This window comes from Anser cygnoides, chromosome 4 (assembly GCF_040182565.1).
Source record: "Anser cygnoides isolate HZ-2024a breed goose chromosome 4, Taihu_goose_T2T_genome, whole genome shotgun sequence".
Lineage (NCBI taxonomy): Eukaryota > Metazoa > Chordata > Aves > Anseriformes > Anatidae > Anser > Anser cygnoides.
This window is the reverse complement of record NC_089876.1, coordinates 65,460,268-65,681,735: the sequence shown is the minus strand read 5'-3', so window position 1 is coordinate 65,681,735 and position 221,468 is coordinate 65,460,268. Positions and strand designations below refer to the sequence as shown.

The window sequence follows — 221,468 nt, the reverse complement described above, 5'->3', positions numbered from 1 at the left end:
TGATAACATGGTCACAGGTTTTGTGTGTGGGTGATAGGTATCTTAGTTGTGGGGATGAATGCACAGCTAGGCACTTTGCCACTATCCCTTTTCTGTCTCTTTTTAGTTTTCCACACATATGGACACTTTGTGTTGGTATTAGTAAGATCATAAGACGTGTTTACTGAGTTTTGGTCCGCACAGGTGAAGGTGAAATGTCAGTCTACTACTGCAATGAGTAACAGGGTTCTCAGCATCGCTGGCGTATTCTCAGCAGCTGTCAGAGGTGGGAGAAGTGGCATTTCCTCCATTTCCAAACAGCTTGTCTACCAGAGACTTGAAGGCTTAGGCAGGGTGCGGTGGGACCTTCTGTAATTCAACAAGGACAGATGCCAAGTCCTGCCCAGTGGAGGACAAGTCCCTGGCAGTGACACGGGCTGTTACTGACCACTCAGGGCAACTCAGACAGAAACAGCCTCAGGTCCCCGGCCTCAAGGAACTAGGAGTGAGCCACTCCTGTGCCCTGGTCATGGGGGAGACCACCGGCATCCTGAATAAAAGTGCAGGCAGTAGGTAGAAGAGGTGATGGCCCTTATTCCCCACAGGATGGACCATGGAACCTGTGATGAAGTTATCAGGAGCTTCCATTAAAACTGCTTCGTGATGGCTGTGAGATGTGTTTTTGAAGGTACTTACCCTGGAGGAAGTAATTCACTCCTGGGTCAATCCACTGACTTATTTCTGTTGCAGTCCTGAGATTAATCCTTTCAGGGGTGCATGTAACAAACTGGAGAACTGCTGTTTTATTGCACTTGTGGCCAATATTTTAATTTCTGTTTCCTAATTTGGGTATCTCCTGTTCCCTCAAACACCGCCAGTGTAAGGTTAAAGCTGTCTCTACTGCTCAGCTTTAATGAATCCTTGCAATAAAGCTTTCAACAGCATAATATCAGTGAATCTGTGGTGGCCGCTCAGACACCTCCATCCATCAGTTTTCCTGAGAAGCGTGGCAGAGGACCTGTGTTATACAACGCACATAACAAAGGGACAAATTCCAGCTCTGCTACAGCGACGTTTTTCGTGAACAAGATCCATAGATTGTTAATGCGTTACAGGCCTAAAAATGTTAAATGCAAATATGAAGAAGGGATCTGCTTTTTCTAGGGAAGATTATTCATTTCTTGGCTCTGAATATCAGATAAGACTAATTTCTGACACATGGATTTGAGGTTTTTGTATTGCAGAAAAGCTTGCAATCCTCAACACCCTCTCCATTCCCTGCAAACATTTAGAACAGCTATTTTCTCCTTCAGATGACAATTTTCATTTCAAGCAGGCTACAAGAGGTCATTTAGCTAATTTATGTGGAGATGAGGGAGGGCTGGTGGCACGGGCTTGAGAAATCAGGGAGATATGCAGCAAATAAGACTGCAAAAATAGTTGATGAAGTGCCATTGCTGTCAGCATTTGCAACTGTAGATTAAGGTGTTCACATCCTAATTTAGCCTTGTGCTTGAGGCACACCATTAACCTCCTGACAGCTAGCAAAGTGCATGCACTATGGACCACCTGATCATTTTTCCCCCCCAAATGTTGACTGTTTAAGTGCTGCAGAAGTGTTAATGCTCTCTGGCCACGGGCTCCTGTTCTAAATTTAAACCGAACTGATTACACGGAGATACAGAGCTGATGCTATTGAAAGGGACAGCGTGTTGTCTGTGAAATACAGACAACATTCACCACTATTGTCACACACATCAACAGCCTGGCTTCTCCTCTCCAAGCTGTGTTTCGGCAAATTCCAGAATAATAAAAATTCAGACCATGTTATCTTCTATGAGTAATTCTCCTGCTTATGTGATGTTATTCCAGGAACTGTACTCTGCCAATGCCAACACTTGGCACAGGTTTTGCTCCAACTCTTGCCCTGCTTTTAAGCAGATTTTAACTATCACACATGGGAGATTATGGTGTGTGGGATATTTGTTTTTCTGTGACAGGTCTGTGTTGACTTTGATATTTGAAAGATAGCTCCTGTTATAAACCTTACTTGCATTCATCTTGATATGGGGTGAATAATAACGGAATGATTTTCTTGTGCTGTGCATCAGTATGGTTTACACAGGCTCCCTGAAATGTTTTATTTAAATATGTGCAAATCCAGCCAGTAAAATGCCTTCATAAAAGCCAGTCTAAATCACAGCCTGAAAGTGGAATCCCATACATGGTTGGGTAAGGTATGATGGAGAAATAGCAGTTCTCTGCTGTTCTGTGCCCAGACCATTATGGCAGCACCTTTCTTCCTCCTCAGCTTGTTGCAAGTTGTTCCAAGGGCAGATCTTATTTAAAATGATCAGAAGAATGTTTCCAGTGGGATTTGCTATTTAAGCAGGTTAGCTTAAACTATTTCTGGATTTTCTTGTTCTCCCCTCTGAGATGCAGGGATTTGCAGAATTCTTTGCTTGATTCTGTCATCATTTCTTTGGGTGGGAAGAAAATATCACCTTGCTCTCGTAGCTCTCTGAACTTGCTGGAGGTTGCAGCACCCTCCTGCTGTGGAGGAGGCTTTTTGCAGGGGTGCAAGCCAGAATAGATCTGTTAGCTGTAACACTGCTGTCTGCTCCTCTGCCAGCCTTTTATCCTGTGCTAGGGCACAATAAATGTTAGTAAGTGCAAAGAAATTTCCACCTCCATGAGGTTTCTGTTTTTATATGGAAACTTGCTATCTTCATAAGAAATGATCAGGGTAATTGCTGTATGCTTTGGATTCCTTGACCTTTGTTTGAGTAGTGGCTGGCAAGCTCTGAGCTGATTATTTTTTTTAGCTTGAGATTTGCTCACACTGGATGCAGCTGCTAATGCTCGCTTTGTAGTCTGAGATCCGTGGGGGAGCTGTATTGCTCTGCCCTCCTGGAACGAGTCACCTCGTATCCAGGTGAGTCACCCCCAGAGCATCCTTGAGTCATCCCTCAGCAGGGTGCTGGCTATCGGTCCACAAGGAAATGGACCTTGCCCAGAGCACTTCTGTTGCATTTCATAGGCTGAACTTTTTGGGTGCTTTCCCAAAAGACACTGGGAATATTATCCGTTATCAGACTTATTATCTCCATGTGGAAAAAGGTATGGTTATATGCCAGCGTGCGCAACTGGGTGCCTCTTAAGTACATGAAATGTCTGGCATGGAAACTGAAGACATGGGGAGAAGTGCTCTTTTTTAGAGAACTCAGAAGATGCAAATTTCATAAAACTTCCATCACATAAGGAAGAATAGGAAAGTGTTATCACTGTTTTTCCCTATATTCTTTACCATGACCTTATTTCAGATATCTGAGCTGCTAAGGGTGCTTGAGAAAAGGCTGGTAAGCCCTGAGTCTGCTTTGGCTTACTCAAGCTGTGCTTGCTATTCAAATGCGTTATCTTGAGCCATGTTAGCGTTACACTTCATTTTGCAGTAAAATAATATTTTTGGTGATCTCTGCACAGAGGTAGCAGCAAGCCAAGAGGGCTCATGGGTATAGATGTATCTTCTGTCTTGCAAGACAGTGGTGGCCTGATGGAGGAGAAAGGAAATATTCCAGTATCACAGGGATGTGTCTCTACCTTCTGTACTGGGAGGGGCTTTGTGCTCTTTGAAAGGTGAGAATAAAGAGGGAGCATACATGCACTTGAGGTTTTTTGATATTAAGCATTCACCAAAAATGCCTTATAAATGACCATGTAAATTGTTTGGTCTGAGGGCTGGTCTTCTACCATTACAATTTTTATTGACTTTGGGCTTGGTTCAGAGAACAAGTTCCTCTAACTTTTCAGAGTGCAACAAATGGCTGGTACTTGCTTACATTTTTATATTGTTTCTATGTGAAATGCAGAACTGTACTAAAATTTCCTATCTAGCCAACTGTCTACACAGACATTTCAATATTGAATTCCTCCAGGTGACTGTTGAGGGCTTAAACTAGGCTATGTATGTGCCTGAAAGGAGCCAACTCCAGGACAACTGCTCTTTTGTTTCTTAGAAAAAGGTAAAATGTACCGTTAGATATCAATATATTGAAAACAATCTCATGTCTCTGCAGGGTGACATGCATTTGTGCTGCTAATTGCCCACTATAATGTGCTATTTGTTTTGTTTAATAAACTTGAATAGTTTCCTGGTATGAAACAGTATACACGCACAGTTCAGTACTCTGTCTCTTCTAGCTAAAGACAGCAAATTCTCTTTCTTCCTTTGGAAAGATGATTTTCCATTTACTCTCCTGCATTGTCTTGGGGTATGGATATTGCTCTGAAGTGGTTTGCTTGACCAGATTGATCCAGGTAGGCTCACTGCAAGTCTAAACCTGTCTTCCACTGCCCCCAGTAGGCACTCCTTTGGCCAAATTCGAGGCACCAGAGCAACATTTTGGGAGACCTGTTCCATGCTCAGAGGGTGCTGCTTCCAGGTGAGCTATTTTGTGGCTGCTTCTGATGGTGGCAGTGGAAGTAAACTTTGAAGGGAGAAATCCAAGCAGAAAGTGTGTGGTCATGATGAGAAGCCCTTACGCCTCTCTGAGCATTACTGGTTTGTGCGGTACATTATGAATCAGTCTTGGTTGTTAGTCCTGCAGTCTCCAGGGTTGCATGTGTCTGCTGTTCCTTCCTTCTCCCCTGGAGAAGCAGGGGAGAGCTCACTGCTTGCCTAACCAGCCCTGCATGTGTTTTCTAACAGCCAGTAGCTCCTCAAGCAAGAAGGGACTGAACTGTCTCTGCAGCACCATTTAGGAGTGGCAATCAGCTGATATGAGCAAAAGGGATTTGGGTGTAGACTTGTGGCAATAAATAGGTGAGTGACAGTTGGCAGGGAAGCTTGTATTTTTCATGCTGGTGTAATAAAGATTTATGAAATTCATGTTTTTATTAGAAGACAAGAATGTGTTTGAAAACACGAGTATGACTCCCTATGCAGCAGTGAGTCACTGATTCCCGGGTGCTCGCATGGGAGAGTGGTTGTCTCATACTGCAACTGTGCTAAATGACAGCCTTAGTATAAATGGGGATTTGGTCTAAAAATTTTTAACATGTAGAACTGACTGTAGTTGTGATTGCTTAGGTTTATTTCAGATTGTCTGTGTGGTACATATGGAGGAGTTCAAGTGCTTGGATGCTGACGAATATGATTTTTACAAAAAAAAAAAATAATAATAATTTCCAGTAGGTCAATATGGAATACATGTTTTTCTCTTCCAGTACTCTTGGGCTTTCTGGATGGATAGCTAAAAGCAGATAACTTCTAGACTAGCCCCCCTGTTCCGGGGCCAGCCATTTGCTGAAAGGGGGCTTTCAGTGAATGCCTTTAGAGAGCCTGGGTTTGAGCTCTGTCTTGAGTGATGCTATGAGCTGCTGATGTTGCTCCAGAGCAATGCTGAAAATACAGCAGGAGGTATTTCACACAGAGGCAGCACCATCCAAATGCTACAGGGAGCAGAAATCCTCTCTGGCACTAAACAAAGAGGAAGACCTGAATTTCAAGGGGGATGGTTTCCCCTTGCTGATGGGTGCCTGTGAAAACTGTATGCACTGTTGGTCAGCTCTACACCTCCCTATAAAGAACTGTGCCATTACTATTTTTGCTGCAAGATGCTGACACCTTTGCTTAAATTCCCAGCCATTTAAAAACGTTGATAAGAAATACTTATTTGAGCCTATCCACTGACTTTTTTGTTTGAGGTATTTCAGCTTTTAGGATCTGCTTTATTGATTCTGAAGCTCTACTTTCTACTGTCTTTTTTATTGTGCAAGCTTTTTTTCCACAGGCTTTGCCTTTGCAAAATTATTCATAACATGTTTTTCTTAACAGAAGTCTAGGCTGTAGAGCCCATTTCACTTTGCATGCTGCTGGGAAGATGACGAGACTCCCTTTCCAGTGATATGGGATGTTCTGCATTTTATGTATAATAAATTTGGTGTGGAAGCTAGAGCCTGGCTTCACCTAATTCCTCTGCGTTACTGACAACTGAGCATGTAGGTGATGCAGCAGCAAACCTAATAGGAGAGATGTCTGGTGATGAAGCAAGACAGGGAAGGGACCATGAAAAACCTACAAATATAGTTCCCATGAAGTCTGGTCATAGCTCAGATTCTGGCCTAGAGTGGAAGATATCTATCAATATTCCCCAAAGGAAAAATTGATCCTATCTGAGAGAAAACAGATCTCCATTTTTTTCTAACATGCTATGTTTCAGTTACAATTTCTTCATACCCAATGATTTTATTATACCTCTAGTTGCTCTGTTGCAATGGATTTGTCTGCTTTTATGGGGCACCATTAGAGACATTTACCAAGGAGGTCACGTTAGGAATTCCTCAGGCTGTAGTGTCAGGTAACAGTTACTATAGAGATTTTGAACCACAGTCGTGAATGCCTTCTGATCACGAAGGCAATCAGAGGCTGAGTAAAATAAAAGTTCAGTACAACATGAACACTGCTAGCTTTTTGTGCAGCAAGGTTTCTAGTTTTCACATCAGTGATTATCTCATGAATCCATAGGGCTAACGGGGCTAACATTTGTCCTATTAACTTGTCTATGCATCAGTGTCCAGCTAAGAAAGGCCTATGTCTGCTTCTGACACTACTGTGCAATGCTGCACCCTTCAAGCTTTCAAGGTCTCATGTCAAGAGGCAGTGAAGAAAGGTAGTTTCCTTGTAATAACTTTCTCCCAACTACATGATACAAAATGCTACTCTTCATAGGCAACTATGTGCTGATATAGTTGTATGGCAGTTATATGCATATGTATTTATGTGCAGGTACTGTTGTTTTTGACCTGAGACATCTCTCAATGTCAAAAACCCTCTCCATGTCACTTTACAAAATACATTTTTCCCCTCCCTTCACCAGACCTCATCTTAATGCTTCTAATGCTCATTTTAGCACCTTCATAGACCTGCAACTACAAGTGTTTCTTATTCTTCTCTGTAAATGCCTGTTTCTAACATCGTTTTGCTATTTATTAATTTAAGTAACACCCAAGAGACATAGATAAGATGAAGCCCCACTGAGGTAAATACTGTGCAAATGCATAGTAAAAGTCCCTGCTTTGATGAGTTTACAATACAAACCCTGTTCCTTTGATCAACAATACACACTGGACTGCTGTGCTAATCTTGGTCTGTTCTGAAGCTGTCAGGTTTCTCATTTATCCTCTATTTGATCCTGTAAATTGCAGAATGAAGTCCTTAGATTGACAAGATGGCTGAGGTGGGAGGAAGAATTAAAACACTGTGGAAATAAAGGCAACAAAAATGATGTAATTTCTGAATAATGAGTAAATCATGGAAAAGTGGCTGTAAAGATCCAGTTTATGGTCATGAGTGATATGGTCATAGAATCATAGAATATTCCGAGTTGGAAGGGACCAATGAGGATCTTCGAGTCCAACTCCTGGCTCCACACAGGTCTACACAAAAATTCAGACCTATGATTCAGAGCACAGTCCAAATGCTTCTTAAACTCCAACAGGCTTGGTGCCGTGACTGCATCCCTGGGGAGCCTGTTCCAGTGCGCGACAGCCCTCTCAGTGAAGAAGCTCTTCCTGATATCCAGCCTGAACCTCCCCTGTCACAGCCTGACACCATTCCCTCGGGTCCTGTCACTGGTCACTACAGAGAACAGATCGGCGCCTGCCCCTCCGCTGTCCCTCGTGAGGAAGCTGTAGGCCGCCACGAGGTCTCCCCTCAGCCTCCTCTTTCCAGGCTGAACAGGCCAAGTGACCTCAGTTGCTCCTCATACGTCTTCCCCTCTAGGCCCTTCACCATCTTTGCAGCCCTCCTCTGGACACTCTCCAGCAGTTTCACATCCTTTTTGTACTGAGGTGCCCAGAACTGCACACAGTGCTCGAGGTGAGGCTGCACCAGCGCAGAGCAGAGCGGGACAATCCCTTCCTTCGACCAACTAGCAATGCCGTGCTTGGTGCACCTGCTTGATGATGGCTGGTTTGGAACAACCTGCTGTGCGTGCGCAGTGTAGCCACGTGCCACGCAGAGATACCAGCCGAGCGCCCTGAGCAGCGGCGGCATAGCAGCGTGCTGGCACTACTGGCTTCTTAACTCTGCACGCACGTGCCCTGCTTCCAGTCCTGCAGCAAGGCTGCTGGTGGCACAAAACTGGGAGGAGCGGCTGATCCACCGCAAGGCTGTGCTGCCGTTCAGAGAGACCTGGACAGGCTGGAGAGCAGGGCAGAGAGGAACCTCACGAAGCTCAACAGAGGCAAATGCAGGGTCCTGCACCTAGGGAGGAATCATGGCATCCTACATCCTGGGCTCCTCACGAGCAGGTTACAAACACCGGCGGAAACCAGCGGTGAGATCCCCGCCTCCCCAGGGCCCGGCTGTGTAGGCCCGGGCAGGGGGCGCTGCCGGCTCTGCCCGCGCCTCCTCAGCCGCCCTCGCGAGGGGCCTCGGGGCAGGAAAAAAGTCCTAAAAAAGAAAAAAAAGAAAAAAAAAAAGCCCTGCCCGCCGCCATCCCCCGCTCCGCTGCAAAACGCCCCTACCGCGGAGCCGATCGCCTCAGCGAGTGAATGGAAACAGGGGTAGGATGTTGCCTCTTCAAACACAAGAGCTGGGAGACATCATGGAAACGTGGTAGGTGGCTAAGTGTTCAGAACAAATGAAAGGAGGTGATCTGGCACGTAACAGGAAATTATGCTGCTGATGTGCTTGTGGTAGGATACTGCAGACGCTAAAAACTTATATGTGCTGAAAGTGTGAGTGGACTTTTATTTATGCTTTTTTATTTAGCATCTTCCTGGAGAAAGTCTGGTATGGTAGCTTACTGGTAGCCACTAGACTTCATTACTGTACACCTTGACAAGATAGTTTTGTTTTGTTTTTTCCCTGGTGAATATGCACTGGCCTTTACCATTCCCCAACACTGTGGTTGGTCATTTCTATAGACAAGTCATTGTTTTTTCTTGGGTAGCCTGTCATGGTCAAAGTCTTGACTAATAAAACAGGCATGTCCCTGTTGTGTCAAACAATTGAATTTATTCACTCCCAAATATTACCAATGGCTGCCTCTTGTTGGTCTCCTTAATGTCTACTGGCCTTAGGAGCAGCTGTTTGTCTTAAACTCAGGCCAAAATAGTTAACTAATTCAAAAGTCTTGGAGGTCATATGAGGCTGGAGTCAAATAATGAAGCTCAGAAAAGGCTACAAGTAGATGTTGAAATAAATTCCAGTTATGTACAAATGTGGAGATAACATTGGGAAGGGATGGTTAAACGTAATAGATTCATTAAGAGCACAGGAGGCCGCAGAACAAAGGAGGCTTGCATGACTGTGTAAGACTGATTAATAGTGTGGCTCCTTCAGACCCACTGCTCAAGGGAGTGCGTGCGAACTTAATTCGCAGGGCAAGAAGCCAGGTGTTTGGGTGTCTGTTAAAGGAGAGGCCATTTCAATTGACATAGCAGTCCTGTGAATTCTTCTGCCTGCTGTGCTCCTCTTCCCTGCATCCCAGACATGAGCAACCACAGCTTGGGGAGCTGTGCCCTGCTAACAGAGGTACCTGGGTCAATCCCAAACAGTGGTAGAGTAGGAAAGGGATGCAAGCAGATGGTGTTTACTAAGTTGCTATCCTAGTATTTCCATGCAAGAATTGTAGCTGTTTGCACTGAGGCAAAGGGGTGGCTTTGAAAATAGCGGATGTGGTAGGAGAAGAGGATAGGACCTGTGGAAAGCTCATTGTCCTAGAGCAACATGGGTAGACTAAAGCACAAGAAGCCAGTGCTCTGCCGTGGTAAGAATGTAGCTCATGTTCTGCATTGAGTGATTTTTGAGAAGATCCAGGTAGCAGCATTTGCCATGGAGGTCAACAAATGCTTGCACGATCTTGGAAAATCAGGTCTTGGTTACCTAAACCATGGGGCTTGGACGTAAACATTGATTTCTTGGCCTATTGATATTTATGCCCTAATCGTGGGGAGGCCTTCCTGTGCAATATATTCTGTGGGTGCAGGGTTCTGGTGTGCTAAATCAAGCAATTTGCAAGCATTCTTCTGTTTCAGATGCCCATAGGTTTCACCTATAGAATACCTCTTCGGAGTTGTTTTAATACATAGACCTGTCATGCATGCAGTTGTTTTCTGAATCCATGTAGTTTTGGCAAGTCATCACTTTGTCTTTGAACAATGCACTGACATGGAAAGTTAACCAGGTATTAAATTACCTAAAGAAAGCTGCAGGAATATAAGTAATACAAACTTTCCATGACAGAAGTATCTGTACAGTGCACTTAAGTATATTCTGCATACTGTACACCTTTTCCTCTTTGAGACCCAATGGGTAACTTTGAGCAATGTTACCTGCAGAGACAGTGTAATCATCACAGCTGTCAGTAAAGCCTACATTAATGTGTCTTGAAAGTGATTAATGGGTTTTGACAATATCATTGCATTTCATATTTAATCAGATTATGCATCTGTTAGGAATGGTGCACTCCTAACATCTGCAGTCAGAACCAATGATCTGCATCCAGATCATCAGTTTGGCAGGAGCATGTGACACGGTACGTGGCAGGTCTTTCACAAGCTCAAGCCATGTGCTGACCATGGGGGTTTGTAAAATCAAGGGTGTTCACTTGCAGCCTACATGTGTGTATGGACGCATGTAGTCTCCTTTCCTGGTGGAAGGACCCACAATGGCAAAACATCACAGCCTCAAGATAAACTGAGCCGAGCGTTTTACTGAATGAAGGCTTCTGTGAGCTAGCATACATAAACCTCAGCTTATGCATGCCTACTGCTGACTTGGTTCCCAGCTCTGCTAGGTGTCTCGTGCCACTTCTGTCAAGCTGTTCCTGAAGACTAGTCTGTGGGCTTGCCCTAATTTTCTCTGGGCTTCACGTTCATCTCCAATTTGGTAGCACTTCGCTATGCTACAGGGCTGTGGGAGGATGGAGACAACAGCAACTACAATAGCAGTAGAGGTTTAACTGTACAATAGAAACATAAAAGCTATGATTTGAAGATAATTATAATCATATTCAGGCAGATCTTCAAATACATAGGAGTCACTGCCTGGAAGTACCTGGAACTAAATGGATGTACTTCAGCTAAAGGCTGTCGCAATACATCTTTTAGAATACTTCTGCTTTGAGTTTTTTTCTGAAAAGAAACTGTATAATATCTACATTACCAGTCTTTGTTTTGCTTCAGCCATCAAGACACTCATCAAAGAGGATCTGAATATAGTATCACAAATGCACACAGGCCAAGAATTTAAAAAATTCAATTTAGAGTATCTTTTGTACGTACAGCATGAAGGACCTCCCTGAAAGCTGCTGAGGATTTTATTCCTGGGCTCCACTGCTGTGCTGTGCAGTGGCTGTGCATAAGGTAGCCCTTGCTGGGAGGGAGCAGGCAGGGAAAGGCAGTGAAGCTGAAAATAGCGTGCACAGCACAGTGCACACAAAGATTTTCCTAGGCACCCAACAGGGAGCACTCACTGGGGCAGCCTGTCCTGAAAGCAGGTTGGAGGCATACGGCAGAGGATAAGCAGCTCTGTAGAGTGAAATAAGTTACTGGTGGCATCCCACAGTGAGGAGCAATTGTGGCTCTGAGCAGCCCCATTCTTTCGTCTTTGCTGATGTGTCTCGGCACTTAAAAGCAGACTATAAAAATACACTCCGGGGTGAGCGTGAGCAGGAGCTAAGTGTGAGCCTTTATCATAGTTGCACACTATCTCCCTAGGATTTGTTGGATTGCCACCATTGTTCGATGATTGTTAGCCTCTGCTACCCTACTGAAACCCCCGTGGGATGTGGGAGCAGGGTTTGCAAGGGAGCTGCAGCTTTCTTTGGGAAAAGATGATTTCTAGTTTCACCTTACTCGTTTCTTCCTGTCAGTGGCTTTATGATATGCAGGGGCTTAAGCAATCTCACACTTCTTTTGGAAGATGAGGTCCCTGCTTTGACAGACTGAGAAGAATTAATTTTCCATTTAAATACCAGCTGTCACCCCAGACTGGTTGCATGACCATCCACGTCTGCAGGGCAATTTTCTTTTCAGAAAAACAAGTCATCTTATTTGCTCTGTGAATCTTTAAAATGGAGAATTATTGTTTTTAAATAAACAATAAGTAGTTAAAAGACATTCCAGCCGACAAGAATAGAATAACAGCCTATAATTCCCTTGTCGTGACTATTGTGAAAGGCAGTATGTTATTGGGCAGGCTTATGTCACCTCTCCGTGTCTACTTGCCTTCAGAAGTGTCAAAATGTGTCCAAATGTCCAAGAACAGATGCAGGGAGCTGCTTGGGGAAATTATATGCTGGTATAACAAAGATTTCAGGGATTCACAATTTGCTTAGATAAATCATCAATTTTGATACGGGGGGAGGGAACAAGAATCTCTTGTTCAATGTCATCTCCAAAATGGTCTGAGACTCTGTTCTGAATTTCAGTCATTTGTATGCTTTTTTGCAGTGAGGTTGGAGCCTTGTTGTAAGGAAACCCTGACTTTATCCAGCTGGGGGGGGGATTGTCTCTTCTGCTGTCTCTTCTGCTGTTCAAGCAGTCAACGTTTGGGAATAGGACAAAACTAAAAAGTGAGATACTAATGAGGAGAGAAGCAGGGTAAGACTCAGAGAAATCACTCTTCAGGAAAGCATTTGAATGTCCATACTCCCCTGAGCAAGGAGCAATGTAAGTGCTAACAGAAATGCTTTCCTAACTCAAGGCCTCCCTGGTAGTTTCTCCTGGGTGGGTCATTTTGGGTCTGTTTCCATCTTGTTAAAGTATGTTGGCTTGGGAATAATGAATAAACTGGGCAAAATCCTGAAGAGAATAGAGCTTGATTGCATTTGGATCGGAGCATGGCACTGTCCTAAAGAGTCAGAAAAGACTCCAGGTAAACATTGGCTTAGTGAACACTGTTGGCTAGGAAACTGTTCCCCTTTGCTTGGCTTTTTGTTTGCCAACTGGGAAACCTGTTTTTGTGAGCTAGCCTGAATTTCAGCGGTTGAGCTCTGGGAGTTAGTGTGGGTACAATGCCTGGAGGGCTTTCAGCATGTCCCTTGCACGCTGTTAGAGAACTGCAGCTGGATTTGTTTTCCTTGAGCACTACATTTCACTGCAGAAGAATTTTGAAATACTCCCAACTTTTAAAGGTGGGGAAAAATCATAACTATAAAGGCTTACTGAATTTAAGAGCCTGAGAGCTGGTATAAAAACTGGCACAGGCTTCTTTAAAGCTGTGCATCATGGAATCATTGAATGGTTTGGGTTGGAAGCGACCTTGAAGATCATCCAGTTCCAATCCTTCCACCAGACCAGGTTGCTCAAAGCCCCGTCCAGCCTGGCCTCGAGCATTTCCAGGGATGGGGCACCCACAGCTTCCCCGGACAACCTGTTCCAGTGCCTCGCCACCCTCAGAGTAAAGAATTTCTTGTTATATCTAATCAAAACCTACCCTCTTTTAGTTTAAAGCTGTTACCCCTTCTCCTATCACTGCACCCCCTGACAAAGAGTCCCTCCCCAGCTTTCCTGCAGGCCCCCTTTAGGCACTGGAAGGCCACTGTAAGGTCTCCCCGGAGCCTTCTCTTCTCCAGGCTGAACAACCCCAGCTCCCTCAGCCTGTCTTCATAGGAGAGGTGCTCCAGCCCTCTGAGCATCCTCGTGGCCTCCTCTGGACTCACTCCATCAGGTCCATGGCCTTGTGCTGGAGATCTCAGCACTCCAGGTACTGTATTGGGATGGGAAACCATCATTGGGATAGGAAATTGTTGGGATGACGATGGCATCGTTCTTCAGGTAACCTGGCTGACATTCCACGGCTGCTCCACCCTGACAGGAGAAAACGCCTGCCAGCCTGGGAGCTCAGCCTGGAAAGCCAGGCTGGGACTTGGCAGCCTGGGATCTTGGCCGTGAACTGAGGGCCTCCTTGAAGGTGCCAGTGGCACTGGCTCATCCCTTCCCCGTCAGAAATCACTTTCCCCTGAAAATCATTGCTGCAGTTAGAATTCATGGGGATGGGAAATGACCATGGAGACAGGAAATTGTTGGGACCTCTGGACTGAATTGTCCGTGGGGCACCACAGAAAGCAAAAGTCTAGTTGTGCATTTGACACAGACTCTCAGCTTGCCTGCTCTGAAGTTGCCCAACACCTCAGAATAATCAACTTCAGATTTTCAGAAGCACCTAGAGATAGAAATTTTGAAGTCAGTTGTCAGCCCATCAAATTGGGACTTCCGTGGTCAGATCTTTGACTGAAACTGTCCAGGTTTGTGAACACGTACAGACTTCTTAGTCTATGCTTATCTGAGCTAGATGGTTGCACCCTATTTTTTAAACTACAAATGCATGCTGTATACCCATCTGTCATGGACCCAGCTCTGTCAATGCTTGTGATATATTGGATACAGCTGAGACTGTTTATGTGGTGAGCTTCAGTATTCTATACATTTAAACATTTCTCCTGTGCTCTCCCTATTAGCCTGCCTCCCTCAGGATTCAGTCTAGCATTGCAAACAGCTTTAAATACTGCAAGATAAAAGCAATTCGAAGAGTAACCCTTTGCCTGATACGTCTTGCCGTGCTACTTACATCCAGTCACCAAGCTCTAATCTGTAATTTCACTGGAAATCATCTCTGGTCTAAGACTTTGAGTGGGCAAAGTAGAGTCCTGGTGCAGGAACTATGGTGATATCCCAAATGCTTAGAAATAGCAGTAGAAACCCTCTGCCACTGGGAAGCAACTCCTGTCACGTTCCACTAAAACCAACCACAGTTGTTACTCCTCCAGCATCCCTTTTTTGAGTCCTTGTAAGGCTGGTTTGATGGTCCTGAGAGCCCTATGTTATGTCAAAAGTTGTTTTAAAAAAGGACAAATGAAAAGAATAGAAGTAACTTCTCAATAAAAACAAGTGTTTATTCTGCAGTGGAGCAATATGGTGTCAAGGTTTTAGCAGTACCGAACTGGTGATCTGAATTATTAGTAGCTCTGCACAAGTGCTTATTCAAGAAAATCAAATTATCTGTATGCATTTAATTTCAGCAGTATTTAGCACTGACTCACTCAGGCTTTTCTGAAAATTACAGCCAAATTCTGAGACATGACACTGTTGCACAGCATAGGAGATCTTTGTGGGGAATCTTTTGTATCCCTTGTGAGCTTAGATCATCCTAAGAGAAAAGAACCAGAGATGTGCTTTGAAATTTGTGCTTCCTTTGTGTAGCCAAATGTATTATGCTCATCTTGCATTATTTCTCGCATTTTGGGGGCCTTCCAATTTGTCATTTACCCGTGTAGCAGCCATACTTCAAGCTAATACAGATATTTAGCAATTAAGATGCCTAAGCTATTCGCTGGTCCTACGAAGTCTGTCAACGACTGTTCTACTCAGCCCCAAGGTTTAGCAAAGCGCTGGTATTGAGAAGACACAATTCCCAAGCTTGCTGCACTCTGACATCTTTTGATTTGATTCATCTTTTCTGAGCATTAGGTGCATATATATGTGTAAGTGTATATATACATATAAGACAATGACAGTTGCAAGGAGTACAAGGCTCCTGTGAAAACCTGTGAGCGTACCAATGTGCATTATAAAAGCTGCAGCTCATAATAGCTACAGCAATGCAGAGTTATTTTCTTTTTCAATGAAGTTTTCCATAAAATAACCATTTTCCTTTATTATGCAGCTACAGTACTTATGCCGGAAAACTTTGAAAAAAGAATGCAGAATAGATTTGACCTTAGAAAGGAACATGATAAATTAGGCTTGTGTTTAAGAATTCAAATGAGGTTTGCAAACTGGTTAGCTTGATTCCGAGCCAGGATGATCTTGTAGAGAGTGGGGAAGATGATAGCTGCAAACTAGACATTTGGCTGTTAAATTCTGCAGAAGGTCCTTTTTGCTTTCTTCTGCTTTTTTCTCCCCTTTTTTGTTTACTCATTAGCAAACCCTGGTAAGTGACATCCTTCCACTCTGCAAACTTGGGAGAGGAGTTTTAACTTCTTGAAAGGACTTCCTCTTAAGGGCTTTGTCTTTGCTCACTGAAACTCTTCAACACGTTGAACTGGGGTTGTGTGAAATATTTCTTCATCTTTTCTAAAGGCTACAGAAAGCAGAGTCTGCTTTTCTGATAAACTAGTGAGGGAGGAGGGCAAAGGAGTCAGCTAACTTGTAGGCATGACACAGAAGGACCAAGGAGAAAAGTTTTTTTTTTTCTTTTTTTTTGTTTTTTTTTTTTGACTCTATTTGCTTTTTTCATTCTCAGACAAGTAGCAAAGCAGAAGCACTGAGACCAGGTGAAAGAAGGAATGGGAGTGAAAGAGGGTGCTGATAGGTCCAGTATAGTGAAGGAAGTACAGCACAAAGAACAACCTGCAGCAGTTCCTTCCTCAGAAGAAAGCTTGCGTCTGTAATTCAGCTTGGTATTTCGAGCCCCTATTTAACAGCTGAAAAAAAAAGACCATATCTGTGTTTTTTTTCAGAATTTGAAACGTGGTAGGAGGGGAAGCTTCTTCAGAGTCAGGAACACAGATTTTGTGCAAATGGACAGAATGGTTTGCTTTCATCCAGTTGTCTTGTATCTTCAAGGGAGACTCTATTCCTTCCATTGGTTGTGGAGGAGTGGATTAGAGGATGAGCAGCATCCTCCTGAGGTCAGGAGCACTGGTGCTGCCCTGGGAATGAGGAGCAATCGGACCATGCTGTTTTGATTGTTGCAGTGGTCCTATGGGGAGTCTCCTGAGGGCTGCAAATGCATGTCTGGTACCCCAAGAGGTGGCAGGGCTTGCCCCTGGTGTCTCATTGTAGGGGCTGTCCCCCATCCCCTTCACTTGTGTGTGGGTCTTGAAAACTGGAATTCAGGCCAGGGCCACCTGCTTGCATGCCTTGTGTCTGCCCTATTTAATGTGTCCAGCATCCCCTGCCAAGTTGCTTGAAGCTCAGCTCTAGCTGGGTCTCCCTGCCAGGGCTTTTGCAGCTGGAAACACAGCCACAAGCAGGAAGCTTTCTGGATTTCAAGCATGGTGTGTTTTCAAAAATTGTTCAACTCTGGTGTCTGCTTCTCACTCAAAATTTGGGCTGCTGCTTTGTGTCATCTTGAGCAGCAGCTACATGATTTTTTTTTTAATTAAATCTGTCTCAATATGTGTTTTGTATGAGACCCAGTTGGTTACTACGTGCTGCTTTTGTGAAGAAGGGCAAAAAGAAGATGTCTAATCTTGAGAGCTTTGTACATAAAGCTATCAATCAAGGACAGGCATAGATGCGTAAAACAAAGGTGATGTTTATAAATAGTGACTCTGAGATGGTTTATTTTAAATGCCTGAATTTGGTTCTTGAATTATTTGCTACAAGTGAGGCATCTAACGAATTCTGACCATTTTCCTGAATCCAGTAGCTGCATACAATTCCAGGAACATCAGCTTTGCTGGACTGCATCAAATCCACATACCACTGATGTCTGTCTAACATGGTGGCCTGTACCAAATGCATCGGGCAGCTGTAAGCATCCTGCAGTGCGACAGATTGTCTAAGAATAAAGTTTCCTTCCACGTCTAAATAGTTAGAGGTTGATCCAACTCCCAAAGTAACTTTACTGAATCTTTTTTCTTAACACCGATAGTATTCTTTCTGTATGTTGAAACAAATACTGCTGTTTTGAATGCTTCTAAGGTATCTTCCACTGGCATCTTGTGGTAGAGTTCTGCAGATTAGTGGTGGAGAGAGCACTTTATCGCTTCTTTATCTAGCATTTTTTTACTTTCACACGTCCCAAATCTTATTCAGAACGTGAACAATAAATCTTGGAGCAGCTGGTTTACAGAATTATTCTCTAGCTGTTTACAGATATCACGATTTTGTATAGTTGAAATTTCTCATAACAAATAACATTTCTAATGTTATTTCTAATCTTTCTTGGGTGTATTTTTTAACTTCGTGTTTATCAAATCTCTGGGGTTTTTGTTGGGGTTTTGTACGAACACTTATTTGGAAATGACATTATCTTTTAAAACTATGTAGTACAGCCAAGAACTCTGGAAACTGCACTCAGTTCAGACTCCAAAGACGGAAGATAGTCTTTAATTTCAGAAACCATGCAGTACCGTAGGTGCTCCGTGCGGGCCCTCACTGTTCTTAATTTCCTCTGCAGAGAATGGAAGGCAGCTCTTGTTCCAGCTTAGCAGCTGCCATTCACAGGTGGATGAGATTACTGATATTGCAGTTCATCATTCGGACTACCAAAACCTCCCACAAAACTGGCTTTAAACTGAAAATACCTTATAAGTGCTCCACTATTAAGTTGTTACTGATACTTCTGGTCATAAAGAGAAGTTGAATGCTGCAGTGACCCACCTTCGGGGGCTGTAATGAGGTTGCAGGAGTTGAGATGCAGCTGTAGACTTCTGAACTTGTATTTACCGGGTGGCTCGTATGAAGTGGTGGTAAGCAACCTATGAAAAGTTCCACTATGGACTCAGCACTGTGAAACACAAAGCATCAACAGCAGCATGCTCTATGAGCCTACCTGTGGCTGTGCAACGGCAGTATTTTCTCTGCATGCCTGGCATTTACCTGTTCAGTAGAACCTACTTCCAAGGTGTCTGAAAACTGCGAAGACTCTCTGCAGGCTACACTGCTGATAGATGGTATGGGTCGTGTTAGTTTTCATTTCTATGCCCCACATATTTCAGTGTGATATCTATTTACCAACAGAGCTTAATTTATTATTGTGCTTCCACTAAACTGGCCCTTATTTTTGTTTTCATTAGAAATCACTGAATTAGTTAGAAAAGAATTGAGCATTTCTGCCAGTAGGTGATATGGATAAGCAACCATAGCTTATTGAGTGTTGTGCAATAAGAAGCTTTTCTAGTGAAAATGCTACGAAATAAGGCACTATGCTAAGGAATTGTACAAAGGAAGCTGGTGGCAGCAACCAGGACTCCCAGGCGATGCTGTCTATCCTGGAGTCCTGTCCACAAACTGCAAACTTGTACGTGTGCAGGCAAGGGGTGTTCTTGTAACAGCTGCCTGTTGGCTGGCAGGCATGTTTGGGATGGAAGGTGGATGGATCCACGTAGCAACATAAGGATGAAATGCACATCAAGGCCAAAAAGCATTCCTCAGGAAAAGGTCATCTGGGCTTCACGTGGAGAATAGACTAGGAAATCCGTAAGACTGGTTTGCGTTTGACAGTCAATAGGACACACACAAAAAAAATCAAATGGTGTATGCATTCCCAGAGGGTGAAAAAATAGACCCATGTCTTAATGCACCCAAGTTAGGGAGAGGGCAAGTGGCTTACAAGAGGAAAGAATTGATAAAAGCTTTAATGAGGAAGGGAAGGTGCAGGGATTGGAGAGTCCTGGGCTCCTGGAAGGTCTGACCCAAATAATGGCTGAGATCTATGAATCTGGAAGGAGACACACTCGAAGTAGGCTCATCTAACCTGCAGCTGTACATTTCTGCCATCCAAGGCACTGAGCAGTTGCTGGAAGCTCTGCAGTCAGTTTTGTGGGGTGCTGGCCACGTCTCTCCGGGAAGCTGAGGAGAAAGCTGAAGCAGTCACAAGGCTGATTTCTGGAAAAGACACTTAGCCCACTGAAGTGCTGGCAGCAGTCACAAGCCTTGTGAAATGGGACTTTGCTTTCAGAAGAAGCACTAGAAAGAACACGTCTCTGTAAGGGTCTTGGGAACCAGAACTAAAGCTGGTACCCAGGTTTTGCTTAATCTCTGAAAATATCTGTGTGCTCCGTGTGGAGGGGACAGCTATTGTTCCCATGTTTTGTCCAGAGCTTTTTCAGATTGGTGCTAAATGTTCCAGGACAGGCTTCTGCGGAGGCTACTTCCTCTGTAGAAAGGTCACTTTTGTCCTACAGAAGTTCCTGATGCTTTACATATTTCACTGAAAAGAACTGCATCTAGCCCCGACTGCCCTGTCTAGGGCACAGCAGATGAAACATTGGTCGAATAAATGTATGGCTCTTTTGGACTGCTTTATTTTTGTAATGAATTTATATTTCTGGCTGGCAGCATGTGTGAGATGCAGCTAATAGTTAATCTGAGGGCACTGTAGGAGCAGTATCAGGCTTATCCCTCCTGTAGTGCTGTCTGGAGACAAAATTCCTAACCGTGCTGGAGCACTTTCCATTGAAATAACAGCACGGTAAGGGGAGTCCTGATTACAGCCCTCCATGAAAAATTAAATTCACAGATAATGTGCCATTTGTAACTTGCCAACTCCATTGCTCATGAGCAGGGCAGGGGAATCAATTCCCTAGTTAGTACAAATTAGTGTACATCTCTTTTTCTGAATGCTGAGGAATATCAGGTTACGGGAGTTCCTGCGTACAAGGTCTTTTGATTGTGAAAGTGATTTGTATGTCTTGTCAGAAAATGCTTTTTCAGTTGCTACGACACATTTTGCCAACGTATAAGGCTCCAAAACATGCCGAAAGAATGGGATTGCTACCATACCTGAAGCCAAGCTAATAGTGTTTTGCTGGTTACTTGCAAAGGCAGTATACTTTCACAAGGGAATCTGCATTTGTGTTCTAAAGGATGAGCAGTCAGATTAGGTGGAATCAAAATCACGGAGTATCCAGAGCTGGAAGGGACCCACGAGGATCATCAAGTCTAGCTCCTGGTTCCAGGGCAGCTTAAGAGTTAAGCCGGATATCTAAGTATTCTAACTCATTCTGTGTATTCCTTCTGTATCATTCACGTTGCTGTTGAGCTGGAGTTCAAAAGATCACATTGTGAGACCTCTTAGTGTCTTGAATAGCAATTCAGTCCTGATTAATGTCTGTTTATAAAATACTGGGACGGAATGAATGCAATTTATGTTAAAAATTACCAATGCTTGTCTTGCTGTCTTGAAAATGAGACTAAAACTGTGTCCAAAGCTGCTAGTTATGTATTTAATAACATGGGAATTTTAAAATTGGCCCAAGCCTGTTCCTCCCGAAGCAAGTAGTAAAACTCCAATTTAGTCAAATAGAAGAAGGATTAGATAAATGCTGACTGCTTGTAAAGTCCCATCTGTTAACACTCAACTTCAGTAGAAATTTTCCGTACATTCTATTTTCAAGACTAGATGACTGTATGTTCACTAATTAGAAGCACTGTTAAAATATTTACTATCTGAACTATTTCAAACACACGAAAAGATTAATGAAATTCTTTTTTTTTTTTTTTCCAAAGCTTTCTCCTTCAGGTTTTCATTAGAAAGATCTCTACTTAGCTAACCGAAATAAACCCGTAAATGCTTACCAAAACCTAAATACTTGTTCCTTAAAATCCTGAGTAGCTATAAAGATCCTCCCCTCACACCTAAATCTCTGAATACTTGTGGGAGGAACCTTAATGTGTATAGTGTTAAGGGGTCGTTGCCTTTATCAATGAACCTTCAGTAGGTAGAAAACAGCTCTTGAGAAGCCAGGTGAACTTGAAACTCCTTTACAACATACAACGTGGAACTATAATTTGTTTCCCAATATAATGCATATGATATTTGTTGAAATTGATAGTGAATGACATTCTTCCTCAGTGGCAAAAGCACTGAAAGCAGCCAGATGGTTAGCAGAAATATGTAGTATATTAGCAGACCATGACGGTTTGCTCCCGTAGTTTTTCTTGGGTTTACTGGCGACTGAAACAACTTTTCAAACTGAACGTCCAAATGTATTGGGAAAAAAAATGCAGTTACTTTTGGAGTAATAGCATAATTACTGTATTTAGCTGTCTTCCCCCACACCTGTCCTGAGTACGACTAACAGAATAAGTGGAAAAATACATAGCAATTTAAGCCACTAAATTATACCACAGTATGGTAGTCTAAATTTCCTTTCTGTTTGAGGAGAGACCTGGCTTGTGTCCGCACAATAAACTACACTTTTTTTTAAATTTCAAAGTAAGTGAAATCATATGTCCCAGGATTTATAATGAACTGCACAATAATTGTCATTTAATCTGATACTCATTTCTCTGGGCTAAGTAACCAATGTTCTCCCTAGGATGAGACAGGCTGGCCATTAACATAATAAAAAGATTTTTTTGCAAGACAGCTAATCTGACTCCACTAAAAGCTGCTCTGGGTGGAGTTCTCTGGGACCTGTCGTGTTGTGAACCAGGTGAATATCTGATCCAAGGTGTCAGAGGACATACACAGGCTCTGGCTCACAGCTTTACATGTTCGGATGACACACTCGGTAGAAAAGCCAGCAAAAGCTGGAGAGCTCACTGCCTTGTCAAATCAATGGGGCTTTTGCTAAATAACTCAGTAAATCATTCATCTGCTGCAGCATCTTAAATATATATCTAAAAAAACACAGTCAGACGAGTCCTGTTGTGAGATGGTGCTTCAAAGATATAATCTGGAGTGGTTCATCGCAGAGACTTAAATAGATGCCTTTCAACTTTGTGATAAAGCCAAGAAGAAATGAAGAATTAGGAAAAATAATAACCAGGATGTTTAAATAATTCAGTCACCTCAGGCACCTGCTGTGAGTGCTATGAGGTCTCATAAAGAGAGCTTGAGTAATGAATGAACTCTTGTGGGAATCTTAGTATTTTGATAGAAGTGGGCAAATTTCACAGGACAAGATGAGATTAAGAGTAGACTAAATTTAGGGGAATCAGATTTCAGCTTCCAGTAGCTGTAGGTTCTGTGAAATGCTTCTGTCACTTCACTGTCACACTAAGTTTTATCATCATTCTGCCTCCAACCCCTGACTGAAATCAGGGTTACATCATGCGACACACAATACAAATATCCTGGAAGAAGGAGTCTCTTCCTCTGCATTTAAGCAACAAAAGGGATAAGACAGGGTTGCACAAAGCTGCACAGTAGCAGTGTTGAATCTCAAAGCATCAGTCTCCTGGTACCCAACTCAAGGCTGTTCTTGGAGCTCACAGTAAAACCAAGATTTGAGCCTAGGTTTGCTCTTGCAAATAGACCATGCATCTGTGCTACTCTGATGAAATTCCAGTAACAGGGGAATCGCATTAGAGCAAGAAAATTAGAGGAATAAATGGTCTCCTGAGGTCCCATCCAAACTGAGCTTTTCTATGATCATAGGATAAGGTTTGCTTTGCTTTATTGTAGCAAGCCTGTAGGGGAGAAAGTAAGATAGAACACATTTGCTGTATCTTTCAGAGCAGGCAGCACGGAGGAAGGTTAATATTTTTCACGTGGCTTGGCTGTGGGGTGGCTGTTTTGCTTTTTCTTGATATGTCTAATAGAGACACACTTCATTCACGTCTGCATAATCCATTAATTGGGCTGATGCACGAGTCTTCTTCTTATGCTACTCATTATTAGGAAACGTCTTGGATACCTATCAGGCTGCTGCAAATCAGCCTCCAGGAGAATTTTTTAGAAAACCTCGGTGCCAAACTCCTTTCAGGCATTTCAGTTCGTGGTAAAACTACACAGCAGCTCCCATTTTACTGAAATCCATCCAGGCAGTGGGAAAAGGAATCTAGCACTTGAACACAGCCAGTAATGCTCAGACTGGGATCAGAGTGCTGGTGTGCTGAGAATGCAGCAACCCAAAAAATAAAAAATAAAAATTCCTTGCAGATCTGACATATCCATCAATCTTCATTCAGCAAAGTATTTAAGCCTTGCTGAACTCTTAAGCACATGCAGATGATTTTATGCTATTCCAAAAGAGGAATCTAATTATGCTTTCTGCTGCAATCATTTAGAGATCATCTTTATGGAAACCCTACCATTTGTCCGAATTCAACATCTAAACACTGGATACAGGGGAAAATATTGCAAATGGTTTGTTTTGCTGATACTGGATTAGACTGAGCGGTGTGTGATAAAAATCTGTTGTAATACGTAACGTGCTTGCATCCCACACTGTATGAATGTATTACTTAACTGAACGTGGTGAATTGATAATGTGGTGCAATTATGTTCGTCTCACATTTAAGCCATCCCACGTTGGAATTTAGAGAGGATACGAGACTACAGCAATGGATGCCTGCCAAAATTAACTGTCTTTAAGCACTTTAAGGTCCCGCACGCAGCAGATGGTTGGCAGTACAGAATGAGGTGACACCAAAGGGTAACCTGCCTGCCAGGAGGACCAGTTTCAGGGTAAGGGCTTGCTGTGGGACCTGCCTGGTCAATGGGCTCCTGTCATTCAGGCTGGTGTTTGAGTCAGATACCAAAACATGCGTCTCTAAATTCAAGAAGGGTTCTTACTTGCAGTCCTCGACGCCTTTAGCAAAGCCATGATATAAGGTATTGTCCCAAGAGAAACAAAGCAATCATTTCAGCAGAACACCAGCCACCTACCTTGTAGAGGTGTGACTGCAGTAAGCGTACGGCCAGAGCTGGGTTATTTTCATTTAGGTGGGTTGGAAGCATCCTCTTAGAGAAACTCAGCCCTTTCTAAGGGGCACTCACGCTGGCTGCGTGATGGAAGGAGAGGGATGAGCTGTTAGTCAATAAAAAAGAAATATTTGAGGGATACTTAGGTCATGGGATCTGGAGGTCTTGAGTCTAGCAAGGATCCCCAGTGCAGACGTTTTGGTGTCAGAACACGTGGAGAGATCGTGTGGTCTGCCCCCCAGTGTCACGGCGTTAAACCAACATGTAGTCCTCCCATATGGGAACAGCAATCCCTAGGTAACAGCAGCATTTCTTCAGAAAGACGCGCAGGTTTGTTTAGATCTTATTTACTGATGAGACCCTACCTCTGTCCCGATACTTGATTGCAATAATTAAGCTTCTTCAGTGTTAAAAGCTGCGCCCTCTGCCATTTGAATCTGTCCCTCTTCCGCTCTTGGTTGCTGCCTCGTTACATCTTTCTCCATTAGATAAATGGAAAACGCACCTTTGAACTTTGCATTAAGCTCTTCGTATTCCATTCCTAAGTCACCTTTTAATCTTTGTTTTGGTAATTTAAGCAGAGTGCACTAATTAAACCTGTTGATGCAAGGGCTTTTTCTCCTTCTTCAAACTACATTCACGGCAAAATTCTGCCTCCTCTCCAACTTTCCAGCATCTTCTCAGACAAGGACAAACTGGACATGTGTGCTGTCTTAGCCATGGTGTCAGACATGTCCTAGCAAACACTGTTCTTAAACAGCAAGAGGCAGAGCCATGCGACAGCTTTATGGCAAGTAGTTTAAGGCATAGCATATGTAAAACACATTTCAAGAATCCTTTAAGGACCCAAAATTGGATCCTTCCACTGGTGACAGCTCCTAAGTGCTCCCACAAAACATCCCTTAAGTAGAAGTACTTGCTTGGAGCAGCACTTGGCCCATCTGCAAGCTCACTGTTTGGGTGCTGTGGTTGCGACCGACTTACCAGGATAAAATGCCAACACACAGACTGTGCCACATAGGCTTTCATTTGGTTGCTAAAATGAGAGAGGCCGGGAAGAGACCATTTTGCTCAGGCTGAGTTTTATACGTTGTTAAAGGCTCTAAAATGTGGGTGCATTGGAGAGATTTGGAGAGGTTTCTTAGGAAGTGGGTGAGAAGCAAGGGATGCAGATGAATGTAAGATCTAACTCGGAGTGTCTTCCAAGGGAAGTTAACAACAGACAAAAAGACACAACTGCTCTGAAGGTGTGCTCTTGCTTCATACCCTTCCAAGATTCATCCCTGTATCAGAATTGTATTGTAACTTTCAGGCCTCATTTAGTTCTTTTGAAGTTTGGCAAGAATCCCTTCCTTTCCCTCAGTGGGCTGGGCTAGGCTGTCATGTTGGCTAATAATTTATACATCAGGGATGCACCGACGTGACTTCCCACTGCAGATACGCTTCTCCAAGTGACACAGTCTTTTGAGCATTTAAGGTCTGTATTAATGCTGGGCAGTTTTCCCAGTGGCCGCCAAAGGATTTAGAAGTGCCAGACAGACCATTTTTCAGGGGCACTTGTGCTTCTAACTTCTTTCAGTGCTTTTTCAGAGCTTTGCAGCAGCACACTCCCATCGTGGCACAGGAGCGAACTGACTCCACTGAAAGGAAGACGGAATTGACCATCTTGTCGTTGTACAAAACAAGCACAGAAATTAGGAGAGGTTTTCAGGACAGTATCAAGTAAAGACAAATACTTCTGTCACACTGGGCAAGGTGCCTGTTCCTGGAGATGCTCTGGGTTTTGAAAAGCTTCTGATTTCCCTAGCCTGCTTTGCAAGCCCCAGGGGACTGCGTGTCATGCTGCAGCACTGCTTGCTGAGACTGAGCCTCCACAACTTTCCGCTGCTGCTGTCTGTTTGGCAGCATCTCTGGGAGCCAGGTTTGGGTTGTGCATCAGAGCCACAGAATGGGATCCCTGGGAAGAGCCCCTTCTGGGAGAAACAGACCGGCCCTGCATCCTTGTAACAGCATCTTACATCATCATTTAAGGTCTCTGCACGTTTCTGCATTCATGTCCCTGCATGCTTACGCATACACAGGCAAACAATGTTTACTGCCACTCGTTTTGTTCTTCCAAGCCTCTAAAGCAGGTTGTGAACACCTCTGCTGGTCCTAGTCCACTGGGAGCAGTCTGTTTACCCCATTACTTTGTCAATGGCAGATCCCATGGCCTGAATCGAACCTGTGTTGTTTGTTTTCATGCCGGGTGGAAAAGACAAATCACTGAACAAAATGGTCCCCTTTGGGAATGGGCACGATGCGTTTTCAGTTCAGATGGTTGATAGGACAAGCCAGAAGCTGCATCATATAGGCTCACGGGAGGCAGAATTTGACCTCCGAAGGGGAAGTGTTTCACACACCCACCACTCCCTTCTACTAGGTGATCAGTGAACACAGCCCAGAATGCCTCTCCTCTGTGCTGGGAAAGCACTGTGTCACTCACATTAGGAATCTATGGCTATTTCTTCCCTGACTGCATCCAGGGAATCTGCACTGACTTCCCCTCATGGCTTGGCTCCTTATCTGTTCGTGCATTTTCTTTGCAGGGTGTGGTCATTTCCTCTTGCCCATCTCATCCTTTGCTGCTCCCAGAACTGTCCAGGTACTTTGCTGCTGAATATACTCTGCAAAATTCCTCGGAAAGAAATGCACAGATTTTTCTTCTTCACTCATATCATATACTCTGAAATTCACACCCAGGTGACGTACGGGAAAGAGTGATCTCTGCTATTGAGTGAGAGCATTGATTGAGAGTTTTGGCACCGAATGCTGTGAAGTAATTACCAGCATGAGGCAAGCAAGCTTTCTCATGCTACCTCCATGCAAGCGTACACCTGCAAATCCAGAGTTAACACACACATAGAAACAATGGCACCTTGTTGATGCAGAGCAAATTGCTCCAAATGGCATGCACAATCTGTGTGCTTCTGAAACCAGGCTTACTGAAAAAAAAAAGGGCAAATTATGTAAGCAACTTTCAGCTATTTAAGTGCACAATCCAGCTTGAGAACTCATTAGCAGATCGTAGAGTGCAATTTAAATGCACTGATGCAGCCGACAGCTACCCAAGCAGCCTGGAGAAAACGACACTGCAGAAGGAAACTTTGAGGTTCGGTGATATCTTACCATGGATGGCTCCGAGCCAGAAAGCACACAGCCACCTAATGTGACACAGAAACCTGCCGGAGCTTTTCAGAAGGGAGGAGGACCAAACAAATCCACTTCACCACGTATGTTCCCAATGACACTTGCAGGCTGTGCTGCTGGCTGCTGGGCTTACAGCTAAGGCACCCCTTTGCCTACCTTGACCCGAGTGCCATGTGTGGGTGCAACTTGCAGCTCTTGCACTGCACAAAATCCAGTGGCACTACTACTCTACTTTTTTTTTTCTTTTTTCTGATTTTCTAGGCCAGGTGGAGAAATACTTCTCTTGATACCTTCTCATCCACTCAGTGGGGAGATGTGGGACTTTGTCTCCTCCTCTCCTGAGAGCCCCGAAACCCAAATTGTCGCCTCATTGGAAAGAATGCAATCTTGGCGCTATGATCTCTCGTGGAGAAGATGGAGCAATCCCTGCCCCTCTGCATAAGCAGTGCATTTAATAGCTGAGATTCCCTGGATATCACAGGGAAAGAAAGCTCACGTGACTGCAGTGAGCATGCCTCTACACTCTAAGGAGTGGGACGTTCCCCGAGGAGTAGGAACTGAGATTAGCTATAGGATTTCAATGTAATCACATGCTCTGACCCTAACCACTGGATCACCGTTGCCCTCAAGCAGATGCTTCTCCTATAGTTACACCCAGCCTGGACTTTTTAGTCATGCTACAATTCACCACCACTGAGCTGATCAAATTATCACAGTGTCTGGTTTACAATATCACTGATTAAGTCACAGAGGAGGAAGCTAATTATAGAGGAGCATGCTATTTACACACAGAGATGCTGTAGCAAGCTCTGCAGGAGGCAGATGGAAGTAGTCTGAAAGAAGAAAGGGCATACGAGAGCAAAACACAACTTTTGTGGGAACGCCAGAGCCTCTTCTCCTCCTCTTCAGGCATTTCTTGAGGATGGTGGTCTGAGGAGCACTAGGAGTTTGAGGGCAGAGCTCCAAGAGGCCATGTTAATTTTATTACTGGGTCTGTGACCATTACTCTACAGACTAGAATAGCTCAAACGTGTCCTTAATGTCAACCTATCAGCGTATTCTTCCTTGAACAAGCATTACATAATTACACTGAATCACAAAATCAGAATATATGGGATTGTTTGGGGAGGGGTTATCTTAATAAAGAACGATCTAATTCATATCGATCTTTCCTTCTCTAACATGTTTAAGCGTAAGTGTACTTAGGAGCCAACCACATCATAAAAACAAGGTCTGGAGTCAAATGGGAGAGAGCTGTGGCACAACCACAGCGTGGGTACTTACTCAGAAAATTCATTGAAGCAAATGGAACCGATAACTATCTTCTGTGCACTTGAAGTGAAACATCTTAAATGCAAAACAATTTAATATTGCTTACATTTGACGTTATTTTCTACAACAATCAAGGGTGTTGTTGCCTTCCAACTTTACAATGGGAAGTACAAGTTTCCGGAACATGAATCTGACATTGCCTTAATTTGTCTCCTGCGTCTGATGGTTTACAAAGGGAATATAACAAAGAACTGCTGATACAACAGCTTTTACACCTATTTAGCATGAGCGTTAAAGCCAGTGAAAGATACGGGGCCAATTAAGGCTCACCTGCCTTATAAATCCTCTGGTATAAAGCTTTCTGACTTGTCACAATAAGAAAAAAAAATATTCCTGGCCTCTGCCAGGAATTCATGGGAATGCTGCTTTGGCTGTCCGGGAAGCCTGCAGTGGAATAGAAAGCTGCTTTGGCAGGATGGCTGGCAAGCAGCGTTGTACACAAGCTGAGTTTTTCCAACAGCAGAGCACGCCAGGCCTGTCCCTTTTTAAAAATGGCAGATAAAAATTTAGCCTGCAAACTACACCAATTCTCATACAGGATCTTAAAAGAAGGGGAGGGCTGAATGGACTTTCCTATGTGACATATGTGACCCCCTGCTGTCCCATCATCAAGCTCCCAATAACCAGAAGTGCGTAGAGAGCAAGCAGGAGGAATTGGATTATTCCACTTTGGATGGTTCTTGAAGGGCATTTAGCAGACCATTTTCAGCTTGAGAGGACCAGTTAGCACAGCAGGGAGAGGGGAAGGCCATCGTTTCCTCCTGGTGTGAATGACCACTGAGAAACTCTAAGGTTGTAGGAGAGCTGTAAGCATTCACTTCTTGAGGGTGAGACTTGAAACAGGGGTAATCTATTTTGTTCAAATAGCAGTCAGCTGGATTTTGAGATTTGCTGTCCGCAGCCTGGCAGGTAATTTTTTGGAAGAGGAGTGGGACGGAGGATGCTACTGTAGATGTGAAACTGATGGAGGAGATGTGTGAACTATCACTGTCCGGGGTATCAGTAATGCCACCTCATCCACATCGTCACTAAAAGCCTGAGCTATCAGCAGGCAGTCGCTGCTGGCAGTCCAACACCCCTCTTTGGGATGCTGAGGCTGAGACAGAGAGAGAGACAGGCTGTCAGGGCATGTTCACACAGAGGAAGGAACAGGCTGCTTGAAAAACGGAGCCGAGACAGGAGCTATTTTCTGTTCCTTCAGCTGGCACGACCTGGGCTCTGGGTGGGCCATGTGCAGTGTGGAAACGCTTGATGGGAACCTCGTGGAGCCAGGCTCGCCTCCGCTTCTCGGAAAGAAGGGCAGATCAGCAGCTGGAGTCTAAGCTGGGAAAAGTCACCCTCCCACAAAAGAAAAAAAAAAAAGGCGTGTATTTGAAAAGACAGGGAGAGGTGATTTGGTATATGGCAGCACAAAGTCTAAGAATAGAGAGTGGGCCTGACGTTTTTACGACTAAAGGTTATTAATTATGTGGGAAACTCCCAGCATGGAGAATGTCAGCAGCCCGATGGATTATCCTTGTGGCTGTGCCAGAGAGGGATATGCTGGTGCCAATTTGTGGCAGTGGGTAGAAAATTTCTCTTCAAAGAGAAATCAGAAATTCAGCATCCTCCAGGTGCATGCGCGGCGTTGTGCTGTCTCACACCAGGGTGCGTTATCACCGTGCCTGAGGAAGGTTGGTCTGCTGTATCACAGGGGTAAGGAAAACACATCCTGTCCAGTTGTGGAAAATTCAGCCACAAATTTGTTCTGATTAGATGGTAAAATATTCAGACATAAATTATCAAAATTCTTAGCAGTCAATGTTAGCTAATACCGTACTAATTTTCATCTTGATTCCTTCAGAAGTAAGTTGCAAGGCAGCTGTAACGTAGGCTTGAAAATAAAGCCTTTTGGGTAATTGAGTGTCCTAGTATTTACTTTCTGAACTGGTCTAAGGAGGATATTTTAATGCTGTGGACAGACCTGCTTAAATGTTTATAAAAGTCTAGGTATAAAATCCTAATGAGCAGTAATCTGTCTCTAATTCCTCTAAAGTAGTCACTAGCCTGAACGACAGGGCTTGTATGACTTTCTATGAGACACATTTACCTCCTGCAATTCATTTAACTCTAATTCTTTTGTAGTTTATATTTGGCTGGTTTTATTTTATGCTTAACAGTAACTCTATCTAAGCACAGATATGTTCCTTAAAAAAAAAAAAAAAGAAAAAAAGAAAACAAGCAGGTTTAAATAGTCCTGGAATAAGATTCTTCTAGCTGCAGCTATAATAACACCACTAATGTTTAACAAGCCACAAGAACTGGAAGAATAGAATAATTTACTTGGCCCATAAAAGAGCAGAAGTAGTTACATAAAATGAACATATCAGTCTGCTTTTATTCCTATTCCACACAGTTCCCTGTAGCTTATTTCATTTTAGGCTCTTTTTTTTGGAGGAAAATTAATTCAATGATGATACAATTTCTTCTGGGTCAGAGAGACCAGGTTAGCCAGAAAGAAATAACTTCTCAGAAATAGTGAATGAATATTATGCTTCCTGGCTTTCAACCCTGTTACTAGGACAATAGATGGATATAAATTTCAACAAATACAAAATAAGCCCAATTGGAGAGCTACTCCAGAGGGACTCTGAAATGAGACAAAAACAAATGGATTTATAGAACTAGAAAACAAAATACTGCATTACTTGTATCACTTTTCTTGAAGGCGTAAAAAAAAGATATTAAAAAGTCATTAGCCATGCTAGCTTAGTCACCTGAGAATCTTTGGGAATGACACTTCAATTCCACTTCCATAATGACCGTGTGGGTTTGTGCAAGTGGAATGACAACGGAATTAATTCTTCTGGAGAAGCTTCTGCGCAGGGAAGATGGCGAGGCATTCCTAGCAGCTCCGAGAGGAACTTCTGCTCCAAACACACTTTTAAAGATCAGGCCCTGTGTCAACTCTGGTCGTTGTGGCTGGTATTTCAGCCCATGCTACGTCTGCAGAAGTAGTGCTGCCAGCTTGGAGCCATAAACCAGTGCTCACCAGCTCCTGTAGAAGTCTCACTAGGTATCTAGCAACCTTCCCAGTTGTCCTATAGTTTTATGTCTTACAGTTTTATAAGCCTCTGACTTGTCCCCCTTTAATTTTATACTTTTTACAGTAATGTCATAACTTTAGGGGGAGGATGAAGACTACCGTTAGTTGGCTGACATTCTCACTTGGCAGTCAAGAGGTCTGTCCTCCTAGGAGGGTGCACCTGCAACCCTTTTATGAAGAAGTGAGCTTTGGGGACATACGTCCCTCTGCTTACAGGCAATATACTTCAGTACTGAGCCCAGTAACTCAGCTGATACTGACTGAGCTCCACGGAAATGCATGGGGCTCTGCCTACTTTCTTTTGTGTAGAGTGGAATTTATTGTTGTATATTCTACATTTTAACCCAAAGTTTTGTCCTGTCTTGGTGCAGGAGAAATAACAAGCCCATACACAAAGTAATTACATTCCATGAATTGTTGACTGGAAGCAAGAGCAATTGGTTTCCATCAAGTTTATTTGCTAGCGTGCTTCCCAAATTTCTGAGTGAAAGATGAGCTCGGAATCCAAGCCTACGTTTAAGGCCTATAAAACTGACGTGTCAAGAGAGGTATATGCATGCATATTTGAATTTCCCCCGAGGGATTTCACAGTGGCCCAGACTGGAGCTATCAGTACTGTACGGATGTGTTTCCTCAGATGGAGTGACCAGAGGAAACATGATCTCGCTACTGGGACTTAGCACTGCTGGTGTTTTCAGTCCCAGAAATCTTTATGGCAAAAGGGGGATTGCTGAGAGCAGCCCCTGCCCTGTTTTGCAAGGCAGGAAGCTTGATCTGGGGTCGGTAGATATTGCCTGCTCATGTCTCTTGCTTGATTTCTCTACTGCCCCATCGAGTCTACATTTTTGCTTCATCTCCAGCTGTATGTGATCCTAGAGTATCTATGATAGCATGGACAGCGGGAAATCAAGGTAATGACAGGGCTATGAGAATAACCATTAATTCTGAATACAGTCTATCTTGTGCTTAGATCTTATTTGTATTGCTTCTCTTAGATTTAAGCCCATAATAGCCCATGATTGCTGATAATCATCACAGTTGAGAAATCACTGCTGAATAATATAATGTTTTGGAAGGAGACAGAGGGACAATAAACGAGATCTGGTGTTCTGCAAACCACAGCTATTTCTGCACATCCCCCTGCTTCGCTGGGAAAACAGCCTCTCCTTGCCTCTTGGCTCTCCCTTCTAGTCCTCCAGAGCAAGGGTGAGGGCACATGCCAAGCACGAGCATCACTCAGGGTTTTTTTTTGCATCTGACACAGCAGGGTGCAGTTATCTCCCCTGAAATCCAGAGGCTGCTATCCCTGGCAGAGGGGCTTGCCTGCTCCTGGCTTAGGCAGCCACACTGCAGATAAACATGTCACGGCTCTGCTAGCCACGTGGGAACAAGTTTTCAAGGAACGAGTCAACAGAAGCCCTCTCTGAGGAGCTCTTCCTCTTCAGAGATCAAGGCACCCACCTGCTAGGGGGGTACCTACCCATCCCCTAAGCTTTGTAAACTTTTTTTTTTTAAGTTAAGCCATGTAAAAAGGGGATTATATTTTTATTAAATAATGGCTGTGCTTAGTCATTTAGAAGCTTTGGAGCTCCTAGGAAGACTATGGCTTTGGTAGTGTTGTGCTGCCCTGAGAATGTGCCTCGTTTTCGTGCTGTCTTCAGGTTTCCTAAGGTGTACGAGTTAAATGTCTCAAATTTCCTAGGATGAAACTGGCCCCCAGAGCCTCCAGAGTTGCATCTTATTTCAAGTAACTGGGATTGGGCTTGCATTTATTTTGGGGTGATTTCAGGCTGTCTGTTGGCTTGGCACCAAGTGAGCAATGCCAGATGCAGCTGGGTGTCTCCTGCCAGGCTGTGCAAGCGGGCTCTGTCCCCGCTGCGGTTTGATGTACTAGCTGGAGGGAGGCAAACTAACAGGAATTGCAATAATCGAGTGGCTGGGGGTTGGGGGGAAATCAATGGGCAAGACAGAACTTCGGTCTTGGGAAACAAATGTCAGCAAAGTCAGACAATACGCAGGAGATGGAGAATGGGCTGGGGGAAGGGTTGGGGGGAGAAATTGTGGTTTTCTTTCTTTTTTGTTTGTTTGTTTGTTTGTTTGTTTTTAATATCCTTCAAGTTCTGAATTTAATTCGCAGGGTGAGTTGCAGTCCAAATTGATCTTGAAAAGGCAAGGTTTTATCCCAAAGTTGTCTCTGTTGAAAGCAAATGGAAGTCAGCTATTATAAGGGCAGTGGGGTGACAGGGTATCATAATTTCAGGTTTGAGTGCATTTACTTGTAAGAAAACTTGATTACATTTGAGTTTTCACCGTCGGATGGAGCTGGGGAAAAGGGAGCCCAGCATAACAACATCAAATGAAGTAAAAGTGAAATAAATCTACAGAGCAATAGCAAGCTGTTGAAAAATGCAGAATTTTGGTGATGGGCAATAGCATAAAGGCCAGCATGTCCTATGGATTCTGAGTAAACCTCAATTTCAAGCAACTTTTTTTTTCTTTTTTTGCTTTCAGTAACCTGCTGAGCTACAAAGGGAGAGGAGGGTACCAGACAATGAGGACTTGTCTCTGGGGAGCAGCTAAGTTCTAAATCAATCTGATGGTGTTCTTGAAATACCAGTGAACGTTTCCAAGCATTATATTAAAATTTAATGATCAATAGTGCTGAAAGCTGCACTACACACAGGCTAAAATAAGTGCTGACAATTCACCAGTATATGAATTTAATAAAATGTTGTTCACCAGAGTTATCTACAATGCACTGTCCAGATTATCCTCTTGATTAAGAATTACCTGTCAAAACAGTCCCTCTTTGTTAGGTGAGTGCAGATCAAAGACAGGGTTGTTTGTCCTCTTGTGTATTAACTGCCAGAAATAGGTGGCTACTTATTCAAACTTAGTCTAGCTACTAAAGAAAATAGCCTTTTTCCTTTGTATAAGCATATTACGAGCTACATCAAAGGAATGCCTGCGGGCCCGGCCAAATTCAGGACCCCACTCCAGTCAGCTGCAGTCCCTTGCTTTAGACTTAAAAGTATAAATAGACAAGAGGCAGAGGTTGGGAAATAGGGGCAGGTGTTTCAAAAACAAGTACATTGCAGAGGCTACTGTAGTTATCTTTGGAAAACCCAACAAATTCAGTATTAAACTTAGGTTCCAAATGTGGCTTTCACTGTCCAAGATGCTGCTTAAAATGGGACTTAATTATCTTTATAGGTATACATGAGGTGTTCTTTAAAGTTATGCATGAGGAACTGGATTTTTATTTTTTTATTAAAAACATCTATTTTTTTTGTCACCTCAGCTGGACGCAGAATGTTTCCATGTTAGTTATGACACTGAGTGCTAAGGTAACTAACTTTTGACTGCTAGATAGGTAAGGTTCCTGTATGATGCTATGGCTAAGTGTTTGTTTACTAGCTCGGTGGTTAGCATCTTTTGTCTTTCTGTTTCTCCAGCATGTGAGACACATCCAAATCCCACATCTGTCTGAGAGATTTTGAAAGCAACTATTTCCCACAATTACAGCTACTTGGCTGTTTATAGGGTATTCTAGGATGGTCTTGCTAGTTTTTGCTGAAGCTCTTCCGCTTGTGAATGAGTCAGTATTCACTGGGGGGCAAGTAAGCACAGGATTGTCTTTCAGAATACCACCTAAGACAGGTGAAACTTGGCTTTTTAGCTGTGCTGCTGCATGGATTATTTATATTTTTTCATATTTCAAGATTCTTTGGGGACAGGATCTGGAATGCACTTTGCTCCAGGAATTGCTACCAGGAATGCAGGTATACTGTTTGTTTTAGTTGGTAATTGGGTGTATATTATGCCATGTGAAACAGCACAGCTTCGGGAACAAAGAATGAGAGCATTCTCTCACATCCTCATATGCCTTGAGGTACACTGAGGTTTAATGATGATACAGTCTCCTGGGATGTGGGAAAACTGGATTTACATCACTGTTTATTCTTACGAGTTGTTATGCTTAATAAACAAAAAATGAGGGAACAGTTGGGGCATACCAACACTGCTGTCTTCGTGAATGTAACACCCTTGTGTTCTCAAAGGCATTTCATCTTTGCTGGTGTGTAAGAGGCTTTCAGTAATTCTGCAGCAGCTGGCAACTTCTGAATGGTATCGCCTGAAGGGTGTGGGTACAGGCTTGTCTAATATTACACGATAATGTCTGAGCAATACAATGTAATATCACACATTTTGTATTCGGAAAGCTCTCATGAACTCCAGGCGGCTCTGACCATTAGTACCTTTAATGCACTTTCCCAATTAGTCCACGAAAGCCCCTGCTTTGACTAGTTGTTCACAGCTCCAGGGAATTGATTCTTTTCACCCTCTAATGGCAGGGGCTGCTGACCAAACCTCCAAACCATTTTTTTTTCTTTTCCTTTCTTTTTTTCCCTAATGTATTTTATGTGTTTATTGTATTTATCAGGGACGTGGTAAAACAAACCAATATATAATGTACACTAGCTCACATGATTCTTTCTGTGTGAGACTAATTATTACCAATTAGAAAACAAGCAAATGTACATTCAGAAATAAGCAGTACCTTGCTCATTTACTTTGACAATTATTGTTTAAATAATTTATGACAACGTGTCATTGTGATGAACTAGTGAATATACCTTAGTAGTACGTCTCACGAGGGTAAAAAAGAGTAGTAACGTGGAACTTCCTTACAGAATTTAGTGTTGAGGCTTTGTTTGAGAAACAGGCTGGATCTAGTGGGAATAATTATGCTTGTGGAATACGCAGGATGTGGATGAGTAGCAATCAGTACACCCCAGAGACCCTGATGAACTTGGAGAGAAAACTAGGGAAGGCAGGGTGTCCTGTTCCGCACGGGGTCTTGGTCCTGCCACGCCGCTGTCTCAGGGATTTGCATTGCTTAATTCTGCTTGGTGTTATGGCAAGCACCACCAAGGCAGCAGTTTGGATTCGTGTTAAAAGTTATGTTTATCTGCTGCTTGGTGTGAAAGATGTATATAGATGCCCTCAAATTTCATCTTTCTTTTTTTTTTTTTCCTTTTTTTTTTTTTTAATATAACTCTGTTTTGAAAACGGCCAGGGAGAGGGAAGGGTGGTGCAGTGCTAGAGTGTTAGCTCAGAAGGCAAGAGATGATTTCCTCTTCTACCGTAGGCTTCTGTGAGATGGATCATGTCCCCAAATTTTTCTGTCCTATAGTTCACTCGATACTTATCTAGCCTGATAGGAGTAATTACAGCAGGAGACTGTGTGGGTGGATATGCTCTATGTATTTTAGAATAAGTCCAGAGCTTGCTGCTAGGGCATTTCCATTATGAAGCTATTGTTAGCTTTGATATCACAAAGGCAGAGTCTGTCACCAGTGGGAGCTTTCTCCAAAAAAATGGTATTTCATTTCAGAGATGTCTGATTTGGCCAAGACTGGAAAGCAACAGAAAACTCAGACTGTATCTTTTTCAGAACAGACAGTGTGAGAAAAATATTTTAAACAACATGTAATTTTTCCACCAAGTCACGAGTACAACTGGTTCACAGTTTGTGTTTCCAAAGCAACAGCCATTCTAATGATTCAACACCATTTTTGCCTATTTTTTGTTTAATAGTGTAGAAGAAAAGTGCCACCAAGAACTTCTTTCAGAATTGTTTTTGGTTAAATATAGATCTGGTTTTGTTTTAATATCATATTCTGATGTCAAGTTTTCACTTTAATTTAAAAACAGAGAGATTTTGAGTGTTACTTCGACACCTTTGGCAGGCCACAGGAGGTCTCTATCCCATGGAGAATCGCCTGTGGACTCAAAGCATTTCAGCAGGGCAGAGCATTGCAGCATAATGCAGAGCAGTGACACTCAGGGTGACCACTGCAGGGTTACGTTACACGACTTAACTGGCATTTGCTCATATGTAAATGCAAAACCCACTTAAGATTCTCTGGAGAACTTGGCTGTCTTCTAGGTAGAGCTGTGGGTGGGTGGTTGTGGTGGAAAATGTGCTCTGCAGTTGTAGTTTGAATCCTTAGGGATAGAAAGGTAGGTGAGAAATTGAGAAATGCTGGGCCATTGCATTTACCTCCAGCCAAATGAGTTAAACTGGGTTTATTTTATTCCCTGCTAACCCCATCTTCAGTCCAAAACACACACACGGTACATTTTCTGATCTATTTATTTTTTTTGGTTAATAGCTTGCTCATTTGAAAATGTGGTTTCAGTTGACCAGAAACTCTCTTCTACTAAGCGAATTCGATGCAAATTAGTTTTTGGAAAGGGTGTTTTTTTTTTTTTTTGTTTGTTTGTTTGTTTGAATAAAAAGCAATGAAGTCTTTGAACAGTAATCTAGCTTGAAGTCTTCTGGCTCAGTTTACGAGAAGACATTAGTGCCTAGAGCCGTCTTTGCTTAACCAGAGCACGGAGTATATCTCTTACAATAATCAAAAGCAATTTTGTACAAGCCCAGATGCAAATTTGCCAGGCTGTCTGACATAAGAAATGTTAGCTCCCTCTTTTATCCACTGGTCCAACTGGAATGCTCCACAACTTCCCTGCTTGTCTTTTAGGAACTTTTTGTCATCTCCAGTATCTGCTAATTCACATCTGGTCTAGTGCGTGCTTGGTTTTGGACCATCATTTGTTTGGATTTAATATCCTTTCTCTCCCCAGGATGTTCTCGTGATGGCAAGCTAAGGAAGCCGTGACATGTTTGGTTCTGTCTTTGCAGAGAGATTCTTCATTTTAACCACCCCTCCTCCCATAGCTCCTTCCTTTATGTCAGCAGTCCTGCTTTGCACCTCTTCTTTTCGTTAACATACTCTACACCGAACACTGATGCTGAATTTCTGCTGTCAGGAAGGGTCTTGGTCGCGAGCCAACTTTCACTCTGCACTGCATATTAGTGGCTCACAACGTCCTCTGGATATTGACTGTCCTGTGGCGGTTCTTGCATGGCACATAGCAAAGCAATCCTGGTCTTAAACAGAGCATAGATTATTCATTTGCGATAATCTGGGCAAACTAATGTGTGCCTTCATGTTAGGCAGTATGGTGGCTGTCACCACAGAGTCAACATTTGCTGAAGGTTACTATGTAAGCACAAAGGAGATTTTTTCTCTTTTTTTTCATTTTTTTTCTTCTTTTTTTTTTCTTTTCTTTTTCCTTCTCTCTTCCTAGTCTGCTAAAGACAGGGAAATATCCATGGTAACTGCATGTTATGTTATGGCAAATGTTGAATTTGTGTATGTGAAACACTGACAGCTGCATGGTACCATTTCTAAGTGTTTTCAGCATTTGTGTGTTGGGCAGGATGAGAAGGTTATATCATACATTACCAACTGTAAAACATCAGAGATTCGGTATCCTGTGTTTGTACTTCTCTTCATGCTTTGCTTTAATCTATAGCAGTGAGGTGCTGGGAAAATACGCCTTGCCAGCAAACTCTCCAATCTTGTGAATATTTGGAGAGTGTAATTAACGTCCTTTGAGACACATCCAAGTGAGGAGAAAGAGGGGAGTGTAAATTTACTCTTACTTTTTCTTATTTCTGGGCTCAAAAGCTCTGTGTCCTACTGGTTTTACTCAGAATCAAAAGTCACTTCAAGAAACCTGTAGAATTAGTGACAACTTCTAGGTTTTTGAACAGGATGGTGTCAAGTTCTCAAGCCTTTTCTTTTTTTTCTGTGAATTTGACTGTTAGCAAATCTCTGGGCACATTAATGGCTTTCTTAAGAGCTTGGACAGTGGTGAAGAGACCATTAATTGAGAAACAGCCAGACCCAGTGAGAGCAAAGATTTGTCTTCAGCGGGAGCCTGTTCACTGCCTGGTGTGGAGTACAAAAGCAGAGTGTTGAGATAACTCATAAGAGACTTTGCAACCTTTAGCTGTTGATTTCAGGGTGTAAAAATACAAGCATCTGGTCAGCATCTGTACCCTTTTGACTCCATGAGGCCAGGCGCTCATGTCTTTGGCTCTCTGGTCTCAACCAGCATTTTAGCCAAAACTGATTGTGCCCTGTGAAGAAATAATTGCATCCAAATTTGTGTGTCCATTGGGGCGTAGTCAGCTGGCTCCTAATTAAATTTTTGGATTAATTTTTTTTTTCTCTACTCCCTAAGAGGTTACCCTGGGCCACCTCTGCAAAAAGCAGTGTACGAACGCAAGAAAGGGCTCTGAAGGAAGATCTTTGGCTTGCAGAGAGTGCTCCTCAACACATTGCCTACCTCACGGCTGAAGGGCATCTGATTCTCCTTATAATGGACACCTCCATGGGGTGGGCCAGCCTGTTAGGTGGTCTGTGCTGCACTGCATAGTGATGGCTGGCTGGGAGCTGAGCTCTTTTAAAGCTTCTGTGCTCTGGAGTCCCTCAAAGCTCTCTCTGGTAGGTGAGAAACTGAGACACTGGGTTTGAGAGAGGTGTTTCAGTTCCCGTCTGCTGCCTGGCACACATCTTTGTATGTCTGCCTTCTCCAACAGGTTTCTTCCAGGTAGCACAGAGAAATTCAAAGGTCTGGGTTTGTTTGTTTTGCCTTGAAAGAGGATGAGGGGGCACCCTGCAAGTTCTGCTGATTTTTAAGTCTGAAGGGAGAAAATCTCACTTTTTCAGGGAGGATATAATAATAGGACAGATTAAAACTATGCTGTGACAGTTTATTGGATTTTCAACTTCAAATTTATTTAAAATAAAGAAAAATTGTATGATTTAAAGTCAGTTTTATTGCTGAGGCTGCATTATAGGGCTACCTCTTTTATGTCTTCCTATCCACTAAGGTTTGGTAGCCAAAACACACGTACATATCTTGCAAACTAAAGACGAGCCTTCTATGAAAATGCAAATTTGTGAATTCTCATTCTTTGGACTTTTTCACTGGGGTGTGCATGTGGGAAATTCAATGCCTGTTGATTCTTCCATTAAAGATAATTTTTTTCTCTGTGGTGATTCAGGTGTAATAGCAGAACTGGTTGCTGGTGTTCTGCTGTTCCCTGTCACCAAAGGCACAAAGGGAGTTGTGGCACAAGGAAATGTGATAGGCTCTTCTCTGCCAGGGTAATACTGATTGATGTGGTACAATGTTCAGAGCCAGGTTCCTGGCTCTTCTCGTGTTTTCAAGGACATTGTACATTTCCTCTTTAATATTCAGACTGCCTGTTTTCATTCCCTTTTATTTGACTGTGGGTTCTGCAAATTTGGCTAGGACCAGAAATCCTCCAAGTTCAATAACAACTACACACATTTCATTATCCATGTTCACACTTTTTCCCAGGCCAGCATTTAAAACCTACGCAAGCGATGAATTTAATTATATTGTAAAATACTGAAATTATTTCCAGATGTAATATTGAGACTCTAGGGACGGTAACTTTTTCTTTCTTTAAATATAACATGCCTATTTAGGTCATAATTTCAGATACACTGTTATTTGCTCCTTGTAACAGATTTCAAGGAAGATTCAGTTTCTTTGTTTAGAGGAGCATTGCGCTGTACAGTGTGTTTGGTAGATGATGACCCAAACCATGTGAGTTCAGAATTGCTATTTCTGGGTTTCCAGTGATGTCAGTAGATTAAAATCTCTGAGTGAATGTAGTGTTTACTTTGCTTGTCTGAGCTATGGATTTATATTTTAGTTTTCAAATTCTATCCCAACACCTATAGAAATGGTTACCTGATAGTGCTTGGTTAAAGGGAAATGGGGAGGCAAAGGCATTGGCAAGAGTGCTTGGCTTGCTGAAATGAGGTATTACAAGCAAACCTCTGGACTCTGTCAGGGAGTGTAGTGATAGGACAAGGGGGAATGGCATTAAACTAAAAAAGGGTAGATTTAGGTTAGGTATAGGGAAAAATTTCTTTACTCTGAGGGCGGTGAGGCACCGGCACAGGCTGCCCAGAGAAGCTGCGGATGCCCCATCCCTGGAGGTGCTCAAGGCCAGGCTGGACAGTTTCAAATCCATCCTATTGCAGTCTTTAGTGGGAATCAGTAGAGTGTTTTCAAAGCCTGGGTGCCTATGAGGCCTACGATCTCTGCCTTGTGCATAATTCTGTTTGTATTACAAGTGCTGTTCTCTTAGGCTGTTTGCAGCTTTTTCTTGGTTCTGATTACACTCAAAGAAAGTTCACAGCTTTTGCAGAGTTGGTCTCTTCCTTTCCAGAAGCCTTCTCCAGATTTTTAATCCAAATGTTAAATGAGGTCCTAGTGGGGAACCCTGATGCAGTCTGAGAGCTAGTTTGTGGCATCAGTATAACTGACTGACAGAACTAAAGCAAGCTAGATCTAGAAGTTTAGCTGGCAGAGAAAACAAACAGATAATATTTGCAGATTATTTTTGTCAGTGATCCTGCTGGTGATGGAAGAGCCGGGTCTGTTCTGTCCCCATGGAGTGTTTTGATCACCATATGACCTCTCCTGTTCACAGCCCATCCTTCCAGAGGAGCATGTAGCAGCTTGTGGAGAGCCTGGGGTGTAAAAACATGTAAAGCCATGGTAATGGGTAGGGGGTTTTTTTGTTTGTTTATTTCTTTTCTTCCAGTGGGGTCAGGACTGCTTTCCAGGTATCTGCAAAATTAGTAGGAGGAAGAGTGAAGGGAAGGGAGAACTTCTGGCTGCTTGTAGCTGTGTGTCCTCCTGGGGAACGAATAAAAGCACTACTTTGAACTGCAATAATAAGGAGACAGAGTGCAAGCTTCTTGACTCTGATGGTTAAGTAAATTATGTGTGTGTGTGTAGATGGGTTATTTAGAATTATATGGTGAATTTAATTTGAATTGATCTTCAAAGGGATATCAACAAACTGTTTCATTTATCAGGGGAAATCACCTTTTATTGTTTTTAAATGAGAATGGTAATTAGAAGGAAGTTTGGGTGAAAATTGATTCTTGGGCTAGCTTGTTACTTCACTATTCACTACAATACCAAAGGGAAATGGCCATGTCCCTGTCTAATCTGAATTCATCAACAAGTGCTCAGAGATGCACGTGACTTGTTAGTGAAGTCTGTAATTAAAAGGAGGAAGGGAAATCCCCTGGACTAGGACCTGAATAAAGGATCAGCTTTCTCTCTTGTTGTTCCTTGTCCCCTCCTTCCATGTGCCTCATGGTCTACTCTTAACTCAGGACTGCTGCTCTCATTGCAAGTATTGTTTGCCCATGAAGTAGAAGGGCAAATTGAGAACTATAATCTGATCAGGCTAAGAAAACTAGTGCTAATTTCTATCAAGTCAAGAAGCAAATACAGTTCTCTAAAGTAATATGTGGATGCATCATGCTCAAATAATGAGGTTGTTATTCCCTTAAGTGGATGTTCCTAACCAGCAGCATGGAAGGGTAAGGGCTACAGTTTAACCTAAAACCATTAAGGGAATGTAAATTTGCTAGATATTTAGTTCTTATGTCATGGAAGCAGATGGACACCTAAAAGTGGGAACATCAAATGTCCTTGCGTCTCCAAGATCCTCATCTCCCTTTTTATGCATTTGCAGAGAGCATTGACTCTCCTCCTGGCAACCTTTATAAGAAAAGCTGCAAAGTAATGTATCCAATTTGTAGGTGTACATATAATACTTGGGTTCTTACATTTTTAGGTGGCCCAAGGCCCTCTCCATTGGTAGGGCTTTGTACGATAATGAATCACTTCCTTGGACTTTTTTTTTTTTTTTGATACTTATACTTGTATTTGCAAACATCCCTTGTCTGTTTCCACAGCAGCCTACATAGGCATGCCTCTAGGAGAAAATGGGATTTGGGTCTTTTATTTATTTGTTTTAAGGGTGGATATTAATGAGAAAGAATGATGTAAAGGGGAAAAATTGTCATGGACATCTTAATAGACAACCATGTTGCAAAATAATTTTGTCTTTCAGACACAGTTCCTTAGTCCTGTCTGCTGTGATTCTGTTTGAATACACAGAGTGGGGAAAAAAAAGGTGTTTGGGTAGGTGTGGATTTCTACCAGAATAGAGTTTTTATTGCTATTCTTAAACCGTGCATACTCAGCACAACATATTCATTCTTGGTTGCCTCCTCATTCTTTTAGCCCATTACATCAATTTATTAGAGCATGAATATGCAGCAAATAACCCTCAACAGATTTATTTTCTCCATCCTCATTATGAATGTAGTCTGCATTTTTTTCCATGTGCCTTTCCAACAGCTGGCACATGCTTCTCAGTATTAGAATCTTTCACCTTTTTCTTGAATGGCTTTGATTAAAACTATGTAATCCTGTAATGCTGGTTATTTCCCTTGCTTTGAAAACTGAAATAATAATAGCAGTAACAATAGTAAAAACAGCAAAAAATCCTGCATACTAGCTTTCTCTCACCATGATTCTTGTATATAGCAACTGAAATGTGTTAGGAAAGCGACACGCATGTGTGGGCTTAGAAGCAATGTGTGTTATAATAGGTGCATGTATGTATGGATAGTAGACAATAGTATAAATTGCATGGTGTGGGAGCTACTGTTGAGATGTCTAAGGATAAATCATGTTTTGTTGCTGCTGTGCTAACAGCTAAGTAGAAAATATAAAGATCTCAGGCTTCTATTAACTATACCATTAAAATAGTTGTGCTGTCAAGTTGATGGTACTTTTTTTGGTCTTGCATCACCATTCCCAGTCGGTGAAATCTCGAAAAGCACACGTACATTCATAGATACATCTTAATTCAAGCAAAAGTTGAGAATCATTTACATTCTGCTTTCATTGCTCTTGTGAATTGCTGGACAACTCTGGACATCAGACAGGTTTTTGTGGCAAGGTTGTGGATTATAGGTGTTGTATTTTTATAATGTCTCCTTGTCAGCATGTACCTGATCCAAAGAGGACTGGGAATATTGTTTCCAGCTGTTGGGCTAGCTAACGAATGGCTGTAGCTTAAGTCTGTGAAGTGATGCCATTTTACACTTGTCTGTCCAGCGTGGGTGCTCTGCTTGCTGAGCCTCTTTGAGGGAGTAATGCGCGCTGTAGTGGGTAAGGTCCAGTGCCAACAAGAGACAGAAGACAATTTAATAATGATGCTGTCCACACAGATTGGCCAGCTGGATGTTTCCAAAGCAGGTGGCAGTGTCTTTGTACTTGAAGGAGAAAATAAAATGTGAGAACTATAAATTGGACACATCATCCCCTACTAAAAAGCTATGCAAATGAGAACTCTCTCATTAAATGCAGGATAGAAGAAGCAACCTCCCCATGTATTTGATCAGATTGTCTCGTTTTGATTGAAATTCTTTCTTTTTTTTTTTTTTTTTGACTGAGGATTTACCTTTTTATAAATTATGTTTAGTTAACTTGAATGTAAAGTGAGATGTCTCTCTCTGGTCCCTCGATAACACTGAAATTATACTAGTTACAATTTTACAAATCTGACAAATCCCTGGTAATCGTTATCTTGGTTGAAATCTAATTAATAGTAGTATAGCATTGCAGTCTTACCTCCTTTGTGAAATTTAATAGTCACTTGGTGATTTTCAGACACTAGCTGCCTGGTAGGCATACATGCTACCGTGACAGACCTAGGAATATGCAAATCCCAGCAATATGTTGTTTAATGTGACGTTAAGCTCTTTGCTGTAAGTTCCTCTTGCACAAAGAAGCATTTGAAAGAGCATTTTCCTTTCCTTTTTTTTTTTTTTCTTTTTTCCTTCCCCCCAGTGGAATATCTGTGTGCCCTGGGGAAGAGTGCTCCTCTACAATTTCAGTCTTTGCTTTAACTCCCTGCATGTGGCATGCATGTAAGCTGGAGACAGCTGATTTATTTTTCCCCCTTTTTATTTTTTTCCAGATCCTTCTGAAATATATGCCGCTCCATATGTTTGCAGGATTATGCTTTGCTACGTCATCTTACGTTCCTTAGGCAGAATAAGGAATGGTTTTCCTTTAGTATAGCATCTATTATTGCTCAGCTGAAGCTAGATATTTTCTTCCTGAGTTTAGCTCTGTTGATGATTCGTTTCAGAAACACAGTGGAAGTCAGTCAGTTTTTTTTTTTTCACAGTCAGCTGTAATAAAACAACTATTTAATTAAAGGTCAGAATTTCACTCTCTCTCCCTCTGAATTTTAGCATATGTCTGAAATGGTGCACACTGGCCATCAAGCTCTTTACCAAAGAGCTGGTCAACCTAAACTCATGGGGTATAGGGAAAGAAATGGGAAGGTGAGCATTTGACTTAGTTTTCTGATAACTGGAGCCCTCTTACAAAGCTTCAGACCTTCCACACTGTTTTCAACACAGGTGACTGAACGTTTTTGTAAAGATCTTCTCCATCCAATCAGACAAACTGTGATGTGTTTGGATTTCACTGCAAATCTGGTGCCCAAATCCATGGGTAGATTTCAGGAGTGTGTAGATTTGGGGTATTAATGAAGGGTAACAGCACAGCACAGCAAAGTTCTTTATCATCTCAGTGTTGCATGTGATTCAGACAGAACCATGATCCACCTGGAAGAGTTTACAAAGGAAAAAGTGAAGAGCAAAGAGGAGTTTTTCTCTGGAACCTGCCCCTTTCGTTGGCTGCTACATGTTAGAGGTTTGGTTAATGACCCACTTGTTTTAGCCGGCTGCTTGGAGTAAGCCTGTAGCTCTCCATGGGTCTGTTTCAGACTCAGATGTATCCTTTGGGGTTCTATCATTCAGGTAGCTTTGCAGATGAGGTGGGAATGTGCCATGGTTCTACACAGCAGGGCCAAAACCACGTGGAAGCCACTCCAGCAATCACAGCATTGCATACATTTAATGCAGTAAATATAACCAGTAAGAAAATACGTGATTTTCTCTCACGTATCTCAAACTGATCAATTGTTGCACACTCAAACTCTGACCATGGTGTGTGCTATTCATCAGTCTGCCTAAGACTGAACGTGGTCTGGAAGTCTCCCTCCTCTTGCTTTCCCTTGTGTGTTAGCTCTTTTTGATGTGATAGGATCTGGTTTGGTGACAAGCACCCTCTGTCTAGTTAATTAATTAATGCAGAGGCATTGTCACAAAAATCATAGTGCAGTAGTTTCCATTTCAGCCCAGATAAACGCAAGCCTGAAGTGAAACAGTTGGAAGGGAAGAGAGGCACGGTATAAAGTGCAACCACTTTGAAAATGCCTAGAAGACTTTTAAAAGATAGAAAACCAAAGAAAGCGTGGGATGGCCTACAGGCAAACCTAACTTGTCTCTAACACACATCTAGTCTGGAATTTCATCGTACCTCTGATTGAGGAAAGAAAGACCAATTAACCCAGGAAAACACGGATTGCATTACATATGCATTCCCTGCCAAGGGGGGAGAATGTCGATTACTTAACACAAAAGTGCTGAAGCCATTAGTACAGCCTTTTAGAGTTGAAATAAACATGTGTATTATATGCCTGTATGTCCCAGTGGACAGCACGACTGGTGTCATATTCCACAGTGGGTCCATTAGCAACATAATGTCATCTAACCACAGGCCATGCTAATGGTTTAAATTAGAATGTGTGGGGATTTTTTTAATTTATAAAAGACACTGCTGCGTGATTAAAATAGACCTCTTCAGCATAAAACTGCTTCTCTTGCATGAAAACCCTTGTGATGCATCACTTCAGGCAATATCAATGAACAGGAAGGTGTGAAACTAAGCTTTCTGAGCGTGCAAGGGCTAACAAAGGGTTGAACAAAATCAAATGTGTCCATGCGGTGCTTGATAGCTCTGAAAAAAAAAAGGACTGGGATGTCTTAAAAAGCAACTGACATCCAGTTTTGGGCAGGTGACAGAGGACATACAATGGTATGTTTGTGCAAACCCGTTTCATAGCTGAAGATAATTGGTTCCACCATACCATGGGCAACAATGCCCCACTGACGTTAGCGGTGCTAATTGCTATGGGTAGAGAAAGAGGTAGTTGTCATGGGTCCAACACAGCAAAGAATGTGTGTAAAGCAAAACTTTCAAAATCAAAACCATGACCTCAGCCCAGAAAACAGAAGGAAGTGTGAACTTGGCAGCTGCTGCCCTTCTTTCATGATTGCTTTAAATACCTCTGCCGGAGTTACGGAGGGTACTGCTGGGGCTTTAAACCTTTCAGAAAACATGGTACTCATATCTTATACAGCTTCCCACATAATTCATCTATCAAAGTGTTTCACCAGAAGGCTGTGTTAGAGCAGGACACTAATAGTTCATGCTCTCCTCTGGAGCCGGAGGGCAGACTGTTAACCCTGGTGCTGCATAGCTAATCAATAGTAGTGCAACAGTGCTTCCCTTCAAGTTTTCTACCTACATACTGCTGTTTCCCTCAGAAAAGGGAAACGTGTTTTCCTCCATATCTTCAATATCACTGACGAGCCTAAAAATTCACGTTGCAGTTAAGAGAATCTGTTAAGCACGATAAATAAATTGCTGCTTACAAAACATGTCTCGTGCAGGTACAGTTGCAGGAGAAGAGGGGACTGCAAACAACCTCTCTTCTGGCGAGTAGAAAAGCAGGATGGGGACCTTGTGCTCATAAAAACTTACCAGAAATAGTTCTCATTTCTGTTCCCTGAGATGCTAACTCCACCACAGAGTTCCCCCCTGAGGTATTGGAGCATGTCCTCAGCTCGGTTCTGATACCTTCCCAGCACTTGTTCTCACCGCAGAGGTGATCCGATTGTAATTAGAGAGGCCTGTCTAAATGCAGTCGTGCACTTACCTTGAACTGGCTTGCCTACGGGAGAGCGTGAGCAGAGCTCACAAACTGCTTAGTGGGCTGCATCACATCCCAGGCTTGCATCCCTGCTGCACTGAGAGACACAACTTCTTCTTTTTCAACAAAGGCACCGTGGAGTGGCAGTACCTGTCTTCTAAACGAGTTTGCATGGGTCAGCTACTAGAGTGGAACAGACCCATGCTGTGCTCGCACAAATCAAAAAGTGTAAGTACCATATCCCTGAGAGAGGGAGGAAACCTGTAATCCAATTTGTTGTATGGAGGTGACAGCAGAGGTTCAGATAGGAGGGAAGCAGGATGAAGCATGGTGCGGAAGTGATCCTCTTCAGTCTGTATTGGAAAAGTGAGCAAGACAGCCTTCAGGGAAGCAAAAAATGCCAATATTTCTGCAGCAAAATAAGCTATAAACAGTGAGATAAATCCTAACTCCTTAGATTACCGTGTACCTCTTTTGAAAAACTGTTGCGTTTAGTTCCACACAAAAGATTTTCTAATTCCTCTAGCTGTTTGCGTGTTTTATGTATACATCTATGCATGTTTTCGGAGCCTCATTCAAGGGAATGTTTTAATTTCCTTGCTGTGTGCAATTAGACCTCCCATACGTTATTGTTTATATACGCCCTTTGCTAAGCCAAGTACACCCTAGGAATTTGATCCGATGCCTGCAGCTGAAATAGTGGCCTCTGCCTGTGATTTGGAAGGTGATACTTGCTTCCTTTTTACAATTGTTTTAAAGTCAAAAACAACTTTCAGACCATTGGTTTTTTCCACCCTACAGAGCTAAAGGAAACTGAAATGTTCATTTAGTTCTCTTCAGTATGGGTGACAGGACACTTTCAATGGAAACTGATAACAAGAACATTTTAAAAACTGCCTGTAGTTGACACCTAGCACCGTGTGATTTCTTTTGGACAGGCTAAGAGGTTAAATTGCAGCTTTAAGTAGAGCTGTGGTACTTTAACTGTGACTCCCAGCTCCGGAGCTAACTCTGATCCCTGTTGGCGTCCGCTGGCAGTACGAGAGTTGACTCCCAAGCCAGGTGCTGGGCTCAGGCAAGGTGACACAGCTCTGCCTTGGGTCTGCAGGTCTGCCCTGTGTCGTGCTGCTCTGTGCCGTGCCTATTTAGCATGCGAAGTCACAAGAACTTGCCAATCCCCAGCGGCATACACAAGCTAAAAAAAGGACATTGCACCTTGGTTGTTGCACTGGAAGAGGGCATTTCTCATGATATTCCCAAGCCTGTTGTGGAAGCTGCAGTCAGGTGCTGAGCTGCAGGGATGGGATTTTGCTACTGAGATGCTGCAGCAGTCTTCCTGGGCACTCCCCTTCTAAGAAATGTTGTGTAAAACAGTGCAGGAGGTAACAAAAAATGAGTTATTTGCCAACATTTCTGATGCCCTAAAGAAAGCGGCGCTGGTTTGCTTCGAGTTTTGGCAGGTTGTGCCTCAGCCGTGTCCTGATTCTGTTGAATGGGGAGCTCTAGGAAGGACTGTGTTGGTTGGACTGGGATGTCCAAAGCCAAGGTAACTGTGTTGAACAGTCTTTCGGTGGTGAATGTGAAGAGAATGACTGTTCTGCGGCTGGGTGGGGAAAGACGATATTCTTTTTGTGATTTCTGAGGAGCTATTTTGAAAGCTCTTACTGAGCCCACTGTAACTAGCTTATGGTGAATGCCCCTGATGCTACTTTCTAGATCCCTGAGAGCTTCTGTTAAAATGACTGAAAGGCCTCTCCATGGGATTTACACCAATTCTTTTGTTGCTGAGCTAGCCTGCCACATCGGGAACCTTGAATTTTGTTCTTGCTGGGAAATGCGAACATGCATAAGCAGCATTAGCATCCTTTGTAAGACAGATTGTTGAGCTAGCTAAACACAAGCGTGGTTTCCCATTCGCTATCACTGTTACGGGATATATCACAGGACTGCGACTTTGTTTTGCAATAGCACCTGCCACAAACAATTCCTGCTTCAGAATCTTATGATCTGCCTGACAATTGCAAAATTACCAAAGGGAGCTCTGTGGGAATTAGACCCCAAACTCTTGGAATATTTGAAAAATAAATAAGGCTTTTGCATGTTCTCAGGTACAGCTAATATATTAAAAGTAGGTTCTGAATTTTCTGAGTCAGACTTCCCAACTTTCAAAGTTGGGAAATCTTCATTCAATGAAGATTTTTCAAAACTTCACTACACCTTTTCCTAAAGAGGATTGGTTGCTAAACCCATTTGCTCCTTCTTACCTTGGTGTATAATCAGTGTTCAGTGTTGCATGGAGACTTTAACAGTGCCAGGAAATAAGTCTTATGGTTCACATTTGTATGAGTGAGAATGCTTAAGAAATGCACGGTCGCGTTTTTTTCTTAATTCAACTAAATTTAGGATTGAATTTGTATGTTCCCAGTTAAGAAATATGTCTTCAGTTGAGGTATGAAGATAAAACTTCAAAAACAGTCTTCAAAAATGGGAATGCAAAATAAAAATTGGCAGCATGGTGTAGTTTGCTCATCATATTTTTCAATATCAGACATTAATGTGTAATGCAACAGAGGTGAAAATAAAACACTCAGAGGGAACATTTGGTGTTGAAATGTAGTCAAGATAACTGAACAATCTTTTCTGTAGTTGTTGTGTTTTTGAAGAATGTTTTTGAAGAATGAAGAGTGTTCCCTCCTTAGGGGAGAAGCAGATCCAAAGGAGATGTTTGGGATAGGTTGCAATATAAATAAATTCCAAGCGGTTTTCTTTTGAGAAACTCTAGTTTCCCATTTCTGCAAATGTGGATCTTTTCATGTGGTCATGTTCAAAACGTCTATGTAACTCTACCCAATGTATACAGTGCCAGTGAAAATCCCTGCCATGGGATTATTTTAGCCTGGTTTTCCACAGCTAGTGTTCTTCGCACATGGATGCAGTCTCTCAGAGGCAAAGCAAGCACATATTTAACTTGAAAGATCAAAATCAGTCAGTGAAGTAAAGCTAGAAGGGCAGTAGTATTTTCATGTCATTTTTATTTTCCCCTGTTTGAGGGATGGCGTCCCCTTCTATCAGATACTTTCTTTGGCAACTGTGGTAGTGGACGCTTGAGGGACTTGGCTCTCCCAGCAAGGAGGAGCCAGGGGAGCCGAAACTCAGAGACTGCAGCGAGGGCCTGACATGGAGAGGGTTTGGGCATTGAAGCTGATGGGTTTCACTGCGTTCACCTGAGGCAAAAGGAAAAAATATGGTTTTGAGAAGCTTGGGAAGCTTAAATACAATTTTTATTTTCTGTTTTTTATCATAGGGTGGATTGACTCAGAAGAGCCTTCAGGGACTTCAGATTCCCATCTTTAATACCCCTGCTGAGCCTTTCAAGGTTGGGTTGCCTCAGCTGCAACTGAGCACAATAAAAAGTGAGATCATCTTTATAATTTTTTGACCATTTATCTTGATCACTTGGCTTCAGTAGTGATATATGGGACTTTCCCTTCCACAGTAGATTCCTTCCAGCATCTAACTTGGAGAGCCTTCAATGCCCACATTGTAGCTTTCACTGGAGTGCCAACTTAGCAGAGACCTCTGTTTTAAATGTCGTGATCGATGGCTATGGTGACAGCTCTGTTGTGCAAGGCTGCCAGCAGGGAGGGGCTAGGCTTAAATGAAATGAATTAACATAAATGAAAACAGTACATTGTCTTAGTTTCAGGTTTATGAGGGATGGAGTAATTTCCTTTTTTAAACCTAATTTTACTGAAAATGGGTCCTAAAAATTCTGCCGTCCTTTTGTGGAACCAAGTGTTTTATGTGTCATTATGGAGCTCTTAATCCTGCTTGTGCTTTCTCTTTTGGGCTAAGGTGCAACTTCAGAATTTGTCCACTAGATCTTTGTTCCTTCATTAAGTATTTCTCTAATCAGAATTATCTTCTTACACACATTTATGAGAGACTTTCTTATTTCCTTCCTGCTTTTTTGTCAATCTCAGTATATTTGTGAATATTAAATGTATATATATATATATTTCTGATTTGGTGCTCTTTGTCTCTCCCTTCTCCTTGACTGAGAACACCTGGACTACCTAGAGCATTTCAGGCAGCTCTCATGCTTTCCTGATCCTGCCTCGTGTTCTTCTGCTTGAAGATCCGAGGGTTATATTGGTCCTCAGCCTTAACTATGGGGAATTTGTGTTCCCTTTTCTGTCTTAGCCCTTAGTCAGTCACTCAGTGGCACTGTATTTCAGGATTTCACGTTCTTCCCCTATCTTACAAGCACAGCTTTACATCCAAGATATTTTGTCGCTCAAAATCCCTACTGCTCAAATGAATCGTCTTATACTAAGATCAAGTTCGTCTGTGTAACAGACCTGTTGTCATTATTATTAATGAGTCTTCCAGTTTCGGTACCATTTGAAACTTACTTGCAAGGATTTAATAATGACCTGAAGGAAAACGATCCTGTGTTGTTGAATGTTTTCCACTTTAAAATTTTCTGTGCTCTTCTGCTGAAGTAGTTACCAGCTTTCTGAGAGTGAGTTGCAAAAGTATGTATTTTTCTGTATTGTCATGTGAGTCTTAATCAAATATTTTCGACTCCTTGCTGTCTGTAGAAAAATATCACCAGTATGACTGTATCTTTATCTCACTGACTTTTTCATACCAGTTTCTTCTACGTTTAAATCAATGTCAAGCTTATCAGCCTAGGAGTTGCCAGGATATTGCCTGGATTTTTATAGGGAGGTGCGAAGCATTTAGGAAGGCATTACTAACACACATTGAATGAAGGCAGGCTATCCGCACAACTGATACGCTCAAATGTGTTAATGCCTGTCTTCCTCCTTATGGACCTGTTATTCTAACCCATCCCATCCAATGAAAGGATGCCACAAATAAATAAAAAGAACAGAAAGGACTCCCCTGTCTTCCTTCCCCTCTACCCCCCAAAAAAAACAAACAAAAACCTACTTAGAACAGTGAACAGGGACAATATGATGAGGATGAGTATGGTCTTTCATATGTGCATGATTTGTTTTTCTTTGTTTGTTTTAAAGGAAGATGCCAGTAGAAGAGGAAAAGATAGTTGAAATTGTTCTAATTTTCTTCGTTTTACCTTTTTAGCAATGGTGCCAGCTATGCTGTCATACATGTAGAAGTGACTGAAGCATTTGTTACTGAGTTTCTCCCAAATGCTACAAGATAAATGAATTCAGATAAATTTGGACCGGGGTCAGGCAGACTGAAGACTGTCAGAAAGACCATAAATGATAAAGAGCAATGTATTTTTAATGTCTGATGAAGGGAGGAGAAATAGAGGTTGCTGAGGGGAGAGGTGTTGCTCAGCTTTCATTAATGACCCATGAGAGGAAGTAAACAAAACATGACTGTTTCCCAGATGCTGCTCTGTTCTGAAGGACTGAGAATGAGTACAAAACAATGCAGAGGTGAATGAGTGGGATTAGAAATGAAGAGAGAAAACTGAGCCTAAAAATCTAGTCTGTGTCTAGGGGGAAAGACATAACGTGAAAAGCATGATGAGTTTGTCACGAACATAGACTTTGTTGGAGGAAAAATGTAAGTAGCAGAAATGTTTGAGGAAATGTCTGTCCTCTGACCAAAGCAGAGTAGGGAGCTGGAGTGTGATATGTCCAGCCATGGTAACATGATTGTGCTGTTATTTGGATATGTAGAAGCATCATTACATACACAGCGACTGATGGTGTGTGTGTGTGTTTCCAAGTCATTTGTAAAAGAACTTGCCACGGGGACAGGTTATTCTTAATCATCAGGTCTGTTCTGTGTGACAAGGAGGTGAGATTGTCTCAGTTTCTGCCTGCCACCGTAGGACACTGCTTTTCTGCTGTCAAGCATCTGGCCAGTAACCTCAGTGATGTGAAAATCAACTTTCCAGCATCAGCTAACAGTTGATCTGCCCTCTACAGATTCCCTAAAGCCCTTGTTAGCAGGGTTTCATACCAGGGGAACTTTGGAGACAACAGTGGGTGACTTGTTAGGCTTGTACTTGGATTGCTTTTCCCATCATAAGAAGTATTTGAGACCAAAAGTATGGGCAGCTTGTCTAGCGTAGCACCAAGTCTCTGACTGTGGACAGCAGCTGCTTCGTGGAGTGCAAATACAAGGTAATGGCAAGTTCCATGGCTGTGCTATGCACAGCTGTATAGCTGCGTCATTATTTGTTTTTCATTTGGCACCTCTGGGTTTCCCTTGACGCCCCCTAGTGTCTTCATTGGGAGAGATGGAACAAACTTTTGTTCCTTATTTATTTTTGATGGCTTTCTTTAAACCTCTTATTGTTCTCCTCCACTCTCCCATCCCCTTTGCCAGCCTGAAGACGCCTACTCTAATAGAGCATTCCTTGCATAGAAGCTATTCTGTAACCTTTGATTACCTTTCTTGGCTTTTTTAATTAGCATATGAATACTTAGGAAGTTATTGAAGGAAAAGGAATAGAGTTTTTTTTCTCTTAATTGCCACCAGATATTTATTTACCACTTCCTATCGTTTCAATTTCAGGTTTCTTAAAATTGCCTGGAGAAAAGATTAGAGCAGGGATGGTCAATTGCCATATCCTGCAAGCTGAGTACCCTAATGCTTCTTTGGCCATGAGGTGCAAAGTGTAGTCTGGATAGTAAGAAATGAGGGCAGGTGAGATCAAGGAGATCGTTGCAAGAGCGTATTCTTGCTGCTTCCCAAGGCTCCATCTCTTCCCTTCCAAAAAGGGAAGGTAAATAATTGCTTTACGACAGGCTCTTGCAGCAGCCTTTGGCTGTTGGCCTCAAGGATGCCATTGGTGCCAAGGATGCCAAGGTGCCAAGGGTCACTTTTCTTTACAGACTGGGATTGAGATTCCCAGTGCTCCAGTGCTGTGCAAGCAGCACTTTACATTTCTGCCATCTCTATGCTGGATTGTGTTTTTAAGGCATATCAGTGCCTTGGTCTCCAGCCGTGCATTTCCAGCACACCAAATATATATTCTGTATGTTCAGATGCAGGCATGCGTGGCATGCTAACATATTGCTCCCACATTACCTATTTTTAAGATTATGAAAGAGCATAAAATGCTTCAGCTAAGACAACTTATTCTTGTGCTCTATTTTGCCATCTTCTGCAAACGTATTTGGCAAACCTTACAATCAATGTTGACTGGTCTGCTGTGTGCTCTTATCTGTTTGACTATCTTGTCCATTATGATTTGTTGAATATAATTTTGTTATAGCTCAGATTTCAACGAAAATTCCTAACATGTCTGCTCACTCAAAATGAGATTTATTGAGGGTGAAGGAAGTACACTTATAATGTGCAGTGTACTGAATGAAAATGCACTCATAATAATTGTGTTTGTTTTAAATCTGAGTTGGTAAAAGAAAACAAAGAGTTTGAATTAAGGAAGGAAAACTGCTAAAAAGGGGAAAGGATTCAAATTATGAAGGGATGGAGAAGGTTTTCCTTTCCTTTGCCTTATTTCTCTCAAAACTGCAAGCTGCACAGTATTTATGGGGTTTCTTCTGCACCATTGCCCTTTGTCAAGAGAACTGCTTCAGATATTAGACAAACTCCTGAGAACTAGGCCTTGAACAGAGAACAATTTAGCATGCTCCTGCTTCCAGCCATAGGCAGCTGCTCCTGCTCGGCAGGTAGAGAAAGGGGCTTTGAGGAGGGGAATGCAACTGCGCTAACGTCATGATACATGGTTTAGCGGGTGACATTGGTGGTAGGGTGATGGTTGGACCAGATGATCTTGGAGGTCTTTTCCAACCTTGATGACTCTATGATTCTAACTGGGCAGTGCTAATGAGGAGAGGCTGTGCTACAGTCCTCTCTTACCCTCTGCTTTTCCTCCCCTGCTGGCAGATTCCTGGCTTTTTTGAAGAGTCCTAACCTTAAAAAAATAAATAAAAAAAAAATTGCACACATTCACACAAAACAAGCCCTCCCCAACAATATTCTCAGCACCTTGCCTCGATTTATTTGATCGCACTAACTAGGGTAATCCCAAATCTTCACTGTAGCTCTGCCATCATGTAACTGGGAAGGGCAGAAGGATAGTGGTATGTGAGATATGTTCTCTGGAAAGGTGGTGTGAGCCCAGTGAGTGGTGTGTTGGCTCTAATTTGGGCTCACTGACCTGCTGGCTAGCTGTAGGCAAGGGTATCTAGCCCTACATTGTCTGTCTTGTCAACTTCTTCTTGAGGTCATGAGTGATTTTTGCTATGTGTTTGCATAGCTGGTGGTGTGTGCATTCCAGAACGTAAAAGCACTGTGCCGAGCTTTCTTTCACTTATTAGCAGAATAATGTTGTCAACTGTATTATCCAGAGGCAGGCTGGCTGTGACTTCTCCCCCTTGACTTGAATTAGCAAGGCCTTGCTAAAATGCCTTCTATCTAATAATCTGGTTAAGAAGTCAGCAACCTGATGATACACAAGGTAAAACCAGCAGAGACCGTGCTTCCATGTTTAAGTCTATTAAAGTGAAAGAACAGAAGGCTCACAGCCTAAAGCTTAATTAAACAAGTGGATTTTCAGCTAATGTACTGCAGAGAGGAACTGCTGTGTGTAAATGATAATAAGAGACTTCCCTGTTTAAAAAACAAAAAAAGGGAAAAACAAAAAAACAAAAACCCTAATGAGAAATAGCTGTCAAATTATTCTGAAAGCCACTGGTTTACATGTCAGTCAAAGGATCTTGCTGCTCATGGCAACAGCCTTTACTGACACTAGATTAGAAACTGCTTTTTCAACTGTCGTCCAAGGCTATACAAATAATTGATTTTTAGGTTCAGCTGCCAAACTAAAAGTAACAATAATAATAAAAAATGGCTTAGAATGGATCACGTGTAGAGTTTTCTCCCCCTTCCCTATCCAAATAGAAAACCGGTTTCATTTTGTGTGAATAAGATATTACATTTCAGTTATTCTTTAATTAAAGTGAAAAAGCAAATTGCTATATTCTCCATATAGGTGTGTTAATTGGTTTTCCTTTTCTAGTTGGTGTGTCAGAGGTCAATGCATCTCTCTGAAATGAAGGAGCTCTTATTCAGGAGACTTCCACTATCCAGATTGGATTCTCTCCTGATGTGAAGAAGGTAGGGAAATTTCAATATTTCATATTAAGTTTGACTATTTCATAATATCAGTTAGCTATATATATTTTTTTTTCCCACACAAAGGGTCAAATTTTGGAAGCTGTATATATTCTTTTCAATGGAGACACATTGAGTAACTGACAACATATGATTTCAAGTTCTAAGATTCATAGTGTATCTCTGTGAGAAAGACTGTGATGTGAAAGCTGCCTTCAGGATCTGAATCTTCAGTTTCCCTTAAAGTAATAAAGTAGTTCAAGCCTCTAATAAAACAAAACACAAATGAAGAAGTACAACTCCCTTGCATATCCTGTAGGTAGGTCCAAATAATCTTATGACAATACTGTGAAATCAAAGGTAATGTTTGTCTTCAGACAGTATTAAGGTGCCTGTTGAAATTAGCAGAAAGTCAGACCCTCAGTCACTCGAGGTCCTCGGACTCCAGACTCATGAGCTCCGTGACTCAAGGTGCCACTCCATTTCAGTTATTTTTCAATAAAAGCAAAAGGCGGTTCACTCACTCCAGTCTTTCCAGTTGCTGGCACCGCAAACCTCCATACATACACATGCACACAGCAAGAGGATCCCTCACGCAGCAAACAAGGTAGAAATGAAATCTTGTAAGAAAATAGAGCAGATTGCTGATCTGGTGCAGGGTATCGCCAGATAAATGTACAGACCAGCCCTGTTAACAGGTGATGGATCCTTTATATCCCCTTATCCCTGTATTTTCCCAAAGTTGTTCTTCCCCAAATAACCTAGGTCTACCCATTGCTCTTCTTTTGGTTCTTTCCCTGAACATCCACAGTAAGTCCCCAAATGCTCGGACTGCTGTGCAATCGCCAAATCGCTTCCCCTGCATCCTGCAATACATCTCCTACCCGGAGGCAGTAACACCCACCTCAGTCCAAAAGGTGCTGCGGAGAGCAGCTCCGTTGACTCCCCCTGCACCTTGGGGCTGACAGCTCCCATGGGGACAGACTATCCCTTCCTGTCTGTTGGGTCCCCCTCCTGCCTTTGTGCCTCTCTTCCTCTCTGCTAGGAGATGGGCCCCTGATGGGCTGACGGCTCCTGTGATGGGTGGGCAGTGTGTTACTGGGGTTCCCAGCATGTTACTGGGGCTCCCACCCACCCTGCCATTGTGCATCTGTGTTTCTTTGTGTATGTGCAGGCAAGCTTTTATCACATAACCTAATGCTGTTATCTTGGCTTATTTTTTCAGTGACTTCATATGTTTAATGGGGTTATAGTGCCTCAAGGGCCATGTGTGTTCTCTCTTCTGCAGAAGTCCGTTTTTTTTTTCTGCTGAACACTGCATTGCCTTCAGTAACACTGAGCTGTGTTTGAGGAAAACCATCTCTAGGAGTGTGCTGAGTCTTGTTTTCCCTGAGACTCTGATCTAGAAAAGACTGAGATCAAGATGTGACTTAGTTTACAGGCAAATGTAGTTTAATGTCAAAGTGGCTTTAATATTTTGCCACCACCAAAATAAAATTTTGTTCAGTTCTCCTGAGAAGAATGTCAACACTTGCCCTAAGTCTGGAAGAAAACTTTTTTTTTATTTTAACTCAACTCTATTATTCAGTTCTTAGTCCTTGTGATTTCTGCTTTCTGTCTAGCTGTTGCGAATACAAGAAAGTCCATAGATAAATTGCCTCCATTCTGACAGATCTATCTTCTAACAACTTTATGCTACACCTCTTAGTGTGCCAAAACCTACATTAAACTCAGTCAGTTAGGACTAAAAGGGCTCTGGTGGAAGAGTCTGCTGAAAAGTAGTTAGAAGACATTTTTTTTCTTATCCTCTATCTTGATTCCAGTCCCTCTATGGCTTTGCCATAAGTTGGAGCCAATTAAAACCTGTTCTCTGCATTGCACTTGCTGTCCATAAAACATATGTGAAGCTCAGCTTTATCTAGCTATCTCTGTTGCCAGTAGTACTGGAGACAATATTGAATCTATTTCTGCACCTTCCACAAGCCTACAAAGTCACTGTGCTTTAGGGGAATGGAAATTGCCATACTGGAAGTCCGTCCAGGGACCCTGCTTCTTTTTAGCTGAATCCTGTGACTGGTATTGCTAAGAAGATGTGAAGAGAAAGTATCAGTTCAGAACTAACCTGGTCCTAGGGAAAGAGCCTAGCCATCCAGGCAAACCTTCCTTTTAGGTTGTTAAGCTCATGGAAGTCACAATGGATGTTCCTTTCTGGCCAAAGCTAGCCAGACTGCACTCCCAAGCTGTGTGGCTGCGTCTGCTTGGGAAGCAGCCTTCCTCGTGGCTGTAGCCATCCTGAGTCACAGCACAGACAAGAAGTAGTTCTACTTTTGTGCCATCCACAAAGACATATCTGCACGGGATGAGAACTAGCAAATATCAAATCAACAAAAGATGAGGAAAGAGACAGGAAAAACAAGTAGCAAATATTATTCACCAGGTTGCAAGTAAAGCAGTGCTTAGAATGATTTTGGATGTATGTTATGCTCATTAGCTTGATTTTTCTCTCGGGTTTCCTTAGTCAGACTTAGATGTAACGATTTTCAAAAATTCCTAGATGATTTCATTGCATGCCTTGTAATCTAGGGGAGAGAGATCTTTTATCTTCCTGTGTACCTCAGCTGTGAAACTGGCTTCACAGTAAAGAGTTTACTTACCTTTGTCTACATAAGCCATTTGTGATGGTGCTGTCTCAGAGCTGGGTTCTTTTCCCTTGCCACATGGCAGTGTTCACACCTCAGCTGTTCCCTGTCTATACATATTCAGGAGGAAGCTGCAAGAGCGTGGATTTTTTATTAATAGGAGAAGTATGTTTTCACTGTCCCTGAGTCCCATTTTTTAAAGCTGCACAAAATGGAATGTTTTTCACAGAATCACAGGAGTCCAGGTTTGGGTGATTTAAGAAAAACACAAAGCATTGTAAGAATCTCAATCAAACTTGTAATAATTTTTCAAAATATGTGATGATAGAACATGTTTTTGCCACATGGACATACTTCAGTGTGGACCTGCCACAGGGGAAAGGGAGACTTTCCTGTAACTCACAAGTCTCTCACCTAGTGATGGGGATGGTGTATGGGTCACAACTGCACATGCTGTGCACATTCCTGGTGGACGACAGGTTGGCCATGAGCCAGCAGTGTGCCCTGGTTGCCAAGAAGGCCAACAGGATCCTGGTGTGCATTAAAAGGAGCGTGGCCAGCCGGTCGAGGGACGTGATTCTCCCCCTCTAGTCTGCCCTGGTCAGGCCTCACCTGGAGTGCTGTGTCCAGTTCTAGGCTCCCCGGTACAAAAAAAGACAGGGATCTCCTGGAAAGAGTCCAGCGGAGAGCTACAAAGATGATACGGGGCCTGGAGCATCTTCCCTATGAGGAAAGGCTGAGAGACCTGGGTCTGTTCACTCTTGAGAAGAGAAGACTGAGAGGGGATCTAACTAGTGTTTACAAATATCTTAAGTGTGGGAGACAGAGGGATTTGGCCAACCTCTTTTCAGTGATCTGTGGGGACAGGACAAGGGGCAATGGCCACAAAATGGAGCACAGGAAGTCCCACACCAACATGCGAAAGAACCTCTTCATGGTGAGAGTGACGGAGCACTAGAACAGGCTGCCCAGGGAGGTTGTGGAGTTTCCTTCTCTGGAGATATTCAAGGCCCGTCTGGATGCCTACCTGGGCAACCTGCTCTAAGGAACCTGCTTTGGCAGGGGGGTTGGACCCAATGGTCTGTGGAGGTCCCTTCTAACCCCTACAATGCTGTGATTCTGTGATGCGCACTTGTTGTGAACCCGGCCAATGTTTCTGTTTGGTACAGTGCATATAACTTCTTTGTAAGAGGTGACAGCTTGTGACAGATCTGAATAAAGGTCAGTTTCTCTGAGGCTCTGTCAGATCTCATCTCCCTGCTGAGAAACTTCAGGATGTTACCGACGTTTTCAACCCAAGTTGCATGGGCTTCTCTCCCACCTGCTTCTTTTTGCTGCTTTTTCCTCAGGATGATTTCCGCTCATTACCTAACATGAACTCACCTTGGCTGCTGTTCAGCACTAAACAAAACAGCTTTGTCCTGAAAAAACAGCACAAAGGAGAGATTCCACTGACTTTCCCTAGCCTCTGAAGAAAGAGCTTATGCGTAAGACCTTTTCTTTCTATTCTGTGGTAAATGGAGCTGTAAAATACGTTATTACCAGAGACATAACTGATTATCTCCGCAGCAGTTAAAAACAGTTTCAGAGAACCTTTCACAAGGCAGAGCTGGGGGCTAATATATGTTGTGCTGTGAGAGCCCCCTGTTGCTAACAGGTGTCTTTCGTGCAGCCTACCAGCAGCAGATGAGGCTCTCTCCTGTCTGCTTGGTGTATCTGACAGTGCAGAGCTCTGGGCAGTGTGGTGTGGTTGTGGAAGGGGTACAGCCACTCCTTGACACGAAGCTTGGTGTAGCATGTGCAGAGGTAACGAAGGAAAAAAACCTGCCATCTTTGCATGCCCCCTTTCTCCTACTGAGTCTGCACTATGCATTCTGAGCATCTCGTGCAGTAATAAATAACTTTATTTCCTGTAGGGTTCTATGAAATCATGGGGTTGGGGAGAGCTGGCTACTTTTCCTGTGCTTCATAGTAAAATCTGGTTTTGGAAATGAGGAGGAGATCAGGAACATAGGGCATTGGGTGAGGGTAAAAACATGGGCCATACACTGTGGGCATGATGAGTGTGTCCAGAGAAGGGCTACAAAGCTGGTGAAGGGCCTGGAACACCAGTCCTGTGAGGAGCGGCTGAGGGTGTTTAGTCTGGAGAAGAGGAAGCTCAGGGGAGACCTCATTGCTCTCTACAGCTACCTGAAAGGAAGGTGTGGGGAGCTGGGGATCGGCCTCTTCTCCCAGATAACTAGTGATAGGACTAGAGGGAATGGCCTCAAGTTGCACAAGAGGAGGTTTAGGTTGGAAGTTAGGAGACGTTTCTTCTCAGAAAGAGCAGTCAGGCATTGGGACGAGTTGCCCAGGGAAGTGGTGGAGTCACTGTCTCTGGGGGTGTTTAAGGAAAGGTTGGACATGGTGCTTAGGGACATGGTTTAGTGGGTGACATTGGTAGTAGGGTGATGGTTGGACCAGATGATCTTGGAGGTCTTTTCCAACCTTAACAATTCTATGATTCTATGATGGCTCCCATATATGTGGCAAGAAACACAGGGCCATTGGTGCTTTGGTCATTGGGTCTCCTGTTTCCTCTCCACCCACAAACAGTGGCAAGGCTCACCCTCCATGCCAATCCTTTGGCAGCCACTTCAGGAGGCCAGTGGCCTAGAGACAAGGACCCAAATAGTCTCAGTGTTTTGCAGCTCTCTATATGGCCTTTCAGGTTCCTTAGCGTCTGAGCAAGCAGCCTGCTGGAGATCAGTGAGGCCCTATGCAAGCTCTGACTGTATTTCATCTCTCCTAACACCAGCAATTTCCATGGAATGTTCTTAATATGATGAATTGCCCTCCTTTTACTCCTCGTCCATTGAAGAAGGCCTTCTCACTTGCTCTAGCTGGAGGTATTATGTTGTTCCTAGAGAGAAGTACAAATATTAAGAGCAGTGCTGTGACAATAGCAGTGTTTGAGAGCACATTGTTTGTCAGTTCCTCTGCAGATAAAGGCGGAGAGCAAAGGCTTATTGAAATCAAAATATTTATTCACCTTCAGTTGCAGTGGCTCTGACTTGGCCTTCTGCCCTGCACCTGTGACTTGCTGCTCTTAGAGGGCTGAAAAGTAAAGTGGTATCACACCGGTGTCATTTGTACAGCAGATAAATGGAAGCAGTGGAGAACCTCAGATCTGAATTTGTCTGCTCTCAGTGTGAGGTTCTGCAACATGGGGAAAACTTGGAGTCTATTTTAACAATGGTGGTTCAAAAGAAAAAAAAAAGAAAAAAGAGAGAGAACTAAGGAAAAGATTATTTGTAAGGGCCCTTCCTGAAAGTGTTGTTCTTCCATCATTAGACCACTGGGAACACAACAGTTCTTGTGTTCCAGCCCTTATTTACAAGAAACTCAAGGGAGTTGGACATTTCTTGAAGCCATTTAAATTCTGTTGTCTCACCTTCTTAGACTGCTTTTGAAATGACATGTGAGGTTCTTGTGCCCCAGTTCTGTTGTCTAGAGGTAGACCTTCAAGCTAAAACTTTCCTTGACCTTCACTCAACAATGTTGGGCAGTGGTAGTCATTTAGGCATTGCTGACTACCTCAACTTTAAGTTTCTGATATAATGACAATATATGTTCCCTGGTGTTGGGGTTAAATTGTTAGGATGAGAGAATACAACGTCACTTAAAACAACTTACTGCAATTTGTGGTGATTACATTTTTAATTTTAGCAGTGGGCATGCTCCAAGGCTTTGTGAAGCTGATCTCCCCACACCCCTCCAGCAGTAAGGAAAAATGAAAGTCGGGAGAGTGTCATTGCCACTGAATTGCTGTGCCAGGCTGAAAGCCCACCCCATTAAATGTCAAAATCAATTTATTGTTTAAGTTCTGATTGTATCTTTCTTTCAGAGCAAGGATTAGCAAAGCCATAGCAACATAAATAGGTGGGTGTGCATTGCACCACATCATTTGCATGTTGGCTTTAGCAGAGGAAAATTTTGTTGGAAATATGTGATTAATGCCTCCAACTATTATCTCTAATTGAACAGACATGAAAAAGGCCCACTTTGTGAGCCCAGATAAGCCTATTGCACAGCTGTTAGGAGAGTATTGAGACCTGGCTGAATCGAACTGTTGTTGCCTTTTTTTGTTGCATAAGCATAGCATGTTACTGAAACCTAGCAGAAAAATATGAGTGATTGTTGAAATGTCATTCTTGTAATCTCATAAGTACTGATGTCTAAGAAGACAGAAAGACTGTTTAGCAAACTTGCCCTCACATTGTCATTAGCATTAAGTAATGGGACTTTAATATATTTAGATCATAATAATCTATCAACTTAATATCAAGTGCTCAGTGTGAAGTGTTCAGCCACAGCCTTACCTCCTTTTCTTCATTTATCAACAAGCTCAACAAATAGAAGTTTGTTACAGCATGAAGATGGTACTTACTGCAGCAACTTTTAGTCGTATCTTCTCAATCACCTATATGGGGTATTGAAGAACCTTCTTCAGATGGAAAATAGAATTTTTAGAAGCAAAAGTTTATTTTATTTTCATTTTTATTTTTTCCTCTTTACCTCAAAGAGTAGTTTTGATGAAATTTTCACACTTTTCCATTTGGAAACTCTGGATTAAAATTGTGGTCCTGCTTTATTTTGTGTGGCACCCCCCAGACTACTGTGTTTTTAAATATGGAACCAATGTGTCAGTTGGAAAAAAAATGCTTTTGAAGACCTCCAACCGAGGAGAGAGAATATTTCTTTTAAATTTTTATCAGTGTTCAGTGGGGAAATAATTTTTCAAGCATGTCTCAATGACTTGCTTGTACTGTAAAGCAGTGGCAAGGAATTAGAAATCATATCTGCTGAACCTCCTCTCTGCGTTTCTAATGCTGGTAGCGTTTCTCCCAAGGTGGGTGCTTTTAAAATGATGGTACAATCACTGAAATCTGAGATGTTATGAAAAAAGAAAGCAGAATGTTTTTGAAAAAACCTTGATAGAACATAGGGGCAGATGGCAGTAAGAGAGATGAAAAGCATTCCCTCGTGCAAATAACATGTATTATATTCTAGTTAACTTTGGTTATGGAGCACGTTGTACTGAATTTCATAGCACAGTTCTATTACATAAAAACCGTGTGACTGGAAGTCTCATGTTGTTGCAATTGCCTGTATTTAAACAAGCAATCCCCGATCCCACCTCCTACCCAACCCACACACTAAAGCAAGTGGAAAACCCCCAAAGGACCATTGTTAACATGAAAGTTTGGAGCTAGAGGCAATTAGTCCTTCGGGCCATTGTAACCAGTTATTGCAGTTAGTGCTCCAGGGAATCATTTTTGTCTGAGGTCCCTCTGATTTCCCTAGAGATAGTGCTTGAGGTTGTGATTAAACAGTTAGACCTAGAATAAGGAAGGAGCTGGGTGAGACTGTGGAGAAACTTGGGTGAGGCCAGACCTTTAGCTTCCACATCAGCTTGTTACTGCATGATTTCTGCAAGCAAAAATCACTGGCACACATCACGCTGGTAGTGTAAGCTGAGTGCTGATTTTTTATTTTTAGGTTGGGGCTGGGATATAGATACAAGTCTAATTTGATTTCATGGCCCATGGCAACAGCAAAGAATTTCATTTCATTTACATGGTAAAAGAGATAATGGTCCAAACATCAGGACTGCCACATCATGGACCTGTCAAGCTTGATTAGACATAAGAAATTTACATCAGTGTGATTAATTATTCCAATCCTGATCAAAGGTAATATACCTGCAACTTGTGCTGCTATGAAGAAGGGCATGCACTGGCTTGACTCATGTTAGCAAGTATTTGGGGTTCAAGTTTGCAGTAGTGCCATACAGGAAGGTGGGTTTTCCTCACAGGTAGTTAAAACTCAGCAGCAAACATCAATGCAGAGAAAAGTGTGGTCTGGAGAAAACCTTTACTGGATGTCCATTTAGTGCTAGTACTTTCTGTCTTGAGTCTGAATAGGTTAGACCTAATTATCAGACCAACAGTGAAAAAATGCGAGAGGACATATCCTATTTTTTTCAACATTCAGAGTGAGAGGGCAGCCCCTTGTGTTTTCTCATCACTGCTATAAGCTTGCCATGAATAACATACATCTGTTGTGCCTTAGGTTCCTCTTTGCTAGTCTTGCTTCCATGTGTGTGATCTGTTCTAGAAAGCAAGCTGATCTTCCTGCCTACAAAGGGTTGTATAAGCATGAGGTGTTGTCATATATCCACGGTATAAGCTGCTGAAGTTAGCTGTCATCCCAGCATAGGTGAGCATGGTAGGCACAGCTTGAACTCTGCTGACCTAGGCATTATGATCAGAAGGAACCCACCAACCTGGCTTTTGAGTTCCTGGGATTCACTTGTTACTCATTCCATTTGAGTTCCTCAGAAATCTGTTTTCCCAGTGGTCTGGCAGCTCAGTTAAGACCACGTTTCTTAAAAAAGAAAAAAAAAAAAAAAAAAAAGCATTTTGAGAACACATAAGTATTTTCTAGCAGTGACCCCGCAGGAGATGAAAGCTCTATGTTTCTAGTGTCGATTCATTAATAGAAGGCCTTTGTGCCAAACTACAGCTACTTGAATGGATTTCCCTTAGATTTTTCACCATGTGTTGGGATCTCAGCTGGAAATTCACAGTTGTGACCTCATGCGAGTGGAGAGAAAGGTGAGAAAAGGTGATAGATTCATGAAATCAATTTGGAAGTGCACAGTTGGTATTTAGAGAGTGAATTTTCTTTATGTGTTCCCTGTTTTTAATAAGCTTTTATAGAAGAAACTGTTTGCTCCTGTCTTGCCTCCCATGGTTTATCTTTTAAGAACCTGCTACAAATTTCCAAAAAGCAAAGCAATCAGCTGTTTTATTTGGGGAACCACTGACTTTTTCCATACCGCTCTCTGGTAATGAATGATTTCAAAATAGGAAAAGAGATCAAAGACTTCTGCTTGCTTCAGGGCAGATGGGGTCTGAGTAGTATGTCTGAAGTCTTTTCCTCCGGACGTGTGCAGTGGTAGATACCCCAGATAGTGCTTAGCTGTGCTCCCCCCAGTCTCAAGTGATAGGCAGAGCTGGACTGCTTCAGGGCTTGTGAGGCAACCATGCTCTTGCACTCTGCAGGAAAACACTTTCTGCCGTGTGTTCCAAAACCAGTAACTCCTTCCTTTGCACCAGCTCATCTCTAGCCAGGATGTCTAGGACACCTGGGAAAATCCTGGAACTCAGCCTTTGGCCATGTGCTGTTGTGCTTGCCTCCTGCACGCGTTTTCATGGGACTGTGTCTCCTTTTTTGAACAGTGCCTGTCTCTGTGGCTTCAGTAAACCTTCTGCAATTGTTTGACAATTTCTTCTTGCTATGTTTGTCAGAGAGCATGTGAAAATAAGTCAAGTCATAGGCTAATTTCTAACAAGCAAGAGCTGGAAAAAAAATTAAACTTTTGTTTTACTCCCCAAACTTCAGAATGCAAAAGGAGAAAAATACATGCTATCTTTCTTGATCTGTCAGCTTCCTGTTCCTTGCTCCCTATACTTTTTTCGTTATTGTTGTTTTTGTTAATTTAAAAAGTGCAATAAGAATTCCTAGTTTGCCAAAAAGGAAAGGAGAAAATGAGTTTTATTTCCTTACTCTTAAGCATAGTCTTATCTGGTGTTATAACTTTTTTCCTATTTTGCCCAATTTATTCACCTTTCCTGGGTCAGTCTGTCTTACACAGGTAAGGGAGATTACGAAGTCTGTCTTACAGAGGTAGGAAGTGGTACTATATTCACATGAATTTTGCATACTGCATTCAGGGAGACTTCTGGTTGTTGAGGCCTACGTAGCAAGCAATGAAAACGTTTGCATTTTGTGTTCAGAATAGCTTAACAGGGAGACACAAAAAAGGTGACTCAACATTAGTGATATTCATTTCCATTTATTGATCTCACATTTTAATGATAGAGGAAACCTTTTCACTTGACGCTAGCTCATTTCCAGCTAATCCTAATGGGAAAGGTTTGAGAGAAAATTTATTTTTAAATACTTAATCTCTTTAGCAATTAGGTGGAAATAATGTGGTGTGTGCAGGATTTGGGCTTTCAAATACTGTAAAAGGCTGTAATTTGCAACTTAAATAGTGTAGTTTGTGGTTACCCAGAGTCAGGGAAATGAATCCTGGGAAAGATTTAATAGAAGTTGTAAGGTGATGCAAAACACAATATCTTTATGATTAAAGTGCTGCAAATTTTGTGTTTTGGCAATATTATAGTACTAACAACACTAATTGTGAAGTCAGGCTGGAGATGGGTCTTGAAAAGCGTTTGAAGAGATGGAATGCTATGCCAAAAAATGTTCATCTCAGGAAAGGAAAAAAAGCTTTCTGGGTTTCTTGCTATGTGTGCTCACAGAAAAGCTAGTGGACAGGAGTGCAAAATAGAACACCCTTCTCATGGGACTCTGTTCATTCTGTTATCTCCAGCCCTAAACAGAGAAGTATTGAGCAAGTGTCATGACTCTGAGAAGAACAAATTCCTCCTTATTTCTTTCTCATTTCCCATCTCAGCTTTCAGAAGCTTGAGGGTTTCTCCAGACTGGGAGGCTGCATCCTTTTCTAAATCAGCTCTGCAGTCCTGGTGATGCGAAGAGAAAGAGCAACACCTTCCTTTGTGTCTGCCTCAGTGGGGGAATGGCTACTCTGCAGACCTGTGGGTTGGTAATGCTGGCAGCTGCTTCATGGCATAGCATGATGAACGTAGGAAGCAATTGCATTGCTTCTTTCACAGCAAAACTAATTTCTCAACAAAAAGCGAAACAATGCCACAACAGCTGGGTATTCTGGTAACAAAAATAGATTGTTTTTGTTAAACTGCGGAAGATGCAATGCACTCTCAGGTTTTGTCTAAAATGTTTGGTAACAGGAAATTAAACATAAAGAAAACAGATGTATTTTGGCTTTTTTTTTTTTTCCTTAGGGGGCACGTTTCCACAGAAATGGCCACTTGTTTTGTTTTGCAGTGGGAGATGCTTCCACTATAAACTGATGGAGTGGGGAGGCTTACAACCCTGAGAAGGAAAGTAAATCCAATTCAGGGTGCTGGGAGCTGTGTGATGTAGTGCTTTACAAGGACCTGAGTGATTTGACATTTTTACTGTGTGGCAAGGCAGAAGATGGGCTTGGGATTGTGGACTCCCAAGGGAATGTCAGCTAAGGTTCAGCTCTACTGAGACTCACTATTTGGGGAATCAGGTCTAACTGTGGTTTGGAGATCATAAAATCATAGAATATCCCGAGTTGGAAGGGACCCACAAGGATCGTTGAGTCCAACGCCTGGCTCCACACAGGTCTACACAAAAATTCAGACCATGTGACTAAGAGCACAGTCCAAACGCTTCTTAAACTCCGACAGGCTTGGTGCCGTGACTACGTCCCTGGGGAGCCTGTTCCAGTGCGCGACAGCCCTCTCAGTGAAGAACCTCTTCCTGATATCCAGCCTGAACCTCCCCTGTCACAGCCTGACACCATTCCCTCGGGTCCTGTCACTGGTCACTACAGAGAACAGATCGGCGCCTGCCCCTCCCCTCCCCCTCGTGAGGAAGCTGTAGGCCGCCATGAGGTCTCCCCTCAGCTTCCTCTTTTCCAGGCTGAACAGGCCCAGTGACCTCAGCCGCTTCTCGTACGTCTTCCCCTCTAGGCCCTTCACCATCTTTGTAGCCCTTCTCTGGACACTTTCCAACAGTTTCACATCCTTTTTGTCAAACAGGACCTACCCCTTGTGAACCCATGTTGGCTGGGACCAATTCAATAACTTCAAGGATAATCTTCTCCATAATTATACCAGGCACTGATGTGAGACTGACAGGCCTGTCACTGCCAGGATCTTCTTTCTTGCCCTTCTTGAAAATTGGTACAACATTTACCTGCTTCCAGCCTACTGGGACCTCTCCAGATTCTCAAGACCGTTGAAAAATAATTGAGAGAGGTCCCATGATGACATCAGCCAGCTCTCTGAGCACCCTGGGATGAATCCCATCTGGACCCATGGACTTGTATGGATCTAGGTGGAGCAGCAAATCCTGCACACGTTCAGGATCGGTTGGGAGTTTATCATTCCTACCGTCACGGTCTTCCAGCTCAGGGCACCCACGATCCCGAAGCCCATCATCAGCACTGAAGACAGAGGCAAAGAAGGCATTAAACTTCTCTGCTTTGCCTATGTCCATGCCAGTGAGGTGACCTTCCCCATCAAGTAGCAGACCTATGTTTTCTCTACTGTTTCATGGTCACTATGACCAAGACGGCCGCCAACTGCCACATCCTCCACAAGACCCTCTCTCTTCTCCAGCAACAGATCTAGGAGAGCACCTTTCCTAGTTGGCTCCCTTAGCAGCTGCACCAAGAAGTTATCATTGAGGTGCTTTAGGAACCTCCTGGACCTGCTTGTGTCGGCCGTGTGGTAATCCCAGTTGACATCCAACATATATGAGATGTGGACCTAAGTTTGATATCATATCTGCTTTTACAACAAAGCTAGGACACGAGTAATTTTCCAACAGTTAATGTTGTGACGTATTAATCAGATTAAATAAATTGGGAGACTGAGTTAAATGGAAGTTGCAATATTCAATTTTGTTTAAATGAAGGGATTTTGGTGCTTACTAAGAAGACTAATGCACTTGTGGAGCTGTTTCCTCCCTTGTCAGTTAGAATTTTCTGTAGCAAGAGCTGAGCAGCATATGAGGGGATGCGACATCATCCCAGTGCTGCAGGATCTCAAGCGGCATGTGACATTTCCAAGTGAGACGGCTGTACCTTGGGCAGGCCTGGTGGAACAGGTAGCAGGATTAACACAACCTGTTCGCTTGGCTCAACAAAATGGAGTGTGACTTCTTCATGAAGGAAGGCAGAATAAATCATTTCAATTGAGAAACTATTCAATAAAAATGAAGCAGCTTTTTTTCTGAACTCTTTCATTCTAGAAAAAGAGTTAATGCTTTCTTGTAAGCACTTCTATTTTCTCCTACACAGAAGGAAAAAAAATTGAATTACTAGAATTTCCCATTCAATAGAAATGTTGATTTCTGCCTGCCCTCTTCCCTCTGCCCCATGAGGCAGAAGATTATTCTTGAAACTGGTAATAAAGGACCATAAATGGAACGCTCAATTACAGTGGAGAGCAAGACACTTGTGTCAATATTGCCATTTAAACATGGATGGTGTCTAAAAGAAATTTTTTTTTCAGAGGTCTGCTCCTGCAGTTCCTGGTTAGCCACTGATGCTGAAATATATTTCTGCCTCTAATATCTTCTGCTGAGATCTGTTTGCTATTCTGGGCATGTCCAAAAACTTCATCTTTTCATATATACGGTTAAAGGAGAAATACACTTTTTTTGAAATCCTGGCTGTGATTGCTGAGAGATTTTCAGAAGCCAGGAATAAGAAGGCTCGAGAAAGTTAATTTTAACATGGGAACACAGGTAGCAGTGTAGTGATTAAATAGAGGTAAAGTATAAGATAACAGGGAACTAAAAGAGACTTGCATGGCAAACAGCAATTTCCTGAATTCATGGTTGCTTTTCTCTGATGGCATTTTACATAGGCCTGAGAGCAGAACAGAGATCTGGTGATGGCTGGAGAGGTAGTTCTCAGGGCTCTTCCTCCTGCACTTAAGAAAAGGGAAAAAAGACTGTAGCAGACAAGCTGATGGATGGGAATGTTCTTTGAATTAAGGACTTCAGGCAAAGGTAGAAAGGAAATTGCCCATGACCTGAAGTGGGATGGTGGACATAGACCTGGGAACCTGGCCCATGGAAAGGGTGATGTTTCTCCAAATCCAAGGGTGCAGAGACCCATATGCATGCAGAGGGGGCAGAACACCCTGTCTGGTGCTGGATTTAGTAGCAACGTAATGTTCTGGCTTAACAAAGGAGATTTTTAAGGCTTTTGGAGGATTTGTCAGCTGCTTTACTGGCACGGTCTATCTGCAGTGTCTGGCTATCCTATTCATTGACTGAATGTGAGGCAGAGAGATGGAGACTGCAGTCTAGGTTTACTTGTTGTCTGGAGTGATATATTGACGTCTTTTTGCAAGGCATCTCAGTGTTTTTCCTCCCTAGTGTAAACATGAAGCCCGAAATTCATATGAATAAACACTTCTTTTAGCTAAGCATTTGTGCAGGCAGTTTCTGAATAGATAAATCAGAGGCTTCTGTTGCTTGGATATCTTAACGGGTAATATCTTAGAACCTGCAAGGTAATAGCATTCTCCCACTATAATTTGTCTAGCCTGTTAGCTTGGTGAGTGATTTACACTGTGAGGACTTAAGAGTTGTCCAACCCAGATAAGATGCTGTGGCTAAAGTGCTATGGGCATATCTGTAATGCAGCTCCCTGCGGAGGCCCCTCATCAGCTCGGAATGAGGTGGAGGTCAAACCTGGAGAAGTTCAGGATTTGCTTTGAGATGCTACTTTACATTAGCGATATGCCTGCTTAAAAAGGGTTGAAAAAAAAATGAATGAATGTGGTAAGTAGCTTGCCTAAATAGATGATGCAATGTGCAACGGCAGTGGCCATGTTACAGAGGTACCAGATGTACTCAGGAGGTCATTCAGTCTAGCTGCCTGCCCTGGCACAGCACATACAGCCTAGGTGGCTCAGGGCTTTTGTCAGCCCAAGGACATATTCCTGACTGCTATGGGCAAGCTGTTCCGGTGATTTTATCTCATGAACGCAATCAGAAAATAGCTGAGACCCAAAAATTGTTTCTCGATCGCAAATTCTGCTTTCTTTTTTTGTTTTCTTTTAAAGCCAAACCCTCTCCCTGTTTTCATGTTTTTGTAACTTGGTGGATACACGTTTCCATCTTATTTCAATTCACATTTTTTAAGAACTGAAAAACAGTGGAAAGTAAAAAAAAAAAAAAAGGATAAGGAGGAAATTTCAGTTTCTTTGAAGTACTGTTCTTTCTGTGCAGAGGATAGAGCAGGACTGGAAGAGATCACCTGCTGTTTCTGACATAATCCTTTGGGATTTGAAGAAGATATGAGAGTAGAGTCTATTTCTCTTCTTTGTTGCATTCAACAGCAAAGGCTGCTCTTGGAAGCTAAGGACTGGGGTTCAGTCCCTGATTGTACTGGAGCAGATGTGATTTACTTCCACCTACCAAACTCATTCCTCCATGGAAGCTATAGCCCAGTCAGCATGCTGCTGGGGCTGCGGGCGAGAGCATCACAAGGGAACACCTGCGCTGCTGTAGGGTGTTGTGGTATGGTAGCCAAAAATGGACTTCTCGATTGCTAGGTTGCTTCCTCTGAACCAAAATGTTACTGCCTTGGATTACCACCAGGATGTTTGGCCCATGCGCAGTTACACCCACCTTCCAACAAATGGGCATTTTAAAAATACCCTGTGTACAGGAAAATATTTATTCTACTGCTGGACAAGTGAGCTGTCAGAAGGACAAGGCTACTGGAAGGACTTTAGCCAGGCTCCCAAAACTGAGCTGCTGTAGGCTATGCTAATAGTAATAAGGAAGTAATCAAAAACAAACAGTTGCAGAGCCAGCTTCTTGCGCAGAAGGCGATGCAGCAGGGAGCAAATCCGTGTTTGCCAAGTGGGAAAAAGGACACTGACTGGCAAGGAGAAATGTTATTTGCTGGTTTGAGGGACAAACAAATGGAACAAACCCAAATCACTGCCTATTCATCAGAAAGAGAGGACGTGGAAATTAAAGGTGGCAGTTTGTAGCTGGCATTTTGCAGTGACAGGTCTCTTTAAACTAAGTGATAATGCCCGCAATTTTTTCCAGATAAGCTTGGAACAACTTCGCCTTTGCCTCTGCGCTTTCTGCAAGATCTACGTGAAGCTTGGTGATGACGGGCAGATTGTTAATTTCAATCATGAGCCCAATGGGATCAGGGAAGCGTGGCAGCAATAATCGAAAATGGATGCTTAGAGTAAGGAGGCTAACAAAGCAGTAGGAGCAAATATTGGCAAGTATGAGCAAATATTTGTTAGTACCGCTGCAGTTATACAGTGCAACGTGAGCTCCAGCCAGTGTTGAAGAAAGTTTAGAGCTCTGCTGGAACAAATCATAAAGCTGTAACGGAAACTTTGGGACCAAGCTGTTGGGAAACAGCTGGAACTTTCCAACGAGCTGAATTACAGTGGTAGCAGGGTGCCTGACACCTTGCATCCTGTCAAAAATCCCGTCTTAAAAGTTGCTTTCTGCATCACATCGATTCTGCAGGTAGTGTGGGTGTGCTCTGCCCCTGCTTGCACCAGTGGGAGCTTTGCCACATGCTCTCAGTGGGTCTGTGCTTTCACTCTGCCAGCTCCAATTGCCAGGCTTGCTTTATATTCTGCAAATGCTCAATGAGTTTATTTGCCAGATTTCTGGACTAGCCTCATACCAGAAATGGCTTAATATGGAAAATAAAAAACTACTGCACGTTCCAGTATCTCTGTTGGACAATAAAAGAGTATAAGGGGGGACAGAGCAATTATCAACCTCAGTCTGAGTTTTGGCTGTATGCTTTACCACTGAGGGATGAAAGTTTCTCTAATTCGCCGCAAAGGACTCTCAAAATTCGCAGACATTAAATATTGAATTAAATTATTGAATTGAGAGATATTCCTGGAACAGGTACTCAGACTCTTTCCTGCATTTAGCACCCAACATTGTAAAACTACTTTATACGTCAGTGATAGTTTAAAAAAAAATCTTGAGAACACAGATTTGCCAGCGATATTCTGAGGGGGAGTAGGAGCAACATTTAATTTTTTTAGTAGAAAAATTCAGAATTAAATTAATTTGGTTCTTAGTTCTGGGTAGGAGAACGTTGAGGTACTGTTGTACGTTTCTGTCCTCCATCCCCTTTACAATTGTGAATGTAGATGAAAATAGAAGACTTGCTCAAGATTTTGAAAAGATCTCTGCAGTTGAGCAGAGTGGTTTCACAACAACTTTCAGAGCTTTGAAACATGGCCCAGAATTGTGCTTGTTTTGAAAACTGGTATGTTTGAATGTTTTTGTGGCATTACATAGTACCAACACCTGTGCCTTAAACTTAGAGAGATTTATTCCTAATAAGAAGAGAAAGCGATGCCCTGGACATCAATAGTCTTTCTAGTTGAAAGAAATACTTCTGTGGGGGTCTCTTGAGCACAACGTGATTTTTGAAATGAGTTTCTGGAAAACTGTTTTCTTTAGCCAAAAATATTTGAGGCAGCTTTCCTCAGGACCCATCAACTCTAGGGTCAGATCCTGAAATCATTTCAGAAAAGATGTGGTCTGTATACGTCACTCAGGTTTCAGTGCCAGTGTTTCAACAAATATTGCTACAGTCAGTCATAGTATACAAATGTTAGCTATGCAGATAAAACAAATAATAAAATATACAAATTTACTTTTGCAAATGACTCTTCTGAATTGCAGCTGCAATCCTAATTTCTTATGTTGGTTGAAAAGGATGATTTCTTTGGAATATGGATGGAAAGTGAGCTATGCTAATTCTCTCTCCTCAGCTGCTGTAAGGTCAAATTTAGAGGTTACAGCTTAGGCACTCATACTGAAATGCAGGAAGCCTAATATTTCATTACCACAAGCTTCTTCGGTTCGTTTAAACCAGGATAAAATAACTACTTTGATTTGTTAGTGCGATAAACCTGGCATTGCACAGGCATAAATTAGTATGGCAGATGTAAAACAGAGAAGTGAGGATCAGTATCTGGATTTCTACATGGCAAGTGAATACTGGTACAAAAATACTACAGCTGAATGCGGGGGTGCAGTAAGAAATTGTTCTCACACCAGGTTTTGATTATAGTAGTATCAAGCCTGAAGAAACTCCGCTAAACTTTTCAATTTTGGCAGGCTGAGCAAAATTTCATCAGCCATGGCTTGTATCTCTGATGTATAAAGCTATTGTAGTTAATTTATTATAGACATGTCCCCACTAAGCAGTACTAAAGGTGCTAAAATGAAGTGGGTGCCAACAATAAATAGAAACATTTATCAGTTCTTCAAAGAAGAAATGAGATGAAAGTTCTCACTTGCTACTATAGATTCCTGCGTATAGAGGTTTTGAAATGTAATAGTGTTTTCTTCTGCTTCTCCAAATCCCTCCATTCAGTTTTTCTTTTTTCCTTTTGATTTTGGAAAACTCACTGCTCTTTGGAACATAGCACATGTCAGGTGGATTTGTCCTGTTTTGCAAAAAGGAATGCAAATTGCTGAGAGCGCTTGAAAACTGTTTAAATACAATTGCTTATAGACAAAAGGGGATCTGCTCTCTTCAGCCTCTGGTGTTTAGACTCTTTCCTGGACAGTGTGAACGTAGAGTGTCTGAAGAGGTGATGGCACAAAAGAAGGTTCGTAAGGGATTTTATTGAAATCAAAGAGAGGGATGCAACATTTGCGTGGAGATCAGGGAAGTAACTCAGATAGAGCAATGGGGACTCTGGGAGAGGTACTTCTGACTTCGCTTTGAATTCCCATGCTACAGGTGCAGAAATAACCGAAGCATGTTGGGGAGAGAAGTGGAAAGCCAAGGGAATGTGTGTAAGTCTGTCCCTGGAAGAATGCATGGAGAGGTCTTCCAGCATGGAAGCAATGTTGATTGTATGGTAAACAGTGGATTCTTCTGAAGCAGATGAAGAGTTGAAAAGCTTTAGGAACTGCTTCGGTCCCTCATACAGCAAAGACACTGAAATAAAGTCCCCTACTTCTTCAAGGTTATACTGAAGTATATATCAGTTAAACTAATAGACATACAATTTCAGAGGAATCATATTGAATTTTAATTCTCTTTGGGGAGAAATAAAGTAACACTTAAAAGAAATAAAATAAATAAATAAATAAAACTAAAAAAAAAAAAGAAACAAAACAAACAGGAACACCAAAACCCAACAGTGTGTATGCCCTGTTGGACTTGATCTTGTTGCACCTAAGTGCAGGTGAAATGGAGGGCTCCAGGGAAGGGAGTTTGAGCAGTGATGTGGCCAGTTTTATGTGAACGGTTAAAAATGGTTTTATTAGTGGGAGAGTGAGGGGGAGATGGGTTAAAACTCTGCTTTTGACCGATGCTCAGATGTGTGGTAGGAGACCAAAGAGTTTAGTATTTTCTTTAGCTTCTCCACTTCTGTGACTTGCTCTTAATGTCATGGGTACAAGGGTCTTTGGCTGGGCTCCTTCTGGAGCACAACACAGGAGATATTTCACTCATAGTCTTTGCTCAGGCACAGTTATGGGAGGGGAGTGCATCTGATATGTGTGACCCTGCTGTTGCCCAGTTCTCCTGGCGGTTTCATCCAAAAACCCTGATTGCCCTCCTCAGCTCTTCTGCTGTCTCTACACGTTGAGCATCCAATGAAAGGGGCTACTGTGAAGTCTTCTCCTGGTTAGCAGGCGCAGGGCTCTAAAAAGAGCCAGCAGGCTCTAAAAAAGCTGGGGAGAAAGCTGTGGGAGGGGTTTCAGACCAGGAAGGTTGGTTGGAAAAGGGTGGCCTGGGCACAGATACTGAAGAGGAAGAGGTGAATCTGAATGTGTGGCTGTTGTAGAGAGAGTGTCCCAGGGAAGAGGAGAGGTGCTGAACCTCTCTTGCTGAGGGTAAAATAGCCTGAGACAACCTCCTTTTCCCCAGATGGGCAGCGTGTAGGACCATATTGTTACAGAGCCTGTAAGGAAACCAGCTAATAAAATACGGAAATATGAAGAGAGAGTACTTAAATGTGCCCAAATGCCTTCTTGATTCAGAGTTCTGCTGCTGTGAAAGAGTAAGACAACTGGATTTATCACTATTTACTATTAATCTCTCTCTATTTACCATTAATCTATCTCTATTTGCTAACTCTGTCTACTATTAAGTCTATTTACTGTTTATTTGTCACCTTTCTCTCACTCAGCAAATAAAGGAGTAAAGAAAAAGCCTAGACTTCAGCAGAAGCAAGGAGATAGTGAAATTGTGGTAGGCCAAATCACTAGAGTTTCTTGTTCGGCTTGTGGTCGAAGGCATCCTCTCTGGAAACCATCTTATGGATTAGGAATCTGTTCATCTTCCTAGACTGGTGGTTTTGTTTGCACGGTAAACTTAATTAATTTATTAAGCCAAGTAGTCAGAAATAGCAGTTAAATTAAAAGTGATCGTGGATGAGACTCTGTGTGGACCTAGCCTCTCGAGGCAATGTGCTGTGAAGAAACTGCCATTTTTTGCCAACCAAAATGGCGCTAATCAAGTTGTAGCAGAGAGAAAAACCGGGCGGGTTGTCTAGCATGGAAAGGTAAGATGGGAGCTGCAGCTTTTTTTCCACATTTTTTTAAATGGAGATTCGCAACATCGATCTGTTTCCCTAAAATCAGGGAAAAAGCCTCAAGTGACTGCCTGCCCTTCTGAGTTTTAGTATGCAGCCCACCTACACATAGCCCTTTTATCTGCAGAAACTGGCTGTACAGTCTGTCTTGATTAGATCCTATAGTGTTGGCGTTTTTTTTTCTAATTCTTTCAATACCTGTCTTGTCAAATTTGCCAATTCATTATTAAAATACTGACAAAACATGGAAGACAAGGTGATGTGTTTAGCCTGGTACTTAAGCTTTCTTTGTTTTGATGTGTTATTACTCCTTATTCTTCTCCCTGTGAGACACACAAAAGAGAAAGAATAGCTACCAGATCAACAATCAAATGACAATGACTACTTTTTAGCAGTCCGTGCAGTCATGATTTGTTGTAATCAACCCAGGTACTCCCAGTGCGGGACAGGAATTGAGATAACTTGAGATAAAGGAAGTCTGCTGTATCAAAGCTTGATCTGGCCCAAGCTTTTGCTTCATAAATACTTCAGGTTGCAGTAGTATATAACTTTTATAAAGACATAAAGATCAGCTGGGGATGCATTCTCACGGCTGCAATTTCATAGTCGTTCGGTTTCATAGTGGTGCTATAGTGGGTTAATTTGTGTAATCTTTTTTAGTGCAGCTTTTCCTCAGAGAGACGGTCAGTTAAGTTACGGATTTGTTATTATGCATGTAATTTCAGAGACTTAGGAAGAATATATCAGCATAATCAGCAAAGGAATAAATGATAGAGAACATGTAATTATGGCCTTCCGCATTATTGTTGATTGTGTGTGTCTGCAGAGGAGCCTTGGGTAAGGTCAGACCATGCACAGTGTTTGTCCTGACCACATGTTGTGATAGCGGAAAAGAAACCCAGATGGAAAGGCTGGGTGAGAAAGCTGCAGTGGCTGTAGGTGGCTGGAGGACTGGGACTGCTTAGAAATCTATCCAAGAAAAATACCTTCTGGGGCCTGAAGTTTTGCAGAAGGGGAAATCACAGTGCAAACAGTGACAGGACTTGCTCCCAGCTGTAGTGATGATACTAGGATTCAAGTCTTGCACTGCCCATACAAACTCCATGGTTTCAGGACTCCACCTCTTGAGGAGGCTGGGGGTTTGTGTTCACCTGCCGTAATGACAGTCGAACAAAGCTGTCTTTCCTGAGCATATAGCACGTGAGAGGAGAACGAAGGGCTGCACCTTGTGTGCTGCTGAATTGCTTTGTCGAAAGCTTCCCTCCTTTTTTTTTTGCCCCTCCTGAAGTGTGAACATACACAGAGCTGAACGAGCAGCAAAAGACTTGTGACGACTTGCCTTGTGGCTGGGAAAGTGGAAAAGGTTTTACGGCTGGGATGATGTCTCTGCACTTGAGTGAAAGCATCGGTGTGGCTTTAACAGCCCATACACCCTGATTAAGAGCCTTATTTTTTTTACATACATCATAAATAAAACTTCAAAGGTTTGAGAGTGAGGGAAGGGGATGAGAGCACATTCTGCTATCCACTAGAAACATTTTTGCCTGCCAGAGCCATTTAGTGAATCCGCTAAACAGCTTTGTTAAGGTGTTTATCCCACCAAGACAGTTCATAGCTGTGGGCATTCAGGGGTATAGAAATGAATTCAGGCTATGCCAAGCATACAGGACAATGTTTCTGAGCCAGGCACAATGCAGTGGCTCATCTGCATAATCCCTCCATCCTGCTTGAGATGGAGGAGAACTGAAAAGCAGCAGATACTATATGTCAGCCCTGACAGCTTTATTAAAACTACAGTGAGTTCTTCTGGTCTTACTGCTTCCACCTTGCCAGCATTCAGCCTGTCTAGAGAGAGCTGCATTGCCCCATCCGGTGAGTTTGGGGAAAAAAATGGAAGGGGAGGAAGGATGGATACAGGGATTTCTCTTTATACTCTCCGCAGCTGCATCTGGAGGTGCCACAGGTTGTCTTTGTCACTCTGCAGATAAATGACATTCAAGGGAGAGCGTGCAGCTGCCTGGCCTGGTGTGTGTAAGGTACGGTGCACAGTATGCAAGTAGGGAAGCCAGGGGCAGGTTTCCAAAACTGCCAGCTCTTACTTAGGCACGGCCATGAAGTGGCTGGGTTTTCTCTACAGTACTGCTTTCAGCAGGAGTTGCTGGGTGCTGAGCCCTTCTGAATTTGGCTTCTTGACAGTGCGATTCATCACTTGGTGGAAAAGATTGCTTTCAGCACCCTGTGAATAATCCATTCTGCTTGAGTGTAAATAATACCTCTAATATTTCCCCTTTTTGCTTTTGTGTAATATTATGGATTATTTTCTTTTTCCCAGAAAATGCAGAGAGAGGCTATTTCTCCTTATTGGATTTGAGTGAATAATTTGCAATTAATTATTTATTCAGGGAATCAAGTCTTTTTCTGCTTGCAAAAAATCTCCACTCTTGGATTACTTACTCAAATGTGTGTGATAATTTTTTTTGTGCTGATTCTCTTTTTTCTTTTCCCCCTATCCCTTCTCTTGGAGCTGGGACAAGCTCAGTTTGGGACCTTGCTCAACAGTGTTACGTAGTCCAGCAGCTTCTCCTTGGACAGGTGATCGCGTGGGTCTGTCATGCAGGCATTTAAAATGATGTTGCTTCTATAAGCATTCAGGGCAATGTAGATTGATTGTGGTTTGCAGGAAGTACCTTTGAGAGGGAATATGGAATAATTTGCTGAAAAATTGCTGTGACTGAGCACTGACATCAAAACTTGTTCAAGTGTTCTTCTACTCAGTTTTGTGTGAACCTACTACAAAAACAGTGAGGTAGGAGAAGGGCAGAAAAGAAATGAGGAAAAAGGTCTCAGACCTAAGGTCCTTAATTGCTTGCAGTGTTCACTTAAACCATTTTCCTACCAACTACTTGTCTCATATCATACAGATCCGCTGAGCCTGTGGTTTCCGAAGTTTTGCTCATAGAGAACTACTTAACAGATAGGACACCAGATGATAAACCTCAAAAGAGTGCTCATCTGCTGTGCACGAATATTCTGCTTAATGGGTGGAATTATTGTAAAATCCCATTGAATGGCCTTGGTATCTGAATGCAGCCAATGAGTGGCTCAGAGGCTTTGTTTTTCACAGAATCATAGAATTGTTAAGGTTGGAAGAGACCTCCAAGATCATCTGGTCCAACCATCACCCTACTACCAATGCCACCACTAAACCATGTCCCTAAGCACCACATCCAACCTTTCCTTCAGCACCCCCAGGGACGGTGACGCCACCACCTCCCTGGGCAACCCGTCCCAATGCCTGACTGCTCTTTCTGAGAAGAAATGTCTCCTCATTTCCAACCTGAACCTCCCCTGACACAACTTGAGGCCATTCCCTCTAGTCCTATCACTAGTTGAGACATCTGCCCTCATGCTGCAGGTGAACATCCAAATCAAAGCTTTGGGTTAGTACTGCCGGGGTTTCCTCTCCTGCAGGGGCCATTCCTGGGACTGCAGGGGTGGTCTCAGTGCGCTGAGAGCGTCCTTTGATAATCTGCATTTACTGCAGCACTCCTGGAACCGTGACACTGTTCTTTAGTAGACAGATCTTTTGTCAGAGAAACTAAGTAATGAACTTTATGCAAGCATTTTCCAAGGATTGATGCCAACTAAATCAATAGCAAGCCTAGCTTGCTGCTCTTAGCTTATTTCCTTCTCTCTCTCTACCTGAGCAAATGCTGGCATGCATGCTAACTGCACAAATAGCACAGACCAGTGGAGGGTGTCCCTAGGCTGAAAGTCATAAGCGCTAGGCAGCATGGCCATTAGAGGTTTTGGGGACCAGACTTATAGTGAGAGGAGCATGACAAGGGCATTCTGGAGGTGGCGGACCAGGTGACGTGTCTTGCTGTATTTACGTTCCTGTAATTCCCAAAGGTGCCTGCCCTTCACCTCCACCTTTTAAATTGTTATAAATGATTTAACTTGAACAAAGGAGGCGAAGTGGGCTTGTGTGTGCCTGGGTGGCCAGACTTTACCTCCATGTCTGTATATAGAGGCTGTTAGTCCTTCCTGACGTTGCAGCGGAACATGGAGCATCAAAAGGCCTTTCTAACATGAGAGGCGTTCTGGTTTGGATGTATTGAGGCCCCTGTAATAGTTATTGGAATCCTGCTGATGTAAAATCTCTACGTTGTCATGAATCATCTGTGAAAATTTTAGTGCCTCTAGGAAAAAAGAATAGGAAAGAAAAGAAATTCACAAGGGAGAAAGATGAACAAAGTTAGTCATAACTTGGGAAAAACGTGTGGTAAAACATGAAGGAAAGATCTTATGAAGTCACTGCTTAGGATGTTTTCTTTTCATGTTTTTCTTGTACAACAAATTACTAGTGGTTTTACAGTGTTACAATCTGCTAATTGCTTATTAAGCCTTCTTAAGCTGTTTGAAAGTGCAACTGTTTCATAGAGAGAAAGCTGCCCTACTAAATATTGATCTGTGCAAACTGCTTAGTGAGAGACACCCAAGCCAAGACAGCAAGCTTAAAAACCAGGGCAGAAACTTGATTCTAACCAGATAAAATGCAGCTTGAATCCCACTATAAACTAAGCCCCAAGAGTGCTAACTACATTTTTATGAGATGGTTCCCAAAACACCAGTTGTGTAACTGCATATTATAGCCTGAATGTGTGTTTCCATGACTTTCTGTGGCAATTTGTGCAAGGCTTATTGCATCACACAGATACAATACTAAAAATAATGTTTTAGTTAGGAAATACTGGGCAGCAAGAGAGGAGAGACCTGTGGAGAACCCTGTTTATTTGCATTTGGTGTCTGTATTTGTTACTGTAAATGTTTTAATGCATACCTCATATTTTAGATTGCATAAACCCTTAATTCGGGTTATCCAGCACCATCTGTAGTCAACAGAGAACAAAAAGAGGCTGTGCAATACTCTGACTGATGTAATAGCTAAATGAGTTTTGGAGTCATTTTTACACACAGATTGCCTAGGTTTAGGAAATTAGGTGCCAGATTCTCCGATTCTCCACAAGCAGCATTTACCAAAAGGTAGTCACAGACCATTGGAGGCTATAAGGTATCAGAAAGTTGTCCATGAAAAAAAGCTGTTGAACAAAACAAACCAAGAGCAAAAAAAACACTCTCACCTCAGGCAAGCAAATAAAAGCTAGAAGTGAAAAGTGACTCCATTTATAGTTGGTTTAAATGAAAACCATTGGGGAATGGCTGCAGAAAACAGCCACCCCAGGGTAGCTGGTAGTTTACTTAAAGGAGAAGACAAAGGCTGGGTTACATGAATTCATAACGCTGGGAAGCATTACCGCAGAGTGCTGAGCGTTGTGCTGGTACCTGAACCTGAAGGTTATTGTCTTTCTGGTATATGTATCTGATGTGGGCTTTGGAAGAAACACTATGCTTTGTGTAGAGTGACAAAAAGTCTTGACTCTGGTGTGGGAACCAGAGGAGAACAAAGACATGGAGGTCCATAAACCATCAAAGAACAGAAGATTTTGTTGGAAACTTTAGTAAAATGTCTCACGGGCATTTTGGATATGTTTGCCGGAGACAAATTAAAAAAAAGTATTTCCAATACTTAGGAGACCAAAGGACCCAAAGAAATCTGCCCCCCCCCCCCCCCCCCCCCCCCAATTAATTTAAAGATAATAAGCAAAAAGTCCCGGCCAAGCAATAATTAGGCAAAAGGAGATAGAAATGTCTTACAGAATTGGTTCTGCCAGGACTATATTTTTAATATCCCACTAGTGGCCAGTAAAGGAAATGGAAAGTGAAAGTCTTGCCAAGATTACATATTCACAGCTCTACCTACTTGCTTCTCAATGCCCAGAGGCATGAAGGCCTGAAACAACATCATGTTTAACGTTACACTAAATCTTGTCATGTGAAAGTGGAAGATGAGCTAAATTTAAGATAAATATTGCCATTCTGCCACAGAAAAGAAAGCTGGATTCTGAATGTTGGACATACTTGCAGGGCAGGCCGCAAGAAACTCACCCTTGGATGAGAAGCAAAGCCTCTGCACTGGGAAATGTGTAGTGGTGGTGTAGGCGAGTGGTCCTGTGCACCTCCAGAGAAGTAGGAATTCCCTGTATTAACGTCCGAGAGTGAAGTTTGTTTTCTCACTGCACTATCAGGGCTCTGAATGAGCTATTACAGTCTGTAAGGCAAATACATATTTATTTAGGCAATTTTAAAAAATTGATTTTTGATCCAGTACATGGTAAAAGCTCCTAAGGAACCAGCTATGTAAATCCTTCCTTAGCCATATAAATACTGTTTTTATTCTCTCTGTAGTTACCTTTCATGTGATAGCACAAAGGCTGAATGATGATTAGCTGGAATCAGTGCTCAGGAAAGAGGGAGAACAGGGAAATGGATTCTATTTCATAAATTTTCTTGTGAGACTCTAGTAATTAAATACTTTGGAAGTGTGGTAATAACTGGTACCCTTTATTCATCATGGTATTTGTCCTGGCTCTGACATTCAGGTCGGCCAGTCACATCACCTCCATTTCCTCATCTATACAATGGGAATAAAAGTACTGACCTTAATAAAATCTCTCCAAGATTGAGAGAGAGCAAATGCTCCGTAGGATCTGCATAATTATTGTGAAATTTCAGCTATGAGCAATCCCCTTGGAGTCGATGGGACTGCTCGCATGTGGGGTTAGTTACAGTACCGGGAGCCACTGATGGCCGCGAATAATGGAAAACTGTCTTCCTCATTGATCAAAAGTCTGCTTCTGCAGAGCTGTTTTTGCTCTCCATATGGGCTGGGACTTTCAAATGATGCTTTAACAAGTTATATGCCGGGGAGTTGGCTCCCTAATTCCTTTTAGGTTCTTTTGAAAGTCATTGCTAAGAAAGCAGGGGGTTATTGTTGAAATTGCGGTCTAAAATTGCAAACGAGCATTTATTTATTAAAAAAAAAAAAAGCGGAAATTGTAGAACGGGGAGGAAAGAGTCTTAAGCTAGTTTGGAAAGGGAAACTTTCTTTAATGGGGAACGAAGACAATACAGCTGAATATAAATTCTAGTTTTGCTATTCTAATGTGAGTGTAAACATTTTATAATGGACAGTGCTGCGTAGGGGCGATTCTGAAGTACAAAGTGCATATGAAAACTTTTTTATTTCTTAATTGGGTCAGTGCTAAGTTTCTATTTGGATGGACTGAAATAGCAAAATAAGTAGCCTGATTTTCAACGCTGCTCTAAGCAGTCCCCATTACAGTGAAAACAAGCTACTGCAGCCTCCTGCTTTTGAAAACCTCAGCCATTGCTTTTCATTGATGCCACTTGTTTTCTTCCAGTTATGTCAATACCAGAGAATCATCTTACTTGAGCCATGATTTCTCTTCCATTTTAAGTGGGTAATATCCATATGCAAATTCTCTAGAAAGGTCTCTTGGCAAATGCAGGGGGGGGAAAAAAAAGAAAAAAAAAAAAAAGAAAAAGAAAAGCTTCTTAGCAACAGCTGGGAAGAACATCAAGAAGGAATCTTTTTTTTTTGTCAGCCTTGGAAACATGTTGGCATTCGCATCTCTGCTCAGCACTCTGCTTGAGCTGTGTGCTTATTAGGGCTCTTGGAGCAGGCAAACCGCACCGGTTCAATATATATGCATGTTTTGTTGTTATTTTAGGCAGAAGTCTCCAGAGGTGCATGCTGCAGTACTGATCCAAAGTTCAGGAGATTTAGTCCTTGCTGACCTCTGCATGTTGTTACTTACACTCTCTTCCTTCACAGTCCCCAAATCCCTGTGCTGTGTGCCTCTTGTAGAGGAATCGAACTGGTCCAGAATGTCTTTGTGCTTTTATTGCGAATGCCTGCTGCCTGCATGTGGTCTAGGCAGGGAAGAAGTCTTCTGGCCTTTTTGGGGAGCTGTTGCAAACAGTATTTTGCAAACAGATAGGCAAGCAAGCATGGGATACCCTGCTCTTTATTTGCTTTTAACATCAGCTGGGTGTGCAGGTATTGGGGAGTTACCACTGAAGTAGGGCTACAATGAGGGCAACCACGTTGGGATTTTTCTCAGCCTCAAGTACGAAAAGGGTGTTCCCGTTTCAAGCAGAAAAGCTCAGGAAGATGCCCCCTGTAATTACTGGCAATCAGCAATCTGTCTGCTGTCACTCAGTTTAACCCATGCAAACTTGCCATGTGCAATGGATCCTTTCAGCGGGTGTGATTGCAGAGCAGGGGTAGTCCATCTGGTTCATCCAAATGCTGCTTTGAAGGAGGATGATTGACAGGTTTTTCAAACCCGGCATGCAGCAGGCTGCCTGGAAGCTGGTTACTTCCCAGCCTGGATACAAAAAATATCAATATTAAGCATGCTATCAAAGTAAGAGTAGCTGGTAGTGCTAGCAGCGGCAGGCAAGTAGGCAGTGGGAATGTTGTAGCTGAGCAGGTAAGCCAGATTTCAGCAAACTGTTTGTAATGTGAGGTGATACATGCAAGAAGAAAGCATCACCTCTTCTAGACGGACAGTGATTTTGGTAAATACCTCTAATTTGTAAAACCTGCAATGGAGTTTGAGTGCCTTAAAGCAAAAGAGGTTCAAAGGGGTCACAAAAATGAAGTGTAATCATACGTACAACTGCATGCCCATTTCCTCCCCTGAATATGGTATTTCTGTTCTGATCTAGCTGTTCCAGTATTATGTTTCATAATAATTAAAAGACAATTGCACCTATTTTTCTCATTCAGAGTTCCCAAAGCTGCTGCTAAATATGTTGTCTTGCATATTTGTCTGCTTAATTTGTGCCTGGAGATGCTTTCTCTTTATTTTTCTTTCCCTCTTTGAGATTTCAGATTACTGGTCCAGAGAAAATGGGCAGTTTGCCTTTACATTATATGAATAGCAGAATAGGATCCTGTCACAGATGAAAGTACTATATTTATGTCTCATTATAATCCATTCATTGCTTCATGGACCCAGAGTCCTCCAGGGAGTGCCACAAACCCACATAATTTTCCCAAGTGCTGCATTTTGCATTCGGATCTTTGGTTTAGCTGACAGATACGAAAAAAAGGGAGAAAAAAGTGCAGGAAGGCAGCGAGTCCATGCAATTGTGCGCGTGCAGATGCTGAGCGGTGATAGACAGCAGCAATTTCAACTCAAACCCGTCCCGTCGTGCTCCTGCTCCACGTTCCCTCCGACGCTGTGACAGAGCCATGGGGGCAGGGATGAGCTTCAGGAGGTGGCAAAGATTGGTATGGCTTTAATGCTAGCAGGCCCATCGCAGTAGGTGAGTGTTGGCGTGGCAAGTCGCTGTTGTGCTGGAGCAGGCTGTAGTTTTGTGCCTTGAGTGCCTGAAAACGCGTGGAGCTGGTATTACTGAGAACGTTTCCTGGGTAGAAATTAATAGTTTCCAGGCAGGTGCTATGAAACCTTGACGCGGAGTATTTGGGGCAGTGGCAACCCAGAGCAGGTGCCTTGGCTGTGCCTTGCCGATAAGCTGCGTGCTGCTTTAGTCAACAGCTTTCTGACTGCTGTCTGCGTAGCGGGGCTGGGACTCTCCAAGCAGGGCTGTGACAGAGCAAGGCTGGCTTAGAGGGATGCTCGCGTCTGAAAGCTCTTTTCCGGCTGGTTTTACAGAGCTGATCTTTGTCTCTCCCCTTCTGGGCCATATTTACCCTGGTCAGGTTTGGGAAGTGTTGCTGCAGTGGTTTGGAGAGATTTCTTTGATCCTGATGATGTTGTGCTGTCCGTTACTGTGCCTTCTCATTCGCAGCATGTGGAGTATGTCCAGGGCTGCCCACTTCTAAGAGGAAATCTGGCTATGCTGATGCCAACCCTACTCTGTCAGTAGCCCTCTGATTGCCTTCACTGAAAGGAATATAACAGTGGGTATTTGCAGCTGGGGTGGGGGGACTGTGGATGAACTGGAGATGGCTTCACTGGGGTGTCACCTCTGATGCCGAGGGGGAGAAGGAGAACATGGGTAACAAGGTGCAAGAGGCAATATTCAGGCCTTTGGGGAGATAAACTTAGGTTGGGACAAATGAACAGGGGGGATTTTTTTACTTCAAGACAAAATGTATTTTCTGTCTTTCCTAACAAGATTTGCCATCACATTGCCTGGTTTTGTATGGAGCCTGAGGAATTCCTTGCAGTCTTTTCTTTGTCTGGGGTCTTCCACGGTTATTGTTCCTGCATCATGATTCCTCTCCTCTTTTTTCCCTCCAAACCTAGTTTTTTTCTAGCCAAGAGGAGACAGCGAGTCACTTCTGATCACTTTGTGGCACCTGTTAATTTTCTGCTGTTGCTTAATGGAGCATTTCACAGAAATACGCTCCATTTCGTTCCTGAACCACTGCGAAATGCTGTCAGGCTGCGTGTGATGATCAGGGCACAGAAGAGGAAAATATCGTAACTCTTTCTTTATGACGTTCATCGCAAAGCAGCAGAGCGCTGTGTCTGCCATGAAGTGAAGGCTGCATGGGGTGCCCGGGGAGTGCTCTGCTGCCAGGGGCTTTGCAAGTGGGAACACAGCAGCACTGTTCACGCTGGGGTCACTGAGGAGGGGTTCTCCATAAACCCAGTGGCAATTTAAGCCCTGTGGCTCCACAGGTTTCCCCAACATGGCACCTGCTGAGAGGTTAAAAAAAAAAAAAAAAAAAGAAAGAAAAGTCCTGATATGATTGATTGATCTGGGTAGATTTGATTTAGAGAGCTATTCAGGAATTCAGGACACTTATGCATTGAGTAAGTATGGATTTAATGGCTTAATTTAAAGCATCCAAGTTTTAAAACATTAGACTTGGGGTAGTAATGTTTCGTACGGATACTCAGAAGTGCTTAAAATCAATCAGGATCCATCCCTCTGCTCTGCAGGCAGGATGGTAGCTGCCAGCTAGAAGACAGCATTGTCCATCTGCATACAAAGAGTGCATATGTTATTCAGCTGTAATCAGAACAGAAAGTAATAACCATAGCTTGAGCTGTGACAGCAATGTAGCTGGCTGTTCTGACTGGTGTGTTTGTACATGGAAATCACAGATGCCTCTGCAATGCCACTACATCTGGGGAAAAGCAGTTGCAATTACTTTTATGGCGAGTAGGGTTGTTGAGTCACAGCCATCGTCCTGCTCTTCAATACATGGCCAGCTTTGTGCAGTGCCATCACTATATGGGAAAGCTTTTAGACATAGGCTTAACCAGACATATTAAGTGAGTGCACTCTGGAGTTTCTCTCATCAGCTCCACAGTTCTCATAAAAATGAAAGCATGGATGTATGTATTTGCTTGCATGAGTTTTGAGAACAACAGTCCATTATATTTTAATCCTATTTAAATTGCAAGCCGAAAAGCCTCCAAGTAGCACGGCTACCAAGTTCTTAGTTACACTCTTGATGCTTCAGTGACTGCAAATGCATTCAGACCTCCTCCTCTAGCATTTGTAATTGGCCAGAATTACTATATAAAATGTAGTCTAATATAGAAACACATAATATATGTTAACTGGAATTTCCTGGGTAGGAGTCAAAATACCTAAATAATTTTTAGTTTTTTGTTTTTTGTATTTTGCAAGTGACAGTGAACAATGTCCTTGCGTTGCTGTTATTTTGCTTTTCAAAAAACATGGCCAGGAAAAAAAAAAAAAGAGATTAGAGAAAAAAATCCCCAGTTAGTATTCCTCCTAATTTTCTGTTATTTTATTTAAAGCATCATAATATACTTTTCCTAGGCTAAATGCCAAAACACGGCTAATAAGGGTTACACTTAGCTGAACAACCCTGAGAGATTAACCTGAAAAATGTGGGCTTTTGCAGTTACGTGGGCAGGTTTGGCATGATGAGATTTTGTGAGGTGTTGAGGGCTACGGTTTCTCAGGAGCAATGGGTTTTCACAAGCTGTTGTCACTGCTGCTGTCCCTGGCTTGTCTCGTAGCTGTGGTCATGGGCGGTAGTTGGCATTGTTTTAAACATTAATTACTGCCCTTAGAACAAACTTAACTTACCTACCTATTGTAGGCAGTTTCTTTCAGATAAAACATGCAGATCACCAAAATTTTTAAGTCACAGCAAGTCAAACTGTTTGATCCAGAGGAACCAGAGGAAAATCCATAGAACTCTATTTTACTGTTTTGAGAATCCAACATTAAAACAACTTCAGCAGAGAAAGCTTTCGACCGTCCCTGAAGGAGACCAGCTCCCTGCAGGGCTGAGGCCCCAGGAAGTACCAGAAGTTGGGACACTGGGAGGAAGCAAGGACAGCACTCCTCCGGTTTTGTTAGGAAAGCACGATATTCCTAAAGCAGTCTGGTTTTAGAACTACACCACGTGAAGTTCGCCTAAAAACTAAGCCATCCTTAGAAAATGAGATTCTGCGTTGGCATATGCCAATGTATTTTTGATGAGCTCGCCTAACTGTCTACCCTTCTGGAGTTATTTATTTAGCCCTTTTCAAATTATTTAGATTTTTAATTAGAAGCTCGATGGCATTGAGTTTTGGCAACTTGATAGCAGAAGTAAGTGCATCTTCTTTAAGGAAACAGCTTTCCAATTGACATAACCTTGTGAGAGGGAGGGAGGAGGAGGTGGGAACAGCCTTTCCCATAGTATCCCAGGAAGAAAACAACTTCATGGATTAGGAGCTTAATTAGGACTGAAATCCATAGCAATAAGTGAGGAACAAATATAGTTAATTTGATTAAGCCACAGAGTGAATGAGTTGCACACTGCATTGATTACTTTAAAGCAAATAACAGAGGCAAGGCTGTTTACTTTATGGTACTATTACTGCAAATGAAATCAGTATCAAGCAGGTTGCTGGGGAGTGTAGCTAAGACAACCTCATAACCTCATCTGCTGATAAATGAATCTTTGGCTAATCAGTAGACTCAGCATGGAGGCTACTCCAGCAGTCTGTAAGTGAGTCACAGCAAGGCAGGTACCCTCCTAAACAAGAAGACTAAGAAATAAACAGGCCCTGGATATGCAGTAAAGGTCAAGCAGTCTTTGTATTTGAGAACATTCTTTGGAGAAATGCGAGTGGTATTTCAGGGAGGGCAAGGAGGAATGGTATTGATTACACCCAGCGCAAGAGAGCAGTTTGTAGGGCTTTTGGGGGACTATCCAAAAACATACAGGCAGCAGAGTAACTCACTTAAAATCCTGGAGTTTTGCTGCTGATGTGAAGAGGGGAACAATTTGGCTGAACAGCGGGAGAACTGAGGAGCGGTCTCTGGGGTTCGTCACAGTGTTGTTTCTCTGCGGCCTGCTCTGGGGCTGGCGGGCTGGGGCCTTGTAGGAGCGCCATTACCCCTGCGGGTGGTGGGACCAGAAGGGAAAGCAGGGCAGTTTTCCTTCTTCCTGCTCTGCTCCATGCTTAGTACGCTGGCTCTGCTCATATTCAGTGAGAGAAACAACAGCGTGCTTGTTTGCTTAATGTTTACATTCACCAGAGGCTGTGCTGAGAATAGGCCATAGGAGGAGCGAAGGGAGCACTTCTCCTGAGCTCCTTTTGCTGGAGTGGATACTTCAGTACAGAGAGGGGGTCCTTAGCACACCGTGTTGGTTTTTAATTAGCACGAAGCAGATCCTAAAGGCATAGCATTCCCCAAGGAGGTAGGTGCTGCCTGTAAGGCCTGTGTGTGTGTGTGCGCGCCACGTCCCCTGTGGAGCCTTCTGCTCCTCGTGTGAGCACAGGAGAAGTAGCTGCCCTCCTACCCGCTGCAGTTAATTGTATTGCTCCCGCGTCTCTGCAAGTATAATAGCCGACCGCTTGAAATTTGGAGACAGGAATTCTTCAAAAGCCCCTGCATCTGTTCTCAGTCCAAGCAAGCACTCTCAAGAGGCCAACTTCCCATAGGCCATCATGCATAATGTGGATGAAACCTCTTGAATTATTGATCTTGCAGAGGCATATAATTGTAGCTTACACAGTGTGTTTACTCTCAGTGCTTTGATTTATCAGATCTTATAATAATGTTCTCACTTTTGGCGCTCGTAAAATGCAACTGGCTTGCAGTTTAATAAATATTGACTTCTAGCCATTTGCTGCTTTGTGATTATTCCTCCTAAAGAACAAACTGATTGCTTCCTTCATTCAGCTCCGCTGCAAATGCTGCAGGAGTGTAGCACTTTCAATATTGCATTTTCCCACCAGGGGAAGCCTTAGCTCAGCAGTGCCCACACCTAAAGATCAGGGCACGGTTTCTCGAACCGATGGGCACCCGAAGGTACCAGTGGTCACACCAAGGGTCAGCAGGCACGTCTCCTCCCTTTTCCCCATCCCTTTTTTTGTGCTGTTCGCCACTTTTATTTTAAGAAATAGAAGCCGTTCCCTTTTCCTTTGATTAGGACAAGGAGAATCCCCAGGTGTTACCTGGCAGTTCTTGATGTGTTCAACCTTCTCATCCCTGAATTATCAGTGTGTGCATGGCACGGGGCCAGGGCTGCCTGGGGAACTCCTGCCACAGAGCAGGAGACCCTGAGTGGGTATTGGCTTTAGGCAGCCCCCAGCGATGGCGACGTATCCTGAAGAATATTTTAGGTCATATTTAGCCAGACATCATGGGCATAGATTACAGGTAAGAGTCTGAGAAGAATCCGATGGGGTAGGACAAACAAAAGGAGCAGAGAGCTAAGTATCTAATGTTTTAGAAATCTTCTCTGGGCCTTTTTGCAAGGACTGGATTTTTCACCTGAAGAAGGTGCCGTGCAGCACATCTTGTTAGGACAGTGCTTGCTCTGGAATAGGACAAAGCCAATATTTTCTGAAGTTTCTCCACTGGTGGGATGCCCATCTGCTTCTCTAAGGAAAAATGTGGTTTTTTTTTTGTTTGTGTTTTTAATACATCACCAAGTTGAGCACTGGACAGGGATGTGTTTCATTCTCAGCTTCCTTTCACGCTGATCAGTTCTGAGCACTGTCAGAGCCCCAGCGGTAACAGCTATGGGACAGCTGTTGCAGGGACAGCGTGGTGGTAATTTACGGTCCAGTTCCTTTAGATAGCTTTGACTCCCTCTCCTCTTTCTCCCTTTTAGAAAGCAGTTGCCCTGGAATGAGACACTGTGCAAAAGCAGCACGTGCCCTGTCTGCAACCTGCGCTGCTCATTTTCCAGCTTGCATCTATATGGTGTCTCTCTGCTATGTGTTATCATATATCCACACTCCTCCTATGGCTGACAATGATCATGAACTAAACTGAATGCACAGTAGAAGTATTTAGCAATTGACAGTCATGACACCTTTCTGAGAATACCAGAAGCTCATCTTTTGGATGTAAAACCAAGTGGTTAATGAGTCTTTATCATCTGAAGGGCTCGTGCTATCCTAGAGGCTTTTTCCTAAGCTGGAGATGCTTTACGCTACGTGGCATACAGACACACAGTGGGAGCTTGTCAGTCTGCTTGCAGCTCAACAAACTGGAGCACAAGGGTGGAAAAAACACAGATGATATCCTAGATTCACAGCCTGATGATTAAATAACTTTCCCTTGGCTCCTGCAGCAGGTCCATGGGCAGATCCATGCAATGAATCTGCATTTCTTGGTTGTCAGTTTCATCCTATGACCCACAGGCTCACCTGGCCGCTCCTGTCAGCACAGGAGCATGAGAATGAAGACTAATAATTTTAGCCAAGCCAGCAGAATTGCAAAATGTTATGAGTTGTGTCTACAACACTGCCAGCGTTGAGTTCCCTGGTCGTCCTCCTGCTAATTGACAGTAATACTGGAGCAGTCAGTTCGAGAAAAATTACTTGTTCTGCTCTCTTCATGGAGCATCCTCCAGCTATTTTGTTGGTAGATGCTGCAAGACTGCCCTTAGTATTTGATTATATTTTGAAATTAGTTTAATTTAATTTAATTTATTAAACGAAGAGATGCAAATTAGAAAAGATGAAAAGAAAACATTAGCTATTTTTTTCTTAATTGGATTTACTTTTTGCGCTTATCATTTATTTCCTTCCTCTTTGTCCAGTGCTGAAAAGTGGATACGTTCATCCCAGAAAATATCATGCTAGATCCTCTCTATCTAGTGGATTTTGCTTTACACCAGGTCAGGATTTGGCCTATAACCACATAACTCCCTCTGTCCCCACTAATAGTGGTGTGTTTCTGCAAGCCTCTAATTCTCCAGAAAGGCCTGCCAGGCTGTAGCTAGCGAGCCCTGGTGGCTGGATCCTGCTGAGAAAACACTTTCCCTGCAAGTCTTTCCGGCAAGGGTTGCCTGTTCACATTTTCCTTTTCTTCTGGTGGCCTGATCTTCCTTTGTGAGATCTTTTTCCTCTTATTTTCTCCTGGTTAGGGGGAGGAAGATGCTGAGCGGGTGAGAGTCAGCCCTGGTTGCTGTACTTGCCCTATTGGTATCTCCTGCAGCATCCAGCAGGGTCTCCCTTGGAGCCTGCATGCTGCCGGTGGACAAAGTTGTGACGAGTCCTGAGACTTTTTTAATCCTCTTGCATTCTGGCTGTAAATTTGTCATAATTTTGAATAGACATTGCAGAAGCAGACAGACCTCGAAAAGAGAGGAATGGATGTTTGACTGTCACCAATTTTGAAATCTCCCCTGGTAGCTGTGAAATTGGTGTCAGCTCCTGTTACTGGTGTAACAGGGCTGATGTGTTCCCTCAGCAAAGGTAGATCCCCATGTCTGCTTTATCCATGAGATGGATGACATAAAGCAGCTTGCTTTGCAGCAAATGTTTTATGCCGTCTTCGATCTGAGGTGTGTTTCTGTAGTCTGCCAAAACACTTTGGTGTGAATTTCTCGTTAGGTCAAATGTATGTTTGGAAGCCTTGATCAGTGCGGCAGGGAGAGATCTGTCTCTGCTAGTAAGGTTGGTGCAGACATTGATATAATCGTATTAGCAGTCCCATGCATCTCAGCACGCATGCACTGTGTGTAACTGGAGGACAGCTGAGAAACTCAATAGCCCAAGGACTGGAGAGGGGAGCTGGCTTTATTGCCTTTGTCTGTATCTATCATCTGCCTGCCTGCCTGCTGTATTTCCAAGATGTGATATCCAGCCCCTGTAACCGAGATCTTTACCACCAGCTAATGGATCCAAAAGCCTCCATCGCCAGCAACTTTAATGGGAAAGGGGTACCAAGATCTTTTTTAGAATTCCTGCGGGTTTCATCTAACGTCAGCGTTTCCCTCTGAGGATTCGCCTCGCTGTGTCTGTACACATGGGTGCAATTTCCTTAAGCTGATGGAGTCGTGTAGTTTTATAGTGTTAAACGTTGCCTCAGGAGAATCTCTGAAGGTTAGCTCTGTCATTTCTGGGTCAGTGACATTTTGCAAATACACCGTATCAAATTAGAGTGGTCTTTCCATGTGATGATCCCTGTTTCGTAGCAAAATAGTAACCTGAGCCAAAGTGTGTTTCTTCTTCTTTCCTGGCTTCAGGATAATCACTGCTTTTTTTTTTTTTTTTTTTTTCCCTCTGCCTTGGACTTTCATAAGATACACCAGTTGCATATTAGTAGGAAATTCTTCTTTACTGTTCTTTTTTTTGACAGAGGCATCAGCAAGCTCAGAAAAGTAAGTAGCTTTCTGAAAGGCTATGCAACATCACACAGGTGATGGGCTACGAACATGAGCACAGTAAGCCTCACGCATCCCTGGGGAGTCCAAGAAAGTAGTCTCCTGGTCTTATTCAGAGGGAAACTGAGCCACAAAACTGTTCATAAGACATAATGGATGACAGTGGCTGGGCTGCCCTGAAGGCTTCCTGCTGAATCCCTTCCTTCCAAATAAACCACAGAGACTGCATGCCCTCCCTTCTTTCCTCTGGAAATAGATGTATAGTGCAGAAATTCACTTCACAGAATTGTATGTCCTTAGTAAAATTCAGCTCCAGTTATGACCCCGTGAGATGATTAGTGAATTAGACTTCTTAATTAGCATTTTGCATAATTCATGGCAATTACAACATTCTCATGGATATGATTGTCAAGGTGCAGATGTGCAAACGTGCAGCTATAATTTTCTCATCTAAATAACTCTTTTGGTGAAACCTCTAATTTTTTACAACTCTATTGTGCAAGGGCCATTATTCCTGTTGTTATTTTTAAGGCATTTGAAAATGGATGTGAATCTCACTTCAGCTTCAATCATTGCAACCAACTGTTTTTCAGAAGCTTTAAAAACTGTCATAAAAGTTTGCTCCTGGGTGAGAATCAGGCATTTGAATTTTCTGAAGGGCCTATACTACCCAGGCTTTAAACATCCCACAGGGAATTGTATTGCAGTTTTTCAGTTACAATGGTAAAACAAAAACTAAATCCAACATGTGCATGAGCCAGGATTTATATGGCTGGATTGTTAACAGAATTGAGCTCCCATTCCTTCTTCAGCTGGGGACAGATTTCCAAGTTCTTTGTGCTTTGAAGATCCTTTCCTTTTGTCAGAAACGTGTAAATCGTTGCATCTCTGAGAACTAGCTTTGGGTACAGGAAAATCTGGCAGTTACACAGCGTGGCAGCTAAATGGAGAAGGGTGGTCGTGGCAGTGTTAGGACCCCCGAACTTCCCAAAATACAGTCATTTAGAAACCAAACACGGAGGCACAGGAAGCAGTGAGGAGCCAGATTTTCAAAACACAATTGCTACCAAATGCACTCCCAGGTACAGCTCGTATCTTTGAAAAAATGCTGGGCTCCAACTGACAAATTTGAATTTCTAGTTCCTTCATTAAGTGCCTACACAGACAGTATTAAATGTAATTAATTTTACTTTCATAATTACAATCTAATATGCAAATCCATTTACAGTATTCCATTCTATTAAAGGTACAAATCAAAATGATAATTTCTAAATAAAAGTTATGAATTTCCTGAAATGAAAGGCATTTGTAATTTCCCATAGGAAATTTGAATCACTTTTAGATTTGTAGTCACAGAAAATGGAGGAATTTTTATAGAATCAAGACCTGATGAGGAGAAACAGCAACTCTTACATTCTTGTTGCAGGTGAAGGCACTTGGAGGAACCTGGACATGAATGTTTGCCTGGACACATCATTTTTTAGCAACTTGTCTTTCCTAACAGCATCCCCCAGAGGACTAGCTTGCCAAAGCTTAACAGTGCATTTCTAACAGGAATGCTTAACCCAAAAGACTTGCTCTCTTTTTGGGCCCTTGTCTGTCTATTGAACTTGAAGGGAAATCAGTTGCCCTTTTGGGCAACCAGAAAATGGGTCGGAGCTTGATTGCCCCCTTACGGTAGGACTTTCTCACCCCATTGATATTGTCCCCTGAAAATGTGTTGAGGACACTGTCTTTCCTTCCGCGTGTTCCACAAAGCAGTGTTACTGAAACAAAGGATCAGATTTAAAAAACAAAAAAAAAGTAATTTTTCACTTTTCCGAAGTGAAATGTTGAAGAAGCTTCTTACCTGTTTTCACCAACTTCCTTTTATGTCTTTGTTGATTTGAGCACTGTAGTATTGCATACAGCAGCTTCCTCCCTGAATGTCATTAATGCAAGTGCTACCTTTAGCGGGTTTATTCCCTTCCTTTCTCTCTCTAACACAGACGTGTGTCCTAACACAGACGTGTGACAGTGCACGGCACTGTCCATGTATTTATCTGCTTGCTGGTTTGTGAATTCTCAGCATCCCTATCCAAAATACTTGTATTAGAAAAGCTTTTCATGTGTTTTGAGGATGAATGTTTAAAATTGTCCACCTCCGCCTTTAGTGGAGAAAAAACAAGAATGAAATAAAACTAAGCATTTTGTTCCCCAGCACAGGAGGAAAAATGAGTGTGAATTACTAACCTCAGAAGAGAGTTAGAGGACAAAGGAATCCAGCCTTCCTCCCAGTGAACACGGTGGCAGTTTTGCCTCTGGCTAAAATTAGGGAAGCATTCAAACAAAACTTCTTTTTTATCTTTTTTTTCTTTTTCTTTTTTTCCCTGACAGTAAGAACCTGTTCGTGTTAGCAAGAGCATTTATGAATTTGAGTCAAATCTTTTAGCTGAAAGAGGATAAGGTTGATTAGAATTTGGGAAAGCTTGAAATATTTCAGCTTCTCTTATCTAAATAACATTTCACTTAAGTTAATTTCTAATTTTTAAAGGGAAAAAAAAGATCTCCCATAGATGACAGGCTTTTGTTTTCATCGGACTGAAATACTTTGACAAATCAAGAGTGCATTATACTTCCCTCAAAGTGAGAGGAGGAGAACCAGAGGGAAAGGGAATTGGTTTCTGTTGACCACGGGTGTTTCGGTTTTGTTCTTGTCAGCCAGAGAACTAATTCTCTCAATTTAATACTTACTGCAGGAGTGGACCAGACGTATAAAGCCACAGGAAAAGTGTTTGAAACACTAAATTATACAGTAATTTGATGCAGTTTCTGTTGGGAGCCTTGAAAAGTCTTATCACAAGCAAACAGTTCAAGAAAAAATAAATAAGCGATGGCTTCCAACTAAAATCCGTCACTCTGGATTGATCAGAGCAGTCCACTGTCTTGCTCCAATTCCCGTTCAGTTCCTCTCTGAACTAAAACACATCAGGGGAAGTTTTCAATGTCACAGAGGACATGACATGCCATGAGCACCCTTTGGGTGTTTCATGGTCCTTAGAAAACCATCCCAGATCCATGCCTAATGTAAAATGTGGCCCTAGAATGCTTCTGGTGTCAACCCAAGCATCATGCCTGGAGTGGTGTCACCTCTACGGGGCTGGAGATGTTTTACAGGTCCAGAACATGCTGGTCTACTGCAGTCCCTTTGCTGAAGCCATAGCTTCACTGCTTATATTATAGAGCCACCACCCCAGGATCTCCAGCTTGTAAGTGTTCACAACTTGCTGAAAGGGCTGGACCACATCCCACTCTTCTTTTGTTTGCATCTCTTTGCGTTTCCTCAAGTCTAGAGTACCCAAAACTTCTGGGCAAGCTGGCTAGATGTGTCTGGCTGGTGGTGGACGGAGTTAACAAGCTGAAAAACTGGCTTTTCTTCAACCAGCAGAGTAGCACGGTAAGGTAGTCTATAGGGCCAGATCCTTTTAGAATCACAGAATCATCTAGGTTGGAAGAGACCTCCAAGATCACCTAGTCCAACCTCTGACCTAACACTAACCAGTCCTCCACTAAACCATATCACTAAGCTCTACATCTAAACATCTTTTAAAGACCTCCAGGGATGGTGACTCAACCACTTCCCTGGGCAGCCCATTCCAATGCCTAACAATCCTTTCTGTAAAGAAATTCTTCCTAATATCCAACCCAAACCTCCCCTGGCGCAACTTTAGCCCATTCCCCCTCGTCCTGTCACCGAGGGGGAATCCTGAGTAGTCCTGGCTTACACACCAGAAGTCTCACAGCTGTCCCCCCGTAAGTGTGTTCCCCAGGGGAGTTCCTGCCCTTTGTGGTTTCCTGAGTGCTCCCAGGACATAATCGTTTGACTGTGAAATAACATCTTTTGGAGCCTCTGGCTCATGAAAATAATACCACGCTTTTTCTGTGCTGGAATACACATGCTTGAGGAGAGGCTGTGTGACAAGTTATCACCTAATGCATTCCTCAGCTGGAGTTAGGAATTATCGTGCTGTGCTCATATTTGTTTTGTTTATAGTGCTGTAGATTTTGGTCTCCTGTGCTGTGTGTGTTCGGTTTGCTGTGCGTTAGCGGAGTGTTTTGTGGTTGCTGCTGTGTATGGGAGGCAAATGTAGCATGGGGTGTTTGGGGTTTAGCATCTTTTCACAGTTTCTTCCAAATGTGGGATGACTGCGAGATGACCTCAGAAGTATCTCTAGTATAATGTTCCCAAAATTTTGTTTTCATTCCCAAATTGCCAATATTTGACAAACTTTTTGTCAAATTTATTTCAGAAACTGCAATTCAAATGAAAACTACCTGACTGAGTAATACGATGCTCAAGGTCTGATAAGGCTTTCCTGCCTATATTCACCAATTTGGAAACATCCAATAATGAAAAATGAGAACAAAGCTTCAGAAGCTATTTAGCCCACGTTTTGAATGCGCTGGTATCCAGTGGCTGTGTGCCACAATCCCTGTCAATCCATCCCCACCAGTCCTCCAGAGACCTTTGCTCAGATGTGTCTCCCTCGGGGCAGAAAATAAAGAGGAGGCTGACAATGATGAAATGTAGAGAGTATGTTTTCATGGAACAGCTGGATGTCAGAGTGAGATATATGTTTGCTGTTATGTGGGGTGATGGGAGAGTAAACAAATGGGTGAGGGAGCAGAGCAGGGTGAAGGGCATCTTGAGAAGAAATGGAGGCGTGGTTGGCAGGCGTGGCAACAAACCACTAGCAGAGGGATAGTGGATTGGGAAAGAGATGACAAAGGGCAGAAATGAGCAAGAAGCTACAGAGAGTTAATTTTATGTCTACCAGGAGCACTTCATAAACGGTGTAAATTTTATTGACCTGTCCAAGAATCTTAAAGCAGCTCTCCGTTTTTATCCTTTCAAGGCATTGCGATCATTGGGCCTGACCTCTCAGGTGGTACAGACTATTGAATTTTATCCTGTGATTATTGCATCAAGTTTTATGCTTTTCTCTCCTAGCTTCAGAAGTAAACTTGTTTTCAAAGCCTCTCCTTAGAGGCAACATGTTCAATTCAGCAGTCCCCTTTGAATTGTCTCCTGTATTGCTCTTCTCTCCGTGGGCGCACTGCAGGCAAGACAGACAAAATCAGAGGCTGGGGAGAGTGAAACAGAAGTTAAAGATGGTTTGATTGGTGCAAGCCTGTTAGTTGAATGGGCACAGAGGGTGTTCTGGTAACATGAGACACCAGTAAAGCTGCATCCACACTTCAGAAGGTACCAGAGTAATTACAGCAGGTTCACAGCATGCTTGATGTTATTTTAGCATTTTCAGTAGTTTTGCTGAATTTTGCAGTAAGATCTTCCAGTTGCAGTAGGCTAAGCTGGTGTAACTGGTTGCAAAGCCAGCAGGTGATGTGAAAGCCTTGCTTTCCATACGTGTTTTGACTGATACTGCCAGCATCCTTCCAGGACAGCAAGATGGTGACTTGCCTGATCACTGTGGACATGACTGTATAAGGAGCAAAGCACAGTGGAAGAATATTATGGTGCAGCTCTTAGTAATCAATCTCACTGAAAACCCTCTGTCGTATCATCATTTAAGGTAATTTGCATGTATTTTGCAGTATTTAGTGGGTGTGTAGTTGGGATATATTTCTTTCTGGTGTCCTTTTGGGTGTCTGTCAGTGGCAAAGAGTGTGAAGGGCCCACATCTGTGAGAACTCATTGACCCCAGTGAAACTATTACCAAATTTTAGAGAGTGAGAGCCTTCCTTTTTCTCAGTAATGTCTTTCTTTACTAGCATCTGCTTATGAAATAAGATGCCACTTGTGTCAGATTTTGGTGGACAGAGCAGGATCTTTACAGAGGTAATACTTGTACAATACTTCATACAATGCTAATCTTCATTTCATTTGATTCCACTAGTAGTTCAATGTAAATAATGTGGTGTATGTGTTCTGTAACATAGAAAATGATGTTGATGTAACGTGAAATTAGAGTTATACATCAGCAATCTTGGAGTATATTCTCAAAGTGGTAGGAGGGGAAAAAGCTGTAAAGGAAGATGAGGAAAAATATTGTTGTGGTTTAACCCGGCTGGCAGCTAAACACCACACAGCCGTTTGCTCACCCTCCCCCCTCCCTCTCTGGGATGGGGGAGAGAAACGGGAAAGTGAAGCCGGTGAGTTGAGATAAAGGCAGTTTATTAAGACAGGAATATAATAATAACAATAATAATAATAATAGTGATAATGATAATAGTATTAATAATAATAATGTGTAAGAAAACAAGTGATGCACAATGCAATTGCTCACCACCCGCTGACCGATGCCCAGCCTATCCCCGAGCAGCCGGCCCCCCACCCCGGCCAGCCACCCCTATATATTGTTTAGCATGACGTCAGATGGTATGGAATACCCCTTGGGCCAGTTCGGGTCAGCTGTCCTGGGTCTGTCCCCTCCCAGCTCCTGCTGCACCCCCAGCCTGCTCGCTGGCAGGACAGAGCGAGAAGCCGAAAAGTCCTTGGCCTGGTGTAAACACTGCTCTGCAACAATTAAAACATCAGCATGTTATCAGCACTCTTCTCATCCTAATCCAAAACATAGCACCCTACCAGCTACTAGGAGGGAAAATTAACTCTGTCCTAACTGGAACCAGGACAGATATCCACCCCTTATTCCATACCATTTATGTCATGCTCAGGTTACACTCTTTCCAATACATTCTAATTAATCACCATTTTCATCTATGATATATAGCAATCATGGTAGTGATGACATACAGTATTATATAATAATTAACATACTACAATTCAACTCATGGGCTATTCTCACCCAGTATCAAATCCCCTTGAGGTATACACCGGACCTCCCCATTCTTTTGCATTACCCACCAAGTGCATCCAGGTCCCTGAGCAAAAGCAATTCCACGAACGGGTTTGCCTTTTCCTGAGGCAGGAGTAGCCCAGACTGTTTTACCCAGCATGTTTCTTACGTGCACTACAGGAACTTTATCCCCTTCTACAGTGCGTAACAGGTTTGATTGGGCAGGTCCAGCTCGGTTGGCAGATCCCCTGGTATTGACTAACCAGGTGGCCTTTGCCAAATGTGCATCCCAGTTTTTGAATGTTCCAGCACCCATTGCTTTCAGTGTAGTCTTCAACAGTCCATTGTATCGTTCAACTTTTCCAGAGGCTGGTGCATGATAGGGGATGTGATACACCCACTCAATACCATGTTCTTTGGCCCAAGTGTCTATAAGGTTGTTTCGGAAATGAGTCCCGTTGTCTGACTCAATTCTCTCTGGGGTGCCATGTTGCCATAAGACTTGCTTTTCAAGGCCCAGGATAGTATTCCGGGCGGTGGCATGGGGCACAGGATATGTTTCCAGCCATCCGGTGGTTGCTTCCACCATTGTAAGTACGTGGCGCTTGCCGTTGCGGGTTTGAGGGAGTGTGATGCAATCGATTTGCCAGGCCTCTCCATATTTATATTTCAGCCATCGTCCTCCATACCAAAGAGGTTTTGACGTTTGGCTTGCTTGATTGCAGCACATGTTTCACAGTCATGAATAACCTGTGCTATAGTGTCCATGGTCAGATCCACCCCTCGATCACGAGCCCATCTGTATGTTGCATCTCTACCTTGATGGCCTGAGGTGTCATGGGCCCATCGGGCTATAAATAATTCACCTTTATGTTGCCAGTCCAGGTCCACCTGAGCCACTTCAATCTTAGCAGCCTGATCCACCTGCTGGTTGTTTTGATGTTCTTCAGTAGCCCGATTCTTGGGCACATGAGCATCTACATGGCGTACCTTTACAACCAGGTTCTCTACCCGGGCAGCAATATCTTGCCACAATGCCGCAGCCCAGATGGGCTTGCCCCTGCGCTGCCAGTTGTTCTGCTTCCATTGCTGTAACCACCCCCACAGGGCATTTGCTACCATCCATGAATCAGTATAGAGATAGAGAACTGGCCACTTTTCTCGTTCAGCAATATCTAAAGCCAGCTGAATGGCTTTCACTTCTGCAAACTGACTCGATTCACCTTCTCCCTCAGCAGCTTCTGCAACTCGTCGTGTAGGACTCCATACAGCAGCTTTCCATCTCCGATGCTTTCCCACAATACGACAGGACCCGTCAGTGAACAAGGCATATTTCTTCTCATTTTCCGGTAGCTTGTTGTACAGTGGGGCTTCTTCAGCACGAACCACCTCCTCCTCTGATGATATCCCAAAGTATTTGCCTTCTGGCCAGTCCATAATCACCTCCAAGATTCCTGGGCGACTGGGGTTTCCTATTCGAGCCCGCTGAGTAATCAGTGCAACCCACTTGCTCCATGTAGCATCAGTTGCATGATGTGTAGAGGGGACCCTTCCTTTGAACATCCAGCCTAGTACCGGCAGTCGGGGTGCCAGGAGGAGCTGTGCTTCAGTACCGACCACTTCCGAAGCAGATCGAACTCCTTCATATGCTGCCAATATCTCCTTTTCAGTTGGAGTATAGCGGGCCTCAGATCCTCTGTATCCCCGACTCCAAAACCCCAGGGGTCGACCTCGAGTTTCCCCAGGTTCTTTCTGCCAGAGGCTCCAGGTGGGACCATTCTCCCCGGCTGCGGTGTAGAGCACATTCTTTACATCTGGTCCTGTTCGGACTGGCCCGAGGGCTACTGCATGAACTATTTCCTGCTTAATTTGTTCAAAGGCTTGTCCTTGCTCAGGGCCCCATTCAAAAGCATTCTTCTTACGGGTTACTTGGTAGAGCGGGTTTACAATCAGACTGTAATTTGGAATATGCATTCTCCAAAACCCCACGACACCTAGGAAAGTTTGTGTTTCTGTTTTGCTAGTTGGTGGAGACATAGCTGTTATTTTGTTGATCACATCCATTGGGATTTGACGACGTCCATCTTGCCATTTTATTCCTAAAAACTGGATCTCTCGTGCAGGTCCTTTAACTTTATTCTGTTTTATGGCAAAACCGGCCTTCAGAAGGATTTGGACTATTTTCTTCCCTTTCTCGAAAACTTCTTGTGCAGTGTCACCCCACACAATGATGTCATCGATGTACTGCAGGTGTTCAGGAGCTTCCCCCTGCTCCAGCGCAGACTGGATCAGTCCATGGCAAATGGTAGGGCTGTGTTTCCACCCCTGGGGCAGCCGATTCCAAGTATATTGGACTCCCCTCCAAGTGAAAGCAAACTGTGGCCTGCACTGTGCTGCTAGAGGGATGGAGAAAAATGCATTAGCGATATCAATTGTGGCATACCACTTGGCTGCCTTTGATTCCAGTTCATACTGGAGTTCTAGCATGTCCGGCACTGCAGCACTCAGTGGTGGCGTGACTTCGTTCAGGCCACGATAGTCCACTGTTAGTCTCCACTCACCATTAGACTTTCGCACTGGCCATATGGGACTATTAAAAGGTGAATGAGTCTTGCTGATCACTCCTTGGCTCTCCAGTTGACGAATTAGCTTATGGATGGGACTCAGGGAGTCTCGGTTGGTGCGATATTGCCGCCGGTGCACAGTTGTGGTAGCGATCGGCACTTGCTGTTCTTCAACCCTCAGCAACCCCACAACAGAAGGGTCCTCTGAGAGACCAGGCAAGGTAGACAACTGTTTAATGTCCTCTGTCTCCAAGGCAGCTATGCCAAAAGCCCAGCGGAAGCCTTTTGGGTCCTTGAAATATCCTCTTCTAAGATAGTCTATGCCAAGGATGCACGGAGCATCTGGGCCAGTCACAATACGGTGCTTTTGCCACTCATTACCGGTTAGACTCACTTCAGCCTCCAATACAGTTAACTGCTGGGATCCCCCCGTCACACCATAAATACAGATGGGCTCTGGCCCTTTATAGCTTGATGGCATTAGAGTACATTGTGCACCGGTGTCTACCAACGCCTTATACTTCTGTGCGTCTGATGTGCCAGGCCATCGAATCCACACAGTCCAATAAACTCGATTGTCCCTTTCCTCCCCCTGGCTGGAGGCAGGGCCCCTCTAGTCCTGGTCAGAATCTTCGTTTCTGTGTTTAAAGGACTGCCTGCTGGAAGTTGGAGCAGCAAACTTTTCAGAGAACCCCTTTTTCCCAATTGTTTTCTTTTGCAATTCACGTACCCATGCCTCTAGGGTCGCAGTAGATTTTCCATCCCATTTTTTCATGTCCTCTCCATGGTCACGTAGGTAAAACCACAGGGTGGCGCAGTGTGTGTGCCCACCATATTGTCTTCCTTGCATAGATGAACGTTTACCCCTAATAGCTGAGACACTGGTTTGTACAGGTGGGGAGGAAAATAATCTCTCTTCAAGTTGGTGGATCTTTTCAGAAAGTTTCTCCAAAGTATTCTCTTTTAGCTGGTGGACACTGGTTCGTTCAGGTGGAGGGGAAGATAATCTTTGTTCAAGTTGGTGGATCTTTTCAGAAAGTTTCTCCAAAGCATTCTCTTTTAGCTGGTGGACACTGGTTCGTTCAGGTGGAGGGGAAGATAAATTCTCTTTAAGTTGGTGGACCTCTTCAGAGAGTTTCTCCACAGCCGAGACACAGGCCTGTAGGGAAGAGGAGAGATTTCCTTCGTACTGCCGGAGTAATTTAGTCACTTCATTCACTGGGGGATTCTCCTCCGCTTTCCAGGTTAGTATTGCCAATGAGCTGGCATATGATGATGGTGCACTCCGTACAAACTTCCGCCACATGGGTGGTGTACACCGGACTGCATCTGGATCTGCGGATGTTTGTGCGTCGTCTAGGTCCTTATAAATTACTTCCCGTAAGGCCAGTTCCCTCAGGTACTGAATTCCCTTCTCCATGGTGGTCCATTTGCCTGGTAGACATACAAGTTCTTCCTTGAAGGGATACCTTTCCTGCACAGCTGACAGGAGACGCCTCCAGAGGCTGCGAGATCGTGCTCCATCTCCAATTGCTTTGTCAATGCATGTGTCCGTAGCAAGGGATCCCAGCCGCCTGGCTTCCTTGCCCTCTAATTCCACATAATTGGCTCCGGTGTCCCAGCACCGGAGCAGCCAGGTGACAAGCTGCTCACCTATACAGCGACCAAAATCTTTTCGCACATCTCGTAGCTCACGCTGGTATAGAGTCCGGGTAGTTACTGTTGATTTTTCGACATCCCCATCCTCATCTTCAGTCTCCTGCACCTTTGATGGCCCAGCCTCGTCTTCACTATGCCCAGACTTAACAGAAGACTGTCTGCGTTCTAAACGACCTGAGCCTCTATACCATTTTTTCACCTTGTCTACAGGGGCAACTTGCACTGCTACAGCTCGTTTCTCTGACCCAGACACAGGGTCTGCCACAGGGGTTGGAATACCCTCTGCGGGGTCAACTTGCACTGCTACAGCTCGTTTCTCTGACCCAGACACAGGAGTGGGAGCAGCTGCAGGAGCTGGAGCTGCTGCAGGGGCTGGAGTGGCTGCGGGAGCTGGAGCTGGAGCGGCTGCAGGAGCTGGAGCTGGAGCGGCTGCAGGAGCTGGAGCTGGAGCGGCTGCAGGAGCTGGAACTGGAGCGGCTGCAGGAGCTGCAGCTGGAACGGCTGCAGGAGCTGGAGCTAGGTTGCTAGTAGCATCAATTGCAGCTCGATAGGCACAAGCCAGACCCCAGCACGCTACAGTGATTTTTGTCACTTTGGAACTGCCAGAGTCATGACACCTTTTTTTCAAGCATTCTGCCAGCTTTTTAGGATTTTGCAGTTGTTCAGGGGTGAATGTCCAAAACACTGGAGGTGACCACTGCTCTAGAAACCTGCCCATATCCTCCCACACTCCCTGCCACTCGCAACTATCCCGCCTCAAGACAGATCTCCGGATGAGATTCCTAAGTAGTTGTTTAACCCTCAACAAAACCTGAAGCGCATTCAGGAGACATAACAACAAGAGCAGGCTGGTCTGAGTATCCCAAGGATATTCAACATCTCGGAGAACCACCGTAACTAGCTCGGGGGATAAGAGGGTGGTGAAGGAGAAAGGGAGAGTGAACAGGTAGGGAAACATGTCTTCCCCTGTCCCCTTCACAGATTGGCTCCCTAACGAAAACAGGCAATAGGTGTAATTGCTAATAGTTTCCGAGATATGGGTTCCAAAGTATAGAGTCGACGTCAGTGCTGAGTACAAATACCAGGTTAAAGTCGTGACCAGATATTTCATCATTTCATAAGCCATTGTTACACCGCACAGTACCATAACAATCTTAAAGCAGGGCCCGGAAAGGATAAACAGTGCAACAGGGAGCACATACAGAAAGTAACGCGCTATAAAACTCAATTTGGAAAACAGGCACAGCAGACTGGAGATTAAGGCAATCAACATCGTGACTAACAACTATTAAGCAGGTCCAATACTTATACCAATTTTAGTTTAACACACTCTGGTCAAATTTGTCGATATCTCAACCCTTCGAGCCCCACGTTGGACGCCAAAAGGGCTGTTGTGGTTTAACCCGGCTGGCAGCTAAACACCACACAGCCGTTTGCTCACCCTCCCCCCTCCCTCTCTGGGATGGGGGAGAGAAACGGGAAAGTGAAGCCGGTGAGTTGAGATAAAGGCAGTTTATTAAGACAGGAATATAATAATAACAATAATAATAATAATAGTGATAATGATAATAGTATTAATAATAATAATGTGTAAGAAAACAAGTGATGCACAATGCAATTGCTCACCACCCGCTGACCGATGCCCAGCCTATCCCCGAGCAGCCGGCCCCCCACCCCGGCCAGCCACCCCTATATATTGTTTAGCATGACACCAGATGGTATGGAATACCCCTTTGGCCAGTTTGGGTCAGCTGTCCTGGGTCTGTCCCCTCCCAGCTCCTGCTGCACCCCCAGCCTGCCTGCTGGCAGGACAGAGCGAGAAGCCGAAAAGTCCTTGGCCTGGTGTAAACACTGCTCTGCAACAATTAAAACATCAGCATGTTATCAGCGCTCTTCTCATCCTAATCCAAAACATAGCACCCTACCAGCTACTATGAGGAAAAATTAACTCTGTCCTAACTGGAACCAGGACAAATATATTCCCCATAATTCTGTCAATAGGAAAGCATCTGTGCTTGAATAAAAATCTGGGAAACTCTAAAGACCTGCTTAAAGTGCAAGCAAACAGAAAACAGGAAAACTCTCTCACGATTCTAGTATTTGGAAAACAGAGAGTGCTTCAAGCTTTAATTAAATGTAAAGGATGAATTCAGCGCTTGCAGTAAAGTCTTGCCAAATACCTTGGAGGGAACAAGGGTTGGTCTATATTCTGAAAACAGCACCCAAAGTTGGAAGTGTCAGGTTGGATCATCAAGCCAGGATATATGTACATGCAGAGATCACTCAAATGAACAAACTTTATTATGGTCAAGATGTTTATTAGATGCAGTTACTGAGCTGGAGTGCTGTTTTCTGATCCACAGTAACAGATTTATGTTCTTTTTACATGCAGAGAGCAGGCAATTGTACACTAATGATCTGAATCACCAAATATTTAAGTGCATGCTTAGCTTTAAGTGTCCACAAAATCCAGCTGAAATTGATGACCTGTACTTTCAGAGAGGATAGAGCAGTATATGTGAACAGAAGTCAGCTCAGTTGTGAGCAACCTCGTATTGTTGTGCCCCACAGCCTTATAACTGGGCTGAGAAAAACACCTAAGAAAATGTAGGTAGACTGAGAACGGGTGCATTGGGAAGGTGCTCTGGGAGTCCAGACCAAGTCTAGTTTAGAGTACTTTTCTGAAAGATTCACAGGATGCGTTCTTGCTTACAAGCACGTTTCGAAAGTGTATGTTGCCTACTGCTGCACAGGTGCTTTGTAAGTCCAGGAGGAACTTTTGCAGGGGAATCCCAGTGCACAACATGAGCAAAAGTGTCACAGGCCTGAGCTTTCCCTTTGCAAGCACTCCTGTTTGAACCTCTGCATTTATGCCTAGGAATGGAAGTGTTGGTACAAAACCATGAACGTTATGCTGCTAATGGCAGATCTGTGCTTGCACTCAGATGGTTACAGTACAGGAAGAGGCATAGGCATTCCCTCCTCCTTTGGAAAAGTAAGCTGTGCAAGTTGTGATGACTGTAACGAGCAAAAAGCCTTCTCACAGAAAGCATTCAAATATGTGTAGGTAGTTTTACACACAAGTTTTCTATTTCATAGCTTTGTTTTTTCTTTGTAGTTTATCTTCTTGGAAGATTTACAACACAAAAGCCTATTCTCCTTTGTGCTTTGGTCATAATTATTTTAATGTGCATGTTTTTCTCACCAGCCTCCAGCCTCATTGATCATTATGTTAGGGTGAACTCTTCTTCTCTCCTCTTAAACACAGCCCAGTGCCATCACCAGCATTTTTTATTTATTTAATGAATGTGTGTATCAAGCTGTTCGTTCTGTGGAGGGAAAAGTGCAAAGAGAGCATTGCTAGTAATGGCAGCGGCTCGATTTAGCAGGAAAGCACAGGAGTGATGGAACAGTGCTATATTTTCCACTAGCTGCATCTTCCAAGAGGGCTGAATGCTGTCCTCTTTCTGCATGGCTGTAAACGCACACACCAGTGCTGGCATCTCCAGCAGCCCTTAAGTGCCACTCAACTTGGTCAGCACGACATCTTTGGCACATAATTCGTGTTGACTGAAGTCTCTGACAAATGGAAATGCTGGGTTTGTTTGGATGTCTCTGCAGAGCTCTCTCATTTTCAAATGTTCTGAGAGGCAGTGGGTACCACTTTAATGAAACCAGTTGTCAAGGCCAAAAGCTGCTTGAATCGAGAGCAAAAAAACATCACACTGAAGGATATTCACCCAAAGATGTTTGAAACGTGCTGTTTCTTTAACTGAGCCTTCCCAGCAATTTTAAGTGAGGTTCAGAAATGAGTGTGATGCTAATGTTACCTGCATGGTGGGGATGCAGGCCATCTTTCTGTGCACTGACCACGGGGTGGTCCAAGAACACAGCTCGGAGACACCATTACTCTAATATTAATCATGTAATTATTTACACTAGTGAACATTTCTGTTTCTTGAACATCAAAGAGTGGGAACGCACGTCATGGTCTGAAACTTGGTTTTGAAAAATGGGCTTGTGCTGGATAAGCATGGTCCAAGAGCCGAGGATTGTTTTGCAAACTCTGCTATTTCATGGCTGGATGTGTGATAGATGGTTGACAGGCCCTACTGACAGCTTGAGGGAGAGGAGAGTGTGGTAGCTGGTGGGGATGTTAATAATACTCAGACAATTGTATATATGTAGTTTGCTGGAAGCTCACTGCTTCTAATAGCCTTTAACTATGCTTTTTGCAGGCCTAACCATCCAAATGTTCACTAGCTGCTAGAAGTTTATGTTGCTGTTAATAAAGGGATCCTCACCTAGACAAGCATTTGATCTGAGCCAAGAACATTACTGCATGGCAACTTTTAGTTTGCTCAGTAAATCACTATTTGCTTTCACATCCTACAACTGAAATTTACACAGACCATATTCACTGTGGGGCTCTTCAGTACGGAAAATTTTCTCATACACCACCAGAGCACTCTTGCTAAATTCCTCTGGTGGAGACTACACACCCCCGTACATCTATTGTTAAAAATATGGCTTCGATGTGCTAGATACTCCCTGGCATTCACCAGTCTCCAGTGTGTTGTTATTATTCGGAAGAGAGATGGTGAACCCTAATTATGTGTAATCACAACAACCCAGAAAGATATCAGTGGAGGTGCACATTTTACCCTAAAGTGCTATTTGAACTCTTCAGAAAATGTTGAATTACCCCTACAGCTATTGCCGATTAACTACTTAATGAAGCATCTGTGACTGCTGGCACGTCCCAGCCATGTCACTGTGACGCTTGAAGGACGAGGGAGATTAACTAAAAGATTGATCATGGTGATTTCTTACGTAGCAGCCAATCAAATCTAATAAGGGGCACTTTGAGTTGAAACTTGCTTTGGAAAAACATTATTTTGCTATTACATAAACACCTGTTTTTAGAACTACTCTATTTAAATTGCTTGAAAGGTACCTATTCCTGTTTCAGTAACGTTAGCACTTCACCACGTGGACAAAGAGTTATTTTATTTACAGCTGCTCTTTCTGTCTCATGTTTCCCTTTGATTCTGTACAAAATATGGGACAAAAAGATAAAGCATGTGAATTCAGCTGAAATCTAGGTAGGAATTCCATCCAGATTAAATGCCACATGTAGGATCATCTAGATTGGAAAAGACTTTCAAGATCGTCATGCTCAGGATCTCTGCTCAGGAAGAAGGGATCAGTGCATTTTCTGCTTTGAGGGTTTCTGCTCTGCCAGGTCATTATCATAGAATTAAGGATCCAACTTTGATCCTATATGGGTGAGAAGGGATGGTCACAAATATGTATTTCACAGAGTCATAGAATCATAAATGTTGGAAAGACCTCCAAGATCATCTGGTCCAGCCATCACCCTACCACCAATGTCACCACTAAACCGTGCCCCTAAGCACCACATCCAACCTTTCCCTAAACACCCCCAGGGATGGTGACTCCACCACCTCCCTGGGCAACCCGTCCCAATGCCTGACTGCTCTTTTGCATAATAATCAATAAATCAATCTTCCTCCTTTTGGCCTGTGTTCTGCTTCACTCTGCTATGTGTGATATCCTGCAGTACTAACACATCTAGGACAAAATCTCCTTCCATCAAAAACTCCTGGTCTTCTGGAGCATCTGTGTCCCTCTGGCAGCAGGGCTGGGGGGAAGTTGGATTCTGCGACCTTGACCGAAAGTATTGGGTATGCGTGGGGGTCCAGGCACTCCAGGCAGGGTTTGCTTCTGGTTGGAAGAGTGTGAGGATGCGTAGGCAGCAAGGTGGTCTCTACTGCCTCCTCTTCCTGGATGCTGCTGGAGTGACTGGTTGAGGGAAGGACAGAAATGAGGAGGCCTAGATTTGGTGTTGGGAGGGCAGCCCTGGATGTATGTGGTACCACAGCTGGACATCAGTGGTCCCTCAGGGGGAGGTTGGAAAGAGCCTGACTTAGATATTTGCAAATACATTGGAAGTTGTTTTCTGAGGACCATGATTTTGTTTCTGTAGACAGCACTGCCTTTAAGGTACATCTCGAGTTGGCTTGCTTTTCATGTCTGATCTGTGAAGTTCAAAACTGCCTTTAATTAATGCAACCATTCTGTAGCAAACCATAGTCTGTTCTGTAGAACAACAGAACTGTCTTTTTTCTTAAAAAAAAAAAAAAAAAAAAGAGCCAAAACGCATGTTCAAAGAGGACTTTCCACAGTTTGTCATGTTTCTTTTTCAAGTTGCTCACTGTGGAACTTCATGATTTCTACACAGTCATCACAGAAGGTTTTTAATTCCAACAACTGTTTCTAGCTTTGTGGGTTGGGGGGAGCAACAGACCAACACAACCTGAAATGTTACTGTTGTGTGGTTGTCCCTGATCACAGGCTAAGCCATCAACAAGGTTGCCTTACTATAAAGATCCAAATATGCCTTTCCTATCCGAGTCACAGACATCATTGCTGCATGGGGAAGAAACCATGCTGTCCAAGAGCTGGCCAAGCTGTTGGGATGGGAATGAGAGGCCTGGAAGCTGGCTCCTACCTTCGTTGGTACAGCCATAGCCAGCATTGGCAAGGAAAGGTAAGAGGAAAGATTTCTTCCTCTCTCTAGTCACCTGCCTTGTGTGCGTTGGCCAAGACCATACAGTGTCTGTCATGCTTCTGTACTCTTGTGTTTGTGCCCTTTGCCATGCAAGCTCCAAGCACAGTGACTCTGTCTCCTCTTACAAAGGTTGTTGTCTCAAGTATTACGAGGTTTTTGGTGTTTTCCGTTTTCTGGGTGTCAGGAAATGAGAATATGGAGCTCCTGGCAGATCTGGAATGTATCTGTCTTTTCAGTGCCTCTACCCACCATGAAAGGACATGATTTTGTAACAAACACAGGAGAATGAGGTATCAAGCACAGCCCACTTCCCCTGCCAACACATGAGAAGCTGTGTGTTTAATTTCCCTCAGGCTGCTGAAAATTCAGGTCTAATTCCCCCATATTGTTGAATTAACTTACCTTGGTTATTCTCTACGTAGTATCTTTATTACGTTCTCTGCTATCCCACGTGGTCACGAGAATACATTACCCTTCTGTCCTCTCATTTTATCACGGTCTGATTGTTCATCTCCTTTGCAGAGGTGAATGAGCAGCCACCTCAGGCCAGTGCGAAGTCAAGATTTACCTACCTGTAGGTTGTATAAATGCAAACGGTTCTGAATTGACTGGCTTCCTCCTCATCTGCTCTTTGTGATTTTTCATAAGTAGACACGCTTTGTCTAATAATGAAGTGCTTTTATCCACCACAGTCTGTTACCTGTGCCCTCACAGGAAGAATTTGCTTTCAGAAAGCCATTCTAGGGGATCTCGCAGTCTGTCTGCTATTACAGGTTTTATTTCTCTGCTAGTTTACCTGACTCAGGTCACACCTTTTAATTTCTAAGATACTCACATTTTCAGAGTAAAAAAAAAAAATGCTGCTCAGTAACAGGCTGAACTACAAAGGTCTGAAGTTTCAAAATTGACTAACTGCTCCTCAGCAGGTGATCAATATATAGACACAGCCATCTAAAACGAGAGGGTATCCAGGGAGAAACAGGCAACGGTCATAAAAGGAAGCGAATGGGGGCTGAACTGTAAAGCTTATTTAAATGATAGCAGGAGCTCCCACTTTAGGTCGTTCAGCACTGAAGTGTGGGGCTAGCTGTAGGCACATGCTGCAGAGAAATGCTGTCTGGATAGTGGCTGGAGAGCAGGGCACAGCGCACAGCCTGCATGCTCTGCCTGTGTGAGCAGCCCGAGCTTGCAGTTGCACCTCTGTTGCATCCCCAGGCAGTTTCTCTTCAAGAAAGGGGAGTTATACTTAAATTAGATTCCTGTTTTTCAGCTCTTGGCCTAGAGCTCCCCAGAAACTAGAGTTTGAGATGAGGAAGAAAATAGAGTATTTCCTAGCAATTTACTTCAGTCTCAGTGGCTTGGTGGAGTATTTGGTTTAGGGCAGAAGGGACCTTGGTGCCCATGAAGTAATATTGTTAGTACCTGCAAATTCATATTAAAAAACTTGTATTTGTGTCTGCAGATCCCTTTGGGACTCCAAAGCCCACTCAAAATGAGAACCGAGCTAACGTTTGTGGCCTGTGTTTGCCTTCTGCTGTCTGTACAAAGGTGTTGGCTGAGGTTTCCCCTGTGCCGCGAGCCAGTTCTCTTCAGTTCCTTCTGTTGCCTTGTGTGAGGAGGTTAAACAAAAACACAATAAAACTCTGGCCCAAACATTTTTCACTGTAGCCCAGACAGACATTTTATTCATAGTAATTTCTTTATTTGTATCATAAATCCTTCTTCTCTTTGTGCTCCTCAAGGAGATTAAAATTAAGGGCATCACCTCTGCCATCAAGGCCTAGACCCCCGAGGCCCAGCGATGGTTTTGCTGCTTCTGCGTGTTCTCCCACCCACCACTTATCTGATGGCTGATCCTTTTAGGGCACAGACAGTCTTTACCTTTCCAGTTTGTACAGTAGATCACATGCTGCAGTCTTAGCCTGTGACTACAAATACTAATGCCCTTTTCCTGTTTTCCTTTTTCAGAGACTCAGTAGCAGACGTTGCATGCAGGGAAAGGAAAGAGAAACACAGCATAGGCTCAGTAATAATAGCAGGAAGGCAACAATAATGCATAAAACTATTAATAAAATTTTCTAGTGTTTCTCAGAGCATGGCACAATCTGGTGCACTCCTTACTATGCCAGCTCCTGGGAACTGGGGACTGTGAAAATGTCAGTTGTATTATTTTTTTTTAGGTATGATTTATTTATTTTTTGTTCACTTTATTGATTGATTGATTTGTTTAATGATTTATTTATTTTAGCCATCAAAGCTGCACAGCAAATTGTTTCTTAAAGACTTGAAACCAGAAGGTAAACAAAAAACAAACTGGATCCTTTTTATTAAAATCTCATGGAGATTTTAATCAGTATTTGGAATTTAGGGGGAGAGAGAAGTTGTTTATTTTCATTCTCAGAAGCGCTGGGCTTCTCTGACTGAGGGATGGCAGGCTCACATCAACAACAGAAGACGGCGTTAATAACTTGCATCCTCTCCCTACAGTTGTGTTTATGAGAATTTAAGCAATGGGCACAGTTTCTAGCAAAACACATGCTTGTGTAACTAATAATAGGACCTTCAGATTCTTCTGGATGAATTTCAGTTCCTTTCCTTCACAGCACTCTCATGACTGAAGTAAGGACAGTGTAAGAAGTAAAGGAGAGCGAAAACTTGTTAGATGTCACAGCTGTCACTGGAACAGCATAACATCCTTGCTGTGTCGTGCTGCCTAAGCTGTGCTGGGTGGGTGAAGGACACGTAGCCCCACTGGTTCCTTCTCACCACATGCATGCACTGGTCGCAGGGCACTCATCTTACAAAAAACTGAGGATGCCTGTATGCCTGGCAGTTGGTGATGGGTGCTTTCCAGCCTCTTTATCTCCCTCCCCAGTAAAGGCAGGTGAGCAGAATTATCCTAATTGTCTTCTGGGACCCACTGACCACTCATCTGTAGCGGGTTTATTGTTTCAGATCAGAGCTGTTCCGCGGTCAGACCTGCACTGGCTCATCCTAGCTCTGAATAGGCTTTTCTTCCTTCACCTGCTTCTCCGTGGCTGGTCAGACGAGGGCTGCGTGTTTTCCTGCCCTCTGGGCTGCATTTGTGCTGCTGCTCGTGTGGTTCTGCTCACTCCACAGAGCCCCACACTCCTTGCTCCCAGGCTGGAGCAGGCTATAGCAGGAGAGGCGATTTAGGTGTCATCTAGTCAGATGATCTTTCAAGGTCCCTTCCAATCCCTAATATTCTGCGATTCTGTGAGAGGAATGGGGAGCTGTGCCCTCCCTCCTGCCCCCCTGGCCCCTCTTTGCATGCCTTCCTGCTGCAGTCGGTGCTCTTGGTTCCCCTCAGTCTGGTGCAGGTGGTCAGAGAAAGGCACCGTGCTGAGAACAGCAGCAGTACAGGAGCACCTTTGTGTCCCGTCTCCTCCTCTCCCCTCCCTGGAGACCCACATCTACGTCTGTTTGCCTCCATGCACCCGCTCTTTTCTAATCTTTCTGTCACACAGACGCTCTCTCCTGTGATGTATCTGCTGTCTGGGAAGCGGCTGTTTTTGTCTAAGCCCACAAAGCCAGCAAGCAAGGGCCCAAGTGAAAGGGTCGCTCTTTCCACAATAACTTTTGGCGGCTGCTAAGTCATTCCTGCCTCTCAGCTCCCACAGGCTCCTTTGTGGCTGAGGACGGAGGCTCCTGGGAAGCCCGTCCATGCTCCCGCTCTCATGCCCCAGCCCTACAAAGGGCCCTGCCTGCGTGCCGCGGTGCCCCGGGCAGTGGAGGTGTCTGCCGCCAGGCCCTCCGACGCCTTCCCAGCCAGGCCGCCATTCCCGGCCCCCCCCGGCGCATAGATATGAGCCGAAGGGCGAAGCGGCTTGGAAACTGTCTTTTCTTGTCCTGCGGCCTATCTGCTTGGGAAGCTGATTGACAGGTGGAGGGTGAAGGACCAGAGGCTGTGCTAATTGTCTGAGGCCCTTGCTCAAACATGGATGGAGAAAGAGGGAGTCCCCGCAGGCAAGGGAAGAATGGGAACCTTTGTGAGGCCTGACACAGTAAATGCCACCTTTGTGAAGATTTAGACTTGCTGGGGTCAGTTTTTAACAACTTGGGATGCTCCGGTCTTTTCCTCTTTCCTTTATTTCCAAAGGCTCCTCTTCCTCCTTTATTTCTGCTTCATCAGCAAGCATTGTTTCAGTGAGGCTCGAATCCCCTTTCAGTGGCTTAGCCAAACACAGACAAGTCCCACCCTGCTAAACAAGCCTCTTTTGGGAGCTGCTGGATTTTTTTTCTTCTCCCTCCTCCTTGTCTCACATGCTGCAAAGAATGCCTCTTAGTACTCTCAGAGGAACGGGAACATTTGCATATTAATTTAATTGTGTGTGTTCATGCAAAACTACTCAACTCACAGCAAACTAGCCACAGTTATTAAAATTAATTTGGAGAGGAAGGGAGCTATTGTTTTCCAAGACTGGAGTTGTCAAAGCTTATGTTTTTCTGTGTGCTAAAAGCAACCACCTAGTTGCTTGCTGCCCTCTTTGGCATTAGAGAATAGCTGGAGAATCATAACATAAGAAGTTCCTTGGAGAAACCGGAGAGCGGAGGAAGTTTTACACAGGCAAGAAATGGAGGAAAGTCTGTGTTTTTCAGTTGCTCCCAGACCAGGATTTCCCACCTGTGCTTCAGGCCTCCCTGGGACTTGCTAGGAGGAGAAAAACTGTCCGATACTGCCTTCAACAGCGTAGATAAACCCAGCTGAGCTCCACCAGCATGTTTCCATTGAGCTCCTTCCGTGCATTTGGGCATATTTCCATCTGGCTTGGGCACGTCTCTCAAAAGAAAACCGTGTAAAGCTTTTTTGCTCGGTGTTGGTGTGTTTGCAAGTGTAGGTGCTGTGTGTGCACGTGTGTATATGTGTGCATGCATCTAAGTCAGACAGCGAAACGCACGCCATCGCCAGCAGGAATACCAGGTGGTGGCGGGGGGCCGGCTGTCTCCCTCCGACTAGTGATGGATTTTGTGATCTGCAGTGAGAAAACTTCTCAGGCCTTCATGGTGTTGTTCACTGGAAAGATGGGAGGATCTTTGCATCACTTCTCTATGAATTGGATTATATTCATATTCTTGTATTTTTTCCTTCAATTTTCTAGTGTTTTTGAAGATGTAACATAGATACTTTTTTGGTCACGATCAGTTAGAAGTCAATGTGTGTTGCTATTCAGTACGTGCAAGACTAAATCCTAGCTGCTTTCCCACGTTTACACTTGTTGGCACTTTATAAGTGATATTGCAGAATTGGCTACCAGTGCACAGATGCATGACAAAGCAGTGAAGGTTTTCTGGAAATTTTGACAGTTCCATACATAATCCGTGGACATGACATGACCTGGTCTGAAAACATATTACCAGAACTATCACCAATGCAATATCTGAAGTAATTTAGCTTCAGACTATGCACAGAGGTGTAATACATAGGTGCTTTTGCCACATTGCTTCTGCAACATTTGCTCCTGTGTCTTTGATAATAAAACTGTCGGAGTGACCTTGGGGAGGTAATAACGGCTCATTGATTTGGATTTAAAGCTTCCATATTGTTTTACCCATTGTGTGATATTTGTTAAAGGGAAAAATAGAAAAATGAACCTGTTCCACGATCTCATCCAAAAGACATAAGGGGTTTTATAGAGATGCAGAATGTTTATTGGTTGCATAGCCCTTTGGAAACTCCCAGAGCCTTTGAATTTCCTTATTGTGGGGAGCTTCCTGGGAGAGAAAGACTCGTGAGCTGTGCACCCTGCAGTACTGATTTCAGTAGTAGACAGCCTGACAAGTTGCAGAGCATTGAGGCAGTTTGCATGGAACTTTGTTTGTTAGGCTGAGTACATGAAAACTGTCTTTCTGTTAAAAGATATGATTTGGGGAAATACCCAGCTAATACGGATTGTTGTCTGTCTTCCCCTTAAAAGTTAACTTCAGTTGCACAGTCTGGATGCTTAAAGATAAGCCTCTTTAAGTTGCTGGTCATTTGACACTTTGGAAAATCCACTTGCCAATCTGCAAACCTTAACATAGGGTAAGAAGTTGGGTGTGGGACTGCTGGCGTTGACAGTTACAGCGTGAGCGTGGCTTGTCCCCAGCCTGGCATGCATCGAGCCTCCGACCAGCTGGATAATCCAGGGGATAATTCTGACCAGTGCCCAGGCTTAAGGAAATGTTCTCGGCTGTTCTGAACTAGAACATCTGATTTCATACACCAACTCATTGGATGCAAAGGTATATTTTGTGTTCTCTTCAGCACTGATTTTTCTTGGGAGAATAATGTTCGGGTTGCCTAGGAGGGAAGGACCTAGGGGTTAAAATGGGCAGTGAGTAGCTGTCACCAGAAGCACCTGTGCTGTGCGAGGCCAGGGGCCAGGAGCAGCCTATTTTTTCAGCCCATTTTTTCTGAAAAAAATATTTTTCAGAATGGCAAGCTCCACTTCTGCTTTCCTATTCCTGTTGCGCGAGATTTTCTTTGACGAGAATTTTGTTTTTAATGATTATTCTTTTCTTCATGTCTAAAAGAAAGGAAGCGTGTGTTTTGATTTTTAAAAATTATTATTATTGTTTCATTTGCAAAACACAATGGCTTATAGTAAGTCTTTGGGGTATTTCAGCTGAAATTCATCGTGCAAAGGGATACATGTGACTCTAAGGATATGTAGAAAATAATTTTTCATTTATCCTGACTATATATTTGCTTTTAATCTCTTACATAAAGTTATACACAATATAATTCTGCCTCTGATTTCTAGCTTGCTGCATACCGCACTCAAGAGTCAATCTTAGTTGGGTTAATTAATTTGAATTAACTACAGGGATCCTTTCCATTGATTTCAGTGGACTGTTGATCATGCTGGCATATAATACAAATTGCTGCTTCTTAATTAACCCCTCTATTCTTATCTGATCTCTTCAAGTTACTCACCAGGTGTGGGGGAGAATAGGGACTGAAGCCTTGGTCTCATGTATCAATGAACATCATCAAGAGTGGGTTATCCAGTCAGATTTTCTGTTGCCCTCCAGATAAATTGGTGCTTGTGTTGTGATTTTTTTTTTAATATATATTTTTATGTTAGCGGATGACTGCAGGAAAAATGGGAAGGAACTTTCTCTGTAGTAGCTGGTACCTGCCACGCAGGGGAAGCCCAGGACAGACTCACAGTGCAGGGACTTGATTTGAAATTTTTTATTACCCCTGTCAGGGCAAATCTGCTACCAGCTTCCACAACGTTTCCTTTTCTTCTTCTGATGTTTAGCAAACCATAACATTTTACATTTGACCAGGCAGAATCTGGGGACCTAGAATAACAGTGAACATGGCCAAATGTTGTCCAAAAGAAAGCCTGCATGTGTCTGACTGAGTAGCGGTGGTCATCTTCCACCACCATGCAGAGGATGCTCACCCAGTACAGAAGTAGAGAATTTCAGGAGGCTCTTGGACGTTAAATTGTAGATGCAGAAGGCATTGGGTAGGCAAACTAAGATCACGGTTATTATGGTTAATGTAAGCAGTTTGTCTTCATAATGCTGCCCTTTTGTATTGGTGAATTCTTTGTTCATTCTACCACACCAAAAATATATTGCGTGGAAAAAGGAAGTAAAATACTGACCAGGCATCAGGCCCCAGCTGCTGCCACTTGCTGTCCATGGCAGGGAGGCTAGAGACTGAAATGGTTTTAGTCCTGAATTGTAACAGTTTCTGAAATATATTTTCTGCAATTACCAAGTAGTTTTGCACCCTAGGTGTGATATTTTAGAGTTACTGTGGGTTTAGATTGTTATAGACACCTCATTTGCATGGGACTCAGCACACACTGAGGCATTAGGATCCTTTAGACATTATTGAATGTCTAAATGTTGCTGTTTCCAGTGAGAATTGAACTAGACAGCACTCTTGCAATTGAATCCTTTTGATTTTTTGACACCCAAATACCCAGTTCCACTTTGAAAATGATAGCTAAGCTCCTAAGTTGCATGGGCACACCGAGAACGTTGCCATTCACGTTTCATGACTACAACAGAGAACAGCAAAAGTCCTCCTGAATATTGCAGGGTGCTTACTGCAGGTTGGTCACTTGTTTGTGTCATGGGGGATGGAGCCAAACTCGCTGATATGATGGATAGTAGGCACAATAACAAAGATGCTTGCTTGCAGAAAAAAAACATCTCGAGAAGTATATTTAGCCTGCCTTGCAATAAGGAACCACAGTAAATTACTGTAGCCATTTACCTGTGTACTTTTGCATCCATTCCTTTAAAACAAATGATACATTATTGATAAACCCATTTCAGAGAAAAAAAAAAATTGATGTCATGCACTTTTGTCAATTTTCTTTTTAATTAATGGTGTTTTTGAGAATGGTGTTTTAGAAACTGCTGCATGCTTTCAAAGCCATCTTCTGTACATTGCTTCCTCGTGATGTAAGAACCAGAGAGTGAAATTCTATCCATAAGACATAGGACTGGGTGATCACAGAAGTATCTTCCAGCCTTAATGTCACCTTGGCGGGGTTAAAGTGCGTGTCTCCTTTTAGATAGCGTTATGGAGGGATGCCATCCACTAGGTCATCCAGCATCCCTAGCAGGGATCTGACCTGTGGGTTATCAGACTGGCAGAGACCACCGTTTCTTTATGTGCCAGTTTTTGCCACGGAGGGGCCATGTATTCCTCTTCACTTGGTGCAGGGAGCGAAGAAAGGCAAAAAGGAAGGCAGAAGGATAACCGGAGAAAGAACAATGGTGTTTCTGACAGGAAAAGAAGGCCTGTTAAGGCCTGACTGGGGCTGACAGAGCTGGCTCACAGTTTACCTAAATACATAGCCTCCCAGTAACCATCAGACTGGATGGACCCAAAGCCCAGCTAGTTTCCAGCAATGGGCAGAACCAGCAGTACCAGTGGTGGGATTAAGACCTGTGCAGTAAACAGATGCTAATGGTGATCATCCATCCCCAGGTAAGACTTGCTGACCTCTATTAGGAACAACTTACGCCCTAGAGCACAAGGTTTAATAGCTGTTCCAAAGTGTTTTCTGATGGAGATGTTGGTTTTGGATAGCTTTGGTATGCAGGTAAATGTCTCATCTTATGAGGAATCATGTTAGGGACAGACTTATGTGATATACCTTCAATTCCACTGACTGGGGAGGTTGCCGTATAAGAATAGAGTGCCCAGAATAAAGTGTGAAGGCAAAGACAGGCCACCAAGATAATGTTTCTTCATGAGTTATTTATTTAATATCATAGTGAAAAGAGAAAGAGTTTCACTGTTCAAAATACTCACTGGAAAGCCAAGAAAACGCTGCTTGGTGAGCTGTTTCTTTTCTTCTTTGGAAAAGGGCTCATTTCTTGGGAGAGCAGGGATTAGGTCAGCTGGTCAGTCAATTATATTTCCCACACGAGAGGCACAAAGTGGGAAGACTGGGAGAGGAAACTGCTTTTTACTGCCGAACACTAAACAAAATGCAGAATTCTTCCAAGGTAAATGTGCACCAACAAAGTTTGAAAACATATGTTATGCATTAAAAAAACAACACCATAAAAATAACCATTGTAGATCTCTGCAACCAAGTATAACTTTTACTGCATTGGTACTAGAAAACAGCCTTATTGTGAAGTTGGATAAGAAGAAATTTCCAACATTGTTTGCAATTGTGCTGTCAGGAAGGATAACAACGTAAGCAAATTGGCAGCTCTGATCATTCACCCATGTAGAAATTGCCTGGTCTGTTCATGAACCATATTTTACTCAATCTAAAAGAAAGTAACATTTTCATCCTGATATTATTAAAAACCTAGAAGCTATTAAAAAGGCAGAAGTGCCTATAGATTGATCTAATGCTGTGATTGTAACTGAAAGGACAAAATAATATTATATGTGGAAGCCTGCACTTTTCATAAGGACATAAAATGTTAAAAGATCAAGATTATTAAAAACTTGAAGACATGACAGCCAAGGAGAGAGAGTCAAAACTGTTCTGCTCAGTATGGAGTTCAGGACATACATTTTAGCAGTGTCGTGCTGGATGATTCAAGTGCTAAACTAGTAAATGTTAATATAATATTAGGAAATTATAATGATGAATATAGCTGGATACCATCTGGTATTAACTCAGTTCCCAGGGCATTTAAAATTCTGATTGTGCAGTTCTTTGTAGGATTACTGGGTTGGAAAGCTGTGGTTGAGGAATGTTGTAATTTGTCTGGTGCTAGGATTACTGAAAAGTCAGCCAATGCTGTCTTTTGATGGAAAATATCTTGTTGGTTTTTTAATAAATAACACATTTCAGGAGGAGAGTGCGCTTTTCAGAAATTTTGGTTAATGAGGGTGCTTGCTGGAAGCCGCAGCTCTGTAGCCTTAATCTCATTCTTCCTTACAGTCTAAGTAGTAGCCGAGAAGTGGGGCTGTGCCTGCTGTGCTGCACCCCCAGACCCTGCCTTGCTCTGTGTTTTTCTCCCTTCAAGTCAGGGCTGTGTTGGGCACGGAGGACGTGGTCTCACCAAATCCATGGGCAAGAATCAGCAAGTGACAGAGGCAAACTGCATTTCCCAAGGGGCTGTTTCCAACCGGGCAGCTTTCAGTTCTAGGGCCCAATTCTTTACCACTTGCTTTTCATACCCCAGACAAACTTCTCTCACAGAAAAATAACCCCCTTTTTTTTTTTTTTCTTTCCACTCATATATGCTCTTTGATTTTAGAGAAACAGCTTCAAAGTAATGCTGAGGATAAGACAGGAGATGGTGTACAGCATCTGTCAGCAACAGAATAGGTAGAAATAGTAAGTAGTAGCTTGATGAAGATGAGTCAGCTGAGTTTGTTAAGTCAAGCAGAAGTAACAGAGCAAAAAATACTGGGAGTGCAAGAAATGTGTTAGGTTTTCCAGAGGCAGAAAGTCAGTAGAAATAGCTTTTATAAGACTATTTATAAAAAAAATAAATCTGTAGCAATATAAAATGTAAGACAATAGACGAGGCATCCAGTACCTTGAGTAGAGTACCCATCCTTGAGCCTGTTTGCAGTGGAGATTTCCATGTTCGTGCTGTGACATCAGACGTTGGTTCACCAGAAATCACCGGTATGAAGAGACAGGGGCTACGATGCAGAACAGCCCTCTATCTCCTGGTAGTGTCACTGGCCGCGGTAGTGCCAGCTGCCTTAATTAGGCAGATGTGCGTGGTTTGGAAGGCTGATAAGTGCTCTTGCGATCCTCTTCTCAGCACTGTTCCTGCCAGGGAAAACGAAGGTGCATCTCAGCTTCAGGTTGTTTTGATGAAGTTGGGCTTTTCAGAAGGGTTTGGAATGCTTTTCTTGTTATGCACCTGTTGAAATGCATCCCTGGGTGGCCTGAGATTTGGAAGGGCAGACTGAAACAAATCACACACGTTTCCTATGAAGTCTTCATTCTCCGTCATTACTCCCTGTACTCAGAGATTTTCTGCTCCTGCTCTGAAGGAACCTTTCATCACCTACCTTTGTGTATGCTTTTCAGAAATACAGAGCGGAGGGAGAGAAACCAGGGTGCATATCAGTGGTGAGCCAAATGTGAAGAAAAAAATGTTCCTCTGGAGCAACATTTGTTCGAGCAAAAGGCCCGGGTGATCAGAGTGCTCAAGTTCCCCCAAGCTGTCATTTCAAGATCCTTCTGTTCCACGTGGAACCATATAGTTCCAGCTGTCCCCTCACCTGTGTGTCTGCTGGGTTTTTACACCACCGTGGCAAGGCGGCAAAGCCTGGCAGCTGTCAGACTCCGTCCCATATGACTCCCTGCGCAAGGCTCTGCTGGCTCTGTCCCCCGGGACAAAGGCATGTTTGACAACTTCCCTGGGACTGCCACTCAACAGAAGGGCTTTTTAACATCTCTTCTGCGTTCTCTCGCCTGTTATGGGTGATATTCCGGCTTCTTGTCCCAGACAGATCCTTTTTCTTTGCCATAGAGCTTTAGAGACAAGGGGTTACTCGGCTATTTGATAAATTTCAGCTTTTTGTTTTAAATCCATTTCACTTAATGCCCAGGTTTGTTTTATTTTTCCTCAGACACTGGCTTTCAAGGGCATTTAGGCACTTGTCTGAATTGCTGGTGGTTTTTTTTCTGTACCTTTTAGCGAAGCTAAAGTGTCCGTGATTCCCTCTCCCTTCCTTCTTTCTCTCCTGATCCCTCCCCAGTTCTAATGCTTTGGCTTTCCTACAGAGGAGTGATAAATGGCCCGGAGTGGAGTTTGATGAGGTCAGGTGTTACTGTCGGCCGTAAATCCTTCCTGCTTGTTGCTTCAGCAGCACTCTCTGGCCTTGGACGTTTACGGCTCTTCCAGTGGAGGAGGGATAGGAGTGGTGTGGGCTGTCAGCGCACCAGAGTGATTTGCCGAAGGGTTTTACTTGATAGCTTCACGCACCTGGAGAAACTCCTCCAAGCCCCAGGAACAGAGAGAAATCTTCTAATCAGCTCTTTGCTCCGAGCTAGAGCTCTCCTGCTCAGGGAGCACAGGCCTGCCTATGGCTCGTGGGGCGTAAAGTTAAGCAGTGCATTAGGAAGAGATGATCTCTGAACAGAGATGCAGAGACAGATATAAGGGGAAACTTGCTGTGTTAACAGTTGTAGCTCTGTCTGTCTGCATAAGCAATGTATTTACTTTGGTCGTCATCCCAGCACAAGCGAGGTGAATGTGTGTTGCTTTTTTGGCATACTGAGCGTGATAGCCCAATATACGCTGCAAACAATGGAGTGTTTGCAGATTGTCAGCTCGTAAATCCTAGGCAGCTGGTGGCTACCTAGAAGTGCCTTCACTGTGTTGATTCTGGCAAGAGTGCCGAAAGATAACGGTGTGGGGAACTGTGGGAGTGGCAAAAGAGGGCTACCTGGACTTACTCCTAAGTCCCTGTGCCACTGCGGCATGTACCAGAGTAGACAGGGAGAACTGCATGCACAGTTAAAAATGTAGTTTGACCCGTGTCCATAGGAGATCTCACTGTCTCAGTGTCAGCCCGCCGTTCTGCATACATAAGAAGATGCAAATGGAGATGGTAAGGGAACAAGCTTCCCTAAAATGAAGCAAAATTAGTGTTGCCCTTAGCTCTGCATATAGTTGATGCCACTCACTCTCCCCAAATACCATAATCATCAAACAAGTCAAGAACTTATATATGTAGTTAGAGATCACTTGAGCAGAAAACGAAACACATCCGCTAGTGGGTGCGGCATAATTTCTTCTTCACGCAGAAGTTTGTTTAAAATTCAGCAGAACAGAAAAAAATGTTTTTACAATTTTTTAGTGAAAAAAAAAAGAATACTTACCAGATAAGGAATGCTTGTGCACATGCAGTTTTATTCTGAAATTAGTCAGCCTAATGAAACCAAATTTACAGTGCCACAATAGAGGAGCTATTCAAAATGCAACATTACTCTCCATTTCTCATGCATTTTTAGCTTTAATTTTGTAAATACCATTTAGTAAAATCAAAACTCTTCTCACTGTCTTGCTAGGTTTTGTGATATTCTTAATATTCAAGGAAGAGAGTCGTTACAGGATTGACATCAAAAATGATGTTTATTTATTTGGATCGCTGGAAGGTGTTGATGTCTTCTGTGTTCTCCATCTTGTCTCTTTAAACCTGCTGGATCATACAAAAGAACATGAATAGAAGAATTTGCCTCCAGAACTTTTCATTATTAATGATGCTCTATGACTAAATTGGAAATCTGCTACTGTACCCCAAGGGGGTGATTAATTTAGCAGACTAGGAGTTTTGATTAAAAGGGAATGAAATGTCTGACACATAGTCTATTTATCAGTTATTATGATATTAAAACACTCTAATCATTGTGGTGCCTAAATTAAGGCTTCCCAGCCTAAATGTCACTTCATAGCGCTCTTTTAGAGCTGGCTGTGTGATACAAGTTTATTATCAGTGGGCGCGTGAGAATATATGTGTATATAGTGGTCTTTGATAGGAACAAAGTGGTTTGGTTAGAGCTCTTCTCTTTGCCCTTTTCTTGTTGAAGAGGAGATAAGGGAAGATTTTAAGATGTGATCTGTACTCGTAATGCATGTACAAGATGCAACTATCGCTGATGTCCCCAGGAATTATTACACAGAGTTTTGTCAGAATTTGAGCCTACAGAATACAGAAAACATCACAGTAGCATGGGGAGCTAAGTCAAAACTCGTTCCTTCTAGAACATAGGTGAACTCTGAGATGTTACATTTGCCTAGAGATGAAATCGTAACAATTCTGTGTCCTTAAATTAAAGGTCAGGGAAGAAATAGGCAACAATCAATCAAGACAGGTAATCAACAGTTGGCACCAATAATACGTTGTTTAAGCAAGCCACAGAGAAGTATGGAACAAGAGTGATAGATCGTGTGTTTCTGTATAAATGCCTGAGAAATAGCTATAAGCCACAGTATTGAATTGCCAAGCCTACTGAAAGCTTCAGAGAGGGAAGAGGGAGAGTCATGGAGCACTGTAAGACTGAGGAACACAAAGTTCATGAAAGACAGAGTCAAGAAGTGCTGGGATAGTGGTGCTTTGTGCTAAAGAAAGCTTGGTATCAAATCAGATCAATAGAATAGCCCTGCCAGCAACTCAAATTTAAGTTTTAGGCTTAAATAGGAAAAATACTGCACTAGGCCCAAATTATCCATGGACTGACCATGATGGCGATGGTGACTGTGACATTCTGAGTGCTTTGGAGGGCAGAAAACACAGTCAAGATGAACAGTTTCCATGACCCCTTTGTAGCTTGGGTAAGTGTCCTGCCAGGGTACAATGCCAAGTCTGTCCTTTGAGACCATCAGTGACCACGTCATGGAACGGTGCATGGAAGCCACAGAGCTGAAGCAGCCCCCGAAATTCGGGCCAGCAGAGTGTGCATAGTTCATCATGTTCTTGTCAAAGGCCTGCTCTGCCACAGGGACCACAACCCGTTTAGACTAAGCATTCTTGCAGATGCAAGAAAAGCTAACATCCACTGCTGTCACACTTAATTCCAAAAAGGAGAAGTTAGAAGAGGCTAGAAGAGTTAAGTCCTAAGAGGTAACATAAAGACTATTTAAAGACAGTGATGGAATCCCAGAGCAAATGCACCCCATTTATCGAAAAAGATCACCTTGAGGAAAAACAAAACAAAACAAAACAAAAACACAGAAGGAAGTTAGATAGCTAAGCAGCAGGAAAAACATATTACTAAAAGCAGGAAGGCATCCTTCAAATAGCTTGGGTCTGATGAATGAGAAAAGTAGAAAGTCTCATAAACCCAGGCAGGTTATACAGAAAAATGCAATAAGGAAGTTCAGAAGAACTGGAGAAACCTACAGAAAGAAAAAAAAAATCCCTATTAAATCCCATTTCAGATACATGAGAAGCAGGAAGCTTGCCAGAGTCTGTAGGACCAATAAACAATAAATATGCAGAAGGAGTGTTCAGAAAAATGAAATGTTTCATGACGCTTGCCATGGGAGAGCATGGGGAGGTTCCCACAGTGGAATGCCTCTCCTGGCAGATTAAGGATGAACTCGGTGAAGTGGTGACTCCAGTGTGCATCCCCCAGATTATGCACTGGTACCAGAGGAAAAGGGCCAGTGTAACAGCATTTTAAAGTGTTTCCTGAAAGACTCCCAGAGCTCAAAAGTGGTAAACCTGTTATCTACAATAAATAAATTGACAAAATCTGTAATAATAAAGAATGTGTGGGAGCATCGATAAATATCAGTGACAAAGAGCCAGCCAGGGTTTTGCAGTGAAAATCATGGCATACTAATCTGTCGGGTAGCCCTGGAGGAGTGGATGGGCCAGACCTATGATATAACATACATGGTGAGATAAAAAGCATCAAAGGCAGTTAAGAAGTGCATGTGCCATGCAATAGCAATGAAGTGCTTCAAAAAAATGATTAAAATTGGGAAGCAGAAGGTAGAAATGAAAGACTGAAGTTTTCACAGTGGAAGAGGGTCACAAGTCTGGTTCTGTAGGGATCGGTGCTCAGGCCCACAGGGTTCAATATGCTCATAAACAGTGTGGAGAACGGGGAGTGCAGTCAGATGGTAAACTCTGGTGACCTCAGATTTTCAGGGAAGTGAGAGTAAGGGGCAGCTAGAAAGTGATCTCAAATTGAGAGCCGGGTAAGGAAAGTGCAGGTGAAATTCAGTATAGATAAATGTAAAACGATGTAAATGGGAAGAAACTATCACATATTTTTATCACTCAGGAACAGGATTTTGGGGGTAGTGATACAGAATTCCATGAAACTGTCAGCTCAGTGTTTTCAGCAGTGGTCAAAAAAACTCCAATTGAATGCCAGGAACAGGATAGAGTAAATGGAAACCGTAATTATGCTACTTCCTAAGGCTGTGCAGCATGTTCATCTTGAATAGCACGTGGTGCCCTGCCCTCCTCATCTCAGGAAGGACACAGAGAAGGATGACCAGGATGATCTAGGGTGTGCGGTGGCTTTTGTGATAAGAACACCTGTGTAGATTAGGACTTGTCACCCCGGAAAAGAGATAACTGAAAGGAAGAGGTTTGATAGAAGTCTATAAAATCATATGCAACCTGGAGAAAGCAACTCTGAAAAAAAAACAAACAAAAAAAACTTCTGCAGACTGCTCTGCAGTCAAAATCCAAGAGGCATCAAAAGCAACTAACTAAATAAATAAATGAAATATAACCAAGATGGGGACTTCCTTGTCACAGGAAGCATGGTACATTACGTTATAGCAGTAGTTAGCTTCCAAAAGTAGCTGGAAAATTCAAGGATGAAAAAAAGAATCCGTTAAAGATGATTAAAATACAAAGATGTCACCTTTAGGTCTGTAAGTTCCCAGGCTGAAAAACAGCCTGGAAGAATATCCTTCCACAAGCTTGTCCTGTCCCCCAGGCAGCTGGGCTGCTCGCTGTGCAGAGGGAGGCAGAGTGCCGGAGTAGGCAGAGCTCTTGTTCTACGCGGCAGTAGAAGTGTGGCTGGGAAAACACCTCGGGGTTTTCGTTTGGGATCTGTGGACAAATTGGAAGTAGAAGAAAGCTGAAGTAGTCCTTACCTTCTGCAGTATTTAAACAAGTCAGTCCCATAATGATATTTTGATTCAATTTTCTTTTACTTCTTTATGTACTTAAATATTAAGTACTAATAACGCACCATCCATTATTTATGTAAAGTATGTGGGCTGTGCATTCCCTAAGACACCAAGCCATCACTACTGCCCTAAAGGATGGGTAAATCAGATGGATATAGAAGAAAAAAAGTGCAGTGTGAGCCTTTTTTCTCCTCCCTAGCTCCTAAAATCTGGGCTATAGCTAAGAAAAGCATGTTGCTTCACGTGGGAGGAGGGACTGCATGCTAGAACGACATTTAGAGAGGTGAGAGGGTGCCTAGAGAGCTTCCCGCTGGTCTGGCCCCGTCCCTTTGGGCACTGTGACCAGAGTCCTGCCCTGCCTTTGCCCATCTTCTCCCCGTGACTTGGAGCTCATTCGGCTCCCAGGCCAGGAAGGTGCTGGTTGCTCTGTCCAGCTCAGCCCCACGAGCTGCTGAACCTGAACCTTTGGTTCATCACGAGCCTTTGGTTGCCTGGTATTGTGTTAAAACCAAATCACTTACAGGTCAAAGCACGACTCGTGTGCCCAGCACTGGTAAACCAACCTTTCTGTGGTCTCCCTTTTTCTGGTGGCTCCTCTGTGAAATGTTTGTAGTGCCACAGAACCCAGGGTCGTGTGAGAAGCAGGGTTTCCCCTAAATAAAATGCAACTCTCCCACCTTGTGCTGCAGGTTAGCCCGGGCACAGATCCAAGAGCTGGGTTTGCTTTGTCCTCCAGAGTGTCCTGCGCTGCATAGAGACGTCTCTCTCCCAATCTGAAGGCAGGCACAAAGGTGAGCACCTTACCGAAAGGAGATGCAGAAGTGTGAAGAGTTGGCAGTTGGAGCTGGCTGCAGACAAGGCTGTGTTTTTTAAGAGAATCGGGATGCAAAATTGAAGGGGGAAACTTCAGGGGATAAAAACAGATGTTTTAAGACGTATTATCAGAGAGAACAGCACTTTGCAAACAATGCTTGTAAAAATATGACAGGGTAAGGGGAATGTGCCCTATGAATTAGTGGCAGATATGGGAAAAGGAAGTCTCATCCGTCTCCACTTTCTGCATTAATTTTTCTCCTAGCAAAAAAACACAAAGAGATCTCCTGGGGGCAAGAAATCTTCAGCAGAGAGGTTTTGTTTGTAAATAAAACAAGGAGAAAAGTGTCAGAAGATACACATTTCCTGAAAAAAAAATAAAAATAAATGAAAAAAAAAACATCCCCCAGCAAACCACCCGGCACAAACGGAGCGGGTAACGTCGGCCTCCTGCCCGCTGCCGTAGGTGAAGATGTACGGGAGGCTGCTGGATGCTCTGCTCCCTCCCTCCCTGTCCGTCCCCCGGGTCCCCCGCAGCTGCTGCTGCTGCAGGAGAATAACAAGGATGTTCCTCTGGATGTGACACCGCCTCAGCGGGGTCTTTAGGAGAGCTCTCCCCAGCTATTCCCCCGAGCCCCGCGATAACGCACAGCCTGGGCGGGCAGTGCTGGTGGGCTCAGCACGTCCCTCGCTTTTATTTGCCTCTTCGGGGAGAACATTGCACTTACCTCCACGGCTCCTTTTAAAATGATGGCAAGCAGGAATGTATTGAAACAAATGGCAAATGTTCCCTACCAGGGTAAGGGGGAACAGTCACGCATCGAAAGAGCAGCCTTGCGTTACCCAGATTGCTTTATCTTACACACTGTGCATTTCCATTTATTTTTTTTTTTTCCAGCAGGATTTAACACTGAAACTGAGCAAGTGTTAGTGAAGCAAAAGAGCGCTCGGCCTGATGGAGGCCTGGGGTTAACCAATGCACGGAAGCGGAGGAAGTTTGTGAATTTCTGTGAGAACACCGAATTTTGTGTCATCTTTTTCACTAACTTTAGCTTGTTGTTCTGGATGCTGTTTTAGCGACCTGGAGCTTGCCAAGGTGGAAATTGTTAGAATAAACCTGTCTGTGAGTTAGCGACAGAAATATTGCTAGCCTTTTATCTGCTTTTCCTGCTTTGATTTCTCCAGAGCTTACCTGCGCTGTCTCTTGTCCAAAGGACATTTTTATACCTGTGCCGATAAGTGGCAGACTGCTCACGAAGGGCACAGCACAGTGGCAGCCTGCGAGGGAAGCAGTGAAAAGCTTCCTTTAACATCGCTGTACGTGGCAAACCCAATTTTCAGCCGTATATGTCAGCGTGGCAACTCTTCTTGTTCCCAGTCAGCATGCTACAGGGTAATCGAGAATACAGCTTATTGCAGGCTTTTGTTTCTCTTCCAAGATTCGTTCCTTTTCATCCCTTTCTGTGCCGAGTATAATAAACAGAACAGGAAGCTGAAGGCAGTTTGGCTGGGGAAACAAGACACAATAATTAAAAACAAAATCAACAACAACAAAAATATGCAGAAAAACAACAAAAAAGCAGGTCAGCAGAGAGAGAGAAAGACACCTTTGTGAGAGGAAAAGGAAAAGAAGGAAAAGTAATGTCCAAGCTCTTCTCAACCAGCGTGAACGGAGGTTGTGAATAACAAACTACAGAGATCTTGCCATGTCCTACACAGGTGGGTCATGCTTTTTCCGTGCTCCCTTATTACTGCCCACCCCACTACAGTCAGAGCGGCCCATGGCAGCGGGTCAGTTGACAGCCCTCCTCGCCAGGAGCGAGGCCACTGGTTAGGTGGGAGGTTAGAGGGCAGGGTGAATGCTCTGGCCTCAGGTGTCCTTCCGAAAATGAGTGTTGGAATTTGGCCCTTAAATCCTTAAGCAGCACAGAGATAGGCCTTCTTTTCTCTGGGTTTGGGATAAACATGGAAAAAAAAATGACCGAGGGAATGAAAGAAATGCACTCCGGTTCTGCTTTCTTTGTGAGCTTCGAGCTTTTGTGTACATAGAAATGCAGATTTATGAGATCTTGAAAATGCAGCACTTGTATCAATTCCTTCCCTGGCGTTGAGCACGAAGAATCTAATAACCACCAGGTTCTCCTGTTGACGCAGGGAGGATCGTCACTTGGATTTGATCCAACCTCTAAGTATTACAGATGAGCCTAAGGCACTGCTGTAGTGACATATTATCCTGCGTCTCCTTATAGCACTATTCCTGTCTCGCCTTTTCTGGATGCTCTGAAAAAAGACAGTGGCAGAGATGCACCTCGGGGCTGATGTGCTGCAGCAGTTCCTATGTCTCCGTGTTTCACCCGGACTGCTGCAGCTGTCCAATACGGGTTAGACCACCGGGAAAGGGACAGAGCGCCTTCATCGCTCTGCTGGGGGCCCAAATCTGCTCCCCCGTACCAGCCAGCATGAGGCATGAGGCACCTGCACAGGCAGCACGGCGGAGCTGAGGATCCTTCAGGCATGGGGGGCTCAGGGGCTCCTGCCAGGCAAGGCAGCTGAGACGATCCGCTGCCTGCGACCTCATTAAAACAGCCTGATTGGGGCTGCTAATCACATAAATAAAGAATTAAATCATAGCATTAACCTTCTACAGGGAAACCTGCCCTGGCAACACTGGCAGAATTAGATCTATCAATTATTTACAGGGTCATTTGATAGAAATGTATATAGATGGCAGATTATGAGCACTTGAAGCAATAAGTTAACCATAAATTATTGCTCTGATAAGAATCTTTTAATATTTTCCTCTTCATGTCCTGAATTAAAAGCCACCTTGCTTTTATCTCTGGAAGACAGTAGCACCGCACATCATTTATCGCAGGTAGATCAAACAAAAACCATGCCCCAGCATCGAGGATTTTCACACTCCTTTTTTACTCCTGAGGCTCCTTGTTTTGTTGGCCATCCCTCCTGTGCAAAGAGAGCTAAATACAGGGCCAGTTCCTCACCTGCTGTGACCTCTCAGAGCTTCCTTGGTGGCAAAGCTATTGAGACGACTGGAGCATGTGTCCTTGCCACCACCAAGCTGAAAGTCAGTGCGCAGGTAACCTGGCTCACCGGTGATCTCCTGTTATCCCCCAGTGCCGCACAGCACCAGGATGCTGTCTGCAGTGGCTCTCCAGTGTTATTCGTCAAAGCATTCAATTCCATTAAATGCCATGTAGCTTTTCCCTTCTATCTAAGGACTGCTTGGAAAAAACGCTCTTGAATCAGATGTGATGATGAGTTCATTGTTTTACCGATTCTACTGGGCTTGCAGGAATGACAATGGTACTAGATGGGCTTGTTTGCTGACCGGAATTTGAATGTGGATCTGTAGATAGCACACAAAAGACTTGGGCATGTGGAGTGGAGGAGGGTGGGGAGACTGAAGGGAAATCTGTCATTATTTATGGAAATATCCAGTATTCATGGAGCCATCTGCTGTGAGTGATTCAAGTCTGAGAAGTGTCATAAAATGAGAAAGCATAATGTAAAAAGAAAAAAAAAAACAACAACAAAAAACCCTGCATTTCTCAGAAACCTGAACCAGTGAATATGTAACCTCAGAATCTCTCTTTTTAAAGATGGTTTGCAAATCTTCTGCCAGACTGAGAGATAAAGATAGATGATATTTCTCAGGTTTCTTTCCTCACCCTTTTTGGAGCAATTCATTCCATTTGTTCATTTCCAGCCTTTTAATTATTGATCATGTCTTTTCCTTTTCACTTCCTTACTGTTACGGGCTATGAGACAAGGGGGAGTTAGAAAAAGGTATTTGAGACTGCTTAGACCTTGAAGCATTGAGAAGGTCTTTACTGTAGCCACGGTTTTCTCTTGATACTGAAACATTGGTTGTGTTGCCAGAATTTTTATTAAGAAATCTTATTATGGGTGGGACCCTCATAATACTCCCGTGGACCAGGTCTAGGCTGGGCTGCTGCCCTGTGCTGTGCCCTCCCAGGTAGTTCAGATACTTCATTTATTGATTTGATCATGCTCTTCTTTGCACAGTCAATATAGACAGACAGTGGGGAAACAGGCAAAAAAAGAGGCAATGATTTGCACAGCATCACAGCAAGCTACTGACAAAATTGGGAATAGACCGTATCTTTCTTGATTTTTCATGGGAAATAATCCTGGGAAAGTCCTTTTCTCCTCTCCCATAGTGTTGCAGTCAAGGGCTATGTATTTAAAACTCTCCTTACTATTAGTTTGGTTTTTAAAATACTTCGTTGCTTTTAATTTGCTGTTCTTCTTCTTGGGTTATCTCGAAGCCCTGCAATGGTCCTGTTCTCCGTGCAGGGTTGCCTCTCTACTTCCAGTATTCCAGCTTCATGCCTTAAAAATTACATCTCCAGCCTAGCAAAGCACATAAGGATGTGCTCGAGCACCACAGATTTCAATTGATACAATTAAGGATGCTCTTAAGTGCTTGCTCTTTGCCCCTTTCTTCCATACTTTGAACAAATACTGTGCTTCATGAGAAAACCAACAGAGAAGTGGTCCAGATGCTTGCTTACTAGTGATTTCCATTCTTTCTGGATGCAAGGTTTGGGATTTCCTAGGGCCAAGGCCCTACCAATGAATTACTAGATTACAATCAAAGCTAACATAGAAAATTGGACAGGAGGGTACCTTTAAGAGTTCACCTGATGTCTTGGTCCTCAAAGCAACATCAGCTCCACCTTTGCCTTGTCCGATGCATTTGTCAAGCCTCAGAAATAAGCTACAGAAGAACTGCAGCAATTATTCTCTGATGTTTAGAATGTGTCTAATCCAAATTTCCCTCAGCCATGACTACTTGCCCTGCTCATTGTGCACACAGGGAATGGGCTCTGCCGTTCCTCTCCACAAGAACCTTTTGCAAACCTGCAAACTGTTACGTGGTCAGCTCTGCGTCTTCTCTTCCGCAGACGTGTTCCAGTTCTTGAGGAGCCTGTGCCTTCCCCAGCTGCTGTTGTCCTAGAGGTAGGTTTCACACCTGATGGAAGATGCCTTAGCTCCTGCTTCAGGAGACAGCAGTGTTTTTCCCAGTGTCTCCTTAGCTCTAGAAACAACTCCTTCCTTTTGTGCATAATTTGAAAGCTTTCAGCTGGCTTTTTTTTCCCTATCTTTGCACAAAAGCTGCAGAAGGAGCACCTGGCTGTGAATTACAATGTTATGGGATAGTAACTAAATTTTTGGACAGATCATTTGTTCCTTTCTTTAATTATACGGGACTTGTTCCAGCCACACTCATGCTAAGCAGGACCTCATTCAGTAACCAGCCCCTCGGTAATCAATGTGTCTGCAGGAGAGGAAATATGGTGTGCCAGGTAAGGAAACCTTTGTTTCCTGTCCCAGGTCACTCGTTTCTCTCAGCTGTAGCACAAGTTATGTTTAGTCCAGTAATGAAAAGCTGATTGCACTAAAACATCTGTGAGGTACACAGTCGTGCTGTCTGCAGTGCACTGAAGAATGGTCCTTTGTTTGCTTGGGACACCAAACCCATTGCAAAAAGCAATATTTGTAGCTAATCACCATAGTGATTTGAATTTTCATTTAGCCATTGTGCTAATAGAGGCAGCTGGAAAAAAAAAATCAGCACAAATAAACACAACTATTAAGTACTGTCAGTTTTCAGCACCAGGAGCTGCTGGAAGTAATGCTGATGCGTCCAACCCAAGAAATCTTTGTAATGTGAAATGATATATATGAGGCCAAGAGAGGAACACATTTTATCTTGTTTGCTTAGACTCCAGAATAGATCTCTGAGTCTCCGGACATAATGATTGCTTAGGCAAGTCAAACACTGTATATCACCTGCTGAGCATCTGATTCATTGACTGAGTGGATTGAAGCCAATTTAACCAGCTGGAATCTGTAATATTGACTTCCATGGTGTGATACTGATCTATAGCACCCAGAGGATTTGGCCCAGAGACAAAGGGAGGCAGCATTTCCTTTGGGTGACATCTTTCCTGCAGGCCGAGGTGGACGGTAGCTGTCCTGTGAACCTTGCTTGCCCGAGAAGCGGTGTGTAGGGCATGTGCAGTGCCAGTGGGTTTTGTCATGCTCCCTGTGTATGCTTTAGTGCTACTCTGGGAAAGGGAAGGAAGGAGGCTGGACCCAGCTTTCCCTTCTGCTGAAGAGGAACCAGACCATGCATGATACCTCCCTCGCTCTTCAGAGCCCCAGCAGAGCTGGACACTACAGCTCCTGCCCAGCAAGGGCAGCGGGGGACAGGCAAAGCAAGGCCTGGCAGCGTGAGTGCTGTGACAGCCCTGGTGCTTGGCACTGCCAACATCAGAGTTACGGCACTACAGTGGTACTGCTCATCGTTATTTCCTAGCTAAGTGACTTAATTTACTAAATCCCTACAGCTTTCCATATCTCCATAACCAAAAAAAAAAAACAAAAAAAAACCAGCATGGGGACAAAAGGCTAAGCAGAATTTATTATTGCTCTTTATTATTATCAAATCTTTTGCCTTCTTTTTAAGATTTATGAACCTCTATTTAATTAATTCATCAGGAAGCTGAAAAAGCTAATTGTGGGTTCATATGCATTTCCATAGGCAGGGGCTCATTCCCTTACCAGATGTCAATAATACCTGATCCGTGCAAATGGAGCTTGGCTTGTGGCAGCCTGCTGCCTGATCTAATTAATGTCGTGACTCCGGTCCACCCTGAGCAAGAAGGGAGCTTGGGTTTTGCATAATTGTAAGACTGGGGGTAGGCAGGATTAGAAACAGGGAGCTGAACTCCAGTGTCTTGAAGGCTCAGTTCTGCAGTGCTAACCCTCTGCTACCAGGGGTCCAGATATAGGAAAATGATGACAGAGGCAGGCTGCTTAAAAAAAGAAAACCTAGGAGGAGCTCTGGAGTGCACTGCCCAGCCCTCGTAACTGTTTGTAGGGACAGAAGGGGCTTGTTCACTTGAATTCAGGGTCATGTTAGGTCCCTCTTTGGTTTGCTTTGATCCTTCTAATGCTGCGATTCCCCCTGGGTCAGACAATGCCATGCTGCCTCAAGCAGAGCACTGTTTCACTTGCTGGGTTTTCTTAGGGCAGCATCAGGATTTGGTGGCTTGCAGAAGAGTTGTTCGTTGGCCAGGACCATGTGCATCATCACCTCGTGGCCTCTTCTGGGCACACAGATTCTCCTCTCTTTAGGGAAGTTACTTTTGGGGGAGCCTGGTTGAGATTGCACGTTTTCCGAGGCAGGTCTCAACCAAGCATAGCTTGCTTTTATTTTTGTTGTTCCTAGCATTATTAGCACACAGCTTGTTTTCAAAGATAATGATGTGGAAAAAACAATAGCATCCTGCCAAACTCCTTCAGTATACAGTCTGCAGGTTGTGCTATATTATCTGCGTCCTACTACACACACTGGAATGGTTTGTAAACTCTGTCTTGTGAGCTACAAAGGAAATGAAAATATTGAAATACATCCCTTCCCTTCCCTGCCAAATAGGCCTTCCTTCTTCTGGTACTTTTCTATCTTTGAGCTGTATTGTAAGGATCTTGTTTAGCATTTAAAAAGCTACTGCTGCACTCTATTATCAAAGACATATTTGTTAAAACATGCATATGAAAGGATTTGTAATTGAAGTACAGCTTTGATATATTTAATAGGATGTAAAACTGCCATCCCTTTTTAATAGGAGATGCTTTATGTGCATTAGAAGTAATATAATAATGCCTCTCCACTGAGCTCTACCCATTAGCAGACTTTTTTTCTCCCTTTCTTTTAGTTAATCTTAAAACTTTAATGTAATCTAAACACATTAACATCTTTTTTCTCCCCTTTCTGTACTTGGAAATGCTTTGAACTGAACTTTGTTTCAAATAAGAGATAGCTACAAACATGGCATCAATATACGGTGCCCCAGCACTGCTTGACAGATGGTCCATAAACCAGCACATCTCCTTGCCTTAGAAATGTTAACAGTAATGGGAGCGTGGCTCTATGTGGGAGCGAGGGAGCAGGCATGCATGAGAATGACCTTGTAAACAACGCACCACAATAAGCATGTGCTTTTGTATATTCCCATGTCTCAAATGTAATCAAACACCAGAGCAGCAGAAATAGAAAATGTCAAAAAAAAAAAAAAAAGAAAGAAAGAAAAAAGCCTCTTTAATAGCTATTTCCATGTTGCAGCCTCAGAATTCTTTACAAGGAATTGTTGTTACAGTTCAGGAAATCAGGATATAAGCTGGTAAACCTTAAGTATGCCAAACTGACCCATGGTTTGGGGTAGCTGTAGCTTGGCATCTCATCTCACACAGAGCTGTTTTCTCTTCCTGCCAGAACTCAGGATCAGGCACTATTTTGCAAGCTGGCTATCCAGTGTTAGTTGCTCTTGGAAAATCCTGGATATGTCTCAGGGCCATGTCAGAGGAACCCAGGTGAGAGCCCCCTGATTTCTAACCTAGTACCCCGCTAACATCCAGCAGGATATATTAATCACAGTTGTTGTAAGAATATTCACAAAACACCTGTGATGTTGTTGCTTTGTTAAGAAATGGAGCCCTTTCAAAAAGAAAATATCTCCCCTTTGATTCAGATACACTGCTGTACTGGCCATGATCAAACTTCCACTATGACTGTGTGTGTATACTTACTGCTTTTCCTGAGAACGTCTTTTAATTCACTCATTCACTGATACCTCGGAGCATTTTGAACATGAATATGTTGTGCCAGTGACTTATGAAGCTAGGTAGCTGTGAGCTGTGGATGGAGACCTTTCAGAACACAGCTTACCACCCACTGCACGTGTCCACTGTGAACGGGCATGTTGTACAGCCTGTGTTTGGGTGGCTGTAGGGATGCTGCCATCATCCAGGACCGTTTGTAGGAAGTGGTCACAAGGTTCAGACTCTTGGATTCTTTCCCAGTGAATTTTTGAAAGAACGAATATTCCTCTAGGCTGATAGAGTGACTGTGGGATGGCATAAGTGGTCTGTCATCCCCCACGTGGCTTAGATGCAGCATTGTTTGTAAAGTTGTCAGATTCTCAGCTTGGGACTATAGTTTGCCAGTGCTGCAGCTCCTTCTGCCTCTACTGCTTTTCTTAGCAGCATTCTTAACCTGTCTCCTCTGGCCTGCATTGCAGCCCACAAACAGCCATGTCAGCAAGGAGGCACGTTTATTCAAACAACACAGGTGTCTGAAAGAAGTCTGAGGCTCTGTATGTAAATATGTGAATGTTAGAATGCATTATACAAATTTAAATTGATGTTTCATGACTAGACAGAGAGAAAAACTCCATTTCACATGGGGAATAAATACATTCTTTTCCTAAAAAGAAACAGTACAATTCATTCAATTTGCATTTGGATATTGCCTTTGTTCAAATAAGTGGTGTATGTTTGGGTGTTTACAAACAGCAAGAATCATGCAAGGTGGTTTCAGTGTTTTCTAAAGCTGGTTCTTTTTTGCAGATGTAAATCCATCTCCCATATCTGTGAACATCTGAATTCTAAAAAACAGATGTATTCATTAACTGTCCAGAATATGAAAAAATAAAACAACCCTCTGATGGTGGTGAACCTGTTCTGCAATAGGGACTGCTGTAAGGTAGGTTTAAAGAGAAATTTTTAAAATGAATTGTCAAGCCGCAGTTCAGGGATTTTGTCGCTGGTTTCACTTTCAGTGCACACTGAACTGCAGTGAGCACAGCATAAATGCCAAGTCAGTTGAGTGTCATAAACTCCTCAGGTTAAAGTGAACTTGAGCAAAGTGCTTACCAGCTATCTGGGGTTAGGCAGATGAAACAGTTCAAAACAATCCAGAAAAACAGAATGGGCTTAGAACGAGGTGGTGAAAGAACTGAAGAAGCAGTACTGCAGTCAAAGCTTCATAAGAATTCTAGTCTGGTTTGAAAACAAAAATAAGTGAGCCAAGTTGGCAGTGAAGTCTTGGACAAAGCTAACTGCACCCTGCAGTGTGAGCTCTGTGTGAGATGCAAGTTCACTACAGGCCTAACCAGACTCTGCTGGAGAAAATGGATTTTTTTTTTCATCATTTCATTAAGTTTTGCGGTTATTCCTGCATAAGTTAGCCCTTACCTTTTCTTGCAGGACAAAGCCATTGACCCAGAGCACATCACTAAACAGATTAATTACTGCTGGACACAGAACACTTGTCACTGCTACTCCATCCAGTTATCTATGAGGGATCTCCACGAAGCCTGTCACAGGTAAAAGCAGTTCTACTTGTTGGCTCATGTTTGGTTCTGTACTCAGGTAACTGCATTTTCAGAAGAGCCTTCCCCACAAGGGTATTCTGCTTCACTGCCGGAGGTGCTAGGTCTAAGTTGCTCCATACTGCCCCAGCAATTTTATTTAACTCGCAATTTATTTGAAGTTGTCCTTTCGAAGAGCTGGGATAAATGCTACCTAGAATTTTAATTTTAGGTCAGATGTTTAGTTTTTCTGTCCTCTTCTCATTACACAAGTGTGTAAGGAAACCATTTGGGCAGAGTCAAGTATAAATATGCTTTCTAATCCTAACATGCTTTCTTTATAGCAGAGCTCATGGAGGAGTGAAAGCAATACTGCATTATGTCAATATGCTCTGGTGGTTTACTTCAGAAAAAAAAATGAACAGGATTTACTTAAGAAAGAGTAGTCTCAGAAAAAAGTACCTGAATCAAAGCATTCACAAATGCATGTATGAACTACAGTGGCTTGATAATAGACTAAATCGACTTAAATGAGGAACAAAAGCTCTATTTATGCAATTCCCAATGGTCTAGTCTAATAAATGACACAGAGAGACTACCTATTCTAATTTCTTTAGTGTCTGGCTTTTGTTACTAAAGAGCATGTGTTTTCAGAGCAAGTGTTACCTTAGGTCTGCCTCAGTGAAGAGATAAGTGCCACACGTTGGCTAAATACATAGGAGCAGATTCCTTAAGAGACCTCGCAGCCTAGGAAAAAAAAAAAAAGACTCATTTAGTTTACCTGAAGAGGCATCCATAGAAGCAGAAGAGGCATGTTTAGTCTTGTCTGAGACATTTGCTTTCCCTACTCTAAATCCTCCCCAAATGCAATAAGAAATATATGATTTAATACTGATAACTTGTGCTCACAGGAGCTTTGGCATTAGTGAAAATGAAGTGCTCTGTTGAAGGCACTAGTTTCTTGAGACTGAAGGGGAAGGAAGGATTCAATGTCATTTCTCTTCCTGAAGCACAGTATGGAGCTCACCTGAAGAACTGTGAGTACTAGTTACCCCCCACGGAGCAAAGGTATGCCATTTCCAAAATTAGTGCTTCCCTTCACACAGAATTAGTCTTCTGGGAATTATTTTCCTCCCTTCCTCACTGGCATGCACAGCAAATATTTTAACCTTGAAACATCTTTTTGTCTTTCCTATGCCTCGGTGAAAATTAGCCTTGGAGTTCTAGCCCTCATCTGTGAGGCTGAGGAGACAGTGGTGATAGCGTCTTGCTTTCATAGAGTAATTCCACCAAGGCTGACTAATGCACAGCGTCAGCTGCACAGGAACATCCAGAGTGGTCAGTCTCCCTGAGAAGTCTCCCCAAAAGTGAATCCTTTAGCTATTTTCAGTGCTGGCAAAGAGACTCCTTGCCTGCTGGGTATTGGAGGCCACCACCAGGGTTGGCCTCAGTGAGGAAGCTGTGTCCTTCTAGAGATGCTGCTCCTGACTAACATAGGCGTCAACATAACACAGGTCAAAACCCATCCTTGCTGCCTGGTCCAGGCAGAACCTTTTTGCTGTCGGGAAGAACTCAGCCATCAAACTGTAGCAGGACTGTGGTCTCTGGAAGCTACATCCCCCCAAAGGAGCCATGACAACAGCTGCTGCTTTACCTTCTTTTCCTTGGGGACAGGCAGGGACAGAAATTCAGCTTCTTAGCCGTGCAGTGGCAGTGGAGAGGAGGCTGCTCTTTTGCAGCTGCTGCGTGCTCCTGGACGGAAACCGGGGCTGGATGCAAGTCCAAGCTCTCCAGAGAGCTTTCTGATAATGCTTCCATGGTGCCGCAAGTCCTACAAAGAAAATAAAATACACACATTCATTTCACAAACCCTGTTGCAATCTATCCATTGGCATAGATATTCCCCCAGTCAGCAACAGAGGCCAGGCAGCAGGTTGGGTTGGATTTGGGGAAAAAAACTCAGTTGCTGTTGATGTACCTGTTGGAAATGGAGGTCTCTTGGAAACCTGGGCAGTTATCTGGGCGCTTGAATGGAAGGTGTGGGTCACTCACAAGAAATGGGGTGCTGTGCCAGTGCCTGGAGAGTAATGAGAGCTGGGTAATGGCATCCAGACAATTACAATCTTATGTTGGCCTTGTCTGAAATGGAAAAACCAACAGTCTAAAAGGCTATAACACTGATTCTGTAGAACATTAAACTATTACTTTATGCTGATGATATCCTACTGTTAATTAAGGACTCGCATGCTTCCCCTCTTGCCTATAATGAATATTGCTCTCTGAGTACAAAGTTATCATTGCACAAAATTAATGACTCTGAGACTGCAGTGATGCAGCTTTCTGGAGTTTGCCCTTCAGCCCTGCTCACCTCATGGAATCTTAAGTGGGCACCCAAAAATACAGTACAATTAGTTAGAGGCTGATATTAACAAAGCCCCAGACAATGTAATTAAAGATAATTTAAATCCAATTATCAAGCAGGTAGGAAAAGATTTGGAGGGATAGCCAGCGCTAAATAAAAGCCAATGTACATGATTCAGTAGGCCAGATTCTGCCCTCATTTGCAGTCCCATCAGGTTGTTAAAATAGAAATGAGGACATCATGTAAGTCAGCACCCTCAGAATCACTGTCATAAATGTTCTTGTGACAATATTTTGCACGAGCAGCAAAAGTCGTGCATGCTTTGAGTTTACTTTGAGCATGAGTGGACATAAAGACCTATACATACAATGAATAATCCTAATTGTTACTAATAATTTCATTCCCAGTCCACCCCATAAGAAAATGACAATCAGATAGGAATACTTCAACTCTACTGAAACTCAATTTTATTAAACATACTTGGATCCAGACACAGTATTCAGCACTAGAGAATTTAACAAAGCCTGATCTGTACTACTAAGTTCACATTTACCCACAGCCCAGAGGCTTCTGATGCTATAAAGAAAGCTCCTTATAAGTCAGCGTAAAACTTCCTGAATAGCTACAACAAATACAGTAAAAATACATTTCAGGTGACAGAAATCTCAGGACGAGAGGATGAATTAAAGATGTCACAGGAGACATTTGAAAAGTACTTATAGCTCTGGATGAGAAATGTTAATATTCCCCCTAAATGTCATATAATTGGCCCAATTTTATGCACCAGAATCATGCAGATTTTCATGTTTTTTGTTTTGTTTTGTTTTTTTGATTCCTAAAAGGGATAATTTTGAGTGAAAATGGCTGCATTTCAGGGAAGCTTTTTTTCCTGCCTCATACTGTAAACTAATATAGCTGTTAAACAGAGGTTGCATTTCAGCAGTGGCTTGAATGGAAATATCTTTCTAAAAAGCACATGAAATCCTTTGTGTTGAAAATATAAATCAATTATTTTTGGAGTGGCTTGAAAAATTAAATCATGACAGTCTTATTCAAACAGTTTTCTAAACGGCATGATTTTTGGGGCTAGTCAAAATGTTCTGCAGAATTAATTTTATCTCTGGAAAAAAGGCAGAGAAGATCCAGTCCAATCCACGTCCCTGGATTTTTTTCAGTCTACTGTTGGATCAGCCAGCTGGGACCAGGTAGCAGATATGGTTTTGCCAGGGAAGGGGTCAGTGCTGTAGAGCATGATACCCACCTACCAAAAGAGAAAGCAATGACACACATTTACCGTAGGATGGAGCAGTGGAAATAAATGAAAGGTGTCGATGAAAGAAGTCTGGGCAGCAGCAGAAAAGGAGGGCCGGTTGCTGGTACAAGAGTGTGATTCATGCTGAACAGAAATGACTAAGAAAAGGGTATCATCCTGCTATAAAACAGCTTCTGTAACAGCTTTACAGCAAACACATAGATGATAGCACTGTAAATACATTAACAAAGTTTGTAGAACTCAGCATATGGGAGTTCCTGTTCAAAACTGCAGCACAAGAGGTGTGCTTTTCTCCTTTTGAGATACCACATTCACTGAGTTATAGTCCTAGCAAATTCCTGCCTGGGAAACTGGCAACTTTCTGCACATACTTTCAGGCTGCACGGATGTGCTCCCAGAAGTCATGAACTGCCATAGAGAAAAAATGAAAAGATAACAGGAGTCGGGTGATCCTCTGCGTTTCCGAATTAAACTGTTTTTTTACCCCTCCAGCAGCAAGCAAATTCACATTTCTATTCTCCATCCTCTCCCTTCTTGGCTGTTAACAGACTATGAGGCACCCCAAATTATTACCATAGAATCATAGAATGATTCGGGTTGGAAGAGATCTGTAAGATCATCTAGTCCAACCTTTACCGTAGTACTGAAGTCCACCAATAAACCATGCTACTAAATTCTACATCTATGCATTTCTTGAAGACCTCCAGGGATGGTGACTCAACCACTTCCCTGGGCAGCCTATTCCAATGCTGCACAACCCCTTCAGTAAAGAAATTTCTGCCTCATATCTAACGTAAACCTCCCCTGCTGCAACTCGAGGCCATTTCTCCTTGTCTTATCATGTGGTGCTTGGGAGAAGAGCCCAATCCCCACCTTGCTACAGAATCCTTTGAGATTGTTGTAGAGAGCAATAAGGTCTCCCCTGAGCATTCTCTTCTCCAGACTAAACAACCCCAGCTCCCTCAGCCGCTCCTCACAGGACTTGTGTTCCAGGCCCTTCACCAGCTTCATTGCCCTTCTCTGGACATGCTCAAGCACCTCGATGTCTTTCTTGTAGTGAGGGGCCCAAACCTGAACACTGTGCTCGAGGTGCGGCCTCACCAAGCCGAGTACAGGGGGACAATCACCTCCCTGGCCCTGCTGGCCACGCTATCTCTGATACAAGCCAGGATGCTGTTGGCCTTCTTGGCTACCTGAGCGCACTGCTGGTTCATATTCAGCCAACCATCAACCAGTACTCCCAGGTCCTTCCCTGCCAGGCAGCTTTCCAACCACTCATCTCCCAGCCTGTAGCTCTGCTTGGGGTTGTTGTGCCCCAGGTGCAGGACCCGGCACTTGGCCTTGTTGAACTTCATACGGTTGGCCTCAGCCCATCGGTTCAGCCTATTCAGATCCTCCTGCAGAGCCTTCCTGCCCTCGAGCAGATCAACACATGCACCCAACTTGGTGTCGCCTGCAAACTTACTGAGGGTGCACTCAATCCCCTCATCCAGATCATCGATAAAGATATTGAAGGGAACTGGCCCCAGTACTCAGCCCTGGGGGACTCCACTAGTGACTGGCGTCCAACTGGATTTAACTCCATTCACCACGACTCTTTGGGCCCGGCTATCCAACCAGTTTCTAACCCAACAAAGTGTATGTCAGTCCAAGCCAAGAGCAGCCAGTTTCTTTAAGAGAATGCTGTGGGAAACGGTGTCAAAAGCCTTACTGAAGTCTAGGCAGACCACATCCACAGCCTTTCCTATTACAATGTTCTTCCTCACATTTCATAGCTGGACTAGAAATTGTCAGCAAAGACAGCTTACAGGGAGAGTTAAATTCAAAAGAAAATAGAAATTGACAGAGACACTTGCAATAATCAAAGATCTTAAGATGTTAACATTATTGTTGAAGGATTATGGAACAGTTTGCAGTACAAGAACTTTGTACTCCCTCTGTCTGATCAATGTTCAGTTGCTGCCTGCGAGACAAAGGGAATGCAGATATTTAAGACTTGCAAGCTTTGAGAAAACTATGAGAGGCTACGGAAACATAAGTCAATGATCCACGGAAGGAAGGAAGTGGTGACACCATTTTTGCTGAAGGAAGTCAGGACACTCGGACAGATCGAGCTATGTCCCAGCAGCAGAAGTCCTCTCCCTGGCACATGCCCAGCTAGCATCAAGCGGCTACTGAACAACATCGCTCATTTCTGACCTCAGGCCTGGTTATGGGAAAGGCAGTATATCCTGCTCTGAGCCTCGGGGGAAGCTGGTCTGTGTGCCCAGACCTGGAAGTGAGAAGGACTCTCATGCCTCACAATTTGAAGGCATCGGTGAGCATGTGGGTAGGAGTGGTCATTGGTGCATTCTCCTTGGGTAGGCAAAGGGTTACTGACAAAGCTTTTCACTGACAGCTCAGAAAATTGAGCAGGCGTGGTAATAAACAAAAGGTCTTCTCATAGATCACTGATTAAAGTAATTGATAGAGAGAAGAAGCAGGAATGAATAGAGGCAGGCTAGTGCTAGTCTTCTTCCAGAGCTGTTTTGGGTCCAACCTGTTCAGCTTGTGGTAGGAGGTTGTGCATAACAAGGTAACACAGTTTGCCTACGTTCCTAAATTATTCAAGGTTTTAAAGCTAAAAGTTGATTGTAAATAGTTGGATCTGCCAGAAACTGACAGATAAAATGGAAGATGAAGTTTAAATTCAACAAATGAGAAGTCAATCACATAGAATTAAATAACAGTAGCTGCACACTCTAAATAGGTTAAACTTTCTTAAGAGAGAGACATAACAAGATCGGTGGCAGAAAGCTGTGCAGTATGGTGCCACACATCATTTCGGGTGAAAAAGGAGACTAAGAAGCCAAGCCTAACAGAAAAAATAGTATGTTGAAGGGGACAGGAACAGATGGACACCCGTTTTTGATACAGTTTGAGAATGCAGGCAAAGCACAAGTACAGCAGAGATGCAGTGTTAATCCGGACATGAAAACAAACACCTACACAGGTGCTGTGTTGGATACAAACCGAAGACAGAGCTGGGAGAGAGAACTGTTTGGAAGAGAAGGAAAACAGGAGCACATAGTCTGCACTTCTCTCCTAAAGAAATTATTCAGTGAAACATTATCTACAGATAGAACTGGACTTCAACCCAGGACTAGTTTACCAACTCAGATAATCAGGGTGGCAGTCGTAAAGCCAGAGAATCAGGTATTTGACAGACCTTCACTGAAGTCAATATCCTTTAACACTGATGTCCCTAAATTGTCTAGTGTTACAGACATCATTTTACCTGTGTTTGGTTTTAGGTGTTGCAGTCAGTCTGCCTAGGTTTGTTGTCTTTCAAAAATTCCACTACTACCCCCCCAAAAAAAACCAAACACACAAAAACAATCTACCCTGCAAATTGTCTCTAAATAGAAATTTGAGAAATTTGAGCTTTGTTGCTCTAGTTTATGATGCTGGCAGGAATTAAAAGTTAGTGGAGAAGAGAGTAAAATGTTTTTTTTTTTTTACACATTTCATTTCAGAGTGTTTCCATCACCAAATTTCTGTGCTAGAGCTGCCTTTGGCAGCCACAACAGCATGCAGCTGTGGCTTTTCAGAAACAGAAGAGGCCAATGGACCTGTTGGCCTTATTTTTAGAGCTACCTTCAGCTTTCCTGCAGGCTTTGAAAGTTAACTCTTGCTCTCTAATTTTTGTCCCATCATCTGGTTTGTTGACTTTAATTGCAAGTTCTCCGGGGCAGGGCTCATTTGTACAGTGACTGTTGGGCCACAGTCTTAGTCTGGGTCTCTAGATACTACCATACTACAAATGATATGTAATAATAATTTTGTATGTGATCAGCTGCATTGTAATGGCTTTTTTTCTTCTGGGCTTTAAACTTTTTTTATTTGATTGCATCCTTGCCCTAATTTCAAAGCTGGAAAATAATAGATTTTCTGGAGAACAATCCCAAATGTCTTATCTACAGATGATCTGCAATTCAATATAATGATTCTTTCTTTTTGATGATTTTTTTCCTTTAAATTTGAATAATATCATTTGTGTGATGTTACTCAATCTTTCTGTTTTAATTTGAAATCCTATTTTTAATCAATTAGGAAAAAATGACCTAATTAAGGAGTAATTTAGGCCAGCAACTTGAACGTTGTTTTATAAAGTAGCTGCATTTAATTGGAAATGTGCTCCACTACTGCATTGTGTTAGGAAGTAATTTGGAAGAATCAGCCAATGGGATCCCCTGGCTGCACTTCAGAAAGAAGAAGCAAAGCTGATGTCCAAAGCAGTCTGATGGACTTGTGCTTTATTAGTAGCTTTGCTATGAGCCTCAAGGTCCAGGGAATTGTCCTGGAGTGATGGGATACTACCACCACTACAGGTGGGTGGTAGGATCTGAAAGAGGAACGGGCACACCTGACACGTTTCTGCTCTCCAGCCTGCATCTCATTCTTAGCGTTGCTTTTAGCATCGTGCACCTCCAGGAGCAGAGGGGAAGAAACAATTGCTACTCTGCCCTGGGCATCAACAGCCTCTGGAGGGACCGCTGGCTTCCAGCTGATCACCGAGGGTTGCTGTACTGCAGAGCAGGTATTGCTGGACAAACTTAGCAGCGCATCATTTATTCATGCAGGCTCAGACTTTTTCCTCAGAAAACAGCTCTCAGGGAAACGCTTTACAAAGGCCTTGCAGTGTACTGACAGAGCCCTTGATGCATGTTAGTGCTTCATGACAAGGAGCAGCAGCATTGTATTCTGGTTAAAAAAAAAAAAAAAAAAGATACCCAGAGAACGCTTGCAGGCTCAGATCACTTCAGTTTTAGCCTAATACTTTTTGTCATTGAATTTCATGTCAGCCCACTATTTATTTTCTGAATCTTATGGGTGATTCCTGAGCCCCAGAGGAAGCCAAAGAAGTTGCCACCCCTTGGTATTTAAGTGTCTGTCGTACAAGGAAGCCCCGGCAGCCTGGGAGCTGTTGTTCAAGGCACTGGCAGGAACATGTGTACCTTTGTGATAGTGCAGAGGGGACGCTTCTGCGGACAGGACAGAAATTTGGTGTCCTGGTGGTTTAGTCCACAGCTACTGATGCCTAGTTCAAGCAGTGACCAGTCTCACATGGCAGAGCAAAGAAATGAGCAACAGCCATATACAATTCACTGAAGTCGAGCTGCAAAGCAAGGCTGGTGCTCTGCATATCACCTCTAAAATCAAGTGTGCCTGGATGAAAGAGCTCACAGCTTTTGTAGTCAAATATTGAGTTCCCTGGGAGATCCACGTGAGCGGAGCAAGCCTCCTGCTCCATCCTCTAAGTCAATAGTAGCAATGCATTATCAGATTGCCTGTTTTCCCAGACACATTAAATCTAGTTTGACAAAGGTGAAAATGTTAGCTGTCTGCAGCCTTACAGAGTTGGCAAAATTCAGAACCCTACAGAAGTATCAGCTTTGATTAAAAATTGTGTCACACTTCAGGAGAGAGGATATGTGCTCACCTAACCTGGTGGGCTCCTTCAGTGACAGCTTCATTTCATCCTTCGGGCAGCACGAGATCTGGAAATGGCAGCACAGAATCCCCATCTTGCTGAGCCAAATTCATGTACAAAGCACACCACTGTCAACAGGAGCTTTAGATGTTCAAAGGAATTCAGCACAAGTTGAATCTTGCCCTAATCCATTTTACCTGAGCAGGCTAAATTGTCCTTCTGGAGGTGTCCTTCTGGAGGTGTCCAGACACAAACCCCTCCATATTCCATTCAAACACATCAAAACAGAGCATTGCTGCTGTTTCAGCAAGCCTGGCAGCCTTCTGACTTTGTGATCAACTAAAACTCCTGGAATTAGATGCACAGATTAAAAATCCAGTTGGATCATAAATCCCACTGCCACAAGACACAGCCTTGGGACCAGGATTTCTTCTACCAACTTTAGAGGCCAAGGTTTCAGAAGACGGGCATGGAGAGGGAGCGCTGCCTCCCCAGGGTGCTGGATAAGCCGCTCCGAAGGCACCTAGTCCCATTTTGTGGTGCAGGAAGACTCTAGCTCATGCTCACTTAAAGGAGGATGAATCCAGGCTGAAAACCCTACGAGGGTGTTAAATTCATGGTCTTATTACCAGATTCATGCCATTCTCCTCCACCCCACAGCCACCATATACAATGTAAACATGATCACTAATGAAGCAGAGTGTGGCTGCATGACACTGGGATTCAGCAATGACCAGCCAGTGGGTTATTGACCACAATTAGTCCTTTAAACTGCCAGCTTTGTTGTGCTTATTCTAACTTGTGCTAAAGCAAAGCTTTTCTAACAGGAGAAACCCAATAAAACTTACATGATACCAGCTGCGTTTATAATGACTGTCACATTATTATGGTACAATGGATGTCCTGCAGAGTCTTCTGAAACAGGAACAGGAAGAGGATTGTGTCTTTGCTTCATAAGAATCTCCAAGAGAACTCAGTACCAGTAAAGAAATACATGATATGAAACATCTGGATGCTGAAGTCACAGAATATCTGTTTAGAAAATAGAGATCTTTTTTAATTAAGAAAAATTAACCACTTCACAGAAGTAACAAATCAGAAAAAAACAACAGTCCATTTACAGAACAGGAAAAGCAAGTCAATTGTCTGTTCTGCTCCTGAAATCAAGGTGTTTCGGTGTGCAGGGGAGGGTTGTTTTCCTTAGAAGAAGAAGAAGCAATCAGTGCTAACTAATCAGCACCAGGCTAGACATTTAAGAGGGTCCATAACTGCAACCTGTAAGCACTTACAAATTGCTGTCTTGACTGAGCATAATGATATTTTACAAAAATAAAAACTATGTGCTTAGCACATAGTGTAGAAGTCTGGTTTTTTGTTGTTGTTGTTTGCTTTACATCTGGAAGGGAAGGCTGATTTTTATAGAACAGCTTTGACTTCTTAAAGTTAATTTGAAACCACTCATTTTCAACCGGTGGCGTCTAAATTGGTGTCAACGCTGATTTTTCATTTGTTCAGATGAGAAACGTTTACACTGCATCATTTTATTGCACCTTCCAGAACAAGAGCTGCTCATAAACCACACATAATGCAAACCCTTGACAATTAAAAATCCACTGTACAAATGTAAAGCAATCAGAAAGCACAGAAAGAAGTGGAAAGAAAGGCTGCGTTTACGTTGGAGGCAAGCTCTTTGGATGAGCAGCCTTCCCGCTCGCTTTGGAGACGCGCTGCTTCTGCCCCCGTGAAGAACAGCAGCGGTGAGGGACGTCTGATCAGAAAGCCTGAGCTGTGTAATGGGGTCAGCATCACAGGTGTCGGGGCCAAGTCATGGAAATGTGCTCTGAATGGCTAGTGCCAGAATGCACTGATTTAAGAGGTAAAACAAAACCAACAGGAAATAAACCCAAATGAAAGAGGATTAGATGGCTGGCGAGATTATCCTATAAATAGGCCCTCGCTTGTTTCCTTTTAATACAGCCAGGGGCCAATGAGACCCATGTTTCCAGCGTTAATGGGCCTAGCTGAAGGCATTAAGACATTTTATAAAGAATGAGAGGCGAAGGGATTAGGAGCGATGGGAATTTACAGAGCGTTTGTGAATTAGCATCAAAGGATGTCTGACTCCATGGAAAGTTTGAAAAGCGGAGGTAAATGGAGATACCATTATGGAAGAAAAATAGCACAAAAATTTCTCTAGTTAAAAACAATGCTGTTATTTAAATATAGCTCATTATACACGTATGTTAATTTCTCTCCTGAACTTTAAGATATAGAACAGACTGAGAATTTCTATTCACTCTTGCTTATCGTAGAAGCACAGGGGATATTAACTTTGTTAAGAGGATTACCAAATGCTCAGGGTCCTGGTCTAGAGTGGGACTTTGTGGCATGACTGCAGCCCACACGGCCCATACAAATACTAAGCACTGCAGCTGTGTGTGCTGAAGAAAGCCAGATGATTTAAAAAAAAAAACAGCAAACCACCTTGTTTCAGGAAAAATGGCTATGGAAGGCGGGCCTGTTAGAAGAGCAGCGTACAACAGCTACACCAGACAGGGGTCATGTGGCTGAAAAGCCCTGGGCCCACCAGGTCCAAGTGTGCAAAGTCCTGAGGGACATGCGAATGCTGAAAACAGTTTCTGAACCTGCGCGCTCGTGTGTATGCACTGCAAAAATTGGCTCACTCTGCTTCCTGCGCTCATGGGCCCTGACTTGAGAACACCTGAAACCAAGCCTGGTGCACAGGGTAGAAGCAGCAGTCCTGGGAAACAAAGAAAAGTGTTCAAATAATGAAAAATGCTTCTCTATCTGCCACTGTCGTCCTGTTTCTGAGGTTATTCGTGGTGCTTCAGCTGCTGCACACTCACAGCCAGTAGATGAGAGGCTTTAGCACGTCGCATACAGAATCATCTTTGAGACTGTAGTAGCAGCAGTATTTGTCTCATCCAGTGTCCCCCCCTCAAACCAAATGCTCATCATACAGAGGAAAAAAGGAAAAAAAAGGTTGGGACTGACTCCAAAAGACCTTCCAATTTTCTCCTGGGTTTTAGTCTGAGAGGACTCTATTACCATGAGTGTGGGGGAAGTGGGACCTTTTATTGAAAGAGCCCAAAGGCCTCTGCAGAATGAGGCAGATATTGAGCTTTGATGAAGTGCAGTGCTGGGGTCGATTCCAGTAATCTTTTTCCTGCCCCCTCAAAAAGCCTATTGGATTTGCCCACCGGTGCAAGCTGTTGACCACTGCCGTTTTCCGTCAGTATTTGCTTACCAGACAAAAGCTGCCAGCATCCCATTTGTGATGCACACACACCGCTCCGGCCAAGGTCACTTGTCTGACTGTAAAAACAGCACTTGGGGAAAAAAGAAAGAAAACAACTCATCATTGAAGCTACTCATGGCAGCCTTTCCCCACACAAATGCAAAAGCTTGCTCTGTGCCTGCATGTCGCTGGCAGCAAGTTTGTGGCACCCATCCCTCCACACAGAGGGAAGCAGAGGGACAAGCCAAGCAATGAAGCCACCAACTGCAATTACTGCAAATGCTCTCCCTGGGATTTATTAGCCTCCATTGAAGATGACTGCACGTGAAAATGCACCTGAAATATGGCTGATTCACAACGTTTCTCCTAATGGAAACCTGCTTATTCAGCAAAACTGGAAACACTGAGGCATTGCAGCCCAAACCAGTAGTATTTCAGTCCTGCAGTCCCACTACGATGCCCCACGAGAGTAAAAGCCAGAGCATTTTGTGCTGCCAGTGTTCCCTGGGGGATGGATCCACTGGAGGGCCACCACTTTGCATCCACATGTAAGGAAGTGGGGAGCGCGTATTTTTGATAGACGCACGCGACCATGAGTTCAGACAGGGAGAAAAAGCTGCGGTCGGAGAATGGGAAGAGAGCTTGCAGGATGCAACCACTACGGGCAAATGAAAAAACAACACTGGCAGCGTGGTCACGGAGAGTTAAATAACCATCCAGAAACAGCAGCTGCTCACAGCCGTGGCTTCCTGGGTATTATAATAACATTATTAATAATTTCAGGACTTCATAATATTTTGATGGACAGATAGCACGAGCTAGGATCTAATAACATTTGTTGCTGCTATTCAAGTTTTGCATTATTAAATCAGATCAAACCCAGCAGAGTATCACCTTTAGCAGGATCTGATATTCCTAGGGACAGACAAAACTTTTTAAAAGGAGTTAATGTTTATTCACCCTTTGAAAATAAATAAACTCTACCTGGAGGTCACTAGAGAGGACGGTGTACTTTTGCTTTGTAAAATCAATGTAATTAAAGAAAATTCTACAACAGCAGAAAAAGAAAAAGCAAACCGAGTCTCCGCTATGAGAATAATGGGCTAGCCCCTGAGCTAGCATAAAGCAACTCAGGTCCAAGGAGTTTAGAAGTGAAGCTTTGCTCAGGAGAGGACTTGATTTTGTCTATTCATATTGATTTGCATCATCTGAAGATCTGCCCGTATATCCCTATAAGATTAGGAATGCATAGTGCTGTGAAGTGAACTGTATAATTCAATATTTTATCTTTTCTTCAGGCAGGCAGGCAGGAAGTGGGCTCCAAGGTAAGAACTAATCAGTAGAGTTGAGAGAATAATTTACAGTGGAATAATTTACTCAATGAATTTAGCTTCTTATCTGCTGAGAGACTTCGCAGCTCTGGAAGGCAGAAGACATAATTGCGGGGTCTCTATTGCTCGCAGTATTTCAGGGCAATGACAGAACTTCAGGCAGGGCTGGCCACTGCTGATTAGTGCCAGGGCCTTTGCTCACCGGCAGGAACTGTAATTTCCTGACCAAAAGGAGCTGAAGAAACCCAAAATGCCTGCACTGGGAGGGGGCAGTAGGCCTGGGCTCAGCTGCCTTGTTTCTTGGCACCTGTCCCCTGTAGACTTGGAGCAGCCTTGCTTTAGCCTCAGTTTCTTGTTGCAAAAAGCCACGTTGGCAGTAATGTTTCCTCCCCATCCTTCACTCCATAAACCTCCAACTAGCAGGGACAAACCTTCATTATCTCCTGCTCCTTCTCTGCAAGCAGATGGGGTGACAGGAAGGCAGACAATGCTGCACGTACCACTAGAAGGAGGTAAAACCAGAAAGAATATGCAGCAACATCCATTCTTGCCATTTTCAGATAATTTTTTTCATCAGGCTCTGGTACCTGGTATAAACTGTATGGATACTCTCTTGCTCCTATTTCTAACTACCAACACCCCCTGCTCCAGCCTGGAATTGCTGCGAAGGAAAAACCTTCCTCTTGGAAACAGGTGAGACCTGTGTGCCTTCCTACGTAACCACAGAGGGGAGGCAAGCGTCACCGCTGTGTCTTCGTGCTGCCTCCGGTTTCAGAAATCTGCTCTCAGCCACTGCTAAATGCAGGAGACTGCCTGTCGCAGGCTGCGAGAAGCCTGTTTTGTGTTTGACAACGCCACCATGCTTCCAGAATACTTCGTTATGTCTTTGCTTTGCTCATGTCTCCTCTGCACTGTTGGTAGCAGCTCATTTTTATTTCAGAGATGCTTCATGGCTTGCAGAGCCCAACTTTCACTTAGCTTTGGAGTCTGCTCCACCTGCTCTAGAGCACACAACAGCAGCTGTCTGTGCCCATAAGCACGGCCACTTCTTTCCAAATACCGGCTAACAGAAGACACGAGATAACCCTGCATGTCCGGCACGTACCAGCTGGGCTCACCACATACCCTATCCACTCTATGTCCTATACACACCTCATATACAGGGCACTCCATACACTGGGGCATCCTTCAGCGATCTGACATGGACACACTTTCACAATGACACACTGACCTAAATAAAACAAAAGCACGTTAAATTAGTTTCGTGCACATACAAGATCAATTTGCACGACAGCAATTTTAAATCGTTGTAGCTTTATAGCACTGCTTGCTTGTTTAATGCTTTTTTTTTTTAATGTAATGATGTCAATAGTAAATTTCAGCTTTTATTAGCACACAAAGGAAAACTATGAAGATGTTAGCAAGCAAGTAGCAGCTAAGTGGATGATCAAAGTGTCTTCACAGTAAAAACTGTACGCTGAAGTGCGTGTATGAGAAATGAAATATGTTTTTTTGGTCTTTCTATGAATCATACGGATAGCAAAATGAGAAGAAAAATACACATGCCTTATCACACTGCAGGGATTATCAGTCCCCTCTGAGACCACCTCTGCCTGTCACGTACACATTTTTACAGGAATTAAAACACTATTATAGCCACAGAGCACTGATACTGTTTGGTAGCTTCTTACAGCCGTCCCATCCTTTATCTGCTTGTTTCACATGCTGGAAATGACCGCTGTTACCAGTACACGCCAAGTGCATCGTCTTCAGCTATATTGGGAAGAAACAGCTCTCCTGAGTGGGGCGGCCAGCACAGAAGCCCCTTCCTGGCTGAAATGAGCCACCGGGAAAGGCAGACGTGTGCCCCAGAGAGCGTGACCCCCAGGAAAATGGGCTTTGGCATCTGGCGGGGTCAGGCACGCCGGTACCTGGCACCAGCACTGCTGCCGGGAAGGTTATTTCAGCATGTCTCCTGTCTAGACAAGCCATCGCTGTGCCTGTGCGAGGCTGCCCCAGCCATCTCCTGCCCACCAGCCCCGAGGGGCTTCCAGCAGACGTGCCGGGAGCCGCTGCGCACGCTGCTTTCAGCAAGGAGGTGGCTTCAGCAAGTCCTTGCTGCAGGAAACCAAGAAGATTTAAATCACGCGTGCAATGACCCACGGGAGCGTGGGGTAAAAGCAGGCTGGTTTCACGGGCAGAAGGAAAGGCCAAGGGCATGCAGGAGGCAGGATAAAAGCAGAGAAAGGCCAACTGGGTGGCAAGCCGGTCCTACAAACAGGGCTCCTACACCCAAGCACTCGCTGTCTGCTCCCTCTTTTGCAGGGGAACGCTGATTTAAATTAAAACACAGCAAATTTAGATCCAAATGTAGCTCCCTTCCTTTCCCCTGCATTTGGCATGAAGAATGGAGAAGCTGCTGAGCACGAAGCAGATCTTCTTGTGTTTTGATCTGCTTTTGCATCTGTGTATTTGATGCTGTTTATTCTGACTTTCTGAATACCAGGTTTCCTCCTCAAGGACTGAGGCCGACAGACCTATTTAATCTTTCATATTGGCCACAGCGATAACTTCTTATTAAATATTTCATGTTGTTGTACTGATAAAGAACATAAGACAAAACTTGGCATGAATACGATCCAGAAGAGCATCTGCTTAAAAATAAAACACTTGGGAGAATCTGGAAGGAAACAAGTAGCCATGTGGCTGGAAAAAAAAATAATTCAAGGTAAGGAGGTCAAACCTATACAGAAGTATTTGTAAACAAAGAAAACCCGAACGTTCCTAGAAAACATCAGCTCTGGGTGTTTCACCCCCTCAATATGCACACTTAGTGGTCTGTTGCTATTCTGTTTTCTAAATCCACCTGCTCCGGAGGGCTGAAATGTAGGCAAACACAAGCAGCCTGACCAGAGTGGGCACAGATGCGTGAGATGAGAGCTGTCATCCTTGCAGCACGTGTGCCGTGGTTGCAAAATGGAAGTTGGGAGCTACGTGCTGTGGTTAGGGTGTCATGCCCTTGTTTAACACTGCAATAATCCACGATGGGTGCAGGCAATGGAAACAACCTCTGTGGTGCCAACGTTTACAGGAACCCTAGGTGCAAACAGCTTCCCCATCGCAAGGGGGACCCATTTGGGCATCAGGAGCCTATAAATTCAGTCGAATTCAGCAGTCCCTTTCTCAGACATTACACTATTAAAGGCTAATGCCATCCCGCCAGCACTTATGCTTTCTCTTGTCCCAAGGCCTGAGCCAGCTCAGGCTGCTTTGACCTGGCCCCGCCACACCACATTGACCCTCGTGGCCTCCAGTTGCCACAAGGAGCAAACCCAGGCACAGACCAGAGCGCTGCTGGCTCACAGCCGTCCACTTACCCCCGTAACACCGCAGGTTGCTGTAGATGCCCTGGTGTACAGCAAGCACAGATGCTAAGTTAAAGAAAAAAAAATCAGAAAGCTTAAAGACCTCATAGTCACTGGCAAAGACCAAAAGCAAAGAAAAAGCAACCACTAAGCAATTAATTGAAAAATTATTGGCAGGCCAGGCCAGAGTGTTGCTGCTGCCTTTAATGATAAATGATAATAGGGCCAGTCAACACTATACAGAAGGATAATACAAACACACCCTCTAGAGTGAAAGCACAAAATGAGACATACTATTATCATAAATAGATTAATTAAATAGAAAGAGAACATTAAAGAACAGGGGGCTATTAGCGTGCAGGCAATAGCCTATTACAACAGTGAAGTTGATGAATGCAGGTAGCCAGGAACACGGTGCACAAATACAGGAGCAGACAGAAGAAAAATGTTTCAGAAACTACAATGCAATTATCTCCTCCCGTGGCTTTGCAACTGCTGTGTGGGAGCTGCTGGTTTCAGGGGCTGGGTGACTCCACAGCTTAGCCAGGAGCCTTCCCGTTGCATGAATCTGAAGGTCAAGGGCAGAACTTGGCCAAAACATGGCGAGAATTTTCCACCTGCCCGTAAAACAGAGCTACCTGATAGGAAGCTTCTTGGTTTGTGCTGAGAAATGACTTACGATACCCAGCAGAAGTTAATAGTTTCAGAGAGAAACATTTTGAAAAATGATCAAATGTCACAGCTGATTCTTAATAAGAGCTTTCCAGGTGAAAATAATGCTGCTGTTCCTGATAGCAGTTTGTTTTCTGACTGTATGTTACCCATCAGGAAAAATGTTCACCATTCAGAAATATTGAACAAAGCTCCATCCTAGATGCATGTCACAAATAACATGTGTAAATACAGTTACTAAAAGAAATCTCAGCTGACATGACAGAAATACCTCTAAATATACAAATTTAAGAGGGTTACGTGGTCTTCAGCTATCAATCCTCAACAATCTTCCACAAACTCATGGGGTGCACTACAACTGTGTTGTGGTTTAACCCGGCTGGCAGCTAAGCACCACACAGCCCTTCGCCCACCCTCCCCCCTCCCTCTCTGGGATGGGGGAGAGAAACGGGAAAGTTAAGCCTGTGGGTTGACATAAAGACAGTTTATTAACACAGGAATTATTATTAATAATAATAGTATCAATAATAATAGTATCAATAATAATAATAATAATAATAATAATAATAACAATAATAATGTGTAAGAAAACAAGTGATGCACAATGCAATTGCTCACCACCCGCTGACCGATGCCCAGCCTATCCCCGAGCAGCCGCCCCCCCACCCCGGCCAGCCACCCCTATATATTGTTTAGCATGACATCAGATGGTATGGAATACCCCTTTGGCCAGTTTGGGTCAGCTGTCCTGGGTCTGTCCCCTCCCAGCTCCTGCTGCACCCCCAGCCTGCCTGCTGGCAGGACAGAACGGGAAGCTGGAAAGTCCTTGGCTTAGTGTAAGCACTGCTCTGCAACAATTAAAACATCAGCACGTTATCAACACTCCTCTCATCCTAATCCAAAACATAGCACCCTACCAGATACCAGGAGGAAAATTATACTAACTGAAACCAGGACACTGTGATAGATTATATGATAGATTCCATGATTCTGTGATAGATTCTGTGGTAGATTCTATGATAGATTATATGATTCTGTGATTCTATGATAGATTCTGTGATTCGATGATTGATTCTATGATAGATTCTATGATCGATTCTAAGATTCTATGACAGATTCTATGATTCTATGACAGATTCTATGACAGCTTCTATGACAGATTCTATTATTCTATGACAGATACTGTGATTCTATAAATGATTCTATGACACGTTCTCTGACAGATTCTAACATTCTTTGAGAGATTCTATGAGAGATTCTATGACAGATTCTGTGATAGATTCGATGATTCTATGATAGATTCTATGACAGAATCTATGATTCCACGGCAGATTCCATGACAGATTCTATGACCGTATGACAGATTCTATGACTCCATGATAGTTTCTATGACAGATTCTATGAATCTATGACAGATTCTATGACTGATTCTTTGACTGATTCTATGATTCTATGATAGATTCTATGACCGATTCTATGACAGATTCTATAATAGATTCTATGATTCCATGATAGATTTTATGATTCCGTGACAGATTCTGTGATAGATTCTATGATTTTAAGACCGATTCTATGACAGATTCTAAGATTCTATGAGAAATTCTATGACAGAGTCTATGACAGAGTCTATGATTCTACAACAGATTCTAAGATTCCATGACCGATTCTATGACAAATTCTATAATAGATTCTATGATAGATTCTGTGATACTAGGAGAGATTCTGTGATAGATTCATTGATAGATTCTATCATTCTGTGACAGATTCTGATAGATTCTATGATTCTACGACAGATTCTATGATAGATTCTATGATTCTGTGACAGATTTTATGACAGAATCTATGATTCCATGACAGATTCCATGACAGATTCCATGACAGATTCTATGACTGTTTCTATGATTCTATGATAGATGCTATGATTGGTTCTATGATTTTATTACAGATTCTGTGATAGATTCTATGAATCTATGACAGATTCTGTGATAGATTCTATGATTCTATGATTGATTCTATGATTCTATGGTTGATTCTATGATTCTACGATTGATTCTTTGATAGATTCTATGATTGATTCTATGACTGATTCTATGAATGATTCTATGATTCTATGATAGATTCTATGATTCTGTGATTCTGTGATAGATTCTGTGATTCTGTGGTAGATTCTGTGATTGATTCTGTGATTCTGTGTGTTGTGGTTTAATCCAGCCGGCAGCTAAGCACCACACAGCCATTCGCTCACCCTCCCCCCTCCCTCTCTGGGATGGGGGAGAGAAACGGGAAAGTTAAGCCTGTGGGTTGACATAAAGACAGTTTATTAACACAGGAATTATTAATAATAATAATAGTATCAATAACAATAATGTGTACGGAACAAGTGATGCACAATGCAATTGCTCACCACCCGCTGACTGATGCCCTGCCAATCCCCGAGCAGCCGGCCCCCCACCCCGGCCAGCCACCCCTATATATTGTTTAGCATGACGCCAGATGGTATGGAATACCCCTTGGGCCAGTTCGGGTCAGCTGTCCTGGGTCTGTCCCCTCCCAGCTCCTGCTGCACCCCCAGCCTGCCTGCTGGCAGGACAGAACGGGAAGCTGGAAAGTCCTTGGCTTGGTGTAAGCACTGCTCTGCAACAATTAAAGCATCAGCATGTTATCAACACTCCTCTCATCCTAATCCAAAACATAGCACCCTACCAGCTACTAGGAGGAAAATTAACTCTATCATAACTGAAACCAGAACAAACTGGGAACGACCTATGTATTTCTCCTGCAGAGAAAACAGAAAAACACGTACTTTTTATGTTTCATTTTCGCGTGGAACAAGGTTTCATTCATTCACACCCGACTTGACTTGGGAAAACCCTGGACACACAGAGGTTGCCCACAAAAGTCTGGATCCTCCTCGCCTCCTCAGAGGAACCAGGCATAGTGCCCTGGTCCTCCAGAGACATTCACAGCCTGGATGGAACAGAATTTAAGCCCAAAGCCTCTGTTTCCAGTGTGCCCAGAGGGCAGGGAAGGGGACCTGCAAGGAGGATGCGAGATTTTTCCCTGATTTAGGAGGAGTTGTGCCAGTGGGGGGAACCCCGGTGCAGTCCTGCAGAAGCTGGGGGCTTTATTCTAGGAACAAAGTCAGTGCAGCAGGCATGATCCATACTAACAGCAGAACAATGTAGTTGTAATGCTGCGAGTAATATTAATATTTGCACTGGAGTGCAGCACCATTTCTGACAGGCTCTTGGGGATTCCACTTGTATTAATGGAGATCAGGCAGTTTCTCTCCCTAATCTCTCATTGCCCAGTGTTTCTCGCTAGCTGTGAACAAGGGCTCAGCATTCTCTCTTGCCAGAACTGGGCTCTGCAATGCAGAGCCAGAGGGAAAAAAAAGAAAAAGCATTCAATTTCCCCCAAAACATAACAAAAGAAGACTTCCAACCCCCATACATCTGGGTTATTTCCTAAAGCAGATTCAGAGCAAAATGAAGAGAAAACATGCTTCTATAGCTTGTATGACACATGGATGCTTTAAAAACAGTGTGCTGCTATAGCCTATCATTATTAGCATCACAACAGATATACAGCAGAAATCAGGACCCTCCCTGATGACAGAGAGCCTGCGTGGCCTTTATGGATACGTCTATATTTACACAGACATAAACACACACATACATGTGCTTTTTAAAATAGATGTAACTTGTAACATAGACAGCACAGCATAAACTCCTAGAGAGTTTACCACACGCCACAGAAATACATCACCCAGGCAGTTTTAATCTTATCTTTAATTCTCTTTTTACCCTCTGCAGAATTTATGAAAAGATAGCAGAAATGCACAGTATCTCATCAGATATTTATTTATTCATTTAAAATATTAATATGGGAGAATCCCATCACAATATTGCCAAGCGAGAAGCACCAGACAGGAGCAGAAATTTATTGCAAACAGGTCTACGTGGCTGTGCAACACCTTGCTGACATCTTTCTGGGTTTTATTTCCCCACTTTTCTGAAGCCAGCTGAGGGGAAATCTTCGAGCACTTTCCAGTCTGGCAAGGCAAATTGATTTGTGCTGATATTTGAAGGGATTTTTTGCAACAGCTTCTGCCTGGCATAGGTTCAGAATGAGACCGAGACCTCTGGTTTCAGCCTCTTCAATTTCTGAGTGCTCGCTTGTAGAGGTCTCCAAGCAGGAAAGCTTTGCTGACCACGCTGAATATTTGCCCTCTCTGCCTCTGACCCTTCTCTGCCTCTTACCTTGAGAAGTAGATGGACCTTTTTAGACAGGGAAAAGTGAGATGTTTCATCCCTACTCCCAAATCTCTCTAGACGATGCTACTCACCAGTCCGTGCTCCTTGTGCTGGTAATGCATTTAAATCTGATTTCCCCCCAAATCCACTGCACACAAAATCAGCAGCCTCACTGAAAAACACGGCTCACAAACTTTAGGTGACCCTCTGTTGCCTTGCAGCTCACCATGGAAAGCCCTCTCTGCCCAGACCGGCTGGAGCACCCACCTCCCTTTTTTGTACGAATTCACCTGTAAGAGCCTGCTGGTTTCTGCTCAATCCCTTTCCCCATTTGTGTGCCACAATGCTCGGTGCAGAACTGCCAATTAGCAACTTGCTGTTTGCAAAAATCAAAGCACTCGTGGCAGCAGCAGGATGGGAACCACTCGTGGGGCTGGTCCCTGTTGAGCCAACACACTCAGGACACAACCCTGATGCCAAGTGACAGCTCTCAGGTCTGGGCTCTAGAAAACCCAGACTCATTTTGGGCCACAACAAAGCATGCCTTGCTCTACCGTGGCAATGAAGACGGCTGCTTATTTGCACAAAACACACCCTGCTTCCCCCAGGCTTAGTCCTCCAGAGGATTTGGGGAGATCCTGGTGTCTTGGCCGGGGATCCCTCATACACCTTTGCCTCTGCATCTTGCACAAGGCAGCAGGGACACCGGTGACAGGGGCAGCAGAGCACCCCTGCGATGTCAACCCTTGCAGCAGAGCAAAAGCCAGCAGGAGCAGGTGGAAATCTGTACATACTCTGTTTGAGCAGGAAATCCTTTTGCCTAATTCAGTAAGCATGAGAGCGTCTTTCGCTCTGAAGGGGGATAGAAAATGTAGCTTTAAGCAATTAACACGATAGCAAATGTCCCTAGCATTGCCCCATATGGCGTATAATTTAAATCATCTATCTTGTTCTCTATAAACGCTGCTAAAATTGATACATGACAATTTTAAAGCCAACTGAAGTTTAATTAATGTAAATTGCCTCAACATCTGAGATTTAAAAAATAGAAAAAAAAAATAGGATCGAATCAAACATGTCCCACTCACGCTGAGCCATTCAAGGTAAAATTGGGGAAAAAATAAACGATGACATATGTTGAAAGTGCAGCTTTTCCCTTTACTTAAGTAACGATGTTTGGGAGATCGATCTCATTGCTCCTTGCAGGACACAAGGGGTGTCTCTGAAAGGTGTTCACACCTCGTGCAACCACGGCTTGCACTGGTAAATCAGCATTAGCCAGGGAAAACTGGGAGTACACACAAATGCAACTCAGACACCATCACGTATCTCTCATTCTGGTCCTATGTGACAGGTATCGGAAAAATCCCAGGGAAAACAAAAACCCTGGGCAGCATTTTCCATAGGTGCAAGCCCTGTATGAAACCCACAGTGAAATGGTATATATGCCAGGGTGGCCTGAGAGGCTCTGGGCATGTGTGCACAGAGAAAGAAGAAAAATAATCCTGACAACCCTCTGTTTCTTAATGTCTGACCTACAAAGGGCCACAAACTGAAATACCCAAAGGCAGCCAGCGGGCCAGGGCGGTGGAACCTGTCCCTGCAATTTTTTATTATTGTTATTTTATTTATAATTATTATAAGGATATTGGGAGCATTTACAGCCCACTTTCCCTACTGTGATAATATTGCACATAAGTGAACGAATGAAAGAGCACAGCCAGGGCAATTCACACAACCGAAATCTGCATCTTGTAACTAAAATGGGAGGCAGGAATTGTGCGGGATACCTGACTTGCTCCCTGATATTGCAGCAGACTATTTGCTTGCAGCATGGCCTTCCTGGGCTCTGTGCTTCTCCTTTTTCTTAAATATTTGTTCTATACCCTGTGTTGTGAAAGAAAACCTCCTTCAAGGCGTCGCCAGCCAGAGGGGTCTTACGAAAATGAGGATATAAGTGAGCCAAGGTATTTCAAACTCCAAGCACCAGAACAAGCAGAAAATAAGCAAAACTGAAAAAAATGTACATCTGCCATTACGAGCGCACATCTACAATTACAAGAGAGTGCTAGAAACCCTGTATTTGCTTGTCTAGTTATGACATTTTAATTTAAGCTTTTCCTCTGTTTCAGAACGCACATTTGCCACGCATTCTCTAAAACTATACATATTTATTTATCAAGCTTGTGAGAACAGATACAGTTCCCTGAAATAAAGATTGCCCTGAATGACTGAAATGTCCCTTAATTGCTATATCAGTCCTCCCACGTGTACTCTAAACCATGAGCTGCTTTAATTTCCAAGGTACAACAACAAGGCCAGTAGCTCTTCTTCGCAAGAACAATAAATACAGTCCTAACCAGCTTCCCCTAATTGTTTGTATTTACAGGAGGAAAAATAAGAGTGCCATCAGCCCAACAAACAAAATACTGACTCTGCAACCTCCATTCAGTTTTCATTCTTCCAAACAACACTTTTCTAGGTATTAATGAATGCGTTGCTGCTGCAATATATCTTATGTGGGGTAGGATGTATTTAACTCAATATGTAATTATTCTTATTAATGCAACTGAGCTTAGTGTAGCACTTTCCCTTATCTGGATGGTAAAATACAGTTCTCTGGTGAAATGTACAGCCCTTTAAATCCGTCTTGCATCAGGATTGCTATTGATTTGAAGAGGGTTTTGTCTGAGTGCATTGTATTATTGCTAATGATTAATCAGCATATGTTGCAACCCCCCTCGAATGGCTGCAAGTTCTTAAAATTGAAATACAAACGAAAATAGTTGCCAGATTTTGGTTGGTTTGTTTTTTTGTTTTGTTTCGGTTTTGTTTGAAACTAAAACACAGCTACGAGCTGCAGAGAAACATCTCCTTTAAAAGCTAAAATGTTTACATTTGCCTGAGCAGAAAAAAGTGCCTCATTTTTTGCCAATATTGGCTGAATTTTTCATGTCCAGTGCTGCAATCCTAGAAAATTCAGCTCAAATACATCTGCTGTATGAGTGAAGCAGATTTTCTATAAAGCTATTTAATACCCCCGAATGATTTCAAGGTAGATTATTGGTTTTGCTACAAGCAGAGACACAATGAACGCACACGTACAAAGGTACAAATTAGTTTGCTCTTGTCTTTCATTAATGACCAGCTTTGCTTTAGCAAAATATAGGTCATTTTGTTCCTCCTTGCTTCTCTTACTGTCAAGTCCACAGGCAGCCGTTTCCCCAAGCCATCTCTTCTGTGGCCATTTGCATTTTGCTCCAGTCCCCAGATCTTCAGCTGCGAGAATATTAACACTGCCTATCATGGGCGAGGGAGAACAGTATATTCCCTACTTCCAGATTAATTTAAAAGCATCCCTTTTTGACAAGGTAAATAATCTTGCTTAATATTGACTATCGAATACTGACAGTTATTTATAAAGGGGAGAAGAAAATGCAGAGCGACTGTGAGCAGACACGGCTGGCACGTACACACAAACTCATCTTAAATATCAATGCCAGCACTCCTGACAGCCCTCGTAAATGAAAACTTCAGGGTGCTCGTCTTCACTGCCAGAATATTTTTTTGAAAAAGTGAATGTATGTACGATAGAGGCAGCTAAGGCTCCCTAAGTGCACAAGCCTATCACGCCCTCTGTTTCTATTAAAAAGAACAAATCGCTCACTACTCCGCGCATTTCCTTTTTATTCTGCCTGGCACAAGAGAATGAGGCGCAGTCGCATGTGGCGAAGCCAGATTTTCCCCTCTTCCTCCCCCCAATCAAAACATTTCCAAAGACAAAAGGAAGGCTTCTAGTGCTTGGTATGCACCCTTAGCCACCCATGTATCACACATAATTAGCAAGTTAAACCTACAAATTAGATGTCGTAATTTGGTAATTACACCACAATCTGGTACTTTTTAACCTCTTTTTGCCTGAATGAGAACAGCCCTCGTTACCTTTTTCTATGGCAAAACACAGCCTAGTCATCTGCCCATACAGATAAGTGTTCATTCTAAAGGGAAAGCCTTAGGAAAGTTGAAAGTACGTGAGTTTGAAGTGTTTGCTGCTTTTGTTCTGCTTTTCTTACGGTCCACAGCCAGGACTCTCAGAAAAAGTTACATTAAAATTCCCACAGATTACAGCAAGCATACATTTTACCTCAGTCCACACACAATGTAAGAAGTAAACTCTTTAAAATAGAAAAAAACAAAAAGGTTTTGCTTACAGAGGGTAGTGGTTGTAAACATCTAGGGGAAAAAAAAATAAGAAAAAAAAAACTTATTTTATTCTACTGCTGCAACATCCAGATCCTTTCTATGCAATGACACCAGCGTTGTATTTATTTACAGCTGTCAAAGCAGAGCTCTAAAATATTTGTTTGCATTAAAAATGGAGGAACTGGACCGACTCTTAAAAAATGCCTCCACCCTCTCAAAGGAGCTTCCCGGAATAAGAAGTGAGTTCAATAGGTTCTTCAGAAAAAAAAAAAATGTGCAAAGCTATTATGGGCGAGGTCAGGAGCTGCAGGAAGACCACGGCAGCACAAACAGCAGCAGACGAGAATCCCCGTTTGAGGAATCGTTCATTTTCCCTGACTTTTTAATCAGCCCTTTGTGAGCACCTCTTGAGTTTCTCCAGTTCCTAATCAGCGAGCGTGATGGAGAAGTGGATGCTAGATAGATATATTTAAACATTTTTTTCTCCTTTTAAAAATCACCCCGTATGTTGGAATGAAAAAGGAAAGGCTCTACATTCAAACCCAAAGCTTTAATGGAGATGGGGGTTGTGGGGAGCAGGAGAAAGTCTTAAAAATTACGTGCAAATGCCAGTAACACGAGTAGCCACGGGGTGCCAAACACTCCCGATCTTCGGCTTATTTCCTGCTGCATTTGTTATCAACATCATTATTATGCCTTGACTGTGGCTCTGACAGGGGAAGGTACTCAAGCAAGCACCTAGTTTTTTAAGCACAGGAGAATTCCCAAAGGGATTAACGGTGCAAAGAAATATCTGGCGGCAGTGCTCGCCCTCCCAGACCCTAAATGCTGATTCTCACCGTGTCCTGCAGAGCTTCCCATAGGGACAGTTTATTTAAACAAAGGTTTGAAAACGAAATAATTGCCCTTTCATGTTTTCCCCTGCCACACCTCTGGCCAGAGCACCAGGCTCCCATGACATCTCGGCTCCTATTGCCAGCTACGTGGTTTGGAGGGCACTATGTGGGATAAAAGTAGTGCAAGTAAACTCTTTTTAAACATCCGTGTTCACGAGCAAATGTTAACTAACCTGGCTATGGCATTTAAAATAGCCCTGGATCAATATAATTAACAATCCAATTAATATTTTTGCCTACTTCTTCAAGTATGCTTACTGGGAAAAGTGACTGAAAGGCTTTGCTCTTTTCACGCAGGTGCTCTATCGAAAAATGCTCATTCATTCCTTTGATGAAGTCTCTAATGGCACAAGGAAATCAAGGGCAGTTTTCCCGAATCACGGCATAAAACCTGACAAATAACTGACACCACTTTCTTTACAACACTTTAAATGAGCTATTTCCCCAAACGTCAGGAATCAGAGTAAGAATCAAAAAAAAGTCAAATGATAAAGTAAGCTTTTGCCTGATTAAACCACTCGAGAAAATGTTTACAGAAAGGTTAAAAAAAAAAAAGTTCAAGGAAACACTCCACTATTTTGCAGTGTACATTTTTAGTTCCAGGTTAATGAAAATGCACTGCTGGAAATTACTTCTTTTTCCTTACACTCTTCAGTCTGATATCTTAAGATGGTTTTTAATGCCAAATGTTGACATTATGGAGAACATTTTTGAAAACAGAAAGCAAAAATAAATAACACCGCTGCATTTAGTACCTACTACTACTGGCTTTTCCCCTCAAAGCACTATCGTTTTAATCAACCAAATTACCCAAAGCTGCAGTGATCGGCGTTAACTGGCACGCCAACGTACAACGACGGACAATATTTGCCGTTCCTTTTAAAATGATTATCGTCGGTCCCCTGGTAACGAGGAGGAAAAGAAATACCCACCCCGAAGTCAGTGTGAAAATGAAACCCAACACAGGAGAGAAGCTGTCATATTTGATTTACGGATTACAGAAGTCTGAGCTACCTGCTGGGGAGCCTGCCATAATGAGAGGGGAGAGAATTTCGATAATTTTTTCAAAAGCTTCCGAGTGACTGAATGAGCTTCCCTGAAACTCGGTGGGTCCCAGGACCCCAAGGAGCTGCTGCCTTTTGAAAAGTTTCCCCTCTACTGACTCCCATTTTCAGCGGCAGCATTTTCCCATGTGCTTTGCTGCAGTGCAGACAGCCGCGAAAGGATAAGCCGCTAAAGAGAAATGATATATTTGGCTGAGAAAATGCTTTAGAAGTCAGTCCTCCTGCAAATATAGTGCAAAACTAATCATCTCCTCTTAGCTAAATAGTTTCTTCCTCTTTGTTGTGGGCATCTCCCTCCCCTCCTGTGGCTCCTGTAGCCTCCTAAAACTCTCCAGGTCTCAGCTTCCAAAAACTTCCTGCGTTTCTCCTTTGGTGACCTACTCCAGCATGTCAAAACCTCAGCCCGTTTCTGAAACTCACAGAAAGCAGATGTAGAAAAAGAAAAACCAAGAGATGCATAAATTTAATTACTTGGGGTTTGGATGCGTCAGTACTGAAATAACTCAGGAGTGTGGTTCCATCAACTTCATGCAATTTTGCTGTTTTACCTCTGCTTTTTTGTGGTATTTCTGCAAAGGGCACGGTTTGCAGGGATCAAAACCCCAACGAACCAGCAATCTGCTGCCGCTGCCTTTCAGCAGACCCCCGGCCAGGGGGGAGGCGGAAGGGAAGGGATCCCCACCCCTCATGACTAAAACATGAGCCACAGCCACAGTTACCCACCGGGGACCCCGTGTAGGGCGGCGTTTTGCTGGCGTGCGAAGTGCTTTTGCCTGAGGTGGCTTTTGTGGAGGCCATGTTTGCGTGCAAACCTTCACTTACAGCAACACGGGGCGGCCGAGCTGATGTTCATATGAGTGTAAACTCACAGCGAAAGGCCTGAGCTGCCGGAGACGTTACAGCGCTGCAGTCAGTCATCGAGGCGAGCGGCCTCATCTTTTATTGAAGCCTGCTCCTCAGAGGAGAGCTAAAAATTCACTTGACGCCGTTGGGAAAGTGTCTGTTTTGGCTGCAGAGAATGGTTCCCGATCACGGAAAGATAAAAACATCAAAATAAGCTAATAGGGATATGCCTTGAAATTCAGTCCCAGAGGGCACGGGGCCGGGTTTCTCGGGGATGCATTAAGCACGGCTCAGGGCATCGCGGCACGCATGCGTGCTGCAGCCAAGTATCCAGAAAGGATACTCATCAAGGAGAAAAAAAAATAAAAGAAGAAAAAAAAGCACCCCTTTTCTTCTCTGACTCCCCAGCCAAGGGGCAAGGCTCAGCTGCCAAGCAGGATTAAACCTGCCAGGGATGAGCAGTAGGCGCCAGAAAGGAAGCTGGATCTCCTCCTGCCATGCTCCCCAAAACCCTGTTGCTCCCCTGCTCTCACAGCTACTCTGCTTGCCCTTATGAACCTTTTAATGTACCTCTTAATGCTGAGTTTTATCCTCCTTCTTCTCCTCCTTCTTTCAGGTACCATCTTAGCTGAGAGGCTGAGAGCTCACAAACATGAATTTTTAGGAAACAGAGCTCATGCAGGTGTGGTGACGAAGTTTTGAGCCCATTGCCTGACTTCAAGCAGTTTGTCCCTTCTGTTCTCCATATCCTACAAGTTTTCTGCAAACCACTGTTGCAAGGAAAGAGAGCCCTTATCAGCGCTGAGGGAAAGCTGTCAAAAGCACTCACCCCTTATTCGATACAACAGTGGGGAGAGCTGGACTCAACTTTACTGGGCTCCACTAGTTTGGTGCCAACACAACTTGTTTGTCCAAACCCAGTGCCTATTTCTCCAGATCCATTACACCAGGGACCATTTTTAAACACCAAGCTTTCTCCCCTACACTGGGTTTCTTAGTTCAGTAGTACAACTTGGTCCAGCAAATGATGCTGCCTGATGTTATACTGGCAAGCAAGAAGATCAAGTCGCTCTGCAGAGCAGCTTCCTAAGTAGACATAATCATATCAACATATGTGTGTAGTGTTTAAAATGAAAACAGAAAAAACAGTTAAGATCAGACTTCTAAACCACAGTCGAGTAATCTGCGAGCATAGGGAAAGACTCAGGACAGAGACGCTGCAGCGTCCCACACAGTCCTGTGTAACAGATTTGTCCTCTTTGCCATCTCCGAGCTCGCTCCAGACATGAATATGCTGTGCTTTATTTAAGCTGATCTAACTCAGAGCAGATTTCTTGATTATATTTACCCTACTGACCTACTTGAAATATCATTTAATAAAATGCCCTGCCAGAACAAAGTACAAAAGGTTGAAAAAACATATGTTAGAGCGGCGTGGCTTTCTCAGCTCCGTACTTGCTGTGCATCACTCTGGGCTCTCCCTAGCACTTATCAAGTGTCCCAGCATTTAATTATTGCAAGGTGAAAAATCATGCACCAGTATTTTCAATGCTTGAAGATGGTATCTACAAGTACATAGAAGAGTTAGATCCAAGAGCCCCAAAGCAGACATTAGTGAGCCAATCTGCCCACCATCAACCCAATAGTACTCATTTTCAGAAGTAAATTGACACTAATTCTTTGTGCCTGTCAGTCTGCTTGATTGTTATTGGACTCTGCTGGATTTTGAAAGAGAAAAGCTTCATCTCCTTGCAATGCCTATGCCTGCCTTTATGGCCTTCTCACAGTGAGCTCCAAAATGAGATGTTTTCAAGCTTTTATTCCACCGATTATCCTCTATCTTTACCAATTAGCCATGTAAAAACAGACTGAAAATACCCTGGACTGGCAATGTCACCCGTACCGCCGCCTGCATCTTTCGCTAGCACTGCTGCTTTCGCTAGCAGCAGGGTGTAAAGGACAGCATTTTCTGCTCCCAGTTGTGCCATATTAGGCCTGCACATCCCCCTTTTTCCTTTTGTTATTGCAAGAAGACACATGAAACCGAAACTAACTGCCACCTCCAGTGATGCTCTCCCTTGCAGACATGTTCCATGATGATTCAATGGGCTTCCCTGTTTGCTTTTTGATCCCCAGGTGGAAAGCGCTCTATATGTGGGTATGATTATTTCCCTGGCCTCTACAGCAGTGTAACTTGGCATAGCCTCTGTAAAGCCCACCGAGCTCTGCCAGCTTGTGCCAGCCAAGGACTTGGGCCAGATTATCCTTACAGCTCCTCAAAAAAGCCAAGTATGGGGTATGAAACAGAAGTATAAATGGAGCTATTTCTGCCCTAAGCCATAAAGCAGAATTTCCAATCCTGAAAACACACCACCAGAAGATTTTTAATGAAATATATATATATATATTTCAAACCTTTTAAATTGTCTTTTGATTTATTCACACTGTCTCATAATTTTAAAGCTTTTTTTCTGAGGACCTGGGCAAAAATTTGGTCACGGAAGCTGGGGTTCTGGAGGGCTTGGAGTTTGCTAAGTCCCATGGCTTGAAAGAAGATCTCCAGAGCCAGCCACAAGGCTAACACCAACAGTACAGGGAGGGAAATAGCACCAGTGTAGCCCACCAGCCAAAACCCTGCCAAAACATGCAGTGCCCAAAGGCTTGCAAACCCAGCCCGAGCCGCCTGTGATGAGCCACCTCCCAAGGGAGGCAGACAGGACACGGCGTTTCCTATCACCTTGGCATTGTGGTCTTCCTTTTATTTATATCAGAGGAATGTCTTCTGTGGAAATCTCCATCACAGAAAATGAAGGAAGTACTGGTGACACCTCCTGGAAAACTGAGAAACCTCCTAGATCCCTGAAAATAAAAAGATGCCTCTATCAAGCTTTTGTCTGTTCTTGCAATTCTTGCTAAAGGACATTTGTGTAGATACAGAAACCAAGGTTAAAAAAAAAGCTTATAATGAGGAGAAAAAATATTAGTGCTACAGTTAGCAATTTGTTTCAGATCTTGTTCTTCCACGCTACATTCTCTGTTTCCTCTACACAAGAAGAAAATTAATTAAAAGTGATATTTTCCATGCTCGTCAAGCTCTCCTCTGCCGAGGCAGCATTTTTCAGGCCTCCCCCAGTCGCTGGGCAGCCCACGGCTGAGCACAGGGGCGAAGGGAAGTGGAAGAAAACCCAGGAGCTGCCTTGCCCTGTTGGGCTGCAGCTACAACAAGCCTGGCCCTGCAGTCACCCCCTGCCACCCACCACTGTCATAAGACTCCCTTGGATTTATTTACATATGTAGAGTTTCTGGGGAAGCCTCCCTCAGGTCTTATTTCTAGAAATATATGCTGCCTGGGCACGTGTTCTGGTTTGAGCACTGTCACAGACACTGCTGAGAATAAGCAGTTTTGAGACAAGGGACAAAAACAAGTCACCTGAGTCCCTGACGCATCCCAGCTGCTGTTTTCTGTCAGTCTTTGCCAGCTCTCTCTGTATTTTAACACAACATTGATAGCACCATGCATTAAAAAATTTGTGAGAAAACCCCCCAAATCCACAAGTAAAACTTAAAAGTGTTTCACTGAAAGTATGACGTGCATGTGTTCTTGTTTATTTTCCAATTTTGAATAACTTCTTTCCCATTTTCAAGCTCACGCCTGCAGCTGTGTGCACAAGAAACATCGGTTTACACGTGCAAGTTGACACTTCTCCTGAAGAAAGATGCACATTTCGGAGAGGAGCTTCGTTGGAAGCACCAACTGCTTAGGAGATGTGCCAAAATTAGGAAAGTGAAAAAGCAGTTACTGTACAGCTGCAGTGATCCTCCTACGTAAGCTGCTCTCAGACGGCTTTCTTTGGGAAGGTCTGACTAAAAGCTAGCCCGTATCAAAGTGCCTCCTGCTGAATAGCTGTCTGCTTGCTTGCCCCCCTCGTTTAGCCGACCAGGGAAAATCCCTCTCCACTTTCTATCTCCATCACCATCAAATCCGCTTCTGGGGTTTCCCTCTTGTCCTTTTAGCTCTTGGCTGCTGCTGAGCCTCCCAAGGCTCAATTCACCCCCTGAGGAGAGCAAATTTAGTTGGAAATCTCAGAGCAGAAATCAGAGAATGGGAAAAGTGATCCTGTCCTGTTTCACACCCTTTCAGGCCAGACACAAATGATTCCTTGAGAAATGGAAGGATCGAGCCCACCAACTGATGCATTTGTCACGTAACCAGAAGCTCTGCTAAATAGATCCGTTTTTAATTTCTGTTTTGCTGATTTTATTTCTTTCGCTTCAGAAAAATGTTCTCGTTCTTCCCCTGCAAGTGCATACACATTATTTATTTATCACCCTATGAATATCAATTTGGTTCCTGTCCATAATTAAACTCTGCTGCTCTACATCAAACACACCATGTCCCCACTCCCTCAAATATCCTTGCCACCCAGCTAGGGATATGCTGCCACCAGTCCTGCAAAAACAATGCTCCTTTTTGGGCATCCTTTGGACCCAGAGCCACCACTGTGGCTGCTGCCACAGCCAGACTTCCCCTCCTGGGCTCCCAACACATCTTCCCCTCTGGATTTGCAGCTGTTTTCAGAGCCAGGTATTTCAAGGGAAATCCATACTTGCAGTTTTGTAAAGTTTTCCAAATTTGTCAACTCCACCTTCTTTCCAGCTACCTCAAAGGGGAAGAGCCTGCAGTCCAGGTCTGAATCTGTGGGGGTCATTATTTGTTTCATCCTGAAAACAACAGCACCAGGCAACCGATTACACACTGAGACAGGAGGCCTGAGAGCAAAACTAGTAATCTCTCCCCAGTAAGTGTTTCATTAGAGGGATTAGTTGGTCCCATTAGAGCTACAAACATAACAAACTAAAGGGGAAAAGTTGGGGGTGGGAGGACTGATTTGTGCAAATCAACACTTATTAGAGAGGAAAAAAAAAATTTAACTTTTTTTTAATCCCAAAACATTTGCGGCTGCAGAAGGGACCTGAGTAGGGAATGTGTTATTTGCCTTTTTTCAGGTGTTTTGTTGGCCTCCCCACTGGTCCAGTTCAATTAGTGCTGCCCTTGGGCAAGAGCAATGCATCTCCTTTTTCTGGGAGCTGAGCTCTTCAGTGCCTCAGATACATGCCAGATTTCCACGTGTGCCAAAATGAGGACAGGGGTATCGAAAGCCACCCTAGGCCCAAGAGCAGCTGCTCTTTCCTCCCCTGGTATCTGCAGCCCAAAAAATGGGCTGCAACAGCTCTTTGTGAGGGTGCTCACCACATCAGAAAATAACCGGTTCAGCTCCTCATTGCTTTTCTCATTCCCTCCTCATCAGTGTTGATTTACAAGCTCTTGGCTGTATGTTATCCCTCAAATGGAAAAGCACAGAATGAACGATTTCGGCGGCGTTTGTGCTCGACATTTTGCGGCTCGTGCTTTGACATATGATCGGAGTGGGTAAGCAGAAACACAAAGCTGCAGCACCTGTTTATTGTGAGCAAGCTGTCCTCTCCACTTCAGCTTTTCTATTTATGTCCCGGCACACAACATGTCAAGCCACATGGATTAGAAATTAAACTGTAAATGAGCCTTTTCCATTTCCTGCCTAAGTAAGGATTAGCATATTTTAAAACGTGCTCAGGGGTTTTGCACTTTCTGTAATGAAACCTGTTCAAACAGATAATTGATACGCAGCCACTAAATAAACATCAAAGACTGGAGGAACAATGTTCTCTCTTCTTATTATTTTTTATAAATAAATTATTCTCCTTCCCTCAGAGAACGTCTCCTGGTGACACCACCCATCACAGTGGGAGGTCTCCATGACAAAGTTGGAGCAGGCAGAAAAGAGCCCAAGTATGAGATACCAAAATCCTCCAGGAGCATGGCAGAGAGGGGAAAGAGCATCCAAGCAGCACCTCTTATCCTTTTCTGAAACAAAACTTTTGTCTGAAACGTTTCTGAAAAAAACCATGCTGGGGCACGGAGGAAAAGTCCTCATGTCTCCTTGGAGGTGGCACCTCTAAACCAAAGGGGAACAGCTTTACAGGGACACACAAGCCAAGGACACCTCTCGTTGGGTTTTGTCGCTGTTATGCTCCCAGTAGGATTAACCCCTTCAGCCAAACAACTTTTGCCACCTCCAGCCTGCCAGACCCCCAACACCACCCCCTGCAAACGTCTTCCGTACACGAGCTCACCCAAACAACTCGAAGGCAATTACTCAGATAACACTTCGTACCAAACAACTCAGGTTGAGCCTAATGAGTTTGTGAGTGCATGAACAAACACGATCTATCACATGGGGAACGGGGCACCTGCTGGGCCACCATGTCCTCTGCTTGGCCTAACTCCAATATTTAATTAATCTGTCATCTTTCGTTACATCGCTACGAGGCATGTAAATATATTCCAAGTCCCACATCCAGCAAAACAATGTCAGAGCACCGGCAGAAGCCTTGGCACCTTGGTTTTGATGGTTTCTAAATATCTATTTCAATTCAAAGGCACTTCAGCCTCCAATTAAAACGGGATGGCCAGCCAAGGTGATTAGCTTGAGTACAGCAATGAAGCATTTTTCTTCAGTTTTTTAGGTGACATGCACAAAAACAGATGAATTATCACCTGACTGGAGTTTAGAATAGAAATAGAAACATTAGGCATTTAGTTCAAAATTAAGTAACAACAACAGCTTCCTTTAAAAATGAAGTAACTCTAACGCTGGGCATCTCTGAAATCACTATTAGTAAACGCAGAGTAAGAATCTTCCTGGGAAAGAATTGATTTCCCCTGAAGGCTGGACCCAGGTGCAATATGGTCAGCAACCAAGGCAGGAGCTTTTTGGAGAAAGGAAAAGGTTTTGCAGGCTGCAAGGTTCTGTGTGGAAGCAGAGGCACAGATCATGAATTTGCAGATGTCGTCTTGCTTAGAGACGGCACACACCAGATGACAGTCGTGGCAGGTGAAAAAGCACATATTGCCTTTCAAAATGCAAAGAAGGGCTTAATGCAATTTGTGGGGGAGGCTTTTTTGTTTTGTTTTTCATCAGAAAGCGTCTGCTGTTCTGTCACTAATGCTGCAGCCCTAGCTGCTGTGATCACATTGTTCAGATGTGTGGCTTGGCTACCTCCATCCCCAACCTAACGGTGTGAGAACCACAGGAGTGGCGTTAGGATACACTTGCCACTGCTTCAAACTCCTCAGCTAGACAGGTAGAAATTCATTCCTTTGAAAACAAATACAGGAAGGACAATTTTATTGTTGAAGGTGGAAAATTGAAGAGAAAGCACCAATACATTTGGTCAGCCTCACGACTTGGGCAATATCAAGCCCCATGTGTCCAAAAAATGTCTGGTTTGCTAAGGTGGTACTAGACAGACCTGACAGTCATCTTGTATATTATAGGCGTATTCAGAAGTTGTTTAACAGTGATCCCATTTCTTTTTCCAGAAAGGAAAAGATCTCCAAGGTATGTCCCTAAGGTACACACAAGAAAGACGCATGTTTTAAGCTCAGACAATACAATCCTGTCCTTCACAGCAGCGATGTACCCCAACAGCCTGCCCTTCGGAAACACTTATTTCACTCAGAAATATCTTTATCTCAGCTGTCCCTATGCACAACATATGGAGCACACTCTACAACCAGCAAAGCACGCATGCGATTTAGGAGTGAATTACCATTTGTGGTGGTGAAGGAGCTTCAGGAGCATACTTTCATACACTGCTGACCAAGCAGCCAGTTGGAAACCCACTAGCATGAAGAGAAGCTGAGCTACAAGAAATCCAGCCATGGGGCACTAGGGATTTGTGCCTGACGAGCCATAACGAAAAGCCCATAAGGACTCACTGACAGACACCTTGCAGACTCACCCCTACACCAAGCGTTCCCCTGTTGATGCCTGGACTCTTTCTCCCTCTTCAACAACAACAACAACAAAAATTCAGTGCCCTGTAGACAATGTATTAACACAAATGGAAGTCACACCTGCTACAGCTGGCATGAAATCCTATTAATAAATAAGAATATAATCTATTTTAGTATAAACTCATGCAGCTACACTTCAGGACAAAATTCAGGACCAAATAAGCACCTGCCATCACCGCAGAGCAATTGTTTTTCCCTTATTTCCTGCTCCAGGCAAAATCTGTGAAAATTAACACTTTGTTTTTGACCCAAGGTCAAGCAAATCCTTAAACAAGGAGATTGTTTTTATTTTATAATTTTAATCACCTTAGAACTCTGGAGAACATCGAGTAGGCACCTGCAGGATTTAATTGAAAGCAGCAGCAGCCCAGAAAGAGGTTAATCCAAGACACAGAGGTTAAAACCTGGCTTGCTGACAGATCAGACAAAAGCCATTTGGTGTGTTATGCTTTCAGTGGTTACTTAAAGGAAATTACATACAATTAACTCATGATAGCTATCTTGTTTTATGCTAATTAAATGTCTGAACACTTATTTTAATATAAGTTTTTTTTTAAAATGAGCACAAGTTCAGAGTATTTTTAATAGAAGGCAGCAATACCATGTTTATTAGTTATGTAAATTCCCTTAATTATACCCTAACTAGGTTATCTTATTTATTGCATTTCAATTCTTCTAAGAGTCACTAGCTCTTTAATTAAGTTGAGAGAGCAAGAGGTGTCTTGTTAATTGTAAATTAAATAGATTTGAATAGACAATAGATTGCAAATGGTAGATTTACTTTTAAGTGCAATTGAGGAGTTGCTAGAAGGCCTGAGCATGCTTTGTACCATCTGCCTCGGTTTGTCGGCGGAAAGGAAACCAGACAAACCCTACTTCTTTTGCTCCAGAGAGGTTCCAGCACACCAGTGGCCTGTCAGCCTTCCAACAGCTTTTCAATGAAAATTTTAAGTAAGATGGAGAAACCAAAAGTCCCTCCCATCGATCCAACGCTATGACAATGCCATGAGCAGCGCAGGCAGCCTCACAAAAAGTGAAGCTCAACTTTGAACTTGAAGTCCACAAATTTTCTGCAGGTAGCCATCACATGGGCTGCCACAGTTCACCCAATAGCACTAGACCAGACCACAGCAAGTTCACCTTTTTGTCTGCAACTCACTTCCTATGTTTTAAAAAGATCTCAGGGATGCTCTGAATTGTAGATGCATTGAAAGATGCACATTCTTACATGCCTATATGACATTGTTGGCAACAGCTGTGAGACCAATGAATCAGATGCATTTACATACCTAGAAATAAATTATTGTTAAAAGCCATTATTGTTAATCATTACCACTAATGTCCCATTGTTGCTACAAAGGCAACCGGGACTATTCTTCTAAACTAGGGCAAAGTGTATACCATGTATGTGCTTTTACTTCCAAATTAGAAGTCAAATTGATCATCTATGCCATCAGGAGTTATGGCTCATGGAATTTTATCATTCTTATAATGCGCTGTGAAAATGCAATAAGGGAATAAAACAGAATGGCAACTTAGAGTAATTCTTTATGAAACGCAACAATATTGAATGTGTCTAGAGTGTATTGATAAACAGATCTATTGTAACAACCAGTGGATATTATCATCGCGCTAGTGTTAATCTTTATACAGCCAATTTTCCTCATGGTACATTGGGGAAGCCGGATGCACAAATCCCATTAACCTAAATGGGAGGCGAGGGCAGACCAATGCCTGGTGTAAATCAGCGTACCTTCTCCAAGTCAGCAGGCCTCCAGCAACTCACACAGGCTCAGACACATCCCTTGGCGTCTCCTCTTCCAGGCTTCATGTCTGCGTGACACAGGTGGAAGGTAGCACTGGTGGGAACTGGGAACGCCTTCGAAGTTCACTGAGTGGTGTTAAAAGTAATGAATACACACGTTAAAATACCACAGCTCAAGATATTTCTAAATGTGTTCATTTGATTTAAAGAAACACTGCTTGAAAGGGATGGATAATCTTAGGAGAAATAAGCCTATTTTTGCCTATCAAAATATAAACGAACCCTTACCCCAAGAGGCACACAGAGTTGTGCCTGTGAAGGGCTCGTATGCCCTCTCAAGGGAGATAATGACCAAGCAAAAGTACCCGAGAGCAGACAGACACAGTGCACAAATCTGTTCCTCAGCATTTATCGCACAGGGGAATTTCCACCACTGGCACCCATGGAAATAGGGGTGGGGGGGGAGTACAGGTCAGTGTTTTCCAAACTGTTCTCCAAATATTTGCTGAATCTTCATAGCTCACTGGTGGCTACAAGTGACCAATGAGCCTGCATCTCTTTGGGCTACTCATGGTAGAGATTTCTCTGTAGCGTTGTGAGGAGAAGCAACCTAGTGGTGACTTATTAACACACAGACACACAAAAAAATGGGCTGCTTGTTAGAGCAGACAAACAAGAGATCAACAACCCTGATACCATGTCTTAATTCAGCAGTAAATGCAGCAGCTGCCCTGTAAAGAAAAGGAGCTTTTGCTTCTTAGATGCTCATATAGTATCTGAAACAAAAAAGTTTTCAGGTTGAGAAGTGGTCATGCCTGGGAGCATCCATCACTAACGAAAGATACGCAAGAAACATTAGCCAATGGCGCTAATCAAAGTGGAGATGTTTTTCTGAGACTTCTGGAGGTATAATGCCCATGGCCGGAGAAAGCTGCCCTGTCCACACTTGTCTCTCTCACCCCCAAAATCCAGCCTTTGCCCTTCCCTAAGGAAGTGCCGTGCTGGCACTGTCATGACATTGGGACCTCCCTACCCTGGTGTAGAGACACTGTGGCCAGCACTCATGGATGTGTCCCACCACCATTCTGACCTGGACGACGTTTTCCACATATCCATAAAAGGTGATATTGCATTTTCTAGCCTTTTCTTTTTTCAGCTACAGTGTTTGAACTCTTACTTGGGGAGTATTGTGAAAAGGAAAAGACGACAGCTCTGTTAGACATGCGATTTTCAAGCTGACAGTTTCCCTTTCATTTTAAGGAGCTGAAAAACATTTCTAGTATCAAACAGATTGAGTTTTAACAACATGACAAACAGACCCATTTGTTGATCTCAAGTCCTCGCTATCCATCTTCAATTAACATGGTAAAAAGGTGGCTTGCATCCAGTGTCAGACATTTGTATAAGCAGCACATGCCCTCGCAGTTGGAATCAATGTTTGCCATTGATAGATTGGGAAGGAAAATGTATGGTATGACACTGGGCTCACATAATCAGAGGAAATCAGATACCTTGTGAAAATCTCTCTCTCATACAATCCAAAAGTCCATCTAAGATTTAGAAAGAAAAAAAAAAAAAGAATCGTGGTATTATAAGGAAATATAAAAAAATTACCGTGAATAACCATGAAAAAGTGCAAACAATTTTGGAGCCAACATAGAGCACCACAGTGATGGTACTAACGCAGATGTGCCAAGGCCATTTCTGTCCTGGACCTGTTCACAACAGCCATTCTGATTTGATTTCTCTCTTATTTCCTGATAAAATTAGGAGTGGCTGGTTCTAATTTAAAACCTCCTTACAACATGTGAGTTTTCACATAGCAAGAAAAGAAAGACAGAAAACGAAATACGTTTCACAAGAAAGAAAACAACTCATTGGGAAGATTTGGGGTTTCACACAACAGAAGCCTGTGCAGAAGCCTGGGGAGCTTTGTGCAAAACATATGTTCAAAGTACAAATACTAGAAGAATGAAATATCATGAACTGTAATCTAGATAGTAACACTGCAGATCAGAAAGATGATTTTAATGGCACTACTGACTCCAAAACAACAACTGCAGCTTAAATGCCATCTAAGATTAAGGTGCTTATTTGATAGTTAAAACTGTAAATGGCCAAACTTTTCTGATGGAGACAGCAAATTCTGAAATCTTATTTGTTTTCAAAGACCTGAGGGCTTTGAAAGATAATTGGAAAGAATGCAATAGTCTAGCAACCTGTAGCAGCATAGAAGTGACAAATGCATTCTCTAAATCCTGATTTTCTGGACAAAATAACTGTTTCTCCCTCTCTGAACACAGACATTTAGGAACACTGCAGTTAGCAAAAACTGTTCTCTTTTTTGTACAATAGCAGTAACTTAACAGACATTTTAATATTAAAATCAAATTTAAATGGTGTTTAGCACATACACTTGCCAACTGTCTTATACAGCAAATTGTGCCATCTGAATATTCAAATATCCCTATTTTTCTATGCAGAAAATAAAATTTCAGACCCAAATGTCTTGAGCAGAGTCCAGGAGATGCTCATTAAACCAGCACTCCCAGTCACCAGTGCCCAAAGCTGACAGTGGCTGTCCCTTCAGGATCAAATCCTGCCCCACTCCATCCTGCCCCAAGGTCTGTGGGGATGATGCACACCATGCTCAAGGGTACCTGTCTCCTCCTCACCATCCAGCAACCTCATCGAGTCAAGTAAATGTCACTGTTCTGCAATGGATGGCTACAGCTGGTGGAAGGCAGATATGCCTAAAGGACAGCCCTACAAAGACTCTTGTGATGTACATGCTTAATTATTAGGAACATAACGTTAACTAAGGGTCCTTCTGACCCTGTACCCGGTCTCTCACGGTGGCCGTAAGGAAAGAGTCATAAAACAAGCATAGAAGAACCCTTCCCCAAGTAGCCTCTGTGCCTCTACCTTCAGCCAAAGGGATTTCCTGCCCCAGTCAATATTTCTGGTTATTCAACGGCCTCCAAACAATCTCTCATCCAATCACTTGATTGCTTCTGAAAGAAATTCTGGACAAAATTCAAGAAAGCAGATACTAAGCAGGCAGGCTGAAGTAAAGCTTGGCTGAGCACAGACTAGTAGTGACTGAGACCCTTGCGGGTACGTGGCAGAACCATGAAGCACGTAAATTGAATAAATGAGAAGTTTGCAGACTGGGTTCCTTGTGATGCAAAGAGCTGGCTTGTCTTCAGAACTTGTGGTATGTTTAGACCAAAATAAAATGTAAGTAGAAGCACTGATTCCATTCAAAGAAGCACACTGTCAGAAGCATCAAAAGCAATACCAAAATAACCAGTTCAAGCTACAGAGAAATGAGAAAATGTATTTTCTCTTTGCATTTAACTAATAAAGGTTTCTGACACCTATACAAGTGAAACTAAAGGACCACTGACTCAGCACAATGGATAAAAGTTCCCTCCAGTGTACCACTGGACCTCTCTTCAACCAGTTCCTCTCTATCCTGGCTTCCCTGATGCAAGGTGCCCTGCAATAGCTGGTGTAAACAATACTGTTATTGCTCTTCTTTCCCGCTTTATTCTTAACTGCATTGTCTGAACTTATCCTTCCATCAGAAGTTATTAATAAAAACGTACTAGGGAAAAATCTTGTTCCAACCCTATCTTACATACTTAACACAGCTCAGCCGAACACTTAATCTGGACCATGGTATCAAGTCATGCTGCGCCACCATATAATAAATTCTTATAAATTGTGTGATTAAAATTAACAACAAGCTATACATCATGCAGACAGGACAAACTACTCAAGTCAGTTTACTGATATTACACACCTAATCCCCAATTTGTCTCATCTCAATGGTTTGGTTTAACATTCAAAGGCACAGATTACCAGATTGCTCTCACTGAATTCAGCTGCAGCCCTTACAGCAGAGTGTTTTAAGTTAGTTTCGAGTAACTCCATTTAAAAACCCAGACATCACCAATTAATTTTGGATACAAACAAGCAAAACCTAGTATTTTCTTTCTGCAGAAGGGAATTCATATGGTTGGCAGCCTTAATTATCTCATAGTAATTACTTAAAGCTATTTCTTCCAAAGTTGTGACCTTTCAAGAAACTCAGAATTTCAGATTTATGAGAACTTGCTGCATAGACTGCTCTGTGGCCATCACTGATCCTCCTGTTTTAGATACACGATCTCCTCTCCTTTGACTGCTCTCATTTGCTGCTTTCCACTATTGGAATGGACCCCTGTAACTGTGATTTCCTATGACCTTGAGGGTCTCCAAACCCCTGTTGAAACTGCACAATGCCACGTCTGATCACCTGCTACACCTACTGAATCACAGAAAATCGTAGAAACACAAGGTTGGAAAGGACCTACAAGATCATCTAGTCCAACCATCAAAGGTTGCTACTGCTATTACTAGGTCTGGGCTTGTGCTGAGCCTGCTCTTGCCCCACTTTTCTTTTAGGATGTCACCAACTTAAAGAGCAGCTGGGGACGTGCATTTGTTGCACTCGGGTCAAGGCCAGGAGAGCAAGTGGGAGATGGAGAGGGAGGCTGGATGAGTGCCAAGAAGCAGGGGTGCTATTGTCCCATGACAGCAGGACATTCACCACCAGCTTTTGTAACGCCGCTGGGGCTGAGTCAAGCTGCCTCTCCTTCTGAGATTTACAGTCCATAAGGCATGCACGGGCCGAGGAGCTCATTGTCCTGGGTGACTACGTTGCCCTGAGTGAGGAGGAGGCACGTCGCAAATGAATGAGGCACAAAGTCCACGCTCAGGGGAGAGCCAGGGCTCACATCAGGTTACTTGGTGCCACGACATAAGTTATGGGCAAAGCTCCACGGTGTCTCTTTGCATCTCCCTGGTGCTGGTTTGCTCATTAAACAGAGGTAGAAATAAAACTCCTTTTCAACCCTGGGGGCAGAGGGGGGGAACTTGCAAGTCCTCCACGAATCTGACTGCATCATTATGCTAACTTCACCTTACATTTTTGACAGGAAAACAACAAAAGTACATGACACACAAATTTGCGTTCCCTTAAGCAGCTCACAGATGCAATTTTTGCTCAGTCTTTTAAAGTTATCTTTTCTCCTCGTTTATGGCACGGATGGCTCCCTGCTAGATACAAAGAGGACCCAAACAAAATAAATCTGTAAATCCTTTCCTACTGCTGCTAACACAAGCTCCTATTTAAGGAAGATAAGTGTAACTCCTTGCAAGCCCTCCTCCCTTTTATGCAGATATCTCCAGTCATTATGCTTAGCTTCATCTTTAAAGCCCACCTGCCATCTGGATGAACTGAGACTTAGCATGATGGTTCGTGTGCTGGGGAAGCAAAGGGAGACTGGGTGCTGCATGGGAACATGAATGCTAACTCATCAGGAATGGAGCAAAGCCTTCCCTGGTGAGAAAAGCTAAGCATTCGGGACGGATATGCAGCGTGGGACAGGTTGGTCAGAAATAGCTGTCTTGTCTGAGGAAGGTGGATGACAGGGGCAGGCAGCTTCACGGGGACAACAGACAAATGGGAAAGATGTTTTGTCAGAGGCTGATCTGCAGGGCAGTAAAGGTAATAAAAAGATAGCCTTTCAGGAAGCTTGGGATCTGATTTCTGCTTTCCCCAAAGGGGCATCTCCCATGCAGCAAGGAGGGTGCAAGAGACTGAACTGGTGGCACCACTGTGCCAAGTTACAGCTCCGCAACCAGCAAGGGAATTTGACCCTCATGCACTCCCAGCTGCTCACATCCAGCTCATAGCATCTTCCACCTGGGCCCCAGTGTGGCAGTCAAAATTCAATGGCTTTGTCTTGCAAAGACAAGGGCACCTGTTTCCCTTGACTTGGGGGAGAGACCCTGGCTGTTCCCTTCCCATAGTCAAGGCAAGGGGTTACCACAGCACAGGTGTGTTTTGTGTCGCATGGCACAACACGAGAAAGAGCACTACATCTCTGTAAGAAGGAGATACAGGCAACAGCAGAGCCTGGCTGTGTTACAGCACACACGTCTAAACATGAGAACAAAATGTTCCAATCACAGCTGTAACATCTGGCACTTACGCTGGATCCAAGCAAAACAAAAGCAAGCAAACAAACAAATAAATAAAAAACAAATAAAGGCAAACTGACCAGGCAAAACACCTTTACTTGTGGGAATGCATTTTGCAGATTTTATGGATATGGACAGAAAGGCCAGCTTAGACTCTTTAGCACAGCACACAAAATAAATGTACACTCAATCAAGTAAAAAAGACATCCATAAAGTTTCATTAGTAGTAGTTAAACCTAACAATAGATTGAGGGACTTACAGTTTAGGGCTACTGTGTCACTAAGAAACTCTTCATTTCATTCCCATCACAGGCAGAGGAACACACCAGCAGTTCTCCCATTTTGCCTAAAAGCTTGTACAGACCTAGATCAACTATTTTTAAAGTAACAGGTTGTCTGTATTTAACAATTTGAAGTCCATAAAGATCTGTTGCATCTTCTGGGAAACTGCTCTGATGATTAATGTATCCCTGTTAAAAAGAATAAATAAATAAAAAAGCATACCTTGGCTCCATGTTGAACTCCTCTAGCTTCAGCTTGCAGCTCCCGGCTGGTGTTACATAGTTCCTGCCAATTAAAAAAACTTTTAGTATCTGGTAGCTTCTCTTCCAGTGACGTGTATATAAAGTACATACACCCCAGTATCATACTGCCTTTCAGCTTTCTCTTGACTGGCTTCAATCCCTGGCACTCCTGGAGCACCTCACCAAAGGAGATTTATGAAGAGCACTACTGACTTTTGCCAATAGGACCTTCCAGTAAGAATGACCAGATGCCAGCTGCCTTCTTTCTCCACCAGGAGAGATGGCTTGTCCTGGAGCCATGCTTCCATTTAAAAGAGAAGAGGACACAGGAGGATTTGGAAAAGGGATTTTTCAGAGAAGAGCCCAGGCCAATGTCCTAGCCCACCCTGAGCTATGGGATGTGGGGGACAAGGTTAGGGGAAGGGACAAAACAGAGAAAACCAAAAAGTGGCAGTGTAGAGAGGAGAAAGTGAGAGGCAGACTAAACCTAGGAAAGACTTTTTTTAGCACACACAGTCAGGCAGTCTGAACTCCACGTGCTCCAAACGCAGGGCTGTTGACTGCTCTGGGGTGTAATGGGGGTCACAGGTTTTCATTTCATCTGACATCCATCCATCCTGGAGGAATCTTTACAGTGAACATTGTATCAAACCAATACATTTCATCAAAAAAAAAGTTGTTTTGACAAATCACTACTTTGCAGTGAAAAAATGCCACCATTCGGAAAAGTTTCCCAAACAGCTCTTATCTAAACATGATTAGCAATAGTCAGCTACTCAACACTTAAAGACAGTTAAATTAAAAAAAAAAAAGTTTGATATTATACTTTTTCTCTTCCAATCAAGCCTGGTAAAAACATTCCTTTACATATATTAGTATACAATTCACATTTGCCAAGGCAAAGACATGTTTTTGTTTTTGAAAAAAAGGTGAAGGAAATACAAAAACATCCTGAAATTATTTATTGCCAAATTAATGCTGTTTCCTGGGTTGTCTGAGGGGCATTGCTCATCAGCTGATGGAGAAGATGCAATGTGGTTTTGCAGCGATCATCACAGAGCTGACAGAGTGTTAGGCATTGTCCAAAGAAGAAAAATGAAAACCAAGAAATCGCCTGGAGAATTCAGCACCTCTGTGCTTTCCAGTCTGCAATAGTCTGATTTATGGGCTTTAATGAGTGGGCAGCGATGTCTACAAGCGCTGTCAAATCCTTTAGGATGGTGCAGGATGCCATGCATTAAGGTGTCCAAACATGGATTTGGAAGCTTAGTGATACCCACTTGTTCTGCAAGCTCCAGCCAAGAAATCCAGATCGCATTCTGGTAATCCTGCAGGAAAAAAGAAACAGAACAACACATGCATTTGATGAGTACCTCTGTCCATCATTAAGCCTGGCACTTCTGCACAGCATTGCTTTTCACAGTTCTCTTTCGTCCACACCCTTTGTGCTCTCAGGCTCTCAGACACACAACATCTTGACTAAATTTTGTTTCCTATTTGCAGTAAATATAATCAACCCAAATGCAATTTTTCTGTACTTGTATGACCTACTGATACGGGGATTTCCTAAAAATCATTAGGGAATCAGGCACTAGAATCCCCATGAAATATTACCTGATTTGGCAGTCTTTACCAATGTATCTCAAACTCACGTTCTGAGACTTTCATCTCTCACACACTGGAATAAGTAAGCCATTAACCAAGACACACTTGAATTTTGCTGCTTGCCAAGCACTCATTTTCTGCAGGATGGATTTTCAAAACCCTTCCCCGCATTAGGAGCCTATTATCATTTCTGGACGTGACTCTGCATCACTGGACATTGGTTTCTCCCAGAACAAGTCAGAGAGGCGGTATGTGATCATTTAAAGATGCTCACAAGGGCCAAACTCAATTTGCAAAAGCAGGGAAGAAAATTAAGTCACATTAATTTTTACTGACGTACATGGAGATATAAAATCATGAACGGGAAAAAGAAAAAGGATAAAAGGATACAGAATTAAAGTACAAGCTCTGCTATAGCTAAATGAAGGTACTGAACTGGGAGTCATGGTTACTGGCTCAGTTTTCACTCATGCCCCATGCAGGGTTGCAGGGCCACCTTACACAAGGTACTCTCTGCTCCCCATTGCCATGCAATAGCCAGAAACCCCATCTCACCTTAGACCAGAAATCCCTCAGAGCAGGCATCATCAGCATGCTGGTACAGCACTGAGCACAGTGGCATACTGCCCGCTTTAGACAATGGTGGAACATAATTATAAACGATGGTAAAAAAAAAAAAAAAATCAGCGCGGTGTCCCACAGCCCCTCCCAAAAGCATCAATAACTGAAGAAAAAGCCCAGGATTGCTTGTAAAAGCACTGTTTTCGAGCACAGTGTACTCCTCAAGACCAACAACTACCTGCCAACTTAGAAGCCTGCCATCCCCGAACCTTCCCATGGGGAGCTGTGCCCACCATGCCACAAAGACATCTTGGTCTTTCCCAGGAGAAATCCTGTTTTTTCCCTCCCAAAGCAAGAACCTTGTATCTATTCCCAGTGCACTTGAGTCCTTCCAGACCCCAAAAGGTAAAGAGCTTGAATTAACTGAGCCTCACCTACAGACTTCCAAGTGCAAAGAGCAAGAAGGACATTATCCAGTGGTTGATGGAAAGGGTAGAGATTTGTTTCTAAGCTCTAGGAGTGGAAATCCACTTTCTTGATCTCTTTTGGCTCTAATTCCTTTGCCACTAGGAGCTCGCTTTGCGAGCCTTTTTATTTTTTTATACAAATCTCAGGAGATCACTGTGCTAACAGAAAGGATTTTTATTAAATCTAGCAACTCACAGTAGTGTCATAAGTGTGAAAAATATCAATCTACAGAGCATGAAAGTGAGGAAGAAGGGTGAATTGGAGGCAATTACAAAATGTTAATTTGACAGCAGAGGAACAACTTTTGAAGGAAAGAACAATAAAAGGCTGACAAACACAAAAAGAAGAAAAAGCGTAGCATGAGCTTACCAAAGAGAGATCATACAAGAATTAGTTGGTAGCTTTCTCTAGAAAGATAACTCATTTCTTAGATAAAGGACATGCAAGAATGGAGTCTATTCAAACTTCAATAAAGTGTTGGTTATAATGCCACAAGGGAAATACTGAAAATGGAGAGAATGGGGATTAGCAGAGGAATTGAAAGCAGCTAAGAAATCAGCTCAAAGGAGGGACAGCAACAGATTGCACTGGAAAGGAATGAACCAGTCTGGAAGGTAAAAAACAGTATGGGGAATCATTTTCTGTATTATTTAAATTAATAGCCTCTGCGTGACTCTTGGAGCGTGCCGATCCGATTTGCTGATGATAAAAACTGCCATCCCATAGCAAAGTTGGAACATTTTGCAGCCAAAATTAATGGGGTATGCCTTGGGATGGAGCTGAGCAGTGTCCATGGTGGTAATTTGGAACTGCTGACAAAAAAATCACTTGATGCTTGAAACGATGGCTGAAGAAGGCTCTGGAGGACAGAAGGATTGTGAAATTACCAAGCAGCAGTCTGAAGGTGCTGTGAAAAAGCCAAATGTGTGCAGCTGACGGCAAATGACGGATGGGATTGCCATAGGGTGGGCACTGCACAAAGCCAGGGCAGGGGGGAACGGTATGGACTAGGGCTACTTGAAGGCTAGTAGTGGCCAGTCCAGCTGAGGAGAAGAAACTGAAATAACTTGCTGTGTTTGTGTAGCAAAACAACAGTTGAGAGAGTCCACAGCTTCTCCACATACTTACCTCACAGAAAAAGCCAGAGGTGGCTCATTAAACCAGCATTCACATAAGCATGGCTGGATCTATCTCCCCTATAAATAAATTTAACCTGAAAGCATGATGGTTTCTAACAGGAAAGGTGCTGATGTCTTCAGACCCCTGCAGTAGGAATAAATGGGGATGGAACAGATGCAGATGGGGAAAGCAAGGACGGCACTTCTCTTCCCCACTGCAGCATATCATTCTTCTTAAGCTGTGGAACCCGACCTGCCTCTGAATTCTGAAACGCAGTGAAATCATGACTTTCTCCAAACATTTTTAAACACAGAAATTATTGATTGTTTTGAACTCACGCTTCTGAAGACTGAGAAAGCTTTTCTCCTGTATTTAAGACTTGCACCAGCAATTGCTCAAACGACTACTCGAAGATGAAGAACATGCTGCTAAAGGGGGAAAAACTCTGACAAAACCGTCGCTCCCTCGCTGATCTCTCGGTCCTGAGCTACTCCAGGAGCCCTGCAAAACACTGTCCAACAGCGAACGTGAGAACAAGACTGATAGCTGTACTGGGAACCAGAAAACATAAAACTCAATAAAGATATTAGTCTCATGGAACAATATAATCTCAGCCCCTCACTAACCTTGCCGTGTTTCACAAGCTATAAAGGACCTGGCTCTTGTTCTCCTTCACAGGCCAAGACGCTTATCACCAGCTCTCCCTTTGCCAACGCTCCCACTATGCTACAGGCACCAGCTTATAGCATATTATTTTCTTTCAGAGATACTCTAACAGGTACACATCCAACTGAACTGTCAGCAAATGTCCTCAGCTTCGAAATCTAACTTCAAGAAGGGCTTTTGCACCCAAAACCATCCTAATTTTTTTTTTTCAAATACATTAGACAGCTTAACGAAAGGTGTCCTTAGTTGCCAGCATCCTTTGGCCATCAGACAGCACTTCCAAGAAGACTTTCAGACTGCAGAAGGCGATAACTTGGGGTGTGCAAATTGAAAAAGCCACAGTCCTCCAGACAAAGATGGTTGGAGTTTCCTCATTTATCAAAAAATGCCCAAATGCCCAGGGGAAATGTTTTGAGGTTCCAACCACCAGATTTCCAGTAGTTCAGACAGGCTTTTACAACAAAAACTGCTTCCTCCCATTACAGAGTAAATCCTCCAATGCTGTACGCATACACTGAGTTTAAAATAAACCAATAAAAAGTGAGACAGCTAAAAAAAAAATCAAATGTAGTGGTTTGAACTTCACCTCTCGGGAAAGGTTTGGGTTGCTTTCAACCTGCAGTAATAAAACAGAGTAATAACCCTCCTTGGATGTGTAAAGCACCACCAAAGCTTCAGATGCCAGCATTCATTTCCTGCTTCGTTGCATAGGCGTTGCTTCATTTCTTGTTATTTATGAAATTTCCTCCCATACATTTTGATGGTTTCCTCATGACCAAGTCTTCAGAGGAGCTGGTAAAAATGTTCTGACTCAAGTCATCCTCGTGAAATGTGAAGTTTCAAAGAAAATAAATAAATCGATTTCCATCCAAGAAAATGTCACTTTTGACAGGATGTTCAGTTTTTCGATTGATTAACTCAAAAATGCTTGCAAACAGATTCTGGGGACTTTCTGTCTTTGAAAACTGAAGAATAGAAAATAGGGGTTGTTTTCCTTCTACACGTCTGTGTCTGGACCAAATCGCAGGAGGCCAAGAGGAGAAGGGGAAGCACAGACCAACTCCCCTCCCTCTCTCACAATGGGTTTCAAGCTGATCTTGATAGAAGTCAGAGGAGGAAAAATAATTATCAGTAACTTGTAACACTCTGAAATTTCCACTATCAACCATTACGAAGGCACTTAATTAAATGGATCCCACTTATTACACTATCCATTTTCCAACATTGGGTAAGTATTGAAAAGGCTGGAAAAAGGTAAAAAGCAGCAAAACAAAGTCACATACGGACGTCTAAAATTTCACTAAACTTAGGAGGGTGAACATCTCCAAAATGAAAGGACACAGAAGGTAACAAGAACGGGATGTCTGGGGAGAAGGAAAACACCAGCTCCTCTACTTCTCCTTCCCCTTCTGCACACACACATTTAAGAGATGCACCTAAGAGTGCAACAGAAGATGTGGCTGTGAAGTTACAACACAGTCCCCATGTCCTGGCTTAATTATTAACTACAACCCGGCATGCGTCCTCAAAGTTCATACCTGGACGATACGGCCATATACAGGGCAGAGAGACCTTCCAGTGCTAGTTCCTGTGGACGACCTGAAGAAATCTGTTTTTTCTCCAAGGCACAGCCTGGAATTTTGTGACACGACATTTCTGGGCATGCTGTTTTGCCAGGTTAGAACCACTCAGTCATCCACCAGTTAAACCTGGATCAATACTAAGAGGGATTTACTACCTGCCTCAGTGCATAAATCTGCAGTCATTAGAGTGTGTATTGGAAAATCTGGCACTCAGAGTGGAGTTTTTCTTCTTTCCACCAAGGAAGTAAACATTTTCCCCCAAAGTAGCTTTTTCTAGAAAATTTAGCCTGCTTTTCTTACGTTTATCATGTAAATGTACATATATTTAAATTTCAAAAAACTTTTCTTAGTCCAGTCTGGGAGCATAGGTTGTTTGCAAGCAGCTGGAGATATTGGATAGCAAAAAAAAGAGAGAAAAATCAAAGCAAGGATAACCAAGCATCAAACCAAGCAGTCGGTGCTTATTGAACACGGTTTGCAATGTTGTAACTTCTCTTATCGGACAGATAACATGGACTCCTGCCCCCCGAAAAGCTGGATGGAGTGGCAAAGCAAGTCCCTCACCCACCCTGCCACCAGTACAACCCTTAGGGCAACCATGATGCAGATTGCATGACTGGAAAGAGTTGAGTGAGAAGTTACTTTCCAAAAAAAAAGGGAAAAATGAGGAGGGCTCAGCAAGCAAACCCAACGGGCCTGAGAACGGACATGAAGGCAAGGTAACATTTGTCCAATGGGGGCACTGATTGAAGTTCACACTTCCAAAAGAGGTCAGCTGCTCTTCTCAGGAGGAATTGCAGGGAGCAGAGTCCTCTTGGAAATGTGTCTAATGAAGCCACAATAATAAAAGTAAAATAAAATAAAAATATGTGCATTTTCTTGTGTGCTTCCGTATTATTAACCATTTCATGGGAAACATATTTAGACCAATTTTGTACCTTTTTAATTTATTTTTTTCCCAATTCCTACTCTCTCTTGCCATCTAAAGGTCTATGGCACTGGTAGGAATTTTTCCCTTGATGGCAACTTGAGTCAGGATGAGGCTTTCCATTTTCAGCTCTCTGCTACTACCTTCCCAGGGAAATACAGAGGCTTACATTTTCAGTTCAGCCAGGCATATAAGCAAGGGTGCTATCAAGGAAACAAACAGATTTCCCCTCTCTCTTTTCCACCAGGAGGAGACCTAGGTAGATCTCCATCCCTTTGCCTACAAAAGGTGGTTCACTACCGCTAGCCAGTCTCAGTGGATCGACAAGGAAAAGTCAGGAAAAGCCCCCAAAGTGGCTGACCAAAGTCCCCCTCCTCTTCGTTTAACTCCCGTGATCCTCTGCATATGCGGAGGAGGTCTTTGCTGTCATTTTAATTTCCTTCCCGCTCCAAATCACTCTTAAGAGTTAACTTTCTCTGCCCAAAGTACAAATTAAATGCTGAAAAGACCGACTCTGATGGGATGGAAACGCCAGGTTTATCTACTGAGCCCCAAATGCTATTCCCCAACATATATTTGCAAACTGGCAGTTGCATAAGAGCAAAAGAAGCCCTGAGAAGTGCGTGTGTGATAATCACAGCGTAATCACTGCTGATGAAACTTGATGTTCCTTCCATAATCGCTGTAATTTTAAGTGGATTGAGTGCCATTTAAGTGACAAGAGTGTTATGATGGATGAAATATATGCTTCCAAAGTTATATCAGCTTCTTTGACATTCATGGCATGGAATGCTTAGTGGCATTTCATGTTTGTAAATCTTTAGAAATAAGTTAAATATGTTAATTACCACTGGAAAAATCTCTCAAGCTGAAGTACTCAATGACTGTATCGCAGTTGTTGCTAGTGCTATATTCTCTTCTTCCTTTTCACTAAGCAAGCATTACATCTTAGGTCAGCGATCACTGTCAGGATTTGCATCTGTCTTGATGTTAGCCCTTCCAGGTAAGTCAGTAAGCTGGCACCCAGCTCACACTGGCTGCTTTTCCCCCCACTTGCAGTCTGAGCACCCCGATGTGCCGACTCATCCTCCTGCAGGCATGGGCTGAGCTCAGCAGACAGCAGGTCTCAGCAGAGACGTGCCAAAAAGCCGCCCCAGCCTGGCTGCTGTGCCAGCATGCTCAGCAAGCAGGGCAGGGGCTGCCATCCCCTCCCCACATGCTTTTTGCTGGCCATCACATGGGACAAAGATCTGGGACCAGAATGAGTGAAGTGGCTACGGTGCTTTAATCCAAGCTTAAGTGAGGATCAAGGCTGGGGGCACGCTGAGCATCATCTGATGATGGCAGCCTGGGGCACGTCGCAGTCAAAATGGGTGACGGGACGAGGCAAGTATTACTGATGGCATCACATTTCTGTCAGGTTTGAGGTTCTGCATACAGGCAGAGACGGAGAGAAACCACCACCAGCCTTCCCTCAAGGAAGCGCTGCCCATGTCTGCTCTCCTACTGCTGCAAACCCTGGGCAACGGATTTACACCCCAAAGACATTTCCTGTCCAGAAACAAAAATCAGATTTTTTCAAATGTAATGCGAGACAGTTGCTCCGAACCAGGAACAGAAGTTACCAGAAAGAGTGATGAGGACATGAAAAAACTCAGCAATGTATTCACTTGTTGGCATGCTGGCAACAATTTCAAAAATGGTCCAGGTGAGATTCCTGCAAGAACTGCAGGCAATGAACAACAGGAACGGTAGGTCAAGGCAATTGACTTCTTGAAAAACTTTAAAAGTCCTGACAGAAATTGACTTGGGATATTATTTAACCATCTTAAAAACAGGTAAAAATATCAAAATGAAGTAGAACGTTTTGCAGATTAAACCCTCACAGACCCTCGGTGATTGCTTTACCTCCCCTCATTACTGGCTTCTTTAGAAGGCAAAATTGCTTCATTTTACAAAACTGTCACCCCAACTTCTTATTTTTAAGTAAAGGTAACGAGAGCTAAGAGTGCACAGGCCTGAGAGTGGGGGATATCTGACTGGCATGCCAGCCTGTCAACTCAAGTCTTCCATTCCTTGAGCTTTCACGAAATTGTCCCGAGCAGCATGGTACAAGACTCCCAAATCTCCTACCAGAGCGAGGAACAAGGGAACAGAAAGCCATGACCCATTTTAAAGCAGCAGATAGGTCAAGTACTGATCAGAAACGCGGCTTGCCAAAGCCAGCCCACAGCACTGCTGCACAAAGTGACCTGAAACTCATGAAATGAACTATTAATAAGTTAATGCACTCATTATTTGCTCTGCTGTCGTAACTGTCATCAGTTGTTAATTGCAAATTACGAGCTGTGACTCCGATTTTTGCGATTTGAGCTGAAAGACCCACTTGCCAGCAGCATCATTAAATTCAGGCAGGCTCCAGGCAGGCAGAAGGGCCCAGGCACGTGGCCTGAACAGGGGACAGGGCCCCTGACACAGGACAGGGACTAAAATCGTCCTGGTTTGGCAACGAAAAGCACGTGCTTCCCTTTGAGCAGGAGCCTGTTCCTAATTTTAAGCATACGCTCAAGTGTTATGCTGAATTAAAGCCTTAAATCCCATCCTGAAAACTCTCAGGCACGCTACATTAAAGCAGCTTCGTTGACATTGAGAGGATTTTTGTAACCTGAGGTAAACTACTCACGAGGATGTTTGCAGGATTGGGTCCTACCCAATTCTAGGCCAATGAAAGATTCGTAATGCTGATACTGCCTTCGGAATATTTCCTTTGTAGGCTGAACCCATTTCCATCAGATATAGACTACATTTTACGAGAAAAGTATTGGCCACTTTGATATGAAGAAAAACCCTCTGGGCTGTATCATTCCCTGTAATAAAATAAACTAAGATAGAAGTGAGATGGAAACCTGGAATCAGTAATGTGACCGAGCTGCACCGTAAAAGCTATTTACAGGCTTGCAATAATCAGATCAACGTGTAAGTCGGAAAGTTTTCCAGTTAAAGGCACAGATTTCAAAACCAGCTCCGCACCAGAGTCAGCAAGAGGTTCCTAAATGAGCTCCGTCCCCATTTGAGGCTAACGTATGAAACGACAAGATTACCCTATGGGCTCGGTACTGTGCCCTTGTGGCTCCTGGTGCTTGGCGTGGCAGCTGCTCGACACTGAGCACTTCTGAAGACCCCAAGGGGCCTGAAATGGCAGTCTGTGAACATTTTCCACAGCAAAAACCACCCCTCCATCCCTCAGGTACAGTATCGCCCCACGCAGCAGGCAGGCAGCCATATATATTTGGCTGCACTGGAGCTCATAGGAAAGAAAAATGTTCCGGGTGAAGGTTGTCCCCTCTAGCGCAACCCTGTCTTCGTCTGTGCTCCTAACCCAAAGCTTTGGACTTTCTAAGGCTGACACAGCCACTTCATTCGCTCCAACCAGTGAGCAACATGCCATCAGCTCAAAAATGGGTTTAATAACATTAACAGGAACACCAGCTGAATAACCAGCTCTTTTATTAGTATTATTTGAACACGGACTCCAGACGCCAACCTATTTCTGGGATGGCAGTGAAGAAATTGTTCCTGCATCTCGTACTGTTTAGTGGTTGCACTAAAAATTACAGAAATACTTGCAAGACTGAGGGGTTCATATAACTGTGTGGTCCCAGGCACCCCTTAAGTTACCCCAAAATATACTTCTTTTGCAGCATCTGACTAGGCCTATGGCTCCCCGTGCAATACCTCCAAAGCCTGCAGCTACACAACGCATAAAGGATTGCCAGATTTGGTTTTCTCAAGAAAAGTGTTATTTTGTGAGAAGACAGGAAGCACGGCATATGTGGCTCATGAGATATATTACTTTTAAAAAAAAAGAAAGAAAGAAAGTTGAGAATACTTTAATGCAATGTGTCATTCTCCACAAGGATTTATCATAACTCTGCTGAAATCAGTGGGGACTTTGCCATTGACTTTAAGAGGGATAATATTTCACCCTGAGTTCTCAGATATTGATCTGATCAAGTTAAAGTTTCAATGTGTCGTTTTCCTGTTTGTAAAAAGGAAAAAAAATAGAATAAAGAATTCCATTTTCATGAGGGTAGCTTGCCAAGACAATTTTCTAACTCCAAAGATTTTTCATTTTAATCTGTTTCAGAAGCTAATGGCTTCATTTGATAACATCCAAAAACTTATAAAAGAAGTCACAGAGGTAGATTCTTAAAGGCATTTAAGAGTTGCACCACAATTTCTCCTCCCTACCCATACCTGGCTCCAGAGATAGGCTCAAGCACCCAAAACCAAGAAAAGAGATGATGAAAAACATTTCCCCCCAAAAAAACAATCTGCAGAAAACGAAAGTTTAAAGAAAGCAAGAATTTGAGGAAGATTAAGATGTTGATGGTTTTCACTGAGAATTAAAAGTGTTCAACTATTTGCTTTTGCTATTTTTACAGCAATGCAGCTGTAAAAATGTCTGCCCTATGTGAGCAGGAACTATCCCACTGCTGGCTGGGCTCTGTACTGCTCCTAAATAGAATCAGCCATGCTATTTTTGTAGAAAAACAAAAAACAAAACAAACAAAAAAAGGACTGAGTTAAACATAAAACGATGTAACTAGTTAAGCCACCCACCAACTGATGAGGATTTTAAGAGGAAAGGTGATCAGAGATACAAAGGGAGGAAAACATAATGGCTTATTTACACCCTCTTAAACAGAAACGCTTGCTTGTGAGCCAGGCAAATTTCAGCTTAACTGTAGAGAGGACAAAGGGCTTTGCCGTATACCTTAATGGTGTTTAATAAGTTCTGGCAGAACATCCCTCTTTCCCCACTCCAGTGTCTCAAACATTGCCATCAGGATAACAAAATAGGGGAGCCCATAGGAAGCCTCTAATGGTCCCAGTAGAATTCTCCCTGGTCATCGTGTGGCAGAAATTCCCAGGTGAGAAGCTGCACGAGGAGCCTGACTGAGCCATGCCATTTCCATCACAAGCAGGAGGAAGAAGGCACGAGGGTGACAGGAACAGATCCAATAAGGAAACTGCCTGCAATACAGGTAAGCCTACATCCTGGGGGGATTACCGTGGAGTCACGAACCACAGCCCCGCGTGCCTGAACCCAAGCCAGGAAATCACCTCTTAGGGCTGGAAATCTCACGCTTTACCCTCCAAATCATACCATGAGCCATTCCCATTCAAATCTAGCAATCAAATTGGGAACTCACAGGGAAACATGGAAAGCAAGCTACTGGATGCACACAGCTCAGCCTAGGTATGTTAAAGCAGCCACCCTTCCCATGGGCACACAGACCTGCCCTGCACACGTTAGCGCCGCTTGAGGTTTGTTGAGTATTTTCCAGCTTGTCTTGTGAGTGAGGCTGGCACGTGCAGTGCTCCAGCTGGTGAAAAACCTGCAGCTTTACTTAGGGAAAAAACACCGCGGTTGGGAAATTTGCTTTTGTGGCAGGAAAAAATAAAAGGAGAGAGTCTTTTTGAGAGCTTTCATTACAAGATGCGAGGTAGAGCTCCCTGAGCTGGCAGCAGCCTCCTAATTAATCAGTGTAAGGGTGGTGGAAATTTTGGCACAAGTCCTTGCTCTGCCTTGTTTATCCCTGCAGGTTTTGACCTGGAAATGGAAAAAAATCTGAATTTCCCCCCATTTCATCCCTCTCAAGTCAGGTGAACTCAGAATAAACAAGCCATTTTTGAAATCTAACTTAAGAACATGGAAAAGAGAGAGGAGAAGACAGATGAAAGGATGGCTTGTAAAGAAAGCATTTTCTGAGCAGGAAACCAAGAATCCAGCCCAAGTGTGCTACTAGTCTCCTGTGTCCACACAGCTGAGGAACTGCATTCTGGAAGGGGCAGAGCCTCAAAACATCATAAGCATTTTAGTTTTGCAATTAAAAGCTTTCCTGAAATAGGCCATCGTTGTTTATATCAAAGTCACTTCTTTCAGATGGGGATTTTCCCTTGGATTTAAAAACAACAACAACAAACCACAAACATCTTTTTAACCTGGCTTGAACGTTTTCTTTTTCAAGATAACACACTGTGGCATCCACTTATATACACACCCATATAACTGCTCCCTGGAATTCAGTTTAATTTCTGCCCTTGCTTTTAATAACTCTTTAGATAACAGAAGAAGTTTCTCATTTCAACTGTGCCTCACTTTAGAGTCCCATTATTTCCTCTTGGCCTTAAGACTTTTGTTTTTAATATACTGCTACTTTTCAACTGCCTTTCTGGGCCTCGGGCTTTGGCAAAATTCAGCTGTGATTAACAATGTGCTGCTCACTTGCCCTCCACCCTTGGATGTATCGAGCTCCGATTTTTTGTTTCCAGTCTTCACTGTGTTAGCTTTTTTATTTTTTCAAATCATCTAACTCTGCTCTGAATGCTACAATACTTTACAAACCTAGGAAGCACTTCGTTTATTTTTCACCTTGAGGTACTCTTCACCCTCTGAGATTATTAAGCACGGTGGCTATCGTGCGTTTGGCTAGTGTTCAAACAACACAGAATTCAACAAACTCATAAGATTTTTCCAAGGCAAGCTGAAATCATATTGGCCTGCTCTCACAGCCTCGAACTTTTCTTGTGACTTCTTGCCACACATATTTATTGGCCTTTTTCAAAAGCAGATCAGTATCACCAGCCCTGTAATTTCAGAGAAAAATGAATCAAAGGGAAGGGGTTTGCAAGCCAGGAGACTGAAGCCATGGGCACCACCAAGATGCTGCGGTGCTGTTGGGCAGCTGACCCCCTGAGCTCCCTGACCAGTGGCTTGGCTGCAACAGAAAAATCTGAGCAGGAAGATGAGGAGAGCCCCCCAGAAAATGAATTAATTTACCCATCGGCACTAGGGGGTGGTTAAAAACAAATCTTGGTCCCGTTTTCTGTTTTCTCTCAGCCCCCACCTGGGTCTCGCAGCGGAGGGCAGATACATGTAAGCCCTCCTCTCACGTCCCTGGGGCCTCCTTGCAAGCAAGGGCAGAAAACCCCCACCTTATCCCTAGGTCGCAAGCTTAGTAAGAACAGGGGAAATCCAGACTGCCAAAATCAAAACGGGGTCTTCACTTTGGACATACTTTTGGGGGAAAGGAGCCGCCCCCTCTGAACTTTCCCACCTCTACAGCAGGCTCTGGGGAGTTGCTGCTGCCCACTCATTCTGCTTCCAATAAACCTGACTGGCTTCATGTGACATCCAGTACAAACCTCTTTTTCCTCCTTTTTTTCCTCTCCCCTTTCTCCTTTGCCCATAAATCAAAGAAGAAAGGATCAAATGGACAAAACAACAAAGTGGTAAAGTGCTCACTTTGGGGTTGTAGCCAATCTAATTAATTTTTCATTTAGGTCTGATGTATTAGAGGCCAATCAATCAGGGATTATGTTTACAGAGCTGTAGAGAGAGAGGAGACCAAGTCCTCATTTGTTGTCTGGGCTGTCCAAATTAGTCAGTTAAATGATCCTAAGGGAGATCATAAAGGATATGAATAGGTTCTTGTAAGTACCTTTCTTTTAATTACAGACCAAACAGTCAACACTTCCCGCAGTCCTTGACTTCCCGCCTGAAGGGCAGATCCAGCTTCTTGGAAGCCAGATGGACCATGGTGACTCCTGCCAGCCACCTTCGGGACACTGCAGAGTTACTTCAACCCCAGAGAATCCCTTTGGGCTGGGGCTGCGTACCCAGCAGGAGCTGGCAGCCAGTAAGTTCCCATACCTTCAGTGGGACCCAGTCCCTCTTAATTCTTTGGGGGTGCAAGAAGGGGTATAGCTGCAATCAGACCTCACTCCCAGGACCATCTCTACCTCCAAAAAGGTACAAAGAAGTTTTAAGAGAATCAGAATCAAATCCGATCGTGTGGTAGTTTTACTTTGGTAAAAAGGGTGATTTAGCAGATTGTATCCACAACAGTCATGCTTGCACTTTGCTACTTCAGCCTCCTCTGGGTGACTTTAAATTACTGCATCAACACAAGCCATCGGGGTTTATTCCCCCAAAAGTGTATGACTTTTGCAAGGCACCTGTTTTGCCTCTTATAATTATCTAGGCTACAGAGAGAGCGTATGGCTCTTACAATATTAATGGTCCTTAATAGCAACGAGTCAATACAGTGACAACTAAGTAGACAGATGGCTTCAAATGACCTGATAAACACAGGAGGAAGACAGGAGGAAGAGAGTGAGTCACTTGGTTATTCTGTTGTGACCTTTTGCTACAGTCATTTCATGTGGCGAGTTACCAAGGACATTTTTAGACCTGAGATGACCGGTGCTGAAAAGTCACTTTCCGTGTTCGAAAGCCAAGCCAGACATGGGGCTCCTGCTGGCACATGCTGCTCGGCTGGGGGCAACACGTGGCAAGCCCGAAGGCAGCTCCTCTGCCTCGCCACTGGTGAACCACACACCTAGCGACACCTGCACGGCACAACACGTGCAAGACAACCATGACTAGAGCTGTAATTGCTCGGGACAGAAGCTGCCCTGATTGCTGCAAATATTTCAAACCCTTCATACCATTACGACTTCGAAATTTCAGCAATTTACTCCATTAAATCTCAAATTAGCAATAAGCTCAGTACATTAAGGCAGCTTTGACCCAGACTTTCATTCCTTAAGCTTCCTCTTCACCTGCCACAGGAATGTACTTGCTTACAATACAGTGCGTTTCCATTTTTGTAAGCTTATGTAGTGCTATCATTTTGTGCACGAGCTATACTTAGTATCTCAGGGAATTGAGGGCACAAGGAGCAATAAATAACACCGAAATAGAGAGGAGATTGGGCCTTTTATTTTTTTATATGATGGACTTTTATATATGAGAGTGCTCAGGTTTGGCTTTTATTACAAGCTCACCGACTAGCCAGCCTAAAAACATGAAAAGCAGAGAGCAGAATAGCCTCAAATAGCTGCATCCCAAGGCCACTCACAACCTGCACAGATGCATCCAGACACACAGACACACAATGCTACCCCTTTTCAGCCTTGCCAGACCGGAGCCCTCTGTCCTTCTGCAGGACAGAGTCCAATCTGAAGCAGTTCAAGCTGATGCAGAGCAGCTCTCCGATGGAGAAATCCTGACTCGAGAGGGTCTAAAGGTCTTATAGAAAATGCCTGGATGCCTAATTACTCTAAGTACTGTGGAAAATACGAAAACTGGTGAGATTTTCTCAAATGACCAATTTTATTGGATTCAAAACAGCTGTTCAAGCAAGGTGACTGTACCTGCTGTAAAAAGATTATTCACGTTCTTTGAAAATATGGTCAAATACCATCACTGAGGTCAAGCTTCCTTGAAAATCTAATGCCTATGGACACAGCAAAACCACAGAGCTCTCAACACTGATGCTGACGAACCTAGGCTTAAAACAGAAGAATCCATTTGAGAACAGCCACGCTCACACAGAGTGCAACACACAGCACCAACATCATCGGTCAAAGCACATTTTGATTTTTAACAAGTTGCTTTGGATCAGTAGATGACATGCTCCGGTGTTTTGTGCAACTAATTACTTTTGTTTATAAGAATGAAGTACAGGCAAAGCCTGGCCCTGCTGCCCCTGAGGGAAAGCCAGTTGGCCTTTCCTGACAATTAGCCCAGGGAGGCAGATGGGGAATAGCTGCAATTATTCTGGCAGGACAAGGTAGGAAGGGTCAGGACCCGAGTCCGCTCAGAAGAGAACAGATAAAAACAGTTTGCTGTGCTCGAAGGGATGGTGATGTGGTGGTAGGATGCATTTACCTAAGCTTGCAACGCTTTTGCTGTCTATTTTTCTGTTTCCCTGATTTTTTATTTTTTTTTTCTTAGATGCAAAGGTGCCTCTCCAGCTTAGGCGAATGTGCTATAAAGCATCCCAGCTGGTCCCAGACTTGAGGCCAAGTTGTATCTGTGCCCTGAAAGCAAACCTTGCGTGATAAAAGAGTTGTTGCTGGTGGATTCATCAATATTGAGGCAAATACAATATGTGCTTATCCCTCTATTGTTTTATTCTGGGTATTAAAAGCTGGAGATGGAAGATCCTCTGGTACCTACTGGCTGCTGCTGTCAAAAACTCCTCTTGGACAGCTCTTGGCTGGAAATTTTGTGCAAATGTCTGCTTTCCTTGTCAGGTTGTTTATTGGGAGTAAAGTCCTTTCTGAGAAAAGAGAGTTACTGATAAATAACCATTGATTTTAAAAAAGAAGCAAGAAAAAGAAAAAAGGACTTCCTGAAACCGACATCTTCCACCTTAAAATAATAATAAAAAATATATAATTTTCCAATCTTTAATGCCTTTCCTGTTGGATTTAAACAAACAAACAAACAGTAACAAAAAGCACTAAGATTCTTTAAATATGGAGATTACATCTTTTACTAGATTTGGTCTTGTATTTTGGTTGGCTCCAAGTTTTAGGGCACTCTGTCCTAAGCATTTTTGAAAAGCTCCCTTGGGAACAGAAAGCTGTTTCTAATCCAACTTCAGATTAAAAACCCAGCTTGCCACCTAAAACAAAGACAAAGCCCTATTTACACAGCCAACAGGAGACCCAGCCTCACCAACTACACTCAGTGAACCCCCCCAAGATGCTTAAGCAAGCAAATGGAGGAGGAGCAGCTTCTTGCCTGCTAAGCACTAGCCACAGGCAAGAGCCCATCAGTAGTTTGCTTTCCTTGCTGGCTTGTGCTGGAAAATAAGGAGATGGGTAATCCAACCCTGCTTGGCCAGCCATAATGAACAGTGGCATGGTTTTCCTCCACTAAATGTACGTGATGAACCTGATCTACGGGTAGGAGTAAAGGCTCTGCAGCGGATGGGAATGTCTTTTGTGCTTATGCAGGTCCATCCACACGACTGTTTGTCCATAGTTCCTCTGTGCAAAGCAATGGCTACTCAAAATCATGCCAGTGGAGAGCTGTGGCACGATGCCGTGCAGTTCAGTGTCTGCTATAATAGGATTCATGACGAGATGGGTGGCTATCAGTTCCCAAAGCCACAGCAGAAATCCCGATGGGCTCTAACGAGCAATCCTCTTCCAGTCATGTTAGAGTTGTAATGCTGTATATATATGGGATTTAGCTTTTTAATTACCAGTCTGGAATAAAGCTTTAATCCAGTGTTCCTGTTCCTCAAAAGGAACTGCTTTTGAAGTGACATAAATCCACATTGTTAGGCTGAGAAAGTTACTTTAATCCTCACGCATTTATACTACCTTTTTTTATACGACAAAAATAATTGATTAAAATAAAGCACACACAAACACACAGACAAAGACGTAGTTGGCAGAATATTAACTCCCTTCCCTTTGTGAAGCTATTGATCAAAAATGCTAAGGTGCCAGTAAAAAGTCAATCCAGCTCTTCCTGGCAAGAGCTGTCGGTAATGTCTCGAAAGACGGCAGTTTGTAGTGCTTTGCACATGGGACTGTGCAGGATGGGAACTAAATGCAGTTGTCAGAGTAAGCGCTTCGTGCTCCTTGCTTTGCTCTGTCCCTCACACCCTCTCTTCTGGCAGAGCAGTTGGGTATTTCCCCGAAAATCCTTTCAGTGTTTTGCAGTCCTCCCTGTCTTGCAGTCACTTTTGCTGGGGACAACGTTAGGGCCACAGAGGCAGGCTTTGCCTACACTTGATCCTTAATTACTAGATAGAGAGAGAACCAGTTGCACAAAACCCAAGAGTGTGTCATCTGCCTCATCTCCTCTCACATTTTTTGCATGCTGGCCCCAAACTAACCACGTCTTGGCGTGCCAAGGAGCCTTGGAGCAGGCCTGGTACAGGGAGGGTGCAAGTGGTGCACTCAGCTCAGAAGAATGTGTCAAATGCAGTGGTGTGGGGCTGGAGGGGCTGCAAGTTATGAAGAGGATGTCTAGAAACTCATTGGTTTGCCACACCTCGCTGGCTGGCATGCAGAAGATGAGGAGCTGCTGGAGGTGGACCCTCCAGAAGATGAACCTGTGGAGGCTGACCCAACTCCAGCTCCTCCAAAGGTGGTGGGACACACAGTGGGGGGGTCAGCGCAGCAGGCCGGAATGTTTTCCAGCCATGAGCAGAATAATTATGGAGCTTTAGGTGTTGTCTGAGCCCTTCTCCGTCATGCAACAGCCTCCCCCTCACCCCTGGGCCTGCAGTTGGTATCTCTTCTGCACAGAGCCCTGGCGGCGAGGGGAGGAGAAGGCCTGGCTTCCCTGGGGCTGCTGCACGGGGGTGACAGCATGGGGGTCACAGGGCCGCCAAGGCCCCAGCATACCCAGCTTTCCTAACCAAAAAATATACAATTAGCACTAACGCTGCTCTGAGTCAGGAATACAAATATTGCTGATTTGTAAATTCAGTTTAAAGTCCAGTCAGTAGCTGTGGGCCCTCCAGCAAGCAGAGGAGGGGGCTTGCTCTGAGAGACATCCTTTACTCTCAGACCCTGTCTGAAAGGCACAGCGTGCCCAGGAACTTTTTTGTCTTGACAATAAACAAAGAGACAAGGCTCGGTTCTGAAGAATTTGAGTTTTTCACACTGGCCACGCCAGTACATCAAGCTGGGTGGCTGGTAGGAGAGCTGACTGACATCCTGACACGGCACCTTGTCAGCACGTGCCCAGACTTGGCACGTCAGAGCTCTTTAGTTATGATTTTAAGTAGAAAGCTGCACAACTTTGTTTCTCATAATGGCATCTGACACTATACAAAACTAAACTGTTTCTGCACACGTTTGCCTACCACTCTTTCATCACGACTGTTCAATCCATATGAAATGCGAACAGGAAGGAAAAATGCCAAGGAGATGAAAGGAAGAAGGAAAACCATTCCACAGCATGCTAACCCACTTCAGTATGTGATATAGAAGAGAAATTGCTACCCACTAGGAGCAGATGTTCCTTACAGCTCTTAAGCACCCGTCTAACATTAAGTCCCTGGTCATATACACTCTTGCTTACAGCTTTGATCTCTAACGTTACCCGTGTGAGTAATTTCAGCTACTTAAAATAAAACCTGTAAAGAAGCACCTGTTGTTATTTGCATTCAAGCAGCATCCACAGATTGCAGGCAGGGATCATGGCTCAGCAGTACTAAGGCATGCATGAGGCACCTGCACACACACAGAAAAATGGATCGGTCTCCAAGAGCTGTGAGCTCTAAGGTTTTCTCTTCAGTTCCCACAGCAAAATGGACTTTGTCTCACATATCACAGGCTCATCCACCCTAAACAAGTTCAAAGGACCTTATATCCAATGCTACTTGAAACAGTCATGGAAACTGAAGAGCCTTCAAGACACCTTCAAGGCCTTATGTAGAATTTCCCAAAGCACCGGGTTCACACTCATCCTACTGTGTCATCTGGCTGTGGCTCTCTACTACTAATGCTTCTCTGAAAACAAATGATTTTAATTTCACCAGATCTCACATAATGTATCTGAGTGCCAACCACAGCATACTTCTTGCCTGAGTGGGCATTTGTTTGATAAGGTAACACAAAAGCTGTGCTTCTGCAGGCACTCAGCAGCAGTGAAGCCCCAGGGATGTCCAAAGGATCGAGTATGCGGCAGCTCCTAATATCTGGTCTGCACCTAACTGAGAGCTGAGCTCCCATGAGGCCAGACCCAATCAGAACCACCAGATTTGTCCTCATTTCCAACCCAGATTATATGAAGAAAGCTGAACTCCATTAAGCTAGACACACATATTTCACATACTTGTGTTTTATACATTTTTCAACAGCAGAAGCAGCCTCCCCTATTGATAAAACAGTTTTCAAAGCCAGCCTTTAAGGAATGAGAATTTGGACAAAGGAAGCACGTTTCAAGCAGCTCACCATATGCAACCTGTCATCAGAAGTGATGGATTAACCAGAACATACATTTCTTTGACAGCATAGCTTGAAGGGCTTGATGAGCCCAAGTTCTTTTCCCCTCAATCACACTGGCCTACATGAGAGATTTCTTCTTTCCTCCCTTATCCATGTTCACATCCAGCCCATTGGCAACGTGCCTCACCAACTCTGCAGTGACTCCCGAGCTCCCAGTGAATTGCTGTCATCCTCCCAGTCCAAAACCCATCCACTTCCATCAGCCAAACCGAGTGTGCCACCCAGATAAACGAAACAGATCGCTCAGCTGGGTTTGGTGGCATCACCGTGCCTTTTCTCTGTCTGACGTCTTAAAGGATACAAAAGGACTGTCACTGTAAGATTATGCTGCTATCCATGTCTCATGTCAGAAAGCTTTCTTCCTGCTGGACAGCAAGAAAGTTTCAGACATAAGTAACCATCTGAGGCCATCCATTAGTTTAATGAGTCTGCTGAAGAGCGCTGTTCCTTGATAAAAGGCACGTGGAAGACAGAAGCCCTCATTATTTCCCAAACAGAAGCAAACTGCAATGGGGGAAAAATCCTTGCGTTAATACCAGAGGGAAGATGTAGACTGCATCTGATGCATGTTTTGATCGCGTGAAGACAAGGTGATGGTAATGCTGCCATTTTCCTAGTGATGACAGCTGGAGGAAACTCCTCTCACTGTGATGTTAAAGGTGGCACAGGATCTGGAGTTACAGGCTTTGACAGTCCCCATCCATTTGCAAAAGTCATCTTCAGAGAAGAGAAAGTTAGAACAAGGAGCACACGGGCTCGCTGTCAGCAGCAGAGTTAATTGCCCTAAGAAAGACTGATTCCCTCCTCTCCGCTCCTGCTCTGTGTCAAAGACACATGCCGAGCTTCCCATCCAAAAGCACTTCTGCAAGGAGATGAGGGAATCTCCCCTTCAGGGAAAAGGGGCCTAAAGCACAGTCAGCCCCAGTGCAGGGCACAGCAGCACTGCTCACCATCCCCAGCTGCCTAGCAGGCCTTCCACCACGCGCCTGCCACCCCCAGCACAGGGCAGACAAACCTGCCAAAACCCAACAAAAGCGCTGGCTGTGGCGGTGTGACTTCAGGTGCCCGGTGCAGATGAGGAGGAGGCAAGACATGCAGCAAGAAACATCCTTGGTAAGTACAGAATGGTGGGAGCTGAGGGAGGAAAACAACCACCACAGCTAACAGCAGCATTAACAGACTCACTGGGCTGCAAAGGCTGCAGACGGCGACCAGAAGAAAGGCTCGAGGAATCTGTGAACGCGCTGCATTTAGATGAGCTGACTCTGCGTAGACCTCTGAAGTTTAACACCTCCAGCTTCCAGTGCCCCTGGGGACATCTGGCTAGCAGATTTAAGGGATTACTGAGCTACGCGGAACTCAGCAGCCGCATGTGCGGATGCTGTAAAGACAGTTTATTAGCCACTGAGATAAGGCCAGGCCATCCTCCACATGTGGCCCGTGTTGGCTGAGTTCCTCCGGCAGCCCTCCATGGGGGCATAATGTTCCTTCTGCACGTCAGAAGCCATGAAGGGTCTCTGTCAGTATCAGCTAGAAAGACCCAAATATCTGATGTGCTGCACCCTAAACAAAGCAGCTGGGGTAAAGGCTCTCGCGTTCGTTGCGGTTGTGAGGAAAGAAATGAATAAGCCTAAATTAATAAGCTCAAATGTCTGTTTTGTTTGTAGCAGATCTGAAGCGGGACTCAACCCAAGAGAGTCCTTGAAATGGCTGCCAGTGTGCCCAGGGTAATTGTGCCGTACTGATTACTGGCTGAAAGGTTAGCTAAGCAAGAGCAGTTCTGAGTGGAAGCACAAAAAGAACATGTTACAGAGGTCATAAAAGCACTAAACCTATTATCTCAGTATGTAATAAACATCATCCAAAGCAAAGAGATTATAATGCCTAAGAAGAGTGGAAAATCCTGATGTGCCAAGTTATTTTCAGCTAATCTGCATTAATACGGTAAACCAGCACATTAGCACGTAGGATTAAAGTGGAACCCCAAAGCCAGGCAGTTAGAAACGTTTTGTTTCGAGAGCAAAGATGATAGTGTCCAGCATCAGAAGAGCAAATACAGCACAGCCTACCGGGGGAGCACCCTGCACTACTATGTTCCAGGCATCAAATTGTCTAAAACAGTTTTGGTATTCTTCTCAGCCATGCACTGAGTAAAGCAGGATAAGCGCAGAAAATAACGTTATGAACCATCTAGACAAAGAGGCTTCCAAATAAACTCCTCTGTAGTCCTGACCTCTGCTGGTCACTCCAAAAGTTTTTACGCTGTCAGCATGGTTTGCTCAAGACCCTGCTCCCTGCTTATCCCTGGCCTCTCTCTGTTTTGCTGCTAAGCCTCTGACCCCTGATCTTCTACATACACACAACAGCAGCTCCCAGGCCCTTCTCCCTGCTCCAGAAGGCCACAGACTGCCTCACAGTCTTGAAAAAATTTCAAGACCACCAGAACATCACGTGGGAGCTCCAGGAGACCAGAGTCCTAGTTCAAAGCTGGCGGAGGCCGAGAAGGGAGGGTTTTAACTGAATAAACCTCGCCACTTGGTATCGTGAGGTGGCTGCAGCAGTCTGCAGGGTTAAAAATCTCACAAATGTCTGTATGAAGGTAATGGGTCAGATGCAGCAACAGGAGGTCTGGTGCAGGCCTCCATGTGTGCACATGCCACATAAAGCTCTGTCGCATCTTCAGTAACAAGTCTATCAACAAGCCCTGCCAAATTTAAGAATAATAATAATAATAAGGTGGGATCCTATCTTGTTTCCACGCCTAACAGACTGGAGTCAAAGTACCAGGAGCTGGAGCACTGCAGAACATTTTTTTCTCAGCTTGCAAGCCATGCATCAGGGTAGCAAGGTACAGCAGACCTCCTGCCCCCAGGGTCTACCCAGACATGCAGCATCTCCACCAGTAACCTCCACCAAGAAGAGCGCAACGTAACAGCCAGAATCCCCTGGATTACTGGCTGGGAGTCCAACCCTCCTTGCTGCGACGTTAAATTGAGGCTCTGTAAGAAAAAACTAAAATATTTGTTATGCAAACAGGATTAACAGAGTATATGACAGCCTGACAAGAATGTTCTGACTGCCTGAAGCTGCAAGAACCTACCTAATTCACTCGTGGTTTCACTGTTTGAGTGTGTTTTTTGATTTTAGTCCTATTAGGCATTTAGACAACTTGACAACATCAGTACTTATTCACCCATCCACCCTTAACTCTACGAAGAACTGAAGTTATCTTTACTGTAAGCATGGGAAAACAAGCATAGCTGAGACAGTTTTGCACCCAAACCCTATGGCCTGAGCAGCTTTTGAACCAGCTGTGGACTGCATAATCGTGCTCTGGATTCATCTGTTACCATTCAGAGTTTGTACTCCGGGAATGTATAGATTCCCTTCTGCTCTTTCGGGTTCACCTGCCTCTATACAAGCTTACAATATTTATTTTTTATGTTGCCTCAAGGGGATGTGTATGATGTCAAGAAGCCTGCTCTTTGATGGTTATTCGATAGGCACACAGGAACTTAGGTCAATAGACAATACATCATTTTATTCAGCCTAGTATACAAAGGAAATACCCTTTATACTATGCTTTATATTACATTAAGCAGATGTTCCTTTTAATTAACCAAGATATATAGCCTGGCCATAGCTCCTATTCCACACGTGACAATAAATAACTGGTGAAACCATAAGCTGGAGAGGAGTTCTGATAAAGATGAGGACCACTTCAGTACAGAACTGGAAAGAGGAGTCCCCTGGGTCTTCATTCTAAAATCACTCATGGAGTTTTCACTCCAGTAAGTAAATGAAGTGCTATCAATTGGACTGGCTTGAGTGTCTTTTGTTGTTTTTTTTCTCCCCCGGGACTGTATCAGACCTTCCATCCTACATAGGGGTGGAGGAAGTCAATGTTTTGATGGGATTGCCAAGACACAAGCAAGCCAGGCAACAGTGTTGTTCATATAGTGCTCAGTGTTGTTCAAAGCAAATCCCCCTGAAAGAAAATGCTGAATCTTTTCAAAACACCTAGGAGGATTTTATTATCGCAGTACCCCTGTGGCAGGAAGATCTGAAAATTATCAGTTCCTTGCTCGCCGCTTGCTTTGACCCCTTTGCACAGGACACAGTCTGAAATAGCAAAAAAGATCTCCAGCAGATAGAGATGGAGGCTGCAGAGGTTTTCTCCCCCCCAAAAAAAACCAAAAGAAACAGTAAAAACTCCTTCATGGCCCTGGATGAACCTCAGTGAGGCACAAGGGACAACACACTGAGCAGGTAACTGGACAGACACAGTAGGCATCCACCACATCCCAGGAAACACCAAAATACCATTCCCCTGCAATTAAGTGGGATCTCAGCGCCATGCAATTTTTGAAGCTGTTTTTCTTCCTCTGTGTTGAAATAAGTGAGTTTATCTACAGGGAGATGCAAGAAATGGGAAGAAGTAGGCCTTTGAAGGCGGCCTTTGTGGCATTCTGCCTAATGATTCACCTGTCTATTAGTCACCCAATTTCACAGTTCATAAACTTTAAAGGTTGCAGTTATGAATGGGTCCAGTGGTCCTGGAATAAGAAAGTACTTGTCTTCCATAAAGAACATGAAAATAGCTTTACGTGCTGCTGCTCTCAGCTGGTTTTAATTCTCAGACGTAGGTATGTGTGAGAAGAGGGAAAACCCATTTAAGAAAACCCATCAGCTCCGACACTTTGGGATCCAAAAGGGAGAGATGCCGACGTGCATCAGCTTGCTGGCCAAGAGACATGATACGTCCATTTTCAAACACTTTCAAGATAAAACTGTCTTTTCTTACAAACAATGGCCTACAGCTGTAGTGTGAGCACCAGACCCGGTACAGCTGGATTTATAGGTCACCACTCCCTTTGCTACAAGACTTTTTCCTTCACTGGAAGATGACTATGTCTGTTTCCTTGCTGTTTACACTTCTACACAGATAATGGGATTTGGGCTCCACATTTAAAAAACTATGTTGCAAGTACAATGTAATTTGGAAAATGAAATCCTAACGTTATTAGCAGACCATGATCCGATGTCACGGATGAGGTGCCCATGGCACTAGGCTTCCTATAACCAGAGAACATGAAAAAAACACAATAGGAACTCATCAAGTTCACCACTCCTATTTCTCAGGAGGATTCCTGCTCTTCTGTAATCAGTAGTTCCATGCAAGCAATGATTTAAATAGGAAGAGTTAAAAGAAATTTTATTCCAGAAATGCTTTTTAAACCCTGCTAACAGTTCACTGTTAATTTCCCTGGGCACATGAACAAAATTACTTTGAAAACACAAGAATCAGCTGGCAAATGTCAATGGCACGGTAATGGATACATCCTGGAATTTACCCTATAGGCAGAAATTCAGTTGCCATCACCCCTCAAGCAAAAGCCTGAGTAAGCAGAGGGTTTCATAAGGTAAAGGTCAACACCTGTGTTCTGCTTTGGGACAAACAAGGGAAAAAAAGCCAAACGCCCACGTGTCCCCAGCTTACAGACATTTCAGGTGTATTCTTACCTTCAGTCCTACCTCATATCAGCTGCCACATCTACCAGCAATCTTCATTTGTGTGACCTGCCACTGGCTGAAGCACAGCTTGATGCACTGGAGAAGCTTTAGCTCACAGAGGAGAAGGAGCTGACAAACAGTGAGTCTGCTCCATAAAAAGCACAGCAGGGCAGTGAGCATTAAACCTCTGATGGCAAGGGGTAGGACCAGCCGGAACTGAAGAAGCTCGAGACTGAAGGGAATCAGTTGCACCGAGGATCACAAAACAGAAGCCATGCTAAAAGAGAGCAGAGGGTTGTTTGTTGAATGGACTGGAATGGCAGGGGCCGGAGGTATTCAAGAAAACCAAGCAGGAAGCACAGAGGTAAGCGAATTCCCACACAGCTCAGTTTTTAGCACTGTCTTCCTCATTGACTGGGAATTCATGACTGGAGCTCCTATATATTTGACAGAAGAGTCCCTCAGTGACTGAGCAATATACATTAGAAAACAAACCATTACAGCCATAAACTTTTACCCTCAAAAACTGTTCTCCCAACACTTGAAAGCGTGAGACTGGGAATAACGCACAGGAATGTATTTCAGCAGGGAAGCTGGTGTACTGCTGGTGTTTGGTCTTCAGACCTGGAGCCTTCTCAGAGGTTGGACTAGGTGATCTTGGAGGTCTCTTCCAACCTAGACGATTCTGTGATTCTGTGATCAACAGACCTTGAGGCTTTATGATCAGAACAACTCAGAGTTACTGTAGTGCCACTGTAGAGACCCCCCCGGCACCACTTGGAATGGATGGCAAAATGAGATTTCTTCTTTGTGAATGATGAGGATGTTTTGCTGCCTACCATTTAGGAAAAGAATAACTGCCATTTAGAGGCTTAGTCTAAATGTAGGTTTCAAAACAAGCATCCCTATTTTCAAAAATGTACATTTAGTACGACAGACAAGCCCCATTTTTCTAAATAAAGCATGTTAGGTTGGGCACTTAAAACAATATTTTTATTTTCGAAAACATTGGAAACCTGATGGAAGCTATATTTCCAGTCCACCAATAGCTGCTGAGTTCTAATCGTCTTTGCAGATAGGCTAAGTCATTTAGCTCTGCAATGAAAACCAAATCTTTTCAAAGTTGAGGCCTCAAAGGTTAAAGGAGATGCAACATTTCAGTAATGTCGCAAGTGATTCCCTGAAAACACATGCAAAAGTATCAGAATAGATGCCATTTCCAAGAAGAAAATAAACTATCAGAAAGAATGCAAATTGACAAGTGTCATTATTCTTTTCTTGACCAGTCCTTGATATCTCTCAATTGTCCTACTTTTTTTTTTTAAAGGATGTTGCCATAGTGATATTACAGAACCTGCAAAACTGTCCCAGCTATTCATCATTGGAGATTAAAATATATTATGAAATGGGTTTTAATATATTATAAATTATACATACTGCAATACCAAATTCTATTATAAAACAGGCTTTAAATAACATATTGTGGAGCTAGAGTAGCTGTCCTGCAGTTCAGGTGGAAGATTGCTTTGTATTATAAAGTCTGATTTTTCAGTCTCACTAATGGCCCCGAGAAGGAGTCATCCAGTATGAAATTTTATCTCCAGTGTTTTATTCATTGCCGGGATTTTTTCAAGCAGCTGGAGCTGGATGGAGACACAGGGTTAGCTTCAGTGCGGTTGCCTGGGCACCCAGTGTCATTCAAGGCGCTGTTAGCAGTGCTGAGACTTTCATGTGGGGCCAAGAGAGGCAACAAAGAAGCCGTGGCAGAACTTTGTTTTTCTGGATGGCAGCTAGAGGACCAGAAGGGATGCCCAAGAGCATCTCTAATGGCTCTAGAGGCCTGCTTTAAACTGAACTGAGTCTAAGAAATGTCTTTTGGTTTACTCCAGGGAAAGTGAGGTTAGAAAGAAAATAATCAGATTTGCCTTTATAAAGGGTCTTACCGTAGCATTTCTTTTCCCTGTGTTTAGGAGGGCAATGGGAATTGACACACTGAAAGAAGCCTTAAATTCCCTCATGAATTCTTCCTTCCATCCCACATAGCGGCACATTTAGTGATTGTGAGCCACTTTTCATTTCTGGGTTGGAGAGTGCCTCTCTGGACCTAAAGCTTGGCAAGGAAGATCTTTTCATTGCCAGCTCCCAGCCACAAACGAGCTGATCTTAAAGTACTGGGACACCTTGCAAGGCACTGAGGGCAGGAGCCCACTGCGTCTCCTGGAAGGTAGCTGGTGTCCCACCACTGCCACGGTATTAACTCCTCCAAGGGATTTCAGTCCTACAAGCAACAGGAAGAGCGAAGGGGTTTAAGTTGCAAAAAAATAAAAGCCCTCCCAAACCCCCAGATTAGCACAGGGCTGTGGTCGCTGGTGTCGAAATGCTCATAAATTTTATACCCGCTTTACATGAATATTTTGAGTTTAAAAATCACTGCTTGCAAGAGTTTGGGCTGCTAAAGCATGAACACTTGCATGATCCTAGGAAATGCCTAGAGTAGACACCCGAGTGTCTTATCGATTCCGTGCCAGCTCCAAGGTGTTTTCATTAACAGCCAACTCTTCTGGGTGCTCTCCAGCAGCTGGGTGACTAGTGGCCAGCCAAACACGTGTGAGCGCCTCATATGGCAGGATTTATGCCGTTCCTCAGCATGCTGTGGCAAATGCAATTTTCCTGATTGCACTTTAGGATTGCAGCTCTCAAGCCAGCAAGCAGCAGGGGCAAGAACGCTGAACGGACTGTGTCTCTTAGCAAGCAAGTCACAATCGTTATGACTAATGCTATCTGTCACCAAGAGACATCGGGGGCTGGGGGTATCGCTGAAGCTAGGAGATGACTTCTTTTCCCACAGAAATGCAGTGTCTTACATACCGAGGGCTCACACGACTGGAGTTACCCCAGAGCTCTGCATAAATCTTGGTGGCATTTGCTGTTTTTTCCGAGCGGCAGACAAGTTGTTTCCTGACTTGCGAGCGGAGCAACGCATTTCATTAACCTGGCTTTTATTCATGCTAACTTGAAAGGTCAGAACCAGCAGCCTGAAAGAGTTTCCTCATTTTAAGAGTGAAGTTTTCCTACTGATGAGCACCAGGCACTGCTGATGCCTCAAAAATAAACATTATGTTCATAGGTCTCTTAGGCACAGTAAACTTGCTATGTATCTTGCGGCTGCCAAGCTGGAGAATTTCGCACCGGGTCCCCTGCTTGCTGCTACAGATCTGCCGCTTCAGATCTAAGCTCTCCCAGCCTTCTCTGTTGTTTTAATCACACCCCTCGTGCACATGACACACAAGAGCCCTGACATTATCTGAGCTCATCATCAGTCTCTTCAGGAAGACAAACCCGTACGTATTTGACTTGTGTGATCCACAGGTTGTTTATGTCTGTATCAGAGACTCATTCTAAATAAACTCTACGGCTGAGGTTTTTATGATCTTATGCCATCCAAGGGTTCAGAGAGACAACAACTTCACATTCAGAAGATCACACACGCAGCCAACAGAGTCAATCAATCTGCTTTGCCTCCTTGCCCTGCCTCATGAGCAAGACCCATGCTTGCATCCTTAAACTGTGTGGCACCGTAGGTCAGCATTTGTTACCTGAAGAGAAATAAAGACGTACAACGCATAGGAAGCTCAGTCTACTTCTGGATAGGCAAGAAAACAAAAGATTGCTCCCTAAACCAGATTATGGTTCAGGAGGGTCAGACTGGGTGTCAGAAGAAGGTTCTGCACCCAGAGGGTGGTTGGGCAATGGGACAAGCTCCCCAGGTCAGTGATCAGGGCACCGAGCCTGTCAGAGTTTACAAAGTATTTGGGCAATGCTCTCAGACATATGGACTGACTTGGGGGTAGTTTTGTGCAGATCCAGGAGTTGGACTCAGTGATCCTTGTGGGTCCTTTCCAGCTCAGGATATTCCCTGATTCTGTGATTAACTTATTAGGCATCAGACTTTAATAGCCCTGCTCCTTAGGGCAAGGCTTTTCTTTCCTGGGGTGTCGTGTGTTGCCCCTGGCCCGCTGCTCAGAAGGACAATCTCAGCAGCCTCACGGACAGCAGACAGCTGGGGAAAGAGGTGAATAAGGCAGCACAATACAAACGCAGACCTCCAACCTGGGGGCATGTACTACAAAGATCAGGAGTTAACATTAAAAACCCAGGCTTTTGTTACCAGCACTATCCAGGGATAAATCAAGCCATAGTTTTCCCTGGTTCTCTCCAGCTAAGATAAAAACCCCATTTACATTCAACCTTCCTGAAGCATAAGGAGGAATGAGGAAAAAGATGAATCAGCGATTTTGATCAACAAACTTCTCAGACACAAAAGAAATAAAACACAAACTTGAACCGACACAGATCAGATAAACCCTCAGCAGGGAGCACTGACTGTCTGGATCGAGCCACTTGATGTGTCAGCTTGATCATCATTTCACACGCACTAAATAAACCCACATGAGCTTACTGATATTTAAATTAAAGCAAGTACCATTTAAATTGCAAACCGACTCTAGTCAAGCATGTACCTTTGAAAAATGTGAGAAACTTAGCCAAAATAGATAAGCAATGAAACCAGCAGTAGTTTGTGGAGATGCAAGGTTGATGAGTCTTCCAAAAGAACGTCTCGATCATGTTAGAGCACTCCCAGGCATATGGGAATGGGGCCATGTATTTCTCAAGGCAAACAGGAAAAGCATCAATGAAAAAAAAAAAGGAAAATAAAAGATAATAAACATGTGCTGCTTGGCTTCTGGCTGTCATCTCATCCGATTACAGGGAAGGGTACAGCCTGGGCAGGATGCTCATGCTGTCCCAGAGACAGCAGGACGCAGCCTGACATGGTGCAGCCCAGCCCGTAGGTCAGCAGGAGGCACCTCCTTGGCAAGTTGTGTGGTTACAGACAAACCCAAGAAGAAATGATCCTCTGAAGCCACGAGTAAACCTACGAACGAACCTAATAGCTTGTGCAGCTGGCAAGGTACTTACTTGGCTTACTCCAGGTGTGAAGCACATGGCTCTGTGCGTGTTTCCGACTGCAGCTTTGCTGCCTACTGAGGCTGGAGAAAGCACCTGGGTGGTCACTGGGTGTTCAGAAACACATCACGGAGCATGCAGATGAGGGTGAGTGATGTCAAAAGGTTGGTAACCAGGTGTGAAAGGTCCCACGGCACTGATACGTGGGGAGAAGAACTGAGCTTACACCCAGCTGCCACTGCTTGGGCACATACTGCTGCCACTGCCCATTGCTGTACTAAGGATGGGTCCTTCCACGTTTCCACCTGCTCATTTTCAGCATCTTCGTTTGAAACTGGAGGCCCTGAGTTCAAAACTCCCTTACACGGAGCCTGGCACCACTCACTGTGAGAAGAAACACAGGATGACTATAAGGAACATTTGCGCTCACCTTAAGGCCATCTCATCTTACCAAAGGGAGACGATGTGACAGGCACGTAAGTGACAGTTCAAAGTTTTCTCTGATTCTTTAAGAAAAATAAAAAGAAAATTCCCATGATATTGTTGGGCTCACCTAGAAAGGGAAAAATAAAAGGGGAAAAAAATAAATTTCCTATTTTCCTTTGCTTTGCTTCTAGAAATGGTTGAATAATTTTCAGCTCCAACTTTTCCAAAGCATTAGCCTGAGGCAGAGAGCAAAGGCTGAACACTGCAGCACCACAGGAAAGCTCTAAATACCTGCTCCCAGTTCAAAGTCTCCTGCAATGCCAAATGCTATTATAAGTAATGCCTTACAGCACTGCCAAAATTACTGCAGCGATGTGTACCCTTCCTCACCACAGCCCCGGTACCCGGGACAAGCCCTCTGAAGGTCTGAAGGTTGCATTTTCTTCTCTCCATCTCTTTGTGTGCCACCAGTGCCCATCCACATCCAGAAAAATGGCACTTCTCCACAGCAGCAGAGAACAAAGTGCAGCACAGGTGAGCCCCGAGGCCTCCTGGAAGCTTCTGTGGGCACTGCAGGGGCAGAGACCTCGGGGAAACGGAGCTCAAAACCCTAAAAAACAGCACGTGCTGCTATATTTTGCTTGTGCCAGGCGCAGACTGCCCCTGTGCAAGTGGCGAACAGGTCTCACTTGACCGACCAAAGCACACAATACCCAGACACCCGAGGCTGACAGCCCCACCAGCAGCAGGTTTGTGTATTTGCTGGAGGAGATGCAGCTCGTGGTGGTGCAGTGAGGGGTTTTCTTGAGACCTGGGAACAAGAGCTTGCATGAGCAAGCACGCAACTTGCTCTCTGCGTTGTTATTTTGCAACCCCTAAACTGCATTACTATGGAAATGAGGCTGACAGCTCTGCAAGACTGAAAAATTCCAGGAAATCGTGAGCTGTTGGAGGACTTTTTTGTTGATTTTTTCTAAATGTGGCTGTTTTAGAAATGACAGATGCTGAAATTATATAGACACATGAACAATTTGTACACATACTTTGCAAAACTGAAGAAAGTCAACCTGGGGATTAACATTTTTAACTCCTCGTTTTCCTTCTTAAAAAAAAAAGAAAGCAGAGAGGAGCTCCATCTTGAAATCTAAGGCACATACTAATCATTTTCAGCACACACAGTTATATCTGCTAATTACTTGCTAATTGTTCATATTCCTATAGAATTCCACTGAAAGTAAAAGTTTGTGGCGGGTGAAACATTGCTGGAATATTAATTGACTTGTAACACAATATACCAGATGATCAAGGACCTTTTCTTAGTAGACATTTCCATTTATGAAGACGGGATTCTGAAATTTTCTGTGCTATCAGCAGAGTTTAATTGCACTTGGCTAGAAAATAGATGGAGGAAAGAAAAATCCTGGTCATGTCTTAGATATTCATTCATTTCTCCTGTAATTTAAACATTCAAAATTGCATTGAAATTACAGAATAGGAAAAAAAAATGCCACAGAGCTTTAAAGGCAAATCATTCATCTCCTTACTCCCATCAGATCCTTTCACACTGGCAGCATTTTATTATGTGAAGAAGAAAAAAAGAAAAAAAAAGGAGGCTGAAATGGCAAAAAAAATCTGAAAGTACGAAAAATTTGTACTCAACCAAGTGAACCACAGCTGTAGAGGTTTCTCTGATCTCTGACTAATTTTTGGAGGCTGCTACCTGTTCTCAGAGGGGGACTGGAGAGGGCTCACAGGAGGACTGAATTTCCCCTGCAGCCCCGGCACGTCAAGGCAGACCGAAACTTCCACCCAGAAACGGGACCCACACGGAGCAATCCCAAAAGCTTCCAGCACCTTATTCCTAACATCAAAACCGCAAAATGAATTGGGACCGATGCTGTGGGAAACGTCTCTGGGTTTTCTACCAACAAATCAAAAAAATAAAAATAAACCTCAAGTTATTTACATTGCAAAGTCACTTTTGACTAGTCCAAAAGGTACACGAGGCAAGTTCCTCCCAGCTTCATTTTACGCCAGCAGACACCCTTTGAAAGTTCACTTCATTTACTGAATTGCTGATATCCCAGGTAATGTAAGCATTCAAATATGAGTCAGTTGCTCCAATCTTCATTCCAAAACTAAGGCTTTTCCTCCCACATGCATTCAGTGAACCAGTCATAGTTGGAGGATGTGGCCTCTGCAATATCCTACAGTTTCACTGTCAAATTACCATGGAAGATGTGGAAGGAACATGAACTGTTGCCAATGCAACTCCTTGAAACAAAGCCTAAAATAGTAGAACGAGTTACTTTTTCAGACCCTGCATTCAAATTCCCAGTATCTCATTTTTTATAGAGAAGAGCGTAAGAAGAAGGAAAGTGACACAGGCATGAATCTATCCGGGTGACTGTGATTGACAATGAGCTGGTGAAGGACAGCACTGAAAATGGATCTATGAAGAGACCACAAAACTAATTCCTTTTGTGATATAATCCTGACTCTAAGCTACAGGAGAAATGCTAATACATTAATCTATGTCTCTAATGTCACCATTCTAATTTAATACATTACTAAGGAGATAAATCTCTGAATACATCCTGCATAAATAGCACGCATTGTTATGATTTTCTTAATAAGCCGTGGAAAATTAACATAGGCATTGCTAGCAGCTTCATATCCTAACGCAAATGCAATTTATTGTTTTGTGGGATGTAATGCCATACACATATACAGGCAAGTTATGATATTACACTAATTTTTGCAGGCAGCCTTGAGACAGTTGACAAACTAGAAATGCA

General features: G+C 43.4%; 2 long non-coding RNA genes across 6 annotated transcripts; one reads left to right on the top strand and one right to left on the bottom strand.

The window, feature by feature from the left end:
• Positions 1-7,226: 7,226 nt before the first annotated feature.
• Positions 7,227-142,435, top strand: LOC106043978 (uncharacterized). Its single transcript, XR_001212010.3, has 6 exons — positions 7,227-8,599; positions 51,857-51,965; positions 57,551-57,648; positions 139,902-139,999; positions 141,035-141,170; positions 141,674-142,435. It is a non-coding gene; the product is annotated as an uncharacterized lncRNA (long non-coding RNA).
• On the bottom strand, positions 126,432-192,052 carry LOC136790742 (uncharacterized). Of its 5 annotated transcripts, XR_010831243.1 has the most exons (13): positions 191,088-192,052; positions 188,277-188,324; positions 186,977-187,039; positions 180,428-180,565; positions 156,628-156,706; positions 154,154-154,235; positions 150,895-151,917; positions 143,756-143,854; positions 143,432-143,608; positions 142,444-142,524; positions 132,768-133,082; positions 130,492-131,561; positions 126,432-127,301 (listed from the first exon to the last, which is right to left on the bottom strand). It is a non-coding gene; the product is annotated as an uncharacterized lncRNA (long non-coding RNA). The 5 variants fall into 5 exon arrangements; XR_010831242.1 differs by lacking the exons at positions 180,428-180,565; positions 186,977-187,039; positions 188,277-188,324; positions 191,088-192,052 and adding exons at positions 158,853-158,906; positions 159,784-161,932 and having other exon boundaries at positions 126,433-127,301; XR_010831240.1 differs by lacking the exons at positions 180,428-180,565; positions 186,977-187,039; positions 188,277-188,324; positions 191,088-192,052 and adding an exon at positions 158,853-159,310 and having other exon boundaries at positions 126,434-127,301; positions 150,895-150,952; positions 151,734-151,917.
• Between the last annotated feature and the right edge of the window lie 29,416 nt (positions 192,053-221,468).